Raw genomic sequence first — 288,148 nt, 5'->3', positions numbered from 1 at the left:
AAACACACCAGCCAGCTGGTCTGCGCATGTTCTGAGGACGCGGCTGGGGATGCCGTCTGGGCCTGCAGCCTTGTGAGGGTTAACACGTTTAAATGTTTTACTCACATCGGCTGCAGTGAAGGAGAGTCTGCAGGTTTTGGTTGCGGGCCGTGTCAGTGGCACTGTATTGTCCTCAAAGCGGGCAAAAAAAGTGATTTAGTCTGCCTGGGAGCAAGACATCCTGGTCCGTGACGGGGCTGGTTTTCTTTATGTAATCCGTGATTGACTGTAGACCCTGCCACATACCTCTTGTGTCTGAGCCATTGAATTGCGACTCTACTTTGTCTCTATACTGACGCTTAGCTTGTTTGATTGCCTTGTGGAGGGAATAGCTACACTGTTTGTATTCGGTCATGTTTCCAGTCACCTTGCCCTGGTTAAAAGCAGTGGTTCGCGCATAGCTCCAGCTCTGGGTCTACTCTAAAGCACTTATCATGTAAAAGGGGCCATCCAATGTGATTAGATGGATTGATCAATTGACTGGTTGGTAGGCTTGTTTGTTGGTTGGTTGGTTGGTTGGTTGGTTGACTGATTGATTGATTGGTCAGTGGTGCACAGCTCCCGTCCTCAAGTGCAACAGTGTGACTTTACCTTTTGTGCACTAGAGGGCGGTGTCTCATTTTCTTGAAATAAATATCTGACGCCAGGACTGGAGGACATCCCTGCTTGCAGAAGTTTGTAGTATATTTTATTTTATATTGTTGTTGTGATATGAAAATAAATGATAACAACTAAAGAGTTCACTAGCTGTCTTAGCGTGAGAAAGACTACAACATGCTGGGAAAGTTTTGCTGAATATACTATTTCCATACTTCATGAGCACAAGTAAAAACTGAAGTGAAATCATATTTAACAGTGGTCTGCTTCCCATCTTACAAAATACTGTTTATTCTCAAATAATTTTCTCCTCGGTGAGACGTAGCTTAAACTGAACCAGAGAGGTCTCCAGTCCTATCCAGTTGGGTCCTGTAGCGTCCATTATTCAAGTTTCAGTTTCAAGTTTCAAGTAGTATTAGTCTTGTTTAAAAAAATATATATATATTTAACATTTATTTAACCATGTACGGGATACACATGGTATACATCTTCCAACGAAATGCTTACTTGCAGGTTCCTTCTCAACCTCATATTGTAACTGTCAGTGGAGAGATGCAGTCAAAGGTTGCCAGGTATCAAATCTATTGTCCCTGTTAATCTCCTGTGTAACAAACCAAACAGGCTACAGTTAGTAACAACCCACACTACCCCCCCCCCCCCCCCCCCCCTCTTCTCTCTCTTCCCTCCTCCTTCCCCATTTTCTCTGTGTAACAAAACAGTGTAAAACACACATTTGTGCGCTGGCATGTTTGAGCACATCGTTGTGCCTGAGTCACTGTGGACAGCGAATCCAGCCAACGTCACTGGTGATGACCTCACACACACTCTGACACCCACCATGTCATTATGTTAAACGGTGAAAAATGCAGTTTGACTGGTCATGGAAAACTCTGAGTCACTTGATTGAACTCCTTGCCTTTGTGCCCTCCAATAACCATTTGTATCAGTATTAGCTATATGAGGTGGGAAGCTGGAAGGTCACAGAAGTTGTGAAGAGGTTTGTCAAGATAGAGAGATTTGAGTTGAGAGAAAGAGAGAGAGGAAAAGTGAGAGAGAGGGTATACGATCCTGCCAGGTCACAGGCTTGGGGACAGAGATAACAGGGGGTACAACAGTGTCTGTGTGAGGCATTTGGCCCAGCAGAATCAGCATGAGAGAGAGAAAATGAAAGATGGCTTGAAAGAAGAATGGGGGGGAAGAGAAAGTGAAAAGGAAAGATTTTAAAGAGTGAAATAGATGGATTGAGAAAGACAGAACGACAGAGAAAGCGAAAGAAAGAGATGGATAAAACGGGCAAGATGATAGAGAGAAAGGGAGAGTGGAATAGATGTGAGAGATCAAGAAAGAGTTTGAAAGAGAGCGAGTCGAGTCAGGTCATGTGGATGTGGAGACAGTGTGGACCTAGCCTGTCTCTCTGGTTCTCCTGTTGACTGGCTCTGTCTGAGGTAGGGCGGGCCATCACACAGGACCCATTGTAGAGGCCTATAATCTCTAACCTCCAGGTTCTGTTCATGTACCTTGTTCAGGTCCCCTCAGATGACCCCTATCGAGTAGGGAGAGGCTACAGAGACACTCTGGCTTTGTCAAGTCCTGTATCATTGTATGTGTATTGTACCAACATCTTAAGTGGACTAACCGCTGCCCCCGCACATTGACTCTGTACCGGTACCCCCTGTATATAGCCTCATTACTAACCGGTGCCCCCGCACATTGACGCTGTACCGGTACCCCCTGTATATAGCCTCATTACTAACCGGTGCCCCCGCACATTGACGCTGTACCGGTACCCCCTGTATATAGCCTCATTACTAACCTATACCACTGCACATTGACGCTGTACCGGTACCCCTGTATATAGCCTCATTACTAACCTATACCACTGCACTTTGACTCTGTAGCGGTACCCCTGGTATATAGCCTCATTACTAACCGTTGCCCCTGCACATTGACGCTGTACCGCTAACCCCTGTATATAGCCTCATTACTAACCTATACCACTGCACATTGACGCTGTACCGGTACCCCCTGTATATAGCCTCATTACTAACCGGTACCCCCAGTATATAGCCTCATCACTAACCGGTGCCCCCGCACATTGACACTGTACCGGCACCCCCTGTATATAGCCTCATAACTAACCTATACCACTGCACATTGACGCTGTACCGGTACCCCCTGTATATAGCCTCATTACTAACCTATACCACTGCACTTTGACTCTGTACCGGTACCCCTGGTATATAGCCTCATTACTAACCGATGCCCCCGCACATTGACGCTGTACCGGTACCCCCTGTATATAGCCTCATTACTAACCTATACCACTGCACTTTGACTCTGTAGCGGTACCCCTGGTATATAGCCTCATTACTAACTGTTGCCCCTGCACATTGACGCTGTACCGCTAACCCCTGTATATAGCCTCATTACTAACTTATACCACTGCACATTGAAGCTGTACCGGTACCCCCTGTATATAGCCTCATTACTAACCTATACCACTGCACATTGACGCTGTACCGGTACCCCCTGTATATAGCCTCATTACTAACCTATACCACTGCACATTGAAGCTGTACCGGTACCCCCTGTTAACAGCCTCGCACCTGTTATTTTACTGCTGCTCCATTTTTTACTCAACACTTATTGTTCTTAAAACGGCATTGTTGGTTAAGGGCTTGTAAGTAAGCATTTCACTTTAAGGTCTACACCTGTTGTAATTTAGCGCATGTGACAAATCCAATTTTATTTAACTTGAGACGGACCGTCCACCATCCACAAATCTGGTCACTTTGCTAAGACACAAGTCTAAATGTTTCTAAAAACTGGCTGTTATGTTTCAGGTGTAATATGGGAGTGTATAATACCTTCTACTTTTCATGGAAGGTGTAATGTATAGGCCTCATTTACTTTGACATCAATATTACATCCCTGCGGGGTTAAAACAGTTGAAGTCGGAAGTTTACATACACCTTAGCCAAATACATTTAAACTCAGTTTTCACAATTCTTAACATTTAATCCTAATAAAAATTCTTGTCTTAGGTAATTTAGGATCACCACTTTATTTTAAGAATGTGAATAATAGTAGAGAGAATGATGTATTTCAGCTTTTATTTCTTTCATCACATTCCCAATGGGTCAGAAGTTTACATACAGTCAATTAGTATTTGGTAGCATTGCCTTTAACTTGTTTAACTTGGGTCAAACGTTTCGGGCAGCCTACCACAAGCTTCCCACAATAAGTTGGGTGAATTTTGGCCCATTCCTCCTGACAGAGCTGGTGTAACTGCGTCAGGTTTGTAGGCCTCCTTGCTCGCACACGGTTTTTCCGTTCTGCCCACAAATTCTCTATCGGATTGAGGTCAGGGCTTTGTGATGGCCACTCCAATACCTTGACATTGTTGTCCTTAAGCCGTTTTGCCACAACCAAGTATGCTTGGGGTCATTGTCCATTTGGAAGACCCATTTGCAACCAACATTTAACTGACTGATGACTTGAGATGTTGCTTCAATATAGCCACATAATTTTCCTACCTCATGATGACATCTATTTTGTGAAGTGCACCAGTCCCTCATGCAGAAAAGCACCCCCACAACATGATGCTGCCACCCCATGCTTCATGGTTAGGATGGTATTCCTCGGCTTGCAAGCCTCCCCTTTTTCCTCCAAACATAGCAATGGTCATTATGGCCAAACAGTATATTATATTTTTGTCCCATCAGATCAGGGGACATTTCTCCAAAACGTACAATCTTTGTCCCTATAAGCAGTTGCAAACTGTAGTCTGGCTTTTTTATGGCGGTTTTGGAGCAGTGGCTTCTTCCTTGCTGACCGTTTTACTGTGAAGTATCTATATACTTTTGTACCTGTTTCCTCCAGCATCTTCACAAGGTCCTTTGCTGTTGTTCTGGGATTGATTTGCACTTTTCGCACCAAAGCATGTTCATCTCTAGGAGACAAAACGTGTCTCCTTCCTGAGTGGTATGACGGCTGCGTGGTCCCATGGTGTTTATACCTGCTATTGTTTGTATAGATGAACGTGGTACCTTCAGGCATTTGGTAATTGCTCCCAAGGATGAACCAGACTTGTGGAGGTCTTGGCTGATTCCTTTTGATTTTCCCATGATATCAAGCAAAGAAGCACTGAGTTTGAAGGTAGGCCTTGAAATACATCCACAGTTACACCTCCAATTGACTCAAATTATGTCAATTAGCCTATCAGAAGCTTCTAAAGCCATGACAAAATGTTCTGGTATTTTCCAAGCTGTTTAAAGGCACAGTCAACTTAGTGTATGTAAACTTCTGACCCACTGAAATTGTGATACAGTGAATTATAAGTGAAATAATCTGTCTGTAAACAATAGTTGGAAAAATGACTTGTGTCATGCACAAAGTAGATGTCCTAACCGTCTTGCCAAAACTATAGTTTGTTAACAAGGAATTTGTGGAGTGGTTTAAAAACGAGTTTTAATGTCTCAAACCTAAGTGCATGTAAACTTCCGACTTCAACTGTTTGTCCATTGTGTTGGTGTCAAATAGATCAAATCAGGGTGTGGTGTGTGAAATAAATTACGTTAGTTTGACAGGTAGCATGAGCTGTGTGTGTTTGTGTTTGCCTGTGTGTCCGTTTGTCTGTGTGTGCATGTGCAAATGTGTTTGTGTATGCATGTGAGTGTGTGTGTGTGTGTGTGTGTGTGTGTGTGTGTGTGTGTGTGTGTGTGTGTGTGTGTGTGTGTGTGTGTGTGTGTGTGTGTGTCTAACACAGTATTTTGCGCACGTGTGTGTGTGGCAAGCCTCCATGGCAGTGCCACGTCTATCCAAGGCTGTCGTCCTGGAGATGATGATATAACAGCACGAAGACATTAAAAGAGACGTGCCTGGGCAGAGCTAAACACCCTAGCTATCAGGTCAAGTTATATAAGGTATGCTACTAGGAAAATGTCTGTGGAAAACTATACTAGGTACCATGTAGGTACTAGGCACATTGCTATGGAAAGCTACAGGCGATAAGCATTGCTGCAGAAGGCTACACTACCGGTATGCTACTGTAGGTACATTGCTATGTAAAGCTACAGGTAGTAGGGACTGGGGGTTGAGGTATACTGAAATTATAGGTATCAGAGATTGAGGAACTAGTTAAGTATATGCTGTACTCCCATGGACACGTACTGTACATGGTACAGTTATTCTGAATGGCAAAGGCCAGGAAAGAGTGGATCCTCAGCCAAAGGTGTCATCAGCCATCAGCACCAGGTGCGTCACGCACCCATTATTTTAAAGAGGGCAGGAAATACGTGAGGATGGTCTGGAGGGGGGCTGTCCCCACTCAGGAATTCTGAGAATGTAGCATTTTTCTAACACCTGAAGCAGCTTTTTCCTGCAATCTAGAGCCATAATAATTATGCCTAATTCTGTGCGTAGGTTATCTAAGCACACCTGTTCAATTGGAATTTTAATGAATGATGTACATTGATGCTTTAAGAACTTTTATGCATAAGGAGTTTAGTACAACTTCCACACTGGCATATAATATCATAACCCAAGAATTACAGCAATTATAGTCATTTCTGAAGTCCAGCAGGCATGCCAGCTAAAATAGCTTAGACAAAATAATCCAACTTGGTTGATAGCCTGAAATGGAATGGTTGCAATATTTCTGTTTTATTTTTCATCAAGAAGGATCAAAATCATTTACAAACATACCTCCTGCGAGTCCTGCCCATCGCCGTTAACTAAAATAATTTACAAACATACCTCCTGCGAGTCCTGCCCATCACCATCAGCTAAAATAATTTACAAACATACCTCCTGCGAGTCCTGCCCATCACCGTCAGCTAAAATCATTTACAAACCTACCTCCTGCGTGTCCTGCCCATCACCGTCAGCTAAAATCATTTACAAACAGTCCTCCTGCTCCTCCTGCCCACTAACATACCTCCTGCGAGTCCTGCCCATCACCGTCAGCTAAAATCATTGCTGTGTGTGTCACTCAACACTTTCTCTCCTCCTCCAATGATGATTCTGTTTTCGTGCGCTAGTATCCTGCCTAGCATATCTTTACTCAATGATGCACCTTGAAAGAGTATTTATTTGATTGTGAGTTCCTTAACAGTGACATGGCGGCAGGAAGCCTAGCGGTTAGTGAGGCTAGCCAGCAACCGGAGGGTTGCCAGTTTGAATCCCGGGTCCGACAGGAAAAATCTGTTGAGAAGTGAGCTGGTAACCAGAGGGTTGCAGGGTCAAATCCTAGATGCCATTACCTGCCATTGTGCCCTTGAGCAAGGCACATATAACCCCCCGTAACAACAGCTCCCCGGGCACCCAGTGTGGCAGCCCTCTGCACATCTTCCAAGCCTATATATGTACAGTGGCTTCTGAAAGTATTTAGACCCCTTGACTTTTTCCGCATTTTGTTGCGTTACAGCCTTATTCTAAAATGGATTAAATCAATACAAATACTCAGTAATCTACACACAATACCCCGATAATGACAAAGTGAAAACAGGTTTTTAGAATTTTTTTGCAAATTTATTCAAAACAAAAATCATAAATAACTTATTTACATAAGTATTCAGACCCGTTGCTATGAGACTCGAAATTGAGCTCAGGTGCATCCTGTTTCCATTGATCATCCTTGAGATGTTTCTACAACTTGTGTGGAGCCCACCTGTGGTAAATTCAACTGATTGGACATGATTTGGAAGGGCACACACCTGTCTATATAAGGTCCCACAGTTGACAGTGCATGTCAGAGCAAAAACCAAGGTTGAAGGAATTGTCCGTAGAGCTCCGAGACAGGATTGTGTCGAGGCACAGATCTGTGGAAGGGTACCAAAAAATGTCTGCAGCATTGAAGGTCCCCAAGAACCCAGTGGCCTCCATCATTCTTAAATGGAAGACATTTGGAAACACCGAGACTCTTCCTAGAGCTGGCCGCCAAACTGAGCAATCGGGGGAGTGGGGCCTTTGACAGGGAGGGGACCAAGAACACGATGGTCACTGTAACAGAGCTCTAGAGGTCCTCTGTGGAGATGGGAGAACCTCCCAGAATGATAACAATTTCATGTCTGGAGGAAATCTGGCACCATCCATACAGTGAGGCATGGTGGTGGCAGCATCATGCTGTGGGGGTGCTTTTCAACGGCAGGGACTGGGAGATTAGTCAGGATCGATGCAGAGATGAGCAAAGTACAGAGAGATCCTTGATGAAAATCTGCTCCAGAGTGCTCAGGACCTCAGACTGGGGCGAAGGTACACTTTCCAACAAGACAACGACCCTAAGCACACAGCCAAGACAACGCAGGAGTGGATTCGGGACAAGTCTCTCAATGTCCTTGAGTGGCCCAGCCAGAACCCGGACTTGAACCCAATCAAACATATTTGGAGAGACCTGAAAATACCTGTGCAGCAACGCTCCCCATCCAACCGGACAGAGCTTGAGAGGATCTACAGAGAGGAATGGGAGGAACACCCCGAATACAGGTGTGCCAAGCTTGTAGTGTCACAACCAAGGAGACTTGAGGCTGTAATTGCTGCCAAAGGTGCTTCAACAAAGTATTGAGTAAAGGGTCTGAATACTTATGTAAATGTGGTTTTCTCAAAACCTGTTTTTACTTTGTCATTATGGGGTAATGTGTGTAGATTGATGAGGACAAAAAACTTTTGTAATACATTTTAAAATAAGGCTGTAACCTAACAAAATGTGGAAAAAGTCAAGGGGTCTGAATACTTTTTGAAAGCACTGCATGTGTATGTATGCGTGTCCTTTGGACGGTTTAGGTTAAAAGCCTTGTGTGCAGTTTACCAATAAAGTGATCTTATCTCTTAATGTGTGAATAATATAAACTCTGATTCATACTATCCTGAATACACAGGATAATCAATTGGCTATTGTCCACAATAAGCCCATTGTATATAGTTAATTGTATAGTAGGGTAGGGCCATTGAATGGACTTATTGAAACTATGTGTTAAAGGTCCTGCCTTGTAATAATTACGTCATGGCTTTGTGACTGAACACCCAGGTATAACTGCTTTGTCTTTTTCATTGTTGATGATGAGTTACAACATAATGCCTCCGTTGTGTAACACACTGTAAAGAGGTCAACTTTATATGTTCCTCAAACAATATTGATTCAGTTTGAATTCTTATACGAATGCAGCTTGCGCATCTCCTCCAGTACTCTTTAATCCTTAAATCAATATTTGCACGGCACCTTGTTTCCTTGTTCGCATGAAAAAGAACTTTGTTTTCCCACATGTGCGCTGAGGGCATGTACCAGCAGTCTTACGTCAGTAAGGGGCCAATTAAACCTTCTTTTTTTTTTCAACCGCCAGGTTACCATGGGGGCCAGAATAACATGTTGCACATCAATGTCAACACACGTTGTGCTGAGTGAATGGGGAAAAAACGCAGAATGTAAGAGAGGAAGAGTGGAGCAGAGAAGAGAAGATACATAAGTTTACATACACTTAGGTTGGAGTCATGAAAACTCGTTTTTTTAACCACTCCACAAATGCCTTATTACAAACTATAGTTTTGGCAAGTCGGTAAGGACATCTACTTTGTGCATGACACAAGTAATTTTTCCAACAATTGTTTACAGACAGAATATTTCACTTATAATTCACTGTATTACAATTTCAGTGGGTCAGAAGTTTACATACACTAAGTTGACTGTGCCTTTAAACAGCTTGGAAAATTCCAGAAAATGATGTCTTTAGAAGCTTGGATATAGCATGGCTTTAGAATCTTCTGATAAGCTAATTGACATAATTTGAGTCAAGTGGAGGTGTACCTGTGGATGTATTTCAAGGCCTACCTTCAAACTCAGTGCCTCTTTGCTTGACATCATGGGAAAATCAAAAGAAATCAGCCAAGACCTCAGAAATCAATTGTAGACCTCCACAAGTCTGGTTCATCCTTGGGAGCAATTTCCAAATGCCTGAAGGTACCACGTTCATCTGTACAATCAATAGTACGCAAGTATAAACACCGTGGGACTACGCAGCCATCATACCGCTCAGGAAGGAGACACGTTCTGTCTCCTAGAGATGTACGTACTTTGGTGCAAAAAGTGCAAATCGATCCCAGAACAACAGCAAAGGACCTTGTGAAGATGCTGGAGGAAACAGGTACAAAAGTATCTATATCAACAGTAAAGTGAGTCCTATATCGACATAAGTCCGCTCAAGCAAGGAAGAAGCCATTGCTCCAATGGGGACAATGATCATACTTTTTGGAGAAATGTCCCCTGCCTGATGAAACAAAAATATAACTGTTTGAACATAATGACCATCGTTATGTTTGGAGGAAAAAGGGGGAGGCTTGCAAGCCAAAGAACACCATCCCAACCATGAAGCATGGGGTGGCAGCATCATGTTTTGGGGGGTGCTTTGCTGCAGGAGGAACTGGTGCACTTCACAAAATAGATGACATCATGAGGGACGAAAATTATGTGGCTATATTGAAGCAACATCTCAAGACATCAGTCAGGAAGTTAAAGCTTGGTCGCAAATGGGTCTCCGGGACCCCAAGCATACTTCCAAAGTTGTGGAGAAATGGCTTAAGGACAACAAAGTCAAGGTATTGGAGTGGCCATCACAAAGCCCTGACCTCAATCCCATAGAATATGAAAAAGTGTGTGCGAGCAAGGAGGCCTAAAAACCTGACTCAGTTACACCAGGTCTGTCAGGAGGAATGGGTCAAAATCCACCCCAACTTATTGTGGGAAGCTTGTGGAAGGCTACCCGAAATGTTTGACCCAAGTTAATTAAACAATTTAAAGGCAATGCTACCAAATACTAATTGAGTGTATGTAAACTTCTGACCCACTGGGAATGTTAAATAAATGATTAACTAACCTAAGCTTACTTGATCGTGTGCTAATGCAGAACACTCAGACAACAGTAAGACTGCAGCACCCACCAAACCAAGGGTACTCTCCCAGGAAATATTGCAAGGTGTGTAATGGCTTTGAGTCAGGTCACTGGAAGAAAAACTGTCCGAAGTCTGGGCCCAGATACAGTGAGGAGCACACACAAGCCACCAATGGAGCGGAGCCGTTAAACTAGAGGGCCCGCATTTAGAGGGGGGATATGTGGGTAAAAGAGAAACAAACCATTGAGTGTGATGAAGATTTAGAATGACGATATGTGAACGCATGTAGTGCAGCACCAGAAGGGGTTCGAGGCGCAGAATATACAAAGAGTAACGTCATTTGATGAACTGCTTTATGCCCCAGTTCCAATTGAAAGGGATGCTTGACACCGGCTCCGTGGCCTGTACTTTAAGCGAAGCAGCAGAACAAAGAATTCTTGCGGAAAATATTATTCTAGAGAAGAAGCTACTATCAGAGCCAGTCATTCTCGTTCGCTCTCACTGCAGGTCAGAAGAGAAAGGGGAAGGTGAAGCCTGAGAATCAAGCTGGCAGATTCAGAAAGAACCTACTGACTGGACCTACTAATGACTGGACTATTCTTCACTTAACAGCCTTAAGGAGAAGTTGTTAAACTGTGCTGTTCTTGGTCATCTGTGTTTCACAAGGACATTGATACTGTCAATTGATGCCTCCCTGGACGGGTTGGGTGATGTACTGTATCAAATACCTGCTGGTGAAGATAGAGCACGTCCCATCGCTTTTGCCAGTAAAACATTGAGTGGCTTACAAAATAGATATTCTGCCCACAGACTTGAGTTTTTGGCTTTGAAATGGAGTGTGTGTGAAAAGTTTAGCCACTGGCTCAAGGGACATTCATTTACAGTTTGGACTGATAATAATCCCCTCACATACATAATAACAAAACCAAAACTCGACCCCTGCGAGCAACGATGGGTAGCAAATTGGTGCCCTACTCATTCGATCTGAAGCACATAGCAGGTACAAAGAACATTGTGGCTGATTCCTTCAGTAGGGACCCATTTGCCAAGTTATTTAGTCACAGGTTGATCAGTGAGAACGATGTCAGTCTGCTTGCTGAAGCCGATGCTATAGGAGAAGATGGGATTCAAGATGTGTTTCGCTTGAAGGTCCAGTCACATAGTGAAAAAACAAGCAGAGAATCTTTGGAAATCAGACAGCTGTCCTTTAACCTGTGGCTCTGCAGTAGTGAAAGCGATCTGTGAAGTCTATGATCAGTGGGATGTAGCAACCGAAGCTCAAGTAGTACAGTTAGTGCAGTCTGTGCAACAACTCATATCTCCAGGTCATGACTCCCTTCCTGCGATCTCTTTTGAGGAGCTTCAATGGAGTCAAGAACCTACGATTTCTAAGGCTATCCTGTTTGTCAACCGCAAAATACATCCTTCAAGACGAGAGAGGGATGGATTTGATTCACAACCCTTGCACTTATTAAGCAGTGGGAAAGGCTCAGGATCCAAGATGGAGTGATTTACTGGGTGACAAAGGATCCCCTGAGCAAACAAAAGAGACATCAGTATGTGCTGCCCAAAAATATGAAGGAGAAAGCATTGAGTGGTGTGCATGACCTTGCTGGCCACCAAGGGCAAGCTAGAACTCTTAATTTGGCAAGGCCACATTTCTTCTGGCCCAAGATGGAGCATGATGTGAAGGAGTATGTAAGTGCTGTCGGAGATGCATCCTGGCTAAGTCTCCCGAGCCATCTGCTCGAGCTCCCTTCGAAAGCATCAGAACCTTTGCGCCTATGGAGTTAGTATGTCTCGACTTTTGGAGTGCTGAGGACAGCAAGCAATGCTCAGTGGATGTATTGGTTCTGACAGATCACTTCACCAAGTTAGCTCACGCCTTTCCATGCTCAAATCAAACGGCAAAGCAAGTTGCCAGAAAGATATGGGACAACGTATTTTGTGTTTATGGATTTGCTGAGCGGATCCACACGGATCAAGGGGCCAATTTTGAGAGTGAGCTAATCACAGAACTTCTCAAGCTGTCTGGTGTCGCCAAATCACACACAACTGCGTACCATCCCATGGGGAACAGGGGAACGGAAAGGTTCAATCGAACTCTGGGAATTATGCTTTGCTTACTCCCTCTAAAAGCTCAAGAGAAATGGCAGCAGCAGATACAAACTCTAACATTTGCCTACAATGCTACTGTACATGAAACCAATGGCTATGCTCCATTCCAGCTCATGTTTGGTCATGTTCTGAGACTCCCTGTTGATGTAATGTTCAAGCAAGTTTAGAGGGATCCTGTGGTTGTTGACTATAGTAGCTATGTCAAAACACTGATGTCCCATCTCCATGAAACAGTGAGCATCGCTCAATGGCATACAGTTAAAGAACAACAGAAACAGGCCAAACATTATGACAGAAAAGTCAGAGGCACTCACCTGAACAAAGGAGACAAGGTGCTTCTCACTAACAAAGGAGAAAGGGGAAAAAGAAAACTTGCCAACAAGTAGGAAGCTAAGGTGTACACGGTCATTGGAAGAAACCTACATACACACATATACAGTGGGGAGAACAAGTATTTGATACACTGCCGATTTTGAAAAAAGTTGATGGATGATAAAGGAAACACCAAGATCGTACATCGGAACCTTCTTCTAGACATCAGCTTTCTGCCGGTAGAAACGCCTAAGGATGATTCAAGTGAATCTCAATCAGATGGAGCTGTGGATCCAGAATATGAGGGTCAGTCAATGGACCTTTCAGGCTTTGATGAAGAGGAAAGCTCTGGAGATGTGACCAGTTCATGGATACTCAGTGGAGTAGATGACCCTGCAGGCCAGGAATCTTCGGAGAGACCGGAGACAGTCAGGGATGAGATGGAGCAAGAACAGTCAGCGTACAGCTGCAGGGACCATCCAAATCAAGACCGTCAAGCTCAGCTATCTCTCAATAATGAGACTGCTAATTAGCATTCCTGACTATGACAGGGTAGCTGTAGTCCCTGACACAGAACCTTCAGGTATTCCTGACTCAGTTGCACCAACTGATTTAGCTAGTGACCAAGACTTACAAAGACCGGGTTCACGTGATTCGCAAGATGTGGTCAGAACGCGCACTGGCAGGGTAGTGAAATCTGTAAGTCGTCTTATTGAGACAATGGCTCAGAGATCATTCACTATGGAGGGCTTAGCCACCAAACTAGGAAAGAAGTCCCAGTCTCTTCTAACTCTGTTTTAAAAAAGGGTTTTCTTTATTTCTTCTGTTGTTCTGAGGAATATTCATGGATATGTAAAGCCATCTAAGTGATGTGTAGAATGGTGTCAAGTGATGTGAGGATGAGTGTTGTATGATGTACTTGGTATCGTATTTGTCTAGGAGGTTCTCAGGCCTGATCAACCTTAGATTCCTCTGAATCTGCCCAGCAGATGGCTTGTATAGCAGAGACCAAAGATGAAATCTTGGTGTTCACTTGTGCCAGTAGTGACTCAGTAGAGTTCGCAAATGTTCACAAATTCACAAGAAAAGACAAGCAAAAGTTATATCGTCACTGATTTAGTGTTGCATTACTGTTTATAGGAATATACAGTGGGGCAAAAAAGTATTGTCAGCCACCAATTGTGCAAGTTCTCCAACTTAAAAAGATGAGAGAGGCCTGTAATTTTGATCATAGGTACACGTCAACTATGACAGACAAAATGAGAAAAAAAAATCCAGATAATCACATTGTAGGATTTTTTATGAATTTATTTGCAAATTATGGTGGAAAATAAATATTTGGTCAAAAAAAAAAAAGTTTATCTCAATACTTTGTTATATACCCGTTGTTGGCAATGACAGAGGTCAAACGTTTTCTGTAAGTCTTCACAAGTTTTTCACACACTGTTGCTGGTATTTTGGCCCATTCCTCCATGCAGATCTCCTCTAGAGCAGTGATGTTTTGGGGCTGTTGCTGGGCAACACGGACTTTCAACTCCCTCCTAAGATTTTCTATGGGGTTGAGATCTGGAGACTGGCTAGGCCACTCCAGGACCTTGAAATACTTCTTACGAAGCCACTCCTTCGTTGCCCGGGCAGTGTGTTTGGGATCATTGTCATGCTGAAAGACCCAGCCACGTTTCATCTTCAATGCCCTTGCTGATGGAAGGAGGTTTTCACTCAAAATCTCACGATACATGGCCCCATTCATTCTTTCCTTTACACGGATCAGTCGTCCTGGTCCCTTTGCAGAAAAACAGCCCCAAAGCATGATGTTTCCACCCCCATGCTTCACAGTAGGTATGGTGTTCTTTGGATGCAACTCAGCATTCTTTGTCCTCCAAACACGACAAGTTGAGTTTTTACCAAAAAGTTATGACATTCTCCCAATCTTCTTCTGGATCATCCAAATGCTCTCTAGCAAACTTCAGACGGGCCTGGACATGTACTGGCTTAAGCAGGGGGACACGTCTGGCACTGCAGGATTTGAGTCCCTGGCAGGGTAGTGTGTTACTGATGGTAGGCTTTGTTACTTTGGTCCCAGCTCTCTGAAAGTCATTCACTAGGTCCCCCCATGTGGTTCTGGAATTTTTGCTCACCATTCTCGTGATCATTTTGATCCCACGGGGTGAGATCTTGCGTGGAGCCCCAGATCGAGGGAGATTATCAGTGGTCTTGTATTTCTTCCATTTGCTAATAATTGCTCCCACAGCTGCTTACCTATTGCAGATTCAGTCTTCCCAGCCTGGTGCAGGTCTACAATGTTGTTTCTGGTGTCCTTTGACAGCTCTTTGGTCTTGGCCATAGTGGAGTTTGGAGTGTGACTGTTTGAGGTTGTGGACAGGTGTCTTTTATACTGATAACAAGTTCAAACAGTTGCCATTAATACAGGTAACGAGTGGGGGACAGAGGAGCCTCTTAAAGAAGAAGTTACAGGTCTGTGAGAGCCAAAAATCCTGCTTGTTTGTAGGTGACCAAATACTTATTTTCCACCATGATTTGCAAATGAATTCATTAAAAATCCTACAAAGTGATTTTCTGGATTTTTTTTCTCATTTTGTCTGTCATAGTTGAAGTGTACCTATGATAAAAATGACAGGCCTCTTTTATCTTTTTAAGTTGGAGAACTTGCACAATTGGTGGCTGACTAAATACTTTTTTTGCCCCACTGTATATTAATGTGAATGTGGATAATGTTCATATGCAACTTTGCAAGGCTAGCTCAACTATCGTTAGCTTTGTGGCGGGAGAGGGTCTCTTTCAGGTGCAGATATCGTGAGTTTTTTTATTATTTTCTCATGGGTTTTCTGCACTGTTTATCAGGCGAATATACTTGTATGGAGTCCAGACTGCAGCAGTAACTTTTGCCTTGTATTTGTATTCCTTCCGTGCAGCTTTGTTGTGAAATGTGACGATTTTGTATTTCATGTTTAAAGTGCCTAGTTAGCTGTCGTTCATTTTGTTACTTGCCCGGGCATGTCAAAAATGGCGTTGTTGCTCCATTAGTATGCTTCAGATATAATGGTAAGAAATATTTTGCACTTATTAGCAAATGATTAGTGTATTGGTGTACAACATTTATAAAATGTGATGTCTTTTGAAAATATGAACATGTACATTTTGTACAATGTATTTTTTGTTGATACGCCTACTACTGAGTTTGCTTAGAGCGCGATGAGGAGAGGCAAACATACTTGTATGGAGTCCAGACTGCAGCAGTAACTTTTTCCTTGTATTTGTATCCATTCCATGCAGCCATTAAAAGAGACAACCTGCTGAATTGTGCCCAGAGCCTCGTCTTCTACCTACACCTTCCCAGAACACAACGTAGAAAGGTGCTGGTACAGAACCGGTTACATGTATACTGTGTTCTATGCTTTTCAATGCTACTTTTTACAGATTTAACTAGCTACAGAAGCAGATGCAAACATGTCTTTCTACAAATTAGAAGAGCTTGAACTGCTCTTACCACTCAGGAGGAGAAATCAAAAAACAAGGGAGAAAATGAAATGTTCGTCCACTGAAGAGATGCTAAATGCATGTGACTATACTGTGCATATGATGTGAAAATTATAATAATGTCTCACATAAAAGTGATCTAGCATCCCAGTAAGAGGATAAGGGCCTATGTACAAAGCCTATGTCCAAAGTTCCTGTTCAATACTAATAGAAACACTCATTTTATTCAAAGGTTCTTCTGGCCTTGATAGTGCACAACAACCTCAAGGACTACTTCCTCACACCACCTGTTCCAGTGTCTTTCCATTATACTGCTATCACAGGTGGCACCCTACAGTAAATGTTCATGTTGGTGTGGTTTGGAAAATATGTTCCCTACCTCTGGGTGATGACTGTTTATATGTCATGTTGTGAGCTTGACACTTGGTGTTGCTGTTCGGATTTAGCTGTTTTTCTTATTCACACTTAACATATCACAGTAAAGGGTAAAGTGCCAATGTCAGTATGCATTGGTGGGGATATTTAAGACCAACCGAAAGCTAGTTTTAGTGGTAACGTGGTTGGTTATGTTATGGATTTTGACAACGGAAGCACAGCCAACTTTTTTTATTCTAATTTAGTTTAATTTGATTTAAAAACCAAGCATAGCCTCCCCTCCTTTCAATAAAGGCATTTTCTTGTCCTGCCCAATGCATTCGCCAAGTAGTCAAGACTATCAATAAAGGGTTTGGCTTGTGAGACCGCTTTTAAATAAATCTTAATCACCAAAGCTTTAATCAAAGATCAAGTTTGGCAGCAGCAAAACAGTGAGCGAACATCCCCTTTTTATCTATGTGGGCCCTCCATACTTAACTGGCAGACCGCGAACCTATTGAATTTTTTTCAACCCCTAGTATCATATAAACACACATACAGTAAGACATGGAAGAATGCATAAAATTGCAGGAAATGACATTAAAACAGCAACAACAAAGAAACTCTGCCTCATACAAAATGTGCAGAATTGCGGGAAATGAGCTTAAAATCTCAACAACATTTTCTCTCTGCCAACAAGAGGGGTGTGAACAGTTTGGGGTCGCATGGGTTGCGAGGTGGGGGTTTGTTACTATCCATCTAGACCTTTGACCTCCTCGGAAATGTGTGTGACCCAAACCTTCTCAAATAGTACTCGATTACCCCTGATGTAGGCTATTACATTATTTTTTGCCAGCTCCTGTTATTATATAACCTTATTATTACCAGCTAGTTTGATTTGAATGATGCAGCAACAACACCTTGTCGGCTTTTCGGCCTCCTGCGCCGGTTCCTAGAGGGAAGTGGAACGCGTGATGCAGAGGCTCGCCTCGCAGGGGGATTTTTATCACTACCGCTGAGCTGTGGTGGTCTTACTGGCGCCTTTACAGTCGCCCAATCATCACCCAGGTGGGTGCTACATTTCAGTCGTGGACGATCCAGCCTGATCTACGGAGGAGGAGGTGTGAACATCGAAGACGACGAGGTGCCGTGGCCGTCAGATGTCTCTCCCTGCCTGGCTGTACCATCAATGCTCCCTCCGCTCAAGATACTACCTCTCTGAACTGCCTATTATCTTAAGCTGTGGAAGATCATCGCTCAATAACTGGCAGATCTTCCTACATTTCTTTTGTTAAAGTGTTTTCATGTTTGTTTTGTTTTTAAAGCAACTTTGAGACTCAACCTGTAATGAAAGGCACTGTATAAAATATTATCTACTATTATGATTTTGGAAGTGTGTTAAAAACTCCTCCATATAGGATATATGCCCATCATGAGATAGATGAGATAATCCGGTGACACTCCTATTTTGAAACATTTAAGTTATTTTCCTGTAACAATTGCTTTTTTTCTATTTCCTTTGTTAAAAAATTAGGCTACCCTTACCCTACTATAACAAAAGCTGGTTCAACAGCAATGCGTCTGGTGTCTTTCTTATCCTGGCCATGCATTAGCCAAGTGACCTATACGTAAAATGTTTCTAAATTGTACTCATAAAGCTTTTGCTGACGTGCTTTTGCATGATTCACAATTCACATGGGCCTACCTGCAGTGCATGCTCCTTCCGGCTTGTATCATTCCCATTTCCAAAGGGCATCTCTTGTCTGGTTACCAAAGATGAGCTCCTCCAAACATATTTGACTTATTCAGTCCTCTAATGCAGGTTCAACGGTAGGCCTAGCCTGTATCTTGCTTCTTGAGAACGTACCTCACATATGCAATGCAATTTACGGGAGCATAGTTTTTTTTTATTTGAGGAGAAGTGCGATGAGTGAAAAGACCTATAGTCATTGAAGCTAATTACAACAATGTAAACATATTGAGCAAACACTGGATGTTTTGTTTTTACTGTTGCTCTCACTCATTACTGTGGCCTATGCTATTTAATAAACTGTAATATCAATCCACAATGAACTAGGACAGAATAGTCCATGCCTCCAGCCAAATTTTACTCGATGTCAATGCAAAGACCGTCAATAACCTACAGACCATGAGACAAATGCATCATCTAAATAGCTCATGTACAAAGCGGTAACATTTGATTGAGTGACCGATTTAAGAACAGTCATATTTTCTGCCACAAGCGCAAATAACCAGACAAAGACATTTGCCGACCTTTTGCAAAATATGCATTTTCTTCCCAGGTGATAATCACGAGAAGAAATATCATGAGAACAACATAGTACAATGTCAAATACAGGGTGCCAATAAGACGACTGTGCTCTGAGAAGTGTGATTAAAGGGGAAATAAGAGAGAAAACACCAAGCAAAAACAGTACATTACCGAATACCTAACATGTGAATGAGAGAATAGCAATGCCAAAAAACATGCAACCCCTAGTAAATGACCCACCAATTTTTGGGGTGACATGGAGGGCTCTGTCTCACTCAAGAGAGGATGGAGCAGACACTGTACTGATCAATGACCTTGTGAAAGTACACGAGCGGATTTCACATGTTCTAACTAGGTCTACTAAACATAATATCAGAAACACACACATACACAGTACAAAAGGACAAGAGTATATACTGTATCTGGCATATAGGTGTCTGTCTGACAATGTTTCACATAATCACAAAGCCAACCCAGTTGTCGGACAATCAGCAGCATCAGCACTCCTTGGCTCCTTCGCCTTTTTCAGATAGCGAACATGCCAGTTCCAAATGGTTCTCCATTTGTCTTTGCTATCAGTGTTCTGTGATATGCTATCTGTGATATCTCCCTCCAGCTGTTATCTTGTCCGGAATACAACGACATCAAGGATAGAAGAGGTTGTGGTATCATCTCACCTCCTCGTACAGATGCTCCTCAAGGCTGGACAGAGATATAATTGTGCATAGAAAATGTTGAAATGAAAGCACAAGAAAAGGACACTTGGAAGTAGAATAGCAAGTAGTAGCAAAGCAATTTTTCTAAATTTGCGTCATCTTCTAATGTTAAATAATACACATTGGCTGCTAAGTCAATTATATTATATGACTGTTTCCTCTTGTTTAAGTTTATTGTGATTGTAATAATGTTTTCTTTTGATGATAATTATTAGGTGAAGATCTTTAACTACAATGGTATCTTCAACCTAGCATAGTTTTTTTTTACTATGCAGTGCAAGCTAGCTTGACTTGCTACCAAGTTGAGGAAAAAGTAACATATACTGAACAAAAATATAAATGCAGCATGTAAAGTGTTGGTCTCATGTTTCATGAGCTGAAATAAAAGATCCCAGACATTTTCCATATGGACAAAAAGCAAATTTCTCTGAAATTCTGTGCACAAATTTGTATACATCCCTGTTAGTGAGCATTTCTCCTTTGCCAAGATAATCCATCCACCTGACAGGTGTGGCACATCAAGAAGCTGATTAAACAGCATGATCATTACTTAGGTGCACCTTGTGCTGGGGACAATAAAAGGCTACTCTAAAATGTACAGTTTTGTCACACAACACAATGCCACCGACATGTCAAGTTTTGAGGGCACATGCAATTGGCATGCTGACTGCAGGAATGTCCATCAGAGCTGTTTCCAGAGAACTGAATGTTCATAAGTCCAACTGGTCTCACAACCGCAGACCACGTGTAACCACGCCTTCTTCACCTGCGGGGGGAGAGCACACACCCGGACAGCTGACTTTAATAATGGGAATTAATGGGAATTGATGGGAAATTATGTAAAATGATGTAAAATATATCACTAGCCACTTTAAACAATGCTACCTAATATAATGTTTACATACCCTACATTATTCATCTCATATGTATACGTATATACTGTACTCTATATCATCTACTGCATCTTTATGTAATACATGTATCACTAGCCACTTTAACTATGCCACTTTGTTTACATACTCATCTCATATGTATATACTGTACTCGATACCATCTACTGTATCTGGATCTCCACTGGGTAGGCCTGGCTCTCCACTGGGTAGGCCTGGCTCACCACTGGGTAGGCCTGGCTCTCCACTGGGTAGGCCTGGCTCACCACTGGGTAGGCCTGGCTCTCCACTGGGTAGGCCTGGCTCTCCACTGGGTAGGCCTGGCTCTCCACTGGGTTGACCTGGCTCTCCACTGGGTAGGGCTGGCTCTCCAGTGGGTTGACCTGGATCTCCACTGGGTAGGCCTGGCTCTCCACTGGGTAGGCCTGGCTCACCACTGGGTAGGCCTGGCTCTCCACTGGGTAGGCCTGGCTCACCACTGGGTAGGCCTGGCTCTCCACTGGGTAGGCCTGGCTCTCCACTGGGTAGGGCTGGCTCTCCAGTGGGTTGACCTGGCTCTCCACTGGGTTGGGCTGGCTCTCCACTGGGTAGGCCTGGCTCTCCAGTGGGTTGACCTGGCTCCCAAGTGGGTGGGCCAATGCCTTCCCAAGCCCACACATGGCCGCGCCCAGTCATGTGAAAACCATAGATTAGGGCCTTATTTCAATTGACTGATTCCTTTATATGAACTGGAACTGAGTACAATTTTCAGTATATTTATCATGTCTTGAATGAAAAGTTCATATTTTGCAGTCTCCCAAAAGAAATGTGATTTCTGACAAGACAGGCTCTCCTCTATCTTGCATTACCAACACTACACTCTGTTCAGTAGCTGGGCAAGACTCTTGTCACGATGTAAACGGGGCATTACAAGGAGCCATTGGAGCGTTGCAATGCTATTTTTTTGTGACAAAAAACGACATTGCAACACTATGGTATGCTCCGTACCTTCTGTCTCAGTAGTGTGTGGATTTACTTTAAGCCTGTGTGAGTGTTTGTTTGTGCATATGCGTGTGTGTTTGTGTACATGTGTATGTGCTCATGCGTGTTTGTGTGTGTGTGTGTTTGTTTGTGTGTGTGTGTGTGTACATCTTTACAGGCCTCAGTACTTGTGTGTGTGTGTGTATGTCAGTAGCTCCCCGTGTGGAATTACATGGGCCCATTGTGTCCCAACAACACTCCCAGCCACAGATGGTGTGTTGCTGTTTCCACAGCCAAATACCAGGCTGTATAATGGGACCTGACTCTAGTGTAGTTTCCACAACCAGGTAGGCTTCTCGCTCTATTGCAACAGCCAAAGAACTTGATGTCTGGAAGATACTGTATCTGGCTCTATTGTAGTTTCCACAGCCAACTCCCTGGCTCCATTGTAGTTTCCACAGCCAACTCCCTAGCTCTATTGTAGTTTCCAAAGCCAAATCCCTAGCTCTATTGTAGTTTCCACAGCCAAACCCTGGCTCTATTGTAGTTTCCGCAGCCACTTCCCTGGCTCTATTGTAGTTTCCACAGCCAAATCCCTGGCTCTATTGTAGTTTCCACAGCCAAATCCCTGACTCTATTGTAGTTTCCACAGCCAACTCCCTGGCTCTATTGTAGTTACCACAGCCAACTCCCTGGCTCTATTGTAGTTTCCACAGCCAACTAACTGGCTCTATTGTAGTTTCCACAGCCAACTCCCTGGCTCTATTGTAGTTTCCACAGCCAAATCCCTGGTTCTATTGTAGTTTCCACAGCCAACTCTTTGGCTCTATTGTAGTTTCCACAGCCAAACCCTGGCTCTATTGTAGTTTCCAGAGCCAATTCCCTGGCTCTATTGTAGTTACCACAGCCCAATCCCTAGCTCTATTGTAGTCTCCACAGCTAACTCCCTGGCTCTATTGTAGTTTCCACAGCCAAATCCCTGGCTCTATTGTAGTTACCACAGCTAAATCCCTGGCTCTATTGTAGCTTCCACAGCCAAATCCCTGGCTCTATTGTAGTTTCCACAGCCAACTCCCTGGTTCTATTGTAGTTTCCACAGCCAACTCCCTGGCTCTACTGCAGTTTCCACAGCCAAATCCCTGGCTCTATTGTAGTTTCCACAGCCACTTCCCTGGCTCTATTGTAGTTTCCACAGCCAAATCCCTGGCTCTATTGTAGTTTCCACAGCCAAATCCCTGACTCTATTGTAGTTTCCACAGCCAACTCCCTGGCTCTATTGTAGTTTTCACAGCCAACTCCCTGGCTCTATTGTAGTTTCCACAGCCAAATCCCTGGTTCTACTGTAGTCTCCACAGCCAAATCCCTGGCTCTATTGTAGTTTCCACAGCCAACTAACTGGCTCTATTGTAGTTTCCACAGCCAACTCCCTGGCTCTATTGTAGTTTCCACAGCCAAATCCCTGGCTCTATTGTAGTTTCCACAGCCAACTCTTTGGCTCTATTGTAGTTTCCACAGCCAAACCCTGGCTCTATTGTAGTTTCCAGAGCCAATTCCCTGGCTCTATTGTAGTTTCCACAGCCAAATCCCTGGCTCTATTGTAGTTTCCACAGCCAAATCCCTGACTCTATTGTAGTTTCCACAGCCAACTCCCTGGCTCTATTGTAGTTACCACAGCCAAACCCCTAGCTCTATTGTAGTTTCCACAGCCAACTCCCTGGCTCTATTGTAGTTTCCACAGCCAAATCCCTGGCTCTATTGTAGTTACCACAGCCAAATCCCTGGCTCTATTGTAGCTTCCACAGCCAAATCCCTGGCTCTATTGTAGTTTCCACAGCCAACTCCCTGGTTCTATTGTAGTTTCCACAGCCAACTCCCTGGCTCTACTGCAGTTTCCACAGCCAAACCCTGGCTCTATTGTAGTTTCCGCAGCCAATTCCCTGGCTCTATTGTAGTTTCCACAGCCAAATCCCTGGCTCTATTGTAGTTTCCACAGCCAAATCCCTGACTCTATTGTAGTTTCCACAGCCAAATCCCTGACTCTATTGTAGTTTCCACAGCCAACTCCCTGGCTCTATTGTAGTTACCACAGCCAAACCCCTAGCTCTATTGTAGTTTCCACAGCCAAATCCCTAGCTCTTTTGTAGTTTCCACAGCCGACTCCCTAGCTCTATTGTAGTTTCCACAGCCAAATCCCTAGCTCTTTTGTAGTTTCCACAGCCGACTCCCTAGCTCTATTTTAGATTCCACAGCCAAATCCCTGGCTCTATTGTAGTCTCTCCACAGCCAAATCCCTGGCTCTATTGTAGTTTCCACAGCCAACTCCCTGGCTCTATTGTAGTTTCCACAGCCAAATCCCTATCTCTACTGTAGTTCCACAGCCAACTCCCTGGCTCTATTTCAGATTCCACAGCCAACTCCCTGGCTCTATTTTAGATTCCACAGCGACATCCTTGGCACCCATGTAGTTTCCACAGCCAGGTACGTTCCTGACTCTATTGCAGTGGCTTGCGCATAGTCAGGCCTTCTACTGAGATTAAGGATGAATGATTCCACAACAGGCACATTTGGGACAGCTAAGCTTTCTGAACCAAGCGTTTCCAAACCGTAATGGAAATGTTCAGGTAAAACAGACTGCAACATTTCAAAACCTTTCAGAAACATTACAATTATCAAAAGAGCCACCGGCATAACTATGATTGATTAAGTTTGGTTTGATTGAAACCCTGGAGCCTGCAACACCTGATTGGGTAATATGGATCAGACCAAGGAAATGTACATGAAGGTACAAGGAGTACGTGCCGCAGGACCCTATTGATCCCAGTCAAAACCACCCTCACACTCCGCTCTGCCCACTCTGCGTTACAGAGCAATCCACACACACTTCCAGTTATATAGTGCCTCTGGTCTGCCAGTCTTCCAACTCCTAAACTACAGTAGAGACACGAAGCCTGGGGTCTTAAAGTCGTTTGGGAAACAGAATCTAAGAGACTGCCACATATTAGAGAGTGTTTGATATGAACACTAATCTGTGAAGAAAGCCATCTGGTGTAGTGATGAGTAGCATCATGATCTTTGACATACAGTATCATCATTACTCAGTTTGCTCTGCATTTCAGGAGTGTGATTATATGATTATGATTAAGTTGTGGTGTGATTTGTGGAACCATCTTGTAGTGAGAAGATTCACATAAAAAAACGTAAGAGAGAGGGATTTACCTATATATGTACTTTTAGTACACCTTCAGGTCTCAAAGTATCACCTTACGAGAGAGACAGAAGGAGAGAGAGAGTGGGATTAACTCTGTTGTTGCGTGGCTGTGTAAACTCAAAACAAACCTCAGGCATGAGGATTCGGGCTGAACAGGGTTTCTTTGTCTCCTTTCTCATCCTTTCTTCTTCAGTCGGGTCCTCTACCCTTCTACACCTCCCTCTGTTTCCTGGAGCAGTTCAGAATAGCACCACCACCAGCAGAGAACAAACACACACAGACATTATTCTTATTCTTTGAACCACACACGCACGCACGCACGCACGCACGCACGCACGCACACACACACACACACACACACACACACACACACACACACACACACACACACACACACACACACAAGGATCTTTCTGGAGGTTTTATTGACACGATGGTGACAGGAAGAGGGCTGAGACAGACATTCTATTACAATACGTATCACTGTGTGTGTGTGTGTGTGTGTGTGTGTGTGTGTGTGTGTGTGTGTGTGTGTGTGTGTGTGTGTGTGTGTGTGTGTGTGTGTGTGTGTGAGAGAGAGAGAGAGAGAGAGAGAGAGATAGCTAAGATACACTGCAGATAACAACATAGCAATACAATCATTACATTTGTTTAAAATGCATTCTCCGTGGGCCTAACATTATTTTGGGTTTGTGTGCCCGTGAGAACTCTTTTCACAGCCAAACGTAATTCCATTTTATGTAGGCATAGTTACACTTACATTTTCAGAGTTCTCCAAGATCCGTGAATCGTACAGGGCTTAAGTTCAATGTTCTAATTCAATTGTTAAAGGCTTAACAATGACAAATAACACTGTCATAAATGTCATTCATGTAAGGAAAGACAGGTAGGTGTTTTATGTCACACGATCTGTGAACACTCCAAGCACTCAACTCATGAACTAGGGTGTAAACATGTTTTGATTCAACTCGTGTATTATATTGAATGTAGGCTACCTGTTCTGCGTGTGTTCATGTATGTAAAAATTGCCTCGGCTGAGGAGTAAGGCTACCGGCAGTTTAGGCCTGGTGGAGGGTAAATGCAACTAAACACAGTTTACTCCCCTTTTTCAGAAAATGCATTGAAAGTATAGGGAGCATGACTTTTTCCATCAATTTCTTTACCACCACATCACTGGCTACCGGTAGGCCTATTTGAAGTTCATGGTAATAGGCCTACACATTGTAGCCTAGTCTAGTAAATTGACCATGTGTGTTAGGGTGACCATCCAATTTTTGCCTGGAGAGTTTCAGCCCTATTTCAGGTGTCCTGACTTTTCAGGTGGTAGTGTCCTCATTAGGTTTGTGTTGGGAAAACAGATGAACCAAACACTCAGAAAGGGTATTTACATATCAAAAGACATTTAATGAAGCTTTTCCAGTGTTGCAGGTATGAGAAATGATCATGTGGTTGAGTAAAGAATGAGTGCATGTTTACATTAACTAAAGATATGTTACTATTCCTTCATCTGTACATGCACATTCTTTCGAAATTAGATAGGATCTACATTTTTATTGAAGTTTTATTATTCTAAAATAATAAAATAAGTTATTTTCTAACTATGATTTCATTTTCTATTTTCTAATATATGCATCTAAATTATAATATTTAGCATTTGATATAAAAAACAATTCCTTATCATGATTTTCTGGGTTGCATGCCTGCCTACTGTTGGACTGGTGCAATCAGTAATACACAGACAGTGATATTGGTTGAACTGTGTTCTCTACAGTAGTGATAGTGAATAGTTGTCTCATTCAGAATGACTTGGCAGTGCGGGGGTTAAATTAGCGTGTTGCGTTCTTACAGATCTGTGTTCACTTCACTCATGTGACCCCATTTGCTTTGTGACGTAAATCCCTTGGCCGATCTCACCTGAAGGAATTCCAGCATTTCCTGAAACCAAATATGGTCACATCCTATTGGATTCCTGCACCTGGGAGGTTGAGACACTTCCTCTGTCTTAAAGGGACAGGTGCATCCTGTGGGTTCACACTCTGACTCTTCTTTTTTGCACTGTTGTCAAGAGAGAGATAGAGAGGATTTTGCCAGTGATGTAAAGTTTGCTAAGCAAATACCTGAAGTGGTATTGCATTACTATCATGATGACTAAACCTGTGGCAAGTAAAGAGTGCTTCTTCTCTTCCCACCAAGATACAACCACCTTCTATAAAACCACACTAAATACACTATAGATTATTTGAGAAGAGAAGTTCCCATACAATTCAATAGATTTTGAAATTTGTGAGAATTAGAGCAACACATTTCCAAATGTCTCTTCCCAAATGAAGAGTGGGAGAGATGCCTTGCCGCAACATGATGTTTGAGTTGTATAGTATACAGGTATACTCACATTCTAAACTCAGCAAAAAAAAGAAAGGTCCCTTTTTCAGGACCTTGTCTTTCAAAGATAATTTGTAAAAATCCAAATAAACTTCACCGATCTTCATTGCAGGGTTTAAACACTGTTTCCCATGCTTTTTCAATGAACCATAAACAATTAATGAACATGTACCTGTGGAACGGTTGTTAAGACACTAACATCTTACAGACGGTAGGCAATTAAGGTCACAGTTATGAAAACGTAGGACACTAAAGACGCCTTTCTCCTGACTCTGAAAAACACCAAAAGAAAGATGCCCAGGGTTCCTGCTCATCTGTGTGAACGTGCCTTAGGCATGCTGCAAGGAGGCATGAGGACTGCAGATGTGACCAGGACAATAAATTGAAATGTCCGCACTGTGACACACCTAAGACAGCGCTACAGGGAAACAGGACAGACAGCTGATCGTCCTCGCAGTGGCAGACCACGTGTAACAACACCTGCGCAGGATCGGTACATCCGAACATCAAACCTGCGGGACAGGTACAGGATGGCAACAACAACTGCCCAAGTTACACCACAAACGCACAATCCCTCCATCAGTGCTCAAACTGTCCGCAATAGGCTGAGAGAGGCTGGACTGAGGGCTTGTAGGCCTGTTGTAAGGCAGGTCCTCACCAGACATCACAGGCAACAACATCGCCTATGGGCACAAACCCACCGTCGCTGGACCAGACAGGACTGGCAAAAAGTGCTCTTCACTGACGAGTCGCGGGTTTTGTCTCACCAGGGGTGATGGTCGGATTTGCGTGTATCGTCGAAGGAATGAGCGTTACACCGAGGCCTGTACTCTGGAGCGGCATCAATTTGGAGGTGGAGGGTCCGTAATGGTCTGGGGCGGTGTGTCACAGCATCATCGGACTGAGCTTGTTGTCATTGCAGGCAATCTCAACGCTGTGTGTTACAGGGAAGACATCCTCCTCCCTAATCTGGTACCCTTCCTGCAGGCTCATCCTGACATGACCCTCCAGTATTTCAATGCCACCAGCCATACTGCTCGTTCTGTGCGTGATTTCCTGCAAGACAGGAATGTCAGTGTTCTGCCATGGCCAGCAAAGAGTCCGGATCTCACTCCCATTGAGCATGTCTGGGGCCTGTTGGATCAGAGGGTGAGGGCTAGGGCCATTCCCCCCCAGAAATGTCCGGGAACTTGCAGGTGCCTTGGTGGAAGAGTGGGGTAACATCTCACAGGAAGAACTGGCAAATCTGGTGCAGTCCGTGAGGAGGAGATGCAGTGCAGTACTTAACGCAGCTGGTGGCCACACCAGATACAGACTGTTACCCCTTTGTTCAGGGACACATGATTCAATTTCTGTTAGTCACATGTCTATGGAACTTGTTCAGTTTATGTCTCAGTTGTTGAATCTTGTTATGTTCATACAAATATTTACACATGTTAAGTTTGCTGAAAATAAACGCAGTTGACAGTGAGAGGACTTTCTTTTTTTGCTGAGTTTCTGTTTTGGTTCTCTATTCTGTGACTGAAAAGGGGTTGAAGGGAGTCACTTCCAGTGGAGCTGTAGAAAAGGGAGCAGAGTGTAATTTAACGATAAGTAGTTGTTATGTCATCGGAGAGATTGTTTTCCAGATCTGAGATGTTCATTTCTTCAGCTTGATAGTTATGATGGGTTACGAAAAGTAAACACACCAAACTGTGATCTCGGTTTTTGGGGTTTGTTCTTTAGTAATTTCATAAAAACGAGTGAACATTTTTCCAAATCAACTACATACTAGTCTCAAATCAAGTGCATACTTCTCTCTCGCATGACTCAAGGCACTCTGCAGTGCTTACCAGAGCCATAGATATACAGTCAGGTCCAAAATTATTGGCACCCTTGATGAAGATGAACAAAAAAAAGAGTTTGTAAAATAAATAATACAAACACAACTACATTGTATGCTAAAGAAATATGTATATTATTATTATACTGATACAATTGCTCTGAGAAATAGATTTTGTAAAAATTTTGGCACACCGGTTTTCAATACCTTTCCATACCTAATTTTGTGAGAATAACGGCGCTAAGCCTTTTTCTAAAATGTTTTCTGAGATTGGAGAACACAGTGGGAGGGATCTTAGACCATTCCTCCATACAGAATCTTTCCAGATTCTTGATATCCTTAGTCTGCACTTACGGTCTACCCTCTTCAATTCAAATCACAGGTTCCCTTTCAGTAGGTCACTCGGTATAGCATACGATGGGGAGTCAACAACCAATCCTATTCACCTGAAGTAAACTGAAATCACGCTCAACGGGCCAATGGATAACGAGCCCGCCCTTCGAAGCCCCACATTCCTGGTTATAATAGCGGGGCTCACATCCATTTCTTTGCTCTTCAGCTCGCCTGAAGGGAGAACGCGTCACTCAATTGACAAACTTTTCAAGTACACGAAGGCTACGAGATTCAGCTCCATCTTAGGTGTCTTGTTAGTGGGGAGAAAGTACTCGTCCCCTTAAATGTTCCAAGTTTTGGGTCTTGGGATCGGTTTTTGTGTTTTCTAAAAACCCACTACTTTCTGCTCTGCTGGTGTAGCCAGCGCTTCCTTGCTTGATTAAGATGACCAGTGGTAAGAGTAAGTCCAAAAAAGCTAACCAGCCGAGTTTGAACATAAGACTGTGCCCTATGGCCTGTGGTTTCACAATGAAAATTAAAGATACTCACTAGTGCTGTCCTGTTTGCCTGGGGTGGAAACACGCTCAGGGGGCCTTGGTTCAGACCAGTTCGTTCGTGTGGCCATTTTCTCCGGCTGGGCTCAACTTCCATTGGGAGACGGGCTGACTTTTGGAAGATTGGTGGTCGGAATTGGTAGGGGAGGGGTGTCAGCAGTGTTCAGAGTCACTGATTGACTCTTGGATATCAGAACACACACTTTCTTCCCCACGTTCAGACACACAGTTGCCAAGACTGTGTCAGTCGCCAGGGCGGCACTCCTTCAGGAGATCATGTATGAGAGACTGGCAGCGTGCTCCGTCCAATGGCTGGCATGCACAGTTTCACCATGGGGGGGTGAGGATGGTGAACAGGGTGTACGGTCTGCAGTTCACTGTGTGTTCTCCTCCTTTTCGTTGCATCATTATGTCATTGTTCCCCACGGTCCTTTGCGCCTGTCTTGAGAGAGGAGTGTTCCTCTCTCCTACAAAAGCAGGCTATTCAGGTGGTCCTCGTGTCAGAAGTACAGAGCAGTTGGTACAGCCGGTACTTCTTAGTTCCCAAGAGCAATGGAACGTTGCGTCCCATACGGAACTTGCATGTTTTAAACAAGCACCTCAAGGTTGCAAGTTCAAAATGCTCACCCTTTGCCAGCATTTGCAATCTCTGCATCCCAGCGATTGGTTCACGTCCATAGATCTGAAGCATGCATATGTACATGTCCTATACTTCCTCCCCTCTCCCTATTGCCGCACCTTTTCTATGGTGGTGGAAGTGGCTTTGGCACTGGTGTGGTGCCAGTTGATCAGAGTATTGGCCTATCTGGACGATTGGCTGGTCGAGGGAACAGGTAGCACTCCACGCTGCCATGCTGGTTTCCCATATTCAGTCACTGGAGTTCATAATGAATCACCAGAAAAGTTGTTTGACTCTGGCTCAGCACATTCAGTTTCTGGGATTCTTCTGGACTTGGTTCTGAATCGTGTATTTTTGTCCCAACAGAAGAGGAGGTTTGTCAATGAAGCGGTGCGCGTATGCGCATTACCAAGTCACATCAGGTGCCCTGTTGTTTTGGAATTGCCTGACTTTTCAGGGTTGCAAGGTAAGTGTTGTTCTTGGAACCATGGGTTCTATAGACTTGGGCCGCCATGCTCGATGTTAGGCAGCGTTTTGTCTGGGTTATCACAGTTTCTCTGTGGATTTGAGCCTTGGATTGCTTTAATGGCCGGCAACGCGCCGAGAGCACATTATCAGGGTTTGCACAGGTTCCTGTGGGTTTGAGTCTTGGGCTGCCGCGGTTCATCGACATAGGTCGATGCTATAAAGCATGTGTGTGGGCTTTACCAAATCACGACAAGTGTTCTGTTGTTTTGGACATGCTGTTCCTTGTACAAGTTAAGGTAAGTATTGTTCTTGGAACCGGGAGGTTAGGGAACGTACAGTTATGAATATAACTACTGTTCCCTGCCATCAAGGGGTTTGGGCTCGCTGAAGAGCGGCACTGGATTGAGGAAATGGGATGCGAGCTCCAGGATTATAGCTTCCGAGGGCGGGCTCGTAAGCCATTGGTCTGTTGGGTGTGATTTCAGTTTGCGTCAGGTAAATAGGATTGGTTGTTGACTCCCCATAGTACTGTATGCTATTCTTCGTTCCCTCGTTCAGGTAACAGTAGTTATATTCATAACTGTACATTTCAATGGGGTTGAAGTCCAGAGACTGAGATGGCCATCGCAAAATGGTTGCCTCTGCCAGAATGCTGAAACTTGGCAGCAAGTGGACCTTTTAGCAAAACACTAACCCCATGCACACATAAAAATCCACAAAGAAATGGTAAATTGACCACAAAATCAACATCTGGACCTCAACCCCATTGAAAATGTACAGTTATGAATATAACTACTGTTACCTGAAGGAGGGAACGAAGTATAGCATACAGTACTATGGGGAGTCAACCTGACTGTAGATATGTACTGTATGGCTCTGGTGCATACCAAAGGGCACAAGGCATCACTGATTGCAAATGTCTCTGGATTGTCTGCCAAAGAAGTCAGTGAATGTCTCAACCAGGGAAATAAAAACGTAGACAAACAATATCTTGGAACCGATCAAATACAGAATCTTTATGGCCACCAGTAAGTTTACCCAATGTTGTGCAATCTGTCTGCCAGTTGATGAGGTCCACCAACAGCCTTGGTAACACACACACACACAGTGATACGTATTGTAATAAAATGTCTGTCTCAGCCGTCTTCCTGTCACCATCGTGTCAATAAAACCTCCAGAAAGATCCTTGTGTAGTGTGTGTGTGTGTGTGTGTGTGTATTTTTTTTTTTTGTGTGTGTGTGTGTGTGTGTGTGTGTGTGTGTGTGTGTGTGTGTGTGTGTGTGTGTGTGTGTGTGTGTGTGTGTGTGTGTGTGTGTGTGTGTGTGTGTGTGTGTGTAGACTAAAGATAATGGTCTTTATATGCAAAATCTTCATGGCCAGTGGCAACACAGGGACTACATCCCAAGTGGCACCCTATAGCCTATTTGGTGTACTACTTTTGACAAAGTAGTGCACGATAAAGGGAAAGGGTGCCATTTGGAACTCAGCCCCTATGGGCCCTGGTCAAAAGTAAAGCATGAAACAGAGTTAATAGGGTGCCGTTCGGAACGGGGACAGGTAGTGAGCTGCCCAGTCCAGCCTGTTCACGCTCATTACCACCTCCCAATCTCATCCAACCAGTGCTCGACTTGGACTGAAATAGGTTCCGGTACTCATTTTGGGTGCAGGTACTGTTTATATTTAGGTGCAAGAGCTCCTCAAAATCTTTGAGATAATATTCTAGAAGAGTAACAGGAGCTCAAGCAGTAGAACATTTGTGCGCCAGTACTGGTTGGTAGAGCATGGCGCTTGCGAAGCCAGGGTTGTGGGTTCAATTCCCATGGGGGACCAGTATGGGGAAAAAAGTATGGAAGTGTATGCACTCACTACAGTATGTCGCTCTGTATGAGTCTAAATTGCTAAAATGTAAAAGGTAAATGTACTCAGCTCTGGTGAGCTCCTGCCAAAGTCAAGCACTGCATCCAACTCTCATTCACTCTCTCAGGGCTTTATAATCGTAATGAGCTTCCGTTCTGGCCATGGGCCCAATGAGTCAGTGAAAAAGACCCACATCTGATTCATCAACTTTTACTTGGAAGACAGGAAGTGTGTGTGTGTGTGTGTGTGTGTGTGTGTGTGTGTGTGCGTGCGTGCGTGCGTGCGTGCGTGCGTGCGTGCGTGCGTGTGTGTGTGTGCACCCCTTCACGTTTGACCATACCACACAAGATAGTAAAAATTACACACAAAACCACTCTCAAAGTCTTGTCAACCAGCCCTACTTCATTCTACAGTACAATAGCTTTACAGGGCCTGGGTCAGCTCTGGCTTGATTTGCCTGTTGAGTAATGATCTGCTAGCACTTGACAGTTTGTTCAGATCAATGCAGATTCTTGTCTTATTGAAAGAAACCCAGTTTAGCAGCCCTGCAGTCATTCCTGAGAACAATCAGAGACTATTCAGGGCTGAAGGACAAGGGCACCCTCCCTCTGTCAACATCAGGCTCAACTCAGGAGGCTCAGGAGGCCACAGCCAAACCAAGATTGTGTCCTAAATGTCACCCTTTATATTGCACCGCTTTTGACCAGAGCCTATAGGGTTCTGCTCAAAAGTAGTGCACCGTGTAGGGAATAGGGTGGCATTTTGGATGCACACCAAGGCTCTCTGTACCACTGTAGACCATATCCACTGTACTTATTCACTATACTGGTAAGAAGTCAAGGTATGCCTATGAACAGCATATAACAAATTATTACGTAGCTGTATGAGGACTGAATTGAGTAAATGTCTGCATGTATTTGCTAATATTAATGAATACAACAAGATGTCTAATGATTTACTGCAGTTTACTGATTAACACACTATTCATACGTGTAACTCAGTACTGTGCACCACCCTCCTGAGAACTCTCCTATACTGTGGAGGGTGAATCATTGTATATACTGCTTGTGATCAATAATGTAGGAATGGTGTACATTATTTAAAGCTTTAACAGGTAATCCTAACATGCGGGAACATGGATAAATAGTGTGCATTTTGTGTCAAGGAAGGGTTGTAGCAATACAGTCCTTCTATAGTAACAGATGATAAATCATCCTTAAACATTATGACTGCAAAGCATGCAGGTGTGTGTGTGTGTGTGTGTGTGTGTGTGTGTGTGTGTGTGTGTGTGTGTGTGTGTGTGTGTGTGTGTGTGTGTGTGTGTGTGTGTGTGTGTGTGTGTGTGTGTGTGTGTGTGTGTGTGTGTGTGTGTGTGTGTGTGTGTGTGTGGCACACGTGTACAGCCATATGCGTATCCCTGTAACTCAAGTCGAGCAGGTAAGCACGGGTAACCACACGATCTCATTCACACACAAACACACACACACAGAATAATGGGCTGTGGTATACCCTCCATCAATCAAGCAGTCTACCATGCAAATCTGATACCAGCCATGTAAACAAACAACCAGGCACTCCTCTTATCCACTCATTTTACTAAATTGAGTTTTGGTTCAGACTATACACTGCATTGGAGACAGAGAAGTACAATAATATTTTTTTAAACAGCACACTTTATGGATGCTAAAGTTGGTGATTTTTCACACTCTAACCTACACAGAATAACTTTGGTTAGACCTGTTGGGCTACAAAAAACTCCTGTTGTGATTTGTATGTTTAAAAATAAGTTTTTCATCAATACAATGATGCACCCCTCATTTTGGTCATTTGGGGTGCTTCATTGAATTATGCTTATCTGTACTGGTAGACTGAGAGCTCTAATTGACCTTTGCATCAGCATGGCAGGCATGGCAGGCATATGTGTTGACGCCCCAGGTCAGGGGTCCTTAGCTTTGATGGTGCTTGTCTGACGGGTCAGATTGGTGGCTGCTCACTGTCTGTCTGATGAGAGCAGATAGCCATCAGATATGGTTCCATCAACTAGAGCTCCTCCAACAAAGGAGCCAATGGAGAGAATCAGAATAGCACCAGGGTACTGAACTCCACCCCCCTTAGAACAGATGTCTCTAAACCCCTCCCTTGAACTTGACTATGGATTTATCTCATCTTACATCAGAGGGGGTGGGTTCACCTGTCATAACTGTAGTTCAGGTAGAGTAGAGAGAGACCTCAGAACCATAGGTAACTTCCACAATGCTGGAACGATCTAAGAGACAAGGCAAGAAGGGTCTTCTACACCATCAAAAGGAACAGAACATTTGACATACCAATTAGGATCTGGCTAAAAATACTTGACTACGTTATAGAACCAATTGCCCTCTATGGTTGTGAGGTCTGGGGTCCGCTCACCAATTGAGACTCTGCATGACAAATTTTGCAAAAACATACTCTGTGTACAATGGAGCAGGCCGATACCCGCTAATGATCAAAATGCAGAAAAGAGACCTTAAATTCTATAACCACCTAAAAGAAAGCGATTCCCAAACCTTCCATAACAAAGCCATCACCTACAGAGAGATTAACCTGGAGAAGAGTCCCCTAAGCAAGCTGGTCCTGCAAGCTGACACCACAGAGCCCCAGGACAGCAACAGCAACAGCAACACAATCAGACCCAAACAAATCATAAATCAAGTATAATTACTTTACACATTGGAAATGGAAATGCTATTTAATCCTTAACAGAGAGTACACAGTGGCAGAATACCTGACCACTGTGACTGACCCAAACTTAAGGAAAGCTTTGACTATGTTCAGACTCAGTGAGCTTAGCCTTGCTATTGAGAAAGGCCGCCGTAGGCAGAACTGGCTGTCAAGAGAAGTCAGGCTATGTGCACACTGCCCACAAAATGAGGTGGAAACTGAGCTGCACTTCCTAACCTCATGCCAAATGTATGACCATATTAGAGACACATATTTCCCTCAGATTACACAGATCCACAAAGAATTTGAAAACAAACCCAATTTTGATAAACTCCCATATCTACTGGGTGAGATACCACAGTGTGCGATCACAGCAGCAAGATTTGTGACCTGTTGCAACAAGAAAAGGGAAACCAGTGAAGAACAAACACCATTGTAAATACAACCCATATTTATTTTCCCTTTTGTACTTTAACCATTTGCACATCATTACAACACTGTATAAATATAAATATGACATTTGAAATGTCTTTATTGTTTTGGAACTTCTGTGAGTGTAATGTTTACTGTTCATTTTTATTGTTTATTTCACTTTTGAAATGAATAGAGAGAGAGAGAGAGAGAGAGAGAGAGAGAGAGAGAGAGAGAGATGGAGGTGGAATGCAGTGTCTGGTTTCCTCTCTTTTTCCCACACTACTGCCCCATCCACTTCTTTCAAATGGATGAATGAAAAATGACAATATCTGCTCACCCACTAACTATCCACATATGCACACACACACGCACACACACACACAATTAAAGTGGTTGACCTGGTTTCACCTTTGTCTAACTCCAAGATGTAGAAAGATGCTCACCATTGAGTTTAGCTGCTGTAACCTGATAAAACTACAATACATACTATGACCGTACATTATTATGCATAGACATTACTTTATGAGGTGTGTAGTCAGTGTACAACACATGCCATTATGCTGTGTATGTAGCCTAGTTGGTATTTGCATACTAAATTTACCTGGACAGACATTGGTTTCCCAGACAGAGAGAACATGGTGGACCCTTATTTACCTATAATTTTGATATTAAATCATGCACCTGTCTGGAGATGCAGTAGATAGAGGACTTACCTGTACAGTAGGATGATGCCTTTACCTAGTGACAGCCAAACAAAGTTAACTGAATTCCCGTTACTAGTCGCCTCTTACCCGAGATACTCTCATACCTGTATAACTTCTTACCATATGTATCCCTGGTTCTATTCCAAGTCTAATCCAAGTCTTGGCTTAGACTTCGGGGCGGCAGGTATCCTAGTGGTTAGAGCCTAGTGGTTAGAGCGTTGGACCATTAACTGAAAGGTTGCTGGGTCTAATCCCCGAGCTGACAAGGTAAAAAATCTGTCGTTCTGCCCCTGAACAAGGCAGTTAACCCACCGTTCCTGGTAGGCCGTCATTGTAAATAAGAATTTGTTCTTAACTGACTTGCCTAGTTAAATAAAGGTTATCGTTAAAAAAAATGTGTGCCTCTTGTATCATGTTTATATCAGAACCGTGTCAGTATTTACATCACGTCCTAGATTACAGTGTTCTAATTCTAAAGCACAAGAATGCCAATCTACCACTATTACGACGCAATATAAACACTATCCATTTCTAAGACCGGGTCTGTTCTCACAGGAACTATGTTACATTTATCTGACTCCTGAAGCGGACATTTTCTAGTCCTGTTTAAGATCATATTTTCTATTTTCGATCATTAATATGTTGTGGCAGCCAGTTCATTATTTATTATGATTCGGGTTTCACTGCCTTTACTCTTCCTACTGAAATACACACACAAACCCTCAGGGACACAAACGTCTGTGCCTGCGTTTGTGTGAGTGCGCTTGTGTGTGAAATATCTACGTTATAACTGGGCTATATGCTGTTTATGAACTAAAAACCATGCTTGTTCTTGCAACATCATCTCCCTTTCTCTCTCCTTCTCCATTATGTAGTTTCCTCATCACCCACGTGAAAAACACCTACGGCACAGGTGATTGGGGTAGAGGACACTCCCTCGCTTGAATTGGCTAATGTTTTTGTCAATCATGACTTCCAGGTCTCACTTGGCTTACTTGAGCGCAGGTAAAATGACCTGTGAGCCAGTGAGGGATTTGGAATTACTGCGCGCACCTGGACCCGACAACGACGCGCTTATCACGCAACAGTTGTCAAATCTATATGTACTTTACATAAGTCATATTTATAAAGGAAGCGCTATTTGAATAGGTTTTATCGGAGAGATAACTATGGCAACTAGTATAGGACTGGCCATGAATCCTCCACACACAGATGAGAGGGCTGTTTTCACGCAGCTGAAGCCTGTGCGGATGTCTGGAGCCGACGGCGCAGAGGACTCGTCCGTGTTCGAGGAAGTGAAACCCGCGGTGAGAATGACATCTTAGCCCAGTGGAGGTAGCCCAGGTGCGGCCAGGGGCTCCACCGTGTTCCGCCCTTCTCCTGGTTCATATTCTGTAGTCAGTTGAACAGTGGGTCACTCCCACTCAAGAAATAGTCTCAATACGAAAACTGTAGAAGTGAATCGTTCCATTCAGGTGTCCTTCGCTTATCTAAAATCACAATAAACCTATTCGTATCATGCATAACAGTGAATAACGTATTTTATTGTTCTTGGGAGAAAGAGCACATGTAGGCCTATTCAATACACAGGATTGTCCATATTCCAAAAAGGTTAGCCTATGGAAAAGCCTATGGCATTGTTACCCAGGCGTTACTCGACGCAAGCACGATTGTTACTCGACGCAAGCACGAATGTTGTTGAATAGGCCTACAAATTGATTCCGATTTTTTTCTGTTAAAGATTTGTCAATCTATTCAGTATAAATTCATATTTTTCCTGCGTTGCATTCGTTTGAAGATTATTTTATAAATATATGTATTTATTTAGCTGGCACTTTATCGACAACGAACGAAGTGTGCAATAGAACCGAATAGGGTTTAACGTGAATAATTTGACTTAGCTCTGCGGGAAACAGGATCGATCAAGGTGCACGTAAACTGTATAATATAATTTAACACATCGACAAACTGATTAATTATACTCTTAATTTGGCCACGTTTTTGTTATACATATGTCCATATTATTATTACTAATATTTGTCCGCATTTGCACACACATACTCCACGTTCTCAGTAGATTCTCACCCATCATATTGTGGGTTCTTTATTGTGAATTTGCCTTGCAATGATCTGTCTTTCCTGCTGATTTTAAGAGGGTGTGTGTGAGGTGTACCCCAGATCCCGACCCCCACCTGCAGGTAGTTCAGTTCCCCTTCTGGTGTCGTGTTTCCCCAGCAACATCTGGCTCAATCTCAACCGCTGAACGGGATCTGAGGGTGTCCACTTACCGTTGATGGAGATCACTTTAGAATTGACAGCAATTAATTGATATGGATTTATATGATCATACATAGCCCCTGGTGTGTTTAACCTAGTTATGATTTTCATTTACTGTCTTTCTTCATGGTTGGATTGAGGCTAATGATAGATTTAATAGGAATATGGCCCGTTTCATTCCAGACAATATTGCAATCAAAAGTTCGAGAAGCATAGTTTTACTTTTTGAAGTGGAACTTATGAAGTCGATTAAGTTACTATTCATTATTAGTCATTAACATGGCACCACTGTATCAACAAGAGAGGGCACTGTCATTAGTCTAGTTTCTCTAATATATGCCCACATTCCCTAAAGGACAGGGCACTGGGTTCATATGAACTAAATATAGGGCCATTTTTGCCTCAGAGACATGTCTTTGTGTCGTATAGGAATTGATGCTTCAAGGCAGTCGAATGATGTCCCCTTTTCCCTGCACTGAAGATTCTTACATGTTCTTTCCTCGGGCTGTTAACGTTCCTTTGGACAAATCTGGCCGATAAAGAACCTTTGAGTTAAGTGTGAGGTTGTTGAAGGGGCATCTATGATTCTTCAGAACTCTAAAAGGGATCTGGAATGTATGTGTCCCTTTCATAGCCGTTCATCAGCGTTAACGAAATCAAATCAGAGGTTATTTGTCCCATGCTTCGTGAAAACAACAGGTGTAGACTAACAGAGAAATGCCTTACTCACCGGTCCTTTTCCAACAATGCAGAGTTAAAGGTAAATATTCAAATAGAAATAGAGATGAGGATACACAGTGAACAACAGTAACGAGTTCAAATAGCACGGCTATATACAGGGAGTACTAGTACCGAGTCGATGTGCGAGGTAATTGAGGTAGCTATGTAGAAATAGTGTTGATTTTTCCGTGTAACACTTCTAGTGTTGATTCAAGTGTTAAATGAACACTGTAAAAGGTTCAATTAAGACTCTTGTGTGGTTAAATAACCCCACTGTTGGTGTTAATAACCAGAGTTGAACCAAAACCACGGCCATCATTATCATCTTTCCTAACATGCTCTGTTGCAGGATGGTTTTTAGAATTGTTAGATTTGTATCTATATTTTTGCATGTACATTTATTCATGAATTAATCTTATGCTACTCACATATAAATAACATCTATTTTTTTCTAAACTATTACGTGGACTCATTGTACCCGTTACTGAAATGGTTGTTTCAGTTTAGATGTTTAAGGTAGTCTCATATCTCAGTCTTCCTAACACTGGCAGACCTAAAAAAAAATATTTAAATGTTGGATATCCCTACTCTGGCTGGATTCCAATAGGATTTACACATCACTTAGCAAACCATCATAATATGACTTGCAGGCCTGATGTGACCTGTAAACTATGAGTTTCAGGACACTGCATTAGGGTAAAATTAGGCCATTAAACCATATTTTGAGGGCCTAGGAATTTCTGTCTCGAATTTTAGATTTATTCATTTTAATGACAACATATTCACTTAGGATTTCACTTGGTGAATGCCACATGACTAAACATGAATTAATGCAGCAACCATTCCTCTGTCACTAGCAAACACAGTCATGGGTGGTTCTGGTAATGCTAAAATTCACTCGAAAGGCATCCTGGGAAATATTTCAATAAGGCTTAAAACCCTAAAGCAAGGCTATTAAAATCCGGTCCTGGAGGGCTGAATTATTTATGGTTTGGGATATTTGTATGGTTCCTCAAAGAACAATCCAATTCATGGTTCTTCAGAGATCCTAAAATGGTTCCCGTATGGCATCGCTCTCAAGAACCTTATTTGGTTCCAACTAGCGCCTTCATCTTTAAGAGTGTGGCCATGCCTGTCATGACAGCAGTATGCAGTTAGACCTGTCTGTACAAGGCCCTGCTCTATTTGGTTTGTCCTGCCACATATACCAAACGCTATCATGGAAGAGGATTACAATAGAAATAACTTGTCAACTTTCTTGTGTTTATCCTCAATGATTCTTAATCATCTAGTATGTGTACCTTGTTTTAAATGATCAAATAAACGAAACAAAAAAACTAGGACGCTTATCCCTAATCTATCTCTATACTGCTTGGGGCAGGAGGTGGGTGATACAATACCAAGCTAGGCAAAGTAACTGCAGGCCAGGGGAGAAAGGCTGATGGATGAGCCTATGTTTCCCGGTAGTTGGCTACTGTTGTGAACCTCCAGTCACTGTGGTTGAATGTGCTCAAGTCAAAAGGGTATTCCAATAATGACCTTATCTGATCTAAACGAAGCACTGTAGTTTCATTGTGTAAAGACCTATAGAATGTTTACATTCTGTAGCTGTTACAATGTCTCTGGTTGCACTGGCGCCATTTAGTTACATGGGATTTCTAGATATATCGGTATAGTTACCTGTAACTGCATAGTAATTACAGAGGAATTAAGGAACTTTTGAGGCAGAATTTAGACATATCTTTCTTCATTCCCCGAGGTTGTTTTAGGCCACAGTCAGACTTAAACAGGTCACTTTAGAGACAGAATTTAGACATATCTTTCTTCATTACCCGAGGTTGTTTTAGGCCACAGTCAGACTTAAACAGGTAACTTTAGAGACAGAATTTAGACATATCTTTCTTCATTCCCCGAGGTTGTTTTAGGCCACAGTCAGACTTAAACAGGTAACTTTAGAGACAGAATTTAGACCTATCTTTCTTCATTCCCCGAGGTTGTTTTAGGCCACAGTCAGACTTAAACAGGTCACTTTAGAGACAGAATTTAGACATATCTTTCTTGATTCCCCGAGGTTGTTTTAGACCACAGTCAGACTTAAACAGGTCACTTTAGAGGCAGAATTTATAGACATTTTTCAGATAGTCAGTGGCGTTTAGTTTGACTAGCCATTTGACTGCAAATGCAATACAGCCCATTTGCATCGGGTCTACAGGTCTGCCCCATTCTCCAACAGTCACCTCTGGCACACATCCATATAACTACACTAGCTAGTGAAAGGAAACCAAAAGTGTTTGGAGGGAACGGTGTATTACTTTTTAAATGAATCCGTTTCATTCATAGATACATTTATGTTTATCTGTGTGTTGTATATATTCTATCCAGCATGTGTTTTTATCTCATACTTTTAGACTAGATCAGTCAGAATCTTGAGAAGTGGACATTTTGATTTTGAGCAGGAGATTTGTGCTGTGTCTCATTGAGATGAGAGGTGAGTTGTATTGTGGGTAAACAAAGCACCAGGGAGTTGCACCAACAGGGGTGATGCTGGGGGTGTTTCCCCACGAGCAGCCTTTCAATGGTACGCTCCAGTGCCTTATCATCATGGTGGGACACAGATCAGCTCTCTGTAGTAAGTACACTAGATGCTTGATACTAGACATGATAGACTTACAGTTGCCTACCTACCAACTGCAGGGCATCGACTTTACCATGACCACGCTGAATGCTCTTTGAAAGCTTCTTAGCTTCCCCGGTGTTCTGTTGTTTGCTGTGTTATAGATGACTTTTTCTCCTTGCTATTCTCTTTGCGTAAAATGTAGTTTGGTTAACCGATTGGTTTGAATGCTGCGTGTTTCTAGCCTGCTGTGGCATCCTTCTCCAAAACCGACCGAATCCTTCGTGGCTCCATGAAGGTTTACAGTGTAGACAAGTATAAGCACTCACTTGTGTATTGATTCATCTCTCGTCTCTCTGTATGGGTTTTTGGTGTTATTATCCCCTGTCAATCAACAGACTGTAAATGGCCAGACTAATGCTACACTGCCAGTCAAACTCTTTGGCCAGACTACACATGGTCATTACCAGTCACAGTGGTTTCCTATATGTCTCAATACTCCTACTCCATGGCCAGTCTAAACAAGTCACAGCGCTTTGACTTTCTTTGACCAGACTCTTATGTCACCACCAGTCAACAGCAGTGGTTGAAAAACGACCCAATTGCTATACTTGAGTAAGATACCTTAATAGAAATATTACTCGAGTAAAAGTCTATAAACGTTTTTGGTTTTAAGCATAGTTCAGTATCAAAAGTAAATGTAATTGTAAAAAATATATTTAAAGTATCAAAAGTCAAAAGTATAAGTCATTTCAAATTGCTTATATTAAGCAAACCATATCGTTTTTGTTACGGATAGCCAGGGGCACACTCCGACATCATTTCAAAATGAAGCGTTTATGCTTAGTGAGTCTGCCAGATCAGAGGCAGTAGGGATGACCAGGGATGTTCTCTTGATAAGTGCTTAAATTAGACAATTTTCTGGTCCTGCTAAACATTCAAAATGTAATGAGTACTTTTGGTGTCAGGTAAAATGTATGGAGTAAAAAGTATATTATTTTCTTTAGAAATGTAGTGAAGTAAAAGTGCTCAAAAATAGTAAAATAAAGTACAGGTACCCCATAAAAGTAGTACTTTAAAGTATTTATACTTAAGTACTTTACACTACTGGTCAGCAGTCTAAGTCTGGGTTTCCCAAACTCGATCCTGGGGTGCCCTCTGGGTACACATTTTGTTATTGTGCCCTAGGGAAAACACAAAACATGCGCCAGGACTGAGTTCGGGAAACCTCAACAATACTCATATTATTTTTCACAAACCAAGATGACTGACTGTCCTCAAAGTGACGGTCCTAAAAAAGCCAAAACAACACGTCTTATCATCATGCCAGTAGCCATAAAACATAATTTCAGTATCAAAGGTTCTCTCTCTCTCTCTCTCTCTCTCTCTCTCTCTCTCTCTCTCTCTCTCTCTCTCTCTCTCTCTCTCTCCCTCCCTCCCTCCCTCCCTCCCTCCCATGGCTATCAGTGATCGTTTATGGAGATGATCCCAGGAAACATACACACCATTTCCTAACCCACTGTTCCCCAGGCACTGTGGATGTTGATTAAGGAAGCCCTCTGCACCTCTCTGATTCAGAGGGGTTGGGTCAAATGCGGAAGACACATTTCAGGTATTTCCCTTTAATAAAGGATCATTATTGAGGAGACAGGACCATTTGTCTGTGGGATATCCTGACCCCTGACTTCTGAGCAGGTAAGGAGGAGGATAGTCTATTGGCCACAAGGAACTCTTGAGTGGTGTTGTTGGATGCTGATTTGGATATTAGTTGCAGATATATTTGCATGGCTAACAATGGTCTGAAAGGCATTTTTATTGCATTATCGTATTGTTGGACAGCATAGTTGCTATAGTTACTGATAGTTAACCTTGGTGACTTGGTATGAAATGTGACATTAGTCATCTTTCATTGCACAGTATTGACTTGGCTGGTATTTTGACTTTAGTTTAATATCTAAACTAAATATCTGAACTCAAAATCACAGTCATGGTCATGGACCTTAAGTGTGAAAACCCCCCTGGGTGCATCCCAAATGGCACCCTGTATTCCCTACATAGTGCACTACTTTTGGCCAGCCCTATGGGCCCTGTACTACGTAGGGAATAGGGTGCCATTCGGGACGTGGACCCTGACTCTACCCCATAACCCAGAAAAGAGCTGATAAGAAGTTGGCTCTTTTCTTCTCTTCTCTTCCCTCCTCTTCTCTGTTATCTGGGCTTTGGCGTGTAGCAGTTGTCTGGTCTACAATCATTAACAGACTCAGTCTTGGGCCAGGGTTTAGTGGTACTCCATTCTTCTTCTGACACAAAGGGGATGGACAGAAGAGGGGGAACGAGGGGGAGGGGGGAGAGGTGGCGAGAGGGGTAAGGGTAGAAGGAGAGGAACCAGGGTGGTGTTCATTTAAACACACAGCAGAAAAAGTTTAGCAACAGAAAATGAACGTTTCTTATTGTAGTCTCTCCCTATATCAATATGTTTTCTTCCATTTGTTGCCTAATGAACAGGATCCAGGGCACTCAGGCCAAGTGGAGGCTGCTGAGGGGAGGATGGCTCATAATAATGGCTGGAACAGAGCAAATGGAATGGCATCAAACAGGAGGAAGAGGAAGAGAGTCCTGTGTTTTAATGTATTTAATATCATTCCACTGATTCCACTCCAGTCAATACCACGAGCCCGTCCTCCCAAATTAAGGCGCCACCAACCCCCTGTGCTCAGGCCAGAGGGGGGAGCACTGCCAAGGGCGCTGGGTTAGCCTGCCTGCCAGCACCCGAATAACACAAGACCCGTTTGTGCCCTGTCCTGAAAAGGAGCAGCTTCAAACAGGAGGAGCTCTCAATACACATAGAAAGAAGCCATTTTCCAGTTAAATACTGGGTTTTACATTTCAGTTTCTCTCCCTGGTCAGATTGCACTGATGTCAGAAGGGGCTGTGGGGCAGAGGTGCTTGAGAGAGACGGTGGGGTTCACTAGTGATAAATGGCCCATTATATTCTGGAGGCACACACACGCACACACAGACACACACTCACACACAGGTTGAAGTGACCATAAAGCGATAGCCCTTCAAGAGTTTGTGTATAAAAACACATCAACACTGGGGTTGCTAAGGAAGAGATTGGGAAATATATAATGCAGCCAGTGTTGACATAGCTGGCACTTCAAATAGCTGTGGAGGTATAATAGGCCTGATGAAATGTCCTCTCCCCTTCATTGTACCTGCTGTTGGGTTAGCCATTATGTACAGCTGGATAGAGCCTCAATATATCAACAGCTCATTGAATCATTTGTACACAACCAATTGGCTGGGCTTTGCCTTGGATTGGCTCTTTGTGCTCCAGTGTTTGGCCTCAGTAACTCATAGAACCAACAGTGGTGTGTTTGAGTTGCAGCACATTTGATTTAGGCTACAGTTCTTTATTTAGCTGGCATTCATTTGTAACTTTCCTAGTAAAATAGTACTATCTTAATAAGTCCTCTTTTTGCTTCTTGGGATTCGTTTTAACAAGCCCTTAGGTGCAACATGGTATCTAAATGAAAAGCTAGTCAATCATCTAGAGTTACAATGGGCTGATGGTTTGGTTTGGAGAACTTTCAGGTTTTTCTCTTTCAATCTATCATCTCTTTCATCCCTCGCTCCCTCTCCCTCTGTAATCTGAAATGATCTAGCTGTCCCATGACATCTCTGGTAGAATCAAATGAGTTCTCTCTGTTCTATTTATAATTGTCAGCGGAGGCAGTGTCGTGTTTGTGTTCGCTTCTTCTTTCTCATGCCCTCACCTTTGTTTGGTCTGTTTACTTAGCTAGCACTGCACCCTGCACAGACATGTCCTGTAGGGCTGGCAGAGGGCTAAGTAAGCCATGGATAGATCATTTCAGATTTCATAGGGGGGGGAGAGAGAGAGAGAGAGAGAGATGACAAATGAAAGAAAAACACTAAAAAAACAGACAGGGCCGGGCCTCAACAGTCACTCTCTAGTAGTTAGAGCGCAATTGTTTCTGGTGGCTTTTCCGCGCCAAAGGACAAACGTGGCGTTTGTGTCTACTTTGAAATGTTTTCCCTTTTAAGTTACCTTGTGGCAGCACACATTTAAGGCAGTCTTTCCATGTGTCTTCCACTCCATCGTTCCCTCCCTTCCTCTGATTCGTCCACGGTGGTGAGCTCCATTGGTAGGTTGGAATGTGAGGAATGGAAGGGGGAGGAAGGAAGGGAGAGAGGTTGGATGCTGGGAGGAAGAGAGTCCTGGTACCACCAGTTCTCCTGGCGTCTCTCCCTAACTGACACACACCCAGACAGACAGAGACATTAGAGACAGATACCCCCTCCATCCCCCTCTGTGCCATGTCACTTCCGCCTTTATACCAACACAATCCCACAAAGTGACAGAATCAATAAAGAGCAACTACGGGTTTAGCTGAGAGGGTTTTTAAAGGAATTGAATGAAAACGTGAATTTGTACCCCAACAAGAGACTCATCCTAGATGCACGAGTGCCTACCTTTTCAACTTTGGCTCTGTATTGAAACACGACTCACTCTCTCTTCCTTCTCTCTCTCTAGATCCGGTTGGAGATGGAAAAATACCTCTCCCAGACCCCAGGCAGCCCCCTCATCCCTCCCTCCATGGCCCCCACAGACAAGAAGAACCGCAGAGAGAGCGCCTCATTGGTGGACGAGTACTTCTCAGAGGAGAAGCCCAACACGGCCCCATACAGCGTCAACATCAACCTCATCCTCCCCAACACCACCCACCTCCGCACTGGCCTGTACCGGCCCAACAAGCCTAACCAGCAGCACCACCAGGCCCACCAAAATCACCTACTCCAACACATCAAGACAGAGCCGGGTGTGGATGTGCCAGTGCCCTGCTCCATACAGACCATCCAGACCTTGCCTGACTTCACGTCTGTCTTCAGCATGCCCCAGACCGTCAACACCATGTTTATCAAACCCGACATGGCTGCCGGTGGCCACCCAGTTTCAGACACACACACAGAGCTGTACATTGGCCCCCAGAAACCACAGGTCTACCAGATGCCTGTTCCTGTCAGTGGAGCTGACCTCACAATGACCCTCTCCCACAGCAGCCAACCAGGGACCGGCGGAGCCAGCAACGGTAGAACCATGATAAACCTGAACAGCGTCTCCTTGACGACGGTGGGTCACGGCGGTGGTGACTCGTCGTTTGCGATGCCGGAGCATTTCTACCACCACCACACCACCGCATCGCCCCAGTCCCAGCCCCACAGCCTACCTCCCTCACCCCCCAACTCCCAGCCGGGTAGTCCTGAGAACCAGGCAGAGCTGCTCACCCCTCCTCCCCCCTACCAGGCCTCCACGAGGCTGGGATTGAAGGTCACCCAGATGTCCCACCACTCCATGCTCATGGCCCACGGACAGGGGGTGCTGACGGGACCCAGGTACAACCGACGGAACAACCCAGAGCTGGAGAAGAGACGGATCCACTTCTGTGACTTCCCAGGTGAGCCCGCTGATACTGGATGGATGGAAAGGAAAGGGGGATACTGGAAGAATGAATGAATGACTGAATAAATGCTCCCAAAGTGCCCTTTTGGTCATTGAAAGAGATACTTTGCAAAAGGCTAATGTGCTAAAGACTAAACCGTGTATGGTCACAGATACAGGAGATGAGGTTCATGATTCTGTTAGTTTGCTTACCGAGACATGGTGACATGAAATACCGTAGAGGTCAATGTTGAATACTGCTCCATGGTCAGTGCAGTGATACTAACATCTCTTTTCCCTTTGTAGGCTGCACCAAGGTTTACACAAAGAGCTCTCACTTGAAAGCACACCAAAGGACACACACCGGTAAGAAAGAGTAACTTCCTCTATACACTTACACCAATAGAAACACAGACACAGACATACGCACATGTACAGTACTGAATAAGGAGGGCATCATGAGACTCTATTGGTTATGTTAAAGGCTTGAGACCAAAGCAAAAACATGGAGGCACTACGGACGGAGGAAAGAAGAGAGACAGATGGGAGAAAGAGAAAGAGAGAGAGAGAGAAAGGGTGTTCTAAACTTTCAGAAACAGATGTTTTCTTATTATGCTAATGCATGCCCGTACAAGCCACAGCAGGTTTCCCCCAGCCCAGAGAAACAGAGAGGAATGGAGGGAGGGAGAAAACACAGTTGTGGTTGACTGGGCCAAAACCTGTTCCTCCTGCTTTTCACTCCCTATTCAGAGAAAAGAGGGGAGGAGCAGGGAGGAGGGAGAAAAGAGGGGAGGGAGCTGGGATAACGAAGAGAGAGGGAGCTGGGATAACGAAGAGAGAGAAGCAGTTTCGATGTAGTCACTTCTGTAAATGGACACCTCTGGCTGACAATTTTAGGGATTACTCATTCAGAGGATGAGCGACAGAACAGAATGAAGATACAGTAGAATCTGTTGGATGCCATGATAGAACGTATCCAAGCTCTGTGTAGCCTACAATCTGATTTCACTCTCAGTCATCCAACCAGTCAATGATAGACCTGGGGCTGTATGGCAGGTCTATCCTAAATCAGCCCTCCCTCTCTGAGTCTCCTGATACATGCGGCTCCAGGTCGCTCACACGTCTTGGGAACTACTAAGTCTAGATACTAGATACTTAGCCATGTGGCCTCTTCTTTTGTAAATATTTTCATTTCAAATATGGCCTATTGTGTGTGTGTGTGTATGTATGTGTGCGTTGCGTGTGTGTGTGTGTGTGTGTGTGTGTGTGTGTGTGTGTGTGTGTGTGTGTGTGTGTGTGTGTGTGTGTGTGTGTGTGTGACTGAGACATACCTGGCTGTTCACCATGTACAGATGTCTCTTTTGTCTCTGAGATATTTTCTGCTGCATTTACCCACTTCAGAAGTATCTACTGTAATTCTAGTCAAGGCCTGTCCTATATAACTACTGCTGTACACACCTTTTCTGTTCATATACTGTCCATACTGTCTATACAACCATCATATACAGTACCAGTCAACAGTTTGGACAGACCTAATCATTACAGGGTTTTTCTTTATTTGTACTATTTTCAACATTGTACTGTGGAATAATAGTGAACACATCAAAACTATAAAAGAACACATATGGAATCATGTAGTAACCAAAAAACAGTTTTCTAAATACATTTTATATTTGAGATTCTTCAAAGTAGCCACCCTTTGCACACTCTTGGTATTCTCTCAACCAGCTTCGTGAGGTAGTCACCTGGAATGCATTTCAATTAACAGGAGTGCCTTGTTTCAAGTTAATTTGTGGACTTCCTTTCCTTCTTATTGGGTTTTAGCCAATCAGTTGTGTTGTGACAAGGTAGGGGCGGTATACAGAAGATAGCCCTATTCGGTAAAAGACCAAGTCCATATTATGCCAAGAACAGCTCAAATAAGCACAGAGAAACGACAGTCCATCATTATTTTAAGACATGAAGGTCAGCCAATCAGGAATATTGAAAGAAAGTTTCTTCAAGTACAGTCGCAAAAACCATATCAAGCGCTATGATGAAACTGGCTCTCATGAGGACCGCCACAGGAAAGGAATACCCAGCGTTACCTCTGCTGCAGAGGATAAATCCATTAGAGTTACCAGCCTCAGATTGCAGCCCATTTGAGATGCACACGTTGTCTGTTTCAGGAGAGATCAGCTGATGATAATCTAGTGCCATCGATGGTTGCAATATTATATTATATTGTTATTGGATTCTATTCTATTCCAATAGGGAACATTCTGTAGGTTACCCGTTAGCATGTCCATTGTCACACAATGAAAGGTGTGAAAACCCATAATAATGTGTTTCCGTGGCTGAGTTGATGAGCAGATTTGGGCCATCAGTTGATTGACAGATGTAGGCCTACTGTAGAATGATAAACCTTCCTCCAGTGTGGATGCTGACCCACGTTTTATAGTTGGGCTATGGGTGATTTGTCGATATAGTTCTGGTCTTTGGTGTGGATTGTAAGCCTGTATTGTGTTGTGTTAATATTTGATTTTGTAAAGCTGTCAAGATGTTTATGCATTTGAGCCTATACAAAAACTATATCTTGTTGAGCTGACCCTTTTCTTTGATGTGTAAATTATTAGACTATTCTTTTTTTTACGTCTTGAAAACATTTAAATAAACGTAATTAACTTGTGGGCCTAATTTAGGCTCAGGCTGGTCACTAGATCTCCCAGCACTCATGAGGATGAGGCGGAGCGCGCTGCCTAGACCACTGAGCTCAGGAAGTTCCCAATGCTCTAGCAAGCACTAAGAATGCTATGAATACTGATGATACTCAGGCACGTCGTTTTTTATTGTTTCGTTGTAAGCCTTCCCCAAACCATAGCCCTAACCTTACGCACTGGGAATAAAACTGTTAACCTTTGAGCTGTTTCTGTTTCAACCACGTGGAATGAATGCATCGAAAGTAGACGTTCCTCCATGAGTCAAAGGGCAGTGGCAGCTTGATTCGAACCCGACTCGGGCATTTAAAAAAATATATATATAAAATAGTTTGACAACCCTGTTTGTAAGCTTTTAAATGGTATCCAAATTCAACCGTTTATTTTTTTCCAGTCAAGAAGACATGGAAATACAAAATGGGTCAAGTTTGAGGACCTCTAACTCCTAAACGGTTTGGCATTCAAGTCCAAAAAGTTACTTCCTGTCCACTTTTAGTATGGGCAAAGATGTATAAAAAGTGATGTTCAAATCAATAGGGGTGAGGTCAAAAATGGATTGAAATCCAATGGAAAGACCCATTTTTCACCTGATTCTACATGTAAAATCAGTGCGCTCTCAGTTTGCAAATCATGTTCGGAGGTGTAAGTACTCTTGGCAAGCAAATGGTATTGGTGTGTCTGAGCCGAGTAGCCTACAGTACTACAGCGCATTGGGAAGTATTCAGACCCCTTTCCTTTCTCTACATTGTATTACGTTACAGCCTTATTCTAAAATGGAGGAAATAAAACATGTTCCTCATCCATCTACACACAATACCCCATAATGACATTTTTGCAAAAGTCTAAAAAAACAACAACAATTGATTGGACATGATTTGGAAAGGCACACACCTGTCTATATAAGGTCCCACAGTTGGCAGTGCATATCAGAGCAAAAACCAAGCCATGACGTCGAAGGAATTGTCCGTAGAGCTCAGAGACAGGATTGTGTCGAGGCACAGATCTGGGGAAGGGTACAAAAAATGTCTGCAGCATCGAAGGTCCCCAAGAACACTGGCCTCCATCATTCTTCAGTTGAAGAAGTTTGGAACCACCAAGACTTTTCCTAGAGCTGAGCAATGGGGGAGAAGGGCCTTGGTCTGGGAGGTGATCAAGAACCCGATGATCACTCTGACAGAGCTCCAGAGTTCCTCTGTGGAGATGGAAGAACCTTCCAGAAGGACAACCATCTCTGCAGTACTCCACCAATCAGGCCTTTATGGTAGAGTGGCCAGAAGGTCAAAGAATAAAGTCAAAAATAAAGTCAAAAATAAACCAAATAAAAAGTAAGTTTGAATGACAATGAGGGGCAACGCTGTTACAGTGGAGGACAGAGGAGCCTCTTAAAGAAGAAGTTACAGGTCTGTGAGAGCCAGAAATCTTGCTTGTTTGTAGGTGACCAAATACTTATTTTCCACCATAATTTGCAAATAAATTCATAAAAAATCCTACAATGTGATATTCTGGATTTTTTTTCTCATTTTGTCTGTTATAGTTGAAGTGTACCTATGATGAAAATTACAGGCCTCTCTCATCTTTTTAAGTGGGAGAACTTGCACAATTGGTGGCTGACTAAATACTTGTCTGCCCCACTGTACATACGCTCCTATTCAAACACACGGACACACATGTAAATAGTGCCTCACATGCAGTCAAACAGTTGTTTGATTCCTTGATGTCCTTTGCTTTTGATAGTTTTTTTTTCTGTTTGTTCTCCTTCATTTTTCTCTTTTGATCATTTTGTTGGTTATTGGTGCATTGGGGGATAGTGGGTTGGGGATGGGGAATGAAGGGAAAGGAGTCTTTTTTTATTTGATTTTTGTGGGGGGGGGGGGGGGGGGGATCTTGGAGGGTTAGTGTCCTGGCAGTTTGGGCCGGTGGCCAATCGAACATCTCTGGAGAGACCTGAAAATACCTGTGCAGCGACGCTCACCATCCAACCTGACAGAGCTTGAGAGGATCTGCAGAGAAGAATGGGAGAAACTCCCCAAATACACGTGTGCCAAGCTTATTAGCGTCAAGAAAACTTGAGGCTGTAAATACTTCCAAAGGTGCTTCAGCAAAGTACTGAGTAAAGGGTCTGAATACTTATGGAATTGTGATATTTCAGTTTTTTTTTTAAATACATTTGAATTAAACCTGTTTTTGCTTTGTTGTTATGGGATATTGTGTGTAGATTGATGAGGGGGAAATAAACAATTGAATCCATGTTAGAATAAGGCTGTAACATAACAAAATGTGGGAAAAGTCAAGGGGCCTGAATACTTTACGAATGACTGTATGTTGCTGATGAGGCCCCCTGCCCTCTTAACAAACAGAAACAGTTTATAAAGCTGCGAAGCTCACAAAGGATGTCCTGTGGATGGTTTATGGGCTTCACAGAGAGTTGGGACTGTTTGCTGTCTTTCAGTAAAACCCTGTAGGCACCATCATAAAACAGACAATGGCCCTTCAGGAGAGAAGAGTGTGCTTGTGTGTGTGTGTGCGCGCGCGAGTATGTGTTCTACGTACGTGCATTTGAAACGCGTTCATGTGTATGTGGCAATGTTAGGCTGATAAAAACTCAACCGTTGCACAACTGCCACCTGACCAAATAGCTGAAGTGTATTATTGTGATGCTGTCAGTTAAACAGCTCCCTTATCTAGGCCTCAGCAACATTCACAGTATCACAGCCCTAACCTGTGTTTTGGAGAACAACCAATTGCACTTGACCCTCTGTTAGCTTGTTTAGAGATCAAATCAGACAACGTGTGCATTTCAAATGGCACCATATTCCCTATATAGTGCAATACTTTTGAGCTCTATGGGCCCTTTTTAAAAGTACTGCACTAAATAGGGAATAGTGTGCGATTTGGGAAGCAGGCAACATGTTTGATCTGTGGGCCTGTATGTGCTCATTATATTGTTTACATAATAATGGCAAGGATGGAGAGGCGATGCTTTTGACCCAGAGATGAGAGCAGAGCTAGACTGAACTCAAATACACTCCCCAAAACACCTTACCCTCCACCCCTGGCCCCTCTCACCCAATGCCCCCATGACCCTCTGGGCCCCTGCTTCAGTAGTGATTGTCAATTAGCTGTTTTTAATGAGTAATACTCTCTATCTAATCAGTACTCATGGCATCCTCCCATACAACAACAAAACATGTGAAATGTGTAGTTGAAATGGCTGTTTTTGCAAGTTGAGCTTAAGTTATGTTAACACCACCTTTTCTCATGTGAGGAGAAGAGCATGTTTTCACCTCACGGGAGAAGAGCATGTTTTCACCTCACGGGAGAAGAGCATGTTTTCACCTCACGGGAGAAGAGCATGCTTTCACCTCACGGGAGAAGAGCATGCTTTCACCTCACGGGAGAAGAGCATGTTTTCACCTCACGGGAGAAGAGCATGTTTTCACCTCACGGGAGAAGAGCATGCTTTCACCTCACGGGAGAAGAGCATGTTTTCACCTCACGGGAGAAGAGCATGTTTTCACCTCACGGGAGAAGAGCATGCTTTCACCTCACGGGAGAAGAGCATGTTTTCACCTCACGGGAGAAGAGCATGTTTTCACCTCACGGGAGAAGAGCATGTTTTCACCTCACGGGAGAAGAGCATGTTTTTAAGGTCCACCCTGTTAAGTGAACTGAACTGTTTTAATATGGTGAAACTGCACCTTTTAAAACATTTGTTTCAAAAAAAACATTGAACATCTAATAGTCAAATCACAGTGTAAAAGCAGCTGAGCTGGTTCTTTTGGGTCATTTTCTGGTGTTTTGTTGTGGAAAACTGAACGGGTCGAGCATAAAACATCAACCCTGTTACCCATAGATCGACAGGCTAGAAATGTTTTAAACAATTGACATTTTACCTTCATTTTTTTTTGGTGTGAAGCTTGCATTCAATTGCCCCTCCCTGTTGCACAAAACAAGATTCTATTCCACGTCACAAGGGGGGGATGAAATCCTTACTTTATTTGTCACTTAAAGGGCCCTTAAAATAGTCAATAGAAAATGTGTTTTTATTAAGTTGATCGTTGCTCTAGCCATCCATGCACTGCTTTGGAGTCTTATTTAGAAAGATACTCATAACTCTAGAGCTACAGTTTTGTGTCCTTTCAGGCTCTTTCTCTTTCTATCCCCTTGGGGAAACATTTTCCTGTGTGTCAACATCACAATCTTATCAAAGCTGACATTTAGTATCCATTCAACATGAGTTTACACTGAACCCATATAATACTCTCTGAGTGAATAGCCAGATGTTGGTAGGAGATGTACCTGCTTTAACATGCCCACTGATGTGTGTGTACAGTGTGTTCACCACACCCTGTTGAAGACATCACTGCCAACACAGTTGTGAAATAAAAGGAAAATAGGGAACTGAAGAATAGTCTACAACGCTCATCTCTTTCTCAAAATGACTGTACAGGATATTCTACTCTCTCTCTCTATATGTATATATATTCAATTTGCTTTCATTATTGACATGCCAAGTTCATTATTACATTGTCAAAGTATACATATCGAAAAATAAAAATGTAGATTTATATATAAATAAATGGTGGGACCAACAGCAATAATAATAGTAGGTGTTGTCACGGCAGATTTCCTCCTCTTCCTCTGAAGAGGTGAAACAAGGATCGGACCAATATGCAGCGTGGTAGGTGTCCATGTTTTAATAGGGAAAACTGAACATGAACACAAATACAAAATAAAAAGTGAACTGGCAACGAAACAGTCCCGTGTGGCACAAACACAGACACAGGAAACAATCACCCACAAAATACCCAAAGAACATGGCTGCCTAAATATGGTTCCCAATCAGAGTCAACGATAAACACCTGCCTCTAATTGAGAACCAATCTAGGCAACCATAGACTTACATAAACACCTAGACTAGAAAACACCCCATAAACATACAAAACCCCTAGACTAGCGAAAGCACATAAATCCCCCATGTCACACCCTGACCTAACGAAAATAATAAAGAAAACAAAGATAACTAAGGCCAGGGCGTGACAGTAGTGGACATGGGATTATCATTAACAACAACAACAATGTTAATGAGAACAACAATACATTAAGGCAATAGTAGTAGACCAGTGTCAACATGACTGAGAAGACACATGATATGGAATGAAAGACAAAACAAAACAAGATGGGAAATATTATCGACATTACTTTGCACTTTTCACTGGCTGTCCCTCAGGTTGTGGCAGGAGGACACATATTTGGCTGCCAAAACTGCACATTTTGGCTATTCACCCAATAAATATTAGATTTTTTATAGTTTCAAATTCTTTGTATTGAATTATAATTTTGGGAAAGAAATATTCTCTTAGGTCTATTTGTATTTGTCACAGTGTAATAGGAAATGCAGCTCTGTCTCTATCTCTCACCCTGGAGCAGAGTGAGCACAGCCAGGTGTGTCTGTGACGACCGGTGACGACCGGTCTCTATAGCCAGACTGTGCTCACTGAGTCTGTACCTAGTCAATGTTTTCCTCAGTTTTCTATCAGTCACAGTGGTCAGATAGTCTGCCACCATGTACTGTCTGTTTAGAGGCAAATAGCATTGAAGTTTACTTTGATTTTTTGTGGTGTCTTTCCAATGGGTGATATATTTTTATTTTTGTTTTGTGATGATTTGGTTGGGCCAGATTTTCTGAGTGCTGTCCTGAGGCTCTATGGGGTTGGTTTGGGTTGGTGAACCAGCTGGCTGAAGGGACTCTTCTCTTTTTTCATCTCTTGGCATTGTAGAGCTGTGTGATGGAATGTTTTGGGGTCACTTGTTTTTAGGTGGTTGTAAAATTTGATGTCTCTTTTTTCTATTTGAATGAGGAGGGGGTATTGGCCCAATTCTGCTCTACATGCACTTGCAATACAGTCTTGCAAAATTGGATGTTTGTCCCATTTGGTAAATTAATTATTAGAGATTGGACCCCATACTTCACTGCCATATAGAGCAATTGGTTCTATAACTGAGTGAAAAAGTTTGAGCCAGATTCTAATTGGAATTTCGATTTTGATGTTCCTTTTAATGGCATAGAATGCTCTTCTTGCTTCGTCTCTCAGCTCATTCACAGCCATGTGAAAGCTACCCGTTTTGCTGATATTTAATCCTAGATATGTGTAGTTTTTGGTGTGTTCTAATAGAACTGTGTCCAAATATAATTTATATTTGTCATCCTTTATTTCCGGGCCTTTTTTGGAATATCATTATATATATATATATTTATTTTTGGTCAGAGCCCAGATTTGACAGAACCTGTGAAGATGATCTAGGTACTGCTGTAACCCCTCTTTAGTGGGAGACAGCAGCACCAGGTCATCTGCGTACAGCAGACACTTGATTTCAGTGTTGTGTAGGGTGATACCAGGTGCTGATACCAGGTGCTGCCGATTCTTCTAATGTTTTTGCCAGTTAATGAATGTAGATGTTAAATAATGTTGGACTTATTGGGCAGCTCTGTTTCACTCCCCTTCCCTGAGAGAAGAAGTCTGTTTGCTTGTTGCCAATTTTAAATGCACATTTGTTTTTAGTGTACATTGATTTAATAAAATCATTTGTTTTCCCTCCAATACCACTTGCTATTAGTTTATAAAAAAGACCATTGTGCCAAATTGAATCAAATGCTTTCTTGAAATCTACAAAACACGAGTAGATTTTGCCTTTGTTTTGGTTTACTTGTTTATCAATTAAAGTGTGGAGGGTGTAAATGTGGTCTGTTGTACGATACTTTTTTAGAAATCCAATCTGGCTCCTGCTCAGGACGATGTGTTCGTCAAGGAAATTATGTAGTCTGCTATTTATAATACTGCAGAGAATTTTCCCCAAGTTGCTGTTTACGCAAAATCCTCTGCAATTATTTTGGTAAAATTTGTCTCCATTTTTATAGATTGGTGAGATCAATTCCTGGTACCAAATATCGGGGAAAATGTTGAAGAGTTTGAGTATAGCCAATCTGAATTTGTGGTCTGTATATTTTATCATTTCATTTAAAATACCATATTGGGCCGTGATGCTTCATGGTTGGGTTCTGCTCTTCTCAGATATACTGTGATTTTACTGTGGTCTGAGAGAGGTGTTAGTGGGCTGACTGTGAAGGCTCTGAGAGACTCTGGGTTTAGGTCAGTGAGGAAGTAGTCTACAGTGCTGCTGCCAAGGGATGAGCTGTAGGTGTACCTACCAAAATAGTCCCCTCTCAGCCTACCATTGACTATGTACAGACCCAGTGTTCCACAGAGCTTCACGAGCTGTACTCCGTTTTTGTTTTTCACTTTGTCATAGTTGTTTCTATGGGGGTATTTGGGGAGGGAAAGGTTGTTGCTTCCTGGTAGGTGTTTACCCCCATGACTGTTAATAGTGTCTTGTTCTTTTCTGCTGTCTCTCTCTCTCTCGCTCTCAAAACAATTGTACAGGATATTCTGTGCTCTCTCTCTCTCTCTCTCTCTCTCTCTCTCTCTCTCTCAACAATTGTACAGGATATTCTCTCTCTCTCTCTCAAAACAACTCTACAGGATATTCTCTCTCTCTCTCTCTCAAAACATCTGTACATGATATTCTGCTCTCTCTCTCTCTCTCTCTCTCTCTCTCAAAACAACTGTACAGGATATTCTCTCCCTCTCTCTTTCTCTCTCAAAACAACTGTACAGGATATTCTCTCTCTCTCGCCCTCTCTCTCAAAACAACTGTACAGGATATTCTCTCTCTCTCAAAACAACTGTACGGGATATTCTCTCTCTCTCTCTCAAAACAACTGTACAGGATATTCTCTCTCTCTCTCTCTCTCTCTCTCTCAAAACAACTGTACAGGATATTCTCTCGCCCTCTCTCTCAAAACAACTGTACAGGATATTCTCTCTCTCTCTCTCAAAACAACTGTACAGGATATTCTCTCTCTCTCTCCCTCTCTCAAAACAACTGTACAGGATATTCTCTCTCTCAAAACAACTGTACAGGATATTCTCTCTCTCTCTCTCTCTCTCTCAAAACAACTGTACAGGATATTCTCTCTCTCTCTCTCTCTAAAAACAACTGTACAGGATATTCTGCTCTCTCTCTCTGTCACATTACAAAGTGTCACACATCCCTGTCTTAACAGCCACACAAGTTTTGACATACCCATAGTCATAGGACAGACCGTGTATTTATGTATTCTCTCTCTCCCTCTCTCTCTGTGTTTCAGGAGAGAAACCATACCGTTGCAGCTGGGAGGGCTGTGACTGGCGTTTCGCCCGCTCTGACGAGCTGACGCGACATTACCGTAAACACACGGGAGCCAAGCCCTTCAAGTGTGTGGCCTGCAGTCGTTGTTTCTCCCGTTCAGATCACCTGGCCCTACACATGAAGCGCCACCAAAACTAAACACACACACACACGCTACGGCCACCTGAAGCATCACCCGAACTGAGGGACATCATCCTGAAGCCCCCAAAATGCATTGCACCGCACTGCATAAGGGCTGCGGATGGACTGCCTGACTGACGGACTTATCCTCCTTTTCAAAACTCCTTATCACAAAATATTTGACACCATCTACAACGATACAATGATCAAAATGTCTGCTCCTGACGTCACTACTATCGGGAGATATGGACTTTCAAAGAGATAGCGGGCTATGGACGCCAGCCTCCAATTGAACCCACGTAATAATGGATGTATGCCTGTCTGTCTGTATATATAGTTGTGTATAGTGTGTCGTTGTGTGTGTTTCTGAAAAAGCAAAGAATTTATTGACATTTATACTTGACTATTATTATTTTTTTTATACATCTGCAGTTGAGATTTCATTCCAATCATGACCATGTTGGATAATACTTTCAAGTCACATGAGCTTCCTTATATGGTAACATATCTTCGTGACAAATCAACAGAATACTCTGGAAAACGCCGTTGGACATCGTCTTACATCATAATAACTCGTTTCTATTCGGGTGCCTGAGAGCCTGGAGCGTTTAGCCATGTTTATTATTCTTTCTGTAACCACGGAGACAAACCTCTTTGATAGGGGCTTGCAACAACATTACCCTGCATCTTATTTGCAGTTTCATCTTTAAGAGTTTGTCTAACAGTTCACGCATGTATTATAACTTCTTATTTTGATTATTATGTTTTAAATGTTAATTAGTCTCGTCCTGCGACCTCACTATTTATGTATAATAATTACGGAGTTGAATTTACTACAGCTCAAAAGACAATAGTTAACCACATTACCTTGAAATTAGAATCATCCCCGTGCAGATTTTGATATTTACAAATCAGTTTGTTTTAATTATGTATTGTAGCCTGATAAGAGTTGAACTAGTGTGTGTGCCAAACGATTAGAGAACATGCTTCATACAGGTTATCATGTTGAAAGATATGAGACAATGCCCAACCCCTCCATGGAAATGTCACCTTTATTACACTATTAGTCAGTCACTGTAATGATTCATTAACATAATGATGCTGGATGGACACTTTTTTACATGTTTTTTTTTTAAACACGAGGGCACATACAGTACATTCATACATATTAGTCAAAGGAGTAGACATACATTTAGGGTTTAAGCCTCATTCTGGACTAAAAAAAACAAAATAAATGGAGAATCTCCATTGGTGTCCAGGGAACTTTCCCTTTCTGCTGTCAGTTGTTTTCACCTGTCAGATATGATTGGCTGACCTTTGGCCTTTGATAGTTGTAAGGCTGGCAACTGTTTACCCTAAGTTGCCCTTATACCCATGTAATAACTGTAGTAAAGGGTTTAAATCATATCAGTTTGGCCAAATGCCCAGTTGGTTTTATACTCTGTGTCTGTCATTCTGCCTTTCTGAATGGAGTCTGTCTCTCCTCTCTTATGGCCTTATCAATGTTTAGACCATTAAGCATTCTTCCAGCCAGTACTGTCGGTTACCCTTCTCTAGCCTTCCCACTAAGTACTGAGTTTCTGTACCTATTGTTGAACATGGAGGGACGAATTCCTGCCCCCCCCCTAGTGGATGTACATTCAACAAGGCGGACTTCCTCTCTGGGTGGAACGCAACGACAATGTGGACAAAAGTGCGCGCTGCCCCAAAAGAACAGACTCAGTCCTTGCACATGCACACATGTCGATCGACAGAGTGACGCTTGAAGCAACCTTAAGCCTAGCCCTAGACTAAAAAAGCACTTTGAATGGAGGTTGTTCATGAAGCAAGTTTTTTTTTAGTTGAGCACTCGGAGTAGGCTTAATCTGGGTCCGGGAAACCATCTAGGAGTATTCAACACTTATGATGCCACTAAATGATACATTTCCGTCTTTCTGACAGAGAGACTGTTTTGTTTTTAACTCACTGAATGACTAAAGCACTTCCTTCACTCTAGGAACAAGTTCTCTGTGTTAACTTCCTTCAATGAGAGGGAGCTATGATGAATCACTGTACATACTGTCATTTTTTGAATAGAAGACTTAAGTTGTGAATATGTTTTCTCTAGTATAGGATCTTTTTGCTATGAACAAAAGGGGATTCTAGGTTGGTGTTTAATGGCTGGTTATTCATTTGGACACCTACTGTGTGTACGGTATGCAACAGAATCAGTTCTGTACGACTTGTTTTGTGTATTTCATTCGTTTTTTTTGTTTGTGCAAAATCCTGAAAGTGAATAAAGAGATTACAACTAGAGACAGTATGTTTTCCTGTTGATGTTTTGAGGTGGGCCTTTCGTAAATGTTTTACGCTAGCTAGGACTTTCTGTTCTTTATCTTAGAGCTATCTGCGATGAGATAGGCGGAGTGACTCTCAGTAACATTCACATGGAATGACCGACAGCATCCAAACCGGACATCAGAAATAGGGTAAGTAGTTATTTGGACTTCCACTTACATGAAAAACATCTTAATTCAGAGTATTACAGCTATAGGCTACATTAGAAAGAAAGCAATGTTTGTAGAAATACAACATACAGATACACAGTTATCTAGTCCACATGATAGAGAAGCATCGGCATCCTTAAAACCCTAATACATTGCTTTGAACGAAATGTCTTCCTATAGCATTCTGAGTGATGTGCCTGTGCACTGCTGAGTATGACCAAAGGGCAGGTTTCTCTTAGATCACTTGTTAGAAAAATATCATTTTCAACTAATGGTCACATAAAGAGCATAACTTAATAGGTGAGATTTTAACCTTGGCCTACAATTTCCATGCCCCCGCGGAAATCTAATTAACTTAATAGAAAATCCCCATCAAAGTCTGTTTAAGATATAGATTTTTTGCGTGGGCCGTGTCTCAATCCACCACATCCTCCGATATCGCCCTTCTGCATCTGCGGTGAAAGGTGGCAGAGTTAGAGTGGTGTTTGTCAGATCATGAGACATCCCGAAGATTGGTCTGTAGCGTCCATACTGTTTGGCCTACTGTTATGACCCCTCTGTGGAAAGCTGAGACTCTAATGAACACTATGGTATTCTCAGTTTTGCTCTGGGACGCCCACAATACTCATCTTAAGGTCCCTGGAACCAGTTTAAAAAATGAATGGTAGTACAGTGGATTCGGAAAGTATTCAGACCCCTTCCCTTTGCCCCCATTTTGTTAAGTTACAGCCTTATTCTAAAATGAATTAAATAAAAATGTTCGTCATCAATCTACACACAATACCCCATAATGACAAAGCGTAAACCATTTTTGCAAATTTATTACCAATTTAAGTTGAGTGTTGAGAGTTGAGTTTTTACCAAAAAGTTCTATTTTGGTTTCATCTGAATATATGACATTCTCCCAATCTTCTTCTGGATCATCCGAATGCTCTCTAGCAAACTTCAGACGGGCCTGGACATGTCTGGCACTGCACTGCCACACCAAACTGGAAGTCTTCCGACTAACTTGGAAAGACAGTACCGTGCAGTACCGAAGAGCCCTTACTGCTGCTCGATCATCCTATTTTTCTAACTTAATTGAGGAAAATAAGAACAATCCGAAATTCCTTTTTGATACTGTCGCAAAGCTAACTAAAAAGCAGCATTCCACAAGAGAGGATGGCTTTCACTTTAGCAGTGATAAATTCATGAACTTCTTTGAGGAAAATATAATGATTATTAGAAAGCAAATTACGGACTCCTCTTTAAATCTGCGTATTCCTTCAAAGCTCAGTTGTCCTGAGTCTGCACAACTCTGCCAGGACCTAGGATCAAGAGAGACGCTCAAGTGTTTTAGTACTATATCTCTTGACACAATTATGAAAATAATCATGGCCTCTAAACCTTCAAGGTGCATACTGGACCCTATTCCAACTAAACTACTGAAAGAGCTGCTTCCTGTGCTTGGCCCTCCTATGTTGAACATTATAAACGGCTCTCCATCCACCGGATGTGTACCAAACTCACTAAAAGTGGCAGTAATAAAGTCTCTCTTGAAAAAGCCAAACCTTGACCCAGAAAATATAAAAAACGATCGGCCTATATCGAATCTTCCATTCCTCTCAGAATTTTTAGAAAAGGCTGTTGCTCAGCAACTCACTGCCTTCCTGAAGACAAACAATGTATACGAAATGCTTCAGTCTGGTTTTAGACCCCATCATAGCACTGGGACTGCACTTGTGAAGGTGGTAAATGACCTTTTAATGGCATCAGACCGAGGCTCTGCATCTGTCCTCGTGCTCCTAGACCTTAGTGCTGCTTTTGATACCATCGATCACCACATTCTTTTGGAGAGATTGAAAACCCAAATTGGTCTACACGGACAAGTTCTGGCCTGGTTTAGATCTTATCTGTCAGAAAGATATCAGTTTGTCTCTGTGAATGGTTTGTCCTCTGACAAATCAACTGTAAATTTCGGTGTTCCTCAAGGTTCCGTTTTAGGACCACTATTGTTTTCACTATATATTTTACCTCTTGGGAATGTCATTCGAAAACATAATGTTAACTTTCACTGCAATGCGGATGACACACAGCTGTACATTTCAATGAAACATGGTGAAGCCCCAAAATTTCCCTCGCTAGAAGCATGTGTTTCAGACATAAGGAAGTGGATGGCTGCAAACTTTCTACTTTTAAATTCGGACAAAACAGAGATGCTTGTTCTAGGTCCCGAGAAACAAAGATATCTTCTGTTGAATCTGACAATTGGTTGTACAGTCGTCTCAAATAAAACTGTGAAGGACCTCGGCGTTACTCTGGACCATGATCTCTCTTTTGAAGAACATATCAAGACCATTTCAAGGACAGCTTTTTTCCATCTACGTAACATTGCAAAAATCAGACACTTTTTGTCCAAAAATGATGCAGAAAAATTAATCCATGCTTTTGTCACTTCTAGGTTAGACTACTGCAATGCTCTACTTTCCGGCTACCCGGATAAAGCACTAAATAAACTTCAGTTAGTGCTAAATACAGCTGCTAGAATCCTGACTAGAACCAAAACATTTGATCATATTACTCCAGTGCTAGCCTCCCTACACTGGCTTCCTGTCAAAGCAAGGGCTGATTTCAAGGTTTTACTGCTAACCTACAAAGCATTACATGGGCTTGCTCCTACCCATCTCTCTGATTTGGTCCTGCCGTACATACCTACACGTATGCTACGGTCACAAGACGCAGGCGTCCTAATTGTCCCTAGAATTTCTAAGCAAACAGCTGGAGGCAGGGCTTTCTCCTATAGAGCTCCATTTTTATGGAACGGTCTGCCTACCCATGTCAGAGACGCAAACTCTGTCTCAACGTTTAAGTCTTTACTGAAGACTCATCTCTTCAGTGGGTCATATGATTAAGTGTAGTCTGGCCCAGGAGTGAGAAGGTGAACGGAAAGGCTCTGGAGCAACGAACCACCCTTGCTGTCTCTGCCTGGCCGGTTCCCCTCTTTCCACTGGGATTCTCTGCCTCTAACCCTATTACAGGGGCTGAGTCACTGGCTTACTGGGGCTCTCTCATACCGTCCCTGGGAGGGGTGCGTCACCTGAGTGGTTTGAGTCACTAATGTGATCATCCTGTCTGGGTTGGCGCCCCCCCCTTGGGTTGTGCCATGGCGGAGATCTTTGTGGGCTATACTCAGCCTTGTCTCAGGATGGTAAGTTGGTGGATGAAGATATCCCTCTAGTGGTGTGGGGGCTGTGCTTTGGCAAAGTGGGTGGGGTTATATCCTTCCTGTTTGGCCCTGTCCGGGGGTGTCCTCGGATGGGGCCACAGTGTCTCCTGACCCCTCCTGTCTCAGCCTCCAGTATTTATGCTGCAGTAGTTTGTGTCGGGGGGCTAGGGTCAGTTTGTTATATCTGGAGTACTTCTCCTGTCCTATTCGCTGTCCTGTGTGAATTTAAGTGTGCTCTCTCTAATTCTCACTTTCTTTCTCTCTCTCGGAGGACCTGAGTCCTTGGACCATGCCTCAGGACTACCTGACATGATGACTCCTTGCTGTCCCCAGTCCACCTGGCCGTGCTGCTGCTCCAGTTTCAACTGTTCTGCCTTATTATTATTGGACCATGCTGGTCATTTATGAACATTTGAACATTTTGGCCATGTTCTGTTATAATCTCCACCCGGCACAGCCAGAAGAGGACTGGCCACCCCACATAGCCTGGTTCCTCTGTAGGTTTCTTCCTAGGTTTTGGCCTTTCTATGGAGTTTTTCCTAGCCACCGTGCTTCTACAACTGCATTGCTTGCTGTTTGGGGTTTTAGGCTGGGTTTCTGTACAGCACTTTGAGATATCAGCTGATGTACGAAGGGCTATATAAATTAATTTGATTTGTGCAGGATTTGAGTCCCTGGCGGCGTAGTGTGTTACTGATGGTAGGCTTTGTTACTTTGGTCCCAGCTCTCTGCAGGTCATTCACTAGGTCCCCCCGTGTGGTTCTGGCATTTTTGCTCACCGTTCTTGTGATAATTTTGACCCCACGGGGTGAGATCTTGCGTGGAGCCCCAGATCGAGGGAGATTATCAGTGGTCTTGTATGTCTTCCATTTCCTAATAATTGCTCCCACAGTTGATTTCTTTAAACCAAAATGCTTACCTTTTGCAGATTCAGTCTTCCCAGCCTGGTGCAGGTCTACAATTTTGTTTCTGGTGTTCTTTGACAGCTCTTTGGTCTTGACCATAGTGGAGTTTGGAGTTTGACTGTTTGAGGTTGTGGACAGGTGTCTTTTATACTGATAACAATTTCAAACAGTTGCCATTAATACAGGTAACGAGTGGAGGACAGAGGAGCCTCTTAAAGAAGAAGTTACAGGTCTGTGAGAGCCAGAAATCTTGCTTGTTTGTAGGTGACTAAATACTTATTTTCCACCATAATTGGCAAATAAATTCATAAAAAATCCTACAATGTGATTTTCTGGATTTTTTTCCTCATTTTCTCTGTCATAGTTTACGTGTACCTATGATGTAAATTACAGGCCTCTCTCATCTTTTTAAGTGGGAGAACTTGCACAATTGGTGGCTGACTAAATACTTTTTTGCCCCACTGTATATGTGAATAGTTTAGTGCTTAAAATAAGGGAATAAATACATGTAAAAAGTAAATAAAATAGTTTCTTGATCTTTGTTATATCTCTCAGATATGCAGTAGGACAGACACTTTAGAACAAACTTCCTTTACATTTTTGGGGGACTATCTGTTGTTCCATGTAGTGAATCTGTTATTCAATGCGTTTCTATTGGCTAATAGCTGTAATGCCAAATTCAATGTTTCATCCAATATTTTTTTTTGTATATATATTTTTGTATATATACTTAAAATAAAAAATAAAATAGCTAAATATTCCTTGGTATGACCATCTTAAAACAATTCCATATGTTAGCTTAGAACCCCTCCTCCAGCGTAGAAAGGTCTTTGACTCTAGAGAGATATTATTAAGAGAAGGTTATTGATGGTTTTTAACTTATCGGGGTAAAACACAGAGTGAATAATTGTCTCAACATTGACTTTTACACTGTTATCGCCCAGGTAGATTCCAGATTCTTTTATTGTCTCTGGCCTGCGTGTTCCAACTGGTGAAAGGAGAGATTGCAAACAGGTCTGTGAGGCTTTGGAACACAAAAGCCCTGAATGAAAAGGCTGAAACTGCGGAGGAGAGAGTGGAGAATAGACAGGAGGGTGGAGTCCCTCCCTTCAGTTAGCTGCTGACATGAAAAATTATAATTATGTTGATGTCAAGATCATTCATAGCAGGGATCCTGAACACGATCACTGGTGATTACCAAAGGCGGGCTACGCCCTGCTGTTAAAGGGAGAGAGAATGTGTGTGTGTGTGTGTGTGTGTAAGCTGTGGAATTGTACAGAAAGACACATATCTTAAGTTTCAAAAAGAAGGGCACGTCATTCTGTCTCCAGTGCCTTTAGGCCAAAAGACTGCAGCGTCAACTAGCACAGTAAATATAGGGTTCATAGGTTTAAGCTTCTCCACCATTTGATACATACACTATCTTCCAAGAAAATAGAGACATTAAAAAGGTGTTTCTTTCCTCTAGCCAGGTTCCAGATCTGCGTGTACTGTTTTGCCAACTCGTGTTTGGCGCGACGGCCATAATGGTTGGCGATGCACCACAAACAGATCTGGGAGAGGCTATATCTTTTCCCCAGAAGAATGGCACCATCTCCCTCCTCACATGGTGTACTTGACTGGAGGCCAGAGGCGTGGATAAAAAGCCTACAGGTTGATCTCTGTTCTGTTCATTCCAGAGTTCAGGGTGATTAGCACGGTAGTAAAGACACATCCAGTCAAATCATGTCGAATTCCTGCCCCGTGAGAATTCTCTGGGGAACAAGCACTGAAACATACCGCTGCTTTCAGGAATAAGTCAGGTAGCTCATTTATAGTGCAATATGGAATACTAGAACTGGAATCAGAAAAGATGACCAACGTCGTCAGGGTTACTTAGAAGCAAGGAATCGTATAACATGTCTCGCTCAAAGGAACAGTTCCCATTCAGAAAAGCAGCCCCCGAGTCTCCCGAGTGGCGCAGCGGTCTGAGGCACTGCATCCCCGGTTCGATCCCAGGCTGTGTCACAGTCGGCCGTGTACGGGAGACCCATGAGGCGGCGCACAACTGGCCCAGCGTCGTCGGGGTTAGGGGAGGGTTTGGCTGGTATTTCCTTGTCTCACCGTGCTCTAGAGACTCCTTGTGGCATGCTTGCGCCTGCAAGTTGACTCGGGTCATCAGTTGGATGGCGTTTCCTCTGACGGCTGGCTTCTGGGTTAAGAGAGCAGTGTGTCAAGAAGCCGTGCTACTTAGCAGGGTCGTGTTTCAGAGGACGCAAGGCTCTCGACATTCGCCTCTCCTGAGTCCGTAGGGGAGTTGCAGTGATGAGACAAGACTGTAACTACCAATTGGATACCACAAATGAAGGAGAAAAAGGGGTATAAAATATTTATATATTTTTAAAAGCAGCCCCACGCTGCCAAACACAAAATAACCTCACATGACGTGACCCTGATAGAGGAAGAGGGTGAGAGCCTCAGAGGTGTCACATTTTAAAGGTGTGGTGTATCAAAGCACAACACAAAAGAAAAGACAAAAGCTATTCACAAATCATGAACAGATGGCATGTGGGAATAGAGGCAGAGATATGTCAACTTTACCTCTCTATCATAGCAACCTGGTCGGTGTCCCAAATGGCATTCTATCCCCTATATAGTGAACTACTTTTGAAAATGGTGCCAATTTGGATGCACCCCAATTGAGTTAGGATCAGTATTTCTATTCAGGTGCGCTGGCTCTTGTCGCTGAATAGGCAATAGTACAGGAAATAGAATAGGCAATAGTACAGGAAATAGAATAGGCAACTTGAATGAACACAACCGAACATGTTGAAGTATGCAAAGTAGACTGTTGAACAGTTCAACATGTCCGTGAATATGCAATGGTATTTAAGACATAGTCCTGAACTAAAAAGAGCAATTCAAATGTCGATTCTCAGTTAAGCATGTTTTTAGTCCATGACCAGTTTTATTCTGGGCCCAGGAAACAGGCCTCTAAGATTCTTGGCACTGTAACCAATTCTCACTACTTTACAGTGATGCAACCCCTCTGGTCCGTATCAAACTGGGTTGGGTTCCATGCATGTTTAAATGGTTTGTGTCGCCTACTCGGTCTGCCTCTATTAAATCATCATGTGTCAGGTACACTGTTAATGATTGGCCGACCTGTTGGCCAGTAAGACGCCATAAAACCTGGGTCTGTCAACCACCTGGTAGGATAACTCCCTCTCCAGCCGTACACAGACCATAAAACATCAACCTATCTGGAGAGCAAACAGGGGAGTGGTCAGCACAGGTCCACTCAGGGACGTACATTCACAAGTGCACATACAATTTCAATGTATTATTCGAGTTTCTGCCAACCAAAACCTCTGACATTGTGTCTGTTTCTGAGCATAAATATACAGTTGAAGTTGGAAGTTTACATACACCTCAGCCAAATACATTTCATCCTAAATTGTTCACAATTCCTGACATTTAATCCTACGTATATACTGTACTCTATATCATCTACTGCATCTTTATGTAATACATGTATCACTAGCCACTTTAACTATGCCACTTTGTTTACATACTCATCTCATATGTATATACAGTACTCAATACCATCTACTGTATCTTGCCTATGCCGCTCTGTACCATCACTCATTCATTTATCTTTATGTACATATTCTTTATCCCCTTACACGTGTGTCTATAAGGTAGTAGTTTTGGAATTGTTAGCTAGATTACTTGTTGGTTATTACTGCATTGTCAGAACTAGAAGCACAAGCATTTCGCTAAACTCGCATTAACATCTGCTAACCATGTGTATGTGACAAATAAAATTTGATTTGATTTGATTTTAATACAAATTCCCTGTCTTAGGTCAGTTAGGATCACCACTTTATTTTAAGAATGTGAAATGTCAGAATAACAGTAGAGAGAATGATTTATTTCAGCTTTTATTTCTTTCATCACATTCCCAGTGGGTCAGAAGTTTACATACACTCAATTAGTATTTGGTAGCATTGCCTTTAAATTGTTTAACTTGGGCCAAATGTTTTGGGTGGCCTTCCACAAGCTTCCCACAATACGTTGGGTGAATTTTGGCCCATTCCTCCTGACAGAGCTGGTGTAAATGAGTCAGGTTTGTTGGTCTCCTTGCTTGAACACGCCTTTTCAGTTCTGCCCACAAATTTTCTATGGGATTGAGGTCAGGGCTTTGTGATGGTCACTCCAATACCTTTACTTTGTTGTCTTTACACCATTTTCCACAACTTTGGAAGTATGCTTGGGGTTATTGTCCATTTGGAAGACCCATTTGCAACCAAGCTTTAACATCCTGACTGATGTCTTGAGATGTTGCTTCAATATATCCACAGAATCTTCTTCCTCATGACGCCATCTATTTTGTGAAGTGCACCAGTCCCTCCTGCAGCAAAGAACCCCTGTGTGTAACGAACCTCATCCTCCTCTTCTGAGGAGGAGTAGCGAGAAGGATCGGAGGACCAATTTGCAGCGTGGTCAGTGTCCATAATGTTTATTTTAATACATAAACTGAACACTCCGAAATACAAAACAATAAACGTGAAATGAACGAAACAGTCCCGTGTGGTACGAACACTAACACGGAAGACAAACACCCACAACCCAAAAGTGAAACCCAGGCTACCTAAGTATGATTATCAATCAGGGACAACAATTGACAGCTGCCTCTGATTGAGAACCATACTAGGCCGAACTCAAAAACCAACATAGAAAAACAAACAGACTGCCCACCCAACTCACGCCCTGACCATACTAAAACAAAGATATAATAACAGAACTAAGGTCAGAATGTGACAGTACACCCCCCCTCCCAAAGGTGCGGACTCCGGCCGCAAAACCTAAACCTATAGGGGAGGGTCTGGGTGGGTGGGTGGGTGTCTGTCCGCGGTGGCGGCTCTGGTGCGGGATGTGGACCCCACTCCACCATAGTACTTCTCCACCTCCCTATTCGCCTCTATGGCCTCTTAAGAGCGGCGACCCTCGCCGCCGACCTCAGACGAATGGACGGGAGATTCCGGCAGCGCCGGACAGGCGGGAGACTCCGGCAGCTCTGGAGTGAAGGGCGATTCCGGCATCGCCGGCATGACAGGCTCCTGGCTGGCTGACGGCTCTGGCAGCTCCTGGCTGACTGACGGCTCTGGCAGCTCCTGGCTGACTGACGGCTCTGGCAGCTCCATGCTGACTGACGGCTCTGGCAGCTCCATGCTGACTGACGGCTCTGGCACTCCTGGCTGACTGACGGCTCAGGACAGACTGGCGGCTCTGGCGGCTCAGGACAGACTGGAGGCTCTGGCGGCTCAGGACAGACTGGCGGCTCTGGCGGCTCAGGACAGACTGGCGGCTCTGGCGGCTCAGGACAGACTGGCTGGCGGCTCAGGACAGACTGGCAGACAGACTCTGGCTCAGGACAGACGGAGACTCTGGCAGCTCAGGACAGACTGGCGACTCTGGCAGCTCAGGACAGACTCTGGCAGCTCAGGACAGACGGGAGACTCTGGCAGCTCAGGACAGACGGGAGACTCTGGCAGCTCAGGACAGACGGGAGACTCTGGCAGCTCAGGACAGACGGGAGACTCTGGCAGCTCAGGACAGACGGGAGACTCTGGCAGCTCAGGACAGACAGACTCTGGCAGCTCAGGACAGACTCTGGCAGCTCAGGACAGACGGCAGCTCAGGACAGACTCTGGCAGCTCAGGACAGACGGGAGACTCTGGCAGCTCAGGACAGACGGGGGAGACTCTGGCAGCTCAGGACAGACTCTGGCAGCTCAGGACAGACGGGAGACTCTGGCAGCTCAGGACAGATGGGAGACTCTGTGTGGCCCCCCCAATACATTTTTGGGGCTGCCTCTCGGGCTTCCAGCTGTGCTGCCTCCTCATACCACCGCCTCTCTGCTTTCGCTGTCTCAAGCTCAGCCTTGGGGCGGCGATATTCTCCAGCCTGTGCCCATGGTCCCTTGCCGTCCAGAATCTCCTCCCAAGTCCAGGAGTCCTGGATCGCTGCTGCTGCCCGTTACCACGCTGCTTGGTCCTTTGGTGGTGGGTGTTTCTGTAACAAAACTCATCCTCCTCTTCTGAGGAGGAGAAGCGAGAAGGATAGGAGGACCAATTTGCAGCGTGGTCAGTGTCCATAATGTTTATTTTAATACATAAACTGAACACTCCGAAATACAAAACAATAAACGTGAAATGAACTAAACAGTCCAGTGTGGTACGAACACTAACACGGAAGACAAACACCCATAATCCAATTGTGAAACCCAGGCTACCTAAGTACGATTCTCAATCAGGGACAACAATTGACAGCTGCCTCTGATTGAGAACCATACTAGGCCAAACTCAAAAACCAACATAGAAAAACAAACATAGACAGCCCACCCAACTCACACCCTGACCATACTAAAACAAAGATATAATAACAGAACTAAGTTCAGAACGTGGCACTGTGCTTCACTGTTGGGATGGTGTTCTTCGGCTTGCAATCCTCCCCCTTTTTCCTCCAAACATAACGATGGTCATTATGGCCAAACATTTCTCCAAAAAGTATGATCTTTGCCCCATATAGTCTGGCTTTTTTATGGCGGTTTTGGAGCAGTGGCTTCTTCCTTGCTGAGCGGCCTTTCAGGTTATATCTATATTGGACTCGTTTTACTGTGGATAAAGATACTTTTGTACCGGTTTCCTCCAGCATCTTCACAAGGTCCTTTGCTGCTGTTCTGGGATTGATTTGCACTTTTCGCACCAAAGTACGTTCATCTCTAGGAGACAGAACGCGTCTCCTTTCTGAGTGGTATGACAGCTGCGTGGAGCCATGGTGTTTATACTTGCGTACTATTGTTTGTACAGATGAACGTGGTACCTTCAGGTGTTAGGAAATTGCTTCCAAGGATGAACCAGACTTGTGGAAGTCTAAAAAATAATTCTGAGGTCTTGGCTGATTTATTTTGGTTTTCCCACGATGTCATGCAAAGAGGCACTGAGTTTGAAGGTAGGCCTTGAAATACATCCATAGGTACACCTCCAATTGACTCAAATGATGTCAATTAGCCTATCAGAAGCTTCTAAAGCCATGACATCATTTTCTGGAATTTTCCAAGCTGTTTAAAGGCACAGTTAGTGTATGTCAACTTCTGACCCACTGGAATTGTGATACAGTGATGTATAAGTGAAATAATATGTCTGTAAAGAATTGTTGGAAAAATTACTTGTGTCGTGCACAAAGTAGATGTCCTAACCAACGTGTCAAAACTATAGTTTGTAATAAGACATTTGTGGAGTGGTTTAAAAAAAAGAGTTTTAATGATTCCAACCTAAGTGTATGCAAACTTCCGACTTCCAACTGTATAACATGAGAGTTGGACAGAACAACTACTGGACAAAAAAACATCTCCTGATGGAATCGTAACAGACAGCTTGACAGTCTGATGACTGAGATGAGGCAACCTTTGAGTTAGGACACACACACACACACACACACACACACACACACACACACACACAGACGTGGGAGATGAGTGGCGGGACAGAGATTGCTGACAATATTGTTGTAAATTAAGACTTCCTGAAAGGGCAGAAACAGACAGGAGAGTTGTGGCTGCGTGTTAGACAGGTACTCAAGTACAATACAACAATAGTGTTGAAATATCGCAGCGTCATTCTCTGTAATAGGGCTCCCCCTTTTGGTTGAACACTGTACTCTCATGCAAGTTATTCCTCCCACTCTTTATCATAGGCGACTGTGCCAAAAGTCACTCTTAGCTGTCATACTTCTTCTTTTCAAATAATACTTACAGGCCAACATTTTCGCAGTACAATAGAATTGTGCAAAGCGCAACCAATACCGTAAACCTTACTATAATCTTGCAGTGTGATTTAATTTTAAAAGTTTCTTCAACAATTTGTGAGGCACTTATTTAACTACAATTTATTAAACTGAGCTACACATAATTAGTCACTTCTTTATAAGGCACATTGTTGAAGAAAAGTTACGCAGACAGATTTTTACGAGGTTTATAGTCATTTTTACACTTTGCACAATCCTTTGAGCCAGGTGAAACCAGCCTGATTGCTGCATTCACCATTCTATTTCACTTTATATAATGGTGAACACAGTGATCATGCTCGTTCCACCAGACTACAATTATTTTGCATTAGGAAAACGTCACCCTTTTAACTCTCAGTTGAGCAGTGAATTTCAAGCACAGATTCAACCACAAAGACCAGGGAGGTTTTCCAATGCCTCACCAAGAAGGGCACCTATTGGTAGATGGGTAAAAAACATTTTTTTTTTATAGACAATGAATATCCCTTTGAGAACGGTGAAGTTAATAATTACACTTTGGATGGTGTATCAATACACCCAGTCACTACAAAGATACAGGTGTCCTTTATAAACTCAGTTGCCGGAGAGAAAGGAAACTGCTCAGGGACTTCACCATGAGGCCAATGGTGACTTTAAAACAGTTACAGAGTTTAATGGCTGTGATAGTAGAAACCTGAGGATTTATTAACAATACTAACCTAATTGACAGAGTGAAAAGAAGGAAGCCCGTACAGAATAAAATATTCCCAAAACATGCATCCTGTTTGCAACGAGACAATAAAGTAATACTGTAAAAAATGTGGACAAATATACTTTTTGTCCTGAATACAAAGTGTTATGTTCGGGGCGAATACAACACATTACTGAACACTACTCTCCATATTTTCAAGCATAGTGGTGGCTGCATCATGTTACGGGCATGCTTGTCATCGTTAAGGACTGGGGAGTTTTTCAGGATTAAAAGAAACAGAATGGAGCTAAGCACAAGCAAAATACTATAGGAACCTGGTTCAGTCTGCTTTCTACCAGACACTGGGAGATGAATTCACCTTTCAGCAGGACAATATCCTAAAACACGAGGCCAAATCTACACTGGAGTTGCTTACCAAGAAGACAGTGAATGTTCCTGAGTGGCCGAGTTACAGTTTTGACTTAAATCTGCTTGAAAATCTATGGCAAGACCAATTTGACAACCAATTTGACAGCTTGAAGAATTTTGAAAAGAATAATGGGAAAATGTTGCACAATCCAGGAGTGGACTTAACCAGAAAGACTAAAAACAGTTGTAATCGCTGCCAAAGGTGATTCTAACATATATTGACTCAGGGAGTTGAATACTTTTCTAATCAAGATATATTAGTGTTTTACTTTTTACACAGTTCAGTAATTTGCCATTTGATAAGAGCTTGGTAAATCAGTAATCCGTTTGGATAAGGGAATTGTAAATATAAATGACACTTGCTTTAGATATATTTGTCCTTAAAATGGAGACAAATGTGAAACCAGTCATAATGAAGCATAACTGAAGCATGTCAACACATCAACTTTCCCACAGTAAAGTTTCTGAAATGCTGTGCCATTACACAGAATTGAAATTTGCATGGCCTTTTAACTTGCTGGAATGGGCACTCTCGAATGTCTTAATTATAGGCTACCCCGACTTTCTCTGTTTCCTAATTCGATCATGTTAAATAAGTAGCCACTATCAGTATCTAAATGTAGGCTAATTAAATCCTTATGGAGCGGAGCACAGACCAAGTCGTAAACGTTGGAACCCGACTGATCATCGCAACACTTGACTATGTTATCACACAGTTCCATGGTTAGTGCAGGCAATAGGCGAGGGCATAGCCTACTTTTGTACACTATTCTTCCTGTTATAATTCTATCTACACTAATCGTCCAACATTACCATCGGTTAAAGAGCTGAATGTGGCAATTTTCCACCGATTTCGATCTTTCATTCATAAAGGCTCTCCAAACCTGTTTTTTTAATGATTCATAAATACTTTCCTAACCGTAAATAATCTACAAGATCAGAGTATTTTTAAATGTACCAATTGGTGCTGTAACTGAGACGAATATTCATATACAGTGGGGCAAAAAATTATTTAGGCACCCACCACTTGTGCAAGTTCTCCCACTTAAAAAGATGAGAGAGGCCTTTCTCATTTTGTCTGTCATAATTGAAGTGTACCTATGATGAAAATTACAGGCCTCTCTCATCTTTTTTAAGTGGGAGAACTTGCACAATTGGTGGATGACTAAATACTTTTTTGCCCCACTGTATATATTTCCCAAGTTTTCTCCTAGATATATGACAGACACTTCAAAACCTTAGTCCTTATGATTGATTTTTTAAATGTATTTTTTTTCCATTCATGAATGTGTTATTCAATGTGTTTCTCCAGGGTATAGTAGTAAAGGATAAATTCTCAAGAATATAAAATCTTTTCTGGGGATACCTAAAGAGGTCCTCCTATCAAATATCTATATGATCCATGGGTATAACCTTATGTCAGACCACTGAAAACAAACTACTGACCACAACTACTGAACTACACACCTACTTAACAAAACTACTGACCACTACTGACCACAACTACTGGCCAAAATGACTGACCACAACCACACATCCACTAACCACACAACTGTTGAACCATACAACTACTGACCACAACTACTAACCACAACTCCCACAACTCCCGACCACAACCACACAACTACTGACCACAACTCCCGACCACAACCACACAACTACTGACCACAACTGCTGACCACACAACTACTAACCACAACCACACAACTACTGACCACAACTGCTGAACCACACAACTACAGAACCACACAACTAATGACCACAACTACTAACCACAACTCCCGACCACAACCACACAACTACTGACCACGCAACTACTGACCACAACCACACAACTACTGACCACGCAACTACTGACCACAACTACTGAACCACACAACTACAGAACCACACAACTAATGACCAAAAATACTGACCACAACAACACAACTAGAGAACATAACTACTGACCACAACAACTGAACACAATTACTGAACCATACACCTACTTAACAAAACTACTAACTGACCAAAACTAATACCCATAATACCCATACCCATAACAGTACAACTACTGAACCACATAACTACTGACCACAACCACACAACTACTGACCACAACCACACAGCTACTGACCACAACACAATTACAAACCATAATTACTGAGAACAACCACACACATACTGACAACTACTTCACCACACACCTACTTAACAAAACTGCTGAACATTACTGACCACACAATTACTTAACAACACAACTAATGACCACAACCATTAAACTACTGACAACAACTTCTGACCACAACCACACAAATACTGACCACAATCAACCAACTACTGATCACAACAACATAACAACGGACCACAACTACTGAACACCACTCCAGACCACAACCACAAAACTACTGACAACAACTACTGAACCACAACTGCTCACCACACACTACTGACCACAACTACTGAACTACATACATACTTAAAACTACTGACCCCTGCTGACCACAACTACTGGCCAAAACTATTGACCACAGCCACAAAACTATTAACCACACAAATATTGAACTACACAACTACTGACCACAACAACAGAACTACTGAGCACAACTACTGACCACAATTACTGATCACAAAATTACAGACCACTACTGATCACAACTACGGACCAAAACCGAACGACAACTGACCACAACCGAATGACAACTGACCACAACCACACAGCTACTGACAATAAAACTACTAACCACAACAACACAATTACAGACCATAACTACTGACCACAGCTACAAACCATGACTACTGAACACAACTTCTGACCACAGCAACACAACTACTTACCATAGCTACTGACCATAATAAGACAACTACTGTCCACAACTACTGACTAAAAATCTACTGGCCACAACCACACAATTACTGACCACCCATTTAATTACCACAGCCATACATCTACTGACCACAAATACTGACCATAACAACACAACTACAGACCACAACGACACAATTACCGACCACAATTACTGACCATAACCACACAACTACTGACCACAACAGAACACACCAACATAACTACTGACCACAACCACACTACTATTGACCACACAACTACTGAACCACACAACTACTGACCACAACAACACAACTACAGACTACAGACCACAACTCCTGAACACAGATATGGACCACAACCACATAAGTAATGACCACAAGTATTCACCACTAGGGCTGTGGCGGTCACATATTTAGTCAGCCGGTGATTGTCAGCCAAATAACTGTCGGTCTCATGGTAATTTACCGTTAATTAACATAAACACATTAAGCATCACCTTGCTTCCACACATATCCCACAAACCACTGATGCAGAACTTTTACTACACGAAGCCTTAGCTTATCCATCACGGCTGGACTACCAACATAATCTGCACAAGTTTTTTTTTTCTTCTTCCAACAGGCCCCTGTCGAGACGTCCCCTGAATGCCCATCTGCTAGCCTGCTAACCGTGGCCCGCTAGCTGTCTAGAGCATATTGGACTGTTAGTTGAAGAGTTATAGGCATAGTGGCCCAATTGCTTGGGCCACTATACCTTTCTATTTTACCAATTGGACTAAACCCCTTTGCTACATGGAAACCTACTACTCCATCAAGACTGGTCTATTCGACGTAACCGAACGAGGAGACTATAACAGACTTCCTCCGTCATGACGTCCCTCTAAGGCCCTTTTGCTAGCTTGCTAGTGTGGGAGCAAGCGGTACATGTAGGGACAAACATAATACTGTAGAGCAAAGGTGTACATTAGACCACAAGAGGAAGAGGATACACTTAGAGTGCATTTGCCATTCTGATAAAAACAGGAAACCAATAAATAACAGACGTAATAAAAAAAAATAAAAATAAAAAATAAATAAAAAAAGTAGAGTAAAGCTGCTCTGGCCCCCCAATGGTGGAACAAAAACTCCCTCACGACGCCAGGACAGCGGAGTCAATCACCACCTTCCGGAGACACCTGAAACCCCACCTCTTTCAGGAATACCTAGGATAGGATAAAGTAATCCTTCTCACCCCCCTTAAAAGATTTAGATATTGATGCACTGGATGTCTTAAGGTGAAGTTTGGCTGTTCCAAATGACTTAAATGGAAATGAGGATCACTCATCTCAATGATGATCAAAGGAAATTGGATGCACCTGAGCTCAATTTGGAATGTGTGAATACCATTTTTGTGTTTCATTTTCAGTAATATTTTTTTTTTAAGCTGTAAAAGCATGTCTTCACTACTGGGATATGCACTATTGTAAAGCTGTTCCACTGCTTAAATGACTTAAATGTAAATGATGTGTAAATGTAATGTAATGTAATGTAATGGCCAAAGCCATAAAATGCATAAATGTTTAGGGTAAAATGCATTGTCTATTGTAGAGGACAGGAAACCAAAGCAAGGCCATGAGAGCATAGGACAGTTGGACATACCGAGGTCAGAGGGACACACAAAGGAGGGGGTCAGCCAAATGACCAACTGATGGACTATAGACATAGTACATATATTATTTTTAGGACATGAAGATGCTGAAGGAATGTTAGAAGAGACACATAGTCTACGAGTCCTAATAAGGACAGACATACCAAAGAACACACCATGCTAAACATAAGGGGTCCATAGGATAAGATGGGCATGTATTATTTTGGGGACATGAAGAGGTCCTGCCACCATTATAACTTAAGCTATCAACACCAAACCAACGTTGAGATGTTCAGTCCAACTTCTATGGATTGTCAAAGGTGATCTGATACTATGTATACTTTTGGAACTATAACCATTTACATGTTTCATAAATAAACATGGGTTTGAATGAGAACAATAGGAATACAGTGGTAGCTTTCAAAATGGTCCAGGTCCAAATTTGAAAAGCTAAGTTTATACTAACTTGAAATTCTCAAAAAATCCTTTATAAACTATGAAAAATTTGAATTAGCACAACACAACTCACCAACAGTAACTCTTGATCCGTTCAAGCTAGAGACACCAAACCAATATTCACACGTTCAGACTATCCTAACTTAAAATCTGGTTCAAATGTTATAAATTATAACTGTACACATTTGCATAAATTAGCATAAAACAACTCACCAACAATAACTCTTGAACCGCTCAAGCTAGATACACCAAACCACCAAACCAACAATGTTCAGGCTATCCTAACATTTTTTCTAACTTTATCAACTATAACTATATATATTTTCAGTTTCTGTACAGCACTTTGAGATATCAGCTGATGTACGAAGGGCTATATAAATAAATTTGATTTGATTTGATTTATATTTTCTACATTTCCATAAAATAACCCAGCAACAGTAATTTTTGAACCATTCAAGCTGGAGACACCAAACCAACGTTCACATGTTCAGGCTATCTAACTTCAAATGATTAAAAACGTTATCAACTATAATTATATAAATTAACTATAATTGTAAACATTTGCATAAATTAACATAAAATAACCCACCAACAGTAACTCTTGATCGGTTCAAGGTAGAGACACTAAACCAACATACACATGTTCCTCTTATCCCAAATTCAAATTCTTAAAAACATTGATCAACTATCACTATAGATTTGCATTAAATATCCCACCAACAGTAAGTCTTCAACCATTCAGGCTATAGGCACCAAACCACCTTTCACATGTTCAGGCTATCCTAACTTAACATTCTGTGAAACTTGCATGAACTGTAACTATATAAATGTGCATACAATAGCCACCAACAGTAAGTATTGAACAGTTCAAGCTAGAGACACCACACCAACTTTTACATGTTAAGGCTATCCTATCCTATCAATGCTTCACAAGATAGCATTCACACCACACTTTATTCAAGGAAATGTACTTTTCTAGTTTTATACACTCATTATTGTTCATCTTTATAAAGTGTGTCAATCACTTTTGACACAAATTATTCTACAATGTAGAAAATAGTAAAAATAAAATAAAAACCCTGGATGAGTAGGTGTGTTCACCTTCCAATAGGACAACGACCCAAAGCACACAGCCAAGACCACGCAGGACAGGCTTCAGGACAAGTCTCTTAATGTCCTTGAGAGGCAAAACCAGAGCCTGGACATAAAACCTGATCGAACATTTCTGGAGAGACCTGAAAATTGCTGTGCAGCGACGCTCGCCGTCCAACTTGACAGAGCTTGAGAGGATCTGCAGAGAAGAATGGGATAAACTCCACAAATACAGGTGTGCCAAGCTTGTAGCGTCATACCCAAGCAGACTCCGGGCTGTAATTGTTGCCAAAGGTGCTTAATGATGTAAATGTGATCAAAAATGTCTAAAATCCTGTTTTTGCTTTGTCATTATGGTGTAGTATTGTGTGTAGATTTAATACATTTTGGAATAAGGCTGTAACATAAAAACTCAAGTGTTCTGAATACTTTCCAAATACAGTGTATGCACTTAAATAGTGAACGGAGGACGCTGTTCCCGTGTTTCATTTTTAAAAATGTTATATTAGGAAAGTTGAGAAATAAATATAGTAGTCCCAGCCTATAGAAAGCTGATGGGATCCTCCTCTTTTAAATAGAGGCCATCACTCTGTTTCCTAACACAATTGTATAGCCTATAGAAATGTTGCGCAACATGAATTCATAGGCTTTCATGAAGTGTTTGATTATATTTTCCATTACATTTGCATTGATGTCAGAGTGATTAGAGGGGCAATAGAGTGCTGAGTACCAGGCAGTTAACAAGTTTGGTAGTCTACTAATGACCATCAGCAGCGTCAGAGCTTGGAGAAGCCTAATTACCATGACTCATGACTCGTGACCGCCGATGTGCCGGTAATACGGTCACCGCAACAGCCCTAACTGTCAATAGAGTCTCTGAATGTCCTTGAGAGGCAAAGCCAGTTAAATAAAGGTTAAATAAAAAAAATAAACTGTACATACCATTATCTTTTCCCAATGATATTCTGTCTATATACACAGCGTATTGATATTCTCACTAATATACCTACTTGGATTGTTATTTCTCGATTTGTTGTTAAGATACAAAAAATGTATGTATTGTATTTGCGAGACATTCTAGTGCACTGTTGGAGCTAGTAACAAAAGCATTTAGCTGCACCTTCATTAACATCTGCAAATCTGTGTATGCGACCAAAATTAGATTTGATACGAATAAAACAAAAACTGAGTGAAAGCTTGAAATGTGCAGTTTAAATATTAATGTGCTGTTTAAATCTGTGTACCAATAACATCCGATTTGAAATGAATACACTTAAACGGAGTGAATCCTTTAAATGTGCTGTTTTACATCCTGTTTAATTGTGCAACCGCAGGAACGCCCCGAATTGCGGGCCGCAATCACACACTACTACAAAATGATACAAAGATTCAGCAGAAAAGGACTAAATGCAATTTCAGGTCAAATAACAACCAAATGTTTATCTTCCAGGACAAATGAGCTAGCAACAACAAGTCCATTAATGTTTCATGTGTGTTTGTCGATGGACAAAATCAACGTGTGAGATGGCGCATGTGGATGTACGCCTTGTGGCTGGGTGTCAGCAGCACGTAAAAGTCAAACAATAAAGACATTGCATCATCAATCTGAACCAAAAACATTTTATTCTATAAAAGGAGTGGGGTAAATCACAACTGTACAGGGGGAAACTGACTTAATGAAACAACATCTCACAGTATCAAAAAGCTCACGTTTTCCTCACTGATCTTTACACATTTGTTCTGTACAAATACAAAAAGAAATAATATTAATGACTTGTATTATTATAACGATAACTGCATTGCACTGAGTAATATAGTACTGGCCCATAAATTACTGCATTCAATAAAAAATACCTAAAATGATGATTTCTTAAGAGTTTTGATTAATGATAAGAAAAAGCACACTCACACACACACACACACACACATCAATCAATTTACCCTTACATTATGTGGTGCCGTATTGCAGAAGTGATGGGTGACTAGCGAATAGTGGATAAACGTGCTTGTTCAGATACAGTAAGGAGCAGATGGTCATGAAGTCTTCAGTCGGATGCTGCCAAGTCTGAACCATAGATGCATGTTCTTGGTCAAGAGCATCACTATCGTGGTGTATTGATGTATTACTGGATGGTTTTCTTTGTGGTATATGGAGTACATTCAAAAGGATTCTGATGTTATTTCATATGGATGAGTTGGTGTCTTGTATTGTATATCACTGGCATTGCCATGTCTATGCAATTGAGGTGGGTTTGACCAACGACAACAGATATGACACATTATCAGTTTTTCGGCATTGGGGTGTGTCCACAATTGCATCCTTCTCTCTATATAGTGCACTACTTTTGACCAGAATTCTAAGGTAATGCACTACATAGGGAATAGGGTGACTTTTGGGATAAGGATATGGTCGAGACGGTTCAGTGCTTGTTGCAGGTCATCATAACTGTTAGGTTAGGGCACCATGTTCACACCGACATGCTCACCAACTTCACGAAAACAAATGCTACTCTCCATGCAACAACAGTGAGCACAACACAAAAGGGACCGATTTTGGGGGATTTTTTTTGTAAAGAAGGAATTTAACTTTTTATACATTTCATTTGTAAATCCATCCAACAGAGGAGAAAAGAAAATACAAATGATATTTTCACATTGTCTAGTCAGTGTTAAAAATAGAACTCCACCTGTTACATTTATTATGCTTTTTGATTTATATACAGAATGTACACTTCTTATTCTTTTTCATTATTCTCATAGTCCTTAACATCTAATATGAACAGTTTACAAAACAAAACAAGTTGCAATCAAATGCATATACTCTTCTAGAAAGATGTGCTTAGTATCATTGTTAGGAGTCGAAGCAGACAATGAGAGAAACTCATAGGAACATTGCATTGCTCTGTGTGGACCAATAAGATCTCTCGGTGCTTCCGGCATGCGCTCAACTCAACTCACACCAAGGCTGGGCTCAGAGTCAGACAAGCATTATCTGCATTTCGTTTTTTAAATTGTCAACAGAAAAGGGATGTTAAATTCGCTCGTGTTTTATTTAGCTAGCGTTTGAAATGATTATGGCTGCTGCGACTGCTAGCGAGACAGCCAAACAATACATGCCCTCTCTGTATGTAAGTCCCACAATAGTGCTGAGCGATTAGTACTTTTTGAGGTCGGTTCATTAAATGCACTATGCATTATGTGGGTTGAATGCTGTAATAACACAGAACAAAACAAATAATAAAAGTCCCATGGTGGTAGTGACTGCCCGTTACTGTGCATCACTTATATTAACCAAGATTTATTCACATCACTTTAATCAAATATTTCAGCTGTTGCGTATATTACATTTGTTTTATTTGCTGACTTTACAGCCTGAACTGTTTGATGTAGGAGGGAGTTGTAGTTTTGTATTTCATTCCAACTCATCTCTATAGAGCTGCTGCCTATGCTGTCTGACAAAATCACTATTTTAGTAGTGCTTCAAAGTAAAATAACGCATATTTTATGACTGCTGAATACCAAATATCAAATCACTTAGATCATGTATTTGCAGGTACAGATACCTTGCGAACCAACAGCTGCTCTCTGTATCCTCTCACCATCATGCATTCTTCTGTCTCTTCCATAGCTGGCGTAAAAGAACACATAGACCAGACAAGTAGATGCGCAATGGATTATGGTCATTGTAGTTATTCACCGCGTTTTATGAGCTAAACTATTTAGAATATTGGCCCTGTTGAAACTACAACTCCCTCCCACATCAAACATTTCAGTCTAGATCTGATTTATTTGTACAGAAACTGTGCAATGAGCTCACTGAAAAAAACGGAACAATGGAATTTAAATAATTGAACTGATGTTGGTCAATTAGTTGTTTGAAAAACGTAAAATAACCGACATTTCAGTTAATCACTCAGCACTAGTACCACAGGAGCTGTGCGTTCCAGTGGCAACACGTACTTAGCCACTGGCTTCAGTACAGCCCTTTGGAGCAAGATCTGTGTATGTCCCAGTAGCAAGATGTATGTTGCTACTTACTCCATAACAGCACTTTGGAGTGAGCTCTTTGTATGTTCCACTAGCAACACATACTTATCCACTGACCCCAGTACAGCGTAAGGAGTGAGGTCTGTGGAAGTTGCATAATCAAGTGAACCCAGAGAGCAGGAGCTAAAAACAGCTAGCTTAAGACATGAAGATCAGTAAATTCCTGATCTAGGATCAGTTTTGCCTTTTAGATCATAATGAATAAGATCGTATGGAAAGGGCAGACCTGATCCTAGATCAAAAATCTTACTCTGTGACTCTGTAAATACAAGCCCTGATCTGAGTCTGGGTAGAAATGCTTGTAACAAAAAAGAGAGTTCCTCGTGACCTGTCGTCAGGACGATAAGACCCCGTTTCCTGGGTAACCCTGAAGACCAAAATAAATGCGCGTTTCTAAAACCAGAGTTTCTCAGATTGACTTTGATTCATTAAGGCGCCGACGAGCAAGAGGTAACACTCTGCTGCCCCAAACACACACTTCTAAAATCATCAGTTCTGATTATTTGTTCCACACACACGTCCATACACACGCAAAAACACACACACACAAGCTCCCCCTAGATCCCTGCGAGAGTTCCATTTGTAATCTCAAACTTTTTTTTCTTATACTTTCACAGCCTCAAACACAATCTAAGGATTTGAAATGGACAAAAAAAGGATGTTATTCTGTTAAGAGCCATTCACTGGCAAAGAGAAGGAGGGAAGGAGAAGAAGGAAAAAAATAACTTTTTTAAACAACAAATACTGTTACTGAACAAACAAGTTACAAATGTAGGGCAAGTGAACATGATTTCATTTCTGATTGAAACGGAGGAAAACAGAATCTTAATAAAAATTCACAGTCTTGTAGCTCCCTGTTTTAGGGGATGAGGGAGTGGAGGGGGGTTGAATTAGATAGAATAGAACAGTTCTACCCCACACACCCCGAGGGGTCTGCGGACTCTGGGAAGAATATGGAGGAGAGGACTTTATGCATCTTCAACTGTCTTTAAATAGCACACGCTTCACTAACGCTCACGCACGCACGCACGCACACACGCGCGCACACACACACACACACAATGCAGGATCACAGAAGTTGAGAAAGAAAATACAGTAAAGGTATCTACAGTATCTTCCCCTCTGAAGTCAACAAACAAGACAAAAGCCACATATCCTTCCCCGCCCCCTTCACCTCCTCTCCGTTCTCTTCCTCCCTCATCTTCTTCCTCTGAGCTGAGTGTATGGTGTAGGCATCCCTGCATCATTTCAAAGTCCGTTCTCTGTCTCTCTCTCAGTCCAGGATAGGATAGGAAGCCATAGAGGAGGTTGGCGTCATGCCATGGTCACACTGAGTGGGGTGTGAGGGAGAGATGAGAAGGTAAGCATTGTGGTGAGGGTGGCTGTGAAGAGTGGTGGACTCCCCCTTCAGGTGCCGGGCAACCAAATAACAACAATGAACTGCTCTCATCATTTACTTTGCAATCTGCTTTCTCCACCTCTTTCATTTCCTGATCTCCATGATGACCCACAGTTCAAATTAGAGGAAGAGGAGAGAAAAGAGACAGGAACAGGAAGTGACAATTCAGGATTTAGCCCCTCCCATCTGAGTTTCAGTTGAGTACCGAGGGGGGGTGGGGGTGGGGGGGGGGTGGTAGTAGGGGGAAGGGTTTAAAGATCAGGGGCCAGAGGTCATGGTTCACATCATGACGTGGCGTCTCCGGTGCAGGGCTAGGTGGTCGGACCGGGAGAAGGAGCGGTCACAGTCGGTGCAGCGGAAGGGCTTGATGCCCGTGTGTTTACGGAAGTGTCGTGTCAGCTCGTCTGACCGGGCGAACCTCCAAGTACAGCCCTCCCATGTACAGTGGTATGGCTTCTCTCCTACAGGGAAGAAGACGGAGTTAGTTGGTTGATTGGTTTAATAGGAAGTACATTCAGTGCATGTAATTGAGAAAAAACGAGGCATCTTCAGATAAGAAGTTATAGTATAGATCTACGCAACGTGCCTATTTTTTTAAATTACTTTTTCCACCTTTATTTAACCAAGTAGGCCAGTTGAGAACAAGTTATCATTCACAACTGTGATCTGGCCAAGATAAAGCAAAGCAGTGCGACAAAAACAACAACAGAGTTACACATGGAATAAACAGACTTACAGTCAATAATACAATAGAAAAATATATGTACAGTGTGTGCAAATGTAGTAAGATTAGGGAGGTAAAGGCAACAAATAGGCCATAGAGGTGAAATAATTACAATTTATCATTAACACTGTCGTGATAGATGTGCAGACGATGATATGAAGTAGAGATACTGGGGTGCAAAAGAGCAAGAGGGTAAATAACAATATGGGGATGAGGGAGTTGGTTGTGCCATTTACAGATGGGCTGTGTACAGGTGCAGCGATCGGTAAGATATAAGTCTCCAGCTTCAGTGATTTTTGCAGTTCGTTCCAGTCATTGGCAGCAGAGAACTGGAAGGAAAGGCGGCCTAAGGGGGTGTTAGCTTTGGGGATGACCAGTGAGATGTACCGACTGGAGCGCTTGCTACGGGTTGGTGTTGCTATGGTGACCAGTGAGCTGAGATAAGGCGGGGCTTTACCTAGCAAAGACTTATAGATGATCTGGAGCCAGTGGGTTTGGCGACGGATATGTAGTGAGGGCCAGCCAGTGAGAGCGTACAGGTCGCAGTGAGAGCATACAGGTCGCAGTGGTGGGTAGTATATGGGTCTTTGGTGACAAAACAGACGGCACTGTGATAGACTGCATCCAATTTGCTGAGTAGAGTGTTGGAGGCTATTTTGTACGAGGATATGTTTGGCAGCATGGGTGAAGGAGGCTTTGTTGTGAAATAGGAAGCCGATTCTAGATTTAATTTTGGATTGGAGATGTTTGATATGAGTCTGGAAGGAGAGTTTACAGTCTAACCAGACACCTAGGTATTTGTAGTTGTCCACATATTCTAAGTCAGAACCGTCCAGAGTAGTGATGCTAGTCGGGCAGGCGGGTGTGGGCAGCAATCGGTTGAAGAGCATGCACTTAGTTTTACTAGCATTTAAGAGCAGTTGGCTACAGCATTGGCTATTCATTGGCTACAGCAGTGTTTCCCAACTCCAGTCGTCGAGAACTCCCAACAGCATAAAAAGTGTGTAGCCTGGGTCAAACATACCTCATTGAACTAATTTAGGGTCAGTTGAATCAGGTGTGCTTGTCTGGGCCTGCAATAAAAATGTGTACTGTTGGGGGTACTTGAGGACTGGAGTTGGAAAACACTAGGCTCCAGAATGCGGGCCCTGGATCAGTCATGGGCTATAGATGAGTATGTGGGCAGGTCAGGGTGTGTGTTACCCAGTGTTGGGGGTATCGCGTTACAGAACTAACAAGTAACGTAATCTGATACATTTTATGAGCAACAGAGTAAAGTAATGCATTACTTGGGTTATTTTATTACAGTTACTTTGTCAAACAACGTGTGTGTTACTTTCAGAATCTTATCTCCACCGGGTGTGTTTCCATGATCCGATCTCGACTTGTTTCCTCATTTAGTTCTTGAGCGAGCGGAGAAAGGGTGTTTTGAGAAATATAATGACGGGCTGCTGTCCATAGAAATGTATAGAGGGCGCACCTCTGATGTCTATACATCTCTATAGGCTGTGTATGTCAGGTCTAACAGAAAGAACTGGCGGCTCCAGGGAAAGATTTTCAATGAAAGGAGAGGAAATCTGTACAGATGTGTGGCTTACAGTATACAGTATACGGCTAATTAAGCAGCGCCACAGATGGAAGGAGAAAGCAGTGATCCAACCTGACTTAGTAAGTAGCCTATCAGATGGAAGGAGAAAGCAGTGATCCAACCTGACTTAGTAAGTAGCCTATCAGATGGAAGGAGAAAGCAGTGATCCAACCTGACTTAGTAAGTAGCCTATCAGATGGAAGGAGAAAGCAGTGATCCAACCTGAGTTAGTAAGTAGCCTATCAGATGGAAGGAGAAAGCAGTGATCCAACCTGACTTAGTAAGTAGCCTATCAGATGGAAGGAGAAACCAGTAATCCAACCTGACTTAGTAAGTAGCCCATCAGATGGAAGGAGAAAGCAGTGATCCAACCTGACTTAGTAAGTAGCCTATCAGATGGAAGGAGAACCAGTGCTCCAACCTGACTTAGTAAGTAGCCCATCAGATGGAAGGAGAAAGCAGTGATCCAACCTGACTTAGTAAGTAGCCCATCAGATGGAAGGAGAAAGCAGTGATCCAACCTGACTTAGTAAGTAGCCCATCAGATGGAAGGAGAAAGCAGTGATCCAACCTGACTTAGTAAGTAGCCTATCAGATGGAAGGAGAAACCAGTGATCCAACCTGACTTAGTAAGTAGCCTATCAGATGGAAGGAGAAAGCAGTGATTCAACCTGACTTAGTAAGTAGCCTATCAGATGGAAGGAGAAAGCAGTGAACCAACCTGACTTAGTAAGTAGCCTATCAGATGGAAGGAGAAAGCAGTGATCCAACCTGACTTAGTAAGTAGCCTATCAGATGGAAGGAGAAACCAGTGAACCAACCTGACTTAGTAAGCCTATCAGATGGAAGGAGAAAGCAGTGATCCAGTGAAGTAGCCTATCAGATGGAAGGAGAAAGCAGTGATCCAACCTGACTTAGTAAGTAGCCTATCAGATGGAAGGAGAAAGCAGTGATCCAACCTGACTTAGTAAGTAGCCTATCAGATGGAAGGAGAAAGCAGTGATCCAACCTGACTTAGTAAGTAGCCTATCTTTGGTAGAGTACGCAGTTAAACAAACAATGAAATAAACTGTGAGATTGGGATTTTTTTCCATGAAAGCAAAGCAAAGTAATATAACTCGTTACTTACCACACAAAGTAATATTGTAAAGTAGCGTTACTTTTGCCAAAAAAGTTTCAGTTAGTAATACATTACTTTCCCAACACTGGTGTTACCTGTGTGTATCCTGCGGTGGGCTTTAAGGTGTGAGCTCTTGGTGTACACCTTGTTACAGCCATCATAGTCACACATATGGACACGCCTCCTCTTCATATCCGGCGAATCAGGATCCACCTGCATGTCCATGTCTACGCCCGACCTGAGAGTGACAAAGAGAGAGAGAGAGAGGGCAGACATTATATGGGTGAGGCTGGAGTGAGATGCACTGAGTCATGTATTTAGTGAAATGACAGAATGTCAGAGGATCACCTGTATTAGCAGGATTACTAGAAAGCAGCTAGCTACCGGTGTATTAACTCTTCAGACCTGGGTTCAAATCATATTTGAAATGTTATTAGGATCATTATTTGAATTTGAATTTCACCGGGACAGTGCACATTAACCAACACCAATATTACAGTAGTGCAACTTCCATGGAAATGTGCTGGGGGTAGAAAAAGAGGTCATTTGCACCAGTAGTCTCTGGGCAGGTAAGGGCCTTTACACAGCCACAATGCACATACAAATAGTCACTAAAACAATAGAAAATACAAGTACATGACATCCAATAGAATATGAGTATAACAGCAACGACATATTGAAATACTTCATGTGGGCTTGATAAAAGGTCTTTAAATGTTAAGTGTTACATGAGCAGCCATGTTCTATAAGGTTTACCTCCCCAACCCCACCCATACTGTCTAAGCCCTAACTAAACCTAGAAGGAAAGGACTGTGATGTAACACCTATGGGGAACTGCCCTAGTGTGGCTGACTGGACAATTAACACCTATCCATGGGTTTATTGTTCATGCGCTCTATTGTACGGATCTGTATGATTGATGAATAGAAGTCTTACAAATGATTTTGTCATTGCTGCATCATCATTAGGTGACACTATTCGGACGAATCCTAACTTCCAATTTTATTTACTTAGTCAAGCATTGATGTCAATGGGAAGTTGTGATTTGCCACTACGAATTTGGACATGGCTACATGAGGGAACTACACTGAACAGAAATATCAATGGGAAGTTGTGATTCGCCCCTACGTATTTGGACATGGCTACATGAGGGAACTACACTGAACAGAAATATAAACACAACATGTAAAGTATTGGTCCCATCTTTCATGAGCTGAAAAGATCCCAGAAATGTTCCATTCCAAAAAACAGCTTATTTCTCAAAAATATTGTGCACAAATTTGTTTAAATCCCTGTTAGTAAGCGTTGCCTTTGCCAAGATATTCCATCCACCTGACAGGTGTGGAATATCAAGAAGTTGATTAAACAGCATGACGATTACACAGGAGCACCTTGCGCTGGAGACAATAAAAGGCCACTATAAAATGTGCAGTTTGGTCACACAACACAATGCCACAGCTGCCTCAAGTTTGGAGGGAGCATTGAATTGGCATGTTGACTGCAGGAATGTCCACGAGAGCTGTTGCCAGAGAATTTAATGTTAATTTCTCTACCAGCCGCCCTCACAACCACAAACCACGTGTAACTATGCAGCCCAGTACTTACACATTCGGCTTCTTCACCTGCGGGATGGTCTGACAGCAGATGAAACTGTGGGTTTGCACAACTGAAGAATTTCTGCACAAACTGCCAGAAACCCTCTCAGGAAAGTTCATCTGCGTGCTCGTCGTCCTCACCAGGGTCTTAATCTGACTGCAGTTCAGCATCGTAACCGACTTCAGTGGGCAAATGCTCACCTTCGATGGCCATTTGCTCTTCATGGATGAATCCCGGGTTTCAACTCTACCGGGCAGATGGCAGACAGTGTGTATGGCATTGTGTGGGTAAGCGGTTTTCCTATGTCAATGTTGTGAACAGAGTGCCCCATGGTGGTGGGTTTACGGTATGTGCAGGCATAAACTATGGACAACAAACTCAAATGCATTTTATCGATGGCAATTTGAATGCACAGAGATACCGTGACGAGATCCTGAGGACCATTGTCGTGCCATTCATCTGCCGCCATCACCTCATATTTCAGCATGATAATGCACGGCCCCATGTTACAAAGATCTGTACACAATTCCTGGAAGCTGAAAATGTCCCAGTTCTTCCATAGCCTGCATACTCACCAGACATGTCACACATTGAGCATGTTTGGGATGCTCTGGATCAACGTGTACAACAGCGTGTTCCAGTTCCCGCCTATATCCAGCAACTTTGCACAGCCATTGAAGAGGAGTGGGACAACATTCCACAGGTCACAATCAACAGCCTGTGTCATGCCGCTTGAGGCAAATGGTGGTAACATCAGATAATGACTGACCGAATACAAACAGTGTAGCTATTCCCTCCGCAAGCCAATCAAACAAGTTAAGCGTCAGTATAGAGACAAAGTAGAGTCGCAATTCAACGGTTCAGACACAAGAGGTATGTGGCAGGGTCTACAGTCAATCACGGATTACAAAAAGAAAACCAGCCCCGTCGCGGACCAGGATGCCTTGCTCCCAGACAGACTAAACAACTTATTTGCTCGCTTTGAGGACAATACAGTGCCACTGACACGGCCCGCTACCAAAACCTGCGGACTCTCCTTCACTGCAGCCGACGTGAGTAAAACATTTAAACGTATTAACCCTCGCAAGGCTGCAGGCCCAGACGACATCCCCAGCCGCGTCCTCAGAGCATGACCAGCTGGCACAATCCTTATCCCAGTCTGCTGTTCCCACATGCTTCAAGAGGGCCACCATTGTTCCTGTTCCCAAGAAAGCTAAGGTAACTGAACTAAACGACTACCGCCCCGTAGCACTCACTTTCGTTATCATGAAGTGCTTTGAGAGACTAGTCAAGGACCATATCACCTCCACCCTACCTGATACCCTAGGTCTCGACCCCGCCCTGTGCGACTGGGTACAGGACTTGCTGACGGGCCGCCCTCAGGTGGTGAGGGTAGGTAACAACATCTCCACCTCGCTGATCCTCAACACTGGGGCCCCACAAGGGTGCGTTCTAAGCCCTCTCCTGTACTCCCTGTTCACCCATGACTGGGTGGCCATGCACGCCTCCAACTCAATCATCAAGTTTGCAGGCGACGCGACAGTGTTAGGCATGATTACCAACAACGACGAGACGGCCTACAGGGAGGAGGTGAGGGCCCTCGGAGTGTAGTGTCAGGAAAATAACCTCACACTCAACGTCAACAAAACAAAGGAGGTGATCGTGGACTTCAGGAAACAGCAGAGGGAACACCCCCCTTATCCACATCGACGGGACAGTAGTGGAGAGGGTAGAAAGTTTTATGTTCCTCGGCGTACACATCACGGACAAACTGAATTGGTCCACCCACACAGACAGCGTGGTGAAGAAGGCGCCAACCTCAGGAGCCTGAAGAAATTCGGCTTGTCACCAAAAGCCCTCACAAACTTTTACAGATGCACAATCGAGAGCATCCTGTCGGGCTGTATCACCGCCTGGTATGGCAACTGCTCCACCCACAACCATAAAGCTCTCCAGAGGGTAGTGAGGTCTGCACAATGCATCACCGGGGGCAAACTACCTGCCCTCCAGGACACCTACACCAACCAATGTCACAGGAAGGCCATAAAGATCATCAAGGACAACAACCACCCGAGCGACTGCCTGTTCACCCCGTTATCATCCAGAAGGCGAGGTCAGTATAGGTGCATCAGCAGGGACCAAGAGACTGAAAAACAACTTCTATTTCAAGGCCATCAGACTGTTAACAGCCAACACTAACATTGAGTGGCTGCTGCCAACATACTGACTCAACTCAAGCTCACTTTAATAATGGAAATGGATGTAAAAAATGTATCACTAGCCACTTTAAACAATGCCACTTAATATAATGTTTACATACCCTACATTACTCATCTCATATGTATATGCTGTACTCTATACCATCTACTGCATCTTGCCTATGCCGTTCTGTACCATCACTCATTCATATATCTTTATGTACATATTCTTCATCCCTTTACACTTGTGTGTATAAGGTAGTTGTTGTGAAATTGTTAGGTTAGATTATTCGTTGGTTATTACTGCATTGACGGAACTAGAAGCACAAGCATTTCGCTACACTCGCATTAACATCTGCTAACCATGTGTATGTGACAAATAAAATTAGATTTGGTTCTCTGATCCACGCTCCTACATTACATTTAAGGTATTTGTGACCAACAGATGCATATCTGTATTCCCAGTCATGTGAAATCCATAGATATGGCCTAATGTGTTGATTTCGATGAACTGTAACTCAGTAAAATCTTTGAAATTGTTGCATTTATATTTTTGTTCAGTATACATACATAATAGTCAAATACACCATGTTCATTTAAATGATTCTAACAGAGCCTCACTCCTGGTAATCACTGATGACTAAGTTTATTGTTTAGGTTCATCACAGTTAATAGTGATCTATGATCCCTGGGTGAAGTTACAGGCCACAGGCAGCAGAGAGGGCTAGAGAGTAACTGTTGAAAACCCATACAGCTGGACAGCTTCCAGTTCAATGCTGATCTCTCCTCTCTCTTCCCTCCTTTCCTTCCTCTCGCTCTCCCTCCCATCCTCCGGGTTCCTCGCGGCCGGCCTTCCCCTTCTCCACCCTGCCTGCCAACTAGTTCACTCCTTTCTCTTTCTCTCTTCTCTCTCTCTCTCTCTGTCGTTGGCTCAAACACACTAAAGAATAGAATAGTATTCCTTCTTCACCCCATCCCGCCTCTAACACACTCACTCACCCCGCTCCTTCTCTTTCTCTCTCTCCAAACCGTTTATAAGGAGGTGTGACGGCAAACTGCATTACGTAACCTTGTTTACACCCAGTTCTGTGACAACCCTGCCCAGCAACACACACAAACACACAAACACACGTCAGCTAAGTGAACTCTCCAAGCACACACCCTGCATTTCAGTTAGATCGAGTGCAGCAAGCTCTGACACACACACACACACACACACACACACACACACACACACACACACACACACGTCAGCTAAGTGAACTCTCCAAGCACACACCCTGCATTTCAGCTCGATAGAGTGCAGCAAGCTCTGACACACACACACACACACACACACACAAACACACGTCAGCTAAGTGAACTCTCCAAGCACACACCCTGCATTTCAGTTAGATAGAGTGCAGCAAGCTCTGACACACACACACACACACAAAGCTACGCCTTGGGGTGTTGAGGTTGCTGCATCCTCCTACCAAATAGAGATACACATGAATACATTCTGTCTCTCTCGGTTGCTGCCTCACTACACATTGTGTGCCACATACACACTGCCTCTCCTCCAGTGTTCAGGGGTTATGTAAGGGTCCAGAGAAGAGCAGTGCTGCAGTAATGTGATTAATGCCAGAGAGAAGAGAGGAGCTCACCACAGCCAAACCCCCAGTGAAGGGGCAAATTCACCCTATATCACTTTTCTCTAATACACTCAAACCCAGTCCTGCAAAACACTCTCCCTGTATCACTCTACTCCTACAGCGCAGAAAGTATTCATACCCCTTGACTTATTCCACATTTTGTTGTGTTACATCCTGAATTCAAATAGATTAAATATATTTTTTTCCTTATGGGAGGACCTGCTAATTCCCAGTAGTGAAGACATGCTTTTACAGCTTAAAAAAAAAATATCACTGAAAATGAAACACAAAAATGTCTCATTTACATAAGTATTCACACATTCCAAATTGAGCTCAGGTGCATCCAATTTCCTTTGATCATCATTGAGATGAGTGATCCTCATTTACATTTACATTTAAGTCATTTAGCAGACGCTCTTATCCAGAGCGACTTACAAATTGGTGCGTTCACCTTAAGACATCCAGTGGAACAGCCACTTTACAATAGTGCATCTAAATCTTTTAAGGGGGGTGAGAAGGATTACTTTATCCTATCCTAGGTATTCCTGAAAGAGGTGGGGTTTCAGGTGTCTCCGGAAGGTGGTGATTGACTCCGCTGTCCTGGCGTCGTCAGGGAGTTTGTTCCACCATTGGGGGGCCAGAGCAGCGAACAGTTTTGACTGGGCTGCGCGGGAACTGTACTTCCTCAGTGGTAGGGAGGCGAGCAGGCCAGAGGTGGATGAACGCAGTGCCCTTGTTTGGGTGTAGGGCCTGATCAGAGCCTGGAGGTACTGAGGTGCCGTTCCCCTCACAGCTCCGTAGGCAAGCACCATGGTCTTGTAGCGGATGCGAGCTTCAACTGGAAGCCAGTGGAGAGAGCGGAGGAGCGGGGTGACGTGAGAGAACTTGGGAAGGTTGAACACCAGACGGGCTGCGGCGTTCTGGATGAGTTGTAGGGGTTTAATGGCACAGGCAGGGAGCCCAGCCAACAGCGAGTTGCAGTAATCCAGACGGGAGATGACAAGTGCCTGGATTAGGACCTGCGCTGCTTCCTGTGTGAGGCAGGGTCGTACTCTGCGGATGTTGTAGAGCATGAACCTACAAGAACGGGCCACCGCCTTGATGTTAGTTGAGAACGACAGGGTGTTGTCCAGGATCACGCCAAGGTTCTTAGCGCTCTGGGAGGAGGACACAATGGAGTTGTCAACCGTGATGGCGAGATCATGGAATGGGCAGTCCTTCCCCGGGAGGAAGAGCAGCTCCGTCTTGCCGAGGTTCAGCTTGAGGTGGTGATCCGTCATCCACACTGATATGTCTGCCAGACATGCAGAGATGCGTTTCGCCACCTGGTCATCAGAAGGGGAAAGGAGAAGATTAATTGTGTGTCGTCTGCATAGCAATGATAGGAGAGACCATGTGAGGTTATGACAGAGCCAAGTGACTTGGTGTATAGCGAGAATAGGAGAGGGCCTAGAACAGAGCCCTGGGGACGCCAGTGGTGAGAGCGCGTGGTGAGGAGACAGATTCTCGCCACGCCACCTGGTAGGAGCGACCTGTCAGGTAGGACGCAATCCAAGCGTGGGCCGCGCCGGAGATGCCCAACTCGGAGAGGGTGGAGAGGAGGATCTGATGGTTCACAGTATCGAAGGCAGCCGATAGGTCTAGAAGGATGAGAGCAGAGGAGAGAGAGTTAGCTTTAGCAGTGCGGAGGGCCTCCGTGATACAGAGAAGAGCAGTCTCAGTTGAATGACTAGTCTTGAAACCTGACTGATTTGGATCAAGAAGGTCATTCTGAGAGAGATAGCGGGAGAGCTGGCCAAGGACGGCACGTTCAAGAGTTTTGGAGAGAAAAGAAAGAAGGGATACTGGTCTGTAGTTGTTGACATCGGAGGGATCGAGTGTAGGTTTTTTCAGAAGGGGTGCAACTCTCACTCTCTTGAAGACAGAAGGGACGTAGCCAGCGGTCAGGGATGAGTTGATGAGCGAGGTGAGGTAAGGGAGAAGGTCTCCGGAAATGGTCTGGAGAAGAGAGGAGGGAATAGGGTCAAGCGGGCAGGTTGTTGGGCGGCCGGCCGTCACAAGACGCGAGATTTCATCTGGAGAGAGAGGTGAGAAAGAGGTCAGAGCACAGGGTAGGGCAGTGTGAGCAGAACCAGCGGTGTCGTTTGACTTAGCAAACGAGGATCGGATGTCGTCGACCTTCTTTTCAAAATGGTTGACGAAGTCATCTGCAGAGAGGGAGGAGGGGGGGGGGGGAGGAGGATTCAGGAGGGAGGAGAAGGTGGCAAAGAGCTTCCTAGGGTTAGAGGCAGATGCTTGGAATTTAGAGTGGTAGAAAGTGGCTTTAGCAGCAGAGACAGAAGAGGAAAATGTAGAGAGGAGGGAGTGAAAGGATGCCAGGTCCGCAGGGAGGCGAGTTTTCCTCCATTTCCGCTCGGCTGCCCGGAGCCCTGTTCTGTGAGCTCGCAATGAGTCGTCGAGCCACGGAGCAGGAGGGGAGGACCGAGCCGGCCTGGAGGATAGGGGACATAGAGAATTAAGGGATGCAGAAAGGGAGGAGAGGAGGGTTGAGGAGGCAGAATCAGGAGATAGGTTGGAGAAGGTTTGAGCAGAGGGAAGAGATGATAGGATGGAAGAGGAGAGAGTAGCGGGGAGAGAGAGCGAAGATTGGGACGGCGCGATACCATCCGAGTAGGGGCAGTGTGGGAAGTGTTGGATGAGAGCAAGAGGGAAAAGGATACAAGGTAGTGGTCGGAGACTTGGAGGGGAGTTGCAGTGAGGTTAGTGGAAGAACAGCATCTAGTAAAGATGAGGTCGAGCGTATTGCCTGCCTTGTGAGTAGAGGGGGAAGGTGAGAGGGTGAGGTCAAAAGAGGAGAGGAGTGGAAAGAAGGAGGCAGAGAGGAATGAGTCAAAGGTAGACGTGGGGAGGTTAAAGTCGCCCAGAACTGTGAGAGGTGAGCCGTCCTCAGGAAAGGAGCTTATCACTGTCAAACGCTCCCTAAAACACTTCTGCGAGCAGGCCTTTCTAATCGACCTGGCCCGGGTATCCTGGAAGGATATTGACCTCATCCCGTCAGTTGAGGATGCCTGGTCATTCTTTAAAAGTAACTTCCTCACCATTTTAGATAAGCATGCTCCGTTCAAAAAATGCAGAACTAAGAACAGATATAGCCCTTGGTTCACTCCAGCACAAAAACTTCCTGTGGCGGACTGCAATAGCATCGTAGTCCCCGCGATATGCAACTCTTCACGGAAGTCAGGAACCAATACACGCAGTCAGTCAGGAAAGCAAAGGCCAGCTTTTTCAAGCAGAAATTTGCATCCTGTAGCTCTAACTCCAAAAAGTTCTGGGACACTGTAAAGTCCATGGAGAACAAGAGCACTTTCTCCCAGCTGCCCACTGATTTGAGGCTATGTAACACCACCGATAAATCCATGATAATCGAAAACTTCAACAAGCATTTCTCAACAGCTGGCCATGCCTTCCTCCTGGCAACTCCAACCTCGCCCCCCCCCCCCCCCCGCAGCTACTCGCCCAAGCCTCCTTTACCCACATCCAGATAGCAGATGTTCTGAAAGAGCTGCAAAACCTGGACCCATACAATTTCTGAAACTATCTGCCGCCATTGTCGCAACCCCTATTACCAGCCTGTTCAACCTCTCTTTTGTATCGTCTGAGATCCCCAAGGATTGGAAAGCTGCCGCGGCCCTCTTCAAAGGGGAGACACCCTGGACCCAAACTGTTACAGACCTATATCCATCCTGCCCTGCCTATCTAAGGTCTTCGAAAGCCAAGTCAACAATACTGACCATCTCGAATCCCACCGTATCTTCTCCGCTGTGCAATCTGGTTTCCGAGCCGGTCACGGGTGCACCTCAGCCACGCTTAAGGTACTGAACGATATCATAACCGCCATCGTTAAAAGACAGTACTGTGCAGCCATCTTCATCGACCTGGCCAAGGCTTTCGACTCTGTCAATCACCATATTCTTATCGGCAGCCTCAGTTTTTCTAATGACTGCCTTGCCTGGTTCACCAACTCCTTTGCAGACAGAGTTCAGTGTGTCAAATCGGAGGGCATGTTGTCCGGTCCTCTGGCAGTCTCTATGGGGGTGCCACAGGGTTCAATTCTCGGCCGATTCTTTTCTCTGTATATATCAATGATGTTGCTCTTGCTGCGGACGATTCCCTGATCCACCTCTACGCAGACGACACCATTCTGTATACTTCTGGCCCTTCCTTGGACACTGTGCTATCTAACCTCCAAACGAGCTTCAATGCCATACAACACTCCTTCCGTGGCCTCCAACTGCTCTTAAACGCTAGTAAAACCAAATGCATGCTTTTCAACCGTTCGCTGCCTGCACCCGCACGCCCGACTAGCATCACCACCCTGGATGGTTACGACCTAGAATATGTCGACATCTATAAGTACCTAGGTGTCTGGCTAGACTGTAAACTCTCCTTCCAGACTCATATCAAACATATCCAATCCAAAATCAAATCTAGAGTCGGCTTTCTATTTCGCAACAAAGCCTCCTTCACTCACATCGCCAAACTTACCCTAGTAAAACTGACTATCCTACCGATCCTCGACTTCGGCGATGTCATCTACAAAATAGCTTCCAATACTCTACTCAGCAAACTAAATCCGTTTTGTTACTAAAGCACCTTATACCACCCACCACTGCGACCTGTATGCTCTAGTCGGCTTGCCCTTGCTACATATTCGTCGCCAGACCCACTGGCTCCAGGTCATCTACAAGTCCATGCTAGGTAAAGCTCTGCCTTATCTCAGTTAACTGGTCACGATGGCAACACCCACCCGTAGCATGCGCTCCAGCAGGTGTATCTCACTGATCATCCCTAAAGCCAACACCTCATTTGGCCGCCTTTCCTTCCAGTTCTCTGCTACCTGTGACTGGAACGAATTGCAAAAATCGCTGAAGTTGGAGACTTTTATTTCCCTCACCAACTTTAAACATCTGCTATCTGAGCAGCTAACCGATCGCTGCAGCTGTACATAGTCCATCTGTAAATAGCCCACCCAATTTACCTACCTCATCCCCATACGGCAGGGTAGCCTAGCGGTTAGAGCATTGGACTAGTAACTGAAAGGTTGCAAGTTCAAATCCCCGAGCTGACAAGGTACAAAATCTGTCGTTCTGCCCCTGAACAGGCAGTTAACCCACTGTTCCTAGGCCGTCATTGAAAATAAGAATTTGTTCTTAACTGACTTGCCTAGTAAAATAAAGGTAAAAAATAAAAATATATATATTTTTTTTACTTTTCTGCTCTTTTGCACACCAGTATCTCTACTTGCACATGTTCATCTGATCATTTATCACTCCAATGTTAATCTTCTAAATTGTAATTATCCGCCTACCTCCTCATGCCTTTTGCACACAATGTATATAGACTCTTTTTTTTCTCTACTGTGTTATTGACTTGTTAATTGTTTACCCCATGTGTAACTCTGTGTTGTTGTCAGTTCACACTGCTATGCTTTATCTTGGCCAGGTCACAGTTGTAAATGAGAACTTGTTCTCAACTAGCCTACCTGGTTAAATAAAGGTAAAATAAAATAAAAAATCTAGGGGGTGTTGCAATTTTCCAAGAGCACAGTGGGAAATGGAAAAAGTATGGAACTACCTAGACTGTCTAGAGCTGGCCGTCCAACCAAACTGAGCAACTGGGCAAGAGGTGGTGACCAAGAACACAACGACCACTCTGACAGAACTACAGAGTTCCTTAGCTGAGACAGGACAACAGTCTCTGTAGCACTTCACCAAATTGGGTTTTATGGGAGAGTGGCCAGACGGAAGCCAGATCAAACCCGTGTCTGTAGTGACGCCTCGAGCACTGCGATGCTGCGCCACTCGGGAGGCCCTGTATTTCAATACATATGCAAACATTTCTACAAAGATGTTTTCACTTTGTCGCTATGGGGTATAGTGTGTAGATGGGTGAGAAAAAAATCTATTGAATCCAATTTGAATTCAGGCTGTAACAACAAAATGTGGAATAAGTCAAGGGGTATGAATACTTTATGAAGGCAGTGTATGACAGGACTACTCAACTACCCACAAATCATGCAAGATATCTTCTGAAATAAGTATTGTTCTCGTATATTGATGAAAAAAACAAACAAATGTATCACCCCAGCCTCCATCCTCTGAAGGCGTCAGCCTGCTTCAGTTCGGCTGGCGCTTGCCGAGCTCGTTCCCTTAAAAGGCCTTCGCTTGAAAAAAAAAGTTTGTCCATTTTGAGACGCCGTAGCCAGGAGCCAGATTTATCTATGATAACTCAAGGAATCTGTCATACATTTTTGCCGAGGAGATCTTAGTTGCGCAATTTTACATCTGACTAAGATGTTTGGTGCAGTATTTCTCAAGTGAAAAAATGTGCATGAGTACAAGTCTCTTGTTGAATGACAACAGGCACTTCATTGAAGAATCCATACTGTTGACCAATCGCCGACAAGGGGGCGTAGACTTCGGATACCGAGAAAGAAAAAGGTGTGCCCGAACAGCTGATAAGACCCTTGCCGATGTCCAAAACGAACAGAAACGTCACAAAATGTTGTCATAATAGATGCACAAACTGTTTCTGAACTCTTTTGGCTGGGAAGCATGCGGAAGCCTTAACACTCACCCTGTGTCCAAAGAAGGAAGCTGAGTCCTACAGTACCACCACCCTGTGTCCAGGCCTATACCACCACCTTCCATTATCTGACACTCACCCTGTGTCCAGTCCCGGTGTACTGAAGGAAGCTGAACCCGACTCTGTCCCACTCTCCACATCACTGTCACTCTGGTACTCCACTGGGGACGCCGAGCCAGGCTTGATACGCACTGTAGGGAGAAAAGGGTAGACGGAGAAAGGGGGGAGGGAGAGAGATGAAGATGAAGAGCGAGGGAAGAAAGAGAGAGAGGAAGAAAGATGGGTATAAATAGAGAAAGACAAACAACAGGGGTTAGCAACTTAAATCCAGCATTAACACACAGTACTTGGCAACACAAAAGGTAAGTCAAGGCATCCCAGCTGAGCTCATTTGAATTTCTATTTGGGTGTGAGAGAATTCCTCATTATACATAGGTATGGTTGGCTGTGCTGCAGAGGCTGCTGATTGTATTTGTGAACCCCCCTCTCCCCTCTCCCTTAGTGGGTCAGAATGTGGTGAGTGCACTGTTTAAAGGTTCTCTTGCCTGAGGATGAGTGAGGGTTGTTTGTGATGATGGGGTTGGGATGGGGGTAAATAACTGTCCTTTGTACGTTGGGATAACCAACCACCTGTTAACCCTAATACCCCTGAAACCCACCTTATTCAAAGGCAAAACGACCCATCTCCTCTCTTCTAGAACTCTTCCCCCTTCTAAAAGTCCTTCCCTCCGTACTCCACCCTCTCTCCGTACTCCACCCCTCTTTCCCGTGCCCCGCCCTCTCTCCCGTGCCCCACCCTCTCTCCCGTGCCCCACCCTCTCTCCCGTGCTCCACCCTCTCTCCCGTGCCCCACCCTCTCTCCCGTGCCCCACCCTTTCTCCCGTGCCCCACCCTCTCTCTCCCGTGCCGCACCCTTTCGCTCTCCCGTGCCCCACCCTCTCTCTCTCCCGTGCCCCACCCTCTCTCTCTCCGTGCCACACCCTCTCTCTCTCCGTGCCACACCCTCTCTCTCTCCCGTGCCACACCCTCTCTCTCTCCCGTGCCACACCCTCTCTCTCCCGTGCCACACCCTCTCTCTCCCGTGCACCACCCTCTCCCGTGCCCCACCCTCTCTCTCTCCCGTGCTCCACCCTCTCTCCCGTGCCCCACCCTCTCTCCCGTGCCCCACCCTCTCTCCCGTGCCCCACCCTCTCTCCCGTGCCCCACCCTCTCTCCCGTGCTCCACCCTCTCTCCCGTGCTCCACCCTCTCTCCCGTGCCCCACCCTCTCTCCCGTGCCCCACCCTCTCTCCCGTGCCCCACCCTCTCTCCCATGAAATGTATTTCATGTAAGGAACTCAGTCCGGCTTTCAACTTACTCTTGAAAGTTGTAATAGTATAACGCACAAGGTGCAATTTGGAAATATTGACATGAATACACGTTAGACATGGCAAAATGTATAGAATTGCAAGAAAATTTGCTTTAAAACCAACAAAATTATCTCTCCGCCAAACAAGAGGGGTGTGAACAGTTTGTGTCATGAACAGTGCTTGTCCCCATAGAAACAGACATGGCAAGGGATTGCACCCCTCTCCAGCATGGCCTCATGGTGAGTAGTCGGTCTGCAAACATTTTGGAGAAAATGGTGAGCAAGTTAGTAAATCTTCACGGATTATTTTTTTAAATTATTATTATTATTATTTTTTTTAAATGTCACTACCGAACATCTAATTTATCAAGAAATATGTAAAGTACGGTTTTGGGACTAAAGTACAGGTAACTGCCAAAATAAAAGGACACACCAACAGAGTGTCTTAATAGGGCGTTGGGCCATCACGAGCCACCAGAACAGCTTCAATGCGCTTTGGCATAGATTTTACAAGTGTCTGGCATTCCATTGGAGGGATGCGACTAGGGCTGTGGCCGTCACGAAATTTAGTCAGCCGGCGATTGTCAAGCAAATAACTGTTGGTCTTACGGTAATTGACCGTTAATTAACAAACAAATTAAGCATCTCCGGGCTTCCACACTTCCACCGATGCAGACCTTTGGAACAGCTACATTTTAAAAAGTCTAATAAATCCATGTAATATAGCCAACGCTTTCACAAATCCATTATTTATTTTAGACAGGTCTAAAGAAACATGATATCAAGAAAATGTAGTTTATTTCAGAAGAACAGAATGGCATATAGAGTATGCTATTCTGCATATTTAAGTGTATGATTTGATAGAGCAGTCTGAGCGGTGGTGGGCAGCAGCAGGCTGGTAAGCATTCATTCAAACAGCACTTTCCTGCGTTTGCCGGCAGCTCTTAGCAATGCTTGAAGCACAGCGCTGTTTATGACTTCAAGCCTATCAACTCCCGAGATTAGGCTGGCAATACTAAAGTGCCTATAAGAACATCCAACAGTCAAAGGTTAATGAAATACAAATGGTATAGAGGGAAATTGTCCTATAATTGCGATAATAACTACAACCTAAAACTTCTTACCTGGGAATATTGAAGACTCATGTTAAAAGGAACCACCAGCTTTCATATGTTCTCATGTTCTGAGCAAGGAACTTAAACGTTAGCTTTTTTACATGGCACATATTGCACTTTTACTTTCTATGGACTACACTACATGAGGTGTGATACTAACCTTATTACAACATATAGGACTATGGACTAGACTACATGAGGTGTGATACTAACCTTATAGGACTATGGACTAGGCTACATGAGGTGTGATACTAACCTTATTAAAACATATAGGACTATGGGCTAGGCTACATGAGGTGTGATACTAACCTTATTAAAACATATAGGACTATGGGCTAGGCTACATGAGGTGTGATACTAACCTTATTAAAACATATAGGACTATGGGCTAGGCTACATGAGGTGTGATACTAACCTTATTAAAACATATAGGACTATGGGCTAGGCTACATGAGGTGTGATACTAACCTTATTAAAACATATAGGACTATGGGCTAGGCTACATGAGGTGTGATACAAACCTTATTAAAACATATAGGGCTATGGACTAGACTACATGAGGTGTGCCACTAAGTTGCAAAAAAAAGGCATTGTTTCCTATTCTGGGCATCATTCACAAGTGATAATATATCATTCACAAGTGATAGGCTAATATCGTCACCCATCAGACTGTTTTTGATTGAATCTTGTCTTTACATATACTAAATATGGGCAGCAGAAAAAATACATGTCATCTGTGCACTTAAATAGCGAATCAAGGATGCTTTTCCTGTGGTTTATTTTCATATTCCGTCGTAAAGTGAAGCAGTGTGCTTAATATTAGGAAAGTTGAGAAATACATTTAGTAGTCCCAGCCTATCGAAAGCTAATGGGATCCTCCTCTTTTAAATAGAGGCCATCACTCTGTTTTCTAACACAATTGCATAGCCTATAGAAATGTTGCGCAACATGAATTCATGGGCTTTCATGAAGTGTTTGATTAGATTTTCCATTACATTTCCATTGATGTCAGAGTGATTAGAGGGGCAATAGGGTGCTGAGTACCAGGCAGTTAACAAGTTTGGTAGTCTACTAATGACCATCAGCAGCATCAGAGCTTGGAGAAACCTAATTACCTTAACTAAATGCTCATGTGGAATTTGACTGCCATGACTCGTCACCGCAACAGCCCGAGATGCGAGACCATTCTTCCACAAGAAATTCCATAATTTGGTGTTTTGGTGATGGAAAACACTGTCTAAGGCGCCACTCCAAAATCTCTCATAAGTGTTCAATTGGATTAAGTTCTGGTTGCACGCACGCACGCACGCACGCACACACACTTTAAACCCCCCCATGCCTCTTTGAGACCCCTCTTTCGAAGAATAGCCATCGTCACCAAAATAATGGGCAACTGTGCATTTTTATACATGACCCTAAGCACAAATTGATGTTAATTGCTTAATTAACTCAGGAACCACACCTGTGTGGAAGCACCTGCTTTGAATATACTTTGTGTCCCTCATTTAAACAAAATGTTTCCTTTATTTAGGTAGTTACCTATATAAGTTTGCTGTGATGTACATCACATGAGGTTGGTGGCACCTTATTTGTGGAGGACGGGTTCGTGGTATTGACTAGAGCGGAATGTTATCAAATACATCAAACAGATGGTTTCCAGGTGTTCGATGTCATTCCAATAGCTCCGTTCCGGCCAATATTACGAACCATTCTCCCCTCAGCAGCCTCCACTGATATAATCTTTCATTTGGACAGATGTACATCTCTTATTTTCATCTTTGTATCTGTGCCATTATTACTGTGCTTTACTGTACTCTACTGCAGGATTTCCCAAACTGGGTCCTGGGGCCCCACCTGGGTACATATTTTCAGCACTACACAGCTGATTGAAATAATCAAAGCTTGATGATGAGTTGGTTATTTGAATCCGCTGAGTAATGAAAACTACATGTGCAACCAGGGGGGTCATCAGGACCGAGTTTGGGAAACCTTGCACTTCTGTACTGTGCTCTATTGTACCCTACTCTACTGGTCTTTACTAGATTTTACTGCAGGGGTCAGCAACTAAATGTAACATTTATTTAACTATTAGGTAAGTCAGATAAACCGGCCCGCAAGTGATTTATTTTGGCACGCTAAAGTTTTTAGTAACGTTTTTTTATTTGGGGGTGGATTTTAGTTTTTGGTTTAAAAAAAAGAAGACTAAAATCACCAGGAATTCAGCAAAAAATGGGTTTATTTTAGGAAATCTGTTCCCAAGTATTCCCACAAATAATACAAATTGACATATGTGATCGTGTATCAATGTAATCGAGATATCATTTTCAAATACAATTTATTTTGGGGCTTAGTTGTTGTCAATTTGCAGTGCACAAATTAGTAGAATTATTAGTTCCGGACCCTTGACCAGCCGCGCAAATTATGTTACAAGTTTCAGATTCATACAATCAACGTTGAACATTTCACAGAGAACAATAGAGGTTTTATTTCTCTAAATGAAATGTAAAGGTTTTGAAAATACATGTTCTAAAATAAACCTGTAATAGACACTATACTATATAGAATACTAGGCATGGTTCTCCCTTCACTGCAACTTTTCTTTCGGTAGGGACACATTTTGTGAGGTGGTAAGAAATTCGGGTAAAGATTTCAAATATGCAATACAAACAAAGTGTGTGAGAAGTGTCTACCTGACATGCAGTATCAATCAAAAGTATGGACACATCTACTCATTCAAGGGCTTTTCTTCATTTGTACTATTTTCTACATTGTAAACAATAGTGAACACATCAAAACTATGAAATAACACATATGGAATCATGTAGTAACCAAAAAAAAGTGTTAAACAAATCAAAATATATTTTATATTTGAGATTCTTCAAAGTAGCCATCCTTTGCCTTGACGACAGCTATGCACACCCTTGTATGTATTAAGACATGTGTGCTGAAAGTTTGGGAAAAGTAGGATACGGATTTGCACCACTTCCGTAGAACGCCCCCATATAGGGAATAGAGACATACTGTACTATACTGAGAGCTCTCCTTATGAATTAACATGTCAGTCTGTATATGCAGTGCATCATTAACGTGTGAGAAGAGGGATCCTTAGAAAGACAATATGGGGCCGTGCCAGTGGGAGAGAGCGTGGCGGGAGTGAAAGAGAAACAGTGACTGAAAGAGAGGGAAAGAGAGAACGAGAAAGTCCATGACAATGACATACAACTAGTGTGTGTGTGTCTGTGATAGAGCGAGAGAAAGAGCTCATGCGTGTGTCTGTGTGTGTGCGTGAAGATAAGCGAGTATGGTTTAAAGAGAGTTAGCATGGACGAGACTCGAGAGACGTATTGCTTGCGAGGAGGATACTGTTCAAGAGGTCAAGAGACCGAGATGATGAGATAAAGTGACGAAGATAAAGAGCAGGGGAGAGAAACTGTGTGTTAGTGAGAGGATTTACTCCGCCCAAAATGGGATAAGCCATTTTATGTATAGAGGTCTATGAGAGAGTGTCGAATTACGCAAGGCTTATTTGATCGAATAGAAGTTCCGTAAGGTTTAGGCTGTTACAAATGTACTGACATACAGTGCATTCAGAAAGTATTCAGACCCCTTGACTTTTCCCAAAATAAATGACTTTACAGCCTTATTCGAAAATGGATTCTATTGTCCCCACACATCAATCTACACACAATACCCCCATAATGACAAAACAAAATTAGGTTTAGAACATTTTGCAAATGTATTAAAAATAAAAAACTGAAATATAATATTTCCATAAGTATTCAGACCCTTTACTCTACTTTGTTGAAGGACCTTTGGCAGTGATTACAGCCTCAAGTCTTCTTGGGTATGACGCTACAAGCTTGGCACACCTGTATTTGGGGAGTTTCTCCCATTCCACTCTGTAGATCCTCTCAAGCTCTGTCAGGTTGGATGGGGAGCGTCGCTGCACAGCTATTTTCAGGTCTCTCCAGAGATGTTTGATCGGGTTCAAATACAGTTTCTGGCTGGGCCACTCAAGGACATTCAGAGACTTGTCCCAAAGTCACTCCTGCGTTGTCTTAGCTGTGTTCTTAGGGTCGTTGTCCTGTTGGAAAGTGAACCTTCGCCCCAATCTGAGGTCCTGAGCACTCTGGAGCAGGTTTTCATCAATGATATCTCTGTACTTTGCTCCGTTCATCTTTCCCTCAATCCTGACTAGTCTCCCAGTCTATGCCGCTGAAAAACATCCCCACAGCATGATGCTGCCACCTCCATGCTTTACTGTAGGGATGGTGCCAGGTTTCCTCCAGACGTGACGCTTGGCTTTCAGGCCAAAGAGTTCAATCTTGGTTTCATCAGACCAGAGAATCTTGTTTTGCATGGTCTGAGAGTTCTTTATGTGTCCTTTGGAAAACTCCAAGCGGGCTGTCATGTGCCTTTCACTGAGGAGTGGCTTCCATCTGGCCACTCTAATATAAAAGCCTGATTGGTGGAGTGCTGCAGAGATGGTTGTCCTTCTGGAAGGTTCTCCCAGCTCCACAGAGAAACTCTTGGTCACATCCCTGACCAAGGCCCAGTTTGGCCAGGCGGCCAGCTCTAGGAAGAGTCTTGGTGGAGGCCACTGTGTTCTTGAGGACCTTCAATGCTGCAGACATTTTTTGGTACCTTTCCCCAGAGCTGTGCCTCAACACAATCCTGTCTCGGAGCTCTACGGACAATTCCTTTGACCTCATGGCTTGGTTTTTGCTCTGACATGCACTGTCAACTGTGGGACCTTATATAGACATGCGTGTGCCTTTCCAAATCATGTCCAATCAACATTTTTTACCACAGGTGGACTCAGATCAAGTTGTAGAAACGTCTCAAGGATGATCAATGAAAACAGGGTGCACCTGAGCTCAATATCGAGTCTCATAACAAAGGGTCTGAATACATGTGCAAACAAGGTATCTGTTTCTTATGTTTAATATATTTGCAAAATTTTAAAAAACAAACTGTTTTCGCTTTGTCATTATGGGGTATTGTGTGTAGATTGATGAGACCTTTAAAACATTTTTTTTTTTTTAATCCATTTTAGAATAAGGGTGTAACGTCACAAAATGGGGGAAAAGTAAAGGGGTCTGAATAATTTCTGAATGCGCTGTAAGTGGATGCATGTGGCATTTTGGCAACTTTAAGAAAAATGTCTTAGTTGGGCCTGTTGTTCACACGTGTATCTGCCCTCTCATTGGCTAGAATGGTCCCACCTGATCTCGCCTGCCTTCAATCATTGACGACATGTATTTCCATCGTTAGTCAACTCGGCTATTTTGTCAACATAATAGATGAACTTTAAGTGAGAGAAATCGGAGAGAAGAGAGTGTGTATAGGGAGAAGAAGAGGACGGACGTGACCAGAGAGAACTCAATTATCATTTCTCCAACTTTGAAGCTTTCATTTCAACACTTATTTCATAAGGTTGTACTTACGACGTTCATGTCGTAATTGTTTCAGCCTCACCATTTCTATGCTCTAGGGAATAGCTTCATCTCAACAAAACGGAACATATCCTTCCCTCCCTTTCCCTCGGACTCACCGGATCCCTCAGAGCGCCCGTCGCTCCCGATGAGGGGCACTGTGATGGCAGCGGTGGCCACTCCGTCCGTGGGCATGGTGGTGTAGACCAAGGGCAGAGACTGGACCACCACGGGGATGGTCTGCAGCTGGCCCATCTTACTGGGCATGTTGACCGACGGGATGGTGTGGATGACATGCAGGATCTGCTGACCGCCTGCCCCCTGGGTGGATGCTAGGATGGACCCGGGAGAGAGCATCTGGAGGGAGGGAGGGATGGAGGAGAGCAGGGGTTAAGGTGGGTATACAGGGGGGGGAGCAGTACTGTCTGAAATGGCACCAGATTCCCTATATAGTGCAGTGTTTCCCAAACTGGGTAGTACATCATCAGTTCCTCTTGTCGGGTACAGACCTCGGAGAGGTAGATCTTGTCAGAAATGTCCAGATCAACTTGCCCATGTCGGCAAAAAAATGTTTAATCTCAACATGTTCTGCCCACAACTTTTTGTTGTAGGGTTTGAGTCACTCCATGTTGCGAATTACAGGGGAGCCAGGGGGCTCAGCCCCCCTAAATCCAACAAAAGTCTAACTTTGGTGGGGTCTCTAAATTTTACACCCATTTTAGGTATTCCAACTTCAGGCTACTAAAAAGGGCAATTTGTCAACAAGACGCATCAATTCATGTAGGCCTAATCAATAGCAATCGCTGAATGTCATTCAGCACACTATGGTGTTTTGTAACAGATGTCTATTTCCATTAATCAAATGGCACGAGTATATATGCAGTTTGGATGTGTTTGACAATCAGATGAAAATATCATAACTGGTTGTGTTCATGCCACATTAAACGGTAATAATTGTGTAGAATAATGTGGGAATTAAGCTTGAAACAGACATGGCACGCCCGGGGTGGGGTCCAATGCTGAAAGGGGAGGCCTGAGTGAAAAAGTTTGGGAAACCCTGATAAAGTGCACTACTTTTGGCCAGAAAGGGAAATAGGGTGCCATTTTGGACACAGACATTGAGTCAACAGCTAAGCTGAGAAGAAAAGAAAGAGCATGTCAGTATGAGGTAGGCCGTCGTTGTAAATAAGAATTTGTTCTTTAACTGACTTGCCGAGTTAAATAAAAAGGTTAAATAGAAAAATAAAAAACAATTGTTAAACTGAAAGACAGAGCCTGTCAAAATAAAAAACATTGTAAACTAAGTTACTACATAAGACACATTTTTGGCAGGCCCTAATTTGTGTGAGTGATTTCACTTTTCAGCCAACAGACACGACTACCCATCATTCCAAAAGAGGAGCTAGCTAACGAGCCGACTGGCTTAATAACTGGCGTGGTTACCATGGTGTCTAGAATGGTTACCGTAGGGATGTGGTTTGCCGACAGCGTGGGCGGCGCCACGGAGCTGGGGGCGGGGTTGGCTGTGGTGGACGGTGTAAAAACGGGCAGGGAGGGGCGTGGCTTGCCAAGTGACAGGTCGACAGGTTCCGTCTGGTCCTCTGCGGGGTGGGAGGAGTCGTCTTGTGTGTCTGTTGTGGTTGTGTCTATGGTCATGTCTGTGGCTGTGCAGAGGGGAGGGGGAGACTCAGGTTGGGTCTTCTCTGTCTTGATCTTCAGGTCTGTAGGCTGGGGAAACTCCTCACCCACTTCAGCCTGCTAGAGAGAGAGAGAAGAGGATATGAGAGAGAGGATATGAGAGAGAGGAGATGGGAGTGAGGGAGGGTTGGAGAGAAAGAGGAAAGAAAGAGAGGGTAGAGAGATATTAAGAAGAATGATTGACAGAGTCAAGGAGAAAGAAGTGAGATGAATAGGGAGAAAGAGGAAGAGAAAGAAGGAAAGAAGAGAGATGATCAGCACATGATTTTCCTCCACACACACACACACACACACACACACACACACACACACACACACACTGCTCTCCCTTGGCTCAGCTCAGCTGTACTCTCTGGCTGCACAAACAGAGCAGAGCAAAGCTGGGTAGGGGAACAATGGCTGCTGTGTGGGGCCCTGGGAGCTGAGAGGGAGAGGTGGGGCTGGGAGGTGGGGCTGGGAGGTGGAGAGCAGAGCAGCAGGCCTAAAGATGGCACGCTGCCAGGAGAGAGCTGCCCTGCCCTGCCTAGCCCCGGCCAAGCCCTGCACCGAGGCACAGAGTGCACCCAGCTACAGCATACAGAGCAGAGAGCACTAAGCATAGAGCAGAACACAACATCCCTATCCAGCCTGGAGCAGAGCACGACCCAGTGCTCAGGCATACGCCCAGCCCAGGAGGGCAGGCATGCACATACCTACACTCGCCCACGCTGACACAACCGCCACCATGCACACACGCACAAGAAAAGGCAGGGGTTTGGTAGTGACTGTACACAAACACTGAGCCTCAGTGCATGTGAGATGAATGATGGGTATGAGTTCATCATTACTGAAGTCATTTCAAGACAAACACACAATTCCTGCTTTTGGGTTGTCTGGTTCAGTATTCAGTGATAGATGGCTATAGGGATGATGGGCTAAACCCACTACCCAAACTCTCCTAGCCTACATAACCACACTTAGAGAGTGGACACAGGTGGACCCAGAGAGGGAAGGAGGTCAGTCAGTGTACATAACATAGGAGGTTAGGATACATGTTGTTGGGAAAAGGAAAGAGAGAGAGAGAGAGAGAGAGTGGTAGAGTGAGAGAGAGCGAGGGTGGCAGAGTGAGAGAGAGCGAGGGTGGCAGAGTGAGAGTGAGGGGAGGCAGAGTGAGAGAGAGAGAGGGTGGCAGAGTGAGAGTGAGAGGGAGGCAGAGTGAGAGTGAGAGGGAGGCAGAGTGAGAGAGAGCGAGGGTGGCAGAGTGAGAGAGAGCGAGGGTGGCAGAGTGAGAGTGAGAGAGGGAGGCAGAGTGAGAGAGAGCGAGGGTGGCAGAGTGAGAGTGAGAGAGGGAGGCAGAGTGAGAGAGAGCGAGGGTGGCAGAGTGAGAGAGAGCGAGGGTGAGAGGCAGAGTGAGAGAGGGCGAAGGTGGCAGAGAGAGAGAGAGCAAGGGTGGCAGAGTGAGAGTGAGAGAGGGAGGCAGAGTGAGAGAGAGCGAGGGTGGCAGAGTGAGAGAGAGCGAGGGTGGCAGAGTGAGAGTGAGAGAGGGAGGCAGAGTGAGAGAGGGCGAAGGTGGCAGAGAGAGAGAGAGCGAGGGTGGCAGAGTGAGAGAGAGCGAGGGTGGCAGAGTGAGAGAGAGCGAGGGTGGCAGAGTGAGAGAGAGCGAGGGTGTCAGAGTAAGAGTGAGAAAGGGTGGCAGAGAGAGAGGGCGAAGGTGGCAGATAGCGAGAGAGCGGGGGTGGCAGAGAGAGAGAGAGCGAGGGTGGCAGAGAGAGAGAGAGCGAGGGTGGCAGAGAGAGAGAGCGAGGGTGGCAGAGAGAGAGAGAGAGAGGGAGAGAGAAAAAGGAGAGTGGGTGGGAAAGGCCTCTGGTTGTCATGGAAACTGGGAGGTATCAGCTGACAATTTTTTCCCCTCATTCTTTCTTCACGCCTACCCACTCCCTTCCTCCCTCTCCTCCTCTTTCCCTCCCTGTCTCTGCTTCCACTCCCTTCCTCCTCTTTCCCTCCCTGTCTCGGCTTCCACTCCCTTCCTCCTCTTTCCCTCCCTGTCTCTGCCAAAGACAGTACAGTATGAAGATAGTTTATCCTATCCCTGATCACACTTGTAGGCGACGTTCAGTTTGTCATTTTCACAAGGTTGCATCTGTACTCGGTCTGCACTCGGTCCGCAGGTAGTATTACATTTCATTACATTTCATTATAGTACAACGGTTAGTACAACGGTTTGATTTGTCTAATCTTAGCAATTTCTTCTTAGCTAGCTACATAGCCGTCTTTGTATCATAGATAATTGCGTAATTATCGTATTTCGTCGTCCTAACGCAGTCTACACTGCCCTGCAGCTAGCCAGCTAGCTAACGTCCACCGTTAGCTAGTCCACCGTCTACCGATTAGCAGCACAACTATTACACTCAACTGAACGACTTGATTAGTGTAGTGTTAGCTAGCTACATAGTTGTCTTTGCTGTCTTCGTACCCAAGATAATTGTGTAGTTTAGAGTGTGTAGTTTTATGTCGTCCTTAACATAGGAGACTCTGCTAGCTAGCCAACAGCTAGCCAACGTCTACCGAACAGAACTTCTGCACTCAACAATCCGGTCGCATTTCGCTCGCTCCACAGGTAGTATCACATTTTTCATTTCATTTCATTACAGTACAACGGCTTGATTTGTTTGATCGTAGCTAGCTACATAGCTAGCTACATAGCCGTCTTTGTATCAAAGATAATTGTGTAGTCTAGAGCGATTTCCTAGGTTAGCTAGCCAGCTATTGTCGTTCTTTTAACGCAACGTAACGTAATCAACACTGCTAGCTAGCCAGCTAGCCCCGAATAGCAGCACAGTAGAAACTATTACACTCAACGGAACGACTTGATTAGTGTAGTGTCAACAACGCAGCCAATGCCAGCTAGCCTACATAGTCAACAACGCAGCCTCTGCCAGCTAGCCTACTTCAGCAGTACTGTATCATTTTAATCATTTTAGTCAATAAGATTCTTGCTACGTAAGCTTAACTTTCTGAACACTCGTGACGTGTAGTCCACTTGTCATTCCAATCTCCTTTGCATTAGCGTAGCCTCTTGTGTAGCCTGTCAACTATGTGTCTGTCTATCCCTGTTCTCTCCTCTCTGCACAGACCATACAAACGCTCCACACCGCGTGGCAGCGGCCACCCTAATCTGGTGGTCCCAGCGCGCACGACCCACGTGGAGTTCCAGGTCTCCGGTAGCCTCTGGAACTGCCGATCTGCGGCCAACAAGGCAGAGTTCATCTCCGCCTATGTCTCCCTCCAGTCCCTCGACTTCTTGGCACTGACGGAAACATGGATCACCACAGACAACACTGCTACTCCTACTGCTCTCTCTTCGTCTGCCCACGTGTTCTCGCACACCCCGAGAGCTTCTGGTCAGCGGGGTGGTGGCACCGGGATCCTCATCTCTCCCAAGTGGTCATTCTCTCTTTCCCCCTTACCCATCTGTCTATCGCCTCCTTTGAATTCCATGCTGTCACAGTTACCAGCCCTTTCAAGCTTAACATCCTTATCATTTATCGCCCTCCAGGTTCCCTCGGAGAGTTCATCAATGAGCTTGATGCCTTGATAAGCTCCTTTCCTGAGGACGGCTCACCTCTCACAGTTCTGGGCGACTTTAACCTCCCCACGCCTACCTTTGACTCATTCCTCTCTGCCTCCTTCTTTCCACTCCTCTCCTCTTTTGACCTCACCCTCTCACCTTCCCCCTACTCACAAGGCAGGAAATACGCTCGACCTCATCTTTACTAGATGCTGTTCTTCCACTAACCTCGTTGCAACTCCCCTCCAAGTCTCCGACCACTACCTTGTATCCTTTTCCCTCTCGCTCTCATCCAACACTTCCCACACTGCCCCTACTCGGATGGTATCGCGCCGTCCCAACCTTCGCTCTCTCTCCCCCGCTACTCTCTCCTCTTCCATCCTATCATCTCTTCCCTCTGCTCAAACCTTCTCCAACCTATCTCCTGATTCTGCCTCCTCAACCCTCCTCTCCTCCCTTTCTGCATCCTTCGACTCTCTATGTCCCCTATCCTCCAGGCCGGCTCGGTCCTCCCCTCCCGCTCCGTGGCTCGACGACTCATTGCGAGCTCACAGAACAGGGCTCCGGGCAGCCGAGCGGAAATGGAGGAAAACTCCGCCTCCCTGCAGACCTGACATCCTTTCACTCCCTCCTCTCTACATTTTCCTCTTCTCTCTCTGCTGCTAAAGCCACTTTCTACCACTCTAAATTCCAAGCATCTGCCTCTAACCCTAGGAAGCTCTTTGCAACCTTCTCCTCCCTCCTGAATCCTCCTCCCCCTCCCCCTCCTCCCTCTCTGCAGATGACTTCGTCAACCATTTTGAAAAGAAGGTCGACGACATCCGATCCTCGTTTGCTAAGTCAAACGACACCGCTGGTTCTGCTCACACTGCCCTACCCTGTGCTCTGACCTCTTTCTCCCTCTCTCTCCAGATGAAATCTCGCGTCTTGTGACGGCCGGCCGCCCAACAACCTGCCCGCTTGACCCTATTCCCTCCTCTCTTCTCCAGACCATTTCCGGAGACCTTCTCCCTTACCTCACCTCGCTCATCAACTCATCCCTGACCGCTGGCTACGTCCCTTCCGTCTTCAAGAGAGCGAGAGTTGCACCCCTTCTGAAAAAACCTACACTCGATCCCTCCGATGTCAACAACTACAGACCAGTATCCCTTCTTTCTTTTCTCTCCAAAACTCTTGAACGTGCCGTCCTTGGCCAGCTCTCCCGCTATCTCTCTCAGAATGACCTTCTTGATCCAAATCAGTCAGGTTTCAAGACTAGTCATTCAACTGAGACTGCTCTTCTCTGTATCATGGAGGCGCTCCGCACTGCTAAAGCTAACTCTCTCTCCTCTGCTCTCATCCTTCTAGACCTATCGGCTGCCTTCGATACTGTGAACCATCAGATCCTCCTCTCCACCCTCTCCGAGTTGGGCATCTCCGGCGCGGCCCACGCTTGATTGCGTCCTACCTGACAGGTCGCTCCTACCAGGTGGCGTGGCGAGAATCCGTCTCCACACCACGTGCTCTCACCACTGGTGTCCCCAGGGCTCTGTTCTAGGCCCTCTCCTATTCTCGCTATACACCAAGTCACTTGGCTCTGTCATAACCTCACATGGTCTCTCCTATCATTGCTATGCAGACGACACACAATTAATCTTCTCCTTTCCCCTTCTGATGACCAGGTGGCGAATCGCATCTCTGCATGTCTGGCAGACATATCCGTGTGGATGACGGATCACCACCTCAAGCTGAACCTCGGCAAGACGGAGCTGCTCTTCCTCCCGGGGAAGGACTGCCCGTTCCATGATCTCGCCATCACGGTTGACAACTCCATTGTGTCCTCCTCCCAGAGCGCTAAGAACCTTGGCGTGATCCTGGACAACACCCTGTCGTTCTCAACTAACATCAAGGCGGTGGCCCGTTCCTGTAGGTTCATGCTCTACAACATCCGCAGAGTACGACCCTGCCTCACACAGGAAGCGGCGCAGGTCCTAATCCAGGCACTTGTCATCTCCCGTCTGGATTACTGCAACTCGCTGTTGGCTGGGCTCCCTGCCTGTGCCATTAAACCCCTACAACTCATCCAGAACGCCGCAGCCCGTCTGGTGTTCAACCTTCCCAAGTTCTCTCACGTCACCCCGCTCCTCCGCTCCCTCCACTGGCTTCCAGTTGAAGCTCGCATCCGCTACAAGACCATGGTGCTTGCCTACGGAGCTGTGAGGGGAACGGCACCTCAGTACCTCCAGGCTCTGATCAGGCCCTACACCCAAACAAGGGCACTGCGTTCATCCACCTCTGGCCTGCTCGCCTCCCTACCACTGAGGAAGTACAGTTCCCGCTCAGCCCAGTCAAAACTGTTCGCTGCTCTGGCCCCCAATGGTGGAACAAACTCCCTCACGACGCCAGGACAGCGGAGTCAATCACCACCTTCCGGAGACACCTGAAACCCCACCTCTTTAAGGAATACCTAGGATAGGATAAAGTAATCCCTCTCACCCCCTCCCCTGAAAAGATTTAGATGCACTACTGTTCCACTGGAGGTCATAAGGTGAATGCACCAATTTGTAAGTCGCTCTGGATAAGAGCGTCTGCTAAATGACTTAAATGTAAATGTACTCCCTTCCTCCCTCTCCTCCTCTTTCCCTCCCTGTCTCTGCTTCCACTCCCTTCCTCCTCTTTCCCTCCCTGTCTCTGCTTCCACTCCCTTCCTCCTCTTTCCCTCCCTGTCTCTGCTTCCACTCCCTTCCTCCTCTTTCCCTCCCTGTCACTGCTTCCACTCCCTTCCTCCCCTCCTTTTTCCCTCCCTGTCTCTGCTTCCACTCCCTTCCTCCCTCTCCTCCTCTTTCCCTCCCCGTCTCTGCTTCCACTCCCTTCCTCCCTCCCTCCTGCTTCCACCTCTTTCCCTCCCTGTCTCTGCTTCCACTCCCTTCCTCCCTCTCCTCCTCTTTCCCTCCCTGTCTCTGCTTCCACTCCCTTCCTCCCCTTTCCCTCCCTGTCTCTGCTTCCACTCCCTTCCTCCCTCTCCTCCTCTTTCCCTCCCTGTCTCTGCTTCCACTCCCTTCCTCCCTCTCCTCCTCTTTCCCTCCCTGTCTCTACTTCCACTCCCTTCCTCCCTCTCCTCCTCTTTCCCTCCCTGTCTCTGCTTCCACTCCCTTCCTCCCTCTCCTCCTCTTCCCCCCCTGTCTCTGCTTCCACTCCCTTCCTCCCGCTCCTCCTCCTTCCCTCCCTGTCTCTGCTTCCACTCCCTTCCTCCCTCTCCTCCTCTTTCCCTCCCTGTCTCTGCTTCCACTCCCTTCCTCCCTCTCCTCTTTCCCTCCCTGTCTCTGCTTCCACTCCCATCCTCCCTTCCTCCTCTTTCCCTCCCTATCTCGGCTTCCACTCCCTTCCTCCCTCTCCTCCACTTTCCCTCCCTGTCTCTGCTTCCACTCCCTTCCTCCCTCTCCTCCTCTTTCCCTCCCTGTCTCTGCTTCCACTCCCTTCCTCCCTCTCCTCCTCTTTCCCTCCGTCTCTGCTTCCACTCCCTTCCTCCCTCTCCTCTTTCCCTCCCTGTCTCTGCTTCCACTCCCATCCTCCCTTCCTCCTCTTTCCCTCCCTATCTCGGCTTCCACTCCCTTCCTCCCTCTCCTCCACTTTCCCTCCCTGTCTCTGCTTCCACTCCCTTCCTCCCTCTCCTCCACTTTCCCTCCCTGTCTCTGCTTCCACTCCCTTCCTCCCTCTCCTCCTCTTTCCCTCCCTGTCTCTGCTTTCACCGCATCCTCTCTGTCTGTTTGTCCCCCACACCTTCCCTCCAGATCACGTTCTCTCGCTTTCTATCTAGCCATCTCTCTCCCATATCCTCTTCACAATGGTCTACATTTGGAAGCGTATCGAGACACATACATGTCATTCTCTCCTGGCTCAAAGTAGAAGAGAGATTTGACTTCCTCACTACTTGGTTTGTAATCAGTGTTGACATGCTGAATGCACCGAGCTGTCTGTTTAAACCCACAACACATGCCACCAGAGGTCTCTTCACAGTCCGCAAGTCCAGAACAGACTATGGGAGGTGCACAGTACTACACAGAGCCATGACTACATTGAACTCTATTCCACATCAGGTAACTGATGCAGCAGTAGAATCAGATTTAAACAGATACACACCTTATGGAACAGCAGGGACTGTGAAGTAACACAAACTTAGGCACAGACACATGCATACACACACACACACACACACATGATAACATACGCACTATACACACACGTACACATGGATTTTGTGTTGTAGATATGTGGTAGTGGAGTAGGGGCCAGAGGGCACACTTAGTGTGTTGTGAAATGTGTTATGAATGTATTATAATGTAACAATTGTATAAATGCCTTAATTTTGCCAGACCCCAGGAAGAGTCTTGACAGCAGCTAATGGGTATCCATAATAAATACAAATACACAGACACTATTCTAAGCTAAAACATTTTTAAAAATGCTCCTGAAAATCAGATAACAAATTACACCCAGTTCCTACTACACACTAACAAATGGCACCCTATTCCCTATTTCAGGGGCATTCAACATTTACCCTACGAGGTCCGAAGCCTGCTGGTTTTCTGTTAATTAATTAACCTGCTAATTAATTACACCCACCTGGCGTCTAAATAAGTGCCGGATTAGAAGGGAACAATTTATCAAAAGCAGTGAAACTTGCTCAAAGGTCCAGAGTTGAGTTATCAGGCCCTATATAGTGCATAGGACTCTGGTGTAAAGTAGTGCAGCATATAGGAAATAGGGTGCCATTTTGGACAAACCCAATGAGCGGTGGAGAGCTCACAAACACTGAGAGATAAAGTTGGCCACATCACACACAGAAAGTGGCGTCAGAAGTTAGGCAACAATAGGTTATAACATCTAACTCAAGCAAACCACTGGGGTCACACTGGTTGAATCAACGTTGTTTCCACGTTATTTCTTTGAAATGACGTTGAAGAGACGTTGAACTGACGTCTGTGCCAGAGCGAAGGCTTGGTCTCAAAGAGAAGACAATGCCATGGAGATCCTGGGGCTGTAGTGTGGTCGCAGCAGGCCTAGCGAATGGGAGAAGTACTGTTTCAGCGAGGCAGAGATGAAAGGTCTCCTGTAAGTACAAAGACATGGAGGGCAGCAATGAAGTGTTCTCTGCACCTACTTTTACTACTACACCACTGAACACTCAGAGATCCTGAGTATCTCTCTGTACTCTATACTGAGTGACTTTCTATCAGTCTCTAACCCTGTATTCTCTCTTTATACTGAGTGACTTTCTACCAGTCTCTAACCCTGTATTCTCTCTTTATACTGAGTGACTTGCTTTCAGTCTCTAACCCTGTATTCTCTCTGTACTCTATACTGAGTGACTTTCTATCAGTCTCTAACCCTGTATTCTCTCTTTATACTGACTGACTTTCTATCAGTCTCTAGCCCTGTATTCTCTCTGTACTCTATACTGAGTGACTTTCTATCAGTCTCTAACCCTGTATCCTCTCTTTATACGGAGTGACTTTCTATCAGTCTCTAACCCTGTATTCTCTCTTTATACGGAGTGACTTTCTATCAGTCTCTAACCCTGTATTCTCTCTTTATACTGAGTGACTTTCTATCAGTCTCTAACCCTGTATTCTCTCTTTATACGGAGTGACTTTCTATCAGTCTCTAACCCTGTATCCTCTCTTTATACTGAGTGACTTTCTATCAGTCTCTAACCCCGTATTCTCTCTTTATACGGAGTGACTTTCTATCAGTCTCTAACCCTGTATTCTCTCTTTATACTGAGTGACTTTCTATCAGTCTCTAACCCTGTATTCTCTCTTTATACGGAGTGACTTTCTATCAGTCTCTAACCCTGTATCCTCTCTTTATACTGAGTGACTTTCTATCAGTCTCTAACCCTGTATCCTCTCTTTATACTGAGTGACTTTCTATCAGTCTCTAACCCCGTATTCTCTCTTTATACGGAGTGACTTTCTACCAGTCTCTAACCCTGTATTCTCTCAGCAATGACTAACAGCTTGACCTCCATCATCAGCCTCTGCCTCTATATCCTTGTACTTTGAGCTAAGTATCTATCCTTTCCCTGCAGCCTCCATCGCTCTCCCTGTACGGTCTCTGAGTGATCCACCTCCCTCTCTATCCTCGTAGGCTGCCCTCCCAGCACTACTTTATATATAGACCTCTATCTAGCTCTGTGCACTTCTATAAAAGCTAAGCCTCCAGCCCCGTACCGCAGCCCCCACTATCACCACAGAGAGATAAAGGGACGAGAGAAAGAGATTGAGAGAACGATAGAATGAGAGAGCTGGAGAGGAGACTTACAGGATGAAGAGAGAGAGAGAGAATGTATGGGCCCATTAACAACGTGATTGGGTAAAGACGATGGCGACACATTAAATGAAGGAAGTAACAGAGAGAACAATATTGGTGGCAGAACTGTGTCAGACTCCCTGGAAGGTTGGCAAGAGACGAGAGGGGTATTTACTCTGACTTTTAATTCAACAACTCTGCCATATAAATGGGTCACCAGATGCAGAATAGTTGGTGTCATTTAAACGTGAATGACTTGCTATGCAAGGGTGTATGTCTTGTGATGTGTTATGCATGCCAGGAATAGCCTGTATTATTGCCAGACACATTTCCCTATGGTACAATACAGTATTCATTCATGCTACTGCACTGCACTGCAATGCTGGTGTTGATATTGCATTGTTGGTTATTGCAATGGAGTGCTGAGAGGGAACCTATAGCTCTGGCAGTCAACTCAGTTGAACCCCAATAGGCTCTGACTAAGTCACTAAGTTATTCTAAAGGAGGAAATCAATAGGTCACAAGGTGAGAGAAACAATGCTTTGTCTGTGTGTGAGTGTGAGTGTGAGTTTGAGAGAGAGAGAGAGTAGAGAAAATGAGGCATGAGGACAGAGAGAAAGGCAGGAGAGAGAGTGAGAGAGAGAGAGAGAGAGAGAGAGAGAGAGAGAGAGAGAGAGAGAGAGAGAAAAGGAGGCATGAGGACAGAGAGAAAGGCAGGAGGAGAGAGAGAGAGAGAGAGAAGATTAAAGGAGGCAGGGGGAGAGAGAGAGAGAAAAGGAGGCAGACAGAGAGTGCAAGTGCAAATGGTACCTCTCCCAATTTCGGTGACCCTCTCTTTCTCCCTTCCTACCCCTCACTCTCTCCAGGCTTATCGGTCTCCAGTCAATAGCTCTCTGCCGTGGCCCTGAAGGTCATGCCTAAAGCCTGAGGTGAATCTTAATAGAGCCAACAGCTCAAAGGGTTAATGGATTTCTACTCACAGCCAGATAGAGAGAAGAGAGGAGAGAGAGAAATAGATACTAGAGTACGGTCATACGCCCTGGTTAAGGTCCATATGATGATGGAGTCAACAATGTTGTGTTCCAGCTATAGTACTACCTAGACAACTAGATAGCAGTGGTGAGAGAGAGAGAGAGAGTAAAACTACTTTGAAATACTACTTAAGGAGTTTTTGGAGAACCTGTACTTCACTTTACTATTTATATTTGTCACAACTTTTACTCTACTACATTCCTAAAGAAAATATGTACTTTTAATTTTTTACATTTTCTCTGAAACCCAAAATTAGTTACATTTGGAAAGCTCAGGCAGGACAGTAATATGAGACAATTCACGCACCTATCAATATAACTTTACTGTCTCCGATCTGGCAAACTCACTAAACACAAACACTGTGTTGGAGAATGGCCTTGCCTGTCCGTAAATTAAAAGTACAAGAAATCTGAGCCAGATGGTTTGCTTAATATAAGGAATTTGATGTATAGCATTTACTTTTTACTTAAGTAAGAAAATGTTTTACTTTTTCCACCACTGTAATTAAGTACATTTTAAACCAGATAATTTTAGACATTCACTAAAGTAGTTTCTAACTGGGTGAATTTACTTGAGGTATTTTCTATTAAAGGCATCTTTACTTTTACTCAAGTATGACAGCTTTGCACACTCTTGGCATTCTCTCAACCAGCTTCACCTGGAATGCTTTTCCAACAGTCTTGAAGGAGTTTCCACATATGCTGAGCACTTGTTGGCTGCTTTTCCTTCACTCTGCGGTCCAACTCATCCCAAACCATCTCGATTGGGTTGAGGTCGGATGATTATGGAAGCCAGGTCATCTGATGCAGCACTCCATCACTCTCCTTCTTGGTCAAATAGCCCTTACACAACCTAGAGGTGTGTTGGGTCATTGTCCTGTTGAAAAACAAATGATAGTCCCACTAAGAACAAACCAGATGGGATGGCGTATCACTGCAGAATGCTGTGTTAGCCACGCTAAATAAATCACAGACAGTGTCACCAGCAAAGCACCACAACATCACACCTCCTCCTCCATGCTTCACAGTGGGAAATACACATGCGAAGGTCATCCGTTCACCTACTCTGCGTCTCACAAAGACACAGCAGTTGGAAGCAAAAGTCATACATTTGGACTCATCAGACCAAAAGACCGATTTCCACTGGTCTAATGTCCATTGCTCGTGTTTCTTGGCCCAAGCAAGTTTCTTCTTATTATTGGTGTCCTTTAGTAGTGGTTTCTTTGCAGCAATTTGGAGGCCTGATGAAGGCCTGATTCACGCAGTCTCCCTTGAACAGTTGATGTTGAGATGTGTCTGTTACTTGAACTCCGTGAAGCATTTATTTGGGCTGCAATTTTCTGAGGCTGGCAACTCTAATGAGCTTATATTCTGCATCTGAGGTAATTCTAGGTCTTCCTTTCCTGTGGCGGTCCTCATGAGAGCCAGTTTCATCATAGCACTTGATAGTTTTTGTGACTGTACTTGAAGAAACTTTCAAATACTCCTTCCCGATTGGCTGGCCTTAATGTCTTAAAGTAATGATGGACTGTCGTTTCACTTTGCTTCTTTGAGCTGTTCTTGCCATAATATGGACAGACTGCCAAGAGGGTGCAAAGCTGTCATCAAGGCAAAGGGTGGCTACTTTGAAGAATGTCAAATATAAAATATATTTGAATATGTTTAACACTTTTTTGGTTACTACATGAGTCCATATGTGCTATTTCATAGTTTTGATGTCTTCACTATTATTCTACAATGTAGAAAATAGTTAAAATAAAGAAAAACCCTGGAATGAGTTGGTGTGTCCAAACTTTTAACTGGTACTATATGTTAGGGCTGACCACATTTAGTCAACTGGTCAATTGTTTGGTCGATGGGCTTTTGGTCGACTGATCATTTTTTTAGTCGAGCAGTTGCAAAAAACGAAATGGTTATGGGACATTTTGATTGATGCATTTCTCAGTGGACTAATCCTTGGCGGAGGCCACGCACACCAGTCCCACCACATTCACCGTTAATTCACAGAATGTCTAATCTTCATTGTTTGTATCGTTACCGTCATTTCTGTTAATGCTTTCAATATATTATTACTATTACAGTATTTTACAGTTCTCATTGTCAGAGTGGACAACTCTGACAGGGACGAGCATCTGATTATGCACAGACGTATATACACAGTCGAAGTCGGAAGTTTACATGCACTTAGGATGGAGTCATTAAAACTCGTTTTTCAACCACTCCACAAATGTCTTGTTAACAAACTATAGTTTTGGCAAGTCGTTTAGGACATCTACTTTGTGCATGACACAAGTCATTTTTCCAACAATTGTTTACAGACAAATTATTTCACTTATAATTCACTTTATCACAATTCCATGGGGTCAGAAGTTTACATACACTAAGTTGAATGTGCCTTTAAACAGCTTGGAAAATTCCAGAAAATGCTGTCATGGCTTTAGAACTTCTGACTAATTGGCTAATTGACATCATTTGAGTCAATTGGAGGTGTACCTGTGGAAGTATTTCAAGGCCTACCTTCAAACTCAGTGCCCCTTTGCTTGACACCATTGGAAAAATCATCCAAGACCTCAGAAAAAAAATTGTAGACCTCCACAAGTCTGGTTCATCCTTGGGAGCAACTTCCAAATGCCTGAAGGTACCACGTTCACCTGTATAAACAGTAGTACGCAAGTTTAAACACCATGGGACCACTCAGACGTCATACCACTCAGGAAGGAGACGCGTTCTGTCTCCTAGAGATGAACGTACTTGGGTGCGAAAAGGGCAAATCAATCCCAGAACAACAGCAAAGGACCTTGTGAAGATGCTGGAGGAAACAGGTACCAAAGTATCTTTATCCACAGTCAAACGAGTCCTATATCGACCTGAAAGGCCACTCAGCAAGGAAGAAACCACTGCTCAAAAACCGGCATAAAAAAGCCAGACTACGGTTTGCAACTGCAAATGAGGACAAAGGTCGTACTTTTTGGAGAAATGTCTTCTGGTCTGATGAAACAAAAATAGAACTGTTTGGCCATAATGACCATCGTTACGTTTGGAGGAAAAAGGGGGAGGCTTGCAAGCCGAAAAACACCATCCCAACCGTGAAGCACGGGGGTGGCAGCATCATGTTGTGGGGGTGCTTTGCTGCAGGAGGGACTGGTGCACTTCACAAAATAGATGGCATCATGAGGTAAGAAACTTATGTGGATATATTGAAACAACATCTCAAGACATCAGTCAGGAAGTTAAAGCCTTCCAAATGGACAATGACCCCAAGCATACTTCTAAAGTTGTGGCAAAATGGCTTAAGGACAACAAAGTAAAGGTATTGGAGTGGCCATCACAAAGCCCTGACCTCAATCCTATGGAAAGTTTGTGGGAAGAACTGAAAAAGCGTGTGCGAGCAAGGAGGCCTTCAAACCTGACTCAGTTACCCCAGCTCTGTCAGGAGGAACGGGCCAAAATTCACCCAACTTATTGTGGGAAGCTTGTGGAAGGCTACCCAAAACATTTGACCCAAGTTAAACAATCTAAAGGCAATTCTACCAAATACTAATTGAGTGTATGTATGTAAACTTCTGACCCACTGGAAATGTGATGAAAGAAGTGAAAGCTGGTATAAATCATTCTCTCCACTTTTATTCTGACATTTCACATTCTTAAAATAAACTGAGTTTTAATGTATTTGGCTAAGGTGTATGTAAACTTCCGACTTCAACTGTAGGCTAATGGGCTACCTAGCCTGCGTGCAAATGTAGGCATATAAATGTGCCCATTTGGGAATCTGATAGTACTTCTGATTGTCTTAACTAACCGCCACAAATGTCGAGCTTCTCAAAGTAATTTTTTCTTCACCTCAAAATGCAAGTAAACACAGTCTGTTATTCTCAATGTATGTAAAAACAATCTTTCCTCAATGTGGCCTATTTGAAAAATATGTCCAGCTCTCTCCCTTTCCATAACCACACTGCGAGAAAGGGAAAAAATGGTAATGCTCTGATCTGGTGGAAAATAGGACTTCCTGATTACTTCTTATGCATTGTGCAAATAGCCTACAGCTGTTTGTCCGGAGATCACTGGCACAGGAAACTCTGAGTGTCCAAAATATTTGATACAAAGTTTGTCAGCACCAACCTCAGGCTAGACCAAGCTGATAGTTGGCAGACAGTCCATGCATAGCAAATGTGATTCATTTTGATCAGGATATTTTCTACCTGCAGGCTGCAATGTTTTTATTTGTTGCCTTTATGTAGGCTATTTTTTTTTACATAGTTGGCTATGACAATAGAAATTTGTATCATTTTCACATACTTTTTTATTTATTAATCAAGACAACGATTTTGAGATGAAAAGACTATTATAAAAGAAATGAAAGTGCTCCACGAAAATGTGCATATGAAAATTATAACTGGCACACAGATCTGTAGAAATGGTAAGATAAATTGGCACTCCAAATGGAAAAGATTGCCGACCCCTGGTGTAGCCTATTACTGCCAAAATTGGGAGCGTAATGACAGAATTTATGAAGGCCAGCAGCCTTGGTTCGGCAACAGCTTTTTTTCTTCTCGTTAGGCTCCTTCGAGTCATTTGTGTATCTTAATAATAATGTCACAGTTTGCTTAAAGCGTCAAACAAGCTCAGTAGCCTACATATATAGTTGATTTTACTCAAGCACATGGTGTGCAATGATATGCATGACTGGGAACACAGATATGCATCTGTTGGTCACAGATACTTTACCTTAAAAAAAAAGGTAGGAGCGTGGATCAGAAAACCAGTCGGTATCTGGTGTGACCACCATTTGCCTCAAGCAGCACGACACATCTCCTTCGCATAGAGTTGATAGAGTTGATCAGGCTGTTGATTGTGGCCTGTGGAATGTTGTCCCACTCCTCGTCAATGGCTGGACATTTTCAGCTTTGGGAATTGCGTACAGATCCTTGCGACAAAGGGGCCCTACATTATCATGCTGAAACATGGGGGGGGATGGCGGTGGATGAATGGCACTACAATGGGCCTCAGGATCTCGTCACAGTATCTCTGTGCATACAAATTGCCATTGATAAAATGCAATTGTCTTCACTGTCCGTAGTTTATGCCTGCCCATACCATAACCGCACCGCCAACATGGGGCACTCTGTTCACAATGTTGACATCAGCAAATCGCTCGCCCACACGCACCATACACATGGTCTGAGGTTGTGTGGACGTACTGCCAAATTATCTAAAACGATGTTGGAGGCAGCTTATGGAAGGGAAATTAACATTCAAATCTCTGGCAACAGCTCTGGTGGATATTCCTGCAGTCAGCATGCCAATTGCAAACTGTGACAAAACTGCACATTTTACAGTGGCCTTTAATTGTTCTCAGCACAAGGTGCACCTGTGTAATGATCATGCTGTTTAATCAGCTTCTTGATATTCCACACCTGTCAGGTGGATGGAATATCTTGGCAAATAACAGAGACCCAAACAAGTTTGTGCAAAACATTTTTGAGAAACACGTTTTTTTTATGGAACATTTCTGGGATCTTTTATGTCAGCTCATGAAACATGGGACCAACACTTTACATGTTGCATTTATATTTTGGTTCAGTATTGAACACCTGTTAGGCAACTGTATAAAACACATGGTCAACCCTCAGTCTCGAGTAATACTGGGTCTGCAGGCTTTTCATCAAGCCCTGCTCAAACACATCAGACAGAGTTTTATCAAGGTCCGGTTGAGCAGCTCATTTCTAAAAATGTATTTTTAGAGGGGGACTGGAATAAAGGCCTGCTATCCATTAGCGCTCCTGGAGGATGGTGGACCACCCTTGACAACCAAATACGTTTTATGCCTTTTGAAATAATTATCTCACTCAATATCTCAAAGATCAAATGGCTATGGTAGGCTACAAGGTTAGTCATGTTTATCTTAGCTTAGATGTATTTACTTTGCAGGCTGACGAGTATGTAGAGTTGCAATGTCCAAATCAACTGGAAGTACTATCTACAAAACACGTTGTGAAGCAACACCATCCAAAGGGAAGGCTACATCTAAAATCAATGTTCATGATTTAAAATGTATTATTTTGATTCAAATGATTAGATTCACCGCGATTGAACCGAATCCCAACTAATACAATGGTGAAGTGAATCGTTTGTTTTGTCAAAAATAACAGTTTAAATTAATCATATGAATTGTTGAAAAAAGTAAGTTTCGGTGGAAGATATTTTGGGGCATGACGAAAACATGAATACAAGCTAATAACAGCTGAACAGTTAACTAGAGGGTACAAGATGTGATTTTAATTGTCTACCTAGTTCATCTGTTCTCCATCATATTTGATAGGCTATGCCTCCCTGCTGCTGTGATGTCTCTCTCCTTGAGCAATGGTCCACTCACCTTGCAAACATGCAGCTGATGCACACAAACACAGATGTGCTAGTGTCATTCCCATCCTGGCTGATATGTTGATTTTTGTTTAATTTGTAAAATATTTGAAAATTGTGCCTAAATAAATTACATTAGCAGAAATAATTCTAATGATTTCCATGACTTTTCTAAAACGTTTCCACAATTTTCATGACCGTACATACCCTGTATTAATGAGTACTATTTTAACAATAATGTTAAATAATACAACATTGGATGTCAAGCCAGTTATATTATATGACTGTAGCCTCCGAATAGTTGATGATAATTATGTTTGTGTTGCTATAGAATCTTCTACCTAGCTAACGTTGGCTGCTACGAGTTAGCTAGCTAGCTTTGGCCGCTATGAGTAATCTAGCTAACGTTGGCTGATATGTGTAAGCTAACTAACTTTGGCTGCTATGTGAAAACTAGCTAACGTTGGCTGCTATGAGTAAGCTAGCTAACGTTGGCTGCTATGAGTAAGCTAGCTAGCTTTGGCTGCTATGTGTAAGCTAGCTAGCTTTGGCTATTATGAGTAAGCTAGCTAACTTTGGCTGCTATGAGTTAGCTAGCTTTGGCTGCTATGAGTAAGCTAGCTAGCTTTGGCTGCTATGTGTAAACTAGCTAACGTTGGCTGCTATGAGTAAGCTAGCTAACGTTGGCTGCTATGTATAAGCTAGCTAACGTTGGCTGCTATGTGTAAGCTAGCTAACGTTGGCTGCTATATGTAAGCTAGCTAACGTTGGCTGCTATGAGTAAGCTAACTAACGTTGGCTGCTATGTGAAGGCTAGCTTGAGTTGCTAGGAAAGAAACTAAACAAAATATGTTTGTTTTTTTATCACCTGAAACAATATGTTTCTCCTGTCTTGAATAAAAAGGTAATATTTTGCAATCTCCTAAAATGAATGTGATCTCTGACAAGAGACCGTCTCTCCATCTTGCGTTACAAACACTACACTTGTGCAACCAGTTCACACACACACCCAAGCTCTGCTACCTGGCCCGGGCCCAAAGGGCCTGTTTTTTCATCAATAACTAGGGTATGGGTAGGACTCGGCTATCACTAATTTGATCATTAACATTTTGAAGCAAAGACATGTGATCTACTGCGTAGTATATATCAGAAGTGCTTCAACCTCGTCAAAAACATGACCAGAATATTATCAGAGTCCACAGCAGAGATTCTTTTCCCAAAAAGAATAATGTTCCTTGAGTTTTGTCAGACTTTAGAGTGAAGAAAGCAGAGGCGTTGCTATGGATGTTCACACAAGCAGAGCCATGCACAGAGCGCATGCTGCGCAGGGAGCGAAAGACAGACAAGCAGCTAATGGATACAACAGGAGGAAGTTATTTCAGATTTTGGGTTTGCCTTAAATTTGGCAGAAGCAAATTGGGTAGGGCCTGAACGTCTCGGACATGGGTAGGGATTAAAATTCATTCCTGTGCAGGGTTTTAAAAACACACACACACAACCTGTGCTTTAAAGCTGGGTGGAGCCCACAGTTGATTGTAGTTACAACAGTTGAAAACACAGAATGTAAGTGCATGGCACGAACACACACAATAAAGAGCCGTCAGTCAAACCCAAACAACAAACACATCAATGTAAAGTCTTGAAGATTACCGATTACTACAAACAATAACACAACTTGACACAAGCACACACCCCAAAGTGGAGTTACTGTCTCTGAGTCAGGAGAACTAACTCGCCCTGGACAACAACACCATGACTGTGGGTGAACAGGGACAGAAAGTAGAGCTAGCTGCATCCTAGCGATACTACAGTAATCTGTGTGTGTGTTAGACGAACATTTAAATCCTTAAATGTTAAAACTCAAGGAAAATCACAATGCAATTATAAAAAAACTACCACTAAGTCCCGATCATCAGGGATTTTATTTTTCAGAAAAGGAAATTGGTGGGAAGGCTTTTGTTAATAATGAAACAAACTAGGCCCCTAGATTAATTCTTACGAATACGCAATTAGCCTTTTTGTTGCATATTTCAGTCGAACCTACCTAGGTTTAGGGGGGTTTTAATCTATTCTAAATGCCACTCCCGAGTGGCGCAGCGGTTTAAGGCACTGCATCTCAGTGCTATAGGGGTCACGACAGACCCTGGTTGGATTCCAGGCCGTGATTGGGAGCACAAAAAAAATTGCAGTTAGCTAAAAATACTAAAAGAGCCGAGACGCATTTATTATTCCAAAACTACAACTCGTGGTTGAAACACATACTTCCCTACTTTAATCGACCTGTCCATTTTGAATTTGTGATAAAGTCGGCGTGATTTGGCAAGGAATGTAGCTTGTCAACAGTTTTTTGTGTGTATCCCATGTTAGATTTTCAGTCATTTCTGTAGGCCTAATAGGTGCTTGGGTGAACAGCATGTGTGTGTGTAGAGGGAGCGCTTGGAGCGAAACCGAGAGAATGTAGGGGGAAGAAATCACTTGGCTAGGTATCTTTTTTGCTGTGAGTTGCTAATGCACATAACAAATGAAAGGAACACTAGAGTCAACGTGAATTAACGGTAGGTAGTCTTCGGTACAACATTTCACCTGCCCGAAGCGGATTCCAGATGCTGCCAGCTATTGTATGACTATGGTAGAACTTCATTGCACACTAACGGTCATACCATGCAATAGGATGACATGGAATTGTATTAAATGTTCTTATTATTTGTGTGTGTGTGTGTGTGTGTGTGTGTGTGTGTGTGTGTGTGTGTGTGTGAGAGAGAGAGAGCTAGAGATTGCGAGAGAGAGAGAAAGAATCCAAATGAGAATGTATTGCTAGCAGGTATTTATTTTTGTGTGTCAGTTTAACTGTGTGTAGTTGTGTTTGCGTGTGCCTTTGGCTGTAGTGATGTGTTGTGCGGAGGGTTGCAAGGGAGGGGGTGGGGTAGCAGTGAAGAGGTGGAGGAGGGGGTAGGGAGGGGTGTGGGCAAGCAGACTACATCACACAGTCTTTCCAACTCCCGCCAGAGCCCCGTTGCCATGGCTACCAGAGAGCGGAAGCCTCCCTCGATATTAGGGGCCTAGGCGAGTTAGAGAGAGATGCAGCTTGAGCCCCACCCTCTTCAACATATACACTGACTGTACAAAACATTAAGGACACCTGCTCTTTCCATGACACTAACCACGTTTTCATATACGGTTTGAGTAAAGTCAAACCGTATAAAAAAAAAACGTCAGCTGTGATGGAAACGGGAAGTTACAGTACAATTTTATAAATACAGACAGAATTTGTTCGTTCGACGTGGTGGGATTTGTTTGTGTCGGTAAAATGTATTATGTGCAAAATGGAGGTGGAGATTGCCTTTTGCACAGATATCGATATAATAACCATCATATTGAAGTAAAAATGGATTCGGCGAAGACATGGTGTGTGGTGACTCGGGAAAGCATGCAGTTTATTAGACTACAGATGAAATAAATGATGTTGAACTGCACAGGGTGGTGAAAGTGCAAAGTGGTGAGCTTGATGCTCCTTTCAATAAACATCGTCTTATGCTGCTGACATGATGATCGCTACCTTTTGACCAACACGCATACTTTCAGCCTTATCCATACTAATCTCATCATGTAGAATAGGCTAACCACACAGCCTATCTGCACTGCATCTGTGAGCTGTTGGCTAAGGTGCCAATACCAGAGTAGACACATTTACAGTTTGTGACAGTAAGAGTTGAAAATGCGATGGAAACATATTAAACTGTAGATTTTTATTGAATACAAAAAACTTAAGCGGTATTAGGAAGATGTTCCTAATGTTTGGTATGCTCAGCGTATACCAACAAATCGGCGAGGGCACTAGAACAGTCTGTAGCACCCATACATACTTATTAGCTTACTAGAATCTGAAGTCGACTGTTTGCTGATGATCTGGTGCTTCTGGCCCCAACCAAGGAGGGCCTACAGCAGCACCTAAATCTTCTGCACAGATCTGTCAGATCTGGGCCCTGAATCTCAGTAATACAAAAATAATGGTGTTCCAAAAAGGTCCAGTTGCCAGAAACACAAATTCCATCTAGACACCATAGCCCTAGAGCACACAAAAAAATGATACCTACCTCAGCCTAAACAGAACCACAGGCAACTTTCACAAGCTGTGAACGATCTGAGAGACAAAGCAAGAAGGGCCTTTGATGCTACAAAAAGGAAACTACTGTAAAATTCAACAAATTGCCCTTTATGGTTGTGAGGTCTGGGGTCCGCCCACCAGCCAAGAATTCACAAAATAGGACAAACACCAAATTGAGACTCTGCATTGCAGAATTCTGCAAAAACGTCCGCCGTGTATCAGCGTAAAACACCAAATAATGCATGCAGAGCAGAATTAGGCCGATGCTCGCTAATGATCAAAATCCAGAAAAGAGACGTTCATTTCTACAACCACCTAAAAGGAAATGATTCCCAAACCTTCCATAACAAAGAGAAATTAACCTGGAGAAGAGTCCCCTAAGCAAGCTGGTACTGGGGCTCTGTTCCTAAACACAAACAGACCCCACAGAGCCGCAGGACAGCAACACAATTAGACACAACCAAATCATGAGAAAACAAAAAAGACAATTGCTTGACACATTGAAAATAATTAACCAAACAACAGAGCAAACTAGAATGCTATTTGTCCCTAAACAGAGAGTACACAGTGGCAGAATACCTGACCACCGCGACTGACCCTACATTGAGCGAGTGAGTGTGAGATGAAAGGGTGAGGCAAATCAGAGACTTACACCAGGCTCCCTTGAGAGTGAATCTAATGTTGTGGGGAATCCCTTAGTTCTCCCTCTCACTCTGTCCATCCCTTACTTCCTTCCCCCCTCGCTCTCCTTCTCTTACTTCTCTATCCATCGCCCACTTACTTACTTGTTCAGTCTAGTATTACCTCTGGCTCTGGCTGTTACTAGTGAGACAGTCTGGCAGGGTCCAGGGTTGTGTTCAGTAGCCACGAAATGTGAGGAATCATTTTGAATCAGAACGTGTCTAACAAAAATTGTCCATAAATGTCCTTTGACAAGTGAATTTAAAATGAAAAGCTGAAATGTTGTGAGTCAACAAGTATTCTTTGTCATGACAAGCCCAAGTCATATAATAAGTTGCATGGACTCACTCTGTGTCCAATAATAGTGTTTGACGTGATTTTTGATTGACTACCTGATCTCTGTACCCCACACATACAATTATCTGTAAAGGTCCCTCAGTCAGGCAGTGAATTTCAAACACCGATTCAACCACAAAGACCAGGGAGGTTTTCCAATGCCTATTGGAAAATGGGTATAAAAACCCCCAGAAAAAAAACCCACATTGAATATCCCTTTGAGCATGGTGAAGTTATGAATTACACTTGGATGGTGTATCAATACACGCAGTCACTACAAAATACAGGCGTTGTTTCTAACTCAGTTGCCGGAGAGGAAGGAAACCTGTACAGAAAAGGAGTGAAAAGAAGGAAGCTTGTACAGAATAAAAATATTCCAAAACATGCATCCTGTTTGCAACAAGGCAATAAAGTAATACTGCAATAACTGTGGCAAAGCAATTAAAGTTCTGTCCTGAATAAAAAGTGTCATGTTTGGGGCAAAACCAATACAACACAAAATATTTTTTTAAATGTTGCTTTTGCCCCTGCTCCAGAAATGTCCCTCCACCCACCCATAGATCAATCTTTGCTGGGCGGCTCACGAGTGGTGGTCAACACACACACACAGACGTGCACACACTCACAGGCACGGGCAAACATGTATGCGTGGGCAGACACAAACAAGGGTGCGGGCAAACACACACACTCACACGACAACCCAACCACACCCCTCTCTAAAGAGCACTTATGTAATGGTGGCCCACCCAGCCCCAGCCCCTCCCTCCCTTTCCCCCCTCTAACTCTTCCTCCCTCCATTCACAACGTACCACATAGAAATGTAACACAGGCCTATAGAGCCAACATGATTACCTACTTCACATTTCTCTCTAGACGGTCTGTAACTTTGTATTTGTATGTAGCCTCTCTACTGTATGTAGCCTCGCTACTGTTATAGCCTCGCTACTGTATGTAGCCTCGCTACTGTATGTAGCCTCTCTACTGTATGTAGCCTCTCTACTGTATGTAGCCTCTCTACTGTATGTAGCCTCGCTACTGTTATTTTTCACTGTCTTTTTACTGTTGTTTTTATTTCTTTACTTATCTATTGTTCACCTAATACCTATTTTTTTCTGAAAAATTGCACTGTTGGTTAGGGCCTTTAAGTAACCATTTCAAGTATTCGGCGTACACAACAAATAAACTTTGATTTGATTTAAAGTTGCCACGATTCCCTATTCCAAATAATCTGTCCTACACCAAACATTTTATTCAGAATTTTCTGTTCTTAGTTTGCACAGTCCTAACCAAACGAACCCCACCCACTCTGCAGGTCCCCTCCTCCATCTCTCTCCACCAACCTCCCCCGCCCTTACTCTTCTTATCTAACCGTCCACACCCTCTCCACCCTTCTCTCTCTCACTCTTTCCTCTCCAGCCAGTCATCACCACCCCACCTTTTCCTCCACCCTCTCTAACAGTCCAGAGACAGAGCCGGTCTCTATTTTCTTTCAGCCTCTCTCTACACCTATCCACCTACAACCATTCATCCATGTGTCTCTGTGTCTCTCTAGTCTTCCCCACCCCTCTAACCCCCTCTCACTGTCCCTCTAGCCCACCTCATTCACCCATTCCTATCCTCCTCTCACCGTGCACTCCACCTCTTCTGGTTCTGGTTTGATGTGTACTGAGGGCATGTCTTCTTCTTCCACCTGGGTCTGGGGCTCGGTCTTGGGTTCCTTCTTGGGAACCTTGGGTTGGGGCTCCTTCTTGGGTTGGGGCTCCTTCTTGGGTTGGGGCACCTTTGGATGTGGTTGGGACTGGGAGCTGGCACCACTGCTGGCCTTCTTAGGACTCGACTGGCACTGCAGAGGGAGAGAGAGGACTGTTAGCCAGTAGTAGCACATACGGAGAAGCGAAAGAGTTACACTGGAAGAGATGACACATCTAGAGAACGGCGACAGAGAGAGAGAGAGAGAGAGGCACAGTAATCAGGGGAACAGTCAGACTACCGCTACACAGGGAGAAAGGACATGCTAGCCAACTGTTACATACCCTGACATACAACACAGAGAGATGAGAGGAGGAGGAGTTGGGTGAAGGCAGTAGATAGGTGAGATAGAGGTCGAGAGAGGTAAAGAGAAAGATAACAAAGCCATAAGAGAGGAGAGGTGAGAACAGGGGGGGGGGTAGAAGAGACAGGTAAGAAAATAGGAAATTACACACAAATAAAACCAACCATTACCCTCTTCTCAAACGGTAGGCCTATTACTCTGAAACTGTGCTATGCAGAAAGACAAATAATATATAAAGGGTAGGCCTATGCGAGAGGAAAAGAGAAAGAGACATAGAAGTAGAGAGAGAGAGAGAGAGAGCCTGATCCTAGCCCTGCCAGTGAGGGAATGAGAGCGAAAGAGAAACAGAGAAGCAGCTCAACAGAAGTATTGTGTCCCCTCCCTCTCTCTCACTGGTAGGCAGTCACACCCTTCTCTAGAAGCAGAGGGGAGTGGAGAGAGAGAGAAAGACACACACAATCTCGACGCACACACTCGTTCAATTCAATTCAAGGGGGCTTTACTGGCATGGGAAACATTGGATTACACGACCAAAGCAAGTGAAATAAACGATGCAGAAAAGTGAGGAGAAACCAAAAACTATTATCAACTGTGTAGCGTTTTTAACAATATGCAAATAGTTGTAATAGGAATAGTAGAGGAAGATCAATATGGGTTGTATTTACAATGTTTGTGCTCCACTGGTTGCCCTGTTTCCATAGCAACGGGTCACAAATCTTGCTGCTTTGACGGCACATTGCTGTATTTCGCCTAACAGATATGGGAGTTTATCAATGTTTGATTTGTTTTCTAATTCTTTGTGGGTATGATCTGAGGGAAATATGTCTCTCTAATATGGTCAGACATTTGGCAGGAGGTCAGGAATTGCAGCTCAGATTCCACCTCATTTTGCGGGCAATGGGCACATAGCCTGTCTTCTCTCTATGGCGATCTCTCTCAACAGCAAGACCATGGTCACGGAATCTGTACATAGTCAAGGATTTCCTTAATTTTGGGTCCGTCACAGTGGTCAAGTATTCTGACCCTGTGGATTCTCTGTTTAGGGCCAGATATCATTCCAATTTGCTCTGTTTTTTTGGTTGATTCTTTCCAGTGTCAAATAGCTACCTTTTTGTTTTCTCATAATTTGGTTGTGTTGCTGTCCTGGGGCTCTGTGGGGTCTGTTTGTGAACAGAGCACCAGAAACAGCTTGCTGAGGGGGCTCTTCTCTAGGTTAATCTCTCTGTAGGTGAGGGCTTTGTGGTGAAATGTGTGGGCATCGCTTCCTTTCAGGTGGTTGTAGCACTTAAAAACAGCTCTTTTCTGGATTTTGAACATTAGCGGGCATAGTCCTAAGTCTGCTCTGCAATGTACTGCTTGGGGTTTTGCTTTGTACATGAAGCTTATTTTTGAAGAATTCTGCATGCAATGTCATTTACAAAATAGCCTCCAACACTCTACTCAGGAAATTGGATGCAGTCTATCACAGTGCCATCCGTTTTGTCATCAAAGCCCCATATACTACCCACCGCTGCGACCTGTACGCTCTCGTTGGCTGGCCCTCGCTACATATTTGTCGCCAAACCCACTGGCTCCAGGTCATCTGTAAGTCTTTTCTAGGTAAAGCCTCGCCTTATCTCAGCTCACTGGTCACCATAGCAACGCCAACCCGTAGCAAGCGCTCCAGCCGGTATATTTCACTGGTCATCCCCAAAGCTAACACCCCCTTAGGCCACCTTTCCTTCCAGTTCTCTGCTGCGAATGACTGGAATGAATTGCAAAAATCACAATAGCATGTTCATTAGTTTATGTTACTGTAGGATACATGTCAAAACAAAAAACACCAACATTGAAGTGTTCAATACATTATTTTTGTGGGATGCCTTTGTCATGAAACAGAAAGCATGAAAAATTTTATTTTTACAACGACTAAATTACATACCCCAACCCCAGATGCACGGTGAGCAATTAGAAAACGTCAGTAGTGAAAGTCTGCACAAAGCCAACAATGGCATTGTAATGAATTTAAAAGTATTGATATGACAGCAGTCAAATAGTCAAGTATTGTCTGCACTTGTTCCAAACGTCGGATTCCATGGCAAATGTGTGTTTCCAGGCGCCTCGTTTCTTTGTCATCAAAATGGAGGTAACGCATGATCTCGCTGGAACGATTCCGTGACATGGTTTCCCACGTGTCTGAGCAGAAGCTCTCCATACACACGCGCGCTCCACCGAATGCTCCACGCACACACAGGACCGAAACGAACGCTTCCAGGTCGTCAACAGACAGCGTCTCAAATCAAATCAAATGTATTTATATAGCCCTTCGTACATCAGCTGATATCTCAAAGTGCTGTACAGAAACCCAGCCTAAAACCCCAAACAGCAAGCAATGCAGGTGTAGAAGTCTCAGGCAGTGTCTCCTGGCTCCCCGTGCACCTCAGCCACAGTACAGTGGGGCTGTACGTCCATGCCACATAAAACAACGAGTGCGTTGCCGATATTGACTTTAGCTTGAGATGCAGCGCCTGCTCGCTCCGTGGTGACAGTTAGTGCTGATAGCGGACCCGTAGCATTGTCACCGGCTGCCTTCGATACTGTGAACCATCAGATCCTCCTCTCCACCCTCTCCGAGTTGGGCATCTCCGGCGCGGCCCACGCTTGGATTGCGTCCTACCTGACAGGTCGCTCCTACCAGGTGGCGTGGCGAGAATCTGTCTCCTCACCACGCGCTCTCACCACTGGCGTCCCCCAGGGCTCTGTTCTAGGCCCTCTCCTATTCTCGCTATACACCAAGTCACTTGGCTCTGTCATAACCTCACATGGTCTCTCCTATCATTGCTATGCAGACGACACACAATTAATCTTCTCCTTTCCCCCTTCTGATGACCAGGTGGCGAATCGCATCTCTGTATGTCTGGCAGACATATCAGTGTGGATGACGGATCACCACCTCAAGCTGAACCTCGGCAAGACGGAGCTGCTCTTCCTCCCGGGGAAGGACTGCCCGTTCCATGATCTCGCCATCACGGTTGACAACTCCATTGTGTCCTCCTCCCAGAGCGCTAAGAACCTTGGCGTGATCCTGGACAACACCCTGTCATTCTCAACTAACATCATGGCGGTGGCCCGTTCTTGTAGGTTCATGCTCTACAACATCCGCAGAGTACGACCCTGCCTCACACAGGAAGCATATGTGGTCCTAATCCAGGCACTTGTCATCTCCCGTCTGGATTACTGCAACTCGCTGTTGGCTGGGCTCCCTGCCTGTGCCATTAAACCCCTACAACTCATCCAGAACGCCGCAGCCCGTCTGGTGTTCAACCTTCCCAAGTTCTCTCACGTCACCCCGCTCCTCCGCTCTCTCCACTGGCTTCCAGTTGAAGCTCGCATCCGCTACAAGACCATGGTGCTTGCCTACGGAGCTGTGAGGGGAACGGCACCTCAGTACCTCCAGGCTCTGATCAGGCCCTACACCCAAACAAGGGCACTGCGTTCATCCACCTCTGGCCTGCTCGCCTCCCTACCACTGAGAAAGTACAGTTCCCGCGCAGCCCAGTCAAAACTGTTCGCTGCTCTGGCCCCCCAATGGTGGAACAAACTCCCTCACGACGCCAGGACAGCGGAGTCAATCACCACCTTCCGGAGACACCTGAAACCCCACCTCTTTCAGGAATACCTAGGATAGGATAAAGTAATCCTTCTCACCCCCCTTAAAAGATTTAGATGCACTATTGTAAAGTGGCTGTTCCACTGGATGTCTTAAGGTGAACGCACCAATTTGTAAGTCGCTCTGGATAAGAGCGTCTGCTAAATGACTTAAATGTAAATGTAAATGTCACCGGCTTATTCTATCCAAACGGTGGCATCCCTTTCTAATGTCCAGCGTTTCCTTCGGTGGTGGCGCGGGCAACTGCTCAGAGAGCACAGATCTGGCTTTTTAACGCTTAGGCCTCGCGTGTATAGGTTGAGACGACGGAGGCCCAAGAATCAGAAGAATAATCATCAGAGATGTCATGATTCATTTCTTCCCCACCACCCGAGTGGTTTTCAGTCGGATGTTGTAGCAGTGCCGAAGCAGAACGCGTGTATCCATTCCGCTTGGTCTTTTTGCCATTGTAAATTCCGGACACTCTCACTGCGTCGGAGTCGACCGATAAGACTGAGTCGACTGCTACAGTGGCGCGTGGATTGATATAGGGTACATACCATTTTGAGATTAGAATTAGAATATGCCGTATCAATACTACGGAATGGCCAGCCCTGCTCTTCATTCACAACTGGCGATTACATAATTATGCATCGTTCGCCTCCCCTCGCTCATCAACTCACCCATTCGCCCCAATCATACTCGACTCCATTGATTTCATCTGTTATATGTGTGAAATGAGTTTATGTTCAGTTGAGGAAATTATCAGGGTGATTATCAACTGGGCACGGCACCTTCCAGTTCCACTGTCGGGAGGAGGAGGGGCAATGAGGGGAAACCTTTTTTTTTTAAATGACATGCCCTCTTAAAACTGGTTATAACTCCAGTTCTGTTTATGACATTACAATTCTAACAGCAATATGTTATATAGACTTATTTAGGAAATGGTCAGTCACAGTGGTATTCTGCCACTGTGTACTCTCTGTTAACACTAGATTCACTAAAGCATTCATTTGACTTGCTCATGATTTTCTATTTTTGTTATTACTCTGCCATTTTTTTAAAGTCACGCCCCCCTCTGTCCTTCACCAAAATGAAGGAAAGCTTTGACTATATACAGACTCGGTGAGCATAGCCTTGCTATTGAGAGAGGCTGCCGTAGGCAGACCTGGTTCTCGAGAGAAAACTGAGGTGCACTTCCTAACCTCCTGCCAAATGTATGACCATATTAGAGACACAATACAGTGCCTTCAGAAAGTATTCACACCCCTTCACATTTTCCACATTTTGTTGAGTTACAACCTAAATTTAAAATGGATTAAATTGAGATGTTTGTCACTGGCCTACACACAATACCCCATCATGTCAAAGTGGAATTATGGCACCATTTTCATTTACCGGACATTTAAGAAATGGACTGGATTCATATGCATCGGTTGCGCAACCAGATTAGAGCGTCCACCCCCCTGCTCAGAATGCCAGAAATCACTTTTACTTTATGTTAATTCATCTTAACAGAACATGCAACTGCAATGCAACGGCGTGCATCCTTCTTACCGAATACCCATGAGCTGTTACAACACATAGGTGGCACTTCCGTATGGCTAGGGGAAGCTTTCCCTAAAGTACACTGAATTAGCCTAAATAGCTTATATACATAAGTAAATTATATCGCAACATAAAAAAAAAATACAATCTCAGAAAAACAGTTTGGAAAATGAAATGGCTATTGGTGTAAATAGAAGACAACGAAAAGACTCCAATCTGTCTTTTAACTATGAAAATTCTCAACCTAAAGTTATTGGCACCACTAGAGTACATCAGCCATCTATCTCCCCGGTAAATGTGCATATTCACGGTCTGTCATTGGGTCAGTGCTACGTTTGCTTGTTTTAAGGACCATCATTTTTTCTTCCAGGTTAGATGGACGCCATATTGTATTTGTCTCTCCCAATAACTGCCTGCATTTTTGGTTTCGATTTTGTCGAGGCTACTTTAAAGCCAGGTAAGACGTGCTTCAAAGTATGTAGTGAAATGTCCAGCTGGATAGTGTTTCCTCTGACACGTTGGTGCGGCCGGCTTCCGGGTTCAGTGAGCATTGTATCAAGAAGCAGTGCGACTTGGCGGGGTCGTGTTTCAGAGGATGCAAGGCTCTTGACCTTTGACCTCTCCCTAGTCTGTAGGGCAAGACTTTAATTACCAATTGGATAACAAGAATTGGGGAGAAAAAGGGGTAAAAGTGCCAAAAAATGTATAGAAATAAAACGTAAAAATCCTTAAGAGTCTATTGATACACCCGTGCGTTTATCTGAATAACATAATAAAACAATCCCCATCAAAATGTCAGTTGAAACTAGAGATACCTTTTTTTTTGTATTGGCTGCATCCGCCTATGTCGGCCGTCCGCATCTGCGGGGGAAGGTGGCCGAGCTACAGCGGTGTTTGTCAGACCATGAGACATCCAGAAAACATGACCCCACTGTGTAAAGGGGAGACTCTCACAAACAGATGGTGTTCTCCGTTTTGCTCTACGACCAACACAAGTGTCACGGGACTCATCTGAAGCTAACCCATACAAATGAATGGAAGTATGGAGGTAGATGATTCTAACAAAAATAAGGGCTTCAATATGTGACCATCTCGATACATTCCCATATGTTAGCTTAGTGGAAGCTAGCAATGATCAACAACCAATTTGACAGTGTTTGAAGAAGAACTTTGAAAATAATAAAATGGGCAAATGTAGCCCAATCCAGATGTGGAACACTCTTGGAGACTTACCCAGAAACCCTCACAGCTGTCATCTCTGCCAAATGTGTTTTTAGCATGTAGTGACTCAGGGGGTTGAATACTTATCTAATAATGATGTGAATATTAGTGTTTTTTTCCCACTTTGACATCAAGAGTATTTTGTGCAGATCACTAGCAAGAAATGACACAGTTTAATCCCATTTAATAACACAACAAATGGGAATAAAGTCCAGGGGTGTGAATACTTTCTGAAGGCTCTGTAGCACATTTCCCACCGATTACACAGACTTGAATTTGAAAACAAATCCAATCTTGATAAACTCCCATATCTATTAGATGAAATACCACAGTGTTCCATCACAGCAGCAAGATGTGTGACCTGTTGCCACAAGAAAAGGGCAACCAGTGAAGAACAAACACCATTGTAAATACAACCGAAGGTAAACATGTGTCCCATGCCAATAAAGCCCATTGAATTGAATTGAGAGAGAATGAGTTGGCTGCAATATGGAAATGTTTAGGTGTGGGGGTGGGGAAGGAGGGAAGGAGGGAGGGAGGAGGAGCAGCCATGTGACCCAGCTGCAGCAGATTCCTCACAGAGGTGTGGTCCCCCAATCAGCCTAGGTGTGGCTCCACTCACACACACACACACCCCATCCCCCCACTACACAGACACCCCATCCCCCACTACATACACACCTCCCCCCACCACACACACCACTTCCCCTTCACACATGCTGTCCTCTCCCAATGACCATTGTAGAGGAACAGAGACCCCTCTATAGTCACAAAAGTAAGCAGTGAGCTCAATGTGATGTGACACCTCTGACTAGCTAGCTAACCACAACAGACAGAGAGCAGTAGATCCACAAAGAGTCAGCCCTGTTTGTCCCACTACAAGTAGAGAGGGAGGGAGGAGAGTGTGGGGTGGGACCCCAGCCCTGTTTGTCCCACTACAGGAAGTTACAGAGAGAAAGGGAGGAGGGGTGGGAGGGTCCCACTACAGGAGTTACAGAGGAGGGGGGGGGGGGGGGGGGGGGTGGGACCCCAGCCCTGTTTGTCCCACTACAGGAAGTTACAGAGAGAAAGGGAGGAGAGGGTGGGGTGGGACCCCAGCCCTGTTTGTCCCACTACAGGAAGTTAGAGAGAGAGGGAGGGGAGGGTGGGACCCCAGCCCTGTTTGTCCCACTACAGGAAGTTACAGAGAGAGAGAGGGAGGGGAGGGTGGGACCCAAGGGGTGGGTGGGACCCCAGCCATGTTTGTCCCACTACAGGAAGTTACAGAGAGAGGGGGAGGGAGGAGAGGGTGGGGTGGGACCTCAGCCCTGTTTGTCCCACTACAGGAAGTTAGAGAGAGAGAGAGGGGGGAGGGGTCCCCAGCCCTGTTTGTCCCACTACAGGAAGTTACAGAGAGAGAGAGGGGAGGGGTGGGTGGGACCCCAGGGGTGGGTGGGACCTCAGCCCTGTTTGTCCCACTACAGGGAGTTACAGAGAGAGAGAAGGTGGGGTGGGTGGGACCCCAGCCCTGTTTGTCCCACTACAGGAAGTTACAGAGAGAGAGAGAGGGAGGGAGGAGAGGGTGGGGTGGGACCTCAGCCCTGTTTGTCCCACTACAGGGAGTTACAGAGAGAGAGAAGGTGGGGTGGGTGGGTGGGACCCCAGCCCTTGGGTGGGACCCCAGCCCTGTTTGTCCCACTATAGGAAGTTACAGAGAGAGAGAGAGGGAGGGAGGAGAGGGTGGGGTGGGACCCCAGCCCTGTTTGTCCCACTACAGGAAGTTACAGAGAGAGAGAGAGGGAGGGAGGAGAGGGTGGGGTGGGACCCCAGCCCTGTTTGTCCCACTACAGGAAGTTACAGAGAGAGAGGGAGGGAGGAGAGGGTGGGGTGGGACCTCAGCCCTGTTTGTCCCACTACAGGAAGTTACAGAGAGAGAGAGGGAGGGGTCCCCAGCCCTGTTTGTCCCACTACAGGAAGTTACAGAGAGAGAGAGGGAGGGGTGGGTGGGACCCCAGGGGTGGGTGGGACCCCAGCCCTGTTTGTCCCACTTACAGGGAGTTACAGAGAGAGAGAAGGTGGGGTGGGTGGGTGGGACCCCAGCCCTGGGTGGGACCCCAGCCCTGTTTGTCCCACTACAGGAAGTTACAGAGAGAGGGGGAAGAGAAAGTAGAAGGCAGAAGGGGGAAGAGAGCATGGGGAGAGAAAGAGGGCGGGATAGAGGGAAGGGGAACAGAAACAAGACAGGGAGTGAAAGGGACAGCAAGGTTGGGATAGAGGGAGGGAATGAGGGGCAGAAAGAAAGATGAAGAAAAAGAGAGAGCATGATGAGTGTGAGAGAGGGGAAGACCGTGTGTGACAGAGAGGGAGAGGGGGGAACAGAGTGACTATTTGGGTCAGTGCTCTTCCCTCCTCTCCTCCCCTGTCCCTCCTGCTCCCCCTCTCGTCCCCTGTCTCCACACCTCGTGGCTGCCTAGCTGTGTCCCTCCCTGTGGGTACCGCACGTGGGCACAGTGTGGCCTCTCGTCTGGAACACACACGCCTATATCCCACAGACACAAAATTGGACACAGGAGTCTCTGGGACCATTGTGGCTTTAACCTTTTGCGTGTAGGGGGCAGTATTTTCATTTTTGGCTAAAAAACATATCCATTTGAAACTGCCTATTTCTCAGCCCTAGAAACTAGAATATTCATATAATTAGTCAGATTAGTCAGATTTGGATAGAAAACACTCTAAAGTTTCCAAAACTGTAATAATATTGTCTGTGAGTATAACAGAACTGATATTGCAGGCGAAAGCCTGAGGAAAATCCAATCAGGAAGTGCTCCCTATTTTGAAACCTCTATGTTCCTATGCATGCCTATCCTCCATTTAAAGGGATATCAACCAGATTCATTTTGCTATGGCTTCCCTAAGGTGTCAACAGTCTTTAGACATAGTTTCATGCTTTTATTTTGAAAAATGAGCGTGAAGGATCACATTGCGTAAGTGGAGAGGTAGGGGCTCTCAGAGTGAGTTTTGCACAACTGAGTAAAGCCGCCATTGCTTCTCCCGCTGTTATTGAAAAACCTACAGACTCGGTTGATATTTTATCAAATATATATTTTAAAAACAACCTGAGGATTGATTATAAAAAAATGTTTGACATGTTTCTGTGGACATTATGGATATTATTTGGAATATATGTCTGCATTGTCGTGACCGCTCTTTCCTGTGGATTTCTGAACATAACGTGACAAACAAACGTCGGTATTTTGGGTATAAAAATCATCTTTATGGAACAAAAGGAACATTTGTTGTGTAACTGGGAGTCTCGTGAGTGAAAAAATCCAAAGATCAAAGGTAAATGATTTTTTTGATTGCTTTTCTGATTTTCGTGACCTAGCTACTTAATGCTTAGTGTACATAATGTTATACGATGCTATCTATAAACTTACACAAAGGCTTGGATTGCTTTCGCTGTAAAGCATAATTTCAAAATCTGAGACGACAGGTGGATTAACAAATGGCTAATCTGTGTTTTCCTATACTGCCCTTGTGATTTCATGAATAGGAATATTATTTGACTGTGGCGCTATGCTATTCAGCGGTTGCTGATGACAATTATCCCGCTACCGGGATGGATAGCGTCAACAAGTTAACAGCACACAGTGACACAAGGCCCATCACAGTGCCATCCATTTTGTTACCAAAGCCCCATATACTACCCACCACTGCGACCTGTATGCTCTCGTTGGCTGGCCCTCGCTACATATTGGTCACCAAACCACTGGCTCCAGGTGATCTATAAGTCTTTGCTAGGTAAAGCCCCCCTTATCTCAGCTCACTGGTCACCATAGCAACACCCACCCGTAGCACGTGCTCCAGCAGGTATATTTCACTGTTCACCCCCAAAGCCAACTCCTTAGACCGCCTTCCCTTCCAGTTCTCTGCTGCCAATGACAGGGACGAACTGCAAAAATCACTGAAGCTGGAGACTTATATCTTACCGATCGCTGCACCTGTACACAGCCCATCTGTAAATAGCACAACCAACTACCTCATCCCCATATTATTATTTACCCTCTTGCTCTTTTTGCACCCCAGTATCTCTACTTCATATCATCATCGGCACATCTATCACTACAGTGTTAATGATAAATTGTAATTATTTCGCCTCTATGGCCTATTTGTTGCCTTACCTCCATAATCTTACTACATTTGCACACACTGTATAAAGATTGTTTTCTACTGTATTAAAGACTGTACGTTTGTTTATGTGTAACTCTGTGTTGTTGTATGTGTTGAACTGCTTTGCTTTATCTTGGCCTGGTCGCAGTTGTAAATGAGAACTTGTTCTGAACTGACCGACCTGGGTAAATAAAGGTGGAATAAAAAAACAATTAAAAAATGGCCATTGGCTATGAGGTAAGGAAAATGGGACAGATCCAGAATGAAGGAAATGACAGTATGTTGTCTACTTTAACGCAACTTCATGTTTGTTCAGTATGAGGTAAGACAGTATATGGTTTACCATCGCGACTCACAGATGACACGGCTGACACAAATAGAAGACCACAACCAAGAGGTGACTGAGGGGAAGAGAACACAGACAGACACATAATAAAAAAAACACACACGGACACACACACACACACATAAATTACACCACATATACAGCAAACACACACACACATAAATTACACCGCATATACAGAAAACACACACACACACGTGCACACACAGTGACCTGGCCTTGCCCCCTCTCCTCCAGTTTCAGTCCTGCCTCTCAGTGGCTGCTATGAAGTCTGCCACTCTGACCTCTGTGTGTTCTGCTTAACAGTCATAATGAATTAAGGAGCATAATTGTAGTGGGCACTCTGGACACACACAGTCTTCCTCTGGTGGAGAGTAGCTGATCAAGAAACTTCCATGTAAGAGAGAAAACGTCCTGTTTACCATGCAGGCAGATGAGGGAGGGAGGTTTCTAGGCTCTAGTCTTAGGTTCTGCAGGCAGATGAGGGAGGGAGGTTTCTAGGCCCTAGTCTTATGTTCTGCAGGCAAATGAGGGAGGGAGGTTTCTAGGCTCTAGTCTTAGGTTCTGCAGGCAGATGAGGGAGGGAGGTTTCTAGGCCCTAGTCTTATGTTCTGCAGGCAAATGAGGGAGGGAGGTTTCTAGGCTCTAGTCTTAGGTTCTGCAGGCGGATGAGGGAGGGAGGTTTCTAGGCTCTAGTCTTAGGTTCTGCAGGCGGATGAGGGAGGGAGGTTTCTAGGCTCTAGTCTTAGGTTCTGCAGGCAGATGAGGGAGGGAGGTTTCTAGGCCCTAGTCTTATGTTCTGCAGGCAAATGAGGGAGGGAGGTTTCTAGGCTCTAGTCTTATGTTCTGCAGGCAGATGAGGGAGGGAGGTTTCTAGGCTCTAGTCTTAGGTTCTGCAGGCGGATGAGGGAGGGAGGTTTCTAGGCTCTAGTCTTAGGTTCTGCAGGCGGATGAGGGAGGGAGGTTTCTAGGCTCTAGTCTTAGGTTCTGCAGGCGGATGAGGGAGGGAGGTTTCTAGGCTCTAGTCTTAGGTTCTGCAGGCAGATGAGGGAGGGAGGTTTCAAGGCTCTAGTCTTAGGTTCTGCAGGCGGATGAGGGAGGGAGGTTTCTAGGCTCTAGTCTTAGGTTCTGCAGGCGGATGAGGGAGGGAGGTTTCTAGGCTCTAGTCTTAGGTTCTACTAGGCTCATAAGCTCTACCACTGTTTGCTTTTCCTCCTAGAGCACCGGGTGAGAGGAGAAGAGGGCGAGGAAAGAGGAGAGGAGTGGCCACATGAGATGATGAGAAAAATAAGATACTGTACGGGTATGAGAGGGAACAGAGAGCTGGAGGGGTAGTAGGAGAGAGAGGAGAGGGAACAGAGAGCTAGAGGGGTAGTAGGAGAGAGAGGAGAGGGAACAGAGAGCTAGAGGGGTAGTAGAAGAGAGAGGAGAGGGAACAGAGAGCTAGAGGGGTAGTAGGAGAGAGAACAGAGAGCTAGAGGGGTAGTAGGAGAGAGAGGAGAGGGAACAGAGAGCTAGAGGGGTAGTAGGAGAGAGAGGAGAGGGAACAGGGAGCTAGAGGGGTAGTAGGAGAGAGAGGAGAGGAGAGGGAACAGAGAGCTAGAGGGGTAGTAGGAGAGAGAGGAGAGGGAACAGAGAGCTAGAGGGGTAGTAGGAGAGAGAACATAATAATTTGTTCTTAACTGACTTGCCTAGTTAAATAAAAGGTAAACAAATAAAATAAAATAAATAATACCTTTTGGTTTGCTATACATTATTTCAGGATAGTCCTTGGTAGTAATAATCCTTCCAGGTAAATCTGTCAAAAATCAAGGTTTTTAGGTATGGAATTTTGATTTGGAGTGAAGGTTGTTGTAGAGGGTAGTATCCTCTAAGTCTTTGCAAAAACAATTGCATTACATTTTTCTTGCAGAAAAAGTCAGGCTCTCTCTCAAGTTGGAGTAGGGGCGGGGTCAGAAGAAAGGGAGGCGAGGTGTGCAGCCCCAGTAACAGGAGGCTTGACATGGGGGAGGGAAACGGGAGAAGGGGTGGGACAATAAAGCTCCCTCTCTAGAACTGTGTCAGGGGGGTGACTGGAGAGAGGACAGTGCACACGCAAGCACGACCACTTCAGACCACACGCTGTAACGTCTGACTGCCGATAGTTTTCAGACCATTCTACATGTCTGAGCCCTCCCTCTCTTCCTATGGATATTATGGACCTCCAACCTCCTCAGATCACACTCTATCCACCAGTCTGTACAATATATGTGTCAACTCCACCAGCCCCAACCCTGCCAGCCCCTACCAATTTCACTAGCCTCCTATCTATTTCTCCAATCAGCCCCTTCCCTAGCCATGTCCATGTCCCAGCCATGGCTCAGTTTGGCATAGGAGTGGGACATACAGCACATGTTACACATTATATCCAGGAAAACTAGCTGAGACCCAGCAGTACCAGGTGGCTACTTCTCACTACATACAGTCCCTCAACATAGATATACTAAACACAAATAGAAACGTAACATATCACGTGTTGGTCCCATCTTTCATGAGCTGAAATAGAAAGAGCCCAGATATTTACCATACGCACACATTTGTTTACATCCCTGTTAGTGAGCATTGATCAGTGTGTGTCAGTGAACAGCATGATCTTTACACAGGTGCACCTTGTGCTGGGGACAAGAAAATGCCACTTTAAAATATGCAGTTTTGTCACACAACACAATGCCACAGATAACTCGTTTGAGGGAGCGTACAATTGGCATGCTGAGTGCAGGAATATCCACCAGAGCTGTTGCCAGAGAATTTAATGTTCATTTCTCTATCATACGCATAGTCGCTTTAAAAAATGTGTCAGTATGTTCAAAATATAGGTCGACCGATTAATTGGAATGGCCGATATCAAGTTTTCATAACAATCGGAAATTTGTATTTTTGGGCGCGTTTAAACGTTTATTTAACTAGGCAAGTCAGTTAAGAACACATTCTTATTTTCAATGACGACCTAGGAACGGTGGGTTAACTGCCTCGTTCAGGGGCAGAACGACAGATTTTCACCTTGTCAGCTCGGGGGATTCAATCTTGCAACTTTACAGTTAACTAGTCCAACGCAATAACGACCTGCCTCTCTGTCGTTGCACTCCACAAGGAGACTGCCTGTTACGCAAATGCAGTAAGCCAAGGTAAGTTGCTAGCTAGCATTAAACTTATCTTATAAAAAACAATCAATCATAATCACTAGTTAACTACACATGGTTGATGATACTGCGTTGCATATAATCTGACTGAGCATACAAGTATCTAAGTATCTGACTGAGCGGTGGTAGGCAGAAGCAGGCACGTAAACATTCATTCAAACAGCACTTTCGTGCGTTTTGCCAGCAGCTCTTCGTTGTGCGTCAAGCATTGGGCTGTTTATGACTTCAAGCATATCAACTCCCAAGATGAGGCTGGTGTAACCGAAGTGAAATGGCTAGCTAGTTAGCGTGCGGTAATAGCGTTTCAAACGTCACTCGCTCTGAGACTTGGAGTGGTTGTTCCCCTTGCTCTGCATGGGTAATGCTGCTTCGAGGGTGGCTGTTGTCGATGTGTTGCTGATTCGAGCCCAGGGAGGAGCGAGGAGAGAGACGGAAGCTATACTGTTACACTGGCAACACTAAAGTGCCTATAAGAACATCCAATAGTCAAAGGTTAATAAAATACAAATGGTATAGAGGGAAATAGTCCTATAATTCCTATAATAACTACAACCTAAAACTGCTTACCTGGGAATATTGAAGACTCATGTTAAAGGGAACCACCAGCTTTCATATGTTCTCATGTTCTGAGCAAGGAACTTAAACGTTAGCTTTTTTACATGGCACATATTGCACTTTTACTTTCTTCTCCAACACTGTGTTTTTGCATTATTTAAACCAAATTGAACATGTTTCATTTTATTTGAGGTTAAATTGATTTTATTGATGTATTATATTAAGTTAAAATAAGTGTTCATTCACTATTGTTGCAATTGTCATTATTAAAAATACATATTTTTTCTTCCAAAATCGGCCGATTAATCGGTATCTGCTTTTTTTGGGGGTCCTCCAATAATCGGTATCGGCGTTGAAAAATCATAAATGCACAACACCCCATAATATCAAAGTGGAATTATGTTTTTAATTCAACCCCTTTGTGATGACAAGCCTAAATAAGTTCAGGAGTACAAATGTGCTTAACAAGTCACATAATAAGTTGCATGGACTCATTCTGTGTGCAATAATAGCATTTAACATAATGTTGGAATGACTGCCTCATCTCTGTACCCCACACATACAGATGATTGTAAGGTCCCTCAGTCGAACAGTACATTTCAAACACAGATTCAACCACAAAGACCAGGCAAGTTTTCTAATGCCTCGCAAAGCAAAGAACCTATTGGTAGATAAAAAAATAAAAAAACAGACATTGAATATCCCTTTGAGCATGGTGAAGTTATTAATTACACGTTGGAAGGTGTATCAAGACACCCAGTCACTATAAAGATACAGGCATCCTTCCTAACCCAGTTGCCGGAGAGGAAGGAAACTGCTAAGGGATGTCAACATGAGGCCAATGGTGACTTTAAAACAGTTATAGAGTTTAATGGCTGTGATAGGTGAAAACCGAGGATGGATCAACAACATTGTAGTAACTCCACAACACTAACCTAAATGACGAGTGAAAAGGAAGCAAGCATGTACAGAATAAAATATTCCAAAACATGCATCATGTTTGCAACAAGGCACTAATGTAAAACTGCCAAAAATGTGGCAAAGAAATTACATTTATGTCCTGAATACAAAGCGTTATGTTCGGGGCAAATTCAACACACCACCGAGTACCACTCTTCAAGCATGGTGGTGTCTGCATCATGTTATGGGTGTGCTTGTCATTGGCAAGGACTAGGGTTTTCATGTTGATAAAAAAGAAAACGAATGGAGCTAAGCACAGGACAAATCCAGACACTGGGAGACAAATTCACCTTTCACCTAAAACACAAGGCCAAATATACGCTGGAGTTGCTTACAAAGACAGCACTGAATGTTCCTGAGTGGCCTAGCTAGAGTTTTGACTTAAATTGTCTCGAAAATCTATGGCAAGACTTGCAAGAATGGCTTTCCAGCAATGAGCAATGACCAAGTTGACAGAGCTTGAAAATGTTTTAAAATAATGTGCAACTATTGTACAATCCAGGTGTGTAAAGCTCTTAGAGACTTACCCAGAAGGACTCAACTGTAAATCGGTGCCAAAGGTGATTCTAACATGTATTGATTCAGAGGTGTGAATATTATGCAAATGAGATATTTCTGCATTTCAATTTGCAGAGAATTTCTAAAAACATGTTTTTTCTTTGTTATTATGGGGTATTGAGTGTAGATGGGTGAGAGAGAAAAATTATGTAATTCATTTTAAATTCATGCTTTGACAACGGCAGGTAGCCTAGTGGTTAGAGCGTTGGACGAGTAACCGAAAGGTTGCTATATCGAATCCCCGAGCTGTTCTTCTGCCCCTGAACAAGGTAGTTAATCCACTGTTCCTAGGCCGTCATTATAAATAAGAATTTGTTCTTAACTGACTTGCCTAGTTAAATAAAAGTTAAATGAATAAATAAAAAACAACAAAAATGTGGAATTAAGTCAAAGGGTCTGAATACTTTGAAGGCACTATCTAGATTTTAATTTTGTATGTCAGGGCAGTGTGTGTGTAGTAAGGGCAGCCCTGGGGCACACAGTGTTCTGTACCAGCCAACGCCATCCCTCCCTTGTTCCCTCCCTGCCCCTCTGTCCTGCATATGGCCAACTGCACTAACACACAGAGCGACAGAAGGGAGAGAGAGAGAGAGAGAGGGAGAGAGCAATGGGACCGGATAGAAAGAGAGCACCACTGCGTCACTGACTGCCTCCTCCACTGTGTGTCACTAACCTCGCTCTCTCTCTAATATGGTCATACATTTGGCTCCCTCTCTCTTTTTTCCCTCTCTGCTCCCCCATCCCCCCAAGCCAACCCCACACAGATGTGACCTTACATGTGTATCCTCCTCTCTGCCTCCCTCAGTCCTTCCCTCTCCCGGTCCCACCCTGTCCTTCCCTCTCCCGGTCCCACCCTGTCGCTCCCACTCTGTCTCCCTCTCTCTCTCACTCTTTCCCCGTTTATTCCTCTCTGTCTGGCTTTGGCAGTGGTTCTTAAAGAGCGACTGCCCCTAAAACCAACTAATCCTTTTTAAAAACAGCCTATGTGGCATCGATATGATACAGAAACATTTATTCTGGTGTAAACATTGCCTACAAAGTGTGAATTGGATCATTTTGGTCATAAAGTCAGTCTCGTCCAAAACGGAGTTTGGAACCTCAGTGCGTCACAATGAATAAATTAAGGTTGGGTTTAGATTATACAATTATGTCAACAAATCATGCCCCCTTTTGCCAAGCTCCACGTGCAAATCGCCCCTCCACCCACTCCACTTCCCTTCATTGAATGGGGTTCCGTTGTTTCATTGCCCCCAGTGAGCTCAAAGGTCACGGTTGTTTGAGGCTGAAAAGTCCTAGCTATACGGATTGACCAACTATGGTTTGCATGCCCTACCGAAGGTCCCTATCTTGTGGAATCGTTGGTTGGATTTTGTTGGTCCCCAGTGGTGGTGAGTATACCAGTAGCTAAACCATAGACTGCTGGTTATATATATTTTGATAATCATCATTCCAAGCATAACTGGCATAAGCTAGCTAGCTACCTAACTAACGTAAACTCACCCCATTCTGTACAAATGTGCGCAACCGCAACATTCATACGAGGCTACAAAGAAAACGAATGGGACTGTAGCGACTGTGTTGACTTCAATATCAGGGGTGTGAACTAGGTTTCTATTCAAGCGTTGATCGACATGGTAATGGCTCTATAGCATTGGAGAAAAGTTGAAAAAAACGGACCCTCCGTTACATCTAGACGTGTCATGTCGTAACGTACAGCACGCATAAAGCAACTATTTCTGTCTTACAATCTCTCTCTACCAGGTGTAGCACTTCTATCATCCTTTAAAAACAAGAAATGGGGGTAAGGGGGGGATACCTAGTCATTTTTTGCGTCATCATTGCATGCGATCATCATTCGCAAAGCCGCTGTTTACTTCTAAGATCACTTTAGCACCGCCCTAAAAACCCGATTCAAATTCGACACAAACCTTCAAATAGGTATGTAATGACATTATCTAAATTCTTTATAGTCTTTTATTTACATTTTAGAGATGATAAGGTGATAAGTTGGACAGATCAAGTGAAAAAAAGCAATTTTCCCACACGACATCTCTCCTTCTCACTATCATTAGTTTCGCTTCCCCACCCGCCATTTTTAAAAAGACCCGACGGGGCTCATTGCCTGCTTGAATCATGCAGAAACGGGCAAAGCGTTTAGGTCATGTAATTGATTCTGTTGGAAAGGGGAGAAATTACAATGGTATTGACATTACAGTTGATCTGGAAGTATTACGTTTTTGGGGCGCTAAAATAAGGCGCAATTGTACGGACCAAGGCGATGTACAAGTTTACGTTAGCTAGCTACCTAACTAGCTCGCTGGCTAACATTAGCCTACCACAATACAACTCGGATTTGGCTTGGAAACACAATAACAATTCAAAAGAAAGCAAATAATTAGTAATAAAACCTTTAGGCATGATTGTGATGTCGCCAGACTGACTTTAGATGCAGTATAACTTTAGCCAGGTAACTAAGACTGAGGGGACCACTGTATTTTACCTTGCTAACATTAGCATTGTTAGCTATTTGACTAACTTTGCAAGTAACAGTAATTGCCATCCCTCTTAAGGTCATTTTACAACATCATAATATGGCAAATTTGTTTCCTTCTAAATTATTTGCCTACTTTACCAATGTCATCGTATTTCCATGCCACTCTAAATTGGTGTAATTTAGACTAAAGAGTCACAATAGTCTGAGGTGCATCCCATGTCTAGGGCACAAATAAATATTAGATGCAGCTATGGTGGTACAAGCTAACTCATGTCTGACTACAACCATGACTAACTAGCAACAACAGACTCAAAACCAACCCAGGGCCATAGCAAAACATGTCACAGTTGGTTGCATAGTGTAGTGGCTTCACCAACCTGAATCTAAACCATTCTGGAGCCAGTCAGTCTACATCTGTAAAGCATAGAATTAGCTTCCAAACGAGATTACGATATTTTCTCAAGCTATGTTTATAATTGAGGGATGATGACAATCGGTGACCTTGTTTTTCTGTTAGACAAAGTGTACAGTTGGGTGCCAGACTGATTCCCTTGTCATGAATGGATGCCGGGACCTACCAGAAGGAGCAAAAGTGGCTATAACAACTTTTCCAGCAATGTGATTGCAATGGTATAGGGACCTCCAAAAATAATTTAATTCACTGTTCACTTGCTGTTTTCACAGCTTGTCAGGCAAGACCTCAGAATAAAAGTGTGTCATGCGACACAAGTACACTTGTGGTTAGAGGTTGAACGATTAATAAGCATGGCCGATAAATTAGGGTCGATTTCAAGTTTTCATTACAATCGGTAATCGGCATTTTTGGAAGCCGATTATGGCCAATTACAATGCACTCCACGAGGAGACTGTGTGGCAGGCTGACTACCTGTTACGCGAGCACAGCAAGGAGACAAGGTGAGTTATTTCATAAAAAACAATCAATCTTCACATAATCACTAGTTAACTACACATGGTTGATGATATTACTAGGTTAACTAGCTTGTCATCGAATCACAGCCTACTTCATTTCGCCAAAAGGATGATGATTTAACAAAAGAGCATTCGCGAAAAAAGCACAATCGTTTGCACCAATGTACCTAACCATACACATCAATGCCTTTCTTAAAATCAATACACAAGTACATATTTTTTCATAAACCTGCATATTTAGTTAAAATAAATTAATGTTAGCAGGCAATATTAACTAGGGAAATTGTGTCACTTCTCTTGGGTTCAGTGTAAGCAGAGTCAGGGTATATGCAACAGTTTGGGCCGCTTGGCTCGTTGCGAACTGTGTGAAAACCATTTCTTCCTAACAAAGACCATAATTAATTTGCCAGAATGTTACATAATTATGACATAACATTGAAGGTTGTGCAATATAAAAGCAATATTTAGATTTAGGGATGCGACTCGTTTTCGACAAAATACGGAACGGTTCCATATTTCACTGAGAGAATAGTCGTTTAGTTTTCAAAATGATAGTTTCCGGATTTGACCATATTATTGACAAAAGGCTCATATTTCTGTGTGTTTATTATATTATAATTAAGTCTATGATTTGATAGAGCAGTCTGACTGAGCGTTGGTAGGCAGCAGCAGGCTCGTAAGCATTCATTCAAACAGCACTTTCCTGCGTTTGCCATCAGCTCTTGAAGCACAGTGCTGTTTATGACCTCAAGCCTATCAACTCCCGAGATTAGGCTGGCAATACTAAAGTGCCTATAATAACATCCAATAGTCAAAGGTAAATTAAATACGAATGGTATAGAGAGAAATCGTCCTATAATTCCTATAATAACTACAACCAAAAACTTCTTATCTGTTAGAAAGGCAGGGCAGGATGGATATAGGTCTATAACAGTTTGGGTCTAGAGTGTCCCCCCCCCCTTTGAAGAGGGGGATGAGCGCGGCAGCTTTCCAATCTTTGGGAATCTCGGACGATACGAAAGAGGTTGACAGACTAACAATAGGGGTTGCAACAACGGCGGCAGATAATTTTAGAAAGAGAGGGTCCAGATTGTCATGCCCAGCTGATTTGTACGGGCCCAGGTTTTGCAGCTCTTTCAGAACATCTGCTATCTGGATTTGGGTGAAGGAGAAACTGGGGAGGCGAGTAGCTGCGGGGGGTGCGGAGCTGTTGGCCGGGGTAGAGGTAGCCAGGAGGAAAGCATGGCCAGCCGTAGAGAAATGCTTCTTGAAATTCTCGATTATCGTGGATTTATCGGTGGTGACAGTGTTACCTAGCCTCAGTGCAGTGGGCAGCTGGGAGGAGGTGCTCTTATTCTCCATGGACTTTACAGTGTCCCAGAACTTTTTGGAGTTAGAGCTACAGGACGGAAATTTCTGTTTGAAAAAGCTAGCCTTTGCTTTCCTGACTGACTGTGTGTATTGGTTCCTGACTTCCCTGAAAAGTTGCATATCCCGGGGTCTATTCGATGCTAGTGCAGTACGCCACAGGATGTTTTTGTGCAGGTCGAGAGCAGTCGGGTCTGGAGTGAACCAAGGCTATATCTGTTCTTCATTTTTTGAAAGGGGCATGCTTATTTAAGATGGTGAGGACATTACTTTTAAAGAACAACCAGGCATCCTCTACTGACGGGATGAGGCCAATATCCTTCCAGGACACCCGGGCCAGGTCGATTAGAAAGGCCTGCTCGCAGAAGTGTTTTAGGGAGCGTTTGACAGTGATGAGGGGTGGCCATTTGACCGCGGACCCATAATGAATGCAGGCAATGAGTGATCGCTGAGATCCTGATTGAAAACAGCAGAGGTGTATTTGGAGGGCAAGTTGATCAGGATAATATCTATGAGGGTGCCCATGTTTACAGATTCAGGGTTGCACCTGGTGGGTTCCTTGATGGTTTGTGTGAGATTGAGGGCATCTAGCTTAGATTGTCGGACGGCCAGGGTGTTAAGCATGTCCCAGTTTAGGTCACCTAACAGAACGAACTCTGAAGATAGATGGGGGGGGGAATCAATTCACATATGGTGTCCAGGGCACAGCTGGGGGCTTAGGGAGGTGAGAGCGACAACGGTTAGAGACTTGTTTCTGGAGAGATTAATTTTAAAATTAGAAACTTGAACTGTTTGGATAGACATAGACATGGAAAGTATGACAGAACTTTGCAGGCTATTTCTGCAGTAGATTGCAACTCCTCCCCCTTTGGCAGTTCTATCTTGATGGAAAATGTTTTAGTTTGGGGATGGAAATCTCAGAATTTTGGGTGGTCTTCCCAAGCCAGGATTCAGACACGGCAAGGACATCAGGGTTGGCGGAGTGTGCTAAAGCAGTGAGTAAAACAAACTTAGGGAGGAGGAGGCTTCTGATGCATGCATGAAACCAAGGCTTTTACGGTTACAGACATCAACAAATGAGAGCGCCTGGGGACACACAGGGTTAACCTCTACATCACCCGAGGAACAGAGGAGGAGTAGGATGAGGGTGGACACGGCATTCATAAAGTTAGCAGGCCGGGGCTAGCAGAAGCATCTTCATCGACGTCCGGCAAAGGCCGGTTGAGGGCACAACGGGTGGAATTACGTTGGCAGGCCAGTCGGAATGGATCTGCGGGGCTCCGTGTTGACAAAGGGTTCAGGCCAGTTGGCAAAAGAGGTAATGTAGCTGGAGTAATTTAGTTTCCTAGCCAGGAGATGCGCCTGGCTCAAGCCTAACTGGTGGTAGCTTCGGGACAAGGGCGTTAGCCACGATAGCCACTTGGTAGCAGCTGACTAGTTGCGATGATCCGATGCAAAGGTCCAGAGCTTACGGCAGGAATCCGGCGATGTAGTGGCTTCTAGTCATGTTAGTTTAGAGTCCGGGAGGCATCAGCTATGTAGCCGAGTGATCATAGGGTCCGCTGAGCAGGCCGGGAGATGGGCCTGGCTCAAAGGCTAGCTTCGGGGCTGGCCCACTCGGTAGCAGCTAGCTAGCTTGGGGCTGGGCCACTCGGTAGCAGCTAGCTAGCTGCGAGGATCTGGAGTAATAGTCTAGTAATGGAGTAATCTGGAGTAATGATGGAGAAAAGCAGTCCTGATATGCTCAGGGTTGATATCTCGCTGTGCACACTGCCGTTGTGCAGACTGGTGTGTATTATCCAGGGTAAAAGCGGCTGGTGTCTGAGCTAGAGGCAAAAGCCGCAAGCAGTGGCTAACAATGACTAAAAGCTTTGATACATTTGAGAACTCAATTGTGACACATCATTTATGTGAACTGACATTATTTGTTGCTTATTTTGTATTTCATAGATGCATATAATGTCCAGGGCATAACCTAGCCTAGTGGAACCAGCCTGATCACTGTGTTCACCATGTAATGTCCAGGGTATAACATAGCCTAGTGGAACCAGCCCGATCACTGAGTACACCATATAAATGTCCAGGGTATAACATAGCCTGGTATAACCAGCCTGATCACTGTGTTCACCATATAATGTCCAGGGTATAACATAGCCTAGTGGAACCAGCCCGATCACTGAGTACACCATATAAATGTCCAGGGTATAACATAGCCTGGTATAACCAGCCTGATCACTGTGTTCACCATATAATGTCCAGGGTATAACATAGCCTGGTATAACCAGCCTGATCACTGTGTTCACCATATAATGTCCAGGGTATAACCTAGCCTGGTATAACCAGCCTGATCACTGTGTTCACCATATAATGTCCAGGGTATAACATAGCCTAGTGGAACCAGCCTGATCACTGTGTTCACCATATAATGTCCAGGGTATAACATAGCCTGGTATAACCAGCCTGATCACTGTGTTCACCATATAATGTCCAGGGTATAACATAGCCTGGTATAACCAGCCTGATCACTGTGTTCACCATATAATGTCCAGGGTATAACATAGCCTGGTATAACCAGCCTGATCACTGTGTTCACCATATAATGTCCAGGGCATAACATAGCCTGGAATAACCAGCCTGATCACTGTGTTCACCATATATTGCCCAGGGTATAACCAGCCTGATCACTGTGTTCACCATATAATGTCCAGGGCATAACCTAGCCTGGTATAACCAGCCTGATTACTGTGTTCACCATATAATGTCCAGGGTATAACATAGCCTGGTATAACCAGCCTGATTACTGTGTTCACCATATAATGTCCAGGGTATAACATAGCCTGATGGAACCAGCCTGATCACCATATAATGTCCAGGGTATAACATAGCCTTGGTAATAACTACCATTGGTAATAGAACAGTGACTGTGTGTCAGATGTCACCTATCCTAACTGCCATTGGTAATAAAACAGTGACTATGTGTGTTTGTGTTCACAGAAACATGTATGCAGCCAGCACATGGAGACTTGCACGATGATGTGATGAAGTCCAGAATGACAGACGGGCTTGACACCGATGTCCCTGAATGGAAAGAGACCTGGCACTCAGACAGACTTGATACTGATGTCTCTGAATGGACAGATACCAAACAATAGTACGCAAGTAGAAACACCATGGGACCACACAGCCGTCATACCGCTCAGGATGGAGACGCGTCTCCTAGAGGTTAACGTACTTTGGTAAGAAAAGTGCAAATAAATCACAGAATAACATTAAAAGGACCTTGTTCAGAATGCTGGAGGAAACAGGTATAAAAGTATCTAAATCCACAGTAAAATGAGTCCTATATCGACATAACCTGAAAGGCCGCTCAGCAAGGAAGAAGCCACTGCTCCAAAACCGCCATAAAAAAGCCAGACTACATTTGCAACTACACATGGGGACAAAGGTCGTACTTTCTGGAGAAATGTCCTCTGGTCTGATGAAACAAAAATAGAACTGTTTGGCCATAATGACCATCATTATGTTTGGAGGAAAAAGGGGGAGGCTTGCAAGCTGAAGAACACCATCCCAACCATGAAGCACAGAGGTGGTAGCATGACCCCAAGCATACTTCCAAAGTTGTGGCAAAATGGCTTAAGGACAACAAAGGCATGGTATTGTAGTGGCCATCACAAAGCCCTGACCTCAATCCTATAGAAAATGTGTGGGCAGAACTGAAAAAGATTGTGCGAGCAAGGAGGTCTACAAACCTGACTCAGTTACACCAGCTCTGTCAGGAGGGGGAAGCTTATGGAAGGCTACCTGAAATATTGGACCCAAGTTAAACAATTCAAAGGCAATGCTAACAAATACTAATTGAGTGTATGTAAACTTCTGACCCACTGGGAATGTGATGAAAGAAACAAAAGCTGAAATAAATCACTCTCTACTATTATTCTGACATTTCACATTCTTAAAATAAAGTGGTATTCCTAATTTACCTAAGACAGTGAATTTTACTAGAATTAAATGTCAGGAATTGTGAAAAACTGAGTTTAAATGTATTTGGCTAAGGTGTATGTAAACTTCCAACTTCAACTGTATATCCTACCAACGGGACATTAAAAACTCTAAGTAATATCTTATGTTTCACAGAGTCGTGGTTGAACAACGACATGAATAACATAAAGCTGGTGGGTTATACACTGTATCGGCAGGATAGAACAGGATTCTATGGTAAGACAAGAGGTATATTTGTAAACAACAGCTGGTGCACAGATATCTAAGGAAGTCTCAAAGTTCTGCTCACCTGAGGTAGAGTATCTCATGATAAGCTGTAGACCACACTATCTGTATTTTTCTTAGCGGTCTACATACCACCACAGACCGATGCTGGCACTAGGACCGCACTCAATGAGCTGTATACCGCCATAAGCAAACAGGACAATGCTCATCCAGAGGCGGCGCGCCTAGTGGACGGGGACTTTAATGCAGGGAAACTCAAAACCATTTTACCTAATTTCTACCAGCATGTTAAATGTGCAACCAGATGGGGAAAAAAAACTCTAGACCACCTTTACTCCACACACAGAGACACGTACAAAGCTCTCCCTCGCCCTCCATTTGGAAAATCTGACCATAATTCTATCCTCCTGATTCCTGCTTACAAGCAAAAACTTAAGCAGGAAGCACCAGTGACTAGATGGTTAGATGAAGCAGATGCTAAGCTACAGGACTATTTTGCTAGCACAGGCTGGAATATGTTCTGGGACTCTTCCGATGGCATTGAGGAGAACACCATAACAGTCACTGGCTTCATCAATAAGTGGATCGATGACGTCGTCCCCACAGTGACGGTACGTACCTACCACACATAAGAAATCCCGCTATGTCCTCTGATGAACCATCAAACAGGCAAAGCGTCAATACTGGACTAAGATCAAATCGTACTACACCGGTTCCGACGGACATCGGGATGTGGCAGGGCTTGCAAACTATTACTCCAAAACGGAAGCACAGCCGAGAGCTGCCCAGTGACACGAGCCTACCTGAGGAGCTAAATGTCTTCTATGCTCGCTTTGAGGCAAGTAACACTGAAACATGCATGAGGGCATCAGCTGTTCAGGACAACTGTGTGATCACGCTCTCCGCAGCCGATGTGAGTAAGACCTTTAAACAGGTCAACATTCACAAGGCCGCAGGGCCAGGCGGATTACCAGGACATGTACTCCGAGCATGCGCTGACCAACTGGAAATTGCCTTCACTGACATTTTCAACCTCTCTCTGTCTGAGTCTGTAATACCAACTTATTTCAAGCAGACCACCATAGTCCCTGTGCCCAAGAACACGAAGGTAACCTGCTCAAATGACTACCGACCCGTAGCACTCACGTCTGTAGCCATGAATTGCTTTGAAACGCTGGTCATGGCTCACATCAACATCATTATCCCAGAAACCCTAGACCCACTCCAATTTGCATACTTCCCCAACAGATCCATAGATTATGCAATCTCTATTGCACTCTATTACACTTCCCTTTCACACCTGACAAAAGAAGCACCTGTGAGAATGCTATTCATTGACTACAGCTCAGCCTTTAACACCATAGTGCCCTCAAAGCTCATCAATAAGCTAAGGTCCCTGGGACTAAACACCTCCCTCTGCACCTGGATCCTGGACTTCCTGACGGGCCGCCCCCAGGTGGTAAGGGTAGGTAACATTCGCTACGCTGATTCTCAACACGGGGGAGAACACGGGGGCCCCTCAGAGGTGCGTGCTCAGTCCCCTCCTGTACTCCCTCTTCACTCATGACTGCACGGCCAAGTACGACTCCAACACCATCATTAAGTTTGCCGATGACACAACAGTGGTAGGCCTGATCACCGACAACGACGAGACAGCCTATAGGGAGGAGGTCAGAGACCTGGCCGTGTGGTGCCAGTACAACAACCTCTCCCTCAACACAATACCCGATAATGACAAAGTGAAAAAAATGTTTTTAGAAATATCTTGTTTAAATAAGTATTCACACCCTTGAGTCAATACTTTGTAGAATCACCTTTGGCTGCAATTACAAACTTTCTGGGTAGATCTCTAAGAGCTTTCCACAACTGGATTGTACAACATTTGCCCATTATTCTTTTCAAAATTCTTCAAGCAGTTAAATTGGTTGTTTACCATTGCTATACAACCATTTCCATGTCTTGCCATCGATTTTCAAGTAGATTTAAATCAGAACTTTAACGCGACCACTCAGAAACATTTACTGTCTTCTTAGTAAGCAACTTCAGTGTAGATTTGGCCTTGTGTTTTAGGTTATTGTCCTGCTGAAAGTGAATTCATCTCCCAGTGTCTTGTGGAAAGCAGACTGAACCAGGTTAACCTCTAGGATTTTTGCCTATGCTTAGCTCCATTCCTTTTCTTCAGTCCTGAACGATTACAAGCATACCCATAACATGATGCAGCCACCACTATGCTTGAAAATATGGAGAATGGTAGTCAGTAAATGTGTTGTATTGGATTTGCCCCATACACAACACTTTGTATTCAGGGCAAAATGTTAATTGCCACATTTTTTTGCAATATTACTTTAGTGCCTTGTTGCAAACAACATGCAAGTTTTTAAATATTTTTAATCTGTAGAGGCTTCCTTCTTTTCACTCTGTCAATTAGGTTAGTATTGTGGAGTAACTACAATGCTGTATATTTGTGGTGACTGGGTGTATTGATACACCTTCCAAAATGTAATGAATTTCACCATGCTCAAAAGGGATATTCAATGTCTGTTTAGATTTTTTTATATACCAAAAATGTACCCTTCTTTGAGAGGCATTAGAAAACGTCCTTGGGCTTTGTGGTTGAATCTGTGTTTGAAATGCACTGCTTGACTGAGGGACCTTACAGATCCTTTTATGTGTGGGGTACAGAGGTCAGGTAGTCATTCAAAAATCATGTTAAACACTATAATTACACATACAATGAGTCTATGAAAACGTAGTATGTGACTTGTTAAGCACATTTTTACTCCTGAACTTATTTAGGCTTGCCATAACAAAGGTGTTGAATACTTATTGACTCAAGACATTTCAGCTTTTCATTTTTTATTAATTTGTAAAAAAACATTTAAAAAAAACACAAGACCACTTTGGCATTATGGGGTATTGTGTGTAGGTCAGTGACAAAACATATATATTTAATCCATTTTAAATTCAGGCTGTAACGCAACAAAATGTGGATAAAGTCAAGGGTGAAGTGTGAATACTTTCTGAAGGCACAGTAGTAGGCCTGTAGATATTGAACTCAACCTGCAGGAGGTTTGTTTGTTGTGATTGAGTGGGGGGGAAACAGCTGCAGCAAGGTTCTGACAGATGGCTGTGACTTGGTGGTGACAAGGACACACCCCCACAACATGCCACACCCCCCAAACCATCTAACATTAGGCTTCTGTCATGGCCGGCAACTTTTCTTTAAAAAACTAGGACAAATCAGCGGGTGTGGTTTCCCTTTAAAAGGGTACAGGCAGTGCCTGAAAGCTCTACCCAAGCCTGAGTGCTCCTTATATAGCTCCCCTTCATCCCCCTGAAACTTGGTGCTGGAGCTGGGGGATAGGATAGGGTCTGAAACTGAGAATGAAGCTGGGAACTGAGATAGGCTATGGCTTGAGTAAGGGGTTAAGACTGGGTTACTGTCCACCTCTCTCCCAAGATGAGGAGGAGCAGGAGCAGAAAAACTAAGGAGTGGTGTTCACTGACAGGCTGGGATCAAAGGTGAACTGCTGTGGGTTATGCAACATGTTGTCATAATGACTTGTTATTGTGTTTTTGTCTATCAAGAAGAAGGAGAGAATAGGGATGGAGAGAAAGGAAAGTGGGAAGAGAAAAGTTGTGGTTTAAAAGGGGAACTAAATAGAATATAGTACTTTTATCAGAGGGCGCCATGAACACCAAAAAGTGTGTTCTTCCTCTGTACCCTCAAAAAGGCATTTATTGACTTTGTCACACAGATACCAAACGAAAAAAGGAGTCTGTGTACACACACACACACACACACACACACACACACACACACACACACACACACACACACACCTGGGAGTGTCTCCCTTCTGGTTGGCAATGAAAAGGAGAAGGGAGGAGAGGCTGGGTCTTATCTTACCACACCCTGCTGATGCAAGGCTGGCTACCACTTCCGACACGCCCTAAAGAGGCACTGCACACTGTGCACAATACTCTCTTGTCCACACAGACAGAAACACACACATGCCCACCCCAAATAAACACTAACTGGGATTGGGATCCATTTGAAGAGGACATTCAATTCAAGAATTGGAGTTTGAATTCCAATCTACCTGCCTGCCTCCCAAACTCTTCCTAACTGACTCACCCACACACTTAAAAAGAGAGTGTGAAAGAGAGAGAGAGAGAGCGGAGAGACAGAGTGAGAGAAAGAAATGGCAAACAGTTCTCAGAACTATAAAATAGCTTGTTCCCTGGTAGCAATGTTTATCTAGGGGGGGGTTCTCTCTCAACAACCAGAAGATAGTCACACAGCTGTATCTGAAATGGCACCCTATTCCCCATGTAGTGCCCATAGGGTTCTGGTTGAAAGTAGTGAACTATATAGGGAATAGGGTACCCTTTGGGATGTACATGATGGCTGATTGACACCATATTAGACACAGGAAGGAAGGAGTTTGGCCTAGTGACTGCTACTTCTCGAAAAGACAGCTCATCTGTACTGCACTGAAAGAGGCAGGCCAAGGTCCCTATTCAACATGTATCTATTCTATTATTATAGGATTTATCAATGCTTTAAAACATGTATTATGCCCTTCTTTTTGATCTACAGCGACATACAGTGCATTCAGAAAGTATTCAGACCCCTTCACTTTTTACGCATTTTGTTACGTTACAGCCTTGATCCTTCATCTTTTTTTTTATCCTCATCAATCTACACACAATACCCCATAATGACAATGCAAAAACAGGTTTGTAGACATTTTTGCAAATGTACATAAAAAAATGGAAATACCACATTTACATTGCCTTGCAAAAGTATTCATCTCCATTGTCATTTTTCCTATTTTGTTGCATTACAACCTGTAATTTAAATTTATATTTATTTGGATTTCATGTAATGGATATACATAAAATAGTCCAAATTGGTGAAGTGAAATGAATAAAATAAGATCTGGTGCAACCAATTACCTCCAGAAGTCACATAATTAGTTAAATAAAGTCCACGTGTGCAATCTAAGTGTCACATGATCTCAGTATATATACACACACACCTGTTCTGACAGGCCCCAGAGTCTGCAACACCACTAAGCAAGGGGCACCACCAAGCAAGTGGCACCATGAAGACCAAGGAGCTCTCCAAAACAGGTCAGGGACAAAGTTGTGGAGAAGTAGAGATCAGGGTTGGGTTATAAAAAAATATCCGAAACTTTGAACATCCCACGGAGCTCCATTAAATCCATTATCAAAAAATGGAAAGAATATGGCACCACAACAAACCTGCCAAGAGAGGGCCACCCACCAAAACTCACAGACCAGGCAAGGAGGGCATTAATAAGAGAGGCAACAAAGAGACCAAAGATAACCCTGAAGAAGCTGCAAAGCTCCACAGCGGAGACTGGGGTATCTGTCAATGGGACCACTTTAAGCCGTACACTCCACAGAGCTGGGCTTTAAGGAAGAGTGGACAGAAAAAAGCCATTGCTTAAAGAAAATAATAAGCAAACACATTTTATGTTCACCAAAAGGCAGGTGGGGGACTCCCCAAACATATGGAAGAAGGTACTCTGCTCAGATGAGGCTAAAATTGAGCTTTTTGGCCATCAAGGAAAATGCTATGTCTGGCGCAAACCCAACACCTCACATCACCCCGAGAACACCATCCCCACAGTGAAGCATGGTGGTGGCAGCATCATGCTGTGCGGATGTTTTTCCATCAGCAGGGACTGTGAAACTGGTCAGAATTGAAGGAATGATGGATGGGGAAATTCTTCAAGGAAACCTATTTGTGTCTTCCAGAGATTTGAGACTGGGACGGAGATTCACCTCCAGCAGGACAATGACCCTAGGCATATGGCTAAAAAAACATTCAAGTGGTTTAAGGGGAACATTTGAATGTCTTGGAATAGCCTAGTCAAAGCCCAGACCTCAATCCAATTGAGAATCTGTGGTATGACTTAAAGATGGTTGAACACTAGCCGAACCCATCCAACTTGAAGGAGCTGGAACAGTTATGCCTTGAAGAATGGGCAAAAATCCCAGTGGCTAGATGTGCCAAGCTTATAGAGACATACCCCAAGAGCTGTAATTGCTGCAAAAGGTGGCTCTACGAATGATTGAATTTGGGGGTGAAGATATGCACACTCAAGTTCTGTTTTTTTGTCTAATCTCTTTGTTCCGCAATAAAAAATATTTTGCATCTTCAAAGTGGTAGGCATGTTGTGTAAATCCAATGATACAACCCCCCCCAAAAAAAATCTATTTTAATTCCAGGTTGTAAGGCAACAAAATAAGAAAAATGCCAAGAAGGGGTGAATAATTTCACAAGCCACCGTACACAAGTATTCAGACCCTTTACTCCTTTGGCAGCAATTACAGCCTTGAGTCTTCCTGGGTATGACGCTACAAGCTTGGCACACCTGTATATGGGGAGTTTCTCCCATTCTTCTCCTCTCAAGCTCTGCCAGGTCTCTCCAGAGATGTTCAATCGGGTTAAAGTCCGGGCTCTGGCTGGGCCAATCAGGGACATTGAGACTTTTCCCGAAGCCACTCCTGTGTTGTCTTGGCTGTGTGCTTAGGGTCGTTGTTCTGTTGGAAGGTGGACCTTCACTCCAATCGAGGTCCTGGGCGCTCAGTGGCATGTTTTCATCAAGGATCTCTCTGTACTCTGCTCCGTTCATCTTTAACCCTCAATCCTGACTAGTCTCCTAGTCCCTGCCGCTGAAAAACAGGTTTCCTCCCAACTTGACGCTTGGCATCCAGCCAAAAAGTTCAATCTTGGTTTCATCAGACCAGAGAATCTTGTTTCTCATGGTCTGAGAGTCCTTTAGGTGCCTTTTGGCAAATTCCAAGCAGGCTGTCATGTGCCTTTTACTGAGGAGTGGCTTCCGTCTGGCTACTCTACTATACAAGGCCTGATTGGTAGAGTGCTGCAAAGATGGGAGAACCTTCCAGAAGGTCAACCATCTCCACAGAGGAACTCTGGAGCTCTGTCAGAATGGCCATCAGGTTGGCCACCTCACTGACCAAGGTCCTTCTCCCCCGATTACTCAGTTTGGCCAGGCGGCCAGCTCTAGGAAGGGTCTTGGGAGGTTCCAAACTACTTCCATTTAAGAATGTTGGAGGCCACTGTCTTCTTGGGGACCTTCAATGCTGCAGATGATCAATGGAAACAAGATGCACCTGAGCTCAATTTCAAGTCTCATAGCAAAGGGTCTGTAAATAAGGTATTTCTGTTTTTCACTTTGTCATTATGGGATATTGTGTGTAGATTGATGAAGGAAAAAAGTAACTTAATTAATTTTAGAAAAAGGCTGTAAAGTAACATGTGGAAAAATGCACAGGTTGTGAATACTTTCTGAATGCACTATACAGCTTATTTTACTGATCTAGGATCATCCTTTTCTTCAAATGTAGGACGGTTCTTTCAATTTTTTCTTCATGTGTTCATTTGAACTTCCATGTAAAAGTAATAAACAGTTCATGACCAAAAAAAGAGAAAGGTAACCCAGAGAACGATGTGGCCCGTGGTTATGGATGGGTTGGACTGGACTAGATACACAGAGGTCAACTTATCTCACACACACACTCACTAGGCCAGTGGTCACCAACCTTTAAGCCTAAGATCACATTCCAAGTTCAAATGTAAACCAAGATCTACCACTTGCAAAACAATGATGAAAAAACAAAGCCACTATGTAGTTCCACTTTGACATTCTTTATTTTGTTACCTGTCAGTCACAAGCAAAGTATCCATTGAATTACACAAATAGTATAATCAGAAGTCAAACTATCATTCAACATTGTATAAGTCATATTAAATCGTTCTATATTTCCACAGGCCTATTACTCATTCACCATTCATATATAACCTCAAATCAGTCAAATACAGGCCTAAGCCAATCATGTACAGTACTGTTTCACTTTCCCTTTTTAAACATCATATTTCAAGACACTTCAAAATGACAATACTCAAATAAGTGCAACTAGCATTTAAAGTACTATGAGTCACATCATTCAATTGTTCAAAAAATATTTTCACAAAAATCACAGCCCTACTACCATTCATTACCTCAATAAAATCAGTCAAGTACAGGCCTCAGCCAACCTCGTACAATATGGTTTCACTTTCCCTTTTTGAACAACATGCAACACAGATCATATCCTTTTGTTAACAATATGGCCTACAACAGATTTCAAACTGGCAATACTCACTCACTCTGATGGCTGTGGATTAGATCCCCTCCCTACACACAAACATCCAATGTGATGGCTGTGGATGAGATCCCCTCCCCTCCCCACACACACACACACATTCAATGTGACGGCTGTGGATGAGATCCCCTCCCCCCACACACACACACACACACACACACACACACACACATTCAATGTGACGGCTGTGGATGAGATCCCCTTCCCCACACACACACATTCAATGTGACGGATGTGGATGAGATCCCCTCCCCACACAAACACACACACATTCAATGTGATGGCTGTGATTGCCGATCCAAAGTTGGCCTTCACGCAGGATGAAAAGGAGGGGAAACTTTTCAGTGTTTACAAGACCCCAAAAGTCACTGTCTCTTGATCTTGTTTTCAACTCGATGTCATTTTGCAATTCAATTAGCTCCATGTCAACTCCGATTGGTAAAGCAAATACTGGCTGGAATCTGTCGGACACCTCCTCAACCTCAATGGGGAGGAAAGGGTTTGAGATAAATGCAACAACCTCCCCTGAAAACGGATGCCAGTTTCTCCAGGTGTACACAGAATTCTTGCGGGAGAAAAGCATCTTTTAGTTTCCGATGTTTTGCAACATTTTCTCCAGGTTTGGGAAGTGCACCAGCCTTCCATTCCTCAGCTGAGGCCCACACACCCACCTTGGCCTTAAAGGCATTGACAGCGCTGATCATGTGTTCCACGTCTGTCTTTTCCCTGAAGCTCATAGTTGAGCTGGTTCAGTTTTGCTGTTATGTCCGTGAGGAAACCTCAGTCTAGCAGCCATGCATCATCAGACAGTTCCTCATGCTCCTCATTTCGTGACTCCAGAAATGATTTGATTGCTGGCAGCAAGTCAACAAATCGCTGCAGTACTTTCCCGCGACTCAACCACCTTACGCAAGCGTGGAGAATCAAGTCACCGTATGCAGCATCAAGTACATCTAATAAAGATTTAAACCAGCGGTGCGGAAGTCCTTTGGCGCGAATCAAATTAATATGATAAGAAACAAGTCCACTACTTTACTAGCTGGTGTCATGACATGAGACAAGTCCACTACTTTACTAGCTAGTGTCATGACATGAGACAAGTCCACTACTTTACTAGCTAGTGTCATGACATGAGACAAGTCCCCTACTTTACTAGCTAGTGTCATGACGAGACAAATCCACTACTTTACTAGCTAGTGTCATGACATGAGACAAGTCCACTACTTTACTAGCTAGTGCCATGACATGAGACAAGTCCACTACTTTACTAGCTAGTGCCATGACATGAGACAAGTCCACTACTTTACTAGCCGGTGTCATGACATGAGACAAGTCCACTACTTTACTAGCCTGTGTCATGACATGAGACAAGTCCACTACTTTACTAGCCGGTGTCATGACATGAGACAAGTCCACTACTTTACTAGCTAGTGCTTGCTGATGGATCAAAAACTCGGGGGGGGATCACGACGGCACAGTGCAACGAAACCCGAATGCACCCCACGCATTGCCGGTGCCCCGTCTGTAGTGATCTCTACCAGCTTATGAACGGGGATGCTGTTATCAAGCACATAACGTTTAAACTCGTTGTAAATGTCCTCACCTATTGTCCTCCCTTTTAATGGTAAAAGGGTGTGAAAATCCTCCTTAGTAGTTGAATACTTAAAAGCCATGAGAACAAACACCATCAGCTGTGCAGTGTTTGTCATATCCTGGTTGATTCACGTCCTCCGACAACAACTCTACCCTTCTTGTCACAGTGGCTGGGCACACCTCCGATAGCATTTTTAATTTTTGTTTTTCAATTCTTTGAATAACGTCTCGGCGGCAACGGCCATTGCCTCCTTGTATAGCGCTCCATCGTCGAACAGTTTCTTACGTTTAGCCAAGGGATGGCTGACACGGAAGGATGCCTCTGTTGCTGCCTACGTTTTAGCTGTCGGTTTGGTAAAAAGCGACTGCTGTGCTTTCAATACAGACTTGAGCTCGAAAGCGTGCTCTTTAGCGGGTAGGTTTCTTTGAACTTGGGGTGGATGGTGTTGTGGTGCCGCTCCACGTTACCCCTTTTTGCGAGCGCTACAGCCTGGTGACAAATCAGGCTAATCAATTTGTCCTTAACTACGTGAACAGAAAAAAAGTCTTCCCCATCTACATGAAAATTATATGTTTTTTGCTTTTTCCGTTGTGCCTCTGCCATCGTTTCGTTAGCTTGCGTAGTGTTAGCTTGAAAGCTCGTGAGCGTTACAACAAGTGCCTGAGCTAGTTAAGGTGGGAGTCAGGAACGTACTTTGTCAGACCTAGAAACTATATTTGATTGGCCAGATATACCCCTCCTCCCTCACTACACACAGGGCTCACACATGGCGCATTTGAAATTAAATGAATAAATAATAAATAAATCAATTAAAACATTTATTATTACTTTTTTTCTCTTATTTTGAAAACTCCTCACGATCGACTTGGAATGCTTCCAAGATTGACGGGTTGGTGACTCCAGCACTATTTATCCTACTTAGCTGAACCATAGCTAGATAGGAGCTCTTAGGCTTACACTAGCTACCATATTAAAATGACCTTGGAACTAACCAGGCTTCATTTTTATCAATATCATGGAGGTCATTACATATGAGGTAAAAGCAAACTACAACTGAAAACGTTGATAATTCCCAGGGGAGTTGCTTCTTGCCTGGACCTTCCTTAGTGCAGTCAAGCAACAACAAAAAATCAACACTCGAGAATAAAAGTTATGGCGACAATTTCAGAATGTAATGGCTGTTGTCACTATCATTTCTGGTACAAAATCAATAATGGGCCAAAATACCAGCAACAGTGTGTGAAAACCTTGTGAAGACTTACAGAAAACGTTTGACCTCTGTCATTGCCAACAAAGGGTATATAACAAAGTATTGAGAGAAACTTTTGTTATTGACCAAATACTTATTTTCCACCATAATTTGCAAATAAATTCATTAAAAATCCTACAATGTGATTTTCTGGATTTTTTCCCTCTTTTGTCTGTCATAGTTGAAGTGTACCTATGATGAAAATTACAGGCCTCTCTCGTCTGTTTAAGTGAGAGAACTTGCACAATTGGTGGCTGACTAAATACTTTTTTGCCCCACTGTATGCCAAACAAAAACCATTTCTTTCAAAGTTTAACAAACCACACAACTCTTCGCATAATGACAACTTTTAACAATTCACACTGAACATTTGACAAAAACACATTTACTGGAAAAACTGTGCACGTTTTCTAAAAATCTCTTCAATATCTGATCTGAATTAAGATTCAACGATATCGGCAGACAGAATGGGGTGTCAGTTATGGCATGACACATTGACTTTGGAAAAAATCTCTTTTGGTTATTGAACGACAGTAAGTGAAGTGGATTTACACCCGGTAACGGAATTTCATCATGAGTCCCTGATCTGTACCAAACTTGATTCTAGATTCTCTATTGTACTCTACTGAACGATACTCTACTGAACGATACTCTACTGTACGCTACTGTACAATTTGGTAACAGAATTTGAATCACTTAATAATTCATATTATGGATATCGATAAAACACTATAACTAATTGATAGGTGTATCTTTACTTACATTCACAGTTAACAGTTCACAGTTAATTCTGTGAACTTTCATTATCCTCCCTCATGAGGAATATCTTCAAGATATGTGGGTTTTTGGTAACATAATCTCAAGGCATAAGGCAAGGTTTCTTAAACTTACAGAAGGCAGAATCATTTCTCCAAAACTAAGTAAAAGTGTTGGTATTAGTTGACAGGGTCTTTACTTCAGCGTTATTGTGTTTTAAAGCATGTCTAAATCCTGTTAAGACTTTTTCTGGTAGATGTTTCATAAGACCCCTTTTCCATTTGTTTGACAAGATATCAAAGCCTTTACTTATTCAGCATTTTTGGGATGGAAAATGATTGAAAAAAATTGCATATGCCTTCATTTATCAAAAATATAGATGCTCATCTTTCATTTGACACCCAATTTTACATTCTCCTATGAACTTTACATGTTGGTGCTCATGGATCTCTCACTCCATTGCCAAAGCAAGTTAAATAGATAAACAAAAGTGAAATAAACAACACAAATTTACAGTAAAAATTACTCATAAAAGAATAAAGACGTTTCAAATGTCATGTCTATATACAGCGATGTAACGATGTGCAAATAGTTAGTGTACAAAAGGGAAAATAAATAAACATAAATATAGGTTGTATTTACAATGGTGTTTGTTCTTCACGAGTTCCCTTTTCTTGTGGCAACAGGTCAAAAATCTTGCTGCTGTGATGGCACACTGTGTTATTTCAACCAGTAGACATGGGAGTTTATTGTGGGTCTGTGTAATCTAAGAGAAATATGTGTCTCTAATATGGTCATACATTTGGCAGGAGGTTAGGAAGTGCAGCTCAGTTTCCACTCCATTTTGTGGGCAGCGTGCACATAGCCGGTCTTCTCTTGAGAGTCAGGTCTGCCAACGGCGGCCTTTCTTAATAGCAAGGCTATGCTCACTGAGTCTGTACATAGTCAAAGCTTTCCTTAAGTTTGAGTCAGTCACGATGGTCAGGTATTCTGCCACTGTGTACTCTCTGTTTAGGACCAAATAGCATTCTAGTTTGCACAGTTTCTTTTTGTAAATTCCCTCTCTCATACACATTGACACACCCTTCACACCCCACCTCCTCCTCTCGCTTTTCAGCCTGGCCCTGTGCGCTTGGCAGAGCTGCAGGGGTTGCTATGGGGACAGAATTATTTCGCTGGTTAATGATTGTGGTGCGATGGTAGGGGGTCACTCCGTCACATCAGCCCTAATCTGGAAAGACATGGACAATATCCCCCCCCCCCACACACACACACACACCTACCAGAGGCACTCAGATACAAGAGCTGTTCTCCCCTTCTCGTCTCTCCCAAACAGCCTTCATCCCCACCCTATCCAACAGAAAAAAAAACGCAGTTCCTTTTCACCAAGCTAAACCACACAGCCAGCTAGCCAGGCAGCCCCCTCCTATCCTACAAAACCCATCCCAGACTGACTCCCTCCCTCCCTCGCAGTTCCCAGCTCCCCTCTGCCTGCAGTCTGCCTTCATCCTCTCACCCAGCCAATTGCTCCTCCTTTCCCCAAGACCCACACACAAAGACCCATAACACACACACACACACACACACACACACACACACACGTTCCTCAGAATCCTCCAACTAGAGGCTCCCACTAAGTAAACCTTCCCCCGGCTGATAACATCTGCAGTGTGCGTGTGTCTCAGCTGCCACCCTTCTCTTTGAAGCAGCCCTAGTTCTAAGACATAGGACAGGGTCTACGAGGCACCACAAAACATTCTGTTTCAATACACCTGATTCATGGAACAGTGGTTCTATGTGCCAGACAGACCCAGATTGAACCAAACTGGGCTCTATCTTACTGGATTTACGAGAAGCGCTAGAGGAATAGCAGAGTTTCAGGAGAGCACTCAGGGCAAAGGAGGACAGAGAGCGAGAGCCATATGACATTTCAAAAGTTTATATTCCTTTCTTTTTCCAAATGTTTCTATGAAATTTTGTGAGATTAATGTTTACGGTTCATTTTTGTTTAGTTTATTTCAATTATGTTTATTATCCACTTCACTTGCTTTGGCAACGTAACACGTGTTTCCCATGCCAATAAAGCCCTTTGAATTGAAATTTAGAGAATGAGTGAATTAGAGAGAGAAAATGAGTGAACAAGAGGGAGACCATCTTTAAGCCACAATGAGATGTGTTCTTGCTATAACCTCATCTCACCACCTTCAAACAGGCTTCCAGTAAAATAACATACATACACCGTGCATTCCATCTACACCGTGCATTCCATCTACACATCCATTGTCCTAATCTAAGAAATCCATAAGTATTGTGTGAATGCTTCTGGTTTTGGTTCTGAGGTAACATCGACAGTGCATTTGGAAAGTATTCACACCCCTTCACCTTTTCCACATGTTACGTCAAAAGCATTGTTCTAAAATTGATGAAATTATTATTTTTCCTCAATCTTCACACAAAATGAAAACAGCTTAATTAAGAATTGTTTGCATTTTTTTTTTTTTTACCTGTAAATATATTATTTACATACAGTTGAAATCGGAGGTTTACATAGACCTTAGCCAAGTACATTTATACTCAGTTTTTCACAATTCCTGACATTTAATCAAAGTAAAAATTCCCTGTCTTAGGTCAGTTAACATCACCACTTTATTTTAAGAATGTGAAATGTCAGAATAATAGTAGAGAGAATGATTTATTTCAGCGTTGATTTCTTTCATCACATTCCCAGTGGGTCAGAAGTTTACATACACTCAATTAGTATTTGGTAGCATTGCCTTTAAATTGTTGCACTTGGGTCAAACGTTTCAGGTAGCCTTCCACAAGCTTCCCACAATAAGTTGGGTAAATGTTGGCCCATTCCTTCTGACAGAGTTGGTGTAACTGAGTCAGGTTTGTAGGCCTCCTTGCTCGCGCATGCTTTTTCAGTTCTGCCCACAAATTTTCTGTAGGATTGAGGTCAGTGCTTTGTGATGGTCACTCCAGTACCTTTACTTTGTTGTCCTTAAGCCATTTTGCCACAACTTTGGAAGTATGCTTGGGGTCATTGTCCATTTGGAAGGCCCATTTGCGACCAAGCTTTAACTTCCTGACTGATGCCTTGTGGTGTTGCTTCAAAATATCCACCCTCATGATGTCATCTATTTTGTGAAGTGCACCAGTCCCTCCTGCAGCAAAGCACCCCCACAACATGATGCTGCTACCCCCATGCTTCACGGTTGGGATGGTGTTCTTTGACTTGCAAGCCTCCCCTTTTCCCTCCAAACATAACGATGGTCATTATGGCCAAAATGTTCTATTTTTGTTTCATCAGACCAGAGGACATTTCTCCAAAAAGTACGATCTTTGTCCCCCGTGCAGTTGCAAACCGTAGTTTGACTTTTTTATGGCGGTTTTGGAGCAGTGGCTTCTTCCTTGATGAGCGGCCTTTCAGGTTATGTCGATATAGGACTCGTTTTACAGTAGATATAGATACTTTTGTACCCGTTTCCTCCAGCATCTTCACAAGGTCCTTTGCTGTTGTTCTGGGATTGATTTGCACTTTTCGCACCAAAGTACGTTCATCTCTAGGAGACAGAGCACATCTCCTTCCTGAGCGGTATGACGGCTGAGTGGTCCCATGGTGTTTATACTTGCGTAGTATTGTTTGTACAGGTGAACGTGGTACCTTCAGGCATTTGGAAATTGCTCCCAAGGGTAAACCAGACTTGTGGAGGTCTAAAAAAAAATTCTGAGGTCTTGGCTGATTTCTTGTGATTTTCCCATTATGTCAAGCAAAGAGGCATTGAGTTTGAAGGTAGGCCTTGAAATACATCCACAGGTATACCTCCAATTGACTCAAATTATGTCAATACGCTTATCAGAGTCTTCTAAAGCCATGACATAATTTTCTGGAATTTTCCAAGCGGTTTAAAAGCACAGTCAACTTAGTGTATGTAAACTTCTGACCCACTGGAATTGTGATACAGTGAATTATAAGTGAAATAATCTGTCTGTAAACAATTGTTGGAAAAATGACTTGTGTCATCCACAAAGTAGATGTCCTAACTGACTTGCCAAAACTATAGTTTGTTAACAAGAAATTTGTGGAGTGGTTGAAAAACTAGTTTTAATGACTACAACCTAAGTGTATGTAAACTTCCAACTTCAAGTACTCAGACTCTTTGCTATAAGAATCTAAATTGAGCTCAGGTGCATCCTGTTTCCATTGATCATCCTTGAGATGTTTCTACAACTTGGAGTCCACCTGTGGTAAATTCAATTGATTGGACATGATTTGGAAAGGCCCACACCTCTCTATATACGGTCCCACAGTTGACATTGCCTGTCAGAGCAAAGCCAAGCCATGAGGTCGAAGGAATTGTCCGTAGGCACAGATCTGGGGAAGGGTAACAAAACATTTCCGCAGCATTGAAGGTCCCCAAAAACACAGTGGCCTCCATCATTCTTAAATGGAAGAAGTGTGGAACCACCAAGACTCTTCTTAGAGCTGGCCGCCCGGCCAAACTGGGCAATCGGGGGAGAAGGGCCTTAGTCAGGGAGGTGACCAAGAACCCGATGGTCCCGTTGACAGAGCTCCTTTGTGGAGAAGGACAGCCATTTATGCAGCACTCCTCCAATCAGGAATGTATGGTATAGTGGCCAGATGGAAGCCACGAAAAGGCACGACAGGCCGCTTGGAGTTTGCCAAAAGGCAGCTTAGCTTAAGGACTCTCAGACCATGAAAAACAAGATTTTCTGGTCTGATGAAACCAAGATTGAACTCTTTGGCCTGAATGCCAAGTCTGGAGGAAACATGGCACCATCTCTATGGTGAAGCATGGTGCAGCATCATGCTGTGGGGATGGTTTTCAGCAGCAGGGACTGGGAGACTAGTCAGGATCGAAGGAAAGATGAACTGAGCAAAGTACAGAGAGATCCTTGATAAAAACCTGCTCAAGAGCGCTCAGGACCCCAGACTGGGACGAAGGTTCACCTTCCAACAGGACAATGCCCCTAAGCACACAGCCAAGACAACGCAGTCTTTGAATGTCTTTGAGTGGCCCAGCCAGAACCCGGACTTGAACCTGATCGAACATCTCTGAAGAGACCTGAAAATTGCTGTGCAGCGACGCTCGCCATCCAACCTGACAGAGGTTGAGAGGATCTGCAGAGAAGAATGGGAGAAATACAGGTGTGCCAAGTTTGTAGTGTCATACCCAAGCAGATTCGAGGCTGTAAATACTTCCAAAGGTGCTTCAACAAAGTAGTGAGTAAAGGGTCTGAATACTTATGTAAATATGATATTTCCTTCTTTTTTTTTTTACATTTGCAAAATAAATATGAAAAACCTGTCTTTGCTTTGTCATTATGGGGTATAGTGTGTAGATTGATGAGGGGGAAAAAACTATAATACATTTTAGAATAAGGCTGTAACATAACAAAATGTGGACAAAGTCAAGGGGTCTGAACAGTTTCCGAATGTACTGTATATGATGAGTAGGATGAGGTGAGGGAGGATGGATGAGGGGATGCATTAGTTCCAAATGGTACCCTATCCCCTATATAGGTATTGTGCTATTTTTAACTCTCGCAGGCTTGGAACTTTTAGAAATGCATCTTTAAATTGTAATTACTTATCGGTATTTTAACTGACTGTTTTTTGTACAAATAAACATTTGATTAATTACACTCCTAACAAATGCATTCTGTCATTACTAAATGTGTAATGTGATAGGTATTTTAACATGACTCTTTTTTTAGACAAATAAACATTTGATTAATTACATATCGAATCAGTAATCTTCCTCAAATGAAGGGGATAACTCCTGAGTGGAGTTAGCCTGCCCTGGAGCAGGTTAGTTCTGAATGCAGGATAGTGGAGTTAGCCTGCCCTGGAGCAGGTTAGTTCTGAATGCAGGATAGTGGAGTTAGCCTGCCCCGGAGCAGGTTAGTTCTGAATGCAGGATAGTGGAGTTAGCCCTGAGTTAGCCTACCCGGAGCACGTTAGTTCTGAAGTATTGGTGAGCAACTTTTGTAGTACCGGTTATCCCGAGTTACCTTGGTAACTCCTCAAACCTGGTTCATAGTATAGGGCTCAGGTCAAAAGTAGTGCATTAAAGGTAATAGGGGTTTATGTGGGATGCAGCCCTGATAGTAGAACCCTTTAATGTTTTATCACTGAGTGTTAGTCCACCATAAAAAGACAGGTGTAGCTAACTCTCTCTATCCTCATCAGACATGAGAATCCACAACCCCACTCTTCATACAAACTTCAGTCTGTGTGTGCAACCCTGATAGAAATGACACCATACATTCCCTGTTCCTTCTCTCTTTCCCGCCCTTCCTCTGTCCCCCTCTCTTTTTCTCCTTTATTCTGCGGCTCCCGCCACCTCATACTGCATAGAGTCCCGAATGAATCTTCTCTGAGAGGAGCTACTTTAGCTGAAACCAGCGTCAGTGAGCAGGTTGACAAGCATATGAACTGAGTCCTGACAGGTAGAAGTGAGAGAATACCTGTGTCTTGTCTTCACACCTTAACAGAGAGACAGAGGATGCATTCCAAATGGCAACCTATTCCCCATGTGACAAACACAATTTGATTTGTAGTGTACTACTTTTGACCAAGGCCCATAGGGCTCAGGTCAAAAGTTGTGCACCATATAGGGAATAGGGTGCCATTTGGGATGTAGCCAATGAGACAGAGACTCAGAGACAGTACTGGAGTATGCATTCCTAGATGGTGGCTGCAGGGTTAGGGTATAGCAGCTAGCTGATCCTTGTTATAGCAGGCGAGAGTGTTGGGGAGTTATTTTTCCAGCCAAAGCTCTCTCTATGTCTCCACTCCTCTCCATGTTGGGCAGGGGGAGGCTGGTTGAGGGAGGGGCAAAAATAAGAGCGAGGAGGGTGGTGTGCCTGTTGTCTCTGACAGCACCTCTGCTTGACTGCTTCTCCTCACAGTCAGCCTCGTCCCTTTAACCCTGGCCCTAATTAATTGGCCATTCCGATTAATGGGTCAACCTCTAGTACATACTACCTCAATTGGGCCGACGAACCAGTGCTCCCGCACATTGGCTAACTGGGCTATCTGCATTGTGTCCCGCCACCCACCACCCCTTCTTTTACGCTACTGCTACTCTCTGTTCATCATATATGCATAGTCACTTTAACCATATCTACATGTACATACTGCCTCAATCAGCCCGTCTAACCGGTGTCTGTATATAGCCTTGCTACTGTATATAGCCTGCCTTTTTACTGTTGTTTTATTTCTTTACTTACCTATTGTTCACCTAACACCTTTTTTGCACTATTGGTTAGAGCCTGTAAGTAAGCATTTCACTGTATTTTACTACACCTGTTGTATTCGGCGTACATGACAAATCAACTTTGATTTGACCATGTAATGTAAGTGGTTACGATGAGTTTATTTGGCTTAATTGTTTTGTGGCACAGTCATACATTTTATTTGGTGTGTTTCAACTTTCATATTGCCTGCCATAGAGTCGGGGCGCTTAGGCTATTTACTGTGCCTTGACTGGACGACCGAACAGCAAGTCTTGACCAGTTTATAAAAGGTGTTGAACTGGCTGGATAAAGTCAATCTCCTATATCCCTTTGCCATTCAGAAATCATACAATGTAGTTATACAGTTTGTCCATGGTTTCTCGCATGGGGACAAGTAAACCAAGATCTTGTTTTAATTTTTTTATGCCGAGACTTGCCAGTGACTGCTAAAGTGACTCATCAGTGATGAGTTGTTCGGGAAAGAACGGCTCTTTCTGAACAGATCAGGAACCGAATCACATTGGTGAAAAAGAGCTGTTCATTTGGCTACCTAATTTGCATACTGGTAGGCTACTACTGCTTTTTGGTGATTATCTGCAGATGAATTGTGAAAACATTTGAAGAAGATGTTGAATCCTCTCTGCAGGAACAAATGAGAGAGAGCCTCATTCTAGTCCAAAATGTGTGTGTGGGGGGGCTCCCGATTAAGAAATCATGGGCCCCCGGGGCTTTGTTTTTTTTCCCATTCTGACTCACCTTTTGATGAAGATGTAAGCTCATGGTGATGGCAGATGTGCTACTTTGAAAAAACAGTGCTGCTGTTTGTTTCAATTGGTTTCCAAACTGTACGTTTTTCCCACAATTGTATTTTGAAACTTTCAAAAACGACAGCTGCAACCAACCATAGAAATATAATCTATAGACGGCAGTTCACATTCAAGACAAGACTGGCATCCATTGCAAGTGTACCCATGAGTTCAACAATCAAATTGACAGGGTAAGAGGTTCCAATACCCTTCTATGGACTATATTTCAATGGCCACAATGCAACAAGCTGTATATTTGATGCGCATGCTGCACAAACTGCAGCCTTCCCGGTAACTGCCAAAATGAAGGTAACACATACAGTGGCAAGAAAATGTATGTGAACCCTTTGGAATTACATGGATATGTGCATAAAATGATCGTCACATTTAATCTGATCTTCATCTAAGTCACAACAATAGACAAACACAGTGTGCTTAAACTGATAACACACACATTATTGTATTTTTCTTGTCTATATTGAATACACCATTTAAACATTGAAGGTGTAGGTTGGGAAAAGTATGTGAACCCCTGGGCTAATGACTTCTCCAAAAGCTAACTGGAGTCCAATCAATGAGACGAGACTGTTGGTTAGGGCTGCCTCGCCCCAAAAAATTTATTATAATGAATAAAAAAATGTAACTCGCAAAATTTGAGTTTGCTATTCACAAGAAGCATTGACTGATGTGAACCATACATCGCACAAAAGAGATCTCAGAAGACCTAAGACAAATAATTGTTGACTTGCATAAAGCTGGAAAGGGTTACAGAGTATCTCTAAAAGCCTTGATGTTCATCAGTCCACAGAAAGACAAATTGTCTATAAATGGAGAAAGTTCAGCACTGTTGCTACTCTCCCTAGGAGTGGCCGTCCTGCAAAGATGACTGCAAGAGGACAACGCAGAATGCTCAATGAGGTTAAGAAGAATCCTAGTGTCAGCTAAAGACTTACAGAAATCTCTGGAACATGCTAACATCTCTTGACGAGTCTACGATACGTAAAACACGAAACAAGAATAGTGTTCATGGGAAGACACCACAGAAGAAGCCACTGCTGTCCCAAAAAAACCTCATCCCAACTGTAAAGTATGGTGGAGGGAGCATCATGGTTTGGGGCTCCTTTGCTGCCTCAGGGCCTGGACAGCTTGCTATCTTCGACGGAAAAATGAATTCCCAAGTTTATCAAGATATTTTGCAGGAGATTATAGGCTATCTGTTCGCCAATTGAAACGCAATATAAGTTTGGTGATGCAACAGGACAACGACCCAAAACACAGAAGTAAGTCAACAACAGAATGGCTTCAACAGAAGAAAGTATGCCTCCTGGAGTGGCCCAGTCAGAGTCCTGACCTCAACCCGATTGAGATGCTGTAGCATGACCTCAAGAGAGCGGTTCACACCAGACATTTTTACAAATAAATAAATAAAATCGTCCGACTAATCGGTATCGGCTTCTTTTGGTCCTCCAATAATCGGTATCGGCATTGAAAAATCATAAAATCATCGGTCGACCTCTAATATATATATATTTGTAATAATGAATTACAACAACACTGAATGAACAATGAACCCTTTTATTCTAACTTAATATAATACATAAAGAAAAAATACATTTAGTCTCAAATCATTAAACATGTTCAATTTGGTTTAAATAATGCAAAAACAAAGTGTTGGAGAAGAAAGTAAAAGTGCAATATGTGCTATGTAAAAAAGCTAAAGTGTAAGTTCCTTGCTCAGAACATGAGAACATATGAAAGCTGGTGGTTCCTTTTAACATGAGTCTTCAATATTCCCAGTTAAGAAGTTTTAGGTTGTAGTTATTATAGGAATTATAAGACTATTTCTCTCTATACCATTTGTATTTCTTTAACCTTTGACTGTTGGATGTTCTTATAGGCACTTTAGTATTGCCAGCCTAATCTCGGGAGTTGATAGGCTTGAAGTCATAAACAGCGCTGTGCTTCAAGCATTGCTAAGAGCTGCTGGCAAACGCAGGAAAGTGCTGTTTGAATGAATGCTTACGAGCCTGCTGCTGCCTACCACCGCTGAGTCAGACTGCTTTATCAAATCATAGACTTAATTATAATAAACACACAGAAATACGAGCCTTTGGTCATTAATATGGTCGAATCAGTAAACTATCATTTCGAAAACAAACGGTTTATTCTTTCAGTGAAACACGGAACCATTCTGTATTTTGTCGAACGGGTGGCAACCCTAAGTCTAAATATTGCTGTTATATTGCACAACCTTCAATGTTATGTCATAATTATGTAAAATTCTGGAAAATTAATTACGGTCTTTGTTAGGAAGAAATACAGTTCTCAACGAGCCTGGCGGCCCAAACTGTTGCATATACCCGGACTCTGCTTGCACTGAACGTAAGAGAAGTGACACAATTTCCCTAGTTAATATTGCCTGCTAACATGCATTTATTTTAACTATATATGCACGTTTAAAAATATGTATATTTCTGTGTATTGATTTTAAGAAAGGCATTGATTTTTATGGCTAAGTATACTTGTGCTTTCTTCGCGAAAGCGCTTTTGTCAAATCATCACCCGTTTGGAGAAATGAAGTAGGCTGTGATTCGATGATAAATTAACAGGCACCGCATTGATTATGTGCAACGCAGGACAAGCTAGTTAAACTAGTAATATCATCTATCATGTGTAGTTAACTAGTGATTATGTGATTGCTTATAAAATATTGTTTATAAAATAAGTTTAATGCTAGCGAGCAATTTGCCTTGGCTCCTTGCAGCCACAAGGTCCTTTTGACGCTGCACTCGCGTAACAGGTGGTCAGCCTGCCACACAGTTTCCTCATGGAATGCAATGTAATCGGCCATAATCGGCATCCAAAAAGGTTGATTACCGTTTGTTATGAAAACTTGAAATTGGTCCCATAGCCGATTAATCGGTCGACCTCTAATTTAGACATGTTTTTTTTCTATAATTTTTTACTATTTTCTACATTGTAGAATAATAGTGAAGACATCAAAAAACTATAAATAACACATATGGAATCATGTAGTAACCCCCAAAAAAGTGTTAAACAAATCTAAATATATTTTATATTTGAGATTCTTCAAAGTAGCCACCCTTTGCCTTGATGACAGCATTGCACACTATTGGCAAAGCTTTCCCCAGTCTAACACGGAACCCAAACCGGCTGCACGCGTGCGCCATCGTGCATAAATGTATTTTGTCCCCCTAGACCAAATGCAATCACGACACGCCGGGTTAAAATATCAAAACAAACTCTGAACCAATGGCATTAATTTGGGGACAGGTCGAAAAGCATTAAACATGTATGCCAATTTATCTAGTTAGCTTGCACTTGCTAGCTAATTTGTACTATTTAGCTGGCTTGCTGTTGCTAGCTAATTTGCCCTGGGATATAAACATTGAGTTGTTAATTTACCTGAAATTCCCAAGGTCCTCTACTCCGACAATTAATCCACACATAAAACGGCCAACCGAATCGTTTCTAGTCATCTCTCCTCCTTCCAGGCTTTTTCTTCTTTGTACTTATATGGTGATTGGCATCTAAACTTTCATAGTATTACCACGATGACCGGCAAAACAGGTCGTCTTTCAATCACCCACGTGGTTATAACCAAAGAGGAGATGGCAAGTGGGTACCTGCTTCTATAAACCAATGAGGAGATGGGAGAGGCAGGACTTTCAGCGCGATCTGCATTAGAAATAGAAAGGAGCTCTATTTTAGCCCTTGGCATCGTAGACTCTTGTTGGCGCGCGCGAGCAGTGTGGGTGCAATAATTGAATAACATGGATTTCTAAATGTATTTTGCGACGCTCGCGCACACGACTTGTCCGATCTGGTCAGCATGTAAGACGTTGGGGTGAGGGATGGGCGCTAAGCTGATATACCACATAGAATTGTTCCGAGAGCCAATCCGTAACCCACCATATAAAAATAAATAATAATTATAACTTTATTAGCATTATTATTCGTCTATTATTACTATTCCCTGCGTTAATTCATTTGTTTGTATGTCTATTCGATATTTGGATAAAAGGAAACTATGCTGTGAATTAAAAATATTTGTATTTTCACAATGCGTTGAGTCACTCAAATTGCTTTGAGAAAAAGAGCCTTCTAATTAGCCTTCTTACCTAATAAAAGCCTATAGCCAAAATAACAAAACAATACATACACATTCAATATTGTTAAAATAATCAAATCGTTTAGGCTTAATTAAAACTTGAATAAACCATTCCCAAAGTCGAATATACCGCGCAGTCGGAAGTATTCAGACTTCTCGACTTTTTCCACATTTTGTTACGTTACAGCTAGGGATGCACGATATATCGGTGAACATATCGGAATCGGACGATATTAGCTAAAAATGCCAACATCGACCCGAAGTCTAGTATAACGCCGATGTGCAAAACCGATGTCAAAGCTGACGTGCATACCTATACAATGTAGGTACATGACGTAATGACGCCACATAAAATGTTGCGCTACACGTGCAACACAGCATTCCTAACCTAGCCCACAATGTCTGCAGTCAACAAGTCGAGCAGTCATTTGAAAAGAGTAAGAACATTTTAGCGAGACAACTCAAAGGTGAAATCCATTAACGCCAAGATAATGGAATTCATTGCCCTTGACAATCAACCGTTCTCTGTCATGGGAGACGTTGGCTTTCGGCAACTGGTCGAGCACCGGTATACGCCACCGGAGTTACACAGTAATAGCGGCACTGCTATTAGCTTCACGACTGACATTTGGACCAGCAATATTAGCCCCATGAGCATGCCGAGTCTGACAGCACAGTGGATTGTCGAGGATTTCGTACTGAGGAAAGTCGTATTGCGTTGCTCAAGAATGTGCTGGTTGTCATACCGCTGCTGCCATTTCAATGGCATTTGAGAACATGTTTGAAACATGAACACACTAGCTAGCTCCGTTCGAACAACTGACTCGAGAAATAAGCTCATCAACTGCGCCTGCAGCAGACGTGATACCCTCTGTCATGGCATTGAAACGCCTGCTCAACAAAACTACCGGCACAGGCTGCGAACAAGCGATTCGGTGGCATTCGCTCTTTACTGTGTTGCTACCATGCTCGATGCTATGTACAAGGACCGCTACATCGATGCAGACAAGAAACCGGGTTTACGTGAAATGTTATAGACACAGCTGGACAAGATGGAAACGGACACAGTGACAGTGCCCACCGAAGAAGAGTACCCACGACAGAAGAGGCCACCGGACAGACAGCTGAAACTTCACAGCTTGACATGTATGATGAAATCCTGGTTGAGAATGAAACGATTGAACAAATGACCATCAAACAGCACAGAAAGTAAGTGAAAGATATAGGTTTTGATTGTTTTACTGGTAATGGGGACATACGTAAATGCCAACAAAATAACTTTTTGGTCAGTGTGGTGTGTAACCTTTATTTAACTAGGCAAGTCAGTTAAGAACAAATTCTTATTTACAATGATGGCCTACCCCGGCCAAACCCAGACGACGCTGGGCCAATTGTGCGCTGCCCTATGGGACTCCCATCACGGCCAGATGTAATACAGCCTAGATTTGAACCAGGGACTGCAGTGACATCTCTTGCACTGAGATGCAGTGTCTTAGACCGCTGTCTGCATGTGTGTGTTTTAACTATTTAACTGTACTAGAATGCTTAAAAGGCCGCTAAAACTTTAAATATCGTTTTTTTGGCCAGGAAAATATCGGATATCAGTATCGGACAAAAAAATATATTGGTGCACCTAGTTACAGCCTTATTCAAAATGTATTAAATAGATGTTTTCCTCATCAATCAACACACAATACCCGATAATGACAAAGTCTAAATGTAATCAATTTCAGATTAAGGCTGTAACATAACAAAATGTGGAAAAAGTAAAGCGGTCTGAATACTTTCAGATTTTAATAGATTTTTTTTTACGGTTATGCCGATTATTTTATGTTCATAAAGGTCTTCATCCATAACTGTCCATTACACAGTTAGGTCTATACTGTAATTGTGCCAGCCCTAGTGACACGCTTGACACCCCCCTTACCATCGCCCCACCTCTCCTGTCCTCCAAAACTAATACCCTTATGACACCACCCCAACCCTACCACTCCTTCCTTCCGTTCCTTCCAAACTAATACCCCTGGTAACCTATCCACCCCAACCCCACTCAACTGTCCTTCCCTTCCTTCTAAACTAATACCCCTGTTAACCCTATCCACCCCAACCCTACCACTCATGTCCTTCCTTCTAAACTAATACCCCTGTTAACCCTATCCACCCCAACCCTACCACTCACGTCCTTCCTTCTAAACTAATACCCCTGTTAACCCTATCCACCCCAACCCTACCACTCATGTCCTTCCTTCTAAACTAATACCCCTGTTAACCCTATCCACCCCAACCCTACCACTCCTGTCCTTCCTTCTAAACTATTACCCCTGTTAACCCTATCCACCCCAACCCCACTCAACTGTCCTTCCCTTCCTTCTAAACTATTACCCCTGTTAAACCTATCCACCCCAAACCCACTCAACTGTCCTTCCCTTCCTTCTAAACTAATAACCCTGTTAACCCTATCCACCCCAACCCTACCACTCCTGTCCTTCCTTCCGAACTATTACCCCTGTTAACCCTATCCACCCCAACCCCACTCAACAGTCCTTCCCTTCCTTCTAAACTATTACCCCTGTTAAACCTATCCACCCCACCCCAACCCAACCCCACTCAACTGTCCTTCCCTTCCTTCCAAACTAATACCCCTGTGACTGTGACACCATCCACCCTGTCTCCCCACCCAGCTCATACCCCCGTGACTGGCTGCTCCACAAAGTCAGCTAACGCCCCCAGTCTGCCAAATCAGGGTCACCTCACCTCTCTTTACCCCCTGTTGTGACACTCTCACCAATGAATCCCCTCTCCCTCAAATATCATGCACCACATGCTACAACCCTGTAATAGTACAGGGCCACTCCTGTCTCAAACAAGCTGAAGCCCGAAAGGGGCTAATGCTCCTAGCCTGGGTGCCAGTCTGTTTCTGCCTTTGTCAACTTGTCAACCATTTATTTAGTAATGTGACAATTTGGCATGCTTGAATGCAAAACGGTCAGGTTCAAGGCCTAGGTTTGTATTTATTATGGATCCCCAATAGCTGCTTCCAAAACAGCAGCTACTCTTCCTGGGGTCCAGCAAAATTAAGGCAGTTTATACAATTTTAAAAACATTACAATACATTCACAGATTTCACAACAAATTGTGTGCCCTCAGGCCCCTACTCCACCACTACCGCATATCTACAGTACTAAACCATGTGTATGTATAGTGCATTTGTTATTGTGTGTGTATGTTATCGTGTGTGTGTGTATGCATGTGTCCGTGCCAATGTTTGTGTTGCATCACAAATTTGACTGCTTGCTTCAGTTACTTGATGTGGAATAGCGTTCCATGTAGTCATGGCTCTATGTAGTACTGTGCACCTTCCATAGTCTGTTCTGGACTTGGGGACTGTGAAGAGAACTCGAGGCATGTCTTGTGGGGAATGCATGGGTGTCCGAACTGTGTGCCAGTAGTTTAGACAGACCGCTCGGTGCATTCAACATGTCAATACCTCTCATAAATAAAAGTAGTGATGAAGTCAATCTCTCCTCCACTTTCAGCCAGGAGAGATTGACATGCATATTATTAATATTAGCTCTCTGTGTACATCCAAGGGCCAGCCGTGCTGCCCTCTTCTGAGCCTATTTTTTTGTGGCACCTGACCACATGACTAAGGGTCTGTCGGACCTTCCTTGTTGATAGTGTTGTTAAGAAGGTAGAGCATCTCTTTATTATGGACAGACTTCTCCCCACCTTAGCTACTGTTGTATCAATATGTTTAACTTATTCCTTGAAACCCACTCTGAAACTAACTGCAGCTCTTTGAGTGTTGCAGTCATTTCAGTCGCTGTAGTAGCTAACATGTATAGTGTTGAGTCATCCGCATACATAGACACTCTGGTATTACATGCAACTAAGCCAGTGGCATGTCGTTAGTAAAAATTAGAAGTAGAAAAAAGCAAGGGGCCTAAACAGCTACCCTGGGGAATTCCTGATTCTAACTGGATTATACACCCTCTGTGTTCTGTTAGACAAGTAACTCTTTATCCACATTATTGCAGGGGGTGTAAAACCATAACACATACAGTTGAAGTCAGAAGTTTACATACACCTGAACCAAATACATTTAAACTTCGTTTTCACAATTCCCGACATTTAATCCTAGTAAAAATTCCCTGTCTTAGGTCAATTAGGATCAACATTTTAATTTAAGAATGTGAAATGTCAGAATAACAGTAGAGAGAATTATTCATTTCAGCTTTTATTTCTTTCATCACATTCCCAGTGGGTCAGAAGTTTACATACACTCAATTAGTATTTGGTAGCATTGCCTTTACATTACTTTTCAGTTCTGCCCACACATTTTCTATGGGATTGAGGTCAGGGCTTTGTGATGGCCACTCCAAGACCTTGACTTTGTTGTCCTTAAGACATTTTGCCACAACTTTGGAAGTATGCTTGGGGTCATTGTCCATTTGGAAGACCAATTTGCTTTAACTTCCTGACTGATGTCTTGAGATGTTGCTTCAATATATCCACATCATATTCCTCCCTCATGATGCCATCTATTTTGTGAAGTGCACCAGTCCCTCCTGCAGCAAAGCACCCCCACAACATGATGCTGCCACCCCTGTGCTTCACGGTTGGGATGGTGTTCTTCGACTTGCAAGCCTCCCCCTTTTTCCTCCAAACATAACAATGGCCAAACAGTTCTATTTTTGTTTCATCAGACCAGAGGACATTTCTCCAAAAAGTACTATCTTTGTCCCCATGTGCAGTTGCAAACTGTAGTCTTGCTTTTTATGGCGATTTTGGAGCAGTGGCTTCTTCCTTGCTGAGTGGCATGTCAGGTTATGTCAATTAAAGTTCGACCGATTATGATTTTTCAACGCCGATACAGATTATAGGAGGACCAAAAAAAGCAGATACCGATTAATCAGACGATTTTTACATTTTTTTAAAATGTGTAATAATGACAATTACAACAATACTGAATTAACACTTATTTTAACTTAATATAATACATCAATAAAATCAATTTAGCCTCAAATAAAAAATGAAACATGTTCAATTTGGTTTAAATAATGCAAAAACAAAGTGTTGGAGAAGAAAGTAAAAGTGCAATATGCAAGAAAGCTAACGTTTAAGTTCCTTGCTCAGAACATGAGAACATATGAAAGCTGGTGGTTCCTTTTAACATGATTCTTCAATATTCCCAGGTAAGAAGTTTTAGGATGTAGTTATTATAGGAACTATAGGACTATTTCTCTCTATACAATTTGTATTTCATTAACATTTGACTATTGGATGTTCTTATAGGCACTTTAGTATTGCCAGTGTAACAGTATAGCTTCCGTCCCTCTCCTCGCTCCTCCCTGGGCTCGAACCAGGAACACAACGACAACAGTCACCCTCGAAGCAGCGTTACCCATCGCTCCACAAAAGCCGCGGCCCTTGCAGAGCAAGGGGAACAACCACTCCAAGTCTCAGAGCGAGTGACATTTGAAACGCTATTAGCGCGCAACCCGCTAACCATTTCACATCGGTTACACGAGCCTAATCTCGGGAGTTGATAGGCTTGAAGTCATAAACAGCCGCTGGCAAACGCACAAAAGTGCTGTTTAAATGAATGCTTACGAGCCTGCTGCTGCCTACCATCGCTCAGTCAGACTGCTCTATCAAATCATAGACTTAGTTATAAGATAATAACGCACAGAAATACGAGCCATAGGTCGTTAATATAATTACGTAAAATTCTGGCAAATTAGGCGGCCCAAACTGTTGCATATACACCGACTCTGCGTGCAATGAATGCAAGAGAAGTGACAATTTCACCTGGTTAATATTGCCTGCTAACCTGGATTTCTTTAGCTAAATATGCAGGTTTAAAAATATATACTTCTGTGTAAAGGCATTGATGTTTATGGTTAGGAACACATTGGAGCAACGATATGCACCGTATCGATTATATGCAACGCAGGACACGCTAGATAAACTAGTAATATCATCAACCATGTGTAGTTAACTAGTGATTATGATTGATTGAATGTTTTTTATAAGATAAGTTTAATGCTAGCTAGCAACTTAACTTGGCTTCTGCATTCGCGTAACAGGCAGTCTCCTCGTGGAGTGCAATGAGAGGCAGGTGGTTAGTGTGTTGGACTAGTTAACTGTAAGGTTGCAAGATTGAATGCCCCGAGCTGACAAGGTAAAAATCTACCGTTCTGCCCCTGAACGAGGCAGTTAACCCACCGTTCCTAGGCCGTCATTGACAATAAGAATGTGTTCTTAACTGGCTTGCTTAGTTAAATAAAGATTAAATAAAGGTGTCCAAAAAAAATAAATGTTAAAAAAATAAATAAATCGGGTGTCCAAAAATACCGATTTCCGATTGTTATGAAAACTTGAACTCGGCCCTAATTAATTGTCCATTCCGATTAATTGGTCGACCTCTAATGTCAATATAGGACTCGTTTAACTGTGGATATAGATACTTTTGTACCGGTTTCCTCCTTCATCTTCACAAGATCCTTTGCTGTTGTTCTGGAATTGATTTGCACTTTTGCACGAAAGTGCGTTCAACTCTAGGAGACAGAAACGCGTCTCCTTCCTGAGCGGTATGACGGATGCGTGGTCTGTGGTGTTTGTACCTGCGTACTATTGTTTGTACAGATGAACGTGGCATTTGGAAATTGCTCCCAAGGATGAATCAGACTTGTAGAGGTCTTGGCTGATTTCTTTTGATTTTCCCATGATGTCAAGCAAAGAGGCACTGAGTTTGAAGGTAGGCCTTGAAATACATCCTCCAATTCACTAAAATTATGTCAATTAGCCTATCAGAAGCTTCTAAAGCCATTACACCATTTACTGGAATTTCCCAAGCTGTTTAAAGGCACAGTCAACTTAGTGTATATAACACTTTTGACTCATTGGAATTGTGATACAGTGAATTATAAGTGAAATAATCTGTCTGTCAACAATTGTTGGAAAAATTATGCACAAAGTAGATGTCCTAACCGACTTGCCAAAACTATAGTTTGTTAACAAGAAATGTTTGGAGTGGTTGAAAAACGAGTTAATGACTCCAACTAAGTGTATGTAAACTTCTGACTTCAACTGTACGTTTTTCCAGCAGCAGACTATGATCGATAATGTCAAAAGCCTCACTGAAGTCTAACAAAACAGCCCCAAAATTATTTTATCATCAATTTCTCTCAGCCAATCATCAGTAATTTGTGTATGTGCTGTGCTTGTTGAGTGTTCTTCCCTATAAGCATGCTGAAATGCTGTTGTCAATTTGTTTACTGTGAAATAACATTGTATCTGGTCAAACACAATTTTTTCCAGAAGTTTACTAAGTGTTGGTAACAGGCTGATTGGTCGGCTACAGACACTACTGGCCTCCAAATGACTGGGCCTCTCCCTCCACAAAACTCAGTGGTCACCACCATTAGGCCTGCTGAGGCTGCTGCTGTCTTGCATAGGAATGTGTTATAGGCCCTGCGTATAGATTACACCTTCAGAGCTGGCCTAATCCATGCCATGCACACAGATACAGAGGCGTATACAAGCCAAACTCGCACACAGAGAGAATACCCGCGGACGAGCACACACACACACAAAGAAGCACGCTTGCACACACACATACAGGAAAAGGAGTGTGCTCTGTGTCTCTTGTGTAGCAGTGACGAGTGACGACATCCGATTCATGTTTCATTACAGCATGAAACTGTCAATCATAATAAGGCAACTACACAGACTACAGACATGATAAGAAATGGATTTGTGTCATGCTTAGAGAAAAACAATAACTGAGGCCAAAAGTAATGTGGAGGTATCTCAGACATAATGCATAATTTGTGTCAACATGATGATAGATCAGTAGGATACCTGTTTAATGTATGATGCATAATGAAACCTTTATTCATATTGCATATTGTTGAAGGATAACGATAACGATCTTGTGAATGATGAAAAGTCTTGACACCCCAGACAAGCTTGAAGGATGGGTTCTTTCCTGTCCCTGGTTGAGCCTGAATACTTGTCTTGCACTCTGACCTTTTGCTACTGTACCTGACGGCTGTACCAAAATATTTACAGCAGGCTTCCAAATTATGTAAAGTTCTGTGCACGAGATACGGCAGGCCGGATGCGTGTACAGTGTCGCTCGAGGCAGTAGGCCTACACCTGGCTCGTTCCCAGGGTTGGGATGTGAGCGAGTGCTACTGTCCCTTTAAGGAACTAAGACTGTGTCCTACCAGCTCATAGAGATAGATAGAGATCTAATCTTTGTATCTGTACCATTATGGTGGCATGGGCAGCACCATTGAGGCCATCTCCATTTTAAAAGATGTAAATGTTCTTATTTTGGGTTTGAAAAAAGCATAAAGCTAATATTGGTGATTTTACCACCACCTGCAGTGCTGGAGTCCTCAACCAAATCTTGTGTCATTCATCTATTGTGGCCACTAGATGACAGTGATATAGCTTAAAGCCATAGTCAACCCAATTTGAAGAAGACAATGCTCTGATCATTAGCGGATCTCTCTCCCGACCCATAGGAATAAACCACCCAGTTCATGGTGGAAACCCTCAATGGCAATGCCCATACTAAAATGGGTTATATCCATCTAGAGATCTCTATCCATCTCTATGTACTAGCTGCAGTTCCTGTGTTTCCTTCCTGCCTCACATAGATCACAGCGCACTTTAAAAAAACCTGTACCCCAAAGCTCGCACAGAGAGAGGGGGTGAGAGAGACAGTTACCCGAGAAGGGGTATATAGTTAACACGTTTCAATTCCTTCCATTTGCATGCACGTTAAATCGTTAACGTTTACAGAGGAGAGAACATTGTTTATTATGAGACAGGGTGAGAGAGGCAACAGCACAGTCTGCGGTCGATTTGTCGGAGGGCTATCGAACCTCTTTCTTTGCTGTGGAAGATGCGAGAGTTTGTGTCTCGGAAGTAGCCTACGGCAACAGTCTCCTCCGTTGCAAAAATACTGAATCCTATGAGTCGATTCCTAGCTAAATCGAAGCTTGACACACACAACTGGGAGTCGAGGAATCGATTCGACTCTCCACCTCTAGCTCTCAGTAGCCTGCGTCAGTCACCTAGCTAGCTAACATGCTATTATTATCAGTGCCGTTGCCTAGTAGTTGGTCAACTAGCTAGCTAACTGAATGTAAGAGTCAAGCTTCTTACATATGCCTTTCCCTTTGTCAGACACTCTCCAATTGTCTTTAAATTGGCACATGTTAAACTGACAATGTGAACTCATTTAAATATCGGCCGATAGCAGTTTGCTGGACAGGGCAAAGTCAATAATGGTCAAGACAGACTTACTTTCTTGCTTCGAGTCTCCGTGTGCATCTCGGTAGCTAGGGTGCAGAGGGGGGGGGGGTTGATCGGGTGGGGTGAATTTGAATAATAGTAATCTTTTTGGCAGTTTTCCACCTTTTTGAATCTATTTGCTATTTGGGAGAAAGTTGTATTGTTTGCCTCTTCGGGTATTCTTTTAGATCATATCCACGGCGTCGACTATTCCTCTTTCTTCACCAGTAAAGTCTCTCTCTCTCTCGGTGTGTTGTTGCCGTGTACAGGGTTGGGCGCTCTCTCTCTTCGTTTCTCCTCCGCCTCTCCCTGCTTGTGACCCCACCCTGCGTCTCCACCCCTCAACCCTGTCAATCAGAAGCTGAGCAGCCAGCCACAGGCCAGACCTACCCGAGCTTGCAGCAACGCCAAACTATCCCCCAAAAACCACACACTAAATGTGCATGCATTTCGCCGTCATAGCTTCTGTAAAGGCACACACACATCCATGTCAACCTAATGATGTAAAGTGAGTTGTAGTGGATGTCTATGGGGCAAATTGATATGTCACAGCTGAATATGGCAATGTCTCCTATTAACTAACTTGGAACATGTATTCAATGCAATTCAAGAAAGCCCGGTCCAAAAAGACATGAACTAATGTGTTATTACATTCTGAATATTATGTTTATGCTGGTGTAAAGGGAGGGGAGGATGGCTTTCAACCACACCCTCTGTTATGACGTAGAAAGGGTGTGGTCTCTGTCCTGACATCGGAAGGGAGTGGTTCCTAAAAACATTTTTTTTTAAGGGATAGCTTAGGTGCCCAAATTACTACTGTAGATTTATGATCAGTACAGTGCCAATATTATCTACAGCAGAAGATATTGACGAGTACGAAAAGAAATGTAAAAAATTGACATCTTTTCCTAAAAAAGATATACACTCTGGGAGCTCTTTCACAACTCTAGAAAATGTATTAAATAGGTGTCCTCCAATATTTTATAGCCTATTCATAAGATGATAAGGAAAATTTGACATTAAGGTGAATTATCACTTCACAACTATCAACTAGCATTTCACTACATCCCCAATAAATCTGCTAAACTTGCTTATGTGACCAGTACAATTTGATTTGATCTGAGTGTTGATCCAACAGAGATGTTTCAACCACATAGTCTATGGTTTCAGCTAAACAGCTAAATGCTATTACAATTATATTACTGTCAATGCTGACAGGTTTCCTTTTAGTGCAACAAATTGAAACATTTCAGGATCTGGCTTAACCTACCTTTGTAGACTTTCTACACTAAACCTAAGGCACAGCTATGTGGGAATGGCTTCTGTCCTCAAATGCTCTTCCATTAACTCCCTTTAAATGCTATTATTATAGATTAAACAATCATTCCCTCTGGAGTCTGTGAAATTGAGCTAGCACTCCATTTCCCAAAATTCCGCGCTGCGTCCCAAACTCCTCCTACAGGAGAACAAAACGGAAATATGCGACGGTAAACAACGTTCTCTGCTAACAAGCTCACATTACATTGATTTACTACAGTTTTATTGGCCTCATTTTGCTGTATAATATGCACGCATATATGAGGTGTTTATATAATCGTGTTGCCAAAAGCTGTCTGTCACTTGCATTACTAACATTGTGTAGCTGGAATGCGATGCACTAACGTTAGCTAGCTAACGTCAGCTACTCCAGTGATAGCTGCACCGTTAAAATTGGTTCCTAAAAACAGTTGTATATTTAATGAAAATGTATAGAGTAATGTGTATGACACTGTGTGTGTGTGTTACAGTAAGACCTGTCATTTGTGTGAGGAACGGGACAGAGACCGCTCCACAGTCTCGTCCTACATCAGCTAGACACGGACTTCAACATAGACAGGTGAGCCTCCACACACACACACACACAATTACAATAGCACCACCCACACAGTTTACATACAATAGCCTACACTCCTACTAAATAATAATAATTTGATTTGGATTTCTATAGCGCTTCTTTTTTTTTACCAACACAAGCTCAAAGTGCTTTACATGTAAGGAAGAAACTCACCTCATCCAACTGTTTATTTTCTTCTGCAGCATGACAATAGCAAGTTGCAACAGCCACACTATTTACATATTCTTATATGTCTGAACTGACATATAAGGGGAGGGTCTACATTCCCCTGTGCATTCCAGTACAGGTTCACCTAAGGACAGCCAGCCAATGATTTGTTAACGTCTAGACACATGAACTCGTCAATTTAGCTTAAACCCAAGCCGTTAATTAAACAATGTCTGAAAGTCAGAGAATAAGATAAGAATTCCTCAACTCTCGTGTTATACCTGATTGAGTCTTGAGTTTTACCTTTAAATGATCATGGCATAATAACTAAATGATTAATTATTACTGCTAAATGTCATTATGTACTTTCAGACCACATTTAGAGAGACTTTTAGACCTCTCATGTGTTGTCCCAGATGTGTTGCCAAGAGGAAGTGTTTTGCCCCTGTGGCGCTGTACAAGCCTTTGGGGAGCAGGATGCCTGGGTGAGGAGTATATCCCAGTTCCAGGCTCACCAGAACGGGGGGAGGGAGCTGGCCAGTCTTAGGGAGTTGGGGCTCTCAGACCTGGAGATGGAACTGTGGTTCCCCAGAGACCAGCCTTAAAACAATGAGATGGTGAATGTTATTTATTTTTATCATTTATGCCATTTACTACCAGGGACAGTACATTTGGACAGCCACATAGAAGGAAGAATAGGTCAAAATAGTGAAGAGAAGGTGATTGTTGCTCCCCAGACAGTGGGCAAACTGGTTGAAATGTCTCTACAACCAGATTGTAATAATGTCATTTTAACTAGTTTTGCCCACTGTTTTTGCCAGCTGCTGGATATACCGCTGGATGTAACGACGAGATGTTTTATGAATGGAGACAATGTGTGTGGTTGTGGTTATCAATTACACCTCCTGAGAAGGAATAAATGTTAGTGATATTGACTGATCAACTATGAGTGTGTTGTCAGACATGAAAAACATCCTGGTGGTGTAGCCTGTTATTGATTCTTTGACTCAGGCATCCATCCAAACTGGAAGAGATCAGGGTGTAACTTTCCTCAACTCTATTTACTTCAATACTCACCGATAAAAGGATGCTATTATTATTCCACCTGTATTACCGGTTAGACTCATTGAACAGTATGGTCAAGTAGGCAGCTGTGTGTGTGGTTCAGGGGTGTGTGCTTCAGGCAGCCATGTTGTGTGTTCTGCCCTACAGGGTCATGGGGTGGGTGTGTGTGCCCCCGGGGTGCGGCAGCAGCGTCTGCAGGTGATCCAGGACAAGATGGCGGCTCGGGCAGAGCTCCACATTGCTTCTCAGCCAGCTGACCCCTGTCCCGCAGAGAGATGGTCGAGTAGGCCCTGTTCCATGGTAATGACCACCCGGGCTTCCTCAGTGCACTCTATCACCAAGGTGGGGTGATGTTATACAATGCTAAGTGTCTGGTCGTTCACACTGCAACTTCCATAGACCAAGAGGTTAGAAAGCATGAACGAGTTAGAACGAAAAGGAGTTTTGGAGGAGTTTGAACAAGTCCTATGTGTGTTGGAAGTGTCTTTGAAAAGACACAATAGGAGTTGGGTGCTGGGCTTGAACCGGAAAATATAATATTTTAAGATGTTTTATTATTAATGACCTTGGCATCACTGTGTATTTTGTGTATATGTTGAATGTTTTCTTTAAAAGAAATAAAGGAATTCAGCTGTCCATCATCCTGTTTGTCATTTACAATATTGGAATCTGACAGTAAGCAATTACCCTGTATTGATGTGTAATATTGTTATTATTGTTGCAATATGTTTAGTTTTTAAATTACCCTGTAACTACCTAGTAAGTAGGCTACAAGCTGTCATGGAGTACTAACACTTACCTGCTCACGTTTTTGGTATTTCCCTTAGAGGAAGATACCCTGGCTGACCAGTAGGGGGCATCCTCCTCAGACCTCCTGGACACTGTACAGCAGGGGTGCCCAGACTTTAGTTACATAGGATCTACTTTTTCCACCCTGCTTCCTAACGCGGTCTACACCGCACCTTATATATTGGATGGTTTGCACTGAATGCTATCAGCTAGCTTAGCATGGTCTGGGTTGTAGCTACTGATTGCTAGCCTCAAGCAGGTGTCCAGGTGATCATCTGTTAGAGTGGACCGCTATTTTGACTTGATAATCTTCATGTCTTAAAATGCTGACTCACAAAGGTAGATAGATCCAAAAAATGCTGTCAAGTACATGGCAACTTTTCACATCTTTGGATATTTTTTCACCACGATAAGGTTCCAAAAGTGTTCCCCCAATGCCCTCGATTTGATTTTGAAGTCGCTTTGCAGAGTCAAAATTTCACTCTTGACAGCTGATGTCTCCATGTGAAACAATGATGCAATGTTTGTTGCAATTTCATCAACATCAACTTCCACACCAAACAGAAAGCACATAAATGTTGCCACAGGTTCCAGGATTGCAAAGTATTGAAAGCGTCGGTCAAAGTCTGCGATAATGTTGTGTACCTGTTGAACGTATCGACCAGTCACAAAGTGCAGGTGCCTTTCCCTGACTCGAGTTCTGACATATTTTTGAAATTCCTCAGTTCATGTCGCTGCAAGTGTCAGGACAGCAATTTTAATGTTTGATTAAAAGCTGTCACATGGCTAATTATTTAAAAAAATATTTTTGTATTTTCCTTGCAGCTTTAAATTGAGTTCATTCAGCCGAAAAGTTACATTGGTCAAAAAAGATACATCTAACAGCCACACTTTGCCTTCCAACTGCTCATATTCGGCATATTTTGAGGCCAGAAACTCCTTGATTTCAAATAACAGATCCTTAAATCTCTGCAGGAATGTACCTCTACTAAGCCTCCTTACATCTGTGTGTTGCAAGAGGCCTGTGTTCAGCTTCACTTTCTTCCAGTTGAGACGTGAAGAGGTCTGCAGACTTCTGGCCTGAATCAAATTCACGATTTTGAGCGCGATATCCATGACATCTTTCATATTCAGCATTTTACCACATAAGGCTTGTTGATGGATTATGCAGTGATAATTGAGGAAGTCTGGAAAGTCATCACTTTTGCAAAGTTGATGCAGCCAGTCATGCTGGTGCTCCATCTGTAGTTTGTGAATGGGTAACTGATTGCTGTTTAAAAAAAGTCCTTGAATGCCACAAAAATGTCCTCCCCTCGAGTTTTCATTTTAGCGATACGATTGTGAGCAGTTCCTCTTTGGCAGTCATATCTTCAAACACCATTCTGATGAAAATGCACAACTGAGATGTGTTGATCACATCTGTCGACTCGTCAAATTGAAGTGAAAAGAGCATTTATACTCGTGTCTTTTTTAAGATGGTCCCTCAAATCCTCATCCATCATTTCACAGTATTTCTGGATAGGTGAACATCCTTAATATTGGAAATATTTCTGATTTATTTTTGAGAACATCAAACAATGAGTCTTTTGCCTCTAAAAAGGCCTATTTGACTATTTCTCCATCCTGGAACGGTTTCTTGTGCTTTGCTAGTATGCAACTCACCCGGAATTATGAAATCGTGGCTGCCTTTGATTTTGAGCTGGGCCTTGTAAAGATCGATTGTTGGGCAGCTAGTTGAGACTTCAACTCTTACTTTTCTCTTACGTAGTTCACTTTTAGCTGGAAAGTCACTTTCATATTTCTTGTGAACAGTTTTGAAATGCCTCTCGACATTTCCCTTCTTATCAAGAGCTACGTTTGAATGGGAAATCAGTCACACACATTTTGAATTTGTTGTGGGGAAAAAATGATCTCACTGTGAAAGTGGTAGATTTTCGCTTTCTCGCTGCTTGGTCCAGCACTCATATTAAAAATGTAACTGCAACTTCATAGGAGAAAAGTAGTAAAAAAAAAAAACTACCACTGGAACAACAAAAAATATTGTGTTACAGGTCTGTTTCAGGTCTGGCAAGCATGGAAATGTAAATGTACTAACTGCAGACGGTTGCTATGGTAGCGACAGTTTGGAAAACAAATGTAGCAACTATAGTGCCAGGGGTTGGTCCAATTTTATGTCAATCGAGCAGTTTTTAAATATTGCAGCAATATTTGAGAAAGAAGCTAACCTGTATGCAATGCATACTGTGCTTCAGAACTGTGGACCTCATTATTTTTAAGCAGACTCGATGGTAACGCTGTGAATTGCCAAAATGTATATTTTTTTGTGCACATGTAACCGATGTGAAATGGCTGGCTAGTTAGCGGTGGAGCGCGCTAATAGCGTTTCAATTGGTGACGTCACTCGCTCTGAGACCTTGAAGTAGTGGTTCCCCTTGCTCTGCAAGGGCCGTGGCTTTTGTGGCGCGATGGGTGTAATATTCATATGTGTAAACATACTGAATTGTAATTGGATGCATTTTACCGCCATATCATACTGTGCAACGGAATGGATCGCATGCAGCGACCCAAGGAAACGACTCCGAAAAAGAGGGAAACGAGGCGGTGTTCTGGTCAGACTCCGAAAAAGGGCACATCGCGCACCACTCCCCAGCATTCTTCTTGCCAATGTCCAGTCTCTTGACAACAAGGTTGACGAAATCCGAGCAAGGGTAGCATTCCAGAGGGACATCAGAGACTGCAACGTTCTCTGCTTCACAGAAACATGGCTTACTGGGAAGACGCTATCCGATGCGGTGCAGCCAACGGGTTTCTCCACGCATCGCGCCGACAGAAACAAACATCTTTCTGGTAAGAAGAGTGGCGGGGGCGTATGCCTCATGACTAACGAGACATGGTGTGATGAAGGAAACATACAGGAACTCAAATCCTTCTGTTCACCTGATTTAGAATTCCTCACAATCAAATGTAGACCGCATTATCTTCCAAGAGAATTCTCCTCGATTATAATCACAGCCGTATATATCCCCCAAGCAGACACATCGATGGCTCTGAACAAACTTTATTTAACTCTTTGCAAACTGGAAACCATTTATCCGGAGGCTGCATTCATTGTAGCTGGGGATTTTAACAAAGCTAATCTGAAAACAAGACTCCCTAAATTTTACCAGCATATCGATTGCGCAACCAGGGGTGGTAAAACCTTGGATCATTGTTACTCTAACTTCCGCGACGCATATAAGGCCCTGCCCCGCCCCCTTCGGAAAAGCTGACCACGACTCCATTTTGCTGATCCCTGCCTACAGGCAGAAACTAAAACAAGAGGCTCCCACGCTGAGGTCTGTCCAACGCTGGTCAGACCAAGCTGACTCCACACTCCAAGACTGCTTCCATCACGTGGACTGGGACATGTTTCGTATTGCGTCAGATGGAAATATTGACGAATACGCTGATTCGGTGTGCGAGTTCATTAGAACGTGCATCGAAGATGTCGTTCCCATAGCAACGATAAAAACATTCCCAAACCAGAAACCGTGGATTGATGGCAGCATTCGCGTGAAATCAGGGCAAGGTGTCTGGTAATATGTCCGAATATAAACAATGCAGCTATTCCCTCCGCAAGGCTATTAAACAAGCTAAGCGTCAGTACAGAGACAAAGTGGAATCTCAATTCAATGGCTCAGACACAAGAGGCATGTGGCAGGGTCTACAGTCAATCACGGACTACAAGAAGAAACCCAGCCCAGTCACGGACCAGGATGTCTTGCTCCCAGGCAGACTAAATAACTTTTTTGCCCGCTTTGAGGACAATACAGTGCCACTGACACGGCCTGCAACGAAAACATGCGGTCTCTCCTTCACTGCAGCCGAGGTGAGTAAGACATTTAAACGTGTTAACCCTCGCAAGGCTGCAGGCCCAGACGGCATCCCCAGCCGCGCCCTCAGAGCATGCGCAGACCAGCTGGCCGGTGTGTTTACGGACATATTCAATCAATCCCTATACCAGTCTGCTGTTCCCACATGCTTCAAGAGGGCCACCATTGTTCCTGTTCCCAAGAAAGCTAAGGTAACTGAGCTAAACGACTACCGCCCCGTAGCACTCACTTCCGTCATCATGAAGTGCTTTGAGAGACTAGTCAAGGACCATATCACCTCCACCCTACCTGACACCCTAGACCCACTCCAATTTGCTTACCGCCCAAATAGGTCCACAGACGATGCAATCTCAACCACACTGCACACTGCCCTAACCCACCTGGACAAGAGGAATACCTATGTGAGAATGCTGTTCATCGACTACAGCTCGGCATTCAACACCATAGTACCCTCCAAGCTCGTCATCAAGCTCGAGACCCTGGGTCTCGACCCCGCCCTGTGCAACTGGGTACTGGACTTCCTGACGGGCCGCCCCCAGGTGGTGAGGGTAGGCAACAACATCTCCTCCCCGCTGATCCTCAACACGGGGGCCCCACAAGGGTGCGTTCTGAGCCCTCTCCTGTACTCCCTGTTCACCCACGACTGCGTGGCCATGCACGCCTCCAACTCAATCATCAAGTTTGCGGACGACACAACAGTGGTAGGCTTGATTACCAACAACGACGAGACGGCCTACAGGGAGGAGGTGAGGGCCCTCGGAGTGTGGTGTCAGGAAAATAACCTCACACTCAACGTCAACAAAACTAAGGAGATGATTGTGGACTTCAGGAAACAGCAGAGGGAACACCCCCTATCCACATCGATGGATCAGTAGTGGAGAGGGTAGCAAGTTTTAAGTTCCTCGGCATACACATCACAGACAAACTGAATTGGTCCACTCACTCTGACAGCGTCGTGAAGAAGGCGCAGCAGCGCCTCTTCAACCTCAGGAGGCTGAAGAAATTCGGCTTGTCACCAAAAGCACTCACAAACTTCTACAGATGCACAATCGAGAGCATCCTGGCGGGCTGTATCACCGCCTGGTACGGCAACTGCTCTGCCCTCAACCGTAAGGCTCTCCAGAGGGTAGTGAGGTCTGCACAACGCATCACCGGGGGGCAAACTACCTGCCCTCCAGGACACCTACACCACCCGATGTTACAGGAAGGCCATAAAGATCATCAAGGACATCAACCACCCGAACCACTGCCTGTTCACCCCACTATCATCCAGAAGGCGAGGTCAGTACAGGTGCATCAAAGCTGGGACCGAGAGACTGAAAAACAGCTTCTACCTCAAGGCCATCAGACTGTTAAACAGCCACCACTAACATTGAATGACTGCTGCCAACACACTGTCATTGACACTGACCCAACTCCAGCCACTTTAATAATGGGAATTGATGGGAAATGATGTAAATATATCACTAGCCACTTTAAACAATGCTACCTTATATAATGATACTTACCCTACATTATTCATCTCATATGCATATGTATATACTGTACTCTAGATCATCGACTGCATTCTTATGTCACTAGCCACTTTAACTATGCCACTTTGTTTACTTTGTCTACATACTCATCTCATATGTATATACTGTACTCGATACCATCTACTGTATGCTGCTCTGTACCATCACTCATTCATATATCCTTATGTACATATTCCTTATCCCCTTACACTGTGTATAAGACAGTAGTTTTGGAATTGTTAGTTAGATTACTTGTTGGTTATCACTGCATTGTCGGAACTAGAAGCACAAGCATTTCGCTACACTCGCATTAACATCTGCTAACCATGTGTATGTGACAAATAACATTTGATTTGATTTGATTTGCTATGATTGGTTAAGACCACCCAAATGGTTAGGTCATGGTCAGTTTGATCCTGGTTGGCGATAAGTGATCATGCCAGTTATAGCTAGCTAATAAAGAGCTACGTTAAGAAATATCCTGTAGTACTGCATTTTATTCTTTTGTACAAAGTGTGCAAAACAAGATAATGGGTAACGATGCTTCGGGGGTGGCTGTTGTTGATGTGTGCAGAGGGTCCCTGGTTCGAGCCCAGGTTGGGTCGAGGAGAGGGACAGAGGCTATACTGTTACACAAGTTAGATTTTGAAAACTTTTATGTGGTCTACTAGAAAGAAGTTTGCGGTCTACCGTGACCGACGTCCTGGATACCAATGCTGTACAGAGATGGCCCTAGTGATGGGAGAAAACAGACTGTATCAGAGAATTCTGAACTGAAAACCACAGGAGACTCATCTCTACCTCAGCCCAGACCTTAAACTGAGTTTGACCAATCACATACCTCACTGTAAATCTGTCATTGATCAAATCAAATCACATTTTTATTTGTCACATGCTTCGCTGACAACACGTGTAGACTAAAAGTGAAATGATTATTTACAGGTCAATTTCCAACAATGCAGAGTTAAATATAAGATTTTTTTTTTTTTAAAGTGATACGAGGAATAAATAGACCGTGGCTATATACAGGGAGTACCGGTACTGAGTTGATGTGCAGGGGTGCTCGCACACGCTTTTTCAGTTCTGCCCACACATTTTCTATAGGATCGAGGTCAGGACTTTGTTATGGTCACTCCAATACCTTGACTTTGTTGTCTTTAAGCCATTTTTGCCACAACTTTGGAAGTATGCTTGGGGTCATTGTCCATTTGGAAGACCTATTTGCGACCAAGCTTTAACTTCCTAACTGATGTCTTGAGATGTTGCTTCAATATATCCACATAATTCTCCTCCCTCATGATGCCATCTATTTTGTGAAGTGCACCAGTCCCTCCTGCAGCAAAGCACCCCCACAACATGATGCTGCCACCCCCGTTGTCATGCCCTGGCCTTAGTTATCTTTGTTTTCTTTATTATTTTGGTTAGGTCAGGGTGTGACATGGGGGATTTATGTGTTTTGTCTGGTCCTCCCCCTTTATCCTTCAACGGAAGAAAACCGTTACAGAACCACCCACCACAATAGGACCAAGCGGCGTGGTAACAGGCAGCAGCAGCAGGAGAGGCAGCAGCAGCAGGAGAGGCAGCACTATTTAGAGAAATGGACATGGGAGGAGATCCTAGACGGGAAAGGACCCTGGGCACAGCCAGGAGATTATCGCCGCACCAAAGAATCGTGGCGAATATATTGTTACCTACCCTGATCACCCGAGGGCGGCCCGTCAGGAAGTCCAGGATCCAGTGGCAGAGGGAGGTGTTCAGTCCCAGGGACCTTAGCTTAGTGATGAATTTCGAGGGGCACTATGGTGTTGAACACTGAGCTGTAGTCAATGAACAGCATTCTCACGTAGGTGTTCATTTTGTCCAGGTGTGAAAGGGCAATGTAGAGGTCCAGATTGTCTGGGATGATGGTGTTGATGTGAGCCATGACCAGCCTTTCAAAGCATTTCATGGCTACAGATGTGAGTGCAATGTGGCAATAGTCATTTAGACCGGTTACCTTGGCGTTCTTGGGCAAAGTAACTATGATGGTCTGCTTAAAACATATAGTTAATGCAAACTGGGTTAGGGACAGATTGAAAATGTCAGTGAAGACACTTGCCAGCTGGTCAGCGAATGCTCTGAATACACGTCCTGGTAATCCATCTGGCCCTGCGGCCTTGTGAATGTTAACCCGTTTAACTTCTAGTGATCCCTTCCCGCTCAGATCCCGGTAACTGGACTGATTTGACAACATCCAGTGAAATTGCAGCCCTCCAAATTCAAAAACAGAAATACTCATAATAAAAGTTCACAAAAAAATACATGTATAATACATCAAAATAAATAAATAGCTTCACTTCTTGTTAATCCAGCCACGGTGTCAGAGTTCAAAAAGGCTTCACGGCAAAAGCAAACCATGGGATTATCTGAGGACAGCACCCCATCAAACAAACACAGACAATCATATTTCATCCCGTTGGCACTTCTGTTGGCACTCCAAAATGGCCCAGAAACATCACAAATGGTCCTTTTGTTCGATAAATCCCTGGATGGATTGTACTCGGGGTTTCGCCTGCCAAAACAGTTCTGTTATACTCACAGACATTATTCAAACAGTTGTAGAAACTTCAGAGTGTTTTCTATCCGAATCTACTAATAATATGCATATCCTAGCTTCTGGGCCTGACTAGCAGGCAGTTTACTTTGGGCACACTTTTCATCCAGACGTGAAAATACCGCCCCCTATCCCTAAGAAGTTTTAAAGGTCTTACTCATGTTGGCTACGGAGAGCATGATCATACAGTTGTCCTGGACAGCTGATGCTCTCACGCATGGTTCAGAGTTGCTCTAAGCGAGTGTAGAAGACATTTAGCTTGTCAGGTACGCCCATGTCACTGTGGAGCTCATGGCTGGGTTTACCTTTGTAATTCGTGATAGTTTGCAAGCCCTGCCACATCCGCTGAGTGTCACAGCCGGTGTAGTAGGATTTGATCTTTGCCTGTTTGATGATTTGTAAGAGGGCATAGCAGGATTGAGAGGCCGGATCAAGGACTCAAGCGATTGGCAGCTCCAAAGAGGATCAACGTGAGTCAGCAAATCAGTAGCCTGTCTGGTGCGGCGAAGGCAGGGTCTGGTAATGGTCCAGAGATAGGTAGAGGATTTGTATTTATTATAGATCCCCATTACTCTTCCTGGGGTCCAGCAACATTTTAAGGCAGTTATACAATTTTAAAAACATTACAATACATTCACAGATTTCACAACACACTGTGTGCCCTCAGGCCCATACTCCATCACTGTCACATATCTACAACACAAAGTCCATGTGTACGTCTGTATAGTGCGTATGTTAGCTTGTGTGCATGTGTCTGTCCCTATGTTTGTGTTGCTTCACCGTTCTCGCTCTTCCATAAGGTGTATTCATATTTGTTTTAAATCAAATTTTACTGCTTGCATCAGTTACCTGATGTGGAATAGAGTTCCATGTAGTCATGGCTCTATGTAGTACTGTGCGCCTCCCATAGTCTGACCTATTGTGGCATGTCTTGTGGGGTGCCGCAGTAGTTCACACAGACAGCTTGTGCATTCAACATGTCAATACCTCTCATAAATACAAGTAGTGGTGAAGTCAATCTCTCCTCCACTTTGAGCCAGGAGAGATTGACATGCATATTATTGATGTTAGCTCTCTGTGTACATCCAAGGCCAGCGTGCTGTCCTGTTCTTAGCCAATTGCAATTTTCCTGAGTCCCTTTTTGTGGCACCTGACCACACCACTAAACAGTAGTCCAGGTGCGACAAAACTAGGGCCTGTAGGACCTGCCTTGTTGATAGTGCTGTTAAGAAGGTAGAGCAGCACTTTATTTTGGACAGACTTCTCCCCACCTTAGCTAATGTTGTATCAATGTATTTTGACCATGAAAGTTTACAATCCAGGGTTACTCCATGCATGCTTATTAGTAACTAAGATAAGTAATTTCATAAATGTGTCAAGTGCAGTGTCTGTTTGCTTCTCATTGCACTCCACGGACCAACAAATATTCTTTACATCAACAACATATGAATCACTACAAAACGTATTGTATGACCTCTTATATAAAATATTAGGCCCAGCCATTGGAACTTTGGTTTTCCTACATATGGCTACTATATTGTGATCACTACATCCGATGGATCTGGATACTGCTTTAAAGCGCATTTCTGCAGCATTAGTAAAGATGTGATCAATACATGTTGATGATCTCATTCCTGTGCTGTTTGTAACTACCCTGGAAGGTGGACTGATAACCTGAACCAGGTTGCAGGCACTGGTTACAGTTTGAAGTTTTTTCTTGAGTGGGCAGCCTGATGAACGCCAGTCAATATTTAAACCACCCAGATAATATACCTGTCTTGTTGATATCACATACAGTATCAAGCATTTCACACACGTTATCCAGATACTGACTTACCACTTGGTGGTCTATAGCAGCTTCTCACCAGAATGGACTTTAGGTGAGGCAGATGAACCTGTAGCCATATTTTTTCAACATTATTTCACATTCTCCAGATACTGACTGTTATCGCTTGGTGGTCTATAGCAGCTTCCCACCAGAATGGGCTTTAGGTGAGGCAGATGAACCTGTAGCCATATTACTTCAACAGTATTTAACATGAGATCCTCTCTAAATCTTTACAGGAATGTGGTTCTGAATATAAACAGCAACACCTCCACCATTGGCATTTCTGTCTTGTCTGTAAATGTTATAACCTTGTATTGCTACCACTGTATCATCAAAGGTATTATCTAAGTGAGTTTCAGAGATAGACCGAATATGAATGTCATCTGTTACTAGCAAATTATTCATTTGATGAACCTTGTTTCTTAAGATACATACAGTGGGGCAAAAAAGTATTTAGTCAGCCACCAATTGTGCAAGTTCTCCCACTTAAAAAGATGAGAGGCCTGTAATTTATCATAGGTACACTTCAACTATGACAGACAAAATGAGAATTTAAAAAATCCAGAAAATCACATTGTAGGATTTTTTTATGAATTTATTTGCAAATTGTGGAGGGAAATAAGTATTTGGTCAATAACAAAAGTTTATCTCAATACTTTGTTATATACCCTTTGTTGGCAATGATAGAGGTCAAACGTTTTCTGTAAGTCTTCACAAGGTTTTCACACACTGTTGCTGGTATTTTGGCCCATTCCTCCATGCAGATCTCCTCTAGAGCAGTGATGTTTTGGGGCTGTTACTAGGCAACACAGACTTTCAACTCCCTCCAAAGATTTTCTATGGGGTTGAGATCTGGAGACTGGCTAGGCCACTCCAGGACCTTGAAATGCTTCTTACGAAGCCACTCCTTCGTTGCCCAGGCGGTGTGTTTGGGATCATTGTCATGCTGAAAGACCCAGCCACGTTTCATCTTCAATGCCCTTGCTGATGGAAGGAGGTTTTCACTCAAAATCTCACGATACATGGCCCCATTCATTCTTTCCATTACACGGATCAGTCGTCCTGGTCCCTTTGCAGAAAAACAGCCCCAAAGCATGATGTTTCCCCCCCATGCTTCACAGTAGGTATGGTGTTCTTTGGATGCAACTCAGCATTCTTTGTCCTCCAAACACGACGAGTTGAGTTTTTATATTTTGGTTTCATCTGACTATATGACATTCTCCCAATCTTCTTCTGGATCTTCCAAATGCTCTCTAGTAAACTTCAGACGGGCCTGGACATGTACTGGCTTAAGCAGGGGGACACGTCTGGCACTGTAGGATTTGAGTCCCTGCGGCGTAGTGTGTTACTCTCTGCAGGTCATTCACTAGGTCCCCCCGTGTGGTTCTGGGATTTTTACTCACCGTTCTTGTGATCATTTTGACCCCACAGGGTGAGATCTTGCGTGGAGCCCCAGATCGAGGGAGATTATCAGTGGTCTTGTATGTCTTCCATTTCCTAATAATTGCTCACACAGTTGATTTCTTCAAACCAAGCTGCTTACCTATTACAGATTCAGTCTTCCCAGCCTGGTGCAGGTCTACAATTTTGTTTCTGGTGTCCTTTGACAGCTCTTTGGTCTTGGCCATAGTGGAGTTTGGAGTGTGACTGTTTGAGGTTGTGGACAGGTGTCTTTTATACTGATAACAAGTTCAAACAGGTGTCATTCCTCTGGTGAGTCACTAGACGTCCCTGTACCTCACTGCTCATTGTGAGTGGGTGCCATTCCTCTGGGTCCCTGTACCTCACTGCTCATTGTGAGTGGGTGTCATTCCTCTGGGTCCCTGTACCTCACTGCTCATTGTGAGTGGGTGTCATTCCTCTGGTGAGTCACTAGATGTCCCTGTACCTCACTGCTCATTGTGAGTGGGTGTCATTCCTCTGGTGAGTCACTAGACATCCCTGTACTTCACTGCTCATTGTGAGTGGGTGTCACTAGACGTCCCTGTACCTCACTGCTCATTGTGAGTGAGTATCATTCCTCTGGTGAGTCACTAGACGTCCCTGTACCTCACTCCTCATTTGAGTGGGTGTCATTCCTCTGGGTCCCTGTACCCCACTGCTCATTGTGAGTGGGTGTCATTCCTCTGGTGAGTCACTAGACGTCCCTGTACCTCACTGCTCATTGTGAGTGAGTATCATTCCTCTGGTGAGTCACTAGACGTCCCTGTACCTCACTGCTCATTGTGAGTGGGTGTCATTCCTCTGGGTCCCTGTACCCCACTGCTCATTGTGAGTGGGTGTCATTCCTCTGGTGAGTCACTAGACGTCCCTGTACCTCACTGCTCATTGTGAGTGGGTGTCATTCCTCTGGGCCCCTGTACCTCACTGCTCATTGTGAGTGGGTGTCATTCCTCTGGGTCCCTGTACCTCACTGCTCATTGTGAGTGGGTGTCATTCCTCTGGTGAGTCACTAGATGTCCCTGTACCTCACTGCTCATTGTGAGTGGGTGTCATTCCTCTGGTGAGTCACTAGATGTCCCTGTACCTCACTGCTCATTGTGAGTGGTTTTGCCTTGTACTCACTTTCCTGTTCGCCACGATCTGCCTTTGGAACCTGTTTTGGAACTGTAGAGGGCAGAGTAGCCACTTGAGAGAGTTGTAGAGGAGATCTTTCCATGATATTCTCCTCTCCTTTCCCATAGCGCAAGGAACCTTTTTCTTCTCATGTTGAAATGATAATGGTCAGATAAGGTACATATATGACTAGTACTCCTGACTGGTAGGCCATTTTTAAAACTCAGTGAAAAGATCAGATTTAAGTGAAGTTCGTACACAAAATGATCAAGTAGGATGATGAACTACCAGTCCCATGGACACAGATTAAATGGAGCGGGAATAAAATGAAATACATACTGTATGTATGGAGAGAATGTGTGTTAGGTTTGTTTTTCCCACCAGCAGAAGTGTGTGTTAAGCCGTGCACAATACTGCTCAATCAAGGTTAAAGTCCAGGAGTGTCAGGTTACAGCAGTCTTTTTAGGGGTCATTAAACACCACACACAGTTGCGTTGCTTTCCCACCAATACAAGGAAACAGCGGTCTTGTCTGTCTACTTGTGGACAACAGCCAAAGTGACCTGTTTTCAAATCATCTGTCAGATCACCTCAACCTCCCCAAGTACCTCACTCCTGTCACCAACACCGAAACTAACTACCTATCGATTAGAGGGGAGTTTGTCTTTGTTGCTTGTTTTGGGTTTATTTGCGCCCATCTTTCCTTCTTGTTTGTCTTTCATCATCGTTCATGGCTCATCTGTTTTGGAATGGGACGGGACATAAGTGTCCCTCTACAACAGAGATGCAGTAGATAACATTCAGGTGAATAAGCCGTCCTTGGGCTTCATCTGTAATAAACTGAAAATGATTGACGGTTCTAATGAATATCAAAATACATTTTATTTCGTTAAATCACTTGCATTTTTCTTTACTATTCTGACTGCAAAATATCTTTGGAAAATAGAAGTTCTGTTTAGAAAGTGTTGCAATCATTTGTAAACAGGTCTTAATATGAAGAAAAAAAACTATCAGTAGTATTAAATCATATGAAACATTCTGCAAAACAGAAGAAAGCATTTCAACTTTCACATGAATGATTATCAATCAAAAGAAACATGTAGAGATTAGCTAACATAGTAATTGATAATGAACATTTGTCAATGATTATAATTCACAAGAGTCTAGGGGGGGTGAGGTTCTACTAAGCTAACATATGGAATTGTTTTAAGATGGTCATACCATGGATCATTTTAGTTATTTGATTTTGAATTCTAGAACCCATTTAGGTATAAAAACATATTTATTTTATATATTTTATTATGAAACATTGAATTTGGCTTTACTGCTATTAGCCCATAGAAATGCATTGAATAACAGATTCATACATGGAAAAACAAAAAAAATATCAAAAGGACATTTGTTTTAAAGTGTCTGTCCTGCATCTGAGAGATATAAGACAGATCAGGAAATGATTATACATGCATATATTTTTTTGCAATATTTAAGACATTTTCTGGGGCACTAAACCACCATTACATACTTCCATTAATCTTTTCAACTGGTACCGGGCTACCTTCAGACGAGGCTTGTGGGGGTCGTAGAGCAAAAAAATAGAGATGGAGCGAACACCTCAGAGTAATCACATCAAGACAGATGTTCCTGCAATAAATCAATTTTCAATACTAAATCTATAAAAGGGTGTATAAAACATACTCAGTTCGTTCAGTCACTACAGTACTGTATGCATGGTCAAGCACTACAAGTCTCTCTGATTTCCATTGCGAGGAGCCAAAAGTCTTCCTATACGGTAGTGTGGAACTAAAAGTCCCCTGATCAGTTAATTGTAAAAGATAACACAGTCAGTTACCTTAGCAAGTTGTTGGGTTGGTCATGCTCTGCACCACATACTGTATAGAAGAGACAGCGTGATGTGTGTGTGAATGTTAACATTGGCCTGAACACGATCAGACGTACCCAGTGACATCGTAACCCACCGCAGGGTTGCGGCGTGGGTCTTTCTTGGCCCCCTGGGCGGGGGTGCTGGACTGGGTAGTAGTGCTGGTGTGACTCCTTGCCAGGGTCGCTGCCTTGGTGGCAGCGTTCACCCCCATCTGTAGCGTTGGGTTCCTATAGGTCTGTGAGCTGGTCCTGGCCCTCCCAGTGCCTACCCCCATGCCCGGGGCTGGGTAGGGGTACCCTCCGCCGTGCCTCCTCCCTCCACGGCGCCCCCCATCCGCCTTCTCACAGCAGGAGACACACAGCAGCCCCCCGCCCAGCATGGAGAGCAGGGCGGCGGCCAGCCCCACGTACAGACAGTCCCCCAGCTCGTACTTCAGGCTGCTGGGCAGGTTGGCTTGGTAGAAGGTCTGGACAACCTCGTGGGTGGTCCACGACACCGGGATCAGAGCCAGGAACCCCGCGGTGAGGAAGAGGCCTCCCCCAGTACCGGCCACTCGGCCTTTAGCCGCGGAGCCCTCCATGCAGATGGTACACTGCATGCCCACAGTGGAGATGACGACGGCCAGGACGGAAAAGACCACGGAGACCACCATCAGGGCCCGGGAGGCCTGGAGGTCTGAGGGTAAGGCCAGCATGGAGTTGTAGGTCTCACACTGGAAGGCTCCGGTGCTCTGGTAGACACACTCCATCCAGAGGCCCTTCATATTGGCCACGGCAGTGACGATGTTGGGCCCGATGTGGGCAGATGTCCGCCAATAGGGAAGCACTGTGGACACCAGGGTACCCAGCATGCCTAGCAGACCCATGAAGAAGCCCATCAGTTCTAGAGCAGCTGACGCCATGGTGGACTGATGATGATAATGATATACCCTCTTGCTGCTATTTCAGTTAACTCCCGCTCTCTGTCTTTTTAACTCATACACTCTCACTGGTCCTCCTTCCCCACACTAACACTACACTCTCTTCTACTACAAACACAATTGCTATAACGGTACTGTTGCCCGTTACAATCCTCTAAGCTCGCGGCTCTCTCTTTGACTGTAACTTGCCATAGAACCAGTTCCAATCCTGTGATAACTGCTTACTCACACCCAGCCCCTCTCTCTCTCTCTCTCTCTCTGACACACTGGTTAGCAAAGACTGACCTGCCGACTGACTGGTAACTTGATTGAATCCATGTTCCTCACCATAACACTCGGTAAGCCACTTTTCAAACCCTCCAGATGGATTGTTACTCTAGCTTGCTACGACTGTGATAATAATTCTGGCCACTTTGTCAGGAAAGAACAACACCTGACGAATGATGTTCTCTCTCTCAAGTCTCAATCCTGACTTTTGTCTTTTTTCCCCTCTCTCTTTCCTCCACTCTCTACTGCTCAGTATATTGCGCTTCTCTCTTTGTGTTTGTGAACCCACCATCACACTAACCTATCAGGTCCTTCACCTCTCCATGTACACAGACACTGGCATCCCCATTGGCACAGTGGGTTAAACATTCATTCAGCCATCAGTCATCTCTTTCCCAAAACAGACCTTTGGTACACGGTTCAGGCTACAACAAGGCCAGCTGATGGACAGGCCGGGCTAAAGAGAGCAGCATCTCTCCTGTATCTTCGCCAAACACTTCTATGGAACTGAGGGTAAATGAGGGAAATAAATATTAAGGAAGGGAGATCAAATTTAGCAATACTGAAAACTAAAACCCTAAAACAAATCCCGTAGCTGTACTGTTACATTATTGATTGAAACAACATCACACACAGACACACACACACGTACCGTCACAAAACCCCTGCGTCTGGCTGAGAGATGGTAATGTTATTCCTCAAATGGAGACAGACAAGTGTGTGTTCATACTAGGCCTAAGTGTATATGAAACCTGACGCTCTGCTCCTAATCTGTATTCATCTGTGCTCACATGTCACCAACAGCATAATGGGATTAGCATGTAATCCAGCCACTCTTTCAGTGGAGGGAGGGAGAGGTACAAGGTCCAAATGCACCAGAAACACTACATGATTATTAAGAGCAGTCTATATGGGCATACTGTACCAACCACAGAATTGGAATGAATGGGCATTCTGGCCATTCTACTGCCAATGCTTGTATATGGAGATTGCATGGATGTCTGCTCGATTTTATACACCTGTCAGCATCGGGTGTGGCTGAAATAGACGAATCCACTAATTTGAAGGGATGTCCACATACTTTTGTATATATAGTGCATGTAACACAGAGTGTGATTTTTACACTAGGTCAGTGTTAAAGGATTTACACTAGGTCTACAATTCAAAAGTCTGCAGACAGTCATTTCAAAGCAAAGCATTTACTATACAACATTACAATAAGCAGGGTAGAAAATGATTATAGCGCATGCTATCCATTCAACCATTCCAAAGCAGCTGTACTATTCAATAATTGTTTAACTGTGAAAGGTTTTGTCTCAATGTTTTTTACATCCAAGAGAAGTGGCCCAATCAAAACTCATTCCCTAAACCCTGTCCTATGCACTTGTGGAGATCTGAGAGGAATTGACAGGTGCGTCAACTGGTATAGCTTGACCTTGCCCCACTAGGTGGAATTTACACTATATTGTGTATACCAATCAAATTCTCTCAGATCCTCACAAAAGTGCATTGGGTTTAGGGGACGATTTTGGATTGCCTCAGTGAGGCTTCATTACAGCCGGCTGCCTTGAGTGGAATTGAAGGTAAAAAAATATATTTAAAAAATGTGTTGTCGTCTTCTACAGGTAAAATAAAGTGCTCTGGATATGATACAAAATATCCTGTAACAAACAATGCATTTTGGACAACTAACATTTATTTGGTATCACTTCATTTGAATAGTCTCCCAAGTAGATGGTTTGTAGATGTTCAATAACTGTCAACATTTCAACTAACCATCCATTAACCCTAACCCCAACCGTTATCCTAACTCTAAATTTAACGCTTACCCTAACCTTAACACATATCTAGGGTTGCAAAGGGTCGGGAACTTTCCGGTAAATTTCCGTAATTATTCCCGGAAATTCTCCATGGGAAAATGCCTGGGAATTTGGGGGGTTTTGCTTAAATTCATCAAAAAACTTTGTTTATAACAGTGAGCCTTTTTTTGTGGGATACACCTAAGTCTTGTAGCATATTTTGGTTAAACTATCCCCAATTCAATGGAATTGCAACCACCTGCATGCACAGTGCATTCTGAAGATCTTGCACACTAATGAGATGCTATTGAGCCCACAATACTACACTGTCTGAGTCAAGGACTACATTTTTTATTTATTTTTTTACCTTTATTTAACTAGGCAAGTCAGTTAAAGAACAAATTCTTATTTTCAATGACGGCCTAGGAACAGCCTAGAACGACAGATTTGTACCTTGTCAGCTCGGGGTTTGAACTTGCAACCTTCCGGTTACTAGTCCAACGCTCTAGGCTACCCTGCCGCCCCATGTTTTCTGGTAAGTTTTGATTACAATACTGGGTGGGGTGAATATATTTTATATCTGTACATGGAATTGAATTTGTTATTTCTTTACACATTTTTTTCTAATCTTTACAGTTAAATGCCACGGGCACATTTCACTGCAGCTAATGTAGAATGAAAAGCTGTGTACATCTGCAAATACTGTCCAAATCATATGTGAAGAATGCAACAAAGATGCAGAATCAAGTGGATAAAGTTCCCTCAGCGCTCACAACAAGCAACCTCTGACAAAGTCCCTCTACTTCTATTCGAGGTGAAAATGATGAATCAGACACCTTGTTGATAGCAACAGCTCACGGTTCTCCTGGAATCAGAAGTTCTTTTGACTCAATGGTGGAACATAGAGAAATGCTGATGAATGTCTTGCTCGAGCTGTGTATGCAACTGGTTCACCTCTGATGTTCACAGGCAGTGTGAATTGGAAGAGATTTCTGAATGTTCTTCACCCAGCATACACCCCTCCAACCAGACATGCTTTATCTACTCTTTTACTAGATACAGAGTTCAAGTGAAGGTCAAGCAAATCATAGAGAAAGCAGACTGTATTGCAATCACCTCTGATGGGTGGTTGAATATTCGTGGGCATGGAATAATTAACTACATCATCTCCACCCCTCAACCAGTATTCTACAAGAGCACAGACACAAGGGACAACAGAAACACCGGTCTCTAAATTGCAGATGAGCTGAAGGCAGTCATCAATGACCTTGGCCCACAGAAGGTATTTGCACTGGTGACAGACAATGCTGCAAACATGAAGGCTGCTTGGTCTAAAGTGGAGGAGTCCTACCCTCACATCACACCCATTGGCTGTGCTGCTCATGCATTGAATCTGCTCCTCAAAGACATCATGGCACTGAAAACAATGGATACACTCTATAAGAGAGCCAAGGAAATGGTTAGGTATGTGAAGTGTCAGTTATAGCAGCAATCTACATTGAAGCTGCCCAGCAACACCCATTGGGGTGGTGTTGTCATTATGTTTGACAGTCTCCTGGAGTGGAAGGAGTCTCTCCAAGAAATGGCCATATCACAGTCTGCCGATATGGACAACACCATCAAGAGGAACCTCCTGGATGATGTATTTTGGGAGAGAGTGGTAAGCAGCCTGAAACTCCTGAAACCTATAGCAGTAGCCATTGCGCGGATTGAGGGAGACAATGCCATCCTGTCGGATGTTCAGACTCTGCTTGCAGATCCGTACTGCCCTGCCCACTTCACTGTTGCTCCAAGCAGAGGAAACTGCAGTTCTGAATACATCAAAAAGCATGAAGACTTCTGCCTGAATCCCATACACGCCGGAGCGTACATGTTGGACCCCAAGTATGCTGGCAAGAGCATCCTGTCTGGTGTGGAGATCAACAAGGCCTATGGTGTCATCACTACCATGTCTCGCCACCTTGGCCTGGATTTATTACCTTTATTTAACTAGGCAAGTCAGTTAAGAACAAATTCTTATTTTCAATGACAGCCTAGGAACAGTGGGTTAACTGCCTTGTTCAGGGGCAGAACGACAGATTTGTACCTTGTCAGTTCGGGGATTCGATCTTGCAACCTTTCGGTTACTAGTCCAACGCTCTAACCACTAGGCAAGGTTCTTGGCAGTCTGGCGAAGTACACTTCCAAGCAAGGGCTTTGGCATGGAGATGCAATATGGCAGTTGTGCCAACATATCTCATCAGCCACCTGGTGAAAGGGACTTTGTGGATCTGAGGCTCTTTCCCCTGTTTCCTCCAAATTCCACCAACATCAGCCGCTTCAGAGCGCAACTGGTCCCCCAATATAAGGGGTGAAAAATTTGTGGCAATCCTGGCAAATAGTTTAGTTTCTAGACTATAATTTTACAGATGTATGTTGAAAAGGTTTTTGGGAGATGCGATGGATCATTCAATATTTCCTTTATTTTGTTGTTCAGTGAAATAATCCTATGTGAAGAGTCAACTAATTTAATTAACGTTCAATTCGTAACTAAATTGTTGTTTTTTTTCTATTGGAAGGCTTTTAAAATGTCCAATTATGTCTACTTATGATAAGGTAAAAGGTTAATGTTTCTGTCTCCATATGATATGGTAAATATATCCAATGCAAAAAATCATCTACATTTAAATGGTGTTAATATTAATTTGCATATATTTCTGTTAATTCCCATATATTCCCATATATTCCCGTTAATTCCCACGGAAAAAGTTTCCACCTCTGAATATTCCCCAAAATGTGCAACCCTGCCCATATCCTAAACCTAAACTTAACCCTTACCGTAAATCTAAACCATAATGCTAGCAAGCAGTTGCATATCAACAGATAGTTCTATTTGATTACACAAAGATGGTCAAACTATCCAAATAAATTGTGAATGTTTTTTTCAACATGGAAATATACAAAGGGTAAACAAAAGTTCTGCTCAGTTCATCTGCTTAGAAGAAAACTGCTCACATACAATATTTAACATACAAACAATATTTAACAATATTCAATGGAAGGAACATGGGGTTTGGTTTTTGAATTTCAAATACCCCGTCCCGACAGACTCACCTCATGTGCATTAGGAGACACAGGCCCTTTAAAGAAAGTGCATTGGACATCTTTATACAAGACAGACTTCAGTAACATAACAAAACATTCACAACCAAATGACATCTGAAGATTAAAAGGATTGGGGTAAAAAGTAAGTGCATTGGACATCCTTATATAAGACAGCCTTCAGTAATAACATAAAAAAATCTGTCATGGTTCCACCTGTCACCAGAGGGCGGCAGAGACCGTCCTAGAGACATTAACGACTCAGGTGTGTCCTATTTACTCATGATTTCCCTGTTAAAAGAGGTGTGTTTCCTGTTGTCCTTTGCAGAAGCTTGAATTGTTTACCCTGAGTGAGTTTGAGACTTAGTTTGTTGTTTTCCAAGTGTACTGTCATCCCGCGTCTACCGGTTCTCAGTAAAGTATTATGTTTATCCTTAACCACTTATTCCTCATCTGGTCTCTTCTCTACACCTGGGTCCAACCTCACCACATCACAGCAAGGTTCTGCCTCAACATGGACCCAGCCGAGATCACCCAGATCCAGAATGCTTTAACCCAACAGGGAGCACTGCTGGGGCGGCAGCAAGAACAACTCTCCCAAATATCAGAGACCCTCTGGGCACTTACCGATTCCCTCCAACCACGGCCCAACCCTAACCCAGGAGGAGCCAATGTCCAAGTCTCATCGCCCAGTGCTACAGATGTCGCCATAGTTCCTCCAGGGAACCTGCACCGGGAACCCAAGATCCCAGCCCACAAGCGTTATGACGGCCACCCAGGAGAATGCAAGGGGTTCCTCACTCAGTGCTCTCTGGTGTTCGAGCTACAGTCCTCCTCGTTCCACACCGATCTGGCCATGATCGCCTGCATCATCTCTCTACTCTCGGGCAAGGCCCTGGCGTGGGCACCTATTTGACACCACCCCCGTATCCCAGTTTCCGGAGCAACCCAAGCCCAGCATCTCCCGAGCCCAGCATTAAGGAGCCCATGCAACTATGACACACACGTCTGAGCCCACAGGAAAATAACAGGCGCATGCGTGACGGCTGCTGCCTCTACTGCAGAGGTCTCGGCCATCTCCGTTCTACATGACCAGAGTTGACGGGAAACGCCGGGTCTCACCAGGACAAGGGGAGACCCTGACGAGCTGTGCAGTTGCAACCCAGCAACCCCGTCAACATCTGACACTACCCACAACCCTCCATTTGAACAATTGTCAGCACCACATTCAGACCTTCGTGGACTCCAGGGCCACGGATAATTTCATTGACCAGTACTTCGCCAGGGAATTACAAATCCCCTGCATGAAATGTCCCATCCATCCCTCTTCAGATTCAAGCCCTCAATGGATGCCCCATCAGCTCCGGCCAGGGGGAATATCAGACCAAGCCCATTCTACTGCAGGTTGGGGTGAACCACTCACACGCTTAGTTTTCTTTTGATCACTGCTCCTGAGAACCCTCTTATCCTACGGTACCCCTGGCTAGTGCTACATTACCCACAATTCTCCTGGTCCATTGGACACTTACTAGACTGGGATAAGAACTGCTTACTAAATGCCGAAGACCCCCACCAAAGACTGCCTTCAACACCCAGAGTGGCCACTCAGGTATTTAATCATGCCCTTCGGATTATTGAACTCACTGGCAGTTTTCCAAGCATTGGTCAATGACGTGCTTAGGGATATGTTGAATCGGTTTCTCTTTGTTTACCTTCTCCAAGACCCTTCCGGAGCACATCCTGCACGTCCTGAGTTGCCTCCTGCAGAGTCAACTATACATCAGATTGTGAGTTACATATATCCCAAGTTTCTTTACTGGGCCACATCTCTACTGCTGGCATCCAAATGGACCCAGTAAAGGTGAGGGTGGTCACCGACTGGCCCCGTCCCACTTCACTCAAACAAGTCCAACGGTTCCTTGGGTTTGCCCATTTTTTTTTACAGGGGTTTAATACGCAACTTTGGTGCGGTGGCAGCGCCTCTCATAGCCCTAACCCGCAATTCCCAGAACTGCTTTTGCTGGACCCCCGAGGCTGACAGGGCATTGGGGAGCTCAAGGGACATTTCTCCTCCGGACCCATCCTCGTCCATCCTGATCCTACCCGTCCCTTTGTGGTAGAGGTGGACGCCTCAGACACCGGAGCAGGGGTGGCCCTTTCACAGCGGCACAAGGGGGACAAGAAACTGCACCCATGTGCCTTTCTCTCCAAGCAGTTCTCACAAGCGGAAGGCAAATAATAATTTTGCACGCCCAATTTTTCAGTTTTTGATTTGTTAAAAAAGTTTGAAATATCCAATAAATGTCGTTCCACTTCATGATTGTGTCCCACTTGTTGTTTATTCTTCACAAAAAAAGACAGTTTTATATCTTTATGTTTGAAGCCTGAAATGTGGCAAAAGGTCGCAAAGTTCAAGGGGGCTGAATACTTTCGCAAGGCACTGTAAGTGGGCCCTTGAGGGGTGTAGACACTGGTTGGAGGGGGCACCTCATCCTTTTGTGATCTGAACAGACCATAAGAACTTGGTCTCCATTCAAGAAGCCAAGAGGTTGAACGCTTGCCAGGCTAGGTGGGTTCTGTTCTTCAACAGGTTCAACTTCACACAAGGCTATCCAAGAATCAGAAAGCAGACGCCCTGTCCCGCCAACACGATGTCTCTAATGAGGAGAGGGACTCCGAGCTCATCATCCCCAGCTCCCGCATTGTGGCCCCCGTGATATGGAGTATTGAGACCACTGTCCGACAAGCCCAGACCCGAGAACATGACCCCGGCAGGTGTCCACAAACAGACTATGTTCCACTGTCAGCCCATTCCAGAGTACTACAATGGGGACACTCCTATAAATGAACTGGGCATCCAGGAGTTAATCGGACACTGGACTTCCTGATGCGGAAATTCTGGTGGCCCAACATGATTGAGGATGTGAGATCGATCCTTCGTTATGGCCTGCTCCACCCGTGCCCAAAGCAACAGCGACCGGCTGGGTTGCTCTAACCTCTGCCCATCCCCAGCCGCCCCTGGTCCCACCAGTCTGTAGACTTTACCACAGGGTTACCCCCCTCCCAAGGGCTTTTCACTATCCTAGTGTTGCCATCTTCCATAGTTTGAAGACCATGCCTTTTGTACTGGTAAATGGAAACTGGTAAAAAAAAAAAAAAATACCCAAAAGATGGACTGCAAGGCTCTTTTAAGTTAAATAAATAAATAAATGACTATAGTAAGTGCTAAGTCATCCAGAACGCCGCAGCCCGTCTGGTGTTCAACCTTCCCAAGTTCTCTCACGTCACCCCGCTCCTCCGCTCTCTCCACTGGCTTCCAGTTGAAGCTCGCATCCGCTACAAGACCATGGTGCTTGCCTACGGAGCTGTGAGGGGAACGGCACCTCAGTACCTCCAGGCTCTGATCAGGCCCTACACCCAAACAACTGCGTTCATCCACCTCTGGCCTGCTCGCCTCCCTACCACTGAGGAAGTACAGTTCCCGCTCAGCCCAGTCAAAACTGTTCGCTGCTCTGGCCCCCCAATGGTGGAACAAACTCCCTCACGACGCCAGGACAGCGGAGTCAATCACCACCTTCCGGAGACACCTGAAACCCCACCTCTTTAAGGAATACCTAGGATAGGATGAAGTAATCCCTCTCACCCCCCTTAAAAGATTTAGATGCACTACTGTTCCACTGGATGTCATAAGGTGAATGCACCAATTTGTAAGTCGCTCTGGATAAGAGCGTCTGCTAAATGACTTAAATGTAAATGTAATGCTTAGCTGCCAAATAAAGTAACAGGGTTGAAGTTAACTTAAATAAGTGAAAGATCTGCTGATTTCAGAAATGTTAATTTCTGCTAACATTTCTGTAAAACTGCATTCGAAAATCAAGATGTGTCAATTTGTTTGTCTACATGTCATTTTAAATACAATGTAGATATTGGAGTAAATCTATTCTGGGTTAAGACAAGTAATATGAGTAAGGGCAAATATCATAAGCTTGCAAAATGAGTTTGAATAAGACATAAGATTAACACTGCATTTATAAGGGTTGGTTTTACTATATCTAACTAGGCAAGTCAGTTAAGAACACATTCTTATTTTCAATGACGGCCTAGGAACGGTGGGTTAACTGCCTCGTTCAGGGGCAGAAAGACAGATTTTCACCTTGTCAGCTCGGGGGACCCAATCTTGCAACCTTACAGTTAACTAGTCCAATGCAATAACGACCTGCCTCTCTCGTTGCACTCCACAAGGAGACTGCCTGTTACGCAAATGCAGTAAGCCAAGGTAAGTTGCTAGCTAGCATTAAACTTATAAAAAAATCAATCATAATCACTAGTTAACTACACATGGTTGATGATATTATCTAGCGTGTCGTGTGTTGCATATAATCTGACTGAGCATACAAGTATAAGTATCTGACTGAGCGGTTGTAGGCAGAAGCAGGCGCGTAAACATTCATTCAAACAGCACTTTCGTACGTTCTTCGTTGTGCGTCAAGCATTGCCCTGTTTATGACTTAAAACCTATTAACTCCCAAGATGAGGCTGGTGTGACTGAAGGGAAATGGCTGGCTAGTTAGCGCGCGCTAATAGCGTTTCAAACTTCACTCGCTCTGAGCCTTGGGGTGGTTGTTTCCCTTGCTCTGCATGGGTAACACTTCGATGTGGTGGCTGTTGTCGTTGTGTTGCTGGTTCGAGCCCAGGGAGGAGCGAGGAGAGGGACGGAAGCTATACTGTTACACTGGCAATACTAAAGTGCCTATAAGAACATCCAATAGTCAAAGGTTAATGAATTACAAATGGTATAGAGGGAAATAGTCCTATAATTCCGATAATAACTACAACCTAAAACTTCTTAACTGGGAATATTGAAGACTCATGTTAAAAGGAACCACCAGCTTTCATATGTTCTCATGTTCTGAGCAAGGAACTGAAACGTTAGCTTTCTTATATAGCACATATTGCACTTTTACGTCCTTCTCCAACACTTTGTTTTTGCATTATTTAAACCAAATTGAACAGGTTTCATTATCTACTTGAGGCTAAATGGATTTTATTGATGTATTAAATTAAGTGTTAATTCAGTATTGTTGTAATTGTCATTATTACAAATACATGTTTTTTAAATTATTATTTAAATCGGCGAATTAATCGGTATCGGCTTTTTTGGTCCTCCAATAATCAGTATCGGCATTAAAATCATAAACGGTCGACCTCTAGTCAGAACAATTTACTACCTTTAAAGGGACCAAGCCATCTCCCCACATTGCGTAATAACTCTACCCACAAGTATGTTTCTGGGCATGACCTTTGACCTGTTAAGCTCAACTATTACAGTGCTGCCTGGAGACAAAGCCACATTTTTTAGGAAGGTTACCCCAAACTAAGTGTTCAGTCTTGGGCGAAAGAGTCACAGCTTGAGTGAGCCTCACTGTCCCAATCTTGCCATCAACTTGCTGTCCCTTCTATCTTGTGACACTTGTCATCGTCTGCAGGAACTGCTCACCCTCTGGTGAGCAAGGCCATCCATGTTGTTGACGAGCTTCCAGTATTCGTCAGTGCCCTTCATCTCATGCAATAGATGCTTAATGACATTCGATCCCAGTAATGAGATCATCACGCTGTCCAGGAACATCTAGGGTGGGCACTTTAACATCAATCCCATAGATTTGCATCTCCAAGTCATAGAAACACTTTGAGGTCTTCTTCAGGAGGCTGATAATGCTTAGGAAGGGCACCTGCTTCCAAAAGCCTCTGCTCCACATGTTCACTCAATGTACAGGCCATAGACCCAGTGTCAAGCATGCCCTAAACTGCACTTTCCCATGTACAGACAGAGGTGTAAAACAAATCTGAAAAAGCCACAACCGCTTGTGAACCTAACATAACAATTCTCTCCTTTCGCGTCAGAGCACAAAATCTCATGTTTTCTCGAGATCATCTGACTCTTTCTGGAGGGCAGACAGTTGAACACCCACATTTCCCCCTTCACCTGTGGGTGAAGATCCGCCGTGGCGGAGATCTTTGTGGGCTATACTCGGCCTTGTCTCAGGATGGTAAGTTGGTGGTTGAAGATATCCCTCTAGTGGTGTGGGGGCTGTGCTTTGGCAAAGTGGGTGGGGTTATATCCTTCCTGTTTGGCCCTGTCCGGGGGTGTCCTCGGATGGAGCCACAGTGTCTCCTGACCCCTCCTGTCTCAGCCTCCAGTATTTATGCTGCAGTAGTTTGTGTTGGGGGGCTAGGGTCAGTTTGTTATATCTGGAGTACTTCTCCTGTCCTATTCAGTGTCCTGTGTGAATTTAAGTGTGCTCTCTCTAATTCTCTCTTTCTTTCTCTCTCTCTCTCGGAGGACCTGAGCCCTAGGACCATGCCTCAGGACTACCTGACATGATGACTCCTTGCTGTCCCCAGTCCACCTGGCCTTGCTGCTGCTCCAGTTTCAACTGTTCTGCCTTATTATTATTTGACCATGCTCGTCATTTATGAACATTTGAACATCTTGGCCATGTTCTGTTATAATCTCCACCCGGCACAGCCAGAAGAGGACTGGCCACCCCACATAGCCTGGTTCCTCTCTAGGTTTCTGCCTAGGTTTTGGCCTTTCTAGGGAATTTTTCATAGCCACCGTGCTTCTACACCTGCATTGCTTGCTGTTTGGGGTTTTAGGCTGGGTTTCTGTACAGTACTTTGAGATATCAGCTGATGTACGAAGGGCTATATAAATAAATTTGACTTGGTGTGTCAGTTTAACGGTTGCTGCTGTGGTGAGTTTCTCTGATGTTGTGGTGGGTGTCTCTCACCACCGGGATTGGCATAGCGTTCCCGCTGTTTTGGACAATTTGACTTCCAATGATCTGGGGGAAAGCACCAGAGGCACAGGTTCTCATGTCTACAGTGCATCACAGTGGAGTGATCTGTTGAGCCACAAACCCTGCATTCCCTACGCCTGAAGGGTTGGGCGGGGAAAGATGGTGCCTTGACCTGTGTCTGTGAAACCATCACGTGTGGTATGCTCTTCTCTAAGGTATGTTCAAGCAGGTGAATGAGTCTCTCGATACTTGCACTCTGCCCATCTTGTTTGGAGAATAATGTGAGAGAAGTGTCACTGCACGCACCAGCATTGACCCCGCCTTCAAACTGAGTTATCTGGGGATGTACTGTTACTTGCTTTGAGGATACAGAGGTAGACACATGGTGGCCTTTCTGCTGCGTTCATGTTCATGGATTCTCTCCTGTAATTCACTCTCAGTCCATTTCTCAGCAGACTTGTATTGGAATACTTCTGCCAGTTTGGGGTCAGAGCAGTATGTTACAAACATCCTGGCGACATCTGAGTTGGGGTCAATCTTCTTACCTTGTCTCTTAAGGCCCTTGTCAGCAACATCTACGGCCTTGTTCAATCGAACCCAATACTCCATATAACAGCCTCTCCGGATACAGGTTTAGTATTGTAAAAATCAGCCAAAGGCATGTATGAATAGGCCAATTCGCTGAAATTCTGTTTCAGAATGTCAAATACAATCTCTGGCTTCTCTGTAGGATCAACAGTTGTCTCATTGCATAAATGTATCTTTACCATGTCTCTTGCTTTGCCAGATAATCGACTAATCATCCCTTCCTCCTCAAGTACATTCTCATCAACTCCTCCCATTCATGAATGGAGCATTTGTCTGTACCATCTCCTCTATATGTAGGAGGTTCCTTCATGTCTGATTGCATGATGAACTTAATTTTTACTGAGGTCTACATATCCTACTGACTCTGAATAATGATCACTTATCTTCTCTGTACTTACGGGTGGCTCATAAGTACTGGACCTGCCACTCTGTAGTTCTTCCCTAATGGAGCTCCCTATTTCCCAGGCTGGCTGAGTGACCAGCTCAGCTAGACCATCTACAGGGGTGTTTGGATTAACACTAGATGAAGGGCTATCATCCCTATTTTTTTTGTGGAGCACAACACGGGGGAGCCTACTGCACCTACACGCTTTACAGGGGTTTGATCAGAGTATGAGAAAAACCTCCCCCTTCCAGCAGTAAATTTGGGTTCATCATCACCATTATAAAATGCCATGCCACTAAAAGTTAGGTTAAAATGTCTGTTGATGAACACACTTCTATGTTAGTTAACCATAAGCAGCGCTCTCAATACATCGTTTTCAGAAAAAGTCAGGAAAGAAAATATACTGCAGTTCCGCTTTTGCCACAAGGCGGCAAGAGTACCTCAATGATGTAAACAGAGTCTTAAGAGCAGCAGCGCCGCGGTGATTGAGCTGACGTCGACCAACGATGAATCCGGGTCTAGAATGCACCAATGTAACCGGTGCTGTACTGCACCGCTGTTACTCTGGGTTGTGTGTGGTTGATTGAGACTATAGACGGGGACTTTGGAGATCAGGGAGTTTTAACAAAGCAGAATTCACTCTGCATCCAAAAGAAAATAAACCATTTGTAGAGCACATATGTTCCGCGAATCGTCGCCTCTTTCTACAACAGATGCACAATAGGAGGGACTGGGATCATTCGAGGAGCTAGCCATCATTCACACATACAATGGCCTGCTGATACCTTAGCTAGCTATTAACCACATGTTGAATTCAGAATGTTGATATCATCCTAAAAAGTACAACTACATCTTAACTATTACCATCCACTTATGAGTAACCTCTAAATAGACAACATTATTCATGAATAAAACACTGTGTATGACTTTGTGCTTAAAATAATCAAACTTTTCTGAAGACAGAAAAAGCGGGCCAACCTCTCAAAGTGCATGAAAATGTTTTGAGCACGCAGGGCAACACGTAAGTACACACTCCCCTTCTCCCAGGATGCAGGCATGCATAATAACAAATCAACACGACATATGAACCTAGTGAAATTCACTTTAACTGTTACACAAGATTCCTGTCGGTGGGGGAAATATTTGGCACGTAGTCTGAATGTAGATGGTCATTTACGTGGAACCCTGAAATAAACGTACGTTTTTGTATTTGGTACAATTTACCTAGCTAAACAAATCCTCAGAAGCAGCCAAGTCATTGGAGTTGTTTGCTTAATCTCCTATATTTAGCTACCATTACGGAGATGCATGGTCCCAGTTTCCCCATCTCATCTTCTCGCCGAATGGCCTGAAGCCATAAGGCTCTTCTTTTTGGATATCCTGTGATAAGGAACGCGTGCGAACCGGAGACCTGGGTTTTTAGAACTATTACTGGTGCAATATGTGACACAGCATCTGTTCGGCATAATTTTTGCCGAAACGGTCAAGAAAAGTGATCAAAGTTAGCGACGTGATAATTCGCTGCACAGAAAATGCTTTGTTTTACCCCAAAAAGGGGCACAGACCTGACGACGCATTTTGTTTATATTTTTGTCCCCCCCAAGCTATGAATTACTTAAATGTTGTCCGTATCTTGTAGTTTGAATATGATTTTGCCCCATAGAAAATGTATTTGGGACATGGAAAGTTCGTTTTTTTTAAATAAATGTGAGCATTTTGTTTATATTTTTTGGACGTATTACTGGCTTACCTCAACTAACCTGTACCCCCGCGCACTGACTCGGTACCGGTACCCCCTGTATATATCCTCGTTATTGTTATGTTACTTTTTATAATTTTTTACTATAGTTGATTTGGTCAATATTTTCTTAACTCTTCTTGAACTACACTGCTGGTTGCTAAATTGTAATTACTTCGCCACCATTGGCCTATTTATTGCCTTACCTCCTTACTTCATTTCCACACACACTGCATACAGATTTTTTTATTGTGTTATTGACTGTACGTCTGTTTATCCCATGTGTAACTCTGTGTTGCACTGCTTTGCTTTATCTTGGCCAGGTCGCAGTTGTAAATAGAACTTGTTCTCAACTAGCCTTCCTGGTTAAATAAAGGTGAAATACCATTTTTAAAAAAGGGCTTTTAAGTAAGCATTTCATGGTAAGGTCTACACTTGTTGTATTCGGGGGCATGTGACAAAGTTTGATATGATTTGTCTGTGTCGTGGGTGGATCTTTGAAGCATGTTGCCAATCAAGGGTGTTATCTCTGGGGTGGTGCTAGAAGTAAATGCAAAGGATATAAGTGAAGAATTGGATCAAGTGGTTAGGACAGAATGACTGAACCGCATGGTAGACATATTGTTTTTTGATGAATAGTCTCTCCCTTCTCAAGTGTATTTGGGTTAAATGAGATCCCCTGTGATAGCCTTCATGCCCAAACCCATGTATTGTGATACATTTAACACCAAATAATTTACATGTATGTAGAAGGGAGGAGTATTTTATGCAAGGTGAGCCTAAATGCTGCAATTGTGGTGGTGAACATGCACCCGAATTCTTGAAATGTCCTGTTAGGATGAAGGAGACAAGAATAAGGGCTGTCCAGAGTGTCTCCTATCCGGAGGCGTTGAGAAGAGTGGAAGAAGAAAGGTGTGAAGCTGAAGAAGTAATGGTAGTAGGAGTAGAGATGATGTTCCTTGTCAACACAGGGATCCGGACATGTTGCATGTTAGAAGGTGGACTTTTTGTTACTTTGGTTATCAACTGCACAGCACAAACGTAGAGTCATACTCCGGCGCCGACAGAGATGGCCGCCTCCCTTCGCGTTCCTAGGAAACTATGCAGTTTTTTGTTTTTTTACGTGTTATTTCTTACATTAGTACCCCAGGTCATCTTAGGTTTCATTACATACAGTCGAGAAGAACTACTGAATATAAGATCAGCGTCAACTCACCATCAATACGACCAAGAATATGTTTTTCGCGACGCGGATCCTGTGTTCTGCCTTACAAACAGGACAACGGAATGGATCGCATGCAGCGACCCAAAAAAACGACTCCGAAAAAGAGGGAAACGAGGCGGTCTTCTGGTCAGACTCCGGAGACGGGCACACCGTGCACCACTCCCTAGCATTCTTCTTGCCAATGTCCAGTCTCTTGACAACAAGGTTGATGAAATCCGAGCAAGGGTAGCATTCCAGAGGGACATCAAAGACTGTAACGTTCTGTGCTTCACGGAAACATGGCTCACTGGAGAGACGCTATCCGAAGTGGTGCAGCCAACGGGTTTCTCCATGCATCGCGCCGACAGAAACAAACACCTTTCTGGTAAAAAGAGGGGCGGGGGCGTATGCCTTATGGCTAACGAGACATGGTGTGATGAAAGAAACATACAGGAACTCAAATCCTTCTGTTCACCTGATTTAGAATTCCTCACAATCAAATGTAGACCGCATTATCTACCAAGAGAATTCTCTTCGATTATAATCACAGCCGTATATATCCCCCCCAAACAGACACATCGATGGCTCTGAACAAACTTTATTTAACTCTTTGCAAACTGGAAACCATTTATCCGGAGGCTGCATTCATTGTAGCTGGGGATTTTAACAAGGCTAATCTGAAAACAAGACTCCCTAAATTTTATCAGCATATCGATTGCGCAACCAGGGGTGGAAAAACCTTGGATCATTGTTACTCTAACTTCCGCGACGCATATAAGGCCCTGCCCCGCCCCCCTTTCGGAAAAGCTGACCACGACTCCATTTTGTTGATCCCTGCCTACAGACAGAAACTAAAACAAGATGCTCCCACGCTGAGGTTTGTCCAACGCTGGTCCGACCAAGCTGACTCCACACTCCAAGACTGCTTCCATCACGTGGACTGGGATATGTTTCGTATTGCGTCAGAAAACAACATTGACGAATACGCTGATTCGGTGTGCGAGTTCATTAGAACGTGCGTTGAAGATGTCGTTCCCATAGCAACGATTAAAACATTCCCTAACCAAAAACCGTGGATTGATGGCAGCATTCGCGTGAAACTGAAAGCGCGAACCACTGCTTTTAATCAGGGCAAGGTGTCTGGTAACATGACCGAATACAAACAGTGCAGCTATTCCCTCCGCAAGGCTATCAAACAAGCTAAGCGTCAGTACAGAGACAAAGTAGAATCTCAATTCAACGGCTCAGACACAAGAGGCATGTGGCAGGGTCTACAGTCAATCACGGACTACAGGAAGAAATCCAGCCCAGTCACGGACCAGGATGTCTTGCTCCCAGGCAGACTAAATAACTTTTTTGCCCGCTTTGAGGACAATACAGTGCCAGCTACACGGCCCGCAACGAAAACATGCGGTCTGCTAAATGACTTAAATGTAAATGTAAATGTCTCTCCTTCACTGCAGCCGAGGTGAGTATGACATTTAAACGTGTTAACCCTCGCAAGGCTGCAGGCCCAGACGGCATCCCCAGCCGCGCCCTCAGAGCATGCGCAGACCAGCTGGCCGGTGTGTTTACGGACATATTCAATCAATCCCTATACCAGTCTGCTGTTCCCACATGCTTCAAGAGGGCCACCATTGTTCCTGTTCCCAAGAAAGCTAAGGTAACTGAGCTAAACGACTACCGCCCCGTAGCACTCACTTCCGTCATCATGAAGTGCTTTGAGAGACTAGTCAAGGACCATATCACCTCCACCCTACCTGACACCCTAGACCCACTCCAATTTGCTTACCGCCCAAATAGGTCCACAGACGATGCAATCTCAACCACACTGCACACTGCCCTAACCCATCTGGACAAGAGGAATACCTATGTGAGAATGCTGTTCATCGACTACAGCTCGGCATTCAACACCATAGTACCCTCCAAGCTCGTCATCAAGCTCGAGACCCTGGGTCTCGACCCCGCCCTGTGCAACTGGGTACTGGACTTCCTGACGGGCCGCCCCCAGGTGGTGAGGGTAGGCAACATAATCTCCTCCCCGCTGATCCTCAACACTGGGGCCCCACAAGGGTGCGTTCTGAGCCCTCTCCTGTACTCCCTGTTCACCCACGACTGCGTGGCCACGCACGCCTCCAACTCAATCATCAAGTTTGCGGACGACACAACAGTGGTAGGCTTGATTACCAACAACGACGAGACGGCCTACAGGGAGGAGGTGAGGGCCCTCGGAGTGTGGTGTCAGGAAAATAACCTCACACTCAACGTCAACAAAACTAAGGAGATGATTGTGGACTTCAGGAAACAGCAGAGGGAACACCCCCCTATCCACATCGATGGAACAGTAGTGGAGAGGGTAGCAAGTTTTAAGTTCCTCGGCATACACATCACAGACAAACTGAATTGGTCCACTCACACAGACAGCATCGTGAAGAAGGCGCAGCAGCGCCTCTTCAACCTCAGGAGGCTGAAGAAATTCGGCTTGTCACCAAAAGCATTCACAAACTTCTACAGATGCACAATCGAGAGCATCCTGGCGGGCTGTATCACCGCCTGGTACGGCAACTGCTCCGCCCTCAACCGTAAGGCTCTCCAGAGGGTAGTGAGGTCTGCACAACGCATCACCGGGGCAAACTACCTGCCCTCCAGGACACCTACACCACCCGATGTTACAGGAAGGCCATAAAGATCATCAAGGACATCAACCACCCGAGCCACTGCCTGTTCACCCCGCTATCATCCAGAAGGCGAGGTCAGTACAGGTGCATCAAAGCTGGGACCGAGAGACTGAAAAACAGCTATCTCAAGGCCATCAGACTGTTAAAAAGCCACCACTAACATTGAGTGGCTGCTGCCAACACACTGACACTGACTCAACTCCAGCCACTTTAATAATGGGAATTGATGGGAAATGATGTAAATATATCACTAGCCACTTTAAACAATGCTACCTTATATAATGTTACTTACCCTACATTATTCATCTCATATGCATACGTATATACTGTACTCTATATCATCGACTGCATCCTTATGTAATACATGTATCACTAGCCACTTTAACTATGCCACTTCGTTTACATACTCATCTCATATGTATATACTGTACTCGATACCATCTACTGTATCTTGCCTATGCTGCTCTGTACCATCACTCATTCATATATCCTTATGTACATATTCTTTATCCCCTTACACTGTGTATAAGACAGTAGTTTAGGAATTGTTAGTTAGATTACTTGTTGGTTATTACTGCATTGTCGGAACTAGAAGCACAAGCATTTCGCTACACTCGCATTAACATCTGCTAACCATGTGTATGTGACAAATAAAATTTTATTTGATTTAGAATACGTTTGGGATTTCCCCTGTTTTAGTTAGATGGTTCCTCATTTGGCCCATTAATAAAGGCACAATCCTTAGCTGTAACAATGCTCTGATGGGTGTCAAAAGATGACACATTGCCCTCATGAAAATGTCTATTCTATTAGCTTATCTGATATGTTATTGACATTAAACAATAATTGCAGGTATAAGCCTACATGCAATAGCTTAAACATTCAAAATGGAAGGACATGGAACAGAGGTGAGTTGAAATTCACACATTGGGGTTGATGAGCTGAGGATTAATTTGTAGGATACATTCAGGATTTCTCATGTAGAATGGTTACTTGCCCTGTAAGTAGCCCATATGCAAGTAGAAACTAAATCAAAGTGGTTCAGATTTTTTTATAATACAGGTTAAAAAAAACAGTGACACGTTGCTGTACTAAGACAAATATTTAGGAATGGTGACATCAAGATTGATCTAATCGACTGATGTGGTTCTATCATAATAATGTTTGGGCTATTGCCATAAGTACTAAAGATATTTCCCCCTTATAGACTGATGTTGAAATGAGAACTACAATGATTTCAGTGCAGTATTGTGACAATGGGTGACTTTTCAAAGTAAATATTTTTGGAGTGTTTCTTGTATTTTCGGATCGTTTGTTCATAGATTAACATCCCAATATTTTACATAACACTTTTTATTTAACGAGGCAAGTCAGTTAAGAACAAATTCTTATTTACAATGGCGGCCTACCCCGGCCAAACCCTCCCCCAACCGAGATGACCCCGGGCCAATTGTGCGCCGCCAAAATATATATATATATATATATATATATACAGTACCAGTCAAAAGTTAGGGGACACCTACTCATTCAAGGGTTTTTCTTTACTTTTTACTATTTTATACATTGTAGAATAATAGTGAAGACATCAAAACTATGAAATAACACATAAGGAATCATGTTGTAACCAAAAAAATGTTAAATAAAATCTAAATATATTTTATATGAGATTCTTCCAAGTAGCCACACTTTGCCTTGATGACAGCTTTGCACACTCTTGGCATTCTCTCAGCCAGCTTCATGAGGAATGCTTTTCCAACAATATGCTGAGCACTTGTTGGCTGCTTTTCCTTCACTCTACGGTCCAACTCATCCCAAACCATCTCGATTGGTTTGAGGTCGGGTGATTGTGGAGGCCAGCTCATCTGATGCAGCACTGCATCACTATCCTTGGTCAAATAGCCCTTACACAGCCTGGAGGTGTGTTGGGCCATTGTCCTGTTGAAAATGATAGTCCTGCTAAGCGCAAACCAGATTGGATGACGTATTGCTGCAGAATACTGTGGTAACCATGCTGGTTAAGTGTGCCTTGAATTTGAAATAAGTCACCAACAGTGTCACCAGCAAAGCACCCCCATACCATCACACCTCCTCCGTGCTTCATGATGGGAATCACACATTCTGAGATCATCTATTCACCTAGTCTGCGTCTCACAAAGACACGGCAGTTGGTACCAAAAATTCAGACTCATCAAACTAAAGGACAGATTTCCACCGGTCTAATGTCCATTGCTCGTGTTTCTTGGCCCAAGCAAGTGTCTTCTTCTTATTAGTGTCCTTTAGTAGTGGTTTATTTGCAGCAATTCAACCATGAAGGCCTGATTCACGCAGTCTCCTCTGGACAGTTGATGTTGAGATGTGTCTGTTCTTTGAATTCTGTGAAGCATTTATTTGGACTGCAATCTTAAGTGCAGTTAACTCTAATTAATTTATCCCCTGCAGCAGCACCAATTTGTAAGTCGCTCTGGATAAGAGCGTCTGCTAAATGACTTAAATGTAAATATAAATGTAGAGTTAACTCTGGGTCTTCCTTTCCTGTGACGGTTCTCATTAGAGCCAGTTTCATCATAGCGCTTGATGGTTCTTGCGACTGCACTTAAATAAAGTTTCAAAGTTCTTGCAATTTTCCATATTGACTGACGTTCATGTCTTAAAGTAATGATGAACTGTCATTTCTCTTTGCTTATTTGAGCTGTTCTTGCCATAATATGGACTTGGTCTTTTACCAAATAGGGCTGAATTCTGTATAACACCCCTACCTTGTCACAACACAACTGATTAGCTCAAAGGCATTAAGAAATTCCACAAATGTACTTTTAACAAGGCACACCTGTTAATTGAAATGCATTCCAGGTGACTACCTGATGAAGCTAGTTGAGAGAATGGCAAGCGTGTGCAAAGCTGTCAGAGGCAAAAGGTTGATATTTTGATTGAACACTTGTTTACTACATACTTCCACATGTGTTATTTAATAGGCTTGTTGTCTTCACTGTTATTCCTCAATGTAACGTAATGTGGAAAATGTCTAGGGGTCTCAATGCTTTCAGAATGCACTGTATATATATGCCGTTTGGTAGATGCCTTGACTTAGTCATGAGTGCATCCATTTTAAATATGGGTGTTTCAATGTGCAGGTATTGTCTATATTTCCGTTTGTAGATAAAAACCAAAATGTTTACTGTTGTTCCAAAGTACAGGAATGACTACTTATCTAATGCTATTCAACCATTACATTACTGCTACAGGTGGAGGGGGGGATACTAAAATATGTTGTTTTCCCAGAAGCAGTACTACGACAGCCAATGTTGTACATGCTTCCTGGATAAGTGGCACAAAAAAAATGCATAGCCCATCAAAGCCTTGTGAGAAAAGTTCAGAGACCAAGACAAGTCAAAATCAGGGAAGTCCTACCGTTGGGAGTGATGTGAGTCACCTTAACATCCAATTAGACAAGGAAGCCATATCACTTATGAACTGTACCCGTGACAGATCGACTATACTGCTGAAGGTGCAAGAAACATTTCAGTAAAGACAGTGCCTTCTCCGCAACCCGGAGACATCGACTGTCCTTACTATATTCCTGAGGCTTTTGGACACAAAAGGACTGGTAATGTCTTATTGAATTATGTACACCAATTGCTTGTAACATAGTAGTGCATGGTTTATTTAATTAAAATGTACTTATAGGGATGCACAATGTTTTTCAGATACTGCAGGTCTTCAGGATGCTCTTTAGCCCAGAAACATCAGTTTCAGTGATACGAGAGAACCTGACAAGCATACCCTTGCCGCAGTGGTTGCTGAAATCTACAAGAAACCAGCATGATGACTGTCTAGGTCAGCCGGTGCAAAGACCGGGTCCGGGGGCCACTCAAATCACATAAAGAATTTGCAATAGTAAAGTTTTGAAAAACGTATTTGTTATTCAAATTAAAGCCCAATGAATACTCGCCTTTGTGTAATATATTAACTCCCACCGCTTGTGGGACATTTATTTTGAAGGCACGTATAAATAACTGCACGAGGACAGACCGTGACTGACAGGCTGACACACACGTCACAGTTACAAATAGTCCCTAGTGGCGCAGTGGTCTAAGGTACTGCATCGCAGTGCTAGCTGTGCCACTAGAGATTCTGGGTTCGAGTCCAGGCTCTGTCACAGTCAGCTGTGACCAGGAGACCAAACGGGTGGTGCACAATTGGCCTAGTGTCATCTGGGTTAGGGCAGGGTTTGACCGGCAGGGATGTCTTGTGCACTAGCGACTCCTGTGGTGGGCCGGTCATCAGGTGTACGGAATTTCCTCCAAAACATTGGTGCGGCTGGCTTCCTGGTTAAGTGGGCATTGTAAGGAAGCAGTGCGCCTTGGTTGGGTTTAGGAGGACGCATTGCTCTCGACCTTCGCCTCTCCCGAGTCCGTACGGGAGTTGTAGCGATGAGACAAGACAGTAAATAACAATTGGATACCATGAAAATTGGGGAGAAAAAAATATTAAAATACAATATACAGTTGGGAGAACAAGTATTTGATACACTGCAGATTTTGCAGGTTTTCCTACTTACAAAGCATGTAGAGGTCTGTAATTTTTATCATAGGTACACTTTAACTGTGAGAGACAATCTAAAACAAAAATCCAGAAAATCACATCGTATGATTAAGTAATTAATTAGCATTTTATTGCATGACATAAGTATTTGATACATCAGAAAAGCAGAACTTAATATTTGGTACACATTGGTGCGGCTGGCTTCTGGGTTGGATGCGCACTGTGTTAAGAAGCAGTGAGGCTTGGTTGGGTTTCGGAGGACGCATGGCTCTCGACCTTCGCCTCTCCCGAGTCCGTACGGGAGTTGTAGCGATGAGACAAGACAGTAACTAACAATTGGATACCACGAAATTGGGGAGAAAAAGGGGGTAAATTAAATAAAAATAAAAGTTTAAACAATCTCTATTTTAGGTCAGTTAAGATCGTCACTCTATTTTAAGAATGTGAAATGTCAGGATAATAGTAGAGGGAATTATTTATTTCAGCTTTTATCTCTTTCATCACATTCCCAGTGGGTCAGATGTTTACATACACTCAATTAGTATTTGGCAGCATTGCCTTTAAATTGTTTCATTGGGTCAAACGCTGTTGGTAACCTTCCACAAGCTTCCCACAATAAGTTGAGTGAATTTTGGCTCATTCCTCCTGACAGAGCTGGTGTAACTGAGTCAGGTTTGTAGGCCTCCTTGCTCCCACCCGCTTTTTAAGTTCTGCCCACACATTTTCTATAGGATTGAGGTCAGGGCTTTGTTATGGCCACTCCAATACCTTGACTTTGTTGTCCTTAAGACATTTTGCCACAACTTTGGAAGTATGCTTGGGGTCATTGTACATTTGGAAGACCCATTTGCGACCAAGCTTCAACTTCCTGACTGATGTCTTGAGATGTTGCTTCAATATATCCACATAATTTTCCTACCTCATGATGCCATCTATTTTGTGAAGTGCACCAGTCGCTCCTGCAGCAAAGCACCCCCACAACATGATGCTGCCACCCCCGTGCTTCACGGTTGGGATGGTGTTCTTCGGCTTGCAAGCCTCCCCTTTCTCCTCCAAACATAACGACGGTCATTATGGCCAAAAGTTATGTTTCATCAGAGGACATTTCTCCAAAAAGTATGATCTTGGTCCCCATTTGCAGTTGCAAACCGTAGTCTCTTTTTTATGGCGGTTTTGGAGCAGTGGCTTCTGTCTTGCTGAGCGGCCTTTCAGGTTATGTCGATATGGGATTTGTTTTACTGTGAATATAGATACTTTTGTACCGGTTTCCTCCAGCATCTTCACAAGGTCCTTTGCTATTCTGGGATTGATTTGCACTTTTTGCACCCAAGTACGTTCATCTCTAGGAGACAGAACGCGTCTCCTTCCTGAGCGGTATGATGGCTGCGTGGTGTTTATACTTGCTTACTATTGTTTGTACAGATGAATGTGGTACCTTCAGGTGTTTGGAAATTGCTCCCAACGATGAACTAGACTTGTGGAGGTATACAATTTCTTTTGAGGTCTTGATTTATTTTGATTTTCCCATGATGTCAAGCAAAGAGGCACTGAGTTTGAAGTTAGTCCTTAAAATCCATCCACAGGTACACCTCCAATGGACTCAAATGATGTCAAATAGCCTGTCAGAGGCTTCTAAAGTCATGACATCATTTTCTGGAATTGTCCAAGCTGTTTAAAGGCACAGTCAACTTAGTGTATGTAAACTTCTGACCCACTGGAATTGTGATACAGTGAATTATAAGTGAAATAATCTGTCTATAAGCAATTGTTGGAAAAATTAGATGTCTTAACAGACTTTCCAAAACTATAGTTTGTTAACAAGAAATGTGTGGAGTGGTTGAAAATCAAGTTTGTATGTATGTAAACCTCAACTGTGTGTATATATAGTAGCTCGCTAGAAATGGCAAAAAAGTGTACTTCAAAGAAAAGGAAAGTAGACTGATTGTAGGGTGTTCCAGCAAGAGTGGACATGGACATATTTTTTTTATTGAAGAATCAGGGAAAGCTATGTGCTTAGTGTGCAAAGAGAGCATCGCTGGCTTGAAAGGCTACAACTTGTCCTGACACTTACAGATGAAGCTTGCAGAGAAATATAGGAATAGGGCTTGTGAGGGCAAGTGCATGGAAAGAGTTGCTTTCTCAGTTGTAAAAGCAGCAAGGACTTCACAAGACTGCATTCAGCGAACAGAATTGCAAGAACTAGCTATGTACAGTCCCACAAAATTGCTAAACAAAGCAAGACATTCGCTGAGGACGAATTCATTAAATACTTTGCCCCGACAAGAAAGAGCCGTTTGTCATTGTTTCCCTGTCAAGACGAAAAGTGACACGGCGTGTTGACGACATCTCAGAGAATATGGAACAACAGTTGAAAAACAAGTTAAAGGACTTCACCTATTTCTCCTTGGCCCTGGAAGAGCGCAGTGAAGCACGTGACACAGCACAATTTTTTTTTTTTTTAAACGTCATCAACAAAAACAAACAGGCCACTAACAAAGTCAACTACCCACAACTGAGGTGGAAAAACAGGCTGCCTAAGTATGATTCCCAATCAGAGACAATGATAGACAGCTGTCCCTGATTGAGAACCATACCCGGCCAAAACATAGAAACACAGAACATAGAGTTTCCCACCTGAGTCACACCTTGACCAACCAAACATAGAGAATAAAAAGATCTCTACGTTCAGGGTGTGACATTGTTGATATTCTTACGAGGCATAACCCCAGACTTTGAAATTACAGAAGAGCTTGCTTCAGTGCAGACAATGAAGAGCACAACCACAGGGAAATATTTATTGGGGGAGGTCAATAAATGTGTGGCAAAGCTGGGACTGCATTTTGAAAAGTTATCCAGTGTGACCACTGATGGGTGCCCAAAATTGACAGGAAAAAATGTTGGCCTTTTGAAAAGGATACAAGATCAAGTAGCTGAGCTGAACCCAGATCAGAAAATGTTTTTCTGAAAATAAATGTGTTCTGAAAATGAGCCATGTTGTGGATACAGTCACTAAAGTGGTAAACGTCATAAGAGCAAAATCTTTAAACCACGGGCAGTTTGTCTCACTGTTGAAAGAGACAGAGTCGGGTTATGCAGATCTCGCCTACCACACAAACGTGAGATGGCTGAGTTTGGGGAAGATGCTTAAAAAGGCGTGGGACCCGAAGTCAGAGATTGCTGAGTTTTTGCAAATGAAAGGAAAATACTGTAAGTGGATTTCCCTCAGCTGCAAGATGAAGAATGGTTGGCTGATTTTGCCGACTGAGGGAAAATTACTCCTCCAGACCTGCCAAGTAGAAGCCAACAATCTCACCCACCTTCCGACACTACTGGTCTGTTCCCTATCAGATGACCAGCGGGAGAAATATACATCGCTGCTTTGTGCTTTGAACGGTGAGTTTTCTCGTAGTTTTGAGGATTACAAAGTCTGGAAAATGTCTTTCTGTTGGTTGCCTCTCCTTTCACCTTCAATGTGGATAACAATCACACTGACTTGCTACTTGAGCTGATCGATCTTCAGTCTGATGCAGTGATTGGATAACTATTCAAAACAATGTCACTGACGAGGTTCTATGCATCTCTAGATGAACAAAACTTTCCAAAGATTAGGAGTCATGCTCAGAAGATGTTTGTACTGTTTGGGTCAACCTATGTATGTGAACAGACATTTTCAGTGATGAAATATAACAAGTCAAGGCACAGATCATCTCTTACTGACTCTCACCTCTCAGCAATCCTGCGCATAGCGACATCAGAAACTGTACCTGACTTCACTGTTCTAGTCAATGCCCATCAGAGACTTCCCTCCTCACACTGATTGAGTAGTTGAAATGTAATGTTGAGCTCTCGCTCTCTGTCTTGTGTTATTGTGCAGACCCTTTAACAAGAGTTCTGTCCGTGGTGCTGAATGCACAGTGTACTTTTCCCTCCGTGTAGTTCATTGCATGTTTAATAATGAAAATACCTACCAAAAGGAAGACATGGATGTGGTTTATTTCTGTGCATGTTAAAAAAGTAAAATAATCAGCATATCTGGATGTGATTTACAGTAGATATATCTGTCAACACAGTCATACACATGATGTATAATCCTGTAATATGATTCTGGCCCGTGATGCCAAAAATATATTCTCATGTGGCCGTCCATGGAAAATAATTTCCCAGGCCTGGTCTAGGTAAACAGGGAGGGATTTGGCATGTTTTGTGTTAATATGCCATGTTTCATTTGATTGCAAGGTGAATGTTTTTCTTTGTTTCGTCATGTTTCCCATGTTTCACTCCTCCCTCTGCATCTCCTTTCTCCTCAACCTGCAGGACGGAAGGGGCCACAAAAGATCCATGTTCAATGGACTGTCTGGTGGTGTTTTAAAAGGTATTGTGCAGGCCTGTGTGATTTCTGTGATTCCACAGGGTCCGTCTACATGTTCAGTATGTGTACACTTTCATGTCCAGTGAAAAGCCATCCACTTAGTCCTTCTTTCCTTTTCCACATCTTGTCGGAGCCTGACCTAGCATCTCAACGAGATCGAGAGACCACGTCAACCTTACCTACTCACCACCGGAACAACGAAGCAGACAATCAACCTTTTTCATCTGCATGGACAAAAAACTCATCCAATGCCAGGCACACCTCTCTAGAAACGCTTGATGAACTCTTTAAGGCCCATTTTGTGTTCAGCGCACAATACGACGAGTCCCTCCGTGCCATGTAATCCTTCCTCCAAGACAACAGTGTTTGAAATTGGTGTTGGCAGCACCAGAGAGCTCCAAGGTAAATGAACTGAGAGTTAAACTGACAATATATAGATGCTACATTTACCAGTCATTGAATGACACACCTTGCACGTTGATTCATCACCTCAAGCTTTTGCATGGTTTACATCAAGGTAAAAATATCATTTTGACATGTGCAGAGGATGATGTTCATTGCAATTTAAAAGTTAAGTAGGTTTCAGAAAGCATCTAAGGAATTTCCATAGTGGTGAGTAAGCCCAGTTAGCTGATATTGATACACCACCAACTCGACCAATAGTGATAGTTGATCAAGTTCCTTTGCAAATGTGTGCCCCTGATGCAGCCCAATCAGATTCAAGTGAACAACCATAGAGCTCTCAAATGTCAAAAGACCAGGCTCAGGAGATGTGTGCCCCTGATGTAGCCCAATCAGATTCGAGTGAAGAACCATAGAGCTCTCAAGTAGTTGAAAGCATGGATGAATATGTGAAGTCTTAAGGGTAAACTCTGAGAGTAGTCCTCCCTGACAACCCAAGTGGAGCTGTAGAAGGTGTTTTTGACAATGTACATATGCCTTTCAGTGACCTGAATACTGACGCTGTGTAAGTGGAAGACATACTAATGTGAGAAATGGGGAGTTGTTGAACCTATTGGAATACCTTTAGGAGGGTCATCACTAGTTACCACAGCCAAAAAATCAGGATCTCCTACTCGACCAATCAGATATGATAACACGTACGCCGGTTTAGATGATGGAGTATGATGATGCGTATGCCGACCGGCTTGCAGGGGAGAGACATGCACATTTTTTTCTTACTAGCTCTGACTTTGATGACTGCTACTTTATTGAGGGAGAATGTACTTCTAATTTATCTGATTGCTACTTTATTGAGGGAAAATGTTATGTGGTTGTCCCACCTAGCTATCTTAAAACATTTTACTGCAGTGGACTAAAGCAGGGTCACACAGAGTGTTTCTTGGTACAAATCTACTTTGAAACCAAAGTACACACCACACACACACACGTGGTTATGGGCTTAAATGTCAGATATAAAGTTGAAATGTATACAATTTTGAGTTATCCCAATATTACACTTGCACTGGGGTGCAAAAGAGCAAGAGGGTAAGTAAAAATATGGGGATGAGGTAGTCGGGTGTGCTATTTACAGATTGGCTGTGCAGTGATCGGTAAGCTGCTCTGACAGCTGATGCTTAAAGAGATGGAGATAAGAGACTCCAGCTTCAGAATTGTTTTGCTATTCGTTCCAGTCATTGGCAGCAGAGAACTGGAAGGAAAGGCGGCCAAAGTAAGTGTTGGCTTTGGGGATGACCAGTACAATATACCTGCTGGAGCGCGTGTTACATGTGGGTGTAGCTATGGTGACCAGTGAGCTGAGATATGGCATGGCTTTACCTAGCAAAGACTTATAGATGACCTGGAGCCAGGGGGTGTGGCGACGGATATGTAGTGAGGGCCAGCCAACGAGAGCATAGAGGTCCCAGTGGTGGGTATTATATGCGGCTTTGATGACAAAACAGATGGCACTGTGATAGACTACATCCAGTTTGCTGATTCGAGTGTTGAGGGCTATTTTGTAAATGACATCGCCGAAGTCAAGGATCGGTAGATGTAACAGTTTCCATCTCTGTACAAAGGCACGGTCGTCAACGTATGGAAGATGGCAGCAATTTAATAATAATAATATACGTTAATAATAATAATAGACTTAAACTATGTCATTTCTAGACACCCAAAGCACTTTCAGTGTAAGGGGAAACTCACCACCCTAACCCCACTTACATATGTCAAGTGTCAATGTGCAGCGGTTAGGACGGAGTCAGGCGCAGGACACAGAACTGAGTAAAAGACGTACTTTACTCGAAAAGATACAACGAATATTTCCACGCAGGGAAAACACACCAGCTCACAGAAGTCTTGAACACTAAACAAAGAACAAACACGCACAAAACCATGTGGGAACCAGAGGCTTAAATAGAGAATAAATTCTAACGTAATGGGAACCAGGTGTGTACAATCCAGACAAAACAAATGGAAAAAGAAACGTTGATCGGTGGCAGCTAGAAAGCCGGTGACGACGACCGCCGAACGCCGCCCGAACAAGGAGAGGCACCAACATCGGCGGAAGTCGTGACAACATACTCATTATTCATATTTCTTTTATTGGCCCATCCAAAAGTTACTTACATTTGTTTGTTTTTTTACAGATATTTATTACATATACAGTGGCTTCAGAAAGTTTTCACACCCCTTGACGTTTTCCACATTTTGTTGTGCTACAGCCTGAAAGAAAAATGTATACAATTTAGATTTTAGTTTTTTTTAAACATTTTTACAAATGAATAAAAAAGGAAAAGCCTTCAATAAGTATTCAACCCATTTGTGATGACAAGCCTAAATAAGTTCAGGAGTAAAAATGTGCTTAGCAAGTCACATAAGTTGCATGGACTCACTCTGTGTGCAATAATAGTGTTTAACATAACGTTGGAATGACTGCCTCATCTCTGTACCCCACACATACAATTATCTGTAAGGTCCCTCAGTCGAACAGTGAATTTCAAACACAGATTCAACCATAAAGACCAGGGAGGTTTTCTAATGCCTCGCAAAGAAGGGCACCAATTGGTAGATGGGTAAAAATAGAAAAATGAGACTGAATATCCCTTTGAGCATGGTGACGTTATTAATTACACTTTGGATGGTGTATCAATACACCCAGTCACTATGAAGATACGGGCGTCCGTCCTAACTCAGTTGCCGGAGAGGAATGATAACGATCAGGTAATTCACCATAAGGCCAATAGTAACTTTAAACATTTCTGTTTTTACGTTGTCATTATGGGGTATTGTGTGTAGATTGATGAGCAATTTTTTAAAAATCCATTTTAAAATAAGGCTATAACATAGCAAAATGTGGAAAAAGTCAAGGGGTCTGAATATTTTCCAAATGCACTGTACATAGGCAGGGATAAAGTGACTAGGCGACAGGATAGTAACTGCAGTGTATGTTATGCGTCAAAAGAGTTTGAGCAAAAAGGGTCAATGCAGATAGTCCGGTTACATATTGGTTAAGTATTTAACTGACTATTTAGCAGAGTTATAGTTTGGGGGTAGAAGCTGTTCAGGGTCCTGTTGGTTCCAGACTTGGTGCATCGGTGCTGCTTGCCGTACGGTAGCAAAGAGAACAGTCCGACTTGGATGGCTCAAACCATTTACTGTAATGGTTTGAAATGCAATTCATGAATGAAGTCGCCAGAGGGTGCTTTAGTCTATCTCACAGTATGAGACAGGAGGACTGAATATTCACAACGCAGTATACAGTACTTCTATCTTTAGAGTGAACTTTGCGTAAAGATTGCTCCAATTGTTTCTCATGTTAGTGTGACCCTAGTAGAGGGTCACTTGGTGTCCAGTATGTGTGTAACCACAGTGTGTCCCTGCCGCTGGCCCTCCTGACCACGCCTCACCCCTCTGGCCTCATTATGGGAGGTGCTGGGGTGTCAGGTCAGCCCTCACCCCCTCTCCTCACACCTCCAATGGCACACTCTAGGGCCCAGTGCCCCCTCTCCCTCTCCCCCTCTCCTCTCCACCTTGTTAGAGCCAGTCTCACCCTGAGAGGAAACACACCGCCTCTCCCAAAACTGAGACCTGTTCTCACACCACCACCTATAGACTACTACATTCTTACACCACCTGTACACACAGGCATGATGACACACACAGTCCCAGAAACACACTCTGAACTACTGACCCTGCTCTGACCTATAACACACAAGAATGAAATTACAGAGGTAACATTGATAATACAGGTATAAAAACAACTTAGCTGTTCACTGACTGTCCAGAAGCATTTCGGAAACCATCGTTCCATTTTGATGAAGACATCTTGGCAACCTATAGAAATATAATACAGATACAACTCCTCAGAAACATGTTTGAAAATCATCAGAGACCAACACCAGAAGGATAAGGGTGTAATTCCAAAATGAATCCTATATAATAAAAAAATACATTTGGATATCCCTGGGAATGAAATGAAATGTTTTTTTACAGCCACATCCCTCTTTCCCTCTCACTGCCCAGTGATGACATGAGAATCCAAGTAGCTGAATGTTAGGGGTATAAGAGTGTGGGCTATGTCGTATTGTATGTGTTGACTTTCATTGTTTCTCTACCAAATGAATACGGGTCAATACAGGGTCAGTGCAGTGGCTAGAAGTGTGTAGCTGAGCTTGTTCAGGCATGTGTGTGAGTGCCTGCAGGTCACAGTGAGAGTGTGTAGACTAGGTGCTGATGTGGGAACTCTGGGACATTGTAGCGTGTTTCTCCTGCATGAGACTGGCTCTAACAAGGTGCTAGGAGAAAGAGGGGGGGGGGGGGGGGCTCTGGATCCTGGAGTGTGCTTGTGGTGGTGTGAGGGGAGGGAGTGAAGGCTGACCTGACACCCCAACACCTCCCCAAATGAGGCCAGAGGTGTGAGGTGTGGTCAGGAGGGCTAGAGGCAAAGTCAATCTGTGGTTACACACATACAGTACATTGTGGACACACAGTGACCGTCAATGGGGTATCATTACTTTTCATCATAGTGATATCTCTGTAATATTATAGTGTAATGTAATGCAGTGTGCTGTTGAACTACTTTAATGGACTGTAAACATTTCTTAACTTTTGGGTAAATGCTCATTTTGGTCTCTTTGTTTTTATTTATTTGAATACATTTATTTTATTTTAATTACATTTTTATGTAACCTTTATTTAACTAGGCAAGTCAGTTAAGAACAAATTCTTATTTTACAATGATGGCCTACCCCGGCCAAACCTTCCCCTAACCCTATGGAACTCCCGATCATGGCCAGTTGTGATACATTTATACTTATACTGTAAGCCTACATCGACTGTCTCTGAATATAACAGACTGTGGACCTAATGTGTCACTCAACACTGTATCTACTGTAAAACTTCAATTAATAGCCCGGGCGTTTAATCACTGAACACAAGCTTGAAACAGGCTTCTATTTGAGCCAGGCATTTATTTCCTTAATTCACACAGCTTTTGCTCATTTGCATAGTTAAATGTTTAATTTCAGCATTCACTTCCAGTATTTGAATACATTTCTTAATTTCCTGCACCATTGCGTTATCATTAACTCACTGTGTCACAGTGACTGTGCATGTTCGGCAGTTCTTCCTTTCACCACTATAGGGCGATCGTCCAATTTCTTGGGGGGGTGCTAAAGCTAACATATGGAATTATTTTAAGAAGGTCATAACACCATTTAGCTATTTGATTTAGAATTGTTGCACCCCTTTAGGTATAACTTTTGTTAGGTATAATAATGTTAGCCCATAGAAACGCATTGAATAAATGAATAAATGGCAAAAAATAAATCACGAATAAGGTTTTGAAGTGTCTGTCCTATATCTAGGATATATAAAAAAGCTCAAATATTTTAGTTTTTTTGGATACATATTTAACCCCTTATTTTTGTTAGAATCATCTACCTCCATGCATCCATTCATTTGTCTGAGTTAGCTTCAGATGAGTCCCACGACACTTGTTTTCTGGATGTCTCATGGTCTGACAAACAACGCTGTAGCTCGCCCAACTTCCCCCGAAGGCCCACATAGGCAGATGGTGGCTATTTGAGACGCAGCCCAAGCAAAATGATATCTCTAGCTTAAACTGGGGATTTTATTTGATTCTGTCACTTAGATTGACGGACTCTTAAGGATTTTAAGGGAGTTATCTACAGGGAGGAAAAACTTGTGACAGGAATCCCAGGCGTGTTTAGTGCCCATCGCTTGACCTGCATGTTGGATGGAAGAAAGAAAGCAAGAAAGTTATGTGAAGCTGGGGTATATGAAGTACGCAGTAAGAGCTTTTGTCCCCAAGCTTTCAAGGATTTGGCCACGTTTCAAGTGTGTTCAGACGGGTGGAGTATACAGAAGATCGGAGTGAAGAATGGCCGCGTTGCATTTGTGGTGGGGATCATGACCCAGAGTTCATGGAGCACCCTGTAAGGGTGAAGGAGGTTAAGGTGGCAAAAGTTACGGCGGTCTATCGGATCTCCTATGCGGAGGCCATCAAAATATTTGAGAGAGCAAGTGAAGTTGAAGAAATTGTAGTGGTATCACCAATGCCCAAGGTGAATAGGCCTATTGGTCAACCAAGAGAAGCAGTATGTAAAGAAAGTGTATTTTGTTGCGTTCTTTGCAACTGTGATAAACTGTACAGCTAAAGTGGTGTGGAGTGGTGTAGAGTGGTGGGGTCATTTCCGGTCACAACTTGCAGACTTGTTTACGTGTTGCTGTGCGTTTTGTTGCCAACCTTACTTTGCTACCTGACAACTTTACGGTTTTTACTTTTTAATTACTGTTTATATTTTTTGTGTTTCCCTCACTCAACTTTTTTTCATTCAACTTTTTCACTCTTGACGCTTTATCTGGACATGGTTCGTCAGGACCTCCAACAGCCGAAGCTAAGTAGTAACATTAACATGATGCCTTCTATTGCAGTCGCTGTACTCATAATATACAGGAGAACGATCACCTTATGGCGAGGATACCTGTGCTGCAAGCCCAGCTTCAGACGCAATTGTTAGGCAAGGGTAATTTCAGTGTAGGAAAGGATGAAACAGCGTCTGTGCCACCAGTAAGTACAGATAGTAGTATAAAAACCCTCGCACGGTCCCCGCAGCCGGACAACTTTCTCATCGCTTCTGGAGGGAAATGCTGAAGGAATGCTCAACCTGTGTCGCTCATTCAGCCGACAGAAACTTTCAACCGGTTCTCCCCATTAAGTAACGAGTCAGAGTCCAAGCCTTCTCTGGTCTCTACTCCTCCCGTTATGAGGTCTGAGACGCCGAAGCCTCCCACCATTAGCTCTCACAAATTGAAAAGCCTAGTCATTGGCGACTCCATTAACCGCAGTATTAGACTTAAAACGAATCATCCAGTGATCATACACTGTTTACCAGGGGCAGAGCTACCGACGTTATGGCTAATCTGAAGATGGTGCTGGCTGAGGCTAAAACTGGCGAGTATAGGGATATTATTTTCCACGTCGGCACCAACGATGTTAGGATGAAACAGTCAGAGGTCACCAAGTGCAACATAGCTTCAGTGTATAAATCAGCTAGAAAGATGTGTCGGCATCGAGTAATTGTCTCTGGCCCCCTCCCAGTTAGGGGGAGTGATGAGCTCTACAGCAGAGTCTCACAACTCAATCGCAGGTTGAAAACTGTTTTCTGCCCCACCCAAAAGATAGAATTTGTAGATAATTGGCCCTCTTTCTGGGACTCACCCACAAACAGGACCAAGCCTGGCCTGTGAAGGAGTGATGGACTCCATCCTAGCTGGAGGGGTGCTCTCATCTTATTTATGAACATAGACATGGCTCTAACTCCCCTAGTTCCACAATGAAATAGGGTGCAGGCCAGGCAGCAGGCTGTTAGCCAGCCTGCCAGCTTAGTGGAATCTGCAACTAGCATAGTCATTGTAGGCAGCTCAGCTATCCTCATTGAGACCGTGTCTGTGCCTCAACCTAGGTTGGGCAAAACTAAACATGGCGGTGTTCGCCTTAGCAATCTCACTGGAGTAAAGACCTCCTCCATTCCTGCCATTACTGAAAGAGATTGTGATACCTCACATCTCAAAATAGGGCTACTTAATGTTAGATCCCTCACTTCCAAGGCAGTTATAGTCAATGAACTAATCACTGATCATAATCTTGGTGTAATTGGCCTGACTGAAACATGGATAAATCCTGAGGAATTTACCGTGTTAAATGAGGCCTCACCTCCTGGTTACACTAGTGACCATTCCCCCGCGCATCCCGCAATGGTGAAGGTGTTGCTAAAAAAAATATACTATACTACTATCTATACTTACTGGTGGTACAAACGCTGTTTCATCCTTTCCTACACTTATATTACCCTTCGTCTTTTGAGCTTCTAGTCATGAAATGTCTGCAGCCTACTCAATCACTTTTTATAGCTACTGTTTACAGGCCTCCTGGGCCATATACAGCGTTCCTCACTGAGTTCCCTGAATTCCTATCGGACCTTGTAGTCATAGCATATAATATTCACATTTTTGGTGATTTTAATATTCACATGGAAAAGTCCACAGACCCATTCCAAAAGGCTTTCGGAGCCATCATCGACTCAGTGGGTTTTGTCCAACATGTCTCTGGACCTACTCACTGTCAGTCATACTCTGGTCCTAGTTTTGTCCCATGGAATAAATGTTGTGGATCTTAATGTTTTTCCTCATAATCCTGGACTATCGGACCACCATTTTATTATGTTTGCAATCGCAACAAATAATCTGCTCAGACCCCAATCAAGGAGCATCAAAAGTTGTGCTATAAATTCTCATACAACCAAAAGATTCCTTGATGCCCTTCCAGACTCCCTCTGCCTACCCAAAGACGTCAGAGAAAAAAAATCAGTTAACCACCTAACTGAGGTACTCAATTTAACCTTGCGCAATACCCTTGACGCAGTTGCACCCCTAAAAACTAAAAACATTTGTCATAAGAAACTCTGAAGCTCTGAAGCAAGCTTCCAGAAAATTGGAACGGAAATGGCGCCACACCAAACTGGAAGTCTTCCGACTAGCTTGGAAAGATGGTACCGTGCAGTATCGAAGAGACATCACTGCTGCTCGATCATCCTATTTTTCCAACTTAATTGAGGAAAATAAGAACAATACGAAATGTATTTTTGATACGGTCGCAAAGCTAACTAAAAAGCAGCATTCCCCAAGTGAGGATGGCTTTCACTTCAGCAGTAATAAATTCATGAACTTCTTTGAGGAAAAGATCATGATCATTAGAAAGCAAATTACTGACTCCTCTTTAAATCTGCATATTTCTCCAAAGCTCAGTTGTCCTAAGTCTGCACAACTCTGCCAGGACATAGGATCAAGAGAGACACTCAAGTGTTTTAGGTCTATATCTCTTGACACAATGATGAAAATAATCATGGCCTCTAAACCTTCAAGCTGCATACTGGACCCTATTCCAACTAAACTACTGAAAGAGATGCTTCCTGTGCTTGGCCCTCCAATGTTGAACATAATAAACGGCTCTCTATCAGCCGGATGTGTACCATTGCTTGCTGTTTGGGGTTTTAGGCTACGTTTCTGTACACCACTTTGAGATATCAGCTGATGTACGAAGTGCTATATAAATAAATTTGATTTGATTTGAATGACAACAAGCTCAGTCTGATGATGCTGTGACACACCGCCCCAGACCATGACGGACCATCCAACTCCAAATCGATCCCACTCCAGAGTACAGGCCTCGGTGTAACGCTCATTCCTTCGACGATACACGCGAATCTGCCCATCACCCCTGGTGAGACCAAATCATGAATCTCGTCAGTGAAGAGCACTTTTTGACAATCCTGTCTGGTCCAGCGACGGTGTGTTTGTGCCCATAGGCGACGTTGTTGCTGGTGATATCTGGTGAGGACCTGCCTTTACAACAGGCCTACAAGCCCTCAGTCCAGCCTCTCTCAGCCTATTACGGACAGTCTGAGCACTGATGGAGGAATTGTGCGTTCCTGCTGTAACTCGGGCAGTTGTTGTTGCCATCCTGTACCTGTCCTGCAGGTGTGATGTTTGGATGTACCGATCCTGTGCAGGTGTTTTTACACATGGTCTGCCACTGCGATGACGATCAGCTGTCCGTCCTGTCTACCTGTAGCAGTGTGTTAGGCGTCTCACAGTCCGGACATTGCCATTTATTGCCCGGCCACATCTGCAGTTCTCATGCCTCCTTGCAGCATGCCTAAGGCACGTTCATGCAGATGAGCAGGGATGCTGGGCATTTTTTGTGTGTTTTTCAGAGTCAGTAGAAAGGCCTCTTTAGTGTCCTACGTTTTCATAACTGTGACCTTAATTGCCTACCGTCTGTAAGCTGTTAGTGTCTTAACAGGTGCATGTTCATTTATTGTTTATGGTTCATTGAACAAGCATGGGAAACAGTGTTTAAACCCTTTACAATGAAGATCTGTGATGTTATTTGGATTTTTACGAATTATCTTTGAAAGACAGGGTCCTGAAAAAGGGACGTTTCTTTTTTTGCTGAGTATATATCCCATATTTTTGCTCAAAACCAACAGAAAACAACTCCCATTTCACAAATTGATCACCCTAAATGATTCGCTACTTAAATGCGTAGTTTTCTCCAATTTAAACCTGGTCTTTATTGTCTGTCTATTGTACAAGAGAAAACAGCCACTCTTGTTTTATATAGCCTTTTTTTATAATATTTTTCTTATTTTTAAAACCGTATATATACTGAACAAAAATATAAATGCAACATGCAACAGTGTCAAAGATTTTACTGAGTTACAGTTCATAGAAGGAAATCAATCAATTGAAATAAATAAATGATGGCCTAATCTATGGATTTCACATGACTGGCCCACCCACTTGGGAACCAGGCCCACCCACTGGGGAACCAGGTCCAGCCAATCAGAATAATTCTTCCCCACAAAAGGGCTTTATTACAGACAGAAATTCTCCTCAGTTTCATCAGCTGTCCGGGTGGCTTGTCTCAGATGTGTAGGTCCTGGGCTGGTGTGGTGACATGTGGTCTGTGGTTGGAAGGCTGGTTGGACGTACTGCCAAATTCTCTCAAATAATTTTGGAAGTGGTTTATGGTAAAGAAATGAACACTCAATTATTTGGCAACAGCTCGGGTGAATATTCCTGCAGTCAGCATGCCAATTGCATGCTCCCTCATCTTGAGACATCTGTGGCACTGTGTTGCGTGACAAAACTGCACATTTTTGAGTTGCCTGTTATTGTCCCCAGCACAAGGTGCACCTGTGTAACGATTATGCTGTTTAATCATCTTCTGGATATGCCACACCTGTCACATGGATGGATTATCTTTGCAAAGGAGAAATGCTCACTAACAGGGATGTAAACAAATTTGTGCACAACATTTGAGAGAAATAAGCTTATTTCAGCTCATGAAACATGGGACCAACACTTTACCTGTTATATTTTTGTTCAGTGTATATAGCTGTCTAAAACTCAAGAAGTTTTGAAAAACAGAGGTAAAATGTTGATCTTTGTACCTTTCTAACTCCCATCCTCTTGGGATGAGCCCAACCAAAACAGAACTCATCTCCAATATGACAAAACCTGCAGTCAAAACAAAATGTGTGCCAGGGCTATACACTGGCTAAACACAAAACACAAAACTTTTTGGACTGCCCACCCTTGAAAAACAATCTGCAACCAAGTTGTCCTTAATGCAGACATGTCTGATTTGAAGGGGAAACTCCTGCAATATGAGACCCCAGCTAAGGAGTCAGCTATTGTGGTCTTTTGCATGAAAACAAGAGGATTAGGATCAGTATAGACCACAAGATGGGTAGAGACCAACACATAATAAAACACTATCTGAGGAAGAATAATGGCTCTCTGCTATTTTCTTAGACATAGCGCACGCTGGGAACACTCGGGTACTTTTCCGATAACCCATTTGGTTCCCCCACTCTGGGTTCGCTACAAACAACAGGATTTGGCACAACCTTCCCGACAGTCAAATTGTTGCCCAAAAGGAATGAGACCACATTCACAAGTAGGATAGGCCTCACTCCTATGACAACAGAACCATAAACAAGATCAGACTCAAGTTCCACATTAAACAAAGGAACTTCCATGCACCCCATCTCCACACCTTGAACTAACACGCTGTAACCAGTTGCTGAAGTGTCAGACAAAGGCAAAACCCCCTCCCAAATGAAGCACTGGAATGCCCCAATGTCTCGCAGTATCTTCACAGGCTGCTTAATAGCGTCAACACTCTGCAGAGAAACCTGGTCTCAGAGCATTTCGTATTATTCTGTACGTAAATCTGACTTAGTATGATATGTTACGTTTTGTATGGTATGTATTCATTTGTGGCTGTCCATCATCCATATTGTATGATATGTTACAATTCATACAAAATATTACGAATTTGCAAACATACAATATGTTACGTATTTTCATAATATATGAAATGTTACAAATTTCAATTGGTTGTAGCTAACGTTAGCTAGCTGGCTAACGTTAACTAGGTTAGGGTTACGATTAAGGTTAGGGTTAAGTTTAGGAGTTAGGTTAAAGGGTTAAGGGAAGGGTTAGCTAAAAGGGTTAAGGGTAAAGTCAGGGGAAGAGGAAGGCTCCGTGGGATCCTAACATGCTAATTTTGTCGACACAACAGTGGTAGCTTACCAACAACGACGGCGGCTCCAGGACTGGGAACCGTCGCTGGAGGCTGTCGGAAAATTGAATCGTCTCTGATTGAGGCTCCGGGCCATGGATCGTCTCTGGAGGCTCCGGGACCATGGATCACACTGACAGCGTCTCTGGAGAAATCTCGGCTTGTCACCAAAAGCTCCGGGCCATGGATCGTCTCTGGAGGCTCCGGGCCATGGATCATCACTGGAGTGGCTGCTGCCAGGCTCCCAGGGCCATGGATCATCACTGGAGGCTCCGGGCCATGGATCATCACTGGAGGCTCCGGGCCATGGATCATCACTGGAGGCTCCGGGCCATGGATCATCACTGGAGGCTATGGGCTGCCTCTGCGGATTTGGAAGGCCATAAAGATCATCAAGGACATCAACCACCCGAACGTCGTGGCCGCAATCCCCCGTAATGGGAATTGATGGGAAATGTATCGTCATTGTTGTTCCCTCGCTGCCTCCGTCTGCTCCCATTGCAGGCGATCCTTTCCGGCCATGATTTCCTCCCACATCCAGGATTCCTTCCCGTCAAATATCGAATCAAATCAAAATCAAATCAAACATATTTATATAGCCCTTCGTACATCAGCTGATATAAAAAGTGCTGTACAGAAACCCAGCCTAAAACCCCAAACAGCAAGCAATGCAGGTGTTGAAGCTCGTGGGCTAGGAAAAACTCCCTAGAAAGGCCAAAACCTAGGAAGAAACCTACAGAGGAACCAGGCTATGAGGGGTGGCCAGTCCTCTTCTGGCTGTGCCGGGTGGAGATTATAACTGAACACGGCCAAGATGTTCATATGTTCATAAATGACCAGCATGATCAAATAATAGGTCTGGGACAGGTAGCACGTCCGGTGAACAGGTCAGGATTCCATAGCCGCAGGCAGAACAGTTGAAACTGGAGCAGCAGCACGGTCAGGTGGACTGGGGACAGCAAGGAGTCATCATGCCAGGCAGTCCTGAGGCCTGGTCCTAGGGCTCAGGTCCTCCGAGAGAGAGAAAGAAAGAAAGAGAGAAAGAGAGAATTAGAGAGAGCATACTTAAATTCATACAGGACACCGGATAAGACAGGAGAAGTACTCCAGATATAACAAACTGACCCTAGCCCCCTGACACATAAACTACTGCAGCATAAATACTGGAGGCTGAGACAGGAGGGGTCAGGAGACACTGTGGCATATATCCTCCCACATCCAGGATGTCCACTCCTCCTGGGCACGCTGCTTGGTCCGTTGTTTGTGGGATCTTCTGTCACGTTCGTTGTTTGAAAGATTGTACCAAGGTGCAGCGTGGAAAGCGTTCATCATATTTATTCATGTGAACCAGCAAACTAAAACAAATAAAAAATAACAAAACGAAACGTCCAGCTATGTAGGGCTCAAAAGCAACAATAAAAAATCAAGATCCCACAAACAACAGATGGGAAAGGCTGCCTAAATATGATCCCCAATGATAAACAGCTGCCTCTGATTGGGAACCATACCAGGCCAACATAGATATATACAAACTAGAGTACCCACCCTAGTCACACCCTGACCTAACCAAAATAGAGAATAAAAAGTCTCTCTAAGGTCAGGGCGTGACAGGTTCCAACCGCTGTGTCTTTTTGAGATGCAGAGTAGGTGAACGGATGATCTCCGCATGTGTGATTCCCACCGTGAAGCATGGAGGAGGAGGTGTGATTGTGTGGGGGTGCTTTGCTGGTGACACTGCCAGTGATTTATTTAGAATTTAAGGCACACTTAACCAGCATGGCTACACAAGCATTCTGCAGCGATACATCATCCCTTCTGGTTTGCGCTTAGTCCCACTATCATTTGATTTTCAACAGGACAATGACCTAAAACACACCTCCAGGCTGTGTAACGGCTATTTGACCAAGAAGGAGAGTGATGGAGTGCTGCATCAGATGAGCTGGCCTCTACTATCACCTGACCTCAACCCAATTGAGAGGGTTTGGGATGAGTTGGATTGGAGAGTGAAGGAAAAGCAGCCAACAAGTGCTCAGCCTATGTGGAAACTCCTTCAATAATGTTGGAAAAGCATTCCAGGTGAAGCTGGTTGAGAAAATGCCAAGAGTGTGCAAAGCTGTCATCAAGGCAAAGGGTGGCCACTTTGAAGAACTTAATACTTTTTTGGTTACTACATGATTCCATATGTGTTATTTCATAGTTTTGATGTTTTCACTATTATTCTACAATGTAGAAAATACTACAAATAAAGAAAAACCCTTGAATGAGTAGATGTGTCCAAACTTTTGTCTGGTACTGTACATAATATGCGCACACATGCATAAGGACACACACACACACACACACACACACACACACACACATAGACACAGACACACTTTCACACTCACCACATACGTTGCTGCTGCTACTGCTCCACATACACTGCTGCTACAGCTCAGTCTATTACCTATCCTGTTGCCTTGTCACTTTACCCCTATGTAAACGCTGTACAAAACAGGACTGTCTCTTTTTTTCCCCCCTTTCCCCCCTAATATCGTGGTATCCAATTTGAAGTTACAGTCTTGTCTCATCGCTGCAACTCCCGTACGGACTCGGGAGGCGAAGGTCGAGAGCCGCGCGTCTTCTGAAACACAACCCAACCAAGCCGCACTGCTTCTTGACACAATTCCCACTTAACCTGGAAGCCAGCCGCACCAATGTGTTGGAGGAAACACTGTACACCTGGCTACCTTGTCAGCGTGCACTGCACCTGGCCCGCCACAGGAGTCGCTAGTGCGCGATGGGACAAGGACGTCCTTGCCGGCCAAAACCCTCCCCTAACCCGGACGACGCTGGGCCAATTGTGCGCCACCTCATGGGTCTCCCGGTCGCAGCCGGCTGTGACATAGCCTGGACTCGAATCCAGAATCTCTAGTGGCATAGCCAGCACTGCTAGCACAGCTAGCACAGGATGCTAGGAGAGAGAGGAGGGGAGGGGGGCACTGGGCCCTGGAGAGGGGGGAATTGGGCCCTGGAGTGTGCCTGTGGAGCTGTAAGTGCAGGGAAGCGAGGGCTGACCTGACACCCCAACATCTCCCGTAATGAGGCCAGAGGGGTGAGGCGTGGTCAGGAGGGCTAGAGGCAGGGACACACTGTGGTTACACACATACACCAGGTTTCAGGTCAATTCAGACAAATCAGGAGATTGAAAATTGACAGTTATTTTCAGTGTGGACTTTTCAAAACATTAATTGAATTTTATTTCATATGGTCTTTTTAAATAATTGATTGAGTTTTAATCGAATTTCAATTCATGCCCTGAAATGAATGAATTTAAATAGAATTGACCTGGGCTGTACATGTAAAGTAATTACTTACAATCTGCCTATGTAACTCACTAGCATATTAGACTGCTCCATAAAAGCAGATCAGTGTTGGTGAGCACACTTTCCACATTACTCTCACTATATCTGAAGCAATAGAGCTCAAACTACCCACTTTCTCTCCATGCCAAGCCAACCCAGACACCAAGACATCCCTGAACTCATTCTAGCCAAGGCTACAGGCCTACAAGGCCGACTTCACAGCAATCTGACGTGTTTTTATTTAGCCTGACCGCCCCAAAGTCCCCAAAAGGGACTGAGAGGATTATGTAAGTATCCTAAGCTTTGTTTAGCTCAAAAATGTTATCACCACCACCACAATTATTTTAAGTTTTGCCTAGATAAGGGTCATATTGACCTTGTGAAAGGAACATATGTACATAAGACAAAAGAGCAGTTGGTCGCCAATTACTGGCATTCCACACCATGGGGGAGAGAGAGGATTTTGGGGAGGAGAAGGGAGGGGGTTCTCTGTGCCTCTACTATCTATCAGCAAATGTGAAAACAGTGGGACACACACACACACACACACACACAGATGAGCAAAGTAAACAAGCTGTGCCATTCCTTGTTGTTGTTGTAAGGCTCTATTTTAGAGATCAGATATCCGGACAGCTTTTGTCTAAATGCTAGTACTATTTGTTGAAGTCAGGTGACTTGACCATAGCCTGCTCTGGTGATGACCTTCCAGCCTTCTAGAACACATTATAATCTTCTTAGAATAGAAAGAGACAATAAATGATCTGGAATACTTCCGGATGACTGTTGGTTTTGTTGGACAGCTCTCTATTCCACATCAGTCGGCCATAGTCTGTCTTTTCTGGTCAAGACCTTAGTCATCCTCTGAGCATCGTCATAGAATAGAATAGAAAGATCAACTAAATGATCCAGAATACTTTTGTGTGGCCCTTTGGAGCCTGTTGGATGAGTCTCTTTCCTTTGCTCTTGTATTCATCTGCTGACTGTCGTCAGTGAGAAAAGACAATCCCTTTCCTTGTAATGGATATTACTAATCATATCTTGTCACAACGTATTTGTAAACCATGGGCAAATGGGTTACCATGATAAGCATGCAATTATTATTTTCTGAAATGTCTATTGAAGTTTCATTTAGTTTCTCCCCTAGATGTTAGGTCCTTGCTATCCGGGTTCCTTGGGATGTCCCATTGAAGTTGAAATGTAAAATGGTTAAGGTAAGGGTTTAGGTTAGGAAATAGTTATGATTATGGTTAGGATTAGGGTAAGGGTTTAGGGTAGGGAGGTCCCAATGTGAAGAAAAAAAACAGGGGTTTCATTCATGTTTAAATCCTAGATTTTGGACAGAATTAGCCTTTCATTTCTCAAGCATTGCCTGAAGTGCAATCATGTCACTGTTTTCTGCGTTTTTAACGTGAATTCGTATGTAATCATTGTAATGTAATTAACGCAACCAGTCCAACGATGTTGGTGCATGCTGCAAGTTGAAAAGATAGTGTCCTCCTGATAATTATCGACAGGTTACGCTGATAGCGCGTTCGAGTGTTCTGAGTAATCGTATAAGTCCGCATGTCCCTATCCATTTGTTCCGTTTGCGCCAGTTTGCTGTCTCGGCGGGAGCTGCTGGGCTCCAGGTTTGCTTTTCCAGAGGAAACCGTAACGCGGCTATTAGAACCATTAGGACCATTAGAACACGGTGGTGAGGATTCTCACACCTGGATAGGCTATGACACGTGCGCTCTGGATAACACTATTGGCTTTGAATAGGGCTAGTGACTACTTTGACATTTACAGGGAAAATGTTTGATAACGACAAAAGCCCTAATATATACAAATGACATTTTAACTTAAAATTTCACAATTCCTGACATTTAATCTTAATACATATTTCCTGTTTTAGGTCAGTTAGGATCACCACGTTATTTTTAGAATGTGAAATGTCAGAATAATAGTAGAGAGAATGATTTATTTCAGCTTTCATTTCTTTCATCACATTCCCAGTGGGTCAGAAGTTTACATACACTCAATTAGTATTTGGTAGCATTTCCTACACATTGTTTCACTTGGGTCAAATGTTTCCGGTAGCCTTCCACAAGCTTCCCACAATAAGTTGGGTGAATTTTGGCTCCTTCCTCCTGACAGAGCTGGTGTAACTGAGTCAGGTTTGTTGGCCTCCTTGCTAACACACACTTTTTCAGTTCTGCCCACAAATATTCTATAGGATGGAGGTCAGGGCTTTGTGATGGCCACTCCAATACCTTGCCTTTGATGTCCTTAAGCCATTTTGCCACAACATTGGAAGTAAGCTTGGGGAGATTGTCCATTTGGAAGACCCATTTGCGACCAAGCTTTAACTTCCTGACTGATGTCTTGAGATGTTGCTTCAATATATCCACATAATTTTCCTCCTCATGATGCCATCTATTTTGTGAAGTGCACTAGTCGCTCCTCCAGCAAAGCACCCCCACAACATAATGCTGCCACCCCCGTGCTTCACGGTTGGGATGGTGTTCTTCGGCTTGCAAGCCTCCCCTTTTCCCTCCAAACATAACGATGGTCATTTGGGCCAAACAGTTCTATTTTTGTTTCATCAGACCAGAGGACATTTCTCCAAAAAGTACGATCTTTGTCCCCATGTGCAGTTGCAAAACGTAGTCTGTCTTTTTTTATGGCGGTTTTGGAGCAGTGGCTTCTTCCTTGCTGAGCGGCCTTTCAGGTTATGTCGATATAGGACTCATTTTACTGTGGATATAGATACTTTTGTACCTGTTTCCTCCAGCATCTTCACAAGGTCCTTTGCTGTTGTTCTGGGATTGATTTGCACTTTTTGCACAAAAGTGTGTTCATCTCTAGGAGACAAAACGCGTCTCCTGCCTGAGCGGTATGATGGCTGCGTGGTCCCATGGTGTTTATACTTGCGTGTTATTGTTTGTATTGATGAACGTGGTACCTTCAGCCATTTGGAAATTGCTCCCAAGGATGAACCAGACTATCTATCATTTTTTTCTAAGGTCTTGGCTGATTTCTTTTGATTTTCCCATGGCGTCAAGCAAAGAGACACAGTTTGAAAGTAGGCCTTTGAAATACATCCACAGGTACACCTCCAATTGACTCAAATTATGTAAATTAGCCTATCAGAAGCTTCTAAAGCCATGACATAATTTTCTGGAATTTTTCAAGCTGTTTAGGCACGGTCAACTTAGTCTATGTAAACTTCTGACCCGCTGGAATTGTGATACAGTGAATTATAAGTGAAATAATCTGTCTGTAAACAATTGTTGGAAAAATGACTTATGTCATGCACAAAGTAGATGTCCTAACCGACTTGCCAAAACTATAGATTGTTAACAAGAAATGTGTGGAGTGGTTGAAAAACGAGTTTTAATGACTCCAACCTAAGTGTATGTAAACTTCATATATATATACAATACCATTCAAAAGTATGGACACCTACTCATTCAAGGGTTTTTCTTTATTTTTTATATTTTCTACATTGTAGAATAATAGTGAATACATCAAAACTGTGAAATAACACATATGGAAAAATGTAAATAAAAATCTAATCAAATGTTATTTGTCACATGCACCGAATACAACACTGTAGACCTTACAGTGAAACGCTTACTTAACCAATAATGCAGTTTTAAGAAAAAAAGGTTTAAAAAAAAAAATATATATATATATATATAAGTAAAAATTAATAAATAAAATCAGGAACCGGTTCGTCGAGGTTACTGAGGTAATATGTTTATGTAGGTAGAGGTAAAGTTACTATGCATGGATAATAAACAAAGAGTAGCAGCAGTGTAAAAATATGGGTTAATAGTCCGGGGAGCCATTTGATTAGCTCTTCAGGATTCTTATGGCTTGGGGTTAGAAGCTGTTAAGAAGCCTTCTGGACCTAGACTTGGTGCTCCGGTACCGCTTGCCGTGCGGTAGCACAGATAACAGTCTATAATTAGGGTGGCTGGAGTCTTTGGCAATTTTTTGGGCCTTCCTCTGACACCGCCTGGTATAGAGGTCCTGGATGGCAGGAAGCTTGGCCCCAGTGATGTACTGGGCCGTACGACTACCCTCGGTAGTGCCTTGCGGTTGGAGGTCGAGCAGTTGCCATACCAGGCGGTGATGCAACCAGTCAGGATGCTCTCGATGGTGCAGCTGTAGAACTTTTTGAGAATCCATGACAAATCCTTTCAGTCTCCTGAGGGGAAATAGGCACTGTCGTGCCCCCTTGGTGTGTTTGGACCATGATAGTTTGTTGGTGATGTGGACACCAAGGAACTTGAAGCTCGCAACCTAATCCACGAAAGACCAGTTGATGAGAATGGGGGGGGGGGTGCTCATCCTCCTTTTTCTGTAGTTTACAATTATCTCCTTTGCCTTGATCACATTGAGAGAGTGTTTGTTACCCTGGCACCACAATGATAGGTCTCTGACCTCCTCCCTATAGGCTGTCTCATCATTGTCCGTGATCAGGCCAACCACTGTTGTGTCGTCAGCAAACTTATTGATGGTGTTGGAGTCGTGCTTGTACAGGAGGGGACTGAGCACGCACCCCTTAGGGGCCCCCATGTTGAGAATCAGCGTAGCAGATGTGTTGTTACCTACCCTTACCACCTGGGGGCAGCCTGACAGGAAGTCCAGGATCCAGTTGCAGAGGGGGGTGTTAAGTCCCAGGGTCCTTAGCTCAGTGATGAGCTTCGAGGGCACTATGGTGTTGAACACTGAGCTGTAGTCAATGAATAGCATTCTCACGTAGGTGTTCCTTTTGGCTAGGTGGGAAAGGGCAGTGTGGAGTGCAATAAAGATCCCATCATCTGTGGATCTGTTTGGGTGGTATGCAAATTGGAGTGGGTCTAGGGTTTCTGGGATAATGGTGTTGATGTGAGCCATGACCAGCCATTCAAAGCACTTCATGGCTACAGATGTGAGTGCTACGCGTCGGTAGTCATTTAGGCAGTTTACCTTGGTGTCCTTGGGCACAGGCACTATGGTGGTCTGCTTGAAACATGTTGGTATTAAAGATTTGGTCAAGGACAGGTTGAAAATGTCAGTGAAGACACTTGCCAGTTGGTCAGCGCATGCTCGGAGTACATGTCCTGGTAATCTGTTTGGCCCTGCGGCCTTGTGAATGTTGACCTGTTTAAAGGTCTTACTCACATTGGCTACAGGGAACGTGATCACATCGTCCGGAACAGCTGATGCTCTCATGTATGCTTCAGTGTTGCTTGCCTCGAAGCGAGCATAGTCACTGGACAGCTCCCGGCTGTGCTTCCCTTTGTAGTCGGTAATAGTTAGCTAGCTGTTGACAAATAGACACAGACCCCTTGTCTTACTGGAGGCAGCTGTTCTATCTTGCCGATGGACCGAAAACACAGCCAACTGTATGTTATCCATGTCGTTGTTCAGCCACGATTCGGTGAAACATAAGATATTACAGTTTTTTATGTTCCGTTGGTAGGATAGTCTTGTTCGGAGCTCATCCATTTTGTTATCCAATGATTGCACGTTGGCTAATAGGACTGATGGTAGAGGGGGATTACTCACTCTGCGTCGTATCCTTACAAGGCAGCCTGACCTACGTTCCGATATCTCCATCTCTTCTTCATGTGAATGACGAGGATTTTGACCTTGTCAGGTGTCTGAAGTAAATCGTTTGCGTCCATCTCGTTAAAGAAAAAAATTATTGTCCAGTACGAGGTGAGTAATCGCTGTCCTGATACCCAGAAGCTATTTTCGGTCGTAAGAGACGGTGGCAGAAACATTATGTACAAAATAACACGAAAAAACACACACAGTAGCACAATTGGTAAGGAGCCCGTACAACGGCAGCCATCTCCGGCGCATTCTCAAGAAATTGTTAAACAAATAAAAATATATTTTAGATTTTTGATTCTTCAAAGTAGCCACCCTTTGCCTTGATGCATTGCACACTCTTGGCATTCTCTCAACCAGCTTCACCTGGAATTATTTTCCAACAGTCTTGAAGGAGTTCCCACATATGCTGAGCACTTGTTGGCTGCTTTTCCTTCACTCTGCGGTCCAACTCATCCCAAACCCTCTCAATTGGGTTGAGGTCAGGTGATTGTGGAGGCCAAGTCATCTGATGCAGCACTCCATCACTCTCCTTCTTGGTCAAACAGCCCTTACACATCCTGGAGATGTGTTTTGGGTCATTGTCCTGTTGAAAAACAAATTATAGTCTCACTAAGCGCAAACCAGAAGGGATGGCGTATCGCTGCAGAATGCTTTGGTAGCCATGCTGGTTAAGTGTGCCTTGGATTCTAAATAAATCACTGACAGTGTCACCAGCAAAGCACCCCCACACCCTCACATTTCCTCCTCCATGCTTCACTGTGGGAACCACACATGCGGAGAACATCTGCATCTCACAAAGACACAGCGGTTGGAACCAAAAATCTCAAAAAGACACAGCGGTTGGAACCAAAAATCTCAAATTTGGACTCATCAGCAGTTAACTCTAATGAACTTATCCTCTGCAGCTGAGGTAACTCTGGGTATTCGTTTCCTGTGGCAGTCCTCATGAGAGCTAGTTTCATCATAGCGCTTGATGGTTTTTTGCGACTGCACTTGAAGAAACTTTCAATATTCCTGATTGGCTGAACGTCATGTCTTATTGTAATGATGGGCTGTCATTTCTCTTTGCTTATTTGAGCTGTTCTTGTCATAATATGGACTTAGCCCTATTTGGTAAAAGACCATCTTCTGTAAACCATCCCTACCTTGTCATAACACAACTGATTGGCTCAAATGCATTAAGAAGGAAAGCAATTCCACAAATGTACTTTTAACAAGGCACACCTGTTAATGCATTCCAGGTGACTACCCCATGAAGCTGGTTGAGAGAATGTCAAGAGTGTGCAAAGCTGTCATCAAGGCAAAGGGGGGCTGCTTTGAAGAATCTCAAATATAAAATATATTTTGATTTGTTTAACACTTTTTTTGGTTACTACATAATTCCATATGTGTTATTTCATAGTTTTGATCTCTTCACTATTATTCTACAATGTAGAAAATAGTCCAAATAAAGAAAAACCCTGGGATGAGTAGGTGTCCAAACGTTTGACTGGTACTGTATAGAAATAAAGTACAGGCTCTGTCATATCAGAGTCCATGTCACATTTGAAACTGTGTGGTGTTGTTGATGTCCTTCAAGACAAGTGTTGGATAATTATAAACTGTAGATTATCCTGATAACAGATTAGTTGTAAGCTAAACATGGTTGACGACCTCTGCCTATATGATTTAGGCTACAGGGATTTAGCTAATATAGACTAAATATAGTTTCAGACTAAAAGTAACAATACCAAAACTAAGACTGCATAAGAATGCGGTATATGAGTGCATTTGGGAATTCAGACATTTCGCCTGCTCTGTCCATTGGTGTTAGAATTGTCTCTGCTTTGGCGGGCCTATCCTTCTTTACCCAATTCGATGGTTGCTCAAACTCTGTTCTTCGTTAATTGGTAAACAATAGGATGACTCCCCCTTATTTGTCCCCCGCTGTCTTTCTCACAGATGGTGTCTCTCTTTCCTCCTCTGTGTTTTTCCAATAACCCTGCCGTAACAGATTTCTCACCCTCTCGCTGCGGGCCACTGTTTGGACAACTGGAGAACTCTTCACAACAAATTGCCCTGACCCACAATCATTTGCCAGACAGGCTCGCCCCCACTGAGGTTGATCTCACCCCCCTACCAATGGTCATTTGGCAGGTCAACTCCTCCCACACCCCCTCCAGATCTAGAGGTCTTTATAAACCGCGGGCGTAGTGGCCAGTTGGACATCCATCTATACTTCTTCTCAGTGTAGCCGTTCCACGGGACAGAAGCGCACTAATAGAGGCTCGCCGCCTATTTAAGCCATAGCAGAGCAGATATCGCCGCGTTTACCGCAAAGGGAATATCGTTATTCAGTATAGTATACAAGGGATACCAGCTACAGAAATGAGTACCGCATGTCTGATCGTCAAACAGACGCCCTTCGTTGTTGCTCCGCGCCCGGTAGGGATGGACCCTCGTCCGCAGACAAATGACAGGTAAAAGCTCCAAATAAAATCACAGAATATTCCAGGAATAATATATAGCACTTTTGATGGTGATATCATGTAATAATGTCTTTATTTAATAAGTGTAGATCTATATTGACGCGTAAAATGTGCTTTATTATGGCACCACCCAATAGCCTTTTCAGTCATTTTCCAAAAGGAGTCTATTATTTTACATTGAATACTATTATTTTTATGTGGAGGCAATAATATTATCTAACTTAAGCGTGTACAGTAGGGTGAATTCATACCAGCATGCACATGTAATTATTCAGAGCACGTTTTCCTTCCGTATGTTAATGATCTCTGTTTGATTGACACTACAACCATCCTGCACTGTCTTTCTCTCTGCAGATATGATTCACTATGGAGACCTTGGCTCACAACCAAGAAGGATATGCAAAGGGAATGCCAGAGAAGCAGACAGTCATGTGTAAGTTTATATTAGCCCTAATAATAAGCTCCTGTCTGGTCTTTTCTGTTGTGTTGCAGTTCTTTATTAGGTTTGTTCAATATGGGCTACTTAGCCCACCTCAAATGTAGGTCACCAGTTTTATAAACAGGAAAATATGAAAGTCGAGAAAAGAAGTGAAAGCATTTAATTTCACATAGAATGTAAGATAGTGCCTGTGTATTTGTGTATAATGTTGATTGAAGCGAGAGAGGAGCTGCAGGATAGCATTTAAGGGCCAGGCAGGAGACAGACAGTCCTGTAAAGGAATGGAGGGAGAGAGGGAGGGCAGTAATTACCATTAGCAGTACTGTTGCAGAGCAGAAGGTGTGAGTGCTTAGCTGTTTTCCTGTCACTGAGCCAATCAACTGAGGCTCAGAGGGTGAGAAGGCATGTCTGTTGTACCCTGTCAGACTGACCCGCAGCACCATATGGCCCTACTGACAGGTTGCGTCCCAAATGGCACCCTATTCCCTATTTAGTGCATTTCTTTTGACCAGGGCCAATAGGGCTCTGGTCAGAAAGTAGTTCACTATATCTGAAATAGGGTGCCACTTGGGATGCAACCTGGCTCTATCCTGAGCTGAGCTGGCCCCACACCTCACACCGACACCAAAGGCGACAGCCAGAGAGTAGTGCCCTCCAGATATCCTACTAGCTTAGCACATTCCTGCTGTTTTCCAGAAAAACACTAAACTGGACACCTCAGGGAGGGTTGTCATGATAGAGCGAGAGGGAGAGAGAAGTTCAGGTACTTCACACACAGCAAACACCTCATGTGACTTCCCTAGTTTGGCACCCAACTCCAGCTGGCAGTAACTTGTGTGGTGTGGTTGGCACTGGTGTTGGGTTTTGCTAGGACAGGATGTCAGGTCAAGATAGGTGTTTGTGGATTTGTGTTTCTGTCTGGCAGTATGGTGAACTAATGCAGGACAGGAGGAGGTCTAGGTGGTGGTTATGATAGCAGGGCATTTGGTGTTTGTGGATTTGTGTTTTGACAGGACAGTGCGGTAGATAACGCCTAATTCTCTCTCTCTCTCTCTCTCTCTCTCTCTCTCTCTCTCTGTGTATTTACAGCCTTACTCCAGACCTACAGACTCCACCCCTGCAGCTCCAGGTCTCTTCCCATTCTATGGGAAGTCCCAGTCCTTCCAGCACCCTGTCAGGTCAGTACCAAGTCCCAATAGGCTACACTCCTGCTCCATTTTAGTTTTAATGTGTGGATACAGATAATATATCTGTATCATTTAGGGCCAAATTATAATTTGAGATATATGCGTTATTAATATCTCATTCTCACCACAGCATGATTTAGGATTTAAGAATTGCCTTTGCGGATCTCAAGTTAGGATTTGGCCTTTAGTACGTGTCTGTTTTCAGTCTGAAGCTATTCCAAGGGTTCGGTGTGTTAACATTTCTTCTACCACTACGGTCTACTTGTGTGTGTTTTAATTCTCAGACTAATGGGAAAGGTATCCGTTTTGTTAACCTTTCATTATTCTTCCCACCACCGCAGACTTTTCTGGCCCAAGTCCAAGTCGTTTGACTACCTGTACAGCGACGGAGAGGCTCTCCTGAGGAACTTCCCTGTCCAGGCCACCATCAGCTTCTACGAGGAGTCAGACAGCGAGGATGACGAGGAGGACGAGGAGTGGGAAGAAGAAATGTACAGCGAGGAAAAGGAGTACCTCAAGCGTCAGTCCCATTACACCAGCTACAACTGAAGTCTAGAGGGTTTCCAATTGGAACAGATGGAACATGGTGATATTCCATATCTCTTTGTGGTACCACAGAAAATGATGTCTGGAAGGAGACACCTCTGGCGCGACACCTCTGGCGAGACACCTGGAAGAACCTATATAACTGGAGCTGTCTTCACAGTCAGAAACCATTCTTATTCTATGAATGGAATAACCACTGTCAGTCAGAGTCATAGACTTGTCCTACAGGAGCACAGAGCGATCCAACAAACCATTTATGTCACATATTCAGTAGTACACAGCATGCCGAGCACAGAGAAGGGATTGTAATGTCTTAAGTATTCTAGATTGTTTATCTTACCTCCATGAAAGCAAAGAAGCTTAAGATAAATGTGAATTGTGGAGCCTGTTTCAACTGGTATCTTGTATTGCCACTATGTTGGCATAGGCTCTGTCAAGCAAAGAGTTACATGTATTTCTGTAGCAATACATAGTAATGGAAAGTTGCAAAAAGTATTGTATGCAGTCTTGCTCTAGTACCATATATTAGTCTTCCTCTGGGGCAGTGGAATGTATGCTAGGGATTGTATAACTACATACATTAAATCCCACATTGGGATAGTTTATCTCAGGGTCTGTACCTGGTTTGTGTATAAAAAGGTATCTATTTGCGTTTTATTTATCTAATTTATGATGTACAATTGTATATAGATACATACAGTATATGTTTATATATTTCCTATTTTTCAACTTTTTTGTATATTGTCGTCGAAAACACTGTCTAAACAACAGCGGTTAAAATAAAAACCTATTTTGGGAAAAGCAGATTATTTCATCTTGTTATTTTCCTATTGATTACATGATTAGAGAGAAAAACATTGTTTATGCTCAAAATGGCACCCCAATCCCTTTATAGTGCACTACTTTTGACCAGGGCTCAAAGAGCTCTATTCAAAAGTAGTCCACTATAGAATAGTGTGCCATTTGGAGCACACACATTATCACTGCAGGTCTGCTGCTGTTGTTGTGAGGGGGATCAGATTCTACTCTCCGTTTTCCCCCTGTTATCTCTCCTCTCCTTTGATCTGTCTATATCTGCTAGTTCTGTGGGACTGGGAAGAGTGGAAGTTCACTACAGTCTCAGAACAAAAGGGTCCAAAAGGGCTCTTCAGCTGTCCCCATAGCAGAACCCTTTTTGGTTCCAGGACGAACCCTTTATAAATTCTTTTCCAAAGAGGATTCCACATGGAACCCAACAGTTCTACCTGGAATCAAAAAGGGTTCTCTTATGTAGACAGCTGAAGAACCTTTTTGGAACCCTTTTTTCTAAGAGTGTAGTACACTATATAGGGTGTCATTTGGGACACATACTCTTCAGTGTCTCAGGTCGAGGTTGAACTGGTGGAAAGCAGAGAGAGGGCATCCAGGGTTGTGGTCAGAGATTAGGCTCTCTGGGGTCACAGTTCACAGGACGCATTTGCTGTTGTCAGTTTTACCACTTAAGGCCTGACCTGTCACATGACAACCCCTAGCCTCGTCGAAAACAAGGTTTCCCTAATCGGAAAGCCTGGTGAAGTATATGGCAGAAAGAAACTACAACGGGGTGGAAAACAGTGACGCCTCGCATCATGTCAAACCAATCAAATGCCTTGCTTGGGCAGAGCTCAAAAGGTGCTCACTACACTGAAAATTAAGCTTCTTAAATGGTTCTTCCTCAGCTCTTAAGTGTGAGGTTCTTGACATGGCATCTATGGTTCTTCAGAATTCTTAAAGGTTCTTGAAATGTACAGTGGGGAGAACAAGTATTTGATACACTACCGATTTTGCAGGTTTTCCTACTTACAAAGCATGTAGAGGTCTGTAATTTTTATCATAGGCACACTTCAACTGTGAGAGACGGAATCTAAAACAAAAATCCAGAAAATCCCATTGTATGATTTTTAAGTAATTCATTTGCATTTTATTGCATGACATAAGTATTTGATACATCAGAAAAGCAGAACTTAATATTTGGTACAGAAACCTTTGTTTGCAATTACTGAGATCATACGTTTCCTGTAGTTATTGACCAGGTTTGCACACACTGCAGCAGGGATTTTGGCCCACTCCTCCATACAGACCATCTCCAGATCCTTCAGGTTTCGGGGCTGTCGCTGGGCAATACGGACTTTCAGCTCCCTCCAAAGATTTTCTATTGGGTTCAGGTCTGGAGACTGGTAGGCCACTCCAGGACCTTGAGATGCTTCTTACGGAGCCACTCCTTATTTGCCCCGGCTGTGTGTTTCGGGTCATTGTCATGCTGGAAGACCCAGCCACGACCCATCTTCAATGCTCTTACTGAGGGAAGGAGGTTGTTGGCCACGATCTCACGAATGATGTTTCCACCTCCATGCTTCATGGTTGGGATGGTGTTCTTGGGGTTGTACTCATCCTTCTTCTTCCTCCAAAAAGGGCGAGTGGAGTTTAGACCAAAAGGCTCTATTTTTGTCTCATCAGACTACATGACCTTCTCCTATTCCTCCTCTGGTTCATCCAGATGGTCATTGGCAAAATTCAGACGGGCCTGGACATGTGCTGGCTTGAGCAGGGGGACCTTGCGTGCGCTGTAGGATTTTAATCCATGACGGCGTAGTGTGTTACTAATGGTTTTCTTTGAGACTGTGGTCCCAGCTCTCTTCAGGTCATTGACCAGGTCCTGCCGTGTAGTTCTGGGCTGATCCCTCACCTTCCTTATGATCATTGATGCCCCACGAGGTGGGATCTTGCATGTAGCCCCAGACCGCGGGTGATTGACCGTCATCTTGAACTTCTTCCATTTTCTAATAATTGCGCCAACAGTTGTTGCCTTCTCACCAAGCTGCTTGCCTATTGTCCTGTAGCCCATCCCAGCCTTGTGCAGGTCTACAATATTATCCCTGATGTCCTTACACAGCTCTCTGGTCTTGGCCATTGTGGAGAGGTTGGAGTCTGTTTGATTGAGTGTGTGGACAGGTGTCTTTTATACAGGTAATGAGTTCAAACAGGTGCAGTTAACACAGGTAATGAGTGGAGAACAGGAGGGCTTCTTAAAGAAAAACTAACAGGTCTGTGAGAGCCGGAATTCTTACTGGTTGGTAGGTGATCAAATACTTATGTCATGCAATAAAATGTAAATTAATTACTTAAAAATCATACAATGTGATTTTCTGGATTTTTGTTTTAGATTCCATCTCTCACAGTTGAAGTGTACCTATGATTAAAAAAATTACAGACCTCTACATGCTTTGTAAGTAGGAAAACCTGCAAAATCCGCAGTGTATCAAATACTTGTTCTCCCCACTGTATGTAATCCTGCAGATGTGTCCCTTTCACAGCACACAGCAAATTGGCCAGTGTTAACTAGTGTTGATTTTACCGTGTAACATTCCAAGTTTTGATTCAGGAGGTAAATTAAGACTAAAGAGTTCAATTAACATTCTGTGGTGTAAAATAATCAAAGTGTTGATGTTAATAACCAGAGTTGAACCAAAACCACGCCCATCATTATCAGTATTTCTCAGCATGCTCTGTTGCAGGTTGATTTTTAGAATAGTTTGTTTCAATATATATGTTTTTGCATGTGCATTGATTAATCAAATCAAATCAAATGGATTAATATAGCCCTTCGTACATCAGCTGATATCTCAAAGTGCTGTACAGAAACCCATCATAAAACCCCAAACAGCAAGCTATGTAGTTGTAGAAACACGGTGGCTAGGAAAAACTCCCTAGAAAGGCCAAAACCTAGGAAGAAACCTAGAGAGGAACCAGGCTATGAGGGGTGGCCAGTCCTCTTCTGGCTGTGCCGGATTATAACAGAACATGGCCAAGATGTTCAAATGTTTAGAAATGACCAGCATGGTCAAATAATAATAATCACAGTAGTTGTCGAGGGTGGAGCAAGTCAGCACCTCAGGAGTAAATGTCAGTTGGCTTTTCATAGCCGATCATTCAGAGTATCTCTACTGCTCCTGCTGTCTCTAGAGAGTTGAAAACAGCAGGTCTGGGACCTTATACTACTCAAATATAAATAACATACATTTTTCTAAACTATTCCAATCTGTTACCTGGATGTATTGCACCCGTTACTGAAATAGTTGTTCCAGTTTAGATATTCTCATATCTTAGTCTTCCCAGCCCTGGCAGTCATTCTGAATGCAGGTTGCAGGTGACTAAATATTCAAAATGTTGGATTTCTCCACTCAGGCTGGATTCCAATAGGAATTACACATCACTTTGCAAAAAGCATAATGTGCTTTTCAGGACCGGTGTGGCCTGTAAACTATGATTTATTTGAGGCCACTGTATAAAACTAAGTCCTAAAAAAAGAATGCCTTGTAAAATATGTATATTTTTAAATAATAAAATTGGAATGCCAACATGGTGAGGACCAGAGGAGTAAAATTGAGTGGATAAAACTATCATGTCTCTGTCACTAGCAAACACAGTCAAGGGTGGTACTGGTAACTCTAATATTCACTCAAAAGGCACCCTGGGACATATGCAAATAAGGCTTAAAACCTTATAGGCAGGGCTATTCAAATCCGGTCCTGGAGGGCCAAAACATTTCTGGTTTTGGATTTTTGTATGGTTCTTCAAAGAACCATCCCATTTATGGTTCTTCAGAGACCCTAAAATGGTTGCCCTTTGGCATTGCTCTCAAGAACCTTATTTGGTCCCAACTTGCACCCTTACTTTTAAGAATGCAGATTAGTGCCGTAGGAGCCACAGTGTGTGAGGATGGCCGGGCGTCCCTTTTAGGGGCATGTGCTGGAGGGTTCTTGAAATGTAACATACAGGATTTAAAAATAAATACAAGCCGCTAGAAGCCAGTGGGCCATTCTAGCTGTTTCGGCTAATACAAAATAGATTTTTCATAAAATGTATTTCATACATTTTAGAATAACGCTGTAATGTAACAAAATGTGTAAAAAGTCAAGGGGTCTGAATACTTTCCCAATGCACTATATATAATGAAGGTAGACTAATTACTTTTTGAATAACATTTATTATCATTTTCAGCATCATGCGAGACAAATGATTTTGTTTACCAAAATAATCTATTATTCATTAAACAATTATCATCTTGTCACCATCTCTTTTGAAGCCTACAGATGAGCTATTAAAAGGCCTATAACTAGGGTTCCTTTTTTACGTTTTCGACCGTTCAATTGAACGGAAACGGTGTTGTACTGAACGACCTGTTGAAAAACGGGGAGGGGTTGTGGGTTGGGGAACGCTGTCAGCATGGCCACTGTCCTTTAAATAAGTCACTCGTTGCTTCAAGCCACACCTTGCCACGGCCACCAAACGGGAGCAAACGTACCTCAAAGTTTGTTCAAGAATGTGCAACAACGGTTTGGGGAAACGTGTCGTTCGGTACAAACTGTTCCGCAACATAGTAAACGTTAAATCGAACTGAACGCACCTATAAAAAGCCAACTGCGTAGAAAATGAATGGGGGAATTCTGGGAGGTGAAGTATTTTGGTGTAAGGTGTGGTTTAGAGCAGGCGGCGGTGCTTTCCAGAAGGCTTTCATAAATACCCTGAACAAGAGTGAAAGCACGGATAAACAGCAAAACATTGATTGGTTAAACACACACATCATATTCTACCAGCCCCACACAAGACGAATTAGATGAAGCTGGGGGCGCTTTTTTTCAACAACTCCATCACCCGAATGTCTCCGTATTCATAGAGGGTTGTCTCCCAATTCCTAGGAGTCATTTCATTGGACAAGGCCGGGGATTCCTCTTCTGCCATTGCATGGGCGATATTTCGGTCATAGTGTGGTACTGTCTCATGTGGTGGGGTTCTCACTTATTAGAAAGGTAAGTGCTATTCCGAATCATTGGGACTTCCACTCCCTATACCCTAACCCTAATTTCAACCCCCACCCTTACCCTAACCCTAGAATTAACCATAATCCTTACCAGTTAGGGTGAACCTCATCAGATTTCAAATTCAATGGGGTGACGTCAGAGTTGTACATCCCACGGATCCCGTATAGCAATGACGCGGATGGCTATTGAAAGCCCTTTGCTGTAGCTGGAGAGTGGAAGGTAGGGTTTCTTCTTCGGTTAATTTCTAAAGTAGTTATGTTATAGACGGACACTTATGACGGACAGTGTTTAATTTGAGTAGGCTAGAGAAAAATAAATTTTATGATCAGAGATCGTCGTATAATTGTAGAGAGAGAGAATGAGAGTAAAGCGACAGCCAGACAGTCAGCAATGGTCTGCCTTTCCAGAAAAATGACTGTAACTCAACAAGGGTCTTTATAAATGTTTCATTTTATATTATGGCAGCAAGAACGGAGGGATCTTTGGCTAAGGTCACGACAATCACACATTTTTCAAGTCATTTTTTTCCCTTCAAATGTCATTCTTTAGATTATTTACATTCTTGTTGAATATTATATCACCATATTTTTCCCTTTAAGTGTAATTTCAAATAGGGCATGAAATTATTCTTCCAAAATATACCCCCCCCCCCCCCATTTTACACGGTAGCCTACTATTTGAGATTGTGGATGTGCAAACTGAGGCCGGGGTGTGCTTGTAAGCATCTGTGTTGTTGGTCTACAGGAGGCTGGAGAGAGTTGATGTATAGGGCTCGTTTATCTGTATGGCAGATGGTTCGCGCGATCTACCGTGCGTGCTGCTTGCGCTCATATATCTCCGTTTTCTACAGCAGATTACATTTTAATATTCCATCTCCACACGCGCCTTCTCGAAATGATTTAATTTTGGCAGCATCCAGGATGGGGTTGGGGGGGGTACGTTGCTCTCACGCGACTCCTAGGCTACAACATGGTGATCAATTTATAAAGCATATACATCCCTATTATAGAGAGCATGTTCCTCCACCATGCATTATTGAAACTCGGTGTCTTTGCCAGAAAGACATGCAAGAACCATTTTATGGGTGGGCTACTGTATGACATCATGCCCAGCGCCCTGATTTAAGTAGATATACAGCTGGACCCATCATGGATTGAAGAGGTGGAGGTGGAGGGGGATGACATTCCTAAAAAGCAACTGTTCGCAATCGCAAACATTTTATCATGAGGCATTTGCAACGTTATTATTTCTCAATACAATACTTTATGATTTTGTAAGGCATGTAATATCAAGATCATAGTAGTAGCCTGTTGTTATTTTATCATAAACATTGGGAAAATGGCTGAATTTCTTATTGCAATTTATCAGGGTACACTGCGGCCTGACTTTGTGCTCCTCTTTCCTCTTCTCTCCTCCCACAGGTTAGAAAGTCTTGGTCTGAGTAGCAGGGTGGTAGGATGGCGGAAGGTAAGAACATAGCATGGCCTGCTCCTCTGGATCTCTTATGGCTAATCTGTTCATTGTAACAACTGTATTATAACCTGTATCATAACAGTGTTAGAACTGTACTATAACTATACTAAAACAGTATTGCATTATTGTATACGGGATTTGTAGATGTACAGTGCAGTCAGAAAGTTTTCAGACCCCTAGACTTCTTCCACATTTTGTTACATTAAAGCCTTGTTCTAAAATGGATTACATTTGTTTTTTCCCTCTTCAATCTACACACAATACCCCATAATGATGAAGCAAAAACACGTCAACAGTGAAGAGGCGACTCCGGGATGCTGGCCTTCTAGGCAGAGTTGCAAAGAAAAAGCCATATCTCAGACTGGATAATAAAGAGAAAAGATTAAGATGGGAAAAAGAACACAGACACTGGACAGAGGAACTCTGTCTTGGAGGCCAGCATCCCGGAGTTGCCTCTTCACTGTTGACGTTGAGACTGGTGTTTTGTGGGTACTATTTAATGAAGCTGCCAGTTGAGGACTTGTGAGGCGTCTGTTTCTCAAACTAGACACTCTAATGTACTTGTCCTCTCTTGTCCGCTCAGTTGTGCACTGGGGCCTCCCACTCCTCTTTCTATTCTGGTTAGAGCCAGTTTGCACTGTTCTACATAGCGTTGTACCAGATCTTCAGTTTCTTGGCAATTTCTCGCATGGAACAGCCTTCATTTCTCAGAAAGAGAACAGACTGATGAGTTTCAGAAGAAAGTTATTTGTTTCTGGCCATTTTGAGCCTGTAATCGAACCCATAAATGCTGATGCTCCAGATACTCAACTAGTCTAAAGAAGGCCAGTTTTATTGCTTTTTTAATCAGAACAAACATTTTCAGCTGTGCTAACATAATTGCAAAAGGGTTTTCTAATGACCAATTAGCCTTTTAAAATGATAAACTTGGATTAGCTAACACAACGTGCCATTGGAACAAAGGAGTGATGGTTGCTGATAATTGGCCTCTGTACACCTATGTAGATATTCCATGAAAAAATCAGCCGTTTCCAGCAACAATAGTCATTTACAACATTGGCAATGTCAACACTGTATTTCTGATCAATTTAATGTTATTTTAATGGCAAAAAAATGTGCTTTTCTTTCAAAAACAAGGACATTTCTAAGTGCCCCCAAACTTTTGAACGGTAGTGTAAGCATTCAGTCCCTTTACTCAGTACTTTATTGAAGCACCTTTAGCAGCGATTACAGCCATGAGTCGTCTTGTTATGACGATACAAGCTTGGCACACCTGCATTTGGGGAGTTTCTCCCATTCTTCTCTGCAGATCCTCTCAAGCTCTGTCAGGTTGGATGGGGAGCGTCGCTATTTTCAGGTCTTTCCAGAGATGTTCGATCGGGTTCAAGTCCGGGCTCTGGCGGGGCCACTCAAGGACATTCAGAGACTTGTCCCGAAGCCACTCCTGCGTTGTCCTGGCTGTGTGCTTAGGGTTGTTGACCTGTTGGAAGGTGAATCTTCGCCCCAGTCTGAGGTCCTGAGCGCTCTGGAGCAGGTTTTCATCAAGGATCTCTCTGTACTCTGCTTTGTTCATCTTTCCCTTGATCCTGACCAGTCTCCCAGTCCCTGCCGCTGAAAAACATCCCCACAGCATGATGCTGCCACGTAATTTAGTATAGTGATGGCGGCAGGTTTCCTCCAGACGTGACACTTGGCATTCAGGCCAAAGAGTTTAATCTTGGTTTCATCAGATCCGAGAATCTTGTTTTTCATTTTTCATGGTCTGAGAGACTTTAGGTGCCTTTTGGCAAACCAAGCAGGCTGTCATGGGCCTTTTAGGGCCACTCTACCATAAAGGCCTGATTGGTGGAGTGCTGCAGAGATGGTTGTCCTTCTGGAATGTTCTCCCAGCTCCACAGGGGAACTCTGGAGCTCTGTCAGAGTTGCCATCAGGTTATTGGTCACCTCACTGACAAAGGGCCTTCTCCCCCAATTATTCAGTTTGGCTGGGTGGCCAGCTCTAGGAAGAGTCTTGGTGGTTCCAAACTTCTTCCATTAAAGACTGATAGAGGCCACTGTGTTCTTGGGCACCTTCAATACTGCAGACATTTTTTCGTACCCTTCCCCAGATCTGTGCCTAAACACAATCCTGTCTCGGAGGTCTACCGACAATTTCTTTGACTTCATGGCTTGGTTTTTGCTCTGACATGCACTGTCAACTGTGGGACCTTATATAGACATGTGTGTGCCTTTGCAAATCATGTCCAATCAATTGAATTTACCACAGTTGGACTCCAATCAAGTTGTAGAAACATCTCAAGGATGATCCAGGGAAACAGGATGCACCTGAACTAAATTTTGAGTCTCATAGCAAAGGGTCTGAATACTTATGTAAATAGGGAAAAATGTCAATTATAAAAATATCTAAAAAAACATTTTTCACTTTGTCATTTTAGGGTATTGTGTGTAGATTGATGAGCATTTAATTTTTTAAAATCCATTTTAGATTAAGTATGTAATTTAACAAAATGTGGGAAATTGAAGGGGTCTGAATACTTTCCGATGCGTTGTATCAGTTGTTCCCTCTGTGTGCCTCCCTAATGGCACCCTAGCCCCTGTATAGTGCTCTACTTTTGACCAAGCCCCATAGGGAATGGGTTGCCGTTTGGGACACAGCCTCTGACTGCTCCCCATTGGAAAGGGAACACTGTGTGTGTGTGTGTGTGTGTGTGTGTGTGTGTGTGTGTGTGTGTGTGTATTCAACAGAATGTGTGAATACATAAGAATAGATAACCAAGGTCAATCAGCCACAGGTCACCTTCTCGAAGCTGCAGCTCTCCTCCACGCAGAGGGAGTGTGTGTGTTTGAGTGTGTGTTTGTGTCATGCTCTTTCATGTTCTCCTCGCCGTGAGTCAGTTGCATTCCTAGATGGGAAGGATGCTCACAAACACACACACGCTCACTCTCCAATCTTTCTCTTTGTAGCGTTCCTAGATGGGAAGGATGCTCACTCTCTCCTCAAGCGCTTCCCCCGAGCCAACAGTTTCCTGGAGGAGTTCAGACAGGGTAACATCGAACGGGAGTGTGTGGAGGAGAGCTGCAGCTTCGAGGAGGCCAATGAAGTGTTCGAGAACAAAGAGAGAACAGTAAATTATATCACACTCCTCTTTAGATACACAGATTTATTGATTACCGGGCTGAATCATTGAGTTCTGGTTATTGAGTTTTGGTTATACATGTATGTGCCCATACAGTATGTGTGTTATAACACACGTCTCTCCTCTCCTCGTCTTCCCCCTCTCTCCTCACTTCTGTCCTCTTCTGTCCTCTTTTCTGTCCTCTCTACTCCTCTTCTACACCCGTCTCCTCTTCTCCTTGCCTTCCCTATCCTTTTCTCCTCCCCTTTCCTCGCAGGTTGGCGGTTATTGTCATGAATCTGAGCAAATAATTACAGTTGAAGTCAGAAGTTCACATACACTTTAGCCAAATACATTTAAACTCAGTTTTTCACAATTCCTGACATTTAATCCTAGTACAAATAAGTTGGCTGAATTTTGGCCCATTCCACCTGACAGAGCTGGTGTAACTGAGTCAGGTTTGTAGGCCTCCTTGCTAACACACGCTTTTTCAGTTCTGCCCACAAATTTTCTATGGGATTGAGGTCAGGGCTTTGTGATGGCCACTCCAATACCTTGACTTTGATGTCCTTAAGCCATTTTGCCAAAACTTTGGAAGTATGCTTGGGGTCATTGTCCATTTGGAAGACCCATTTGCGACCCGGCTTTAACTTCCTGACTGATGTCTTGAGATGTTGCTTCAATATATCCATATCATTTTCCTGCTTCATGATGCCATCTATTTTGTAAGTGCACCAGTCCCTCCTGCAGCCAAGCACCCCCACAACATGATGCTGCCACCCCCGTGCTTCACGGTTGGGATGGTGTTCTTCAGCTTGCAAGCCTCCCCCTTTTTCCTCCAAACATAACGATGGTCATTATGGCCAAACAGTGCTGTTTTTGTTTCATCAGACCAGAGGACATTTCTCCAAAAAGTATGATCTTAGTCCCCATGTGCAGTTGCAAACCGCAGTCTGGCTTTTTCGTGGAGGCTTTGGAGCAGTGGCTTCTTCCTTGCTGAGCAGACTTTCAGGTTATGTTGATGTGGGACTTGTTTTACTGTGGATATAGATACTTTTGTACCTGTTTCCTCCAGCATCTTCACAAGGTCCTTTGCTGTTGTTCTGGGATTGATTTGCACTTTTCGCACCAAAGTACGTTCATCTCTAGGAGACAGAGCGCGTTTTCTTCCTGAGCGGTATGACGGCTGCGTTGTCCCATGGTGTTTAAACTTGCGTACTATTGTTTGTACAGATGAACGTGGTACCTTCAGCGTTTGGAGATTGCTTCCAAGGATGAACCAGACTTGTGGAGGTCTACAATTGTTTTTCTGAGGTCTTGGCTGATTTCTTTTGATTTTCCCATGATGTCAAGCAAAGAGTTTCAAGGTAGGCCTTGAAATGCATCAGCAGGTACACCTCCAATTGACTAAAATTATGTCAATTAGCCCATCAGAAGCTTCTAAAGCCAGGACATCATTTTCTGGAATTTTCCAAGCTGTTTAAAGGCACAGTCAACTTAGTGTATGTCAACTTCTGACCCACTGGAAATGTGATACAGTAAATTATAAGTGAAATAATCTGTCTGTAAACAATTGTTGGAAAAATTACTTGTGTCATACACAAAGTAGATGTCCTAACCGACTTGCCAAAACTATAGTTTGTTAAACAGGAATTTGTGGAGTGGTTGAAAAACGAGTTTTAATGTCCCCAACCTAAGTGTATGTAAACTTCCGACTTCAATTGTATTATTTCTTAACTGTTTCCACAGCCTTTCTTTAGTTTGCTCAACTTTTTGGTCCAACTGTTAAGTGATCAAATAATTATTGTTGGCACAAACTTAACTCCAATACAGTACCAGCAGCGTATGTGATAAGTCAAAAGAGACGAGTGCAAAAAGGGTACATTTAGAATTCCGGGTAGTTATTGGTTAACTATTTAACTAACAACTTATTGGTTCACAGAATTCCATTCTTCCAGCTACGCCACCATGTCTGTGTCAATAACTGATTTCACTTCTATATACCTCTTCTCACAGGACTAGTATTACTGTGGAACATCAGTTATGTAATTATTACCCCAGCATGTCTGTTTTTCCTGTGGATGAATCAGACAGGACTAGTATTCCTATAAAACACAGGTTATGTAATTATTACCACAGCTTGTCTGTTTTCCCAGTGGATGATTCAGACAGGACTAGTATTACTATAGAACATTGGTTATGTCATTATTACCACAGCATGTCTGTTTTTCCAGTGGATGATTCAGACAGGACTGGTATAACTATAGAACATCGGTTATGTCAAATTTATTTTTCAAATCAAATTGATTTATATAGCCCTTCGTACATCAGCTGATATCTCAAAGTGCTGTACAGAAACCCAGCCTAAAACCCCAAACAGCAAGCAATGCAGGTGTAGAAGCACGGTGGCTAGGAAAAACTCCCTAGAAAGGCCAAAACCTAGGAAGAAACCTAGAGAGGAACCAGGCTATGTGGGGTGGCCAGTCCTCTTCTGGCTGTGCCGGGTGGAGATCATAACAGAACATGGCCAAGATGTTCAAATGTTCATAAATGACCAGCATGGTCCAATAATAATAAGGCAGAACAGTTGAAACTGGAGCAGCAGCACGGCCAGGTGGACTGGGGACAGCAAGGAGTCATCATGTCAGGTAGTCCTGAGGCATGGTCCTAGGACTGGTCCATGGTCCTTAAATTCACACAGGACACCGAATAGGACAGGAGAAGTACTCCAGATATAACAAACTGACCCTAGCCCCCCGACACATAAACTACTGCAGCATAAATACTGGAGGCTGAGACAGGAGGGGCCAGGAGACACTGTGGCCCCATCCGAGGACACCCCCGGACAGGGCAAAACAGGAAGGATATAACCCCACCCACTTTGCCAAAGCACAGCCCCCACACCACTAGAGGGCTATCTTCAACCACCAACTTACCATCCTGAGACAAGGCTGAGTATAGCCCACAAAGATCTCCGCCACGGCACAACCCAAGGGGGTTATGTAATTGTTTTTCCAGTGGATGATTCAGATAGAACTAGTGTTACTATAGAACATCGGTTATGTAATTATTACTCCAGCATGTCTGTTTTTCCAGTGGATGATTCGTACAGGACTGGTATTACTATATTAAATCGGTTATGTAATTATTACCCCAGTATGTCTGCTTTTCTAGGGAATGATTCAGACAAGACCAGTATTACTATAGAACATCGGTTATATAATTATTACCCCAGCATGTCTGTTTTTCCAGTGGATGATTCATACAGGAATATTATTACTGTGGAACACCGGTTATGTAATTATTACCCCAGCATGTCTGTTTTTCCAGTGGATGATTCATACAGGAATGGTATTACTTTAGAACATCTGTTATGTAATTATTATCCCACCATGTCTGTTTTTCCAGTGGATGATTCGTAAAGGACTAGTATTACTATAGAACATGGGTTATGTAATTATTACCCGAATATTTCTGTTTTTCCAGTGGATGATTCAGACAGGACTAGTATTACTATAGAACATTGGTTATGTAATTATTACCCCAGCATGTCTGTTTTTCCAGTGGATGATTCGTACAGAACATGTATAACTACAGAACATCGGCTGTGTAAATATTACCCCATTTTGTCTGTTTTTCCAGTGGATGATTCAGACAAGACTAGTATTAATATAGAACATCGGTTACGTAATTATTACCCCATTATGTCTGTTTTTCCAGTGGATGATTCAGACAGGACTAGTATTACTATAGAACATCGGTTATATAATTATTACCCCAGCATGTCTTTTTTTCCAGTGGATGATTCAGACAGGACTAGTATTACAATAGAACATTGGTTATGTAATTATTATCCCAGCATGTCTGTTTTTCCATTGGATGATTCAGACAGGACTAGTATTACTATAGAACATTGGTTATGTAATTATTTCCCCAGCATGTCTGTTTTTCCAGTGGATGATTCAGACAGGACTAGTATTACTATAGAACATTGGTTATGTAATTATTACCCCAGCATGTCTGTTTTTACAGTGGATGATTCAGACAGGACTAGTAATACTATATAACATCGATTATGTAATTATTACCCCAGCATGTCTGTTTTTACAGTGCATGATTCAGGCAGGACTAGTGTTACTATAGAACATCGGTTATGTAATTATTACCCCATTTTGCCTTTTTTTCCAGTGGATGATTCAGACAGGACTAGTGTTACTATAGAACATCGGTTATGTAATTTTACCACAGCATGTCTTTTTTTCCAGTGGATGATTCGTACAGGACTAGTATTTCTATAGAACATCGGTTATGTAATTATTTCCCCAGCATGTCTGTTTTTCCAGTGGATGATTCATACAGGAATGGTATTACTATAGTACATTGGTTATGTAATTTTACCCCAGCATGTCTGTTTTTCCAGTGGATGATTCATATAGGAATGGTATTACTATAGTACATTGATTATGTCATTTTACCCCAGCATGTCTGTTTTTCCAGTGGATGATTCATACAGGAATGGTATTACTATATTACATTGGGTATGTAATTATTACCCCAGCACTTATTTTCTTCCAGTGGATGATTCGTACAGGACTAGTATTACTATAGAACATCGGTTATGTAATTATCTCCCCAGCATGTCTGTTTTTCCAGTGGATGATTCAGACAGGACTAGTGTTACTATAGAACATTGGTTATGTAATTATTACCCCAGCATGTCTGTTTTTCCAGTGGATGAGTCAGACAGGACTAGTATTACTATAGAACATTGGTTATGTAATTATTACCCCAGCATGTCTGTTTTTCCAGTGGATGAGTCAGACAGGACTAGTATTACTATAGAACATTGGTTATGTAATTATTACCCCAGCATGTCTGTTTTTCCAGTGGATGATTCGTACGGGATTAGTTTGACCAAACTGCCCCTGTATTTTTTTTTTCCTTATTCAAAATTGACCGTGATGACGGATTTAAGATATTTCAAATGTTTATGGATTGCCTAGTATTGGCCTGATGGCTTTCAGTTTTGAGAAAGACATAATGCATATCAATAAGAACCATGAACTGTAACCTATGCAGACATTTAAATACTTGACGTATTTGGCAATTTATCAATTCATTTGCACAATATCGTCCACTTCATCTTTTAAAAGAGAAGTTTGGCACCAGGAAAATTGATATGTGACAAAGCTTATCATTCATTTGTAGGCAATGTGCATATCACTTTGTTTTAAGCGTCAATTTTTCCCCATATTTTTACCCAAACTGAGTGCAGCACCCGTTAAACTCTGTAATATCCCTCAAAACACAGGGATGACGATTTGCACTGGCTAAGTATTATCAGAGGACCTGGGAGTTTGCCGGAAAAACAGTAGGTTTTTAGGGCTGGGATAATAACGTTCCTGCCAAGTAAAAACAACTGACATGGCAGATTCGGACAGGACTAAAATGATGGATGTGGTGATTTGTGCTCGTGCACATAATTACATTACCTGAGCTCCCACAGTAAAACGTATCCCATCCCAATAGGGCTTTAAGGTTATACTTTGCACTTAAAATGTAAATCTCAGAGCTAAGGTATTTGTTTAAGTGCAATGTGTAGCCATACAGGTGAAATCAGTTATTGACACAGACATGGTGGTGTCGCAGGAAGATTGGAATGCTTTGAACCAATAGGTTGTCAGTTCAAATCCCAGGTGTAGACATGTTGGACATGAATTACTGTATTAATGAATATGTGCAATGTAATTATGTACTGTATGTGAACTATGTACATGTAAGTTTGAAGAAGTTGTATGTGAAAATCACTGCGTTTAACTAGTTCCACAACCTTTTTTAGGTAAGATGTCCCAAAAATAATTTGTAGTTGAATGAACATATGAGACACTTTGAGCAAACACATTTTAATTTGACAGAATTTTTGGCAAATGTTATCACATTTTTTAAAGTTCAGGTAACACTGACCAAAAAGTTGAGTAAACAAAAAAAACACTTACTTAATAATATTTAGTTGAAACAATTGTTGTTGTTTTTTTACAGTGTAGATGGGCCAGCTGCAAAGTCAAAATTGACAAATCGTCAAAATTCATGAAAACAAAAATTCGCTTTTTGGTCTTAATAAATGCCAACCTGCCTCTACTCTCCACCAGATGGAGTTCTGGAAGACTCGCAGTGTGTACACAGTGAGCAGCCACGAGCAGACCAGGGACGGACGTTCAGAGGGCCACCTCTACATGGTGGTTCCCCTGCTGGGTGTGGCTCTCCTCCTCCTCATCGCCCTCTTCCTCATCTGGAGGTGCCAGCTGCAGAAGGCCACACGGCGGCGGCCCGCCTACACCCAGAACCGCTACATGAACAACCGCAACACCCGCAGCCTGCCGCGCATCCTGGTCCACCGGGACACGCCATCCCACTCCGAGACCCCCTTATCCAGGCCCACGGTGGTGGTGAGTGGGGTGGAGAGAATAGTAGGAGGAAGTGGAGGAGGGTCGCTGGTTTGCGCTGCAAACGTTCCCCAAGAACCTCACTCCCACCCTCAGAACACTCGCTCAGCCCTGTACGTCCAGGATCCGTCTGTGTCAGTAGCGTCGCGTCTCTCCGGTGCCACACCTCCTCCTTCCTATGAGGAGGTGACAGGACACCTGGAGAGCAGCAGCGACGAGGTGTCGGCGCCGTACAGCGACCCTCCGCCCAAATATGAGGAGATTATCAAGGAGAAATAAGCAGAGGGAGGGAGAGAGGGATGGAAGGAGGGAGGGAGGCTGGTCCGGGGGCCATACTGTCAGATCCATCCCTCCCTCCATTGTCCTTGTCTCTAGTCTGAGGGGCTGGCAAACTGCTAGCTATCCGTGGGAAAGAATGCACTGTGGTATCTAATATCGTGAAGCACTTGTTGTATCTATCGCTGACTGACTACTGTACAAGGTTTGGAACGACGATGATTTGTGCTACACTGTGTTTTCTATCTTGCCAATGCCTGGGGTTTGGCGGTCTGTTTTGATTTTGCGTTGTTGTTATGCATCAGTGTTTCTCACTGTACTCTGAATGTGGTGGTCATTGTTTACTAGTGCGTATGACTCTGCAGTGAAGCGCTATATCCATAATAACTGTATATTTATACTGTATACTTTTCCACCTTTCTCTCATCACACCAGCTAGTCACTTGGAGAAATACAATCGCTGAGTCTACACTGCCTTCCCCCCTAAACACTGAAGAAACAACACCTTTCCCGGACACCCTGAGGCACCTTTAAATGTGTCAGCCATCTCAAATGGTGCCCTATTCCCTACATAGTGTACTCACTACTTTTGACCAGGGCCATTTGGGACGTGGTTGTGAGAGGAATGGAACATTGCCAAGTCACCCTCCATCCCCTGAGAGGAAGAGACTACTGTGTGGATGAAGGTAGTGAGGATGTTTCCAAGCCCTCAGTAGTACTTCTTCCTCTCCAGAGTTGTGCCGTGACTCATGATAAAGGAGAGTTGATTTGCCAAATGTGCACTGCTGATTACGTGTACTGCTTTCTGAACACACAAAATGAAAAGAAAAAGTATATTCTTTCATTTATTGAAAGTAGTATGGTTTAACAAACAGAAACAGTAGCCAGTGCTTGTGGACTATGGGACTATAGGACTATCTTATTATGAAGAGGATGCAGCCAGACACAGCGGATGAGTTGGGATCTTCAGTGTTTCTCCTCTTTGTCTGAATCCAACGCCAAGGCCGTCTTTCTCCACATACATCCTCTGGTCATGGAAGGGCCTTGAATTAAGAGGAAACGGATGCACTCCAAGTGTATGGTGGGAAGAACACGCATACTATCTCAAAATGTATCAGGTATTTGAGTTTTTGGCTAATTAGAAAATAATTGAATGACCTGATAATTAATTTCAGTCCTTTATTAAGCTTACCAGTAAATATACTATCTTACACACACAAACAAAGACACACAGGTACGCACGCACGCACAAAGACACACACACACACACACACACACACACAGGTACGCACGCACGCACAAAGACACACACACACACACACACACAGGTACGCACGAATGCACACACACACACACACACACACCCAACACACACACACACATGTACGCATGCACGCACGCACACACACACACACACACCCAACACACACACACACGGGTACGCAGGCACGCACGCACACACACACACACACACACACACACACACACACACACACAAAAACACACACAGAGGAAGCACAATCAGTAGCTCTGACAACATTCCAGTCAACCCTCAGCCTATCCCTCTCAAAGCTGCAGTGAACTTTACAATGCTGGCTTCAGTACTGCTGTGCTATAACTGTTTACAATTGCTACTTTTTAAAATCTTGTTTGAATAGATGCGTAAGAAATCTCTAGACTAGTGAGCCATGGTCGGGTATATCACCATCATGACTGCTGAATGGTACAAATGCTCTTCTTTTCTTTAGTCTCTTCTTGTTTTGTTGTTGCTTTTTCACTTGTGTCTCGTTTTGTTGGTGTTCAAACCTTGTTGAACCAGACATCCACCAACCAGGACATGCAACAGAAGTAGTGTTTCAGAATCAGCTCAGGTTGCCAGCAGTAACAGTCTCTATGTTATATACTAACCACTGCCAATGGCTGGACCAAATGGGATCACAAGATAACTCTGACTTGTACTGCAATACCTGGAGTACCTGTTTTTTACACAGGGGAGAGAGAAAAGGAGCGACCAAGGGCAGAGAGAGAGAGATAGGGAGCGGGAGATGCCCTCTGGCCTGTCTGGGGCCTTCTCAAGGTTAGCAATGTAAGTGTCTGGCCTGGGCTTAGTCTGCTCTGCAGTTTTCCAAGGAAGGAGGGATGACAAAACACTAGGGCTTCTGCAGGGAAGGGAAGGAGGGATGGACACAGGGCTACTGCAATGGTCCTTCCCTTTCTAGAGGAGCTAGATGCTGGCTGCTTCTGATGATGTGAGCACTGTCTGTCTGCTTCTGATGATGCAAGCGTTGTCTGTTTCTGTCTGCTGACTAGTTCCTAGTGTCCCCGGGCTCTCAAGGCTCTTTATACTGACATCTATTCTACAGTTTGTGCTGATTCATATTCATGGAATGAACAATGTGCGAGAGTGTGTGTGCGTGTATGTGTGTGTGAGATCCTGTATTTGTGCCCAAACTCTCCTTAAAAATTCACTTCACTAAAGATTGAAATACTCCACAAAAACAATTGTTTATGTTCTTTACTATATCTATATATTCATGCATGTACATGTAAATATACAGTGCGTTCGGAAAGTATTCAGACCCCTTGACTTTTTCCACATTTTGTTATGTTACAGCCTTATTCTAAAATTGATTAAATACTGTTTTCCCCTCAGAAGTCTACACACAATAACCCATAATGACATGTTTTTCGAATATTTAGCAAATGTATAACCCCCCCCCCAAAAACATACCTTATTTACATGAGTATTCAGACCCTTTGCAATGAGAATCGAAATAGAGCTCAGGTGCATCCTGTTTCTACTGATCATCCTTGAGATGTTTCTACAACTTGATTGGAATCCACCTGTGGTAAATACAATTGATTGGACATGATTTGGAAAGGCACACACCTGTCTATATAAGGTCCCACAGTTGACAGTGCATGTCAGAGCAAAAACCAAGCCATGAGGTCGAAGGAATTGTCCGTAGAGATCCGAGACAGGATTATGTAGAGGCACAGATTTGGGGTTGGCGTACCAAAAAATGTCTGCAGTATTGAAGGTCCCAAAGAACACAGTGGCCTCCATCATTCTTAAATAGAAGACTTTTGGAACCACCAAGACTCTTCCTAGAGCTGGCCGCCCAGCCAAACTGAGCAATCGGGGGCGAAGGGCCTTGGTCAGTGAGGTGACCAATAACCAGATGGTCACTCTGACAGAGCTCTAGAGTTCCTCTGTGGAGATTGGAGAACCTTCCAGAAGGACAACCATCTCTGCAGCACTCCCCCAATCAGGCCTTTATGGTAGAGTTGCCAGATGGAAGCGACTCCTCAGTAAAAGGCACATGCCAGCACATCTGGAGCTTGCCAAAAGCCACCTAAAGACTCCCAGACCATGAGAAACTAGATTATTTGGCCTAAATGCCTAAAGGAAACCTGGCACCATCCCTACGGTGAAGTATGGTGGTGGCATTATCGTGGTGGCATTATCATGCTGTGGGGATGTTTTTCAACAGCGGGGACTGAGAGACGAGTCAGGATCGAGGGAAAGATGAACGGAGCAAAGCACAGAGAGATCCTTGATGAAAACCTGCTCCAGAGCGCTCAGGACCTCAGACTGGGGTGAAGGTTCACCTACCAACAAGATAACGACCCCAAGCACAAAGCCTGCGTATGAGTGGCTTTGGGACAAGTCTCTGAATGTCCTTGAGTGGCCAAGTCAGAGCTCAGACTTGAACCTGATCAAACATTTCTGGAGAGACCTGAAAATAGCTGTGCAGCAACGCTCCCCATCCAACCTGACAGAGATTGAGAAGATCTGCAGAGAAGAATGGGAGAAACTCCCCAATTACAGGTGTGCCAAGCTTGTAGCATCATACCCAAGAAGAATTGAGGTTGTAATTGCTGCTAAAGGTTCTTCAACAAAGTACTGAGTAAAAGGTCTGAATACTTATGTAAATGTCATATTTCAGTTTTTTATTATTAATACATTTGAATTAAACCTGTTTTTGCTTTGTCATTATGGATTATTGTGTGTAGATTGATGAGGGAAAAAACTATTTAATCAATTTTAGAATAAGGCTGTAACCTAACAAAATGTGGAAGAAGTCAAGGGGTCTGAATTCTTTCCGAATGCACTGTAGATATATATATCGCACACTACTGTTGATGTTTTCTAATAGTTTTTAATGGGTGCATGAATATCTGATCATTTTTGTCAAAGACTTGGGTTCAACACTATGGCTACATCCCAAATGGCACTCTGTTCCCTATGAAGTGCACTTCTTTTGACCAGAGGCCTATGTGCCCTGGTCAAAAGTAGTGCACTATATAGGGAATAGGGTGCCATCTGGGACGAAGCCTATATCACTAGTCTAGAAGTGACTGTGCTTGTGATGCTGTTCAATGTTTAGAAAGACGGACCTTGAAGCCTCACAAATAGGGGCCAGAAGTTGAACCTGTTTAGAAAAACCCTTGGCTCTATTCATGATCACGCCTCAAGAAAGAACTGTGAGCACAATGAGATGGACTTATATGATTGG

At 43.6% G+C, this 288,148-nt stretch overlaps 6 protein-coding genes across 10 annotated transcripts; 4 read left to right on the top strand and 2 right to left on the bottom strand.

Moving 5' to 3' along the window:
• Positions 1-37,700: 37,700 nt before the first annotated feature.
• Positions 37,701-61,135, top strand: klf5l (Kruppel like factor 5 like). Its single transcript, XM_029629963.2, has 4 exons — positions 37,701-38,006; positions 46,869-47,790; positions 48,081-48,140; positions 58,680-61,135. The coding sequence occupies exons 1-4, from the start codon at positions 37,869-37,871 to the stop codon at positions 58,856-58,858; spliced, it is 1,299 nt and encodes a 432-aa protein (XP_029485823.1). The 5' UTR covers positions 37,701-37,868; the 3' UTR covers positions 58,859-61,135.
• A 20,817-nt stretch (positions 61,136-81,952) lies between these two features.
• On the bottom strand, positions 81,953-194,093 carry klf8 (Kruppel like factor 8). Of its 3 annotated transcripts, none has more exons than XM_029629960.2 (7): positions 193,789-194,093; positions 134,874-135,089; positions 110,641-110,955; positions 109,317-109,554; positions 101,379-101,490; positions 89,322-89,464; positions 81,953-86,255 (listed from the first exon to the last, which is right to left on the bottom strand). In XM_029629960.2, exons 1-7 carry the CDS (start codon positions 193,813-193,815, stop codon positions 86,074-86,076), a joined length of 1,233 nt encoding a protein of 410 aa, XP_029485820.2. In that variant the 5' UTR covers positions 193,816-194,093; the 3' UTR covers positions 81,953-86,073. The 3 variants fall into 3 exon arrangements, with proteins under 3 accessions (XP_029485820.2, XP_029485822.2, XP_029485821.2); XM_029629962.2 differs by having other exon boundaries at positions 110,662-110,955; XM_029629961.2 differs by having other exon boundaries at positions 110,641-110,952.
• Positions 194,094-194,469: 376 nt separating this feature from the next.
• rbm41 (RNA binding motif protein 41) lies at positions 194,470-203,908 on the top strand. Its single transcript, XM_065008397.1, is given in 8 exon segments — positions 194,470-194,508; positions 195,597-195,652; positions 196,234-196,280; positions 196,283-196,434; positions 197,030-197,111; positions 197,114-197,224; positions 197,710-197,764; positions 203,773-203,908. Coding segments are annotated over 8 exon segments (678 nt in total).
• Positions 203,909-210,900: 6,992 nt separating this feature from the next.
• On the bottom strand, positions 210,901-213,861 carry cldn2 (claudin 2). Of its 3 annotated transcripts, XM_029629957.2 has the most exons (3): positions 213,754-213,861; positions 213,508-213,608; positions 210,901-212,767 (listed from the first exon to the last, which is right to left on the bottom strand). In XM_029629957.2, the coding sequence occupies exon 3, from the start codon at positions 212,763-212,765 to the stop codon at positions 211,980-211,982; it is 786 nt and encodes a 261-aa protein (XP_029485817.1). In that variant the 5' UTR covers positions 212,766-212,767; positions 213,508-213,608; positions 213,754-213,861; the 3' UTR covers positions 210,901-211,979. The 3 variants fall into 3 exon arrangements, with proteins under 3 accessions (XP_029485817.1, XP_029485818.1, XP_029485816.1); XM_029629958.2 differs by lacking the exons at positions 213,508-213,608; positions 213,754-213,861 and adding an exon at positions 213,403-213,497; XM_029629956.2 differs by lacking the exons at positions 213,508-213,608; positions 213,754-213,861 and having other exon boundaries at positions 210,901-213,395.
• A 50,186-nt stretch (positions 213,862-264,047) lies between these two features.
• On the top strand, positions 264,048-267,284 carry ripply1 (ripply transcriptional repressor 1). Its single transcript, XM_029628797.1, has 4 exons — positions 264,048-264,299; positions 264,663-264,741; positions 265,837-265,925; positions 266,276-267,284. Exons 1-4 carry the CDS (start codon positions 264,208-264,210, stop codon positions 266,481-266,483), a joined length of 468 nt encoding a protein of 155 aa, XP_029484657.1. The 5' UTR covers positions 264,048-264,207; the 3' UTR covers positions 266,484-267,284.
• Positions 267,285-272,404: 5,120 nt separating this feature from the next.
• Positions 272,405-287,671, top strand: LOC115106086 (transmembrane gamma-carboxyglutamic acid protein 3). The gene is made up of 4 exons (XM_065008116.1): positions 272,405-272,539; positions 273,742-273,787; positions 276,758-276,918; positions 283,059-287,671. The coding sequence occupies exons 2-4, from the start codon at positions 273,778-273,780 to the stop codon at positions 283,629-283,631; spliced, it is 744 nt and encodes a 247-aa protein (XP_064864188.1). The 5' UTR covers positions 272,405-272,539; positions 273,742-273,777; the 3' UTR covers positions 283,632-287,671.
• The last annotated feature ends 477 nt before the right edge of the window (positions 287,672-288,148 follow it).

This window comes from Oncorhynchus nerka, linkage group LG23, assembly GCF_034236695.1.
Source record: "Oncorhynchus nerka isolate Pitt River linkage group LG23, Oner_Uvic_2.0, whole genome shotgun sequence".
NCBI lineage: Eukaryota > Metazoa > Chordata > Actinopteri > Salmoniformes > Salmonidae > Oncorhynchus > Oncorhynchus nerka.
This window is presented reverse-complemented; position numbering and strand designations above follow the sequence as displayed.

Excerpts from the sequence above, each read along its gene's own strand:
- LOC115106086 (XM_065008116.1), top strand. Across the intron at positions 276,919-283,058 it reads TCGAGAACAAAGAGAGAACA|ATGGAGTTCTGGAAGACTCG; the intron begins GTAAATTATATC and ends ACTCTCCACCAG.
- klf8 (XM_029629960.2), bottom strand. The coding sequence starts at position 193,815 with ATGCACACGGAGACTCGAAGCAAGAAA. Across the intron at positions 109,555-110,640 it reads TAACCATTCTAGACACCATG|ATGCTCTCTCCCGGGTCCAT; the intron begins GTAACCACGCCA and ends CCCTCCCTCCAG. Across the intron at positions 101,491-109,316 it reads CGGGCGCTCTGAGGGATCCG|TGCGTATCAAGCCTGGCTCG; the intron begins GTGAGTCCGAGG and ends TTCTCCCTACAG.
- cldn2 (XM_029629956.2), bottom strand. The coding sequence starts at position 212,816 with ATGGCGTCAGCTGCTCTAGAACTGATGGGCTTCTTCATGGGTCTGCTA.
- ripply1 (XM_029628797.1), top strand. The coding sequence starts at position 264,208 with ATGAGTACCGCATGTCTGATCGTCAAACAGACGCCCTTCGTTGTTGCT. Across the intron at positions 264,300-264,662 it reads CGTCCGCAGACAAATGACAG|ATATGATTCACTATGGAGAC; the intron begins GTAAAAGCTCCA and ends TTCTCTCTGCAG. Across the intron at positions 265,926-266,275 it reads TCCTTCCAGCACCCTGTCAG|ACTTTTCTGGCCCAAGTCCA; the intron begins GTCAGTACCAAG and ends CCACCACCGCAG.
- klf5l (XM_029629963.2), top strand. The coding sequence starts at position 37,869 with ATGGCAACTAGTATAGGACTGGCCATGAATCCTCCACACACAGATGAG. Across the intron at positions 47,791-48,080 it reads CCACTTCTGTGACTTCCCAG|GCTGCACCAAGGTTTACACA; the intron begins GTGAGCCCGCTG and ends TTCCCTTTGTAG. Across the intron at positions 48,141-58,679 it reads ACACCAAAGGACACACACCG|GAGAGAAACCATACCGTTGC; the intron begins GTAAGAAAGAGT and ends TCTGTGTTTCAG.